General features: G+C 34.4%; 1 protein-coding gene across 2 annotated transcripts; it reads right to left on the bottom strand.

The window, feature by feature from the left end:
- Window positions 1-73,828: 73,828 nt before the first annotated feature.
- Sema3d (semaphorin 3D) lies at window positions 73,829-267,231 on the bottom strand. Of its 2 annotated transcripts, XM_074064862.1 has the most exons (20): window positions 267,032-267,231; window positions 229,690-229,876; window positions 211,475-211,624; window positions 200,091-200,281; window positions 177,643-177,803; window positions 155,695-155,757; window positions 147,362-147,481; window positions 142,696-142,789; window positions 139,626-139,754; window positions 127,669-127,811; window positions 115,038-115,152; window positions 113,694-113,763; window positions 110,991-111,135; window positions 99,673-99,895; window positions 97,421-97,509; window positions 95,404-95,445; window positions 92,156-92,313; window positions 90,123-90,187; window positions 85,375-85,514; window positions 73,829-78,116 (listed from the first exon to the last, which is right to left on the bottom strand). In XM_074064862.1, exons 4-20 carry the CDS (start codon window positions 200,239-200,241, stop codon window positions 77,691-77,693), a joined length of 2,334 nt encoding a protein of 777 aa, XP_073920963.1. In that variant the 5' UTR covers window positions 200,242-200,281; window positions 211,475-211,624; window positions 229,690-229,876; window positions 267,032-267,231; the 3' UTR covers window positions 73,829-77,690. The 2 variants fall into 2 exon arrangements, with proteins under 2 accessions (XP_073920963.1, XP_073920962.1); XM_074064861.1 differs by lacking the exon at window positions 211,475-211,624 and having other exon boundaries at window positions 267,032-267,230.
- Between the last annotated feature and the right edge of the window lie 21,127 nt (window positions 267,232-288,358).

Raw genomic sequence — 288,358 nt, 5'->3', positions numbered from 1 at the left:
AAATGAAAAAGGGCATCAACTACAGTTAAAAATGTGTGGCATGTTTTGGGTTTTCTACCTATTCCCATATCTCCTGTATGTGCTCTCCCCTTGTCATGTGATCCAAGTCCAACCATTTGCCCTAGATCTAAAGTCCGCACATGAGGGAGAACATATGATTTTTGGTCTTCTGAGCCTGGCTAACTTCATTCAGAATGATGTTCTCCAGTTCCATGCATTTACCTGCAAATGATAAGATTTCATTCTTCTTCATGGCTGATTAAAATTCCACTGTGTATAATTGATGTCCCCACTCCAGAGGAACAAATAAACAAACCTTAAAGCTACAGAAGTTAACATGAGAAGGGGATCAGGAACCAGTGTAAAGATCAGTTAGAGATGGATCAACCTGGGTTGTAACACATTTGTACATGAAAGCAATGCTAGGAATCTCTCTGTATAGCTACCCTTAACTCAACTGGCAAAAACGCTTTGTCTTCCTTATTATGCTTATGTCTTTTCTTCAACAAAATTAGAGAGAAGGGCAGAACAGGTTCTGCCTGGAAGTGAGGAGGGGAGGGGGGAGAAATGACCCAAACAATGTATGCACATGTGAATAAATGAATAATACAAAAATTTTTTAAATGTGTGGCATATTCATACAATGGAATGGTAAATGATAATAATAATAAACTATGTCTTATTAAGGACCTATTGTTAAGCACAGCAAAATGAATGAATCATGAAAATTTAATACTGAACAAAAGAAGTCACAGACAAAATAGTGCATCCCGCAGTAAGGTACCTGCATAAAATTTAATAACAAACAAATTAATTCATGACCTCAGTAGTCATGCTAGGGATTACCTTTGGAAAAATTGGAGCAAGAAGAACTTGAAGGAATTTTGAGGTGCAAATAATATTCTCTTTCTTGAACAAAGTGAAAGTTTCTTGGGTGTGATCAGTTTATGGATATTCATTGAGCTGTTCACTTAAAATCTATGGATGCTGCCTCTCAAATCATTCTTAGCCCATCCATATGTGGCTTCTGGAGGGTGATAATAGCCTTGTTGTTGTCATATGTTTTTTTCTCTGTCTACATCTGTTTTTGTATACAGCTATTATTGATATTTTATATATAGCATAGTAATATTATCTTGTTGATATTGGAAAGCACATTTCACAAAGTTAATGAATAGCATATATTTGTTTCTTAAGCCTCTTTTGTGGTACTGAGATTTGAACTCAGGACCTCATGCATGCTTGCTAGGCTAAAACCTCTACCATTTGAGGCACTGAAGCAGCCCTCTTTTGGTTGGGTATTTTTGAGATAGTATCTCATGAACTATTTGCCCAGGGCTGACTTCAAACCATGATTCTTCTGATCTCTGTCTCCTGAGTAGCTAGTATGCAATAATCACACATATTAGGACCTAAAATTGTAATTGGTTGAATGTCAACAATATTAAAATGGCTATGATGAAAAAAATCTCTATAACAAAAAGAATTCAAAATCCTAGACAAGACTTACACCACACACTAAAGTTTCTTTAACAATTACCAAACCTGTATAAAATTTTTATGTACTGAATATGCAATAGCACTGTTGAAATCACAAATCCTTGACACAATTCTTGATCTTTAAAATACATAGGTAGGTGTCTTTTTAGGCAAACATTGAACTCCCACATAACAAGGATGGATCTCTTTAAATCAGTAAATACTGACTATTCAAGCAGATTTTTTAAATAAAAAGGCAAAATCAAACTGATAATTTGAATGCTTCAGATAAGTGGATATTTGTAGTTGCACCAGATAATTTCTCTGTTCATTAAATAAAATGGCCAAAAAAGGGTTTTTGTGCTGTTGGATCTTTATAAAGTGGTTATAGAACTGAGTACAGTTACAGTATATTCTAATACTTAATTTTCACACTAGCCAAAGAATCAACAGATAATCTCTGGGGGAAAAGTATCATCACTTCAGTCATGGGGTGTTGACTTTGATTTGGAAGTTTTCCCTCAAAGAAATATTTTTAGTCTCTTTGATCAAATTATGTATGATATTCAAGGGAATGATTCTCATTCTAGTCCAATTATCTTTTTTCTTTCCTAGATACTGACTCTCTATATATTCTCCTTAGTTTCTATGGAAATTTATTTATTTAAAGTATGTATTATGAAATTTTCAGCAAATATGTTTTTCAAAATATCAAGTAAAATGCATAAATAAGAAACCACAATGTTAATTATATTATCTAAAGCTCATTAGGAAAGAGAATAACATTAAGTAAATTTTTTCATGAAGTATAGTCAGATAAAATTCTAACTCTCAAAGTATTGTGATAAAATTGTTTTATCATTAAATCATCATTAAATTTACTTTGACTAGTGTGTGTGATTATCTATAGTAGCAAAGCAAATGTAAATATGTACTTTCTTAACTACAACCACTACTAATTTGACACAACATAGTTATTTTTAAGCCTTCACAATATGAATTTTTTCAGTGATATCCTTTTATAATAGGATAATGGACTACATAACATTTCAGTCAACAACAGACCACATATATAGCGATGGCCATCATAGGTTTATAGTGGTATGTGAATTAAAATCGTAAAAGTTTACTCTGTGATGTTTGTGCAATGATGAAATTATCTAACAATGCATTTCTCGGAACTTATACCCATCGTTAAGTGATGCATGATGGAAAATTCAGTGGCTATGAAGCAGGACTCATATATAAAACTTGAACATCAGTAATAAAATTGTACATGTTTCTTTAATCTATTTTAGCTGGGGAGAGAATAGCTTGATTTTATAAGGGTTATTTCTGAACCAATTTTATGCTCAAACACGTTGTGATGAAATTCTACTGTATGTGAATTTAAAACATATCATCTGACTGCACATTTAGATTTTAGATGTGTAGTAGCCCATTTACATGACTTTTCCATCTATGAGAAATTGCCAAAATACCAGAGAGTTTGTTCCAAAGATTTTTTACTGTTACTCTCCTTTCATCTTTTCTCCTAAATATCAACAATATGGACATATTGCTTCCAAGAAAAACTGGCATACCATTTCTCAACATGCATGCAAATGATAGATAAGGAATAATGAGTGTGTTTAGAAATGTTTAAAAAAGAGGTAGTAGGGGACTGACTGTTAGTGATTTAATGATTTATGAGATTAAAGTGATCTGAGATGCTTAGTAATATGAATTAGGGAGTGGAATTCAAAAATAATATGCCTGATCTTGCTCAGATGTTCTGTCTTGCATTTCTTGATGTAGTCTTTAGCTTCTCCACTGTAAAATCCTGACTCTTTGCTTACCCAAATGATGTTTCCAAATTCCCCAGACTCTCCACTGTCCAATTATTTTACAAAACAGTGTCTTGAACATCTTAATGGTATAACTGGCACAGAATCTCTTCTACATTAACACTGAATCTTCAAACGCCTTCATCACTATGACAAGCCTAGAGAGACAATTAAAGTAAATGTTTTCCAAAGATGTTTAAATGAAATACCTTTTTGTATTTTTTATATAAACGGATCTATTTATGGCTTCTTAATGAGTAGATGGAATGTGCATTGAAGATAGCAAAGCAAGCTACTGTCAAGAACAAAAATGTGCTTGTACAAGTGAAATATTCTCATCAAATCTTTAGAAATAAATGGTGTATTTCTCCTTATTTAAAGCACATTAGCATACACTACACACATGCACACACACACTAACCTGCACCACACTCACCAAAACTAAACTGTCACTACATGGAACATACTCAAATAGTGATTTCATTTTGACTACCTACTACTACTGTCTTGGGCTGGCACTCACATGGACAGTACTCTTATTGTGCTGGCTAGAAATCACATTTTTTACTTCTACAAAAGGCCTGGTCATCTTCAACTTGTCAACTGTTTTATGCTGTTGAGAAATTCTTAGCACCTGGATACTGAATGAAGCAGGATGTGGTGTCCACAAAGATGTGATAACTGCAGCAGACTTAGGTTCAAAGTTTCTGCACTGTGGCAAATCACATGCAAGAGAAGGTTTCCTATATATTTCATGAAAGTAAGTAGCTATGCATCCCACTCTCCTTATTCATAAGGATCAAGTATTTTTGGCAACTGACAGATAAGATTGGCCTGCTCACTTTTTAAAATTGCCTATGATTAGAAATTAAATGGGAAACACACTTTCTGCCTTAGATTTCTATGGAAGATTGATGTTTCAGGTATAAAAATAACTAATCATTTTCTAATTCCTGGTTTCCTTTTGGTTATTTTTTTACTTCTTTCCTTCAATGAGACACAATTCAAAAGAACATGTTCTTTTCTGTTTTTATTTTTAATATTACAATAAGAACAGTCAAATTACTTGGAGATTCATATAATAATGCATCTAAGCTTTCATGTTAACCTCTCTGTATGTGCTACCTATTTAAAGTTTCAAAAACACATCTGTCTTATGACTGAATGCAGAGTCCATGACTGATATGATTGATGGATTCAACAAAATAATTCAGCTTCCCACAAGTCAAAAAAAAAAAACCTAAGCAAACACATATGACAAACTAATGAAAAAGTTAGTTGCAACACATCATAAACAAAGATAATATCCTCTCTGTATAATAAAAAGGCCAAAAGAAGAATGGAAAATGGTTACTATCACAGTATATGACATATTACAACATTAAATGTTTTATGGAGAATAGGTGAATAAATAACTCTGGGAAGTTGTTCAAATATTTCGATTAAAGCTTCACATTTTCTGGAATGTTGTAGAGAGATTACATATATACATATATGTATAATATGTGTGTCTTATATATGTCATATCTTTTCCTTTTATATTATCATGTAAATAGGAAGAATAAAGGGTCACAAAAGGCTAATATATAGGTGAATAATGTATATGTCATATTATCTCATTTTAGAATAAGTGATAGCTCTACATCTGCTTGTTGTAGAATAAGATAGACACATGATAGATGATTATGATAGGTATATAAATAAATGTAGACTTTCTTAATTTAGCACTGTCTGATTCAGTCAGTTGACCTTGCAATATGTAAGAATGGGTAGAGTATACCCATTCTATGTGATTCTTGTTGGACTTTGCCCATGGGGTTTACATAAGCCCAGAGAACATTAGAAATTATATTTGAATAGAGACCTCAAACATGCTTGTGTGGTTTGGGCTGGATGACTGAGCCTCCTGTGCCCTTAAAAAAAGTATGCCCTGGATAGCTGTTCATCTAAGAGAAATGTAGAAACTTATAGCACATGCCTAAATTAAACCAGCAACCTTGAGCTGAACCTATCCTGTAGTTACTCTGTAAAACCATGAGCAAAAACTATATACTTATTATTGTAAGCCACTGAATATTAAGATAATTTGCTAACATTATTTTAGTATTAGCTGGCCAATTTAAAAAACAAATGCCCAAAGTGAACCACTGCAATAAATAATTCCCCTCCCCAAAATAACTTTACCAATTGGGTAGTGAGTGTTGAAGCAACTATTAGAAGAGGCTGAGAAAATGGTAGGAAAATACCTAGTAAGACTACCTGTGGGAACCTGGAAGTACTTAATGAACTCCTGTCACTGGGCAAGTTTTGAGACAAAATATGGGTATCATTAAGTGTAGTGTTAGTTGCATGTGATATCACCCTGAGATGAGCTCATAGAAAAACAATTTACAAGTAGAATTTAAAGAGAGTATGAAGATCACCTTCCCAAGAAGTCCTACTTTTCTAGATAGCCACAACATAGCTAGCATTAAGTAGCAATAGGCATGGAAGAGAAGATGAAAAAAAAAAACAAAAAAAACTTAAGCTTGAGAATTAGCATGCTTCCTTGTGAGAAACAAAGAGATCAGAAACCTAAGGAATCTTTGACTTAAATGCATTCTAAAGAAAACACAAGCTTGAAATTTGAAATTATTTGGTTGTTTAAAAATTAAAAGAAATATTGGATGCTTGAATTTATAGTATGAAGATGTTTGCTGTGAAATTTGTACAGTATCTAATAAAGAAAAATTACTTATGTTACTTATTAAACAATAGAACAGACTTTATTTAGAAGCCATGTGATAGGTGTGTAGACTATTGAATGTGGTATTGTAGTAAGGGAAAGAGATTTCGTTCATCTTTAAATGCAACCAGAAAAGTAGGAATTTGTAGTGAAGGAGCGTGTGCTGCTCAGTGAGTGGAAACTCAGTAAGAGGTAAACTGATCTAACAGGATACTTGCTGAAGGCAGGCCTAGATAATTGGACATGACCTGAGGGATGGTTGAGGACAAGGAACCTTATGAGATGTTGAGGGTGATAAAATATCAAAGTTGGTCAAGGAAGAAGTCTTTGTCATACCTACAAAGATTTATTCCCCAAGGTCTACTTCAGCTGTGCCCGGGAAACAAGGAAGAGCTTTCTAGAAGATGAATATTCATCATGGAGAATGATAGAGAAGATTCTTCCCAGGCAGTAAAATCTGGATTCAATCCAGGAACCTCCTCCCCCTTGGCTTGCCTTTGCCCTAACCAGGGCAGAATAATACAAAAGTGATTACTAACTCAGCAGTCGAGTAGTAGTAACCTGCATATGTCATATATTCAGAAATTAATAATACCCTGCCTAAAGATGATGAGGGAATGATTTTCAAATGCTAAGAATAAATTTTATGTATCTTGAATTCTCTATGTTTAATTTCATTTCCCACATATTTATAATTTTCAATCCAATTGAAAATAAACATGAAAAGAAAAAAAATGCTATTCACTGCATGAAATAATTATGCCTAAAGAAAAGATATGTCATTGTACTGTATCTACAAATAATGTAATATAGAGAGATTTTTGACCTCTGTAAAAATAATACAAGAATACTAGATGTTCAAGATGTTCTGATTTCAAAATTAACTTGAGATTGCAAGTAAGACAGACTGGCTAAAACATTCAAACATGGTGCTTTTGGAATAAGAAATTAATAGACTTCCTTTATAATTCCTTTTTAAGGAGAGTTTAATAATTATTGTACAAAGAATTAAAGGCAAGGTTTTTATAAAGAATGAATTAATTGTCTTTCTTTTGGTGTTTTCTTACAAACTAATTTGTTTCTCAATAAGTTTTTTCTTCCAGAATTTTGTATAGCTTCTTTTGTTATACTAAATAGATTCAAATGATATTGTTTCCTCAGTTACTTATGTCAAAAATACCTCACAATAGATATCAGAGTTAAAGAGTTTTGCATAATAGAAAGGGTATTTATATTTTAGCTTTGGGAAAATGGATTTGAATGAAGTCCAGTTTTTATCAACTGTATTCAACTAAATTGATTCTCTCTACTTTAACTAAAATTTTACCCCTCCCTTTCCCAGTGTCTAAAATGTTTGCATAAACTATTTTGTAATGCAGATTAAATTCAATGCTTGCTTGATTCTGTGGGAATTACAGCCCATGAAATCTTGCTTTAAGTATTACTTGTTTTGTTTTGTTTTTGTCTAAATGCCCATTCCATGCCCATGCACAAACATCTCATAGGAAATGGTGATTGACATTGGGGAAAAAAATAGTCACCTCTTTTCTTTGGGTAACATCAAAGTTCCCTCTTGAAATGTTTTCATCTCAGTCATGTGAATGTGCATTTCTATGTTGATATAAAATGCCAACTGTAAATTACCTCTTCTTTCATAGAAAGATCCACATTTGGATTTTATGTCATTGAGTACATATATTCAGAATGAACAAAATGGTAATACTCTCTATAAATATCTTTAGTACTGAGTAATTAGTTTGTCTTATTTTTCACTCCCCTCTTGAAGTACATTTAAATCTCAGATTCATAAGCTAGGATACAGGTCACTGAAATTTTGTGCTAAAACCCTAAGTTATGTAAAAAGAAATGAAAGTATTTCAAATGATTAGAGAGACAACATACCAAGAAAAGAAAAGCATGCTTATAGTCTTGTAATTTCCTTTATGTTACTTGTATTTTTCTCTACTGATAGCTCATATGCTTTAAAATATTTTAAAAATATGTTGAAATGTACTGTGAGATAAAAATCTATCATACACTTTTACACTTAGAATATATCAAAAGACATGTTTCCCTATGAAAATATCAAGTTGGTCATTGAATTGCAAATTGTACCATCTATAAAACTTTCCCTAAACATTCTTGGAAACCTATTTTTTTCTCAATCTAGGAATATTTATATTTACACAACTATTAACATGATTTATCTCTGATGTTATCATTGGGGCTTTACAATTTGTACAGAAATTATCAATGTATATATGCCAATGTGAAAACAATGTCCACTAGAGTCACCCTCGAAACACCCTTGGCTATGTGGTTTTGCTTTTGTTGCTTGGATTTCCTAACAATGATTATATTCTTTTTCAAATTTTAATTTATTTTGAATTAGCATACATCAACAATATGAATGGATTTCATTATAATAATTCCATATATGCATATAATGTAAGTTGAACATGCTCACCCCTACATTATATTTCTGTTCTGCCTTGCCCTCCCCCACTTCAGTGCTTGGTGGGTTTCATTATGCTGTCTTCATAAATGTACGTCATATTCTACAATTATGACTACTTAGTTGATTTGGGTTTTCAAATAGAAAATAGATAAGAAATTACCTTGCCCCTTTTAGAGAAGTTATTTTTGCTTTCTTCCTGACTTGAACATAATTCATGTATAGAGAAAAATAATTTATCATTATATATTTAATATATTCATTTAAGTTTATATGTTGAGCAAAATTCTATAAATACAGAATTAAGCACTGCAGATTATGAAATTTACTTTCTGAAATTTTTTAGGAAATCAATAAAGACAAAATTTTTGTGTATGGCAACATTATATACTTCAGTTACTACTCTGAAATTAAAAAAAGTAAGAGCATTTATTCTGGCTTATAGTGTTGTAAGGCAAATATGTGTCTACTCTTCTATAATATTCTGAAAGTAAGTGGAAAATCCTTGGGACTGAGAATGAATACCAGCAACAGCTCAAGGGAGATACTGGAAAGAATTACAAATCTTCTTTTTATAGTAGAATGCAGTCATATTTTGGAGATAAAAAGCCAAAGGATTCATCAGATATTTCATATGCATGAAAACTTGCTCATACAAGGAAGATTGAAATACATTACTATATATTAGCTATGTTCTCTTTCTTTAATATAATTGTTACTGGAATATCAAAAAGTACCAACATAACAAGCTACTGAAAGTCAAAAAATATGAAGATGTTGAGTGTTGTATTTTGAGAAACTGACATGAATCTCAGGCTTGATGTCATTGAGAGATAAGAGATCAACGGATCTCAATGCTATGCCCAACAACTCATCTCAACCCTGGGAAAAACCACAAGAGTCTTCAAAGGTGCTTTGTTGTAGTGTGACAGGAACTTCAGCTAAAGGAAAACAGACTCAGGTCCTTTTATCCATCACTTAAGTTGCACTGGGCAGAGTAAAGAAAACACATTAATTAAACCTGATAGAAAAAAAGTGAAAGGAAAAGAGCGATATAAACTCAATCATTTTATGCAAAAAAAAAATGCCAAAATTCAAAGTACCCAAGTATCTTCACCCTTAGGTGTACAACATGCAATCATTCAAAGTGTTTTCAAAGTGTTATCTGTAGAAACAAATAAGAATGTTCATCCTAATTGTGTTTGTGAAAAAAAAAGGGGGAGGATCACCTGGATGCCATAACCAGGAGAATGGGAGAGTTAAAACTGTTCCATATATGAAATGAAATGATCACAGCAGTGTTCAGAATCAAGGGAAGAAAGTTGTATATGTCAACATTATAAATTTCAAAATATCATATTTTCAGTGAAAAAATGTTAAGAAACACAGATCATTTACAATTTATGCAGAGAAAATATATAGGTGCAATATAGTTTATATTTTACAAGATCTCCAAATAATGTATAGAGATCAGGTTGCATGAGTGTTCATTTAATATATTAAAATAGGTGTCTGGAGGGCAGAAAGGTAGAATATTGTTTTTTATAAAGAATATAACCAAAATACCAAAAGCAATATAATTAGGTTGTCCTCTGTAATTTGTTCTTCATTACTAGTAATTTTGAGAGGAAATTGAAAGGGAGAATTCTCTTGCAGATTACAAATTTATCTTAATTATCTCTTCATTAGGTGAGCATTGCTACAATCATAATTTGAAGCAAACCTGTTTCTCTCAGTTTAGAACAAAGAGAATTTCTTTTTCTCACTAATAAGTTTGTGATTTGAAGGGGGACCCCTGTATCCAGTTGCACTTCAACTTGGTTTGAGTCCTAGCTTCAAGTTGAGTTTAATTCAACCCATGTGACTAACTCTCTTGGGTCAGAAGTTCCCCGGGGCATTTTTATACCATGCTATCTCAGTGAAATACAAGGATCAAAGAGAATCTACGCATGCACCTTTTTTTTCTTTGGTACTGTTGCTTAAGCTAAGGGCCTGCACCCTGAGCCTCTCCACCAGCCCTATTTTTGTGAAGAGTTTTTCAAGATAGGGTCTCTCAGAACTATTTGCCTGGGCTGGCTTTGAACTGTGATCCTCCTGATCTCTGCCTCCTGAGTAGCTAGGATTATAAGCATGAGTCACTGGCACCCAGCCCATGCATGTACTTTTAAACCCTCTGCTTGCATGCTTTTCCAATAAATTTCTTTAGGCAAAAGTGGAATGTGGTTGAGTACAAAGTTCATGGTGTAAGGAGATACATCCCTTCATTCTAGAGACTTGAAAGATCCTATGGCAGAAGAGTAAAGGACAGGTCAGAGGTTATCTAGTCTACTACAAGATTTGCATAATATGTCCCAATCCTCAAATTTTCACCCAATCAGTGATTCAGAGTTGAAGTCTAGGATATTATGTTTTAACTCAGATCCAGATTAAATCCTCTTGCTGTGAAGACCAATGAACAGAAAGGAAAACTGTCTTCCACAAACCATTGATAGAATAACTGCAGTAAGCACTCACATTTAAAATGGGGGAAAATATGAGATGCACATATTAGCTACTGTTGTAAAATGGGGGAAAATATGAGATGCACATATTAGCTACTGTTGAATAACAATTCTGAAATTCTTGGGGCCAAATGTTGTCCCACCTGGAGTGTTGAGCATCCCTTGATCAGATGCTTATATTCTTCCTAGGAGTAGTTCTTTAGTTCATTTTTCTCCAGAATTTTGGCTTTTCCATCTGCTATTTGTCTTTACAAGGGTATTTCTCCAGAGAGTTCTTTCTTTTACATCATGTCCCTTAGCCACATATGAAAAGGAAATGGATGGAAATATTTTGCTACTGAGTGGCTTCCTAAGCTCACTTTTTCAACTGTATGAAGTTAAAGGCTTAAGGTATTTTTAGATATTGACTATCAAACTATTTTGGGCCAATGAAACACTTTGAAACATTTTATAGCTCTTCTATGTTTTTAAGTAAGATCTATAAGCCACAAGTCATTTTGAGCCATGCCCTTAATCATTTTTCCAACTTGAAGAATCTAGAAGGTACCACTTTGATCCTTTCAGAGGTCTAACATTATTGCCTTTAAATGAGGGATACCCTAAGACTTTGTTTTCATGGTACACTCTGGATATGGTGTTTTGTTCTGAGGTTATGTATTAATGGTACTAGTTTCATTGTGAAAAAAATATAGTTTCCAATCAGTTGTTCTTGTTGGGCACAAAACCTGTTGGCTCTATTCTTTCGTATTATAGAAAAAAATTTTATAAAATGTTTATTTGTATGATGGATCTCCAGCTACCAACCTTTAAGATATACATTTCTTTGGTATTTTTCACTGTGCTTGAATATAGTTTTTGTTTATGGTTGCACCTTCTTCAATGTACCAATCTCTGTATATGTAAGATAAACACTAACTGCAGTAAATTCTAAATCTCTGTTGCTTACCACATACATAGTAACTACCTTGCTCATGTAAATAAGTCATGTACCATAGATGTCCATGGTTGGTAGACACACTTTCTATTTGAGGAAAGATTTAAAACTTCAGAAAAATGAGAGCATAAAATTCTTTAGCCCTGTTAGAAACATGAGTCATGAGACTTTAGTCACCCAGGTCACAGCAATATTCTGTGGACTTCCTGACACCATAAATAACCAGTAAAAATCCTTCTTTGCTCACGCAGTTCTTACCTGCAATGTACACAACACTGAAGACCAATCAATGTCCCAATGTCCTAAACTATTCTTGCAGCCAATGTGATGATTATAATCATCACGTGCTGTAAGTTCCTTCTTGTTCTTCTTCTTTGTTTTTCTTTCTTTCTTTTTTTTTTGACCCCTAAAATCCAAACCTCTCATATGCCTTTCAGATGCACTTATTTGGGACACCTAGAATTTGTCTTTTCTTCTACACGTGGCAATCTTTATTTTGACTCAAATGAACTTTGCTTCTGTACCCTGTGTGCCTCAACTTGTCTTTTGGTTGACACATTTAACAGATAAGATTTTTCTGTTTTGTTATTTCTTTCATTTCTAAGACCTCTGGGTCTTATTCTCACAGATGGCAGATAGGAAAAATTTGAGTGGAAAAGGAGCACCACTTTCCTTGGCCTAGAAATAAAACATAGTTTCCATTCACATTCCTTTGGCAAGTATTTGTTACATGGCTCTACTGGGTTTTGGAAGGCTTAAGGCTAGAAATCTTGAGCAGCTGCTTCTCAACAACACCTTTACAGCATAGAGGGGGACACACATGGCTTTGGTGAATAGCTAGTCCTCTTTGCCACAGACCAATCTGAAACATTAGTACTCTTTCTTCTACAAGTAATTCTACAAGATTGTTATTACATTGGAAGATCACAAATACACAAATAAAACAAACTATTTTAAGACTGTAATAATATTAATTGAAAAAAATCTTCTCATTTCAAAATACTTAAATTGATCTACACTTTCCTTAATTCTTTTGGAGAGGTTATTCTTTTGGTTCAGCCTCCACACCTTCACATGGTCACATTGCCTCATTCAACTTGTTTTCTAATCCTATCAGTACAAAAAATCTTTATAGATGGATTGCAAAGAGAATCCCAGCATATTATAAATCACAAAAGAATCAGCTGATTCTGACATTACCATCAGTAAATTTATGGAGCATGTATGAAATAATATAATAAGCCTGCCTTATTTGTGGATTTATTGTACCTGATTTTGACGACAGGTAGCCAAACACTAATGATAATATATCATTGTGAGTGAGGCTAGCCAGGCTCAGAAGATCAATAGTCAAATGTTTTCCCTCATATGTGGACTTTAGATCAAGGGCAAATACAGTAAGGGGATTGGAGTTTGGTCACATGATGAGGTGAGAGCACACAAGGGAGGTAATGAGGATAGGTAAGAAACCCAAAAAACATGATAGTATTTGATGTCCTCAATGCAAAGGAACTAATGCAGAAACTTTAAAGCAACAGAGGCCAATAGGAGAAGGGGACCAGGAACTAGAGAAAAGGTCAGTTTGAGAAGAATCAACTTAGAAAATAACACATATGTACATGAAAGCAATGTGAGGAATCTCCCTGTATAGCTATCCTTATCTCAACTAGCAAAAACCCTTTGCCCTTCTTATTATTGTTTATATTCTCTCTTCAACAAAATTAGAGATAAGGGCAAAACAGTTTCTGCCTGGAAGCAAGAGGGTGGGGGGTAGAGGGAGGGGAGGGGGAAAGGGAGGGGGTGGGGAGTAGAAATGACCCAAACATTGTATGCATATATGAGTAAATGGAAAAAATATAAATTTTAAAAATCAAAAGAAATTTCATTAATGAAAATTTTAAATTCCTATGTGCATTATGCAGCTCATTTGATGCAAAGAAGTCCTCTGTCAGTCCTGTATTATCATTAGTTGCGTTTAAACTGTTATGTGATCCACTTTTTTCCCAGCTCTTAATTTTGTGAAAATCTGCTTCCCAAAAAACAAATGGTGCCAAAAAAGTGAATGTGCTTAATTGAGGTGATGAAGTAAAAGCCTGAGATATGTTGAAAGGTAGCCTGTGTCTAATGTAAATTGGGCAGTGTTATGGGAAAATGAATCGCGCATCTGCAGTACAGCACTGAACTGTATGCATCCTGAGCATGTACTGTTTTTCCTCCATGGTGGTCTCTTTGGAAACATATACCCACAGATCTCAAGGGTTTACTGTGCCATGTTACAAGTGACCATGAATAAAATTAATTTGTATGTTTGAGCAAGTGTTAAATGTACCACTTTTGCAGGTAGTATTATCAGACTAACAAGGTTGTGAAAAAAATTAGATACAAATGCCAGATAGTTCCTCTTCTTAGAAAAATAGGCATATACTAAATTAAAAATATTTGAGAACTGTTCTTTATCAGATGCTGTCCTATGAACTGAAATCATGAAGACAAATAGATCATAAAATGTGATTTTTAAAGTGTTCATAATATAAGAAGACACACATGTGTTGCTAAGATACCATGTGGCAAACACCACAGCAGAATAAAAATAGGTAAGTGAAAGATCAGATGAAGGAAGGACATACAGTACAAGACTAGGGACTTCTAGTGTGTTGAATAGGTTTAAAAAATTCATGTCAACCTAAACACCCAAAATGTCACTTTATTTGAAATAGGGTCTATGCCTATATAATTAATTAAGGATCTTGAGATGAAAGCATCCTGGACTAAATTTCTAAATTACTGATAATTCTATAACGGAAACTAGAGGAAAATTTAGATACAAGGGCACAAGGGAAGTTGAAGATGGAGTGGTGCAAGAACAACCTAAGAAGCACCGTGGATTTAGGGAGGGAGCTACCAGATGCTAGAAGGAACAAGATGCTCCTGAGCGATGCCCAGAAGGAACATTGCCTTGCTCCTACCTTGATTTTGGACTTCTAGCTTCCAGAACTATAAGAGAATAAATTTCTCTTCTTTCATGTGGGACAAATATGTGGTAACTTGTTGCTGCAGGATTTGAAAAGATTCCTAGAATTCATTAGAAATGATTATTAATTTAGGAAATAGGAACTTGCTATATTGGCATTCAGTGCAATGCTTTTGACATGCACTGGCATAGATCTATTATAACTTTAGATATGGTATCATGAACTCAAATATAAGGAGGACAAATAAAAAGGAATGTTAAAAAGAAATTAAATTCTGATATGTGTAACAACATGGATGGCACTTGAAGATATCATATTAAGTTGCTTTAGTCATGGTTCTGAAGACAGAAAGAACAAAGAGAATATATAGAGAGAAAGATGGGAAAAGGATTTATTAGGAGAATGGGATCACTTGATTATGGAGGCAGAGCAGTTCCATGGTATCCTGCAAGCTGAAGAACCAGGAAAGTCAGGAGAATGGTTCAGTCCAATTCTGAAGGCCACAAAACAAAGGAAGAGGGTAATGTAATTTTCCTCTAAGACTGAAGGTCCAAGAACCCCAGAGGCAGTTGGTATGAATCCCAGAGTCCAAAGGCAAGAATCTGAAGTTCTGATATCTGAGGACCAAAGACGTGCATCCTAGTACAAGAAGAAAAGAGTCAATTCATCCTTCTTCTATCTTTTTGTTCATCTGTGCCTCCAGCAGATTGGACAGTGCCCACCCACTGAAGGTGTATCTTCTCCACTCAGTCCACCAATTTACATACCAATTTTCTCCCAAAACACCCTCACTGATAAACCCAGTCATTCTCTTCAAAAGCAAAACCACTTGGGTTTCCCAAATCATCAGAAGAGAGATGGACTCAGCTCTTACTAAAGCATTTAAATTAAATAATGCCTTACCACTTGTTGGGAAAACTCCCTGCCAGGACGGAGAATCACCTTCAAGAAAGCGAGGACAAACAGACCAAAGACAGAAGCTGACCACTCCAAGCAAGTAGTAGTCAAAAAATTTATTCAGGGGCACCTTTGAAGCAGTATGGACTACAGTAAGATGAGGTGGATTGCCACACAGGCAATCTAGTCTTTTTTACCATGAAAAGAAAAAAGAATGGAAAACCAAGAGAAAAATAATGACTGGTGGCATGATAAGCAATCTGATTGCTTTCCTAACCTAGTTCTCTGCTTAAAGGAATTGCTTGGTTCCAACCTCTGAGCAAGGTTCCTAAGGGAAAGAGGGAATGTTCTGGGCAGCAGCAGGTGCTGCTATGCTTTCTCTGGTCACTGTGTCCTGCATTTACTTTGTGGTCACCAGAATATATTGACACAACACCAGCTGAGTTTTCTTTAATCGCATTAATTTGACACCCAAAACCAACTGTTATGGGTTGATTATAAAGCAGAGTCTCCAACAAATAGTTCTATACCAGTGTTTGCAAGAATATTATAAATTAACAAGACAGAAAAACTCAAATGTCCATCGATGGATGAATGGATATAGAAAATGTGGCTTATACATACCATGAAATATTATTCACATTGAAAAGAATGAAATTCTGATGTTTGTTGTAACAACATGAAAAACTTAAAGGTATCAAACCTGTATATAGTAAAACATTCAGATACAAAAGGACAAATATTATATTTTTCACTTTTACGAGATATCTAGAATAGTCAAATTTATGAAGAAATAGTGATTTTTAAGGGATGTTGGGTGGGAGTGGGGTAGAGGGAATGAAGAGTCGTTGTTCATTAGTACAGTTTCAAGTCAAGATGATGAAAATGTTCCTGAAATGAATAATGATGATAGTTGCACAGCCATATAAGTATACCTAATACCACTGAATTATATTCTTAAAATTTTTGTTATGTTTGTTTTATCACAGCAAATTCTTATCTGTACATACATACATGTATATACACATACATACAATGTATATTGCATATTGTATGTACATATATATATAAATAGCCTGCTATTAGTATATGCTAAATAATATTCTTCATGACAGAACACTTTCCTGAGGTGAGAGAGCAGAAGAAATTTGGTAAGGCTTAGGAGAGGAAATATTAATTCCTGAATAGTGAGTCACTAATGTGATTCTTAAATTTAGCTCCCATGGATTCATATGGGACCTTCACAGAGAAGGAATACACTCAAAGTGTAAACATATGTTCTCTGGAACCCCAGGGGTAGTCCTGGAGAGCATTTTGAGACTCCTGCCTAACAGGAAATGCTTAACACCTAGAATGGATCTGAAGGGACCTACAATTTTCAAATTTCTGCACTTGAAGTGGATCTTTTTTTCATTATTATTATGATGACACTACTGAATCCTTAGCCTAGTATGGTTTGAGGAAATACTGGTTGCACAAGCTGCTCACATTCCAACTAGTATAATAGTTGTCATCTGTAGTATAATACCTTCAAATTTCAAAGGCAGAGGTAAACAAGATTAGAGTGAAACTTCCTGAAACTGTTGATAACTACAAAATTACCTGTTCCTTTGGTCCTGACATCAGTAATTTGCACCAGGACCTCAGAACTTGGTTCCTCTCTCCATCCATAAATCTTAAAGTAATATCTTTAAGGTTTAAACAGAGACAATATAAATTGTTCCTCTTAAAATTACAAGTGCTTTTAAACCAATTGCTTGAGGCAAATGTACTCCTTGCATCAACAAGTCAGTGAAAGTGATTGAAAGCAGAGAAAAGCTGAGAGATTCTCTCAATGATTGATAACTGCAAACACCTGTATTAAAGGGCTAGCCACTATGAATGGTAAGAAGTAATGAAGCAGCAGCAAATCTTACACTCACTGCTGATTCCTTGACAAGATAATTGTATCTTACTTGCTGATATTTTAATCATAGTACTAGAGAACACCAAGCTAAATCATAATGAAAGAATCATGAAGACACAGGTGGCCATGTTTTTCTAGCTGTAGTGTGTGTGTGCATGCACGTGTGTGTTTAATTTTTCTTGGTTTTTTTAGAGGAATGTGAGGCAGCTAATGAGAATGCATAGTAGCTAATTATATATTTCACTTTCATCTTATTTTAAAACAATTTATGTTACCACTTCTTTCATTATTATCAGTATAAAGATAAGTTTAAAGCTACCAATAATTTATGACATAAAATATAATAGAAATCAAGGTATTCTTGGGCAACTTTTGGGCAATAAATAAATTGTCTTTAACAATAAGTCTTATGTATTATTTTCACTCTAAATATGCACAATGAGCGTTCCTTTGTTCATGGTCAATAGATTGTACAGACTCTAAAAACCTACCTTTAAAATTCTTTCTTGATTAAATCTTAAATTTATGAAAAATTTATGGTTAGATTATAAAAAGGTACTATATATTAAAAATATTCAAACTTTATAATTTGTTGATAAAGCAAATAATTTTTCGGGTACTGCAGCCATACTCAAAGTCTGCTGAGAATCTGGAGACATCTGAGAACTAAACCTCTATCATGGAGTCAATGTCTAATAACAACGTCACTGTCGTGGATTCAGTAATGTAGCTATCTCTTCAGGAAAGAAGAAGAAGGAGAAGGAGAAGGAGGGTGAGGGAGAGTGGGAGGGGGAAGAGGAGAAGGAGAAGAAGAAGAGAAGGAGGAGGAGGAAATGGAGGAGAAAAAGCAGCTTGGCATGGCAGTACACACCTATAATCCCAGCAATTGGAAGGCTGAGGCAGGAGGATTGGCTTGTGAGTTCCAGGCCAGCCTAGGCTATGTAGCAAAACTCTGCTTCAAAACAAGCAAACAAACAAACAAAACAATGAAAAGGTCTCTGTCTGTATACCAAAGGCTCATTATACACTTTGAAATCAAGTTATGGTCAATTTATTATTCAAAATAGCATGAAATTCCTATAACTATAATCAAGGCATTTTATGAGTTTTTTTTTTTCTTACTTCCAAGCTTCATGGACAACAATGAAATTCACTCAGAGATGGCCTGTTGTTTTACATGTGGAAATCCAGTTTTCCCAGAACCATTTATGGAAGGCACTTTGTGCCTTTTTCGGACCCTTATTAAGAACGAATTTTTACTACATGTTCAAATTTGTTCTGTGCACTCAATTCTATTACTCTGATCTATGTGTCTGAATCTTGATTTTATTTACTTGAGTCTTCTCTCTTTTTTTTCTTAGTCTGACTAAGGGTTTGTTGATTTTTTTTAAAACAATATTTAAATATATTGATTTTTTTCCTATAGCTTTTCTATTCTCTGTTTAATTTATTTCTATCCTGATCTTTATTATTTCCTTCCTTCTGCTAACTTTGGGTTTAGTTTGTCTACTTCCTTGAAGCATAACGTTAGGTTATTTATTTGTCATCTTTTTTTTTTTTTTTTTAGCATGGGCATTTGTTGCTATAAACTTTGTTCTTAGGACTGCTTTTGCTGCAACCTGTGGTTTTGGGTATTTTGATTTTTGATGGTTGGTTGTGTCAAGTTTTTAAAAATTTCTTTTTAATTTCTTCATTGACCCATTGGCTGTTCAGGAGCATGTTGTTTAATTTAATTTCCATGTATTTGTTTTGTTCCTGAAGTTCCCTGTTACTGACTTCTAATTTCATATCATTTTGGTCAGAAACCGTACTTGTAGGATTGTTATCGTCTGCGTTTTGTATGGAATTTTTTGTGGACTACCATATGATCTGTCCTGGAGAATGTTCCATGGACACCCGTGAACAATGTGCATTTTTATTGCTATTGGATGGAAAGTTCTTTATATATCTGTTAGACTCATTTTGTCTAAAATGCATTTCAAATCTAGTATTTCTTTATTAATTTTCTGTCACGTTGACAAGAAAATTATGTCTGCTATATAATTTTAGAATCATCTTATCCATTTTTGCACCAAAATAAGTATTCAATTAAATATATACATGATTTGGGGTGTATTCTCACTGTAACAGAAAGTCTTCCAATCTATGAACATGGGATGCACCATTTATTTAGGTTGTGTTAATTTTTGTTAACAATATTTTATAAAAACCTTTCACTTCTTTGGTTAAAAAAGAAAAAAAAAAGATTTCAACCAGTGGAGCTGGATATGTGACTCATGTTGTAGAACACCTGCCTGGCAAGCCCAATGCCCTGAGTTCAAATATCGGTACTGCCAAAAAAAGAAAAAGAAATTCAACAAATGAATCTGTTTATAGTAGCAATGGACAGTGCTACCTTTTTCTTTATCCCTATTCAAATTGCATCCTTAATTTCTTTTCCTGTACCTCTTTTTGAAGTTGCCAGCTGGCCAACAGAAGTTTCCTGGACTACATCTTTTCCAAATATAATATAGTTCCACACTTATTGTGTTTCTGACGGTCCACACTTTTTTAAAGCAAAACCCAACTTCACATTTTGTTGTGATTTAAGTATTGTATAGTAATGTGGAGTATTTTAGAGTAATATGGAATCATCAGTTATGTGATATTTCTGCTTGTTAGTGTAAATCCAGAAACTTACCATGACATAAACAATAATTAGTTTTAGCTTTACATCCATTTCTTATTTCCATCTATCATTTGACAGACATCCAGATATTTTCTAGTTAACAATGTTCTTCTATTACTGCTAGCACCCTTAATTTGATCTAGATTTACTAACTACTGAACATATTCTTTATTTTACCATAAAATAAAATTTGTTCTGGTACAATATATATGGGGAAAATACAGAACAAATTAATGAGAAAATACTTTAAGTGACAGAGTAGCTTGTTCCTTTTTTTCTTTCTTTTTTGGCAGTACTTGGGTTTGAACTCAGGGCTTACACATTTGCAGAGCAGGTACTCTATCACTTGAGCCATACCTCCAGTCCATTTTGCTATGGTTATTTTGGAAATGGGATCTTAAGAACTATTTGCCCAAACCAGTCTTGAACCTTAATCCTCCCAATTTCAGCTCCCCAAGTAGCTAGGATTATAGGCATGAGCCATGAGCACCCAGCTAGCTTGCATTTTTAAATCAACTCCTTTATATAGGAATATCATCTTAAGAGAAGTTAGCCAGATTCGAAAGGCCAAAAACCACATCTTCTCTCATTTGTGGAATATAGACCTAACACAATGTAACGATATTATAAAACACTGGTCACACTAAGGGGAGGTCAGGCATGGAAGGCATGGAAACTAAGAACTTGCACACAGTTGATATACCTACTATTCAAGAAGGAATACAGAAATCTTAAACTGACTGAAACTACCATAAGTGGACTAAGCCAGTACTGCAAAAAAAGGAAAGAAAGGAATGAAGGAAGAAGGAAGGAAGGAAGGAAGAAATGAAAGAAAGGGACTAAGGTAGAATGAAGAAAATTAGAGGAGATAAACCAAGTGGGGTTATAATACATACACACATGAAAATATCACAAGGAAACTCTCTGTACACCTACTTTTATCTCAAACAAGCAAAAATGTCATGTTTTTCTTTTTTATCTTTTCTCCTACAAAATCAGAGAACAGGAGGGTAGAACAAACCCTGCCCAGGGGTGAGGGCTGGCACTGGTGGGAGGGGGGAGGTGCTGGGCAAGGGAGTAGTAGGGTGAATACATGCAATAAAATGTGTACACATATAGTAAATGCAAAAATGATACCTGTAGAAATTACTTGAGGAACTGAAGGAAAGGGGGATGAAAGAAAATGATTGAGGGGGTGAATTCATGCATGATATATCTTATATGTTGTAATAACCTGTGTAAATGCCACAGTGGACCCCCAACCATCATGACAATAAAGGGAAAAATGGAGGAGGGGGTAGTAGAAGTAAGGGAGTGTGATGGAATGGATTGAAGTGACTGAGGTAAAATATACCCACATCAGCATTGACTTAGGAATTAATAACAAAAGACAGAATTGAAAAATAGGTGAAGTGTGGGGGAGTACTTGTGGGAAGAGGGAGGGTGAACGAAGGAGATGAAGGTGAGGGTGTATGGTTGATGGACTTCATATACTTGTACTAAATATAACAATCAAACCTCTTGCAATTGCTTAAAGTGGAGCAGGGAAGGGGTGAAGGAGGAGAGATTGTAGGGGCAATCTACCAATGTACAATATAAGCCTATTTGGAATTGTCACAATGAATCCCCCCCATACAATGAATATAACATAATACAAAATACAAAAGGACTTTAAAATAAATGGGAAAAAAATCAAGCTATTTTTACATTTTGCAGTACTTAAAGTTGTCCTTTAAAATCTTGAAATTTCTATTATTCCATTTAGATATAGGAAATAAAATTAATACTTTTGTACAAGTGAGTTATTTAAAATAATTTTCATTGTGTATTCCCATGGTTATTTTGTACCCTTCTCCTATTAAATGATACAAAATAGCTTAAATTAAGATGCTATGCCTCATCAAAATCTAGAACCAACCAGGCACAGGTGTAAAATTATATGAGTTGCTGATAATAGGGCCCTGAGGGTTGTGGTACACAGGAAATACATTTATCTTGAAATATAGATAGGCATGGTTTATACACTCAAGGTATTTTTACCAGTAGCCTTTGAAATGTTTAGGAGGTGGCTAGGTATAATTTTGGTCTGTTGAACAGATGTGTATCTATGCCTAACAGGTCATAAAAATCTAAAGGTTAATAAAGGGATAAGAGCTGTGACCATGAATAAGGCTTGGTATGAGTCCATAGTGTAATTTAACTATGAGGTTGACACAGTACATAGAAAGGCACATTAAAGACACCATTTCATTTCCTCCCTCTGAAGAGATACTTAAAGGCTTGCATCTCCATTGGACTGGAGAGTTAGAACCCTCTGGTAGATTATTTTCATGTGGCAGGGGGTTGTAATGAAATGAGAGGCATTAGAGTAAAATTTAGAAGTTGATTGTACCTTCCTTAAAAAATAATAAATATTAAAATCTAGAAAAACAGAGAATTTAACTACATTTGTTATTTTAGAGAATATATTGTTTCCTGTGAAATTCAGTATTAGAGGCATTTATGCTTGTTATGAAAATTATAATTTCCTTTTAAAATAAAATCATAAGAGATGAAAATCCAATATTTGAATGCTATAGTAATTGTATTAACATTATTAAAATGTAAAATTCAAACAATTTTGAATTTGATATGGTTTAAAATCATACTTCTAATTAACTAAAATAATTTATAAAATGGAATTTAATAAGTTTAATCATGGGCATCGAAGAAGGAGAAGAGGTGCAAGCAAAGGGAATGCGTAATATATTCAACAAAATAATAATAGAAAATTTCCCAAATCTAGAGAAAGATATTCCCATACAGATGTAAGAGGCCTCCAGGACACCAAATAAACCAGATCAAAAATAGAACTACCCCACAACATATCATCATTAAAACAACAAGTTCAGAAACTAAGGAAAGAACATTGAAGGCTGTAAGAGAGGAAAAACAAGTAACACACAAAGGTAAACCCATCAAAATCACAGTAGACTTCTCAACAGAAACATTAAAAGCAAGAAGAGCGTAGGGTGAGATCTTCTGGGCAATGAATGAAAATAACTTTAACCCCAGGGTACTCTACCCAGCAAAACTATCATTCAAAATAGATGGAGCAATAAAAGTCTTCCATGATAAGCAGAAACTAAAACAATATGTGACCACAAAGCCACCATTACAAAAGATTCAGCAAGGGATTCTGCACACAGAAAGTTAAACCCAACTTAACCATGAAAAGACAGGCAGCACCAAACCACAGGAAAAGAAAAAGCAAGAAAGTAGGGAGTAACCTCAACTTAGGTACACACAATCAAACCTTCAAACAACTAAGACAACTAAATGACAGGAATCACCACATACCTATCAGTACTAATGCTTAATGTTAACAGACTTAATTCACTCATCAAAAGGCACTGCTTGATGAAACAGATTGAAAGGAAGATCCAACAATTTGTTGCTTACAGGAGACCCATCTCACTGACAGAAATAAGCATAGGCTTAGGATGAAAGGCTGGAAGAAGATTTACCAAGCCAATGGCCCCCAAAAAAAGGCAGGAGTAGCAATACTTATCTCTGACAAAGTAGACTTCAAACTTACATTGATCAAACAAGATAAAGAAGGACATTCCATACTAATAAAAGGGGAAATAGACAAAAAGGAAATAATAATCATCAATCTGTACGCACCTAATGTCAACACACCCAATTTCATCAAACATACCCTGAAAGACCTATAAGCATATATAAACGCCAACACAGTGGTTGTGGGAGACTTTAACACCTCATTATCATAATAGGTCATCCAAACAAAAAATCAATAAAGAAATCTAGGATCTAAAATATGCAATAGATCAAATGGACCTAGTTGATGTCTACAGAACATTTCATCCAACTTCTACACAATATACATTCTTCTCAGCAGCCCATGGAACCTTCTCCAAAATAAATCATATCCTAGGGCACAAAACAAGTATCAGCAAATATAAGAAAATAGAAATTATACTGTGCATACTATCTGATCACAATGCAGTAAAAGTAGAACTCAACAACAAAAGTAAAGACAAAAAACATGCAAACAGCTGGAAACTAAATAACTACTTAATGAAGAATGGATCATCGATGAAATAAAAGAGGAAATTCAAAAGTTCCTGGAAGTCAATGAAAATGAAAACACAACCTACCGGAACCTATGGGACACAGCTAAGTCAGTCCTGAGGAAAGTTTATAGCCATGAGTGCATATATTAAAAAGACTGAAAGATCCCAAATCAATGACCTAATGATACATCTCAAACTCCTAGAAAAACAAGAACAAGCAAATCCCAAAACAAATAGAAGGAGAGAAATAATAAAAATAAGAGCTGAAATCAACGAAATAGAAACCAAAAAAACCATACAAAGAATTCATGAAACAAAAAGTTGGTTCTTTGAAAAAATAAACAAGATCGATAGACCCCTGGCAAACCTGACTAAAATGAAGAGAGAAAAAACCCAAATTAGTAGAATCAGGAATGCAAAAGGGGAGATAACAACAAACACCATGGAAGTCCAGGAAATCATCAGAGACTACTTTGAGAACCTATATTCAAATAAATTTGAAAATCTTAAAGAAATGGACAGATTTCTAGATACATATGACATCCAAAACTGAACCAAGAGGAAATTAATCACCTGAATAGGCCTATAACACAAAATGAAATTGAAGCAGCAATCAAGAATCTCCCCAAAAAGAAAAGTCCAGGACCTGATGGATTCTCTGCTGAATTCTATCAGACCTTTAAAGAAGAACTGACACCAACCCTCCTTAAACTGTTCCATGAAATAGAAAGGGAAGGAAAACTGCCAAACACATTTTATGAAGCCAGTATTACATTTATCCCAAAACCAGGCAAAGACACCTCCAAAAAGGAGAACTATAGGCCATTCTCCTTAATGAACATTGACGCAAAAATCCTCAATAAAATAATGGCAAACCGAATTCAACAACACATCGAAAAGATTATTCACCACAACCAAGTAGGCTTCATCCCAGGGATGCAGGGATGGTTCAACATACGAAAATCAATAAACGTAATAAACCACATTAACAGAAAAAAGACAAAAAACACTTGATCATCAAAATAGATGCAGAAAAGGCCTTTGATAAGATCCAACACCATTTCATGATAAAAGCTCTAAGAAAACTAGGAATAGAAGGAAAGTACCTCAACATTATAAAAGCTATATATGACAAACCTACAGCCAGCATTATACTTATTGGAGAAAAACTGAAACCATTCCCTCTAAAATCAAGAACTAGACAAGGATGCCCACTATCTCCACTCCTATTCAACATAGCACTGGAATTCCTAGCCAGAGCAATTAGGCAAGAAGAAGAAATAAAAGGAATACAAACAGGTAAAGAAACTGTCAAAATATCCCTATTTGCAGACGACATGATCCTATACCTTAAAGACCCAAAAAACTCTACTCAGAAGCTTCTAGACATCATCAATAGCTATAGCAAGGTAGCAGGATATAAAATCAACATAGAAAAATCATTAGCATTTCTATACACTAACAATGAGCAAACGGAAAAAGAATGTATGAAAACAATTCCATTTACAATAGCCTCAAACAAAATCAAATACCTAGGTGTAAACCTAACAAAAGATGTGAAAGACCTCTACAAGGAAAACTATACACTTCTGAAGAAAGAGATTGAGGAAGACTATAGAAAGTAGAGAGATCTCCCATGCTCATGATTGGTAGAATCAACATAGTAAAAATGTCAATACTCCCCAAAGTAATCTACATGTTTAATGCAATTCCCATCAAAATTCCAATGACATTCATTAAAGAGATCAAAAAATCTACTGTGAAATTTATATGGAAACACAAGAGGCCATGAATAGCCAAGGCAATACTCAGTCAAAAGAACAATGCAGGAGGTATCACAATACCTGACTTCAAACTATATTACAAAGCAATAACAATAAAGACAGCATGGTACTGGCACAAAAACAGACATGAAGACCAGTGGAACAGAACAGAGGACCCAGATATGAAGCCACACAACTATAACCAACTTGTCTTTGACAAAGGAGCTAAAAATATACGATGGAGAAATAGCAGCCTCTTCAACAAAAACTGCTGGGAAAACTGGTTAGCAGTCTGCAAAAAACTGAAACTAGATCCATGTATATCACTCTATACCACAATTAACTCAAAATGGATCAAGGATCTTAATATCAGACCACAAACTCTAAAGTTCATACAGGAAAGAGTAGGAAATACTCTGGAGCTAGTAGGTATAGGTAAGAACTTTCTCAATGAAACCCCAGCAGCACAGCAACTAAGAGATAGCATAGATAAATGAGACCTCATAAAGCTAAAAAGCTTCTGTTCATCAAAAGAAATGGTCTCTAAACTGAAGAGAACACCCCACAGAGTGGGAGAAAATATTTGCCAACTATACATCAGACAAACGACTGATAACCAGAATCTATAGGGAACTTAAAAAACTAAATTCTCCCAAAACTAATGAACCAATAAAGAAATGGGCAAGTAAACTAAACAGAACTTTCTCAAAAGAAGAAATTCAAATGGCCAAAACACACATGAAAAAATGCTCACCATCTCTAGCAATAAAGGAAATGCAAATTAAAACCACGCTAAGATTCCACCTCGCCCCTGTTAGAATAGCCATCATCAGCAACACCACCAACAACAGGTGTTGGCGAGGATGTGGGGAAAAAGGAACCCTCTTATACTGTTGGTGGGAATGTAGACTAGTACAACCACTCTGGAAAAAAATTTGGAGGCTACTTAAAAAGGTGGACATCAATCTACCATTTGATCCAGCAATACCACTCTTGGGGATATACCCAAAAGACTGTTACTCCAGAGGCACCTGCACATCCATGTTTATTGCGGCACTATTCACAATAGCCAAGTTATGGAAACAGCCAAGATGCCCCAGCACTGACGAATGGATTAAGAAAATGTGGTATCTATACACAATGGAATTTTATGCAGCCATGAAGAAGAATGAAATGTTATCATTCGCTGGTAAATGGATGGAATTGGAGAACATCATTCTGAATGAGGTTAGCCTGGCCCAAAAGACCAAAAATCATATGTTCTCCCTCATATGCAGACATTAGTTCAAGGGCAAACACAACAATGGGATTGGACTTTGAGCACATGATAAAAGCTTTAGCACACAAGGGAGGGGTGAGGATAGGTAAGACACCTAAAAAATTAGCTAGCATTTGTTACCCTTAACTCAGAGAAACTAAAGCAGATACCTTAAAAGCAACTGAGGCCAATAGGAAAAGGGGACCAGGAACTAGAGAAAAGGTGAGATCAAAAAGAATTAACCTAGAAGGTAACACACACGCACAGGAAATTTATGTGAGTCAACTCCCTGTATAGCTATCCTTATCTCAACCAGCAAAAACCCTTGTTCCTTCCTATTATGGCTTATACTCTCTCTACAACAAAATTAGAAATAAGGGCAAAATAGTTTCTGCTGGGCATTGAGGGGGCAGGGGGGAGAGGGAGGGGGCGGAGTGGGTGGTAAGGGAGGGGGTGGGGCAGGGGGTAGAAATGACCCAAGTCTTGTATGCACATATGAATTTAAAAAAAAAAGTTTATACTGAAAGGCAGGTTTTATATTAGTACATGCAATTTCTTTGAAAGTCTGTCTCTTGAGTTCTTAAAATAGAATAGACAGCTATTGTGACTCAAACATCTGAACACAAAAACGGGTGAAACACAAGTCCCCTCATTTTACTAAAGTAATTAATGACTAGCATAGAATAAGTGGGGAGTCTGTATTAGTCAGGGTTTTCTACAGGAACATTACAAGTAGGATAGTTGACAGATAGATAGATGGATAGATAAGAAAAAGAGAGAGAGATAGAGAATTCTAAGAGGTGATTTATTATATTGGTTTACATGGTCAGAGACCACATTTGTGTCTGCAGGCTAGAAATCTAAGGAAACCAGTAGCAGTTCAGTCTAAGTTGGAAGCCTCAGAAGAAGAGAGATGAAAGACACAGCCCTAGTATGAGGTTGAAGGTCTAGAAGCTCCCTGGTGAGTTGCTCATATGAGTCTATACACAAAGGCTACAGAATGTGGAATCAAGAATAGAGCTTATGTGCTGGAGCCTCAAGTAAGATTCAACCTTCTTCCGCTGTTTGTTCAATGGGACCCCAACTCACCGGAGGTGCAGCCTATATTCAGAGCAGTCTTTCCGCAGTTTGCTGACCAGCATGACCTCACAGACATACCCAGAAGTGGGTTTGATGCTTTATGAGTCTTTCAGCCCAATCAAATTGAAAACCATTATTAACCAACATGGGATCCATCTTGAAATAATAGGTCCTAGAAATTAAAATGATAAAAGTAATATTGACTTAGCTGAGGGCTTGAGGGTTCAAATCTGTGTGAAATAATTGAGATAAATTTAATAATATTTTTCTCAAATATATGATGCTTTCAGGGATTTATAAAGGTTTATATTTTTATATACTATGAATAATTATAAACTTTGAAAAAACAATCTTTATTGCTCTTCCTATTAGATATTTAACAAAATTTCTAAAGCAGGATTCTAGACATATAATATTAATAATTAAACATAGCCCAGCTATATCAGGCATGCTGGTCTGCTTCTCTCACAAACATAAGACTTTCAAATTGTCTATAGAATTTCTACAGTTAACTCTTTGTTCAAAGGGTGATGCTGGACAGCTTACTAAATAATATAAGGATTTCTGAAAGTGAAATTAAGATCACTTAGGATCTCAGTAGTCAGTGAGGAAAATGCTTTCCACATGGTCCAAGCAGATCACAACTCAGTCCTCTTTGACGATCACTCCCAGTGACAGAGAGGAAAGACACTGAGGCAGCCTTATTGTTGTTTTATGGCTCTATAAGGAAAATATTTTTACTATGCAATGTATTCAATAGGATTCTGAATCCATAGCTTTGTTTTCCTGACAACTTAGATAATATAAAATGTTTCTATTTCAAAGTCAGTTTCAGCCAAATTTAAGAATATATATTTGCTGGCCTGTAATGTTCATCAAGAATCATCTGAGGAGATTGTAATGCTAATTGGTACAGCAATGTTTATCTGGATATTTAACTAATTTCTCTGGAGGCAAATTCTTAGTGTAAATTAAAATGGAAAACTTAAGAAGACAGTCTCACCAAACTTCTGTTTCACAAATCTGAGAAATGAAATTAATGTAACCATTAAATGAAGAAATACATGTAAAATGCCTGGCTCATGTATGTGCTAAAAACTATGTAAGGTATAATTATATTTTATTTATTTGTTGTCATAATCATTTTTATTTGGACTCTACATTATAATATTTAAAAATTTTTGGCATCTTAACATAGTTCAAAATTTAAGAGTGACTACAGTACATATTGGAAATTCTTTTCTCTCCCCTTTTCCCAATACCCAGATCCTGGTTTGAAGGTAACACATCTCAAAAAGATTATTTTTTATTAATAATTTTCCCAACTATTTAAAATTATAAAGTCATTCTCAACTCATAGTCTGTACAAAAACAGGTGTTATTCTCAATTTTGTCTATTGCCTCTATCTTATTAACCTGTGCTTTCTTCTCTTCTGTTTGTTAGTATACTTATCACTGACAAAAAATTTTTTTTTAGTTTATTTTTTATTTTTGTGCTATGAGTGTTTAAACCCAGGGTCTCATGCTTGGTAGGCAAGTACTCTACCACTTGAGTGGTATCACCAACCTTCAAATACAGTATTTTTCAATTCTGCAATGACCATTTGATTTTTTAAAAAAGATTTCAATATTCTGGTGAAATTCTCTATTCTTTTCCTATTTTCTCAATCTTTTCCTTTTTTTCTTGACAATAGGAATTGAGGCTACTTTAAAATTCTTGCCCCTAGGACAATTCTGTGGGTTTGGAGCTGTTCTTTGTTTTTGTTTTCTTCTTGACCTTGAACATGAACTTGTAGTCATATTTTTTTGCAGGGCTATTTATTTGATTGTATGCTAGACGTATCTAAGACATGCTAGGCAGGTCTTCTATGGACAGGATCCCCTTTTTTCTTTTATTTTGCAGATAGCATGGGGTACTTATCACTAAAACACAATCTGGAATTGAGATAGGTTAAGGTTGTGTGATTTTTGTAAGATTTGTTCTATTTTTCACTCATTCCTAATGCTAAGGCTTGTCAGCTGCTGGTAATGGTTTATCTACTCTGTCCTGAAAGACAGTAGGAAATTCAGTTCTGCCTTCAAAACTTTTCCTCTTAATTTTTAGATCTGTGACCAACTAACAAGTATTGTTTACAAGTTTCATTGGGAAGAGGCTGTTCTTTTCAAACCTGCTATTTAGTCTGTCAAAATCACTATTCAGAGAGAAGCAGCCTTCTGCCCTACATCAAACCTAGATTCTCTGCTTTCTCAGCCCCTAGTCTACATACAAAATCAGAAAATTCCTCAAAGTGAAAAGTGGTTGTAGACCAATTGTGTCAATTCCTCATTTCCTCTGGGGTTTTGATCTCTTACTCCACTTACTTGCAAACCCTTCCTGGGAGGGTCTTTCTTTCCTGAACACCATGAGGCTACCAGAGATTACATTCTACCTTTCAGGCTGTGCTTTTTCCATGCAATTGTCAACTTCAGGTAATTCTTCACAAATTCAGCATTCCACCCTCAAATATTCAATTTCATTATTCCCTCCCCCATGAAACTGCTAAAAGCTTTGCTGGTTTCCCTTTTCTCATAGAGAGTTCCTTCCTTCTGTAAATTTGTACCCTACGCCTATCCTCATAATCTCCAAATGCCACCAAAGAAACAGGATGCCCATTGTTAGCAGAGGTCTGAATGATGATCCCATCTCTGAAATTTTATCCTGTCAAGACTTTTTTTCCCTCTACAGATCTCTGGTGGTTATAAGAAATATGGACTTAGTAAAATAACCAGCTTTTTCTAGTTGCTATAGCAGAAATTTGGGTCTCTTTACTGCATCTTACTCAGAAGCAAAATTCCCTATTTGGCCAGGCCAATTAAGAACTCTGTATAGATAATTGGAGCTCCTTGATTAGTGATATTTTAAAGTTGGACAGAGAGTTGTTTATTGTTGGAAGCATGAAACCCCAGAATAAAGACCTCTTTATTTCTGGCACTCTATCCTCTAATTCTGTTAGCAAAATTCTTCTGTTTCCTATAGAAAACAGATATGCCTGACTATAAGTCACCTTATTAAGCCTCTTTGTGGTTCTGCAGGATAGAAATGCTTCTTCTAGACTGCACTCAGGGCTGTAACCTCCTCCACGTTGCCCTAAAGATAACTTGCCTTGTCTTTAGAAACATAGTGAGATATTTTGTCCACAGATACCCAGTTGTCATTCTCTTCATTGCTGGAGGTTTATTTTAATGGGGTAAATAAAGCAAATAATCAGACTATTACTGTGGCTAGATATATCCTCACAGATATCATGAGATAATATGTATTTTTTTTAATAAGAAGAAATTGCTGTGATACTGATTAAGCTTTTTTAGTGGATCCCTAATATTCTTTGACACTGAAAAATATATTGTGTCAAGAAAGACCACCCAATGAGAACAAACACAGACTATTCACTCAGAGTTTATTATCACAAAGAAATTATCCACCAGTGTTTGGAAGACTCAAAGGATGTCCCCAAATTGGGAAGCTCCATAGTGAAGAAAAAATAAATAACTGTAAAAGAAGATTTCAGATATGCTTTGATTATAGGTTTTTGGCATAGAAAATCTGGGAGCAGGTTAACTAGGAATGAGGCATCCTGTATGACCGCTTTGGGGACCACATGTGACTTTCACATATAGATCATGTAAAGTTGGAATAAATGGATACATCAGGGCAGCTGGCAGACAATGGTAAATCTTCTATGTCTGGACAGGTTGCAGCAGAGCCCTTAGTTTGGCTTACCTGCTGGTTACTCACTTTGTGGGTCAGTGTTTTATTGCTGCATATGTTCTGTCTCTGTTGTTCATTTGTGTATTTAGTTTCTAAACACACAAATAACAATTTCTTTTAGAAACAATTGAACCAAAATATTACTCTCCTTCACAGCTTATATCAGCATGTAGGTAAATTATGTGCACAAAGCATGGCAGATAGTAGAGAGAGTCCCACGTACTTCCTTTCCATGAAGTAGTCATTTTAGAAAGTATCTTTCTAAATTAAGAAGAATGAGAGGATAACAGTCCAAATATAACATCACTGAAGTAAAGTTCCCAGTATGTTATTGTATTATGGTAGCATCCTTTTCTTAGCTTTCTGAATTATTAACTACTACTTGGTTTTATTTTGTATTTATCATGGAATTGGGAGGTTACCAAATAAATAAGTTAAAATACCAAGATAACAAGAAGGAAGATATATGAGGTAATGAGCAACTTCTCACTACCTCACCCAACATATGGGCAGAAGGCGTCACAGTCTTGACAACAGCAGTTTTAGACACAGACTTTCCTTCTTTGGAGATGATCTTCATGGAACTGCCTATATCCTCCCCTGGTTTACAAAATTTTGATCCCAAAACTCTTGACACCAGGCCAATCAGTTCTCTCCCATGAATTCAAGTCAAGGTTATTGTAAATGTTCAATGTAGAATAAAAGAAAATTATATGACCGTTCAATAAACATAGAAAAGATCATTTGACAAGTTAAATTTTCATTCCTGAAAAAAACTTTCTGCAAACTAAGAACGTAAGATGATTTTCTAAATCTTTTAAAGAATGTAGATAAGAAAAAAGAGTAAACATGAGAATTCATGGTAAAAAACTGAAATAGTAAGATAAGAACAAGGCAAGGATGATTGTTCTGTACATGTATTTCCTCTTATACTGATATCTGGGATAGGAAAACATTTGGGAGTGAGACCAAAAGAATAAGATGGACTGAAAAGGACAAAGGAAAATTTGTGCCACAAATATGAAAGGACTACATTGTATTTGAGTGACTTAATGGTTAAACTGATTGGTGGGTACATGAAGTTGGTTTCCTTATTAGAGGTTGACATGTACCTGTCACATTATAAAGTTTCTTTGAAATTAATGAATGTTTTAAAAATAACATACTGGAAGAGAAACAATCCAATAGAGTATTTAATCTGGGTAAAGATAAGGTTATAGCTATAAATTATTTAATCCATTTTTTTAGGCAGGTGATAATTGATTCTCATTATAAAGGCCACATGTGAGATTTCAGCTAGATACTAAAGGAAGGATTGCATTTGTCCTGTATTATACTCACACCTTAAAGTAGCTGAGGAGCCCACACTTCTTTCTATTTAATGAGTTCATGGAAGAAAATATCATTTCAAATATACATGTTTACCTTCTTTCTCCTCAATGGTTACAGAAAAGGTAGTTACAAAATGTCTTGGGGAGTTAGAAATAACATGGGGATACTATTCAGGGAACTGGTACCCCATCGGTATATCATCTAACAGTATACAAATGATTTAGTAGTTATATTGCCAGGCTTCCTGAGTTCACAATATCCATTCTCCAGTCTGAAAATACATCACAGCTCTGCTAGCAGTTCACACTACTTAACAAAAAAAAAAATAAGTAGAGCCTTCAATAATCAATATTTTAGGAGGCTTTATGACAGATGGTGTTTCTATATATGCTTAAGCAAAGATATGGTTTAAAAAGCATGGAGAAATAACTCTCCCCCCAAAACACAACATATTCACTTAAAGTAAAATTGGATTCCCCACCAATCATACAACCATCTACCAAGGTGCTTACACACTTCATTATACTATTTAATTTCAAGGAAATTTAATCTAAATAAATTTAAGTTTAGAGAGAAAGAGAAAGGGGGAGAGAGAGAGAGAGAGAGAGAAAGAGAGAGAGAGAGAGAGAGAGAGAGAGAGAGAGAGAGAGAGAGAGAGAGAAAGAGAAAGGTAAGAAAGCAAGCAAGAGTGGACCAAGAGGTAGAAAGACCCATTAAAGCTTATGAACAAATTCACACTTATCTCACCCTGGCATGAACTATTGTATAGATTTTTAAATAAACAATTTGAATTTTAAAAAATCAGTATATGCCTAGGAGTTTTTTTGTTGTTTTCTGTGTCTTTGAGATAGAAGATCATGTCATCTGCAAATAGGGATAGTTTGACTTCTTACTTTCCTATTTGAATTCTTTTCATTTCTTCTTCCTTGTCTTGTTCCTAACTTCAGAGGAAATGCTTGCAATTTTCCCCCATTTAGTATGATACTGAATATTGACTTGTCGTATATAGCCTTCATTATGTTGAGGTACATTTTTTCTATTCCTAGTTTCATAAGAGCTTTTGTAATGAAAGAATATTGAATTTTTGTCATGGGCTTTTTCTGCATCTATTGAGATGATCATGTGGTTTTTGTATTTGCTTCTGTTAATGTGCTGTATTACATTTAAAGATTTGGGTATGTTGAACCACCCCTGCATCCCTGAATGAAACCCACTTGATCATGGGATGTGATCTTTTTGATATGTTGTTGAATTTGGTTTGTCAGTATTTTATTGAGAATTTTTGCACTAAGTTCATTAAAGAGATCCTCATAATTCTCTTTTTGTGTGTGTGTTTGTCCTTGTCTGGTTTGGAGACAAGTGTAGTATTGGCTTCCTAGAATGATTTTGGCAGTGTTTCTTCCCTTTCTACTTCATGGAAAAGTTTGAGGAGTGTTGGTATTAGTTCTTCTTTAAAAGTGTGGTAGAATTCAGCAGTGAGTGCTTTAGTTCCTGGACTTTTCTTTTCTGGACGTCTCCTACAAAAGAGTTCCTAGAGCTGAGCAACAGTGGTTCACACCCATAATTCTAGCTACTCAGGAGGCAGAGATCAGGAAGGTCATGGTTCAAAGCCACCCCCAGGCAAATAGTATGGGAGACCCTATCTCAAAAAAGGGCTGATGGAGTGACTAAAGCTGTAAGAGCACCTGTATAGCAAGCATGAATTACTAAGTTAAAGCCCCAAGTCTGCCAAAAAGAGAAAAAACTCTTAAACATCATAAACACCTTTAGCAAAGTAACAGGAAACAAAATCAATTTGCAATAATCAGTAGCTTTCTATGTATCTACAATGAACAGACTGAGAAAGGATATAGGAAAATAATTCCATTTATGGAATGGACTTCTACAATAAAAATTATAAACCATTGGAGAAAGAAACAGAAAAAGACTACAGAAGAAGGAAAGATCTCCCATGGTCATGGGTGGACAGAATCAATATTGTTAAAATGGCTATATTAGCAAAAGCAATCTACATGTTCATGCAATCCTCATCAAAATTCCAATGACATTCATCATAGAGATTGAAAAATTAACCCTAGAGTTCATTTGGAATCACAAAAGGCTGTGAATAGTCAAGGCAATACTGATCAAAAAGAGCAATGCTAGAGATACCACAATACCTGACTTCAAACTATACTATAGAGCCATAGCAATAAAAACAGCATGCCCATGGTACTGCAAAAAAACAGACATGAAGACCAGTGGAACAGAATAGAGGACCCAGATATAATTATGTGCAGCTATTCCCACCTGGCTTTTGGCAAAGGCACCCAAAACATATGATGGAGAAAAGACCACCTCTTCAACAAATGTTGCTAGCAAAACTGGGTATCTACACACAGAAAACTGAAACTAGATCCATGTCTTTCATACAGTACAGATATCAACTCAAAGTGGATTTATGACCTTAATATAAGACCTGAAACTTTGAAGCCAGTACAGGAAAGAGCAGGTACAACACTGGAATTAGTAGGCATAGGCAATGACTTCATAAATAGAACTCAAATGGCTCAGCAACTAGAGAACAAATGGGACTACATGAAACTAAAAAGTTTCTGCCCAACAAAAGAAATGGTTACCAGGTTAAGAGATAGTCCTCAGAACGGGAGAAAATTTTTGACAGCTTTAAATTTAACAAGGGATTAATAACTAGGGTCTGGTAAGACTGAAGATCTGAGGGTGGGATATATATTCATCATAGCATACAAAAGTTGAGTTAGTATGAGGAATAAATTCAAAAAATCTGTTGAGTAATGTGGTGACTATAGTTAACAATATATTGTGTTCTGTAAAAATGCCAGGTGAGAATGTGAAATGTTGTCATTACAAAAATGATAGTTATGTTAGATAATGCATATTTTAATTAGGTATATGTGGTCACTCTAAAATGTATACACACTTAAAAGATCAGGTAAATGTTTTGTAGAAAACTGACTTGAATCATTGTTAGTCTATTCAAATGACACCTGGCATGTGAGAGAAGAGCCATATTGAGAATTACGTTTGGACTCATGGCAGGTTTTTAAGGTAAGCAAAGGGAAGAGCAGGTTCTGCAATATGAGACTAAAAGGAAGTAGGAAATAAAACTGACTTAAATGGAGAAAATACTAAAAAGAAATCGAGAATGCTGAATTTTGAAATTTATGTTCCAATATAGAAGTCAAGCTGCCTAATTTTGCCAGAAGTGAAGGTTCAAAGAAGTAGGACCATATTCCTATCACCTTGTATAGTGGTACGAGTGGTGGGAAGGGAGGGGACAAAGAACATTAAGCAGTGAGATCAGAGAATTTCTCTCTTTACCTCCACATTTTAAAAATGTTTTCTTTGAATTTTTGCTGACCTATTCTTGACATCTCAGTTAACATCACTCCCCACAATAGAAAGCATGGAGACTTCAACTCCATTTATGATTCTGACATGAAATTGAGCTACAGCAAAAACATGTAGAAATTACTGGAATCACACTCCAAAGTCACACCAGACACACTCTGTAGACATGATAACCCTCAACAATAGATCACAAATGAGTGTTTTCCTGTTCAAGTGAGAACATTAACTTCAGGATTACCACCCAGAAAGCTATATTCATATTGCTTGGGCAAAGTTAATTTTGAATTATAAAAATAGAACTCCTTTCAATCATGTTTGGAATTCCATTCAAGACTGATACAAAGGCTACTATAATACACAGAAATATTATGAAGAATACAAATTAAAACCACACAAAGAGGGATTGGGGCCAGATTTCTGAAAGGCTATTTGAACTTAACATGTCACTGTTGTGCAAACATAAATTAAAGAAGGGAAAGTGTCAATATCCTGACTGAGTAACAGCATGAACCTAGCCCTAGGCCTAAAGTCTAAATTACCATTAATAATATTTTCAGTTTTATTCAAACTGGGCATGATTCTAGAACAATTCAGAAGAGTTTGAGCTTGGTGAGCATTACTAGCCTAGATATGTGAAGTAATATTGTATCATGGTATGGAGACAGAAGTAATTTACCAAATGGTACCCTACTGACCTGAAAGAACTGATATACCTCACAGGGCAGCTTCATTTTAGAGGGATTTTAATTACCAGGTTTCATTATAAGACAGAGATATTGCATGCTTGTTAAGAGTATATTGGAATATTCCTTCCCTATGGTCTTTTTCTTGAAGTAGGAAGGTTCAAATTTAGTTTCAGATTACAATGTTCTGACAGTACTTTAGAACTGGTAATTTAAGGTATGCTAAAGCATACTGGACTGTGTTTTCATGTTCACTGAGTCAGAATGATAATATCATGGATTTCTAAAAATGTGAATATTTCTAAAACCTGAACTACAAAGGGCCTTTTTTTGTTGTTGATGTGTTCATGATATGTTATTATGTCAAAGTCTGAGTTCTGCATTCTTTATCCCACAGAAAATCTGTATTTAAATATGATATATTGGGGGCTTCCCAATCTGTGGCTTAGGGTCAAGTTACTGAAAATTGGACATTTTTTTTTACTAAAGGAAAATACAAACTTCTTGGATAAGTAGTTAAAGTGAAGAATTCACACATAGAAATGTGCAAAGATAGGTTATCACCTTGCAGTACATTGTGCACTGTAATTTCTCTTTAGAGGAATCATTTTCAAGATAATGTTGAGACCACTCAAAAATTCTACCATCATACAAAACAAATTGCTTGTCAAGCCCACAAAGTAGAAAACTCAATTGACTTGGGGGAGTTAGAGGGAGAAATAATTATTGAAACACAATTCCAAATGCTCTGAGAACTGTGTATCATATTTTGTCCTGTGGGTCTCTAAAGGACTCAACTGACAAGAATGCTGTTGGTAACCCCTGTGATACTCCCACTGCATCGTTTAGAGTTCTCTCATCATTAAATAACAGACATTTGGTTGGAATTGATAAATATAGTCTTCAGCATTAACTAAATAATCCTCCCAATAGTCTGGTAAAACAGATGGAGAGAATAAAACAGAGAAGTTGTTAAGGGGCTTAACTCAGTCCATAGAGACAGTCTAGTGACTTAGTTAGTATTGGACCTCCCCAGTTTAAGTTTATGACACCTCCTTTTCTATTTTTTACTCATAAATACCAACCAGGTTTCCAAACCACAGACACCCCAACCCCCTCCTGTGTGATTGTCTTTAATTCTTTCCATTTAATTAAGAACAGGACACAGTAGTGCTGTAAAAGAAACTGTAGTTTACTTGTGTATACATTTTCTAATGCATACATTTGTGAACATTAAAATGGTCTTTTAATGGAACATGATTTCAAGTGCCTAAGGATTTTTATTTTTGCTCTTTTTCTGTTAAGGACCAAGTTAGTTTAAAATACATTGTTTCTATCAGCTTCTAAATTAATTCTACTTCTTGATTCTTGCCACAATCAACTCCTCTTTAATTATCTGGAATAAGCTCATTTATTCTGTCTCTTCTTGGTGACAAGTTTATTAGGAACAAGAAGAACATAGACGTGATATGACTGCCATCCTGAAGAAAACCCATGGTAGGGAAGAAAAATGATGGCTAAGTGAATACTTATGGTCATAGCAATTCCTGAGAATTAATTATGTTTCAGATCCTGTGTAAAGCATGCCTCACTTCATTTGACCCTCTGATGTAGGAATTCTTTCTACTTTCGGTTTTTAAAGACCATGGGGAATAAATTTTTCCAGGTAAATGCCTTTATACATTCAACCAATGTGTAGCCAACGTGTAACTGATCCCCCATTCTTCCATACATTCAAGGCTTACCAAGCAATCTTTTAATGCTTTGGTTTTCCATCTAATTTTTCCACATAAAGCTTGTCTGACAGTTCTAATTCTCAATATAATTAATACTTTTCATCATAGTTTATGTTTTTATGATTTTTCTTGGCTTGAGTTTTATCCCCAAGCCCAATCAACTCTGGGTCAGTGATGAATAACATTCCAGAACCTGCAGAATCAAGAGCTATTTTGAAAATTATTATTAGGTCACACTACCACGTCAATTTTATAACTAGTGGTTTTTCTCTCAAATACCAACTGATCCTTGGAAACTTTCCTAAGCTTCAGATGGATGTAAATACTGCTTTTGTATAGTCTTTAAAAACAGCCTTACATTGTTATATTTATTTTTATATGTTATTCATATGATATTCTTCCTTTCTTAATAATAAACAAGTTAAGACAGATACTAAATCTTGCTAAATTTAGATTCTTTAAGTCCAAGTTGAATATCTGAGATATAGTAAGTGTCAGTAAATATTTGTTGTAGTTAAAGTTTACATTCTTAAGAATACCTTATCTATGAAGTCTTTAACCTTTCTTTTCATCACCTATTCAAAATTACTATCCCTTTTTATTCATTTCTGAAGTGGAGTTCTCACCTGTCTAAATGTGATCCCACCATTTTTGCACTGTGACCATTGTTGATCTATTTTTCTGTTTGACTAGTAGCCACTCAGAATCAACTTCTGTTTCTTAGTAGCTCTTACAGCTATCTCATCTTTTCCTATTAACTATGCCTTATTTTGATTCATCAAAATTCCTTCCAAAGAGTAAAATATGAATAGGAAGAAAATAGTTGTGGTAGAAAAATGCCACCTGGCCCAAGTGATCAAGTCGACATCAACAATGATAAAACATATTGATTGCATGTATACTTCATACAATTCAAAAATGGTGCATTTCCTCTGTGGTCCTCCTCTTAAGAATGCATAACCCCAGTCTATACCTCAGAAAAACCCCAGACAAGTTCCAACAGAAGAATTTGAACAAAATGTCAGAACAGTATTATCAAACGAGTCAAATAAATTGTTTTAATTTTCTGTGGCTATTATAACAAATTATCAAAACTTGTTGGCTTATAATAAAAAAAAATCATTGTCTTACAATTTTGGAGGCTGACTGTCTCGACTCAAAGTATTAGTAGGGCTGTGCTCCCTCCAGGGGCTTCAAAAGAGATCCTGTTCTTTGATTCTTCCTGCCTGGTAACTGTCAACAGTTCTGAGCTCATGTCTGTATCACTTCCATCTCTGATTCTACCATATCGCTTTTGCTTCTTTTCTGTATGTGTCTCTTCTCTGTGTGTCTCTTATGAAGAAATATGTCATTGAATTTAGGGTCCACCCAGATATAACAAGATAGTCTCATCACAAAATGCTTAATTATATCTGAAAGAACCTTTTCCTAGTAAGGTCACATTCACAGGTTCCAATGATTTTAAAATATCTTTTTTAGGGCCACCACTCAACTCAACTGCAGTCAGCAAAAACACAGAAAGTCTGGAAGTGTGACATCCAAAAAGACCCTAAGGAGACAAAAAGACTAAAGATCACATAGTATCTAGCTTGGAAACCTGAAGTAGACAAAAGGAATTTGGAAATAATTAAGAAAATCTTAATAAAGTATGAACTTTAGTTAATGGAAATATATTATTATTTCATCCATTGTAACAAATGAACAATACTAATGTACGAGGTTAAAAACAGGGGAAATTGCATGGATATATATGGAACATATGGTATCTAAAATTATTTAAAAATAAAATCTACTTTAGGATAACTCTGTTTAATTCCCCCCAACAGTGGTCCAATAGAAATATAATATAAACCACCTATTTAATTTAAAATTTTCTAGAAGCCACATTTCAAAAAGTAAAATTAAGTGAAATGAATTTTAATAATGTATTTTGTTTAGCCCAGTATAGCCAAAATATTATTATTTCAGTATGTAGTTTATATAAAACTATTAATAAAATGCCTGACAGTTTTTTCTGGTGCTATGTTTATGTGTAATATAGAAACAACACACATGCTGACAGTAGAATAATCTAAAAAATGATAGAGTAGATCATGCCAGTTGATGTAAAATGTCATTCCATCCAAGTGAAGTGAGTTTTAATGGGAAAAAATTTACTTTGCTGCAGGTTTTAAACTTACATTAACTGAATTACATAAAGTTCAGCATTCAGTTTTTCAGTCATAGTAGCCACTTTCCAAGTGCTCCGTGGTACTTGGTGTCAAGGCTGTCTTTTGAAATTGCATGGCTCTATAGGTTTTCCTTGTTGCTTATTTCAGTTATCTGCTACTGTATGGCAAATTACTCCCCAGTTAGTGATTAAAAGATGAACAATTTTTTTGTCTCTCATTTTTTGGAGTTGATTTTGTACTCATTTTTTGGGTTTTGCTTTAGTCTCTCAGGTTTGTGACTTATGAAAGCTGCTGGAACTGGAATGCCCAGGGTCTGGCTCCTTGGCGTGGGGAGCTGTGTGGCTGTGCTGAGCCATGATTGCTGAGCCACTTTCTCTTCTCTCCTAGTCAGAGCCGCTCCTTCTCCACATGCCGTCTCCATGTGGTCTCTCCAGCAGGGTAGCAGATTTATGGTGGTTCAGGGCTTCTAAAAGCTCAAAAGCAAAAACTGCCAAGCCTAAGGCTGAGTTCTGGGACTTACACAGTGTCAGTGCAGCAGCCTGCTATTGTTTAATAAGTGAGTGATAGAGCCAAGCACAGATTCAAGGTTACAGAGAAATACACAAAGGCATAAATACCAGAAGGCATGGTTTACTGTGACCATCTTGGAGATTAGTGTTCCTGAGTGTGGGTTAACTTTTCAACAGGCATTTATTTCTTCTGTCTCTCTTTTAATACTGTGAAGGCCAAGATCGTGCCTCATGACTGTTTTCCCTAGTATTTCTAGGATAGAATTTTATTACATATAGCAACAATAATAAGTACAATAAGATGGCTGAAATTAATGAGAACTTATCTTGGGCTCAAAAAACATCCTCACTGCTTTACAGAGATTATCACTGTTAATCTTCATAATTATGTGTTGTTATTTTAAATAACCAAGATAGAGGGAGGTTAAATAACTGACTCAGGCAGGAGGTCCCTCAGTAAGTGGGGAAACTGGGAGGCAAACTTCTGCAGTCTTTCTGATTACTGAGCCCCTCCCTTTTATTTAATTGTTTAAGTGTTAAATTTGTTGACTCAAACAATGTCTAAGGAAGTAAAGAAAAATATACAAAGAAGGAGATGGGCCTTCTGAGCAAGACTGTAAACCCCTGATGTTATGCTTGTTATGCTTAAAGAACTTCTAATTAATTCAAACTTCCTACAGTCCACATTCATTTCATTTGCTGTGAAAAGATCTCTGTCCAGTCTCCTTCTCTTGATCACTCTCTTCTTAGAGATAAATCCTGGTTGCTTGAACATTTCTGCCAGCTTTACATAGCCTTTTCACTTAGAAGCAAAGTGAAATAGTTTTATCTAATCATCTAGGCATTCAGGTCTCTTTCTGCTGACCTTAAACTCATTCTCTTTGTAATCATGGAAGAATCACCAGTGACATTAGTAGTCCCATGTAATTGGATACATTTGCATTCCATATTTTTAAGAAATCAACTCTGACAAAGTAATGACCTCAACATAATTGTCCTTAACAAAAAGGTTACAGTGTTCTCACCAGAATAAGAGCTGGGAATCATTCTCTTTTGTGACTCTGCATCTTACTTTTCTCTGAACTCTTTAAAACATAACAAATAATCATACCTTATTAAGCACCTGCTCAATGAGGTTGGGAAATCAGACTGTGGAGGCATTAAATCCTGACCTTTGACTTTCTCTGTCAGATGCCAGAATGATTATTTCTACTGGATCTTGGTTTGACATTAGGGAGCAATTGGCTAATCCTTATATTCTTCAAACTTGCTCTCTGGGCTCTTGCTAATGTCCATCTTGCTCTGTGTCTTAGATTTATTGTGATTTATTTACCATGTGGGGTAATAGTATCTCCTTTTATCTTTAAAAAGTACAGCATCTATATGATTTTGAGCCCTGATTCTCAAGGAAACACAGGAAAAACTTTGAAAATTTAGAAGTAAGCTTTCACCTTTTCCTTTTGTTTTTCCTAAAAGAGAATCCACACAAGTAGATAAGAGATTTATTAGAGGGAAAGTGCCTGGGTCTAAGTAGTTGGGAGTTCACACTTTAGGGAAATATATTAGAATAATACCATATCCAGAACAAGAAAAATGGATTTGAATAGCTTTTCCCAAGGGTAGACTTAACATATTTAGGTTGAAATGTACTGACAGTGCTAGTATTTTAAGAACATAGTTGGAGTTGGTATTGCCTTAAAACTCAACTATGATGAAGGCCAGAATTGTGAATGATGCCAGCCTTCATTGTATTCAGATGAAGTGAGGGAAAAAACATTTTTGTATGCCAGATAAAAGGAAAAAAAGACTTGCTGAGAAAATGTACTCAATCAAACAGATAATGTAAGGAAAGCAAAATTCACATTAACCAAATGTCTGTTATTGTGTGAGAAGTATTACGTCGGGCATATCACATTCAGGTAAACTGAACAATACCAGTAGCAACTCATGAAAAGGAGATGGATCAGAGAGAATACAATAAAAAAGGAGAGAGCAGCATTAAGTTAATGAATTTATAGTTACAATTTAAAAAAAAAATTCTGAATATCTGTTTCAGAAAACCCCAAATTTGGGCCCAGTGGTGCTCCAGATCCAACTATGAGAATTTATGTGGAGGACATTGCAGCTTTCTATTTTCATGCAACTTGCAAATTTTTTTGAAGTTGATTATGCCCTTACAATTCATTCATTCTCTCTTTTCTTAACTTATTCTCAGTAGGGCCCTTTATCAGAAACTATAATAAGAAATTACCTACAAAACTGAACATTTAATGAGGAGCAAGAGAAAGGGTAATTATAGTCAGGGAAGTAGCCAAGAAGTTGCTTTCTTTTTGGTTCCTGTTGCCTTATATTGATTTTATTTTCAAATGAAATAAAATATTTTATTTTATTTTCATTCTCCACCAAAAAATAATGAACCTGAAGCCAAAATAGGTAACCCTTTTAATTCTGTTCAGATATCATATGAAGCTGAAGAAAACTATTAAAATTAAAAATTAGCAATGGAATTAGTTAAGTTTGATAAAAATAAATCAATTTGAGATTTCTCAACCTCATGCAAGGAACTATAGAGTAAGAGGAAAAGATTTTAAGAGGCATAAAAATGTTTCATCCTAGATTAATTTCTTCAGAACTATTTTCAGCATGACTAAGGAGAATGAACTGCATGATTCTTACTAGAGATTCTCAATAGTCAAATAGAATTGAACTGAACAGCGCTTGCAAAATACACAATACACATCCTTACATTGGCGGTATTAAAGTTTTATCTTACTCAACATATGCACTCACAGCACTTATTCAATCACATACAATTCACATGAGATGATGATATCACTTCAAGCCAATAATTAAGACATTTGGAACTTAGTGATAGTATGAATTGAGATGATAAAGGCTTTTTAGTAAAGTTGTATGGTGTTATTGGAGAAAGTAAAATTAGGAGAATATTGCAAAAGTTATGAAATGTAGAGAACTATAGTGCACGCAGGGCCCTTAGATCTTTTGTTTAGATGCTTACCAGAAGTAGGATCATCATGGGAACTTGATAAATACTAGTTGATTAGGCTTAGGAAACATGTGGCAAACTAGAGTAACAAATGTGGTTTCTTGTAGATGGAGAGGATTGACTCCTGCAGTTCTCCTTTTCCATGTCTTATGGGGGAGCCCAAATTATGAGCAGCTGAATTCCCAATCACCTGTGCATGTTGGTGCCTATTTCACAGGAAGCACTAATCTAATCAGTGAAAACATTTAAAATAGGTGTTTCTCAGGTCTTAGCTTATTCTGATCTTTGTGCCTTCTGGACAGAAAGAGCCTGTTTTTTAGCAGAGAGTAAAGGGCTATAGAAGTCTCAAGGAAAGACAGGGAGATCAAGACCTCTTTCCTATTTCTAGGTTCTAGTCACTATCAGAGAAAGAGTTCAAAGATGAGACAATATAAGGAACTGGGAGGATGTTTTATTCCAGAATGAAGTTATACTCAAGGGGTGAAAGGAGTAAGTGCCAACATTTTTGCTGGGATTTGAGACAGTGCTTTCTATGGGCAAGTTTAATGAAGGGGAGGATTATAAATGAGCTAAGGTTGGGGAAGGCAGGACATCTCTGGATGAATAGAGTTTTCCTGGAATAGAATCTACTCTCCTACATGGGGTTTTCAGGTGTTTCATGGTGTCAGATACACCATGGGAATGTACAAAAATGCCATGCTAATAATATGGAAATGCCATTATAGTGAAGTAAAGGACAGTTAGTGGTCATTTCAGTTGCCATGTTGGTTCCAGTTTATCCGGTAGTCTTGTTTTTCACTGCTTGAGGGGATGCATGACAGCCTGCTGTTATGCAGCTCTGCTTCTGCATCAGACTTTAGTCTGCCATGCTGTTGCTTCTCTCCCTATGCTATCTAGCCTGTCTCTCTTTTCCAGGTTAAAATATTTCCCTCCCTATGGATGGATGCAACTTCCACTAGACAAGACCAAAGGCTTAACAGAGGCATGTGAGCTGATTCAACTCCAGCTCACTTATCCACTGGCATTCATCTATGTTATATCTACTCTACGTGTTACTGTCCTTACTTCTTTCACTCAACTAACTTTACACAATTTCCAATGTAGTGCTTATAGCCTACCTTAAGTTTTTAAAGTTATGTTATACTTCTTGTATTCATGAGTTCTTTCTTTGCTCAAATATTCCCTTCAACTAATTGTTTGCTCGATACTCAGTGCTCCATATTCTCTTGAATATATCTACAAAGAAAAGTAAATAGCTCTCTAAACTTTTCTCTCCCTGTCATCTTTTGTGTTGCTGGTTTTGCTTGGATTTGTTTCCTGACAAACTAATTCAGAGGGAGTCACATCCTCTGGTGTCAAGATGGTACCAAAGACACCATCCAGAAGTAGGCTCATCATGGGAACTTGATAAATACTAGCTGATTGGATATATGCATTGTTCTAGACCAGTGCATCCTAGACATTGTCTTGTCATCCAGGAGCACACCTAACACACTCCTCTTCTTCACTATAGACACAGGGGGCACCAGGAGAAGTTTTGAGTAGGATCATTTTTCAGCCATTTGGGCTTCGACTATGCTATTTCAAGAAAAGATTAAGGAAGTGGGAACTTATTTTTGATTGTCAGGAAGAGGGAAGTACAGTGACTGGGTGAGTTAGTCTTTTTTATCTAAGAAATAAAAGAATTAAATCTAAGCTCCATTTGTCATCGACTAAAAAAATCTAGATTGTGCATGTTGCCTATAATCCCAGCTACTTGGGAGGTAGAAGTGATTGGGAGAATCCTGGTTTGAGGCCAGCCCAGGCAAAAAAGTGACAAGACTTCATCTCAACAAATAAGCCTGGTGTGGTGGTGAGCACCTATAATTCATCAAGGAGGGAGGCACAGGTAGGAAGATGCAGTCAAGGTTGGCCCCTAGCAAAAATCCAAGACCCAATCCAAAAAATAAGATAAAGATAAAAAAAGAACTAAGGGTATTGATCAAATGATAGAGACACTGTGGGTTTAAACTCCACTAAGGGTATTGATCAAATGATAGGCTGTGGGTTTAAACTCCAGTAAGGTAAAAAAAAAATAATAATAGTGTCTCACATATTAATAAAGAGTAGGGGTGCTATTTTTGTAGTTGAAGAGTATCCTTATCTCTGTTTTATTTCAGCAATTATGGAGGGGTCTTGTCTGCCTTGTCCATGACAGACTAAGGGTTGTTTATGTTCAATGGAAACACTAGGTCTACTTACCAGCTCTTGGCCACCAAGTCTTCATCTTTTCAAAGACAGAACCTTTTTATTCACATGGTTACTTTTCTCTATTTGCTCATATTTCTTCCTAGAGAGATCTTTTCTAGGGGACAGTACTGAGGAAGAGGAAGCTGGGGTGGACCTTGACAGATACTGGTTTAAGTCTTTTTCTGAAATCTTCAATCTACAAAAAGAGAGAAGGAAATGGAGCTTCTGTGAATTTACTTTTCACTAGCCAAGCTCTCAATTGAAGAATTACAGTGTTAGGATCTAAAAAGTCACAAGTCAGTATTTTGTTTTTGTAGCAATCTGGCAAAGCCTCATCGGTGCACTTCCCTGGATTGCCTTGTGATTCAAGGTTAGCCCCTAGGATTGCCTTTTTGGATTGATGATCACACCCACTTGAACTTCCTCCTCACATTGTCCATCTTCTGTAAGTAATATTAAGTGGACTTTTGTCAGAAATGCCTTAATCATTTCACACACTCTTCTAAAGAAATATATGTGATTTCTAAGGACTGAAACAAAAAGAGGTATTTTTTATAATGAGCATTTAAATTTTTTACTTACAAATACCTATTATTTCTGAAACATTTCACCCCACCAAAAAAATCTCAGAGTAAGACAAACTTTGCTTTATTATTTCCAAATGAGAAGAAAATAGGCTTTAGCAAATAGACATAAAGATGCTCCCAGCACCCTGTGGTACTATATCTATTACTATATCACTGAACACTTTAAACATAGACATATCCAAGAGATGACCATACAGCCAACTCACAAACCTATTAGCTTGATCTTAAGGAAGGATTTTTGTCAACAGACAATAATCTAATGTTGTCCTTCAAATTGCCTTCCTCTTCTCACCCAGAAAATCTTAATCCCTGGCGCTTGACTCACCAAATGTGTAGTAAAGGGATGTAAGCATTTTAGTGATATGCTGAGAAAAACACAATTTATAAGTAATATTGGAACACCACACTTTCTGCAACCATGAATTTCTTAACATCATTTATATTTCTGCCATTGCTCACTGATTTAGATGAGATGTTTAGAATTGGTGTCTGTTTAAATGAAATGCTATTTGGGGACTTTCAGAGATATAATCATAGCATTTTGAGATGAGAAAGACTTTGGAAGCCATCTATCTTATGAATGTTTCTAAAAGAACATAAAAGAGCCCATGTCCAACTAATTGTGTTAAATACCTAGTTCCTCCAAGTAAATTGAAGCTTTTATTTATATATATATGTATTATGAATTTTAAGACATAATAAAATAATTTCTCAAGTTCCTAATTTATCTGATAAATCCTTTTTACATTTTCTTGCCTATTAAAATTTTATAGAAGACTATTTCAGAAAACTCTGTTTAGGAAACTCAGCTCTCTACCAACTTTCTCACTTTAGAAAAAAGCTGAGTGATGTGTCCATGATCTGTTAGTATCATCTCCCAATTAGTACTCAGCAACCTGCGTTCCAGGCTAATTTTTCCAATACCTTGTATACTTCACAATGTCCGCACATCAACACAAAATGGCCTTTGCTAAACATACCTATGTATATAAAATTGTGTTTTCCCCATTACTTTAGAATGTATGAGTTATTTCATTGTCTAATGAATTTACAATCAAGTAAAAAATCTGAAAGTGCAGAAGTTCCTTTGCTTTAATTTTTGTTTATATGCGCATAAAAATATAAGACTGATAAGAATTACTGTGAGTTGGAGTATTTTGTTCAAATTTTTTATTATAGTCAGTAAAGTATGATCAAGCTGGCTTTTCATATGTTTCTCTTCATTGCCACAACTGTAAATTTAATGTGAATCTAATTTCTATATATCTATGAGTACTCAGAATTAAGAATTGATTGAAGCCTCTTTTTTAAATAAGCAGTTTTGCTATTAATTAAGTTTTGCTATTTTTATTTGCGGTTTTGCTATTATTAAGCATTTCAATAACATACAGAGTGAAATAGTTTTTTTGGAGGAAAGTATCAGCTGAAAAAAGTCTTATGAGAACACCTAAATCAGTAAACAAATTTAGGCTGGAATTGTAGCTTAAAGATGAGAGTTGTGGGTGGGGGATGGGAGGTTGTGAGGGGCGAACATTTGTGTGCAGGGATATTTTGGAACGTTCTCTCTGCAGTTCTTTTTAAATATGTGGTCAATTGAATTTTTACCAATCTGAAGATAAGACAGAACATAACAGATGCCAAAAATCTGGTTGTTACCATTACTAAGAATAGTTATTTTTTAAATCAAGATAAAATTTGAATTAATTCAACTATCTTATACAACAATCACATTGATTTCAAAGGGAATATATTTATTATTATTTATTAATTTCTTATTAAACTATCACAAACTCTCACTCTAAAAAGGTATGTTTATAAGTTCCCATGGAAGGTTAGCTCTATGTGAAAGGAACCCATTTATTTTCTATTTTGGGATTCAAAGGCTTAGATTTCTGTTCCTGAAACCTGGTGACACACAGTATAAGGAAAACAGGGTTTTCTTCTTGCATCATTCGTTGAGTATCTTATTCCAGAAATTCTTTCTCCTATTTTATCAAGATCTTTCTTTCTTCACGCTCTCTTTTCTTGTCCAAGTTAAGAGCAGATTAAATACGTGTCCTACATTTACACTTTCCCTGTCTCTGGAATCAGTCTAGTTATTCAGCCCTGAGAAGAGTCTATATCTCAAGGGTCCACTGCTGTGACTTTCTGTCCTCAGTCCATGTATCCTTACAAAGAGCTATTCAAAGTATCCATTATTTTTGAGGTCTTACATGGGGATCTTTAAGGGAAAAGGCAATTATCATATTTACCTTCCTGTCCTCAAAAGCTAAACAGTGTCTGCTAAGTGATAGGAGGTTGACATTATAGCTTGAATGAACAATGATGAGCACTAAACTGAGTTCACACTGTCTTAATCAGGAAAATATGTTATGCTCTAAGATAGTGAGCTGTAAAAATAAAGTGAGTGACCAGCTGTCTAGGTTTTCAGGACTCAGGAGTTTCCCAGGAGATAGAACTTTAAGTGTAAAACCAGGAGAGCCCTAAATTCAGTGAAATGATTTGTCAACTTCTCTGTACATAAGAAATAAGAGATAGGAAGGAAAAATAGAAACCTTCAGAAGTTCTGAAGGCAGTTAAGATCTTCTTCCCATGGAAGGGAGGCTTCTATTCTTGGTCAGTTCTTTTAAAGCTGTCATTGTGCAGAGGCTCTTGATTCAAGTTACTTCCTATCTGACCACTTCTTTTCCTTCACTTACCCCAGGTCCCTAAGACACAAAAATCCTATGGCAGTGCTCTAATCAGTACTTTCCTTCTCTGTTTATTGAAATTCACCTATTTTATTTTATTGCTTCAAAAATTGTATTTATGCAACAATGAATAATCTGCCATACTTCCTAATTCCTGCAAATATATACATTTTCAGGTTATGCAAATATTTATTTGGTATCTATTATGTGACAAGAATTGTTGAGGTCTTGGCAATAGACAACACAAAAGGGCAGAGTAACAATAATCAAAAAAATTACATGTGGACACACAAACAAATAAACACATAGTTCTCAGTCCTGACTAGAGTAATGCTTTATAGTTACCACAAACACTGAATTAGTGAATACTGAACCATGGTTCTTATAATAACTTGGTGTTAGGTTCCCGTGACTTTCTAGTCACAATAAAGTATTTTTGCTAACCCATCAATATATAGCTTTGTTTGTGTGTGTGTCTGTTGAAAGACACCTTACTCAGTTAGCATTGAACTCATGGCCAACAGTACTATAACTCAGGCCTGATCAAGGCTTATCCACATGTCCGCAAATAATTATGCTATGGGTATTGATCTTGTAGTTGCAAATGAATTTTAGCAGGCAGATACATTCTCAAATACAGAATGTACAAATGATAAGGCTTCCCTATAACTCACATAGAGGTATTTTAGCAGAAAAAGTCTGCAAGGATGATGGCTGGAAGATTAAAGGCAAAATTCATAGGAAAGCAGTGTTTATTTTGAGAGCTTTTTTTGCATTTGTCAGACAGCAATTGAGCAGTCTAGAAAAAGGGAAAGCATACATGGGGGAGCAGAAGGAAAACATTATGACTCTGAGAATAAAGGATGAAAGGTCAAAGAGATATGAGCACTCCTATGTTAACTTCAGCATTATCCACAATAGCCAATGCATGATACAATGTGTATTACAGATGAAAGAATAAATAAAATATGGTACATATTCACTATGGAATGCTACTTGGAAGGTAAGAAAATAAGCCTGTCATTTGTGACATGGATGAACCTGGAGGAAATTGTGTTAACTGAAATAACCAGTTTGCTTGCTCGAAAAATCTCTAATTGTTCAGTCTAACAGTTAAGAGTTACTTATTTTTCAGCACTCCCATGTGTAAGTAGAATTCACATGCTAATCAGCTGCCTGTTTTTCTCTTGGTCATTTGTCTTTGGCCAGTCTTACTTACCGGGCCCCAGATGGAACACATTGATGGGTAAAGGAAAATCTTTTTTCCCTCTCCTACAGATTTGATGATGAAGATGTGACAGCTGAGGCCCTTCAGTTTCTCTGCAGGGCACAGCTGGAATTTGGGACATGCAGAAAAAGCCAGCTAAGGTAAAAAAAAAAAAAATTACCTAAAGCTATCTCTGCATCTGTGGTAAATTATCAAAAGGCTTATTGATTTCGTTTTGGGGCCATAATTCAAATAGGTGTACTTTTGAAAAAGAGAATTCAGTGCTGTCAATGATATTTACAGTTTGTCATAGCTAAAATGATATTTACAGTTTGTCATAGCTAAAACTTGATGAGATATTTGAAATGACTTTTTTAAAGACCTTTGTGGTCAGAAATTGGCCTGACAGAAACCAATTAGTACTGTTCATAATGCCTTCTCTCCTAAGCTAAAATCGAACTGAGTAATCAGAAGAAAAGTCTGAATTCTTTGTAAACAATTTCTTGATACAGTCCAAAGGCAGACATTTGTAGATATAGAGCACAGGACTATTTTGAGCTTCATCTTAGCTGGAAATCTGCTTGGTATAAAGAAATAAATTTAAGATAAGGCATTGGATGGGCAGATCATTTCTTGGTGTCATTCAAGCTGTGGCCTATTTCTTTAAGGAAATAAAAACAACTGTTGGATCTAATAGTGACAAGAGAGAGAGGAATGAGTATCTCTCTCTGTCAAATCACTGTGGTCTCTTCCTTTATTTCCTTTCTTCCCTTCATTACGATCCCCTACCCCTTGTCACCTAAATGTAAGAAACACACTCATTTAACTCGAATATTGGACTTCACCTCTCTTTTCACTGCAGTCTTGGCTGAGTACCATTTATTCCTCTGAAACAAAAGACTTTAATTACCCTAAATCCATCACAATTCATATAATTCTCCCTATCTTATTGTCTAACACACCAGAGTTAGATGTTTATATTATGTACATTTCAGTTACAGAACTTGAATAGCATGTTTCAAGTCACTCATCTTCCTCTTTCTGTCTTTTAACTTGGCTTCTCATCCAGGTTTTATCCCCTGTTAACTTTCCAACTATAATCTCTGCTACTCTTTGCTTAACTAATTCAACTTTCTTATCTTATCTCAGTGCCCTTGCTTACTCTTGAGTCTTTACTTCTATTTTAATCCTTTCTATATCAAAATCTCCTAACACCTATTAGATGTAGTCATATTATATGTGTGAGTATGGATCTAATGCATAAGTGCACATGTAAGAGATACTCTTCAGTGGATGTATTCATGTCTACCCAGAAAGGGTATGGACTATAGCAATTGAATATTTGTGATCCTCCCCAAATTCATGTATTGAAACCTGATCTCCAATGTGATGGTATTTAGAGGTGGGGCCTTTGGGAGATAATTAAGTTCATAAGAACAGAGCCTTCAAGAATGGGATTACTACTTTATAAGAGGCCTGAGTGTGCCCTGAATCATGTTAAGTCACAGGCAGAAAATGGGTGTCTATGAGCCAGGACATGTGTCTTTACCAATCAATAAATCTGTTGGTACTTTGATTTTGGATTTTTTAGTCTCCAGATTGGGAGAAATAAATGTCTGTTATTTATTAGTTACCCATTCTTCAATGTTTTATTGTAAATGTTCAAATGGACTAAGGCAATACGTACAAATCAACAAAAATGTTTTTGAACATTTGTGATTTGCTAAATTATGATGGCATATCTTGAAAAAGAGATTATAGAGTTTGACTACACTAGAAGAAATCATGGAAATCTCATGGAAAACAATGCTGGGAACAGCTGGAAATGAACCTGTGCAACCTTTGAAAACATCCAGATCCTCAAACAAAACAAAGGATTTCTGTGTACTTTTTGCTTTGTTTCTCTGGCAAGATTCATTTCTTCTCTCACATGCATTCAAACATAATAAGTGAGCATAAGTAAATATTATCTATACACACACACACCAAACCCATACACCCATGCATACACACAAAATCTAAAGACTTGAGATTCTGCTTCTGAACAGACTGATATCCTAAGGGAAATATGTCTCATTCTATTGCCTTAGGGATAGAGCCACTTCAACTGTGATATGGGAACTTTCCACAAAGAGGTCCAAGGGGAAAGGAGAGATATAGTTTAATAAGTCTGTCTGTTGCTAGGCTCCGTCTTTTCACATTGGATGATTGTGTAGTACATAGTAACTTATAATGTGTTCACATAATAAATCCTTATTAAATAAAAAAAAATGACGAGACAATTTGGAATGAAGAATCGGTGGGAAAATTACCAGTTTTCTACCCCCTAGGAACATCATTTACAACACTATTAATCAGCATCCTCATATCACTGTTTTTCTATTTTTGCTCCTACTAAGTTAAAATCCTAGGACAAGGTGTTCTCCCAAGTCCATTGTTTTTTTTTATTTTTAATAAATATTCATCATATTAATTGCCTACAACTTTCTTTCGGAATCTGTGTGTAATTAATTGAGTGGAATCAGTCCAGCACCTGGGTTAATACAGAATTCACAAATACTGTTCTGCAGAAAAGCACAGCCTGCTCCTGTTGGTAATGTTACCTGACAGACATCCTGATTATAAACTTGTGTTCTGGAAAGAAAGTGATTTATGCCAAAGCAGAAAGTAAAATGAAGTTCTCTAAGCCCGCACCAGAGGTGTTCTGTCTAATATATCTCTTAAAGTTGAGTCATAATTCACTTAATTTCTACAGATATTATTGTTTTGTTTCTAGGCAGAAGAGAAATAATTTTGACCAAGAGACCCTCTCAGACTCAGCAAAGAGCCTTCATTTGATGTTTATTTGATACTCACTCTGGAAACCACAATTGATCTTAGCTGAAAGACTAATGTTAAAATACAATGTAATTGAATGTTTATGAAAGAGACAGTTTCAACTTCACAAATGTGAATGAAAAAGTAACTAGAATAGTGTTAACTGAATTTATTAACATAAATATTTTAACTGGTGCCCAAACTACTGCCTAGTTAATTACATGACTGAATTCTTTAAGGCTGTGGGAAAGTAATAATTCAGAGAATTGTTGGAAAGGACATACCCGATTGTGGCATCTCTCACCTAGAGGTGTGCTACTCAGGAGGCTGGAGTGGAGGTGGGGGGAGAAATACATGTTCAAAGCCAGTCTGTGCTGCATAGCCAGGTCTTATCTCAATTAAAAAAAAAAAAGAAAAAAAGAATGGACATCATCTCAGACCAAAAAAAGAGAACAAATTCAGTGAAATATAAATACAGTACAACTGTGAATTTTTATCACTTCACAGTTATCCTAAGCATAATTACTTGACTGTATTAATGTGACATACATTCTTAGAGCAGGGGACAGACTTGAGGATCCTTGCTTGCTTTATTAATTTTCAGCTATAAGAAAGGCAGAACCCTACTATTGCTTTCATGTACCCATGTGTTACGACCCATGTTGATTCAACTCTAACTTAATGATGTTTACATTGGTCCTGATCCCCTGCTCATGATAACCTCTGTCGCTTAATGTTTCTGTATTAGTTCCTCTGGAGTGGGGACATCAAACGCTTTCATCTACCTATTCCTATATCTCCTGTGTGTGCTCTCCCCTTGTCATGTGATCCAAGTCCAACCATATTGCTGCATTTGCCCTAGATCTAATGTCCACATATGAGGGAGAACATAATTTTTGGTCTTCTGAGCCTGGCTGACCTCGCTCAAAATGATGTTCTCCAATTCCATCCATTTATCTGCAAATGATAAGATTTCATTCTTCTTCATGGCTGAGTAAAATTCCATTGTGTACAAGTACCATAGGAATCTTTCTGTATAGCTATCCTTAACTCAACTAGCAAAAACACTTTGTCTTTCTTATTATGCTTACGTCATTTCTTCAACAAAATTAGTGATAAGGGCAGAACAGGACCTGACTGGAACTGAGGGGGCAGGCGGGGAAGGGTGGGGACGGGGCAGGGTGGAGAAATGACCCAATGTATGTACATGTGAATAAATGAAAAAAAAAAGGAAGAAAGGCAGAATCAATATCAGAGTCACTCATTTGGATTCAAATCCTATCTCTGCTCCCAAGTGGCCTCAAAAACCACTGTAAAATCTAATTTAAAGCTGTACTGAGGGCCTAGCACAGTGGCTCACATCTGTAAAATCAGATGTTCTCGAGGTAAAGATCAGGAGGATAGTAGTTTTGAGGCTGACCCAGGTAAAAAACAAGAGTTCCTATGTGAAAAATAACTAAAACAAAAGTGGCTGGAAGTATGGCTCAAATCACTTGCCTAATCCATCTAAGGCCCTGAGTTCAAACTCCAGTACTGAAAAACATGTACTAATTTCACAGAATTTTAAAGATTAAATGCGCCATCATCTTTAAAGCCCTTAAACTGACACAAACCTTATGCTGTATTTATGTGTGGAAAATAAATAAAATATTCTTGAATAATTAATTTAAACCTATAGATTTTTAGTTTTTATTAGTGAATAAAAGTATTGCTTTATTAGCTCTGTAAGAGGATTTAATGAACTTTGCATTATTGTATCAACATCTGTAATTTTAGCTATTAATAAATAGAAATTAATACATAGCAATATTAAATTTCTAGTACTGGTTATTGGCATTTCTAATTTAGTAAAGGGCCATCACACACTGTTATGGTTGTTAACAACCTAGAATTCAGAATTAGCCAGGACATTAACTTTGGCTCTCCATTTACTGGCTTTGTGGTATCTGTAATGACATTAGGACACACATTTACTTTAAATATCATTCTATTGTTTGTAAGACTTTCAAAATTCTCCCATTATGTCAGCACTTACTACTTTTAGTAGCTGTGTTCTTTATTAAACACACAAGTCTCTAATTTTGACATACTTAACTTTTTCCTCAGTGGCCTATGATTATGAGTTTCTCAAGAAAACTTGTCCTGGTGTCTTTCACTTATACTTTTTGATCTTTATGTGTTTGTTCCTCATATTAAGGTCATTAAGCCAACTAATGTTCATTTGGGATATGGTATTAAATTCAGACACTATGCTCCTCTATATTAGAAGCTAGTTTTCCCAGCATTATCTACTGATAATCTTCCCATTAATGTTTGGTTCCATTTTTGTTACATATTTATTTATGTTTATGATCTCTGTTCACATTAAGTTATATGGATCCATTCATCTCTTGTTATGCCCATAATGTGACTTTTTGTTATTATACAGCTGTTTAATGTGACTGACTGACTATCTGGAAGTTTTAAGACACCTCTTTTTTACTTAACCTTTTATATATTAATTTAGCTTTTGGGATTCAGTAAACCACAGTATAAATATTATATGCCAATTTTGATTGAGGTTGCATTGAATTTATAGACTAATTTGGAGTAGATTAGAATCTTTATACAATTTTAATTAGCTCCATCCTTTAGCATAGAGAGCTTTTCATTTGATTAGATCATGTGCTAATTAAAGTTTTAAAGTTACATATGCGGTATCTATTTTTGGTTAAGTCCAAGATGCTTTATAACTTGTTGTTTTGTTATTGACATAGATTTATCATTTTATTTGTTGAAATAGTTGCAGGAAAATGCTGTAATTTTAGTGGGTTAATTTTGTATTCATTTTAATGGGTTCAGATGGTTTTTCCCCAAGGAGATAAATATATCATCTGTGAATATGGATGTTTTTACCACCTTTCAACTTGTCTCTTTGTTTCTTGTTTGCTTTTATTCCCTTTAGGATATTTATTTTCTTTTAAGCAGCTTTATTGGGATATAATTCATGTATTGTACTAACAAGTCTTTTGAATTATATAATTCAATGGTGTTTAGTATATTCATAGAACTGATATAGATTATTTGACATCAAACTATCTCAGGGTGTGGGGATAAATCCTTACTTAATCAAACTATTATTTTTCACATTTTAATGTAAATTTTATGCTACTATGATGTACCTATCTTAGTGCAAAATTGACAGTTATCACAAATTGAGCACATCTCTCTAGCTAACTCCAGATCATGAAATGGAATATTATCAGAAACCCAGAAGTCTTTGCTTTCTTCCTGACACTTCTGTCTCCCTACAGAAAAGCTTCGTGCTGACTAGAAATTTGTTTTGCTATTATTTTTATGTAAATAGAACCATGAGTACATATTTTTGTGTCTGAGGCCTTCTTTGGTCTTTTGATATTTTGAGACTGATGCATTTGTCTCTAGTTGGTTTTTTCTGTCTCATTCCTGTCTAGGCATTCATTTGCAGGAATGTACTCTAACTTAATTACTTCTCCAGCTGCAGAAGGAAACGTGGGCTGTTCCAAGATTTTGGCTATTAAGATAGTGCCCCTGTGAATACTCTTTTCATCGTCTTTTAAAGAACACAAGGATTCCTTTCTACAGGGGCACTGCAAAGAAATTGATGAGTACAAAATCCCTGTTTAGTCTTTGTAGATTCTGAAAAACAGTTTTTCAGTTTGTTACTGTATACCTTTCTTAAGTAATATTTTTTGTTATGCTGAGTAGGGGTACATTGTGGTATTTATAATGGTTCTTACAACATATCAAATATATCACACATGAATTCACCCTTCCACCACTCTCCTTTATTTCCCTCTTCACTTATTCCTGGAGTATTTTCAACAGGTAGCATTCTTCCATTTACATACATGTGTACATAACATTTGTACTATATCCACCCTCCCACTCTCCCACCTGTTCTGCCCTTTTGTTCTCCGATTTCATAAAAAAAAAAAATGACACTTTTGTTTGTTTAAGATAGCTACACAGGGAATTTCCTTAAATAATATTTTATTTTGATGTTTGCATTAATATTTATAAAAAATGGGCCTGAAAATTTCATTTCTTCTGCAATATGCTTTTGGGATCAAGATTGCCCTATACTGGCTTATAAAATGAACTGGGTAATTTTAGCTCGATTTTTCTTTTCTCAAATAATTTATATTAGCTTAAAATTTGATGTTCCTTAAAAGTTAGGTACAACTCACCTTTAAAGCAATCTGAGTTTTGTATTATTGTTCAAGTGGTTTCTAAAAGACCACTTGGAATCTCTAAGATTTATTAGTCTGTTTACATTCTTAGTTTTTTGTTGTTGTTGTTGTTGGCAGCACTGGGGTTTCAACTTAGGGACTCACACTTATTAGGCAAGTGTTCAACCACTTGAGCCACTCCACCAACCCCATTTTTAATTTCATAAGATAATTTTAACATGTATTTTTTTAGCAATACATTACTTGCACCTTGCTTTCAGAGTTGTCACTTTTTTAAATGTGCTCTTCTTTTGTAATTTATATTTAACTAATAAATTAAAATAAAAAAATTACTCATCTTAATGGTATAACATGATGTTTTAATGCTTAAATCAAATTAACTATATCTATCTCCTCCAGCATTCATCATTCATCATGGTTAAAACTTTCTACATCTTTTTTCTAGCTTTTGTGCTGAACAGTACATCATTGCTAGCCATTGTTACCATCGTGTGCAATGGCACACCAGAGCTTCTGGCTTTTGTCTTACTGTAACTTAGTACCTACTGAGCACCCTTTTTCTCCTAAATTCCTCCCCCTTGCTAAATTCTCCCACCTCTGGTAATCACCATTCTCTCTCAACTTCCATGAGACCCACTTTTTTAGGTTGCACATATAAGTGAGACTTTGCAGTACTTACTTTCTGTGCCTGGCTTATTTTATTTAATACAATGATCTCCAGTCCCATCTGTGTAGCTTCAAGTGATGCCAGGATTTCCTTCTTTTCTATAGGTAGATAATATTCCATTATGTGTATGTACCACTTTTTCTTTATCCATTCACCTGCTAATGGACACGTACATGATTTTTCATGTCTTAGCTATTGTAAATAGTGTCAAAGTTATGGCTTAAGTTTTTATAAATTTTTATGCTTTGCATCCTTTATTATATCTAGAGTTGTTTCCTTTTATTTTTGGTTGTATATATTTTTCTTATATACAAACTTATATTTTTCTTGATAACGCTTGACAAATTTGTGTACTTAACCAACTCATTCGAAGAGCCACATTTTCATTTCGTAAGTTCCACATAATTGTTACTGTTTTATATTTCTTGTTCTCTATGTCAGTGATTCCCATCCTTGTTTACTGTTACATTTTTTTTTTGGATCAAGTATTCTCAAACTTAAGTTGAATGCTTCTCTCACTAACTTCTTATGTTTTTTCCCAATTGAAATTTTTAAATTTCAGTTTCTTTCTATGCCTCAAATGTACTTCATAAATTTTACTAAGTAATGTTGATATGCAACTGAGTAATTCTGAAATCTTTATAACTTTTATTCTTTCTTAAATATTTATTATTTAGAACTATTTAATAATAGTGTTTACTTGGCAATAATAAAATTTTAAGCTTTCCACAAATATGACATTTAGATGTTTATCTTTGACATTTCTTAAGACTTTTTTATAGGATAAATTATGATTCATTTTTGCATGAGCTTAAAACTGCATATTACCTCTCTTTCCAGTGTAGTGTTGAGTCATTATATAGGTGACTGTATTCTCTGTTTTTTAATGCTCCCAGGATTAATGTAATAAAGTAGCCAAATAAGATTGTTGATTCATCCATTTTTTCCCGGAATTTTATCAGTTTTTGCTTTGAGTATCTGATATGCAATTCATGGATCTTGAATAGATTTATTTGTCTTTTTATTCTTACTCTTCCTAAATTTATCACTTATGTGATAAATTTTGTCACTTATGTTATTTAAAAACTTTTTTACTTTGAAAACTTTAAAAGCACATAGAAGTAGAAAGAGAAAAATAGTAAGTTGCTGTATCCATCAGGAAGCTTCAGCAGTTATTATTAAAATGTGCTTCATCTGTTCTTTCTAAAAACATTTTGAGACAATTCCAAGATGGCAACTAGAGGGAGGAAGCAGAAAGCATGCTTCCTAAAGGAAAATCTTGGAGAGATGTGGGAGATACACCTTTTAGGAAAAACCACCAAGAAGAGGCAAAACTCCGACACCTCCACACCCACATCCCACACATAGCATCCCCACTCCATGTTAAACAGAGAAACCAGGAGGGCTCCTGCACCGCCAGACGCCAGCACTTAACTGGCTTGGGAGAAGCAGATCATCAGTTGAGCTAAGTGTCACATGGTACTCCCACAAACAACCATGGGCCAGATCAACATAGCCCCCTAGACAGTCTGACCCCCACCCAGGGAAAAAAGAGAAAAAAACAAACTGAATAATAAAAAAGCAGGTGAAAAAGAAAAAAAAAAAAGACACGTAGCAAAGAGGGCAGGGTGCCCTGAGCTCCAGAGAGTGGGGGAGGGGCACTGCCTCACAGAACTGTAAATAAACAAGCTGGCTGGAGAAGGTGGGTGTGGCACAACCTCCCCCAGGGTGCTTGGAGAGAGGAAGGCTTATAACAGTGGCTAAAGTGAGGCATGCTGCACCAGATAGTGGGGAGGACACCTCCCCACACAAACTCTAAATAAAAAAGACTGTAATTGCAACAGGAGGGTAGGGCTGTATACTGGAGAAAACAAAATGGGCATGCATCCAGAAGAACTCTAAATAAACAAAGCCTGAGGGGCTAGATGAAAGTAAAGCCCATTCCTGAGAGCTACAATTAATAAAGCCTGCAGCAGCAGCTGGCTGACAGCAGGAGGCAGGTGAACTGCAGCCTCAGGTAGACATTCACAAAGCTATCTCCACATTCTTTTTTTTTTCTCTTCCTTTGATGAGATAACAACAGAACTAAGACTGGATGCTGAAGGACTAACTGAAACTATATTGCATTTGAACCTGGGATTTTTTGTTTGTTTTTTGTTTTTTCTCCTTTGATGAGACAATGACAGAACTACTTCTCAGACACCAACACAAGGACTGGAGGATGAAGGACTACATCAAAATTATTAAGACTGAAAATTCATTGCATTTGAACTTGGGAATATTTTTATTATTATTATCCTCTCTCTATATATATAATGCCTGTTTAGCTTAATGATGATTGTACACTATCTCCCTGTTTATTTCTTTGGCTCTGTTTTTTTGTTTTGTTGTTTTGTCTTGTTTGTTTGTTTTTGTTTTTTCCCCCTTTTTCTTTACCTTCTTTTCTTTCACTCTCCTCTCACCCTTCCATTCTAGATATCACCATTGTTATTATTACAAGCTAGACAATACTGAATTACACACAGTACAGGGACAGTAACAATAGCAAGGGCAATGATGGGAAGACAGAAAAAAGAGGGAACCACTTTCCCCCCAATGATAAATTAGTATAGGAACCAGAAGGAAATGAAGAAAACAGATACCCAGATCCAGACTCCAACAAAACAAAGATAAACTATGCCAAAAATCCCAATGAAGCCCATAAGAACTTCCCAAAAGAAGAAATCCTGCAAGTAATCAATTTGAATTTTATAGATATGATACTGGATATGGTCAACCAAATGTACAGGAGACACCCAAGAAATTCCAAGACAACAAAAATAAAGAATTTGAGAAAGCACAAGAACAAATAAAAGAAACTATAGAAGCACTGTATAAACACCAAAGTGAAACAAAGAACATGATAAATAAACAGATAAATGAACTCAGTTCAAAAATAGACAATATTAAAGAGGAAGAAACTCAGGATATGGAAAACCTCAGAAAAAAGAATGAAACAGAAATGCAAAACAAAATGGAAGGCCAATCCAGCAGACTAGAACAAGCAGAAGACAGAATCTCAGAACTCAAAGATGAAATGGTAATTAAAGGAAAAACCAAAGAACTATTAGTTAAACAACTCAAGACCTGTGAAAAGTAAATGCAAGAACTTACTGACTCCATCAAAAGACCAAACCTGAGAATCATGGGCACTGAAGAAGGAGAAGAGGTTCAAGCAAAAGGAATGTGTAATATACTCAACAAAATAATTACAGAAAATTTCCCAAATCTAGAGAAAACTATACATATACAAGTACAGGAAGCGTCCAGACTCCAAAGAGACCTGACCAAACTAGAACTACCCTACAACATATTATAATTAAACAACAAGTACAGAGACTAGAAAAAGAATATTGAAGGCTGTAAGAGAGAAAAAACAAATAACATACAAAGGTAAACCCATCAAAATCCCAGCAGACTTCTCAACAGAAAGATTAAAAGCAAGAAGAGCTTGAGATGAGGTCTTCTGGGCACTGAATGAAAATAACTTCAGCCTAGGATACTCTACCCAGAAAAACTATCATTCAAAATAGATGGAGCAATAAAAGTCTTCCATGATAAGCAGAAACTAAAACAATAGATGACCACAAAGCCACCACTACAAAAGATTCTTCAAGGGATTCTGCACACAGAAAGTGAAACCTAACATAACCAACATAACCATGAAAGGGCAGGAAGTACCAAACTATAGGAAAAGAAAAACCAAGAAAGTAGAGAGTAACATCAATTTAGCTACACACAATCAAACCCTCAAACAACTAGACAACTAAATGACAGGAATCACCACATACCTATCAATGCTAACACTTAATGTTAATGGACTTAATCCCCTCATCAAAAGGCACCTTTGACAAACTGGGTTAAAAAGGAAGATCCAACAATTTGGTGTTTACAGGAGACCCATCTCATAGATAGAAATAAGCATAGGCTTAGGATGAAAGCCTGGAAGAAGATTTACTAAGCCAATGGCCCCACCAAAACAGGCAGGAGTAGCAATACTTATCTCGGGCAAAGTAAACTTCAAACCTACATTGATCAAACAAGATAAAGAAGGACATTCGATACTAATAAAAGGGGAAATAGACCAAAAGGAAGTAACAATTATCAACCTATATGCACCCAATGTAAATGCACCCAACTTCATCAACATACCCTGAAGGACCTAAAAGCATATATATTAACTCCAACACAGTGGTTGCAGGAGACCTTAACAAAAAATCAATAAAGAAACCCAAGATCTAAAACATACCATAGATCAAATGGACTTAGTTGATGTCTACAGAACATTTCATGCAAAATCCACACAATATACATTCTTCTCAGCAGCTCACAGAACCTTCTCCAAAATAGATCATATCCTAGGGCACAAAGAAAGCCTCAGGAAATATAAGAAAACAGAAATTATACCATGCATTCTATCTGATCACAATGCAATAAAACTAGAACTCAACAACCAAAATAAAGACAAAAAACATGCAAACAGCTGAAAACTGAATAACCCAATGCTTAATGAACAATGGGTCATTGATGAAATAACAGAGGAAATAAAAAGTTTCCTGGAAGTCAATGAAAATGAAAACACAACCTACCAGGATCTATGGGACACAGCAAAGGCAGTCCTGAGAGGAAAGTTCATAGCCATGAATGCATATATTAAAAAGACTGAAAGATCTCAAATCAATGACCTAATGATACATCTCAAACTCCTAGAAAAACAAGAACAAGCAAATCCCAAAACAAGCAGAAAGAGAAAAATAATAAAAATAACAGCTGAAATCAATGAAATAGAAACCAAAAAGACCATACAAAGAATTAATGAAACAAAAAGTTGGTTCTTTCAAAAAATAAACAAGATAGATAGACCCCTGGCATACCTGACTAAAATGAAGAGAGAAAAAACCCAAATTAGTAAAATCAGGAATGCAAAAGGGGAGATAGCAACAAACACCATGGAAGTCCAGGAAATCATCAGAGACTACTTTGAGAACCTATATTCAAATAAATTTGAAAATCTTAAAGAAATGGATAGATTTCTTGATACTTATGATCATCCAAACCTGAACCAAAAGGAAATTAATCACCTGAATAGGCCTATAACACAAAATGAAATTGAAGCAGCAATCAAGAGTCTCCCCAAAAAGAAAAGTCCAGGACCTGATGGATTCTCTGCTGAATTCTATCAGACCTTTAAAGAAGAACTAATACCAACCTTCCTTAAACTGTTTCATGAAATATAAAGGGAAGGAAAACTGCCCAACACATTTTATGAAGCCAGTATTACACTTATCCCAAAACCAGGCAAAGACACCTCCAAAAAGGAGAACTATAGGCCAATCTCCTTAATGAACTTTGATGCAAAAATCCTCAATAAAATAATGGCAAACCAAATTCAACAACACATCAAAACGATCATTCACCACAACCAAGTAGGCTTCATCTCAGGAATGCAGGGGTGGTTTAACATATGAAAATCAATAAATGTAATAAACCACATTAACAGAAACAAAGACAAAAAACACTTGATCATCAAAATAGATGCAGAAAAGGCCTTTGATAAGATCCAACACCATTTCATGATAAAAGCTTTAAGAAAACTAAGAATAGAAGGAAAGTACCTCAACATTATAAAAGCTATATATGACAAACCTACAGCCAGCATTACACTTAACAGTGAAAAAATGAAACCATTCCCTCTAAAATCAAGAACTAGACAAGGATGCCCACTATCTCCACTCTTGTTCAACATAGTACTGGAATTCCTAGCCAGAGCAGTTAGGCAAGAATGAATAAAAGGAATACAAATAGGTAAAGAAACTGTCAAAATATCCCTATTTGCAGACGATGTGATCCTATACCTTAAAGACCAAAAAACTACTCAAAAGCTCCTAGATACCATCAACAGCTATAGCAAGGTAGTAGGATATAAAATCAACACAGAAAAATCATTAGCATTTTTATACACTAGTAATGAACAAACTGAGAAAGAATATATGGAAACAATTCCATTTACAATAGCCTCAAAAAAAATCAAATACCTAGGTGTAAACCTAACAAAGGATGTGAACGACCTCTACATGAAAAACTATAAACTTCTGAAGAAAGAGATTGAGGAAAACAATAGAAAGAGGAGTGATCTCCCATGCTCGTGGATTGGTAGAATCAACATAGTAAAAATGTCTATACTCCCAAAAGCAATCTACATGTTTAATGTAATTCCCATCAAAATCCCAATGACATTCATCAAAGAGATTGAAAAATCTACCTTTAAATTTATATGGAGACACAAGAGGCCATGAATAGCCAAGGCAATACAAAGTAAAAAGAACAATGCTGGAGGTATCACAATACCCAACTTCAAACTATATTACAAAGCAATAGCAATAAAAACAACATGGTACTAGCACAAAAACAGACATGAAGACCAATGGAACAGAATAGAGGACCCAGATATGAAGCCACAAAACTATAACCAACTTGTCTTTGACAAAGGCACTAAAAATATACGATGGAGAAAAGACAGCCTCTTCAACAAAAACTGCTGGGAAAACTGGTTAGCAGTCTGCAAAAAACTGAAACTAGATCCATATTTATCACCCTATACCAATATTAACTCAAAATGGATCAAGGATCTTAATATCAGACCTCAAACTCTAAAGTTGGTACTGGAAAGAGTAGGAAATACTTTGGAACTAGTAAGTATAGGCAAGGACTTTCTCAATGGAACCCTAGCAGCTCAGCAACTAAGAGATAGTATAGACAAATGGGACTTCATAAAACTAAAAGCTTCTGCTCAACAAAACAAATGGTCTCTAAACTGAAGAGACCACCCACAGAGTGGGAGAAAATATTTGCCAGCTACACATCAAATAAAGGACTGATAGCCAGAATATATAGGGAACTCAAAAAAATAAACTCACCCAAAATTAATGAACCAATAAAGAAATGGGCAAATGAACTAAACAGAAATTTCTCAAAAGAAGAAATTCAAATGGCCAAAAAACACATGAAAAAATATTCACCATCTCTAACAATAAAGGAAATGCAAATTAAAGCCACACTTAGATTCTACCTCATCCATGTTAGAATAGCCATCACTAGCAAGACCACTAACAACAGGTGTTGGCGAGGATGTGGGTTAAAAAGGAACCCTCTTACACTGCTGGTGGGAATGCAAACTAGTACAACCACTCTGGAAAAAAATTTGGAGGCTTCTTAAAAATCTAAACATAGATCTACCATATGATCCAGCAATACCACTCTTGGGGATATACCCAAAAGAATGTGACACAGGTTACTCCAGAGGCACTTGCACACCCATTTTATTGCAGCGCTATTCACAATAGCCAAGTTATGGAAACAGCCAAGATGCCCCACTACTGACAAATGGATCAAGAAAATGTGGTATTTATACACAATGGAATTTTATGCAGCCATGAAGAAGAATGAAATCTTATCATTCACAAGTAAATGGATGGAACTGGAGAACATCATTCTGAGTGACGTTAGCCTGGCCCAAAAGACCAAAAATCATATGTTCTCCCTCATATGCAGACATTAGTTCAAGGGCAAACACAACAAGGGGATTGAACTTTGATCACATGATAAAGCAAGAGCACACAAGGGAGGTATGAGGATAGGTAAGACGCCCAAAAAACTAGATAGCATTTGTTGCCTTCAATGCAGAGAAACTAATGCAGATACTTTAAAGTGACAGAGGCCAATAGGAGAAGGGGAGCAGGAACTAGAGAAAAGGTTAGTTTGAGAAGAATTAATTTAGAAGGTAACACACATGTACAGGAAAGCAATGGGAATCAACTCCCTGTATAGCTATCCTTATCTCAACCAGCAAAAACCCTTGGTCCTTCCTATTATTGCTTATACTCTCTCTTCAACAAAATTAGAGATAAGGGCAAAATAGTTTGTGCCTGGTAGCGAAGGGGTAGCGGAGGAGAGGAATGGGGTGGGGGAAAGGGGGGAGAAATGACCCAAACATTGTATGCACATATGAATAAAAGAAAAAAAATAGTAAAATAAATAAATGAAAACATTTTGAACTCCAAACATCATGTCATTACAACCTTTAATATGTATGTCATAACTGATGCAGTATTTCTCCGGTCACAGTCACCATACTACTTATATTTCTTCAACTGAATAAATATTCTGTTAGATTCTAATTTCTTTTTCATTCATCATTGCAGAATACTTACAGACATTTATTTTCAATGCTTATGTTTCTTTGTGATTTACATTTATTTCTTCTGTATGATTTCTTGTTAAAATTTTAAAAATACAATCTGAATTCTTTATTTTTAGTTGATGTACTTATGTTCTTTTTGTTTTTTGTCAATATCACTTTAGGCCATAGTTCTGTTATCTTATTTCATATTTGAAACACAATATTCCCTCTTTGCTGCTTTTGTTCTCCTCCTGCTTTCTCTTGGATAGAAATAATTTTCATCTGTTGGTTTAAATGGCATTTTTTTATTGTCCTTAAAAGGAATATTCCTTGGTGCTCACTGTTACTGATTTCTTACTTATTAATGTCTGTGTATACTTACCAGTGATATAAGAACAAAGGACGTTTATTTCTCATTGTTCCCTTTCACACATTACAACATCATGCTGACACTGTCTCATGATGTTCCTTTTTGTGGATGAGAGTGATAAACTAGAGACTTATCCAATTTCCTGTGATGGCCAGAGATGCCAGAAATCAGTTCTATATTTGGCTTAGTTACTCTTAGTCAGATTAAGTAAAAAACAAAGATGAATTGCCTAAATGTGTGATTTCAAATTCCTTTTTAGATTTCACAGATATCTATCCATATCATATACATTGCAGATAAGTCTTTACATGCTGTTATATATTAATATTTACATTTGTTAAGTAATTAAATTGTTTAAATATTTTGCACATCAAATGCTTCTATACAAACATGTATATATGTTCAATCAATATTAAATGTACAGAAGATTATTTTTGTTGTTTTCATGTTCATATAATTGCTAAGAAACGAAAGAGATCCAATTTTAGTAATGGCTAGAAATGTTTGATTTTAGGAGCAGGCTCTTAAGAGTTGATTTCTGCCTGTTGTCAAAATGCATACATCCTCCTGGCTTTAAATTAATCAAGCTCAAATATGATGCATGTTAATTGTTTTAAGTTAATGGCAGAACATAACTTTTTTGGCCATTTAACAGATAAAATGTGCAAACATAAACAATATGCCTAATTCAACTACAATTTTGAGACCATATGAATACAATAGAAAATGGGTGAAAAAAACTGTTATAATTTGTTTTTTTATTTAGCACTGGAACTTAAAGGGCTAGTAGAATTTTTTCCAAGAAGATTCAATTTAAAGCTTATTGTCACTTTAAGGTGATATAACAGACAAATTCCATGACAAAAACAAAATAATTTGAGATATTTTTAACCAGAGAGTGTGTGTTAGAGAAATCTATCTAAACTTGAATGTGCCATGAATTTAAATCTTTGAAGCTTTCTTCAAAGGTCTCTTCAAAGTGCCTATGCTTAAAGAAAACATCCATTACAAATTATATGGACCTCTGTCTATCAGTTTGAAACTAGGTTATGGCACTGAATCCACCTGAATCAAAGGGGAAAAAGAGAAGGTCAACAATACCAGTTTATAATTGTTTTCTTTAAAACAGATGAACACTCAAAATGAAAATAGACCTTCATCAATTTACCAATTTGATTTAAAAAGAAGCATATGGTATAGGAATTTTAGAAAATGCTTCCATTTGGTGAAATCTTTTTCTTTCTAGTTTCTTAAATAATGAGTCATAATAGTTTTAATGAAAACTCTTCTGTTATTTTGTACCACAAGTTGAATTGCCTTTTTAGTTGCTAATGATTACAGTAGATATTAAGAAGAGAGATTTAGTCTTTAAGAAATTGTTTCTAGTGTAAAAAATAAGGAATACCTATAAATTTTCAGCTCTTTGACACCTTAGAGATATCTCCTTGGGCACAGAGAAATTAATGATGACTTACATCATCGTCATTGTGTCCCCTACTACCCTGTTTCCTTTTCTCAAAGCCAGTGACCACAGAATTCCAGTTCTTGTTTTTCTTGAGCACAAACTCATAAACCAAACTGCCTACCAGATACTCTTCAAATCACCTTAAACTAAGAGTTCTCCCTGATCTCTCATCCCTAATCTTTTCCTCCACTGTTCTTCGTAGTATTTTTAAATGACAATTTTGTTATACAGTTGTATAAATGACATCAATGAGTCATTTATTTTATGCTTAGTTCTCGTATGCAAAACTGATGAAATCTCATTATCCCATTTCTCTTCTTAAACATACTAAAATGTCTCCCCATTGTCTGCAGGATTAAATTTATTCTAGACTGAATCAGAAAGTGCCTAATAAGCAGATCCTGGCCTTTTTGTCTAGTTTTCTATAATTTCCACACATGGATAAAGTACAGCATTTCTCACTCTTGCCTTTGCCTATGGCCACTGAAGCTAGAGTACTTTCAATGTCTTTAAGACTAACTTCAACAATGTGAATCACCACAGGATAGTCACAGTTTTTATTTGCTTTTCAGTAACAAAAATGACCTGAAAGAAAAGACTACACTTTAATTAAATAATTGGAGATAATTTCCCAGCAGTAATTTGTTTCAATATATTAAAAGCTTAGAGGGATATGGCCCATGAAACAACTGTTTTCCTGATTCTGAGTACTTCCCATCTGGTAAATTGGTTTCATTGTCTCCTTACTAGCTTTATGTAGTTTAAATCAATATGTTCTGAAAATGTTTACTTATACCCCTAAAATGCACATTTGCATATACTAGCCCTATCAGCCAGACCCATAGAATTGAGAATCTGCAAAGGGCAAAACTGGTGAGCTAAGACTGGCTTTTCTCTACACATAAAACATACATTAAGAATTGAAAATTGGGAATTGATACAGAATCTTTCCTTAAGAAAATAATGATTTGTGGGGCTATTTAAAAGACACATAGCAAAATATAAATATTTTTCTTCACTCTTCAGATTACATAAAGAGCATAATTTGGTTTATAAATTTGATATATAAGCCAGAGAGAAGAAACTTTATATTTTAAACATCAAATTTGAACAGTATTCAGTATAAAAAAGGCTAAGTCAGCTTTTTGGAGTCTTTGGCATATTAAACATGTAGGCATTAGGCATTTCTATAACAATATGTTGGTGCTTAGGAAAGCAGACCATATTCTTGGATCTGCATCCCTGAGGCCAACCAAAGCCCTGACACAATTTTAAAACGATCAGTGTCAAAGAGAAAGTCCAAGCTATAAGAGTAACTAGAACTACATGGCTACATTTGCTATAGAGTGGCTATTCAACATTTCTATATTTTATTTTTTTTTCTCTCTTTCCCTCTCTTGCTTCTTCTGTCTGTAAAATTTACTGTGGAGCAATTCCTTTTTTTATTAAGACAGAGACCTTTAACCTATTTTTGAACTATGAACTATTTCAAACACACAGAATTGCATTGAGAGTAATATATTAAAATTGTAACCCAATAGGCAATTGTGTCAAATATTATCATTTTATAATTTGAGTTTTTTTAAGGAAATTTTTAAAAAGTACTGCAGTAGTTGCAGTTCCCTAGGTTCTCATCTTCTTTGTTTCTTAGAAGAAAATCTATTTTGATTTGGTGTTTAACCTTTTCAGAAACATTTTTTATATGTTTCCTACTCACACACAAATAAATATATCCATAACCTATATCATTCTCTTCTTTAAATTTGATATATTCAGTAAAATTCCATTTGCATTCCTATACTCGATTTTTTCATACATATTTTAGCTGGTTCTTGGAATATACATTTGTATATTGACAAATCACTCTCCAGGATGTATGTTCATAGCAATACATATGCAAAGTAAAAGTGCAAGAACTTCTGAAACAAAGGACAAGGGTACTGCATTTGCAACTGTCTTCTTCCTGGGTAAAATTTCTCTTGCTTAATAAAGTTGAGTAATGCAAGCAGCAAGTTGTGTCCTTATAAATGCTTTCTATTCTCCATTTAACTGTAACACATTTTTTATTCTTCTGTCTTGAAAATTATTTCTACTTTTTTTTGTATTAAAACAAATAGTCTGGATTTCCTCAATTATTAATTTTGCATTTTACTTATAGTAACAGTGTGAACCCATTCTAGGAGAGCTAAGCATGCTAAAATTGTCTGAATGCTTTATATCCCATCCCCATTCATATGTTGAAATCCTAATCCTAAATATGGTATTAGGAAGTGAGGCCTTTGTGTATGGTGGGAAGGAGGCTTTTGTTAGTAATGAGGAAGAAGCCCTGATGAACTTGTTTAGCATCCTTATAAAGCAGGTAGAATGAGGGCCTTGGCCCCTTAAATCCTGTAAGAACACAGCAAGAAGTCACCTTAGGTTGTCCTCACCAGACACACTTAAACTTAGACTTCCCTGTCCCTAGACCTGTGAGGAATAGATTTCTATTGTTTAAAGCTACCCACTTTCTAGTATTTTGTTATAGTAGCCCAAACAGACTAAATCAAGTGTTTTATATAAAATTATTTACTGCTTCAATGATTATTCATTACTATTGTAAGGAACTGCCAAATAAAGACCACGCCACATGTGGAAAAGAAAAATTTTTTACAGACTGCTGGGCTTACCCTCAGGTTCAGAGAGAAGTGGCTTTGCTGAAATGGGTAGTGGGCTTTATAGGAGGGGCCAAGCCATGGGGGAGGGAGAAAGTCTCTGGTCTCTGATTATCTGTGATCACCAGATGGAACAGGTCGACATGCCTGGCTAGTTGAGTAACTGAAATTTCCTGAGTTTTGTAAGCAGAGAAACAAGCAGGGAAACAATCAGGGAAGTTTAGCAAGTGGTCACAAATCAGGGGGTCTGGTTTCAGTGCTACCCTCAGGACCTTCCGCCCACCCCAAGAATACCAGGGACCTAACAACTATAAACTCATGTCTGAAGTTTGATAGGATAATCAGAAAATTTGTTTTATCTCAACAAAATGATCTCTAGATGTTACTTGAGTATCACTTTTGTGGGGACGTTATAATATTATCTATTTGCAAATATAAAATATCATTTGTGTGTACCAACTGGAAAGAAATATAATTATCTCTAACATACATGCTTTTATTTAGCAAAAATTTCACTTGGACTTTTTAAAATAAATTATATATATATATATATATATATATATATATATATATATGCACAGATAAATGCCTTGATGGATATTGTAAATTTTCATTCATATGATAGAAAATTGAAAAACATAAATTAAGTGGTTTCTTATAATAATGATCATCTCAGTTCCACAAAATTTAAATTAAATCACAATAAAGCTTAACTATGTAATTGTATCAAATGGGAAGAGATACTTATACTTTGCATTCACAAATGAATTATTTTCAGGAAATAATTTCCTATATATTATTTAATAGCAGTTACTTATGAGCTAAGGGGATATGCAAAGGGAACCTAAAATGGAAGGTTCTTCTAAGACTCAGAGAAAAAATCACCTTAACAGCCCTTATTAGGATCAAAATGGCCCAGTAAGGTCATTATATTTTTGAGTCACCTACCCTAAAGTGGGTTAACAGCAGTTCCTGAAACTATAGATCTTTACTTAATAAAGATCCAAGCCTGTAAGTCATACTCTGGGAGTCAGGTGGACCCAATAATATTTTGTACTTTGTAAATCTGTATGCCTATACTAGACTCATGACTTAACCATAATGTCAGCTCCATGGTCTGGTCCTAGGGAGAGATTTAACGCTCCAAGCCCCTTCCATCCCACTAAAAACTGGCACCAGGGTAAAAATAGTTGTTCTCATTAACTCTCTAGAGATGACCCACTTTCAGTCTATTGAAAGTGTATTCCTTTACTAATGAACTTTCTATCACTTTCACTACTTTTTAATGTCTTGCCTGAACTTGGATTCTTCTCTGTAAGTACTGAGGTGGACAGCAGTGCTGACTTTTTGGTAACATTTTTGATCCACTTTCAGTAGCATATATCATGTCTGTCTGTCTGTGTGTGTGTGTGTGTGTGTGTGTATTTATTTGTTTAGTTTCAGACAGGCTCTTACCTAGTAACCCAGACTCAATTCCTGCTCACTTTGTAGCCAAAGCTGGGCTTGAACTCTGGATCTTTCTACCTCAGCCTCTTATATTTTGTTTAGTTTAATTCTAGTTATAAATTTGTTTGCCATACTTGGAGTTAAAAAAACACAAAGTTTGTACACAAACCATCACTCTGTTTATAATCATAGAACACTAATGTTTGTGTTTTATTATAATACAACCAAAATATACATTTAACAGGTTTCAATTATCTTATACTATAAGAGTACATTTCTTTTAAAATAACAAAACTATAATTTAAAATTAAATGCTACCCACTGTCAATACTAGGATTAAATTACATGATTAACTATTACTTCTATGGAATTTTGCCCTTTCCCCAAAAATTATCTGCCTCAAACTTTTCATAAATACTTTACACTAAAAAATATTTAAATGAGAGGTATAAGTCACGTGCATGTTCCTGTTTTTGTATTTTCCATGTGTAAAACTGGAAATTTTAGACTTTATTTTTTTAAATTTCATGGATAAGATGAATTACTTAAATATTGTGATCATTTACTAAGAGAAAAAATATCTTCCTATAAAACAATTAATTTTCCTAAGTTATCCATTTCCAGTAGGGCTAATCAATTAAAGTATATTGCCTAAGAAAAAGGTGACATGGTAAAGAGAAGGTATTTAAGTTTTGATTTTCACTTGTCTTCATATGTATAAAATGTATCTTATACTTAAGTTTAAGAAAATCAATATTTAATGAATGATTTCAGTTAACTTTATTATTTTCTAGAAATCAGAACAATGCCAAATTGTCCTTGGAAATTGAATTGTGATTATGTTAAAAAAAAGCAGGTACTGACTATGGTTAATTTACCTTTTAGTTGAGTCCATACAATTCAGCAGGAATAAAATGTAAGAGCATATGAGGAACCAAAATGTAATCAAAGGAAAATTCAAAAGTAAGACCACTTTTGAAGTCACCAAATTACAATTGAGCACTATTGTAAGCAACAGAATGAAGAGACATGGATTCTACTGCTGCCATGGTCTCTGCAAATTACTAAATTTTTCTATAACTATTTTGCATTTCTTATGTAGTTTCTTTTTCTGCAATGTTTATCCAATCTTGTGGATGTACTGTCTTCAGCTCTTTGGGAAAGCAAAAGGTTTTACATAGCTTAATTATTTAGACCATTAATTTCTAAACAAACTTAAACTTTTTAATAAATTGAATATAAGTGAAAGTAGGCAAGCAGGATTCCACTCAGCAGCAGATAAAGCTGGGATGAAATGTAGGCAAAAACACACAAGGAAGTCACAGACACATGACAATCGTATTTTTAAAAACCTTATCTTTAGAGAGTTGATTTCTTAGAATATTTAAAACTATGAACTATGATTAGCCTTTTCAGTATTTCAAAATAATTTTGGTAAAATCTTCAGTGATGAGAAAGTATACATTGTATTTGCAGAATTAATATATTCACTGTTCCTCTAAGTGTTCTGGACAACTAAAAGATTAAAATAATTCAATGAAATCTAGATATTCTCTATGTTGAAAAATACACACCTTTGTCCTCATTTTTACTTGAGATTTAATATTACTAATAAAATCTCCAATATAGTTAAGTAATTAACATAAATTAATAGTTTTGTATCCAAAGCAGCCAGAATTTTAGTTATAAGGAATAAAATAGGTTCCCAAAATGTTTTCAGAATAACTAAGATTACAGAGAAGTAATTGGAAAGTAGTTGGATATTCATATTTAGATGAAAATAAAATTTATTTTCACAAGTCAACCCTAACATTTCTGCTTCATATGATTTTTTCAAAACCATTCATATTTGAGCATTAAAGTCTGGTACACAAATATCTGTACGTCTTTTAAAAATAAGGCATGTTCCCACTTGCTTGGAACTTGGTATGAGTTCATGGGACATTTTATTCCAGTACATAAATAGTTACAAACACTCATATATGTTATTCAATTAGTAGTCTGACCCTGTCACAACTATTCATATGCATTACTTTTTAAGAGTGATTCATTCTGGTTCACTTTCACTAAAACTTTTCCTTAAATTTTGCTTCAGTGAAGCATCTACAAACGTTCATGAGTATAATATAAATACTCACAAGAGTACTGGGCCTCATATAGCAGTGTGACTTCTTTGAAATAGGTAAGCAATGCAAATAAAATGAATGTAAATGCAGATAATGTTGCAAACACAGACACAGTTACAGACTCTGCAATAAGTTGCCTTCTAATCACATAACCTTCTCACAGACTTCTCTTTCAAGACATGTAGAGTGCCTGAGAAATGTGCAAAGTCTGTTATTTACTCTTCTGAAAAGCTGCCTTCCATGTGAGGAAGTGACTAATTTTTCATTTCACACTATAAAAGGCGTGAAAAGGCAAAACAGAAGAAGGCTAAGGGTTGTGTGCTCAAAGAAGGAAAGGTGAGTCCTGCTCAAACAAAAGTGAATACATAATGCATATTCAAAAGGAAAATTCAATTGGAAACATTCAAGTGTGATAACAAAATATGAAAGGTCTTTGTGTTAATGCTGAGTCTATTTTGTTTACATGTGGTAGACTTATTTATTGTTAAATTACTAGAACATTACTATCTGAATTACTACATACCACCTCAGAAATTCAAAAAGGTTGTGTGAAGAAAAACATGTCAAAGAGTTAATTTAACCCTTTCCGTTCTCAAAATCTTGCACTTATTCTGTTATTCATCAAATTGCCCCACTCCTTACCATTGTCATGTACTTAATTCTCTCTCTATGTATTATATTTTTTTTCCTATTCACTCAAATATAACCCAATAAATCAATATGCAGGAGAGAATAAAGGAAGTAAAAGGAAAATATACAGAATATGACAAAAACTTAGAAAACAGAGAAGAAACACATACTGATATATCATTAGTTATGAATAAAGTATGTTCATCTTTTCTATGATGAAAGTACTTTTCCTCAGACTTTTGCTAGCAGTCTGTTACAATCTAGATATTTTTTAAGAAGATGAATTACAAACTGGCAACTACTTATATTCTGGTGTAAAAAGCTCCATTATATTTTGTCCAGTTTATTTGGGATTGTTCTCTTTTCATGGGGATATGAGCTTTCCCCAAAGCCAGAATTTATGTCTGTCTTTTCTTTTGTCTCCTAACAAATCCCATCTGTATGTCTTCCCATTAGGATGCAGTCCAGATCATGAAGTTTTCCTTATTTTATTAAAATATTTTCCCATATCTTATCAAAATAGGTATTAAGCAATCTGTCCCTGTAGAGCCTAGCATATATTCTAGAAATATATAACTAAGCACCAAATTCTGTCTGTGAACCTGTTTTTCCTTACAAATCATAAGGAATCCTGTGAGGAGCATTAATGCCATTCAGTAAATCAACGTTGCCGTACACTAAATGTAACCCCTGTGGTCTAAAAGAAATAATGCACCTGTCCAAATTCCCTCACCTGGCTCCAACAGCAAATGATTCATTGAGAAAGTTGGTATTAATAATGTGAGCTGATTTAACTTGTGCTTTCCCTTCAGTTCGTACTGCAGGATAATCAGTTCTAGCATGGAACGATTTATCAGTCCTAGCATGGAACGATTTATCAGTTCCTAAAAGCATAGCACAACTGCATGGGCAGCATCATGCTTCACGGACATGCGAGGGAATAAAGAATGTAATAAAATATCAAATCCAATGCTTGGTTACCTCAGTTATTTACATGATATAATAAATTCAAAAATTCAAAGCATAAAACATTTACAAATGTAAAGTTCCTATTTTGAGGATAATTCTTATAATTTGCAGATATAAGTTCCATTTTAGGAAAACTGGTTCAGATGAATTATTTGCCCCTACTGTCCCATATTTACCATATACAGTCTTATTATGGTTCTTGTGCCTTAGCAAAATGCCATGGAAAACATCTATGAGTTAGTGTAAAGGATTCACAAAACAGAAGACAGTATTTTTGCAGGTATATAATTCTCTTTGAAAATTAAATAGAAACTACGTAGAAATAGCTCTAAAATGCTCATCCAGGTCTCTGTGATGTCTTCGATTTCGTTTCTTCTTCATTTCTTGCATGTGCTTCCACTTTGGGCTGCCCTTGTTTCGTTGTCTCCGTTTTTCCCTGTGCCACATCTGTTCGCAGTACTGGTCAAGGCTGAAGTTTGGGCTGCTAAGGATTTGGATGTAGTCTTTGTATCTCAACCGTGACTCAGCCAATAGATCTTTGACCTGCCCCTCCTCATGCTCTGCCCTCTGGGTATTTTCCATCTGTTCATTCTCAATGACATTCAAAGTCAGCTTCACTATGGTGTGGATAAAAGTGTGCTCCTGTGCTTTGCAGTAATACATCCCAGAGTCCTTCTTCTGCAGACTTCGAATCAGTAGCCCATATTCCGTTTTGATGATTCTTTCATCAGGTTTCAACTGCAGGATAGGAAAAATGTAGGTAATAAATTAGAAACAGAGAAAGCTATGAACAAATGAAAACAGGCTACATAGTTTTACTTAGATGAACCTAAGAGATATATTCCCCATTTTTCTGTCATCAAGCATATTGTAAGCCACAATGAAGAGGGTGAAAAAAATCAGCTAAAGTAGTAGCCCTCAAACCACAGCCTGAATATTTACTATTTGCATCTTATTAAGTCCTAACTGAACCTTTGGAAAACTGTCTCTCTGCAGTGTACTGATAGGAATGAAAAGCTGTGAAAAACAATGAAACTAGAAACTATCAGCTGACTTTCACAGAGATTTCAGATAGAAATTAGTCTACCATGATCACAAATTGGTATCTAATTTCAGAGTGATAATGTAACATTAATAGTTACTGTGTACTAATGGAACTTTAGTGCATGCTACTAAATAATGTAGAAGAAAACAATGAATCCAAGTGAAATTTACTGTTTTCTAGATGTCAACAAAGAAGTGATCTGAATGGCATATGGAAGCTGTAAGTGACTTGTTAAAAGTCAAGTGGAAAGGCATGGATACAGCTTTTGGATGTTAGAGTTGTAACTGAGCAAGACCATAGTTCGAAGGTTAGCAACATTTAAAGCTAAATTTCCCCTATTACTATGAACTGAATTTTGATCCCATGTGTATATGTGATACTTCAGACTATGCCATTTGTGGAAATTTTTGCCATACCTCTGCATACTCTAACAGGGTAATGTGATTTCAAGTGTGAGAAAGCACAATGAACACAAAGACCCTCCTCTGAAATGTGATGCTCTACCCTTTGAAGCGGTGTTACTGAGAGAAAATTCAAATGTTAAGCTTGCCTGGCCCACAATCTGCTGTGAATGGTGAACTATCTTCAGTATACTAGAAACGTGTTTACCAACACAAGAGCCCTGTTTAACATGGAGTACTGTTGAATGGCTAGGCATGAAGTGGAACAACAACAACAACAACAAAGGAGTCTGGAAGATTTCCCAGTTTATGCATCTGCCCCTGTATTGTAGACTTTTAGCTGATGAAAATCAAAGAGGCATAAAGAGAGCTAAATTAAATTTATTCACAGTGGGTGGACTATACTCTGCATCTTTATGTGAAAAATATGTAGGAAAAAAAATCCCTCTAATTCTGGAAATATGAGAAAAGGAAAAGAAACATCTCTGGCTACCAGCCCAGTTAACTAACAAGTATAAGTGAACCACCCTCTGTGCCAGAGAAGTGCAGCTGGCAGGGAACCGTCTGAGGCCAAGGGGAGGTCACAGCTCAGATCTCTGGTTAATGAGGCTGAATGGTCTCCAGGCCTGCCTTTGCTCTGTACTTAGCCCACACCATCAGGGTTTTGTTTGTTTGTTTCCCTTACTTTGTCCATTTGGTGAGTTGGATGTGTTTTCTTTGCCTAATGGATTTATTCTAAAGGCCCAGACATTTTTAAATGCTCTTGTACTATAAACTAACCTTAAATTCATTACATTCTCAGGAACCATAGCAGTCTCCTGACTACGATAAATTCGAATTTATATCCATAGAGTCCCAAAGAAGCAATGTGAAACAGAAAAAGCAATCTTGATTTTTAGCACAGTATATACATTTGCTTCTTTGAAATAATGTTAATGTAAGAAATATTTTTTTTAAATGTAAATGTATCTTAGATATCAAAATGCTGGTTCTACAACCTGGATTTGGGTCTGTACCTGCCTTGCTTCTTTATATGACTCATTTATCTTCCCTGTGGGTCTCCCATCTATCAAGTTGGTGGTACAGTGTATGGTGTATTTGGGGGATAAAAAGCAAAGCTCTTTGAAGGTTAAAGTATGAAGTATTATTTGCAACATTATAGACTGCTGTCATGTTGCTTCAGAGATAACATTCTGAAACTTTTGTTCTATAATTCTCCTAATAGGAAATGACCTGAGGTTATTAGCTTGACAAAGTGGGTACCCTCAGTTCCATGTCCTCTCAAGAACACACAACTTGTATTCTTGCTAATGCTTAAGCTGCATTTAATTTGGCTATTAGAGATCATCACAGCTCTGACTCAGTACTTTGTAATTACTATATTGTCCTTCTGTTTAATGTTCCGATAGGAAGATCATGACTTTAACTTCACACATACTGTAGCACACTCCATTATTTTTGCTATTCTTCTTTTGTATCCTGTTTATGCTGCTTTACCATGTGTTCCAGTTCTTTTCCCTCCTTTTCACGCTAGCCCTATTCCAAAAGACTCAAAATTTCATGGCCTCCTGGCATTTCATGATTCTTCACTTTTTCTTGATTCCATGGAATGCTTAATTTGTTCTTTGTTTTTTAACCTAAATCTTGCTTTAACAAATTTGGAGCCTTATGTATTCAACTAAGGTCTCTTGAGATCATTTACCCAATCTTTTTTCCTTTTCTAAACTTTCAAAAATGTGACTAAAATGAAACGGCATATCTAATAAAAAATGTTTTGAATTGATACACTTTGCAGGATTTTCACAACTGTAGATAAAAAAAAAATCTGTGACCCGGAAATGAAGTAAGTGAGTAGGTGATTAATGTTTGCCTGCTTAACACTCTTATGCTTATAATGCTTTCATTGCGTGCTGGAGTAGGATGCATTATGCAGGCTGTGTTGCCACAGTGAAATGTCAGCACAGTCAATTTTAGAAAATTCAGCTTCTCTACAAAGAGATAATGCAATCTCTGTCCTCTGATTAAACTCACGGAATTTTCTCCACTCTAGAAGTAATAATCAAAAACTGCTCTACCTTACAAATCAAAACCATTCTGGAACTGGGGTCGACTATCCATTTGCCTAATGTGACCAAGGATAATGTATGTGACATTATTAAATGTAGTTCCTCAGGAAGGGAATTCATTTAAAATGGGAAGAGTAACAGGAACAGGACAAAGGCCATTTAGGTCCTAAGCAGCAGGTAAAGGTCACAGGCTTTATAGCTGATAATAGCACTCTAATGGCAATTCCTTCACAGATAATTCACCTGTCAGTTCTTTAATAGTGAAGGCATCACTCATGTCTTGGAAAGAGACTAGAGCATCAAAAATATCTCCTTTCTCAAAAAAAAAAAAAAAGGAAACTATTACTAGAGGTTAGTTAGGATTAAATAAGGAAGAAAGCAACCAGTGTAAAAAATAAATGTAAAAGCATTGCAAAAACATGTCTGAATTTAAAATAAAGCACTGAAAAGTTTTCAAATTTAATATGGGCGAAAGGAAAAAAACTAGAATGGTTTTATTTCTTGAGAATGCTTATGTAACACTATAGATGATATTTGTTATTATAACACAAAATCAATAATTAATACTTGTAGACAAACAGAAAATGGAAAACTTATTAAAATACTGTTAGGGAACACGGCTTATTATTGTTAAAAAAAGCAAAAGTATATACTATATTAGTTTGATATCTTTGAGTAAATGTAAAAATAAAAGGTAAAGTATAAATATAACAATAAAATAAGTAAAAAAATATATATGCTATCTCTTTGGGTAAGAAGTTTCTAAGCATAAAATTGGAGAACTTACAGAGCTATAAATAAGTAGATTTGCCTATAAGAAATATAAAACTTTTGTAGAAAATTTAGGAATTGTTAGTATTACACAAAAAAGTAACAAAATTAGCTTACTTTTAATGTATCTAACATTAAATTATTACTATCTATAATATATAAGGGCTCGATGAAAGAATATGTAAATGAATCTGTCTGTGTAAACTAAGTAAATGACACACATGACAAGTTACCAAATGCAACTCAAAGTCACAGTTAAGAAACATGACATTTGTTTTCATACACTAATATTCAAGGAAATAAATATTAACACATTTTTAAAAATTGGCAATAGTTTTCTTAAATTGCGATGCACAATTTTATTTCAATTCAGAACATGTTTTAATATGGTGATTTCGATAGGAAATTTGCAAAATGTGTAGAAGTGTAAAGATAACCAATGTCTGCAACTCATTTCTTCTGCTTTTCATAATTTGTCCTAAGAAATAGTTAGAAGAGTAAAGAACAGATTTTAATATAGGGAAGTTCATTACTTATTTTCTTAGAGAAACATGAATAAGTAAAAGTTTAGAGGGCTCATGGATGCCTGTGCTATCAGGGAGATATTTATTAACAACTGAGTGATAATGAAAAGTGCTAATAGTGTAATGATGATACTGGAATAGAATAGACCCCAAAATATTACCTGTGCTTATCTATACTTAGTGTTCTACATATCACAATCTTAAACCATTCATATTGCTTTCATAATAAAAAGATCAAAAACAAAGTAAAGACATAGAATGGAAAAATTCAAATATTTCACATGTGTGTGTGTATGTGTGTGTGTGTGTGTGTGTGTGTGTGTGTGTGTGTGTTGTTGGAGATTAAACCCAGGGCCTTGTATATGGTAGGCAAGTGGTCTATCACTGAACTACATCCCCAGCCATTGAAGATGTTCTAAAAATATTAAAATCCACAGAGGAAAACCTGTATAATATATGGCAGAAGGTATTGTCTTTTATTTGTTATCATCCCAAAAGTTCAACAGAAGCTTGGACACTGCCGATTAACTTGCTAGTTACAGCATAAACATCATCAATTTCAAGAGCAGCTTTATAAGAAAGATAGCAGATAACTGACTCATGACCTCCCCAACTGCACCCAACTGTGAAACAGCTCAGTAAGGAAATGTTCTCCTCCTGGCAGAGAATAACCTGGTGACAGCCTCTGTGCCACAAGGGATCATGGTCTCTCCCTTGGGCTTGTTAAGAGTGGAAGAAAGATTCCAAACTGTGACCTTACGGATAAGAAGCAAAAGGCATCCTGCTGGGAAAATACGTCCAGTGCAGTCTGGATATTGCCCTTTTCCTCAATTCAGGAAGCAGTATTGCATATCCTGGACAATATGAAACTGCCCATTTGCAAAGACAGATGAAAATACCAGTTGAAATATTACAGCTAATATACTTCTATGTAAAATTCAATAAGTACACTATTTCTGCCCCATTGAAATTCATGGAGCATGGCACCATCAAGACTATATGATACACTGTTAAAAGGTTTATTAAAGTAATGTTGAATTTTTAGGAAGAATAAAATATGTGATTGCAAAGAACCATATGTGAATATAGGTACGTATAGCAGGGCAATGATCTCGAGTAGAGTACCACACTTTTTATTCTAAAAGTCAGATTGAATTTGCTATGGAGGACAAATTATTATGTAAATAATTACATTTAACTAGAAAGAGATCATCAAAGTTTAGTAGGTATAAAACTAAAAACACTGCTTTGTTATATTTAAGATTAAAATATAAAAATGCAAATAAAATCTGCATGTTAAAAAGTACGGATAACATTCTTCCAGTATTTTTTGATAAACAGTTAAATGTTTATGTTTTTTATTTCTATACCATATTGTCATCTGATATTCATTAAAAATGAGACTCTTTAAGATAAATATTCAGTATAGATATGTATCTGCATAATCTTAAAATTTATGGATGATAAAGTCAAGTTTTATAGGAGATGTGACATAAAGAACTGGAGTTATTCCCTCACAGTGGTACTAAGCATGTAGAATCAATGTTTTGATAGAAAAATTTGCATTTGTCCATTGTAAATGAAGGTAGTAATATTAACTTCATCATGTAATGGTGTAATTGTGTTTTTAAATCTTTTTCATGATAAAATTTCACTTCTATACTTCCATTTCTCAGTCTCAGCAGGGCTGACATGTGGGATCAAGGAATTCTTCCTTGTAAGAGACTGTGCATTGCAGTTCCTGGGCACTGCCTCTGACCTCTCCCAAGAGACCCAGCCACTCAACACCCACCAAAGTGTCTGCACACATTGCCTAAGCAGGCTTAGGGCAAAACTGCCCAAGGTCAAGATCCATTGTTGTCTGCTAGTGTTTGACTAATTTCATTTGCCATTTTAAATGTTTTTGGATTTATCAAGGAGGTTGATAAAGTGACAGCCTGCTTATGAATCCCTTGCAGTCCAGCCAAAAGCAAGAACAATATTTTCTAAACACATGATCAATGTTATTTCCTGTTCCACAGGAAACATATTTTATTTTATTTATTTTATTAAATAAATTTGTATATTACAAATACTTGATAGAGTATTTGTAATTTCAAATGTAAATTTGTAGTGGCAAGGGACTGTTTATATTCTCACATGTGCTTTACCATTTGCCTTTCATAATAACTTTATTTACCTTTTACATCAATTCTTCAGCATGGGAGAATTCATTGTATTATCTCCAGAATTTCATATAGTATCATATTCACCCCTCTACTAAAAAGTGACAGTAATTTTTTAATGTATTTGTTTCTTGTTAGAAAATTCTGGATTCCATTGATCAGTGTCTCAAGAGCATGTTTCAATGTAAGACAGCTATTGTAACACTTGCATTCATTTCATTACTCACTAGTTTCAGAACACTTGTCTGAACATAATTTGGAATTTTGTTGACACTGTAATAATAAAAAATAAGAACAAACAATTCTGCCAAGTGGCTTTTTTTGGTTTGTGTGATTGAAATCAGGGCCTGTACATGCTAGATAAACATTGTACCACTTGAGTCACACCCCCACCCTTCAATTAACCCATTTGTGGTATTCAAATATTATTAATCTAGTATTTCTCATTAAATTCTGTAACATATTTATCTGTGTCACAAAATATCCATCATATACTTCAATCACATGTATGTGTTAGGAAATAGGAAAAAAAGGTAAAAGAAAATAATAACCATATTACTTTTCTCTCTGTTGATTTAATTTTATACATAAAAGTTGAAATGTACGTATGTCCAAATACTTATCTAATTTGTTTATATGATGAAAACAGAGATATTTATTTTATATAAACTCAACTAAATTGAATACAATGTGAGTTGAAACAGTTTTCTCATCCTTAGGGAACTATCCTGAAATACAGGAAATCCATGAGAAATAAACATTTGGAAAAAAATCATGTAAATTTATTTTACAAATGCAGTCTGGTTTTAAATATATACTAATACATTTGCATCAAATTGGCCTATATCTCAGAGCTATTTTTATGTTTGGTGCCAGTGACAATAAATCATTATTTTCACTTCAACCAAACAATGATGAGAGCACCATATGGCACTAAAAGTTGGGTGACATTCATAACCAAAACCTCAACTTAAATCTTACATTATTTCCCTGAAGGAGAGCATTCCTGGTGATGATAACTCACCTCCTCTCGATGCTCCTCTCCTGACCTCTGGATATACCACTTAATAGATGCTTGTTGAGATTTAGGTATACATTCCAAAAAGGTTGAATTAAATTCAATGCCAAAAATCACCTTTTCATCAGCAGTTTCATGACTAATGCCTAGAAAGCAAACATGGAATAGGAGATTAACCTTGACCTGATTTTAAAAGCAATGGGAAAGCAGACTGATTTAGAACAGATGCCATTGGGAAAGAATTGTATACATTCTTATTAAAGGGAAGGAAATTCATACTATAATATTGTTACCTAAGAGTCAAATGTTATCCAATAGTGTAATTTTTAAAATGCTACATTTGTGTTGCAATTTTAACACATTTCAGTGACATTTTAACAATGTTCAATTGTGTTCTAAAAATAATAATTTGCAAGATCTAACTCTAAACACTGCATATATTTAAGTTGAATAATCTTTTTGCATCTTTTTTCTTTGGTGGAGAGTACTGGGGTTTGAACTCAGGGCCTCATGCTTGCTAGGAAAGCACTGTACCACTTGAGCCACTCTGCCAATCCTCTTTTGGCATCTTTTAATGGTGCCTTTTTGTTTATACAAAATACAAGCAATTTTGCTATTAGTTCTAGAAGAACAATTTACTTTAAAGAGAAATTTTATCTGAGTTGGTCTACAGAACTGAACAGTTAACACGAGAAACTTTGATGTCACAAAAGAAGGTACAGTGGTTTCTGCTTGCTGAAATTCTGTGATCAGAACAAGACATGCTTTAAGACTCAGAATCTGAGCCCTTCCTGTACTATCTACCTTCTGTATTTCCTCACGGAGGTTCTTCAGCTCAGCATGCATTTACTAAGAGATATTTAACAGGAAGCTAAGCAGCAGTGTCTCAGACACCTTATTCTCATAAATTCATGAATTAGCTGCACCATCTGAAACACATTCCATCTGGAGTAGTCAAAGGCTGGGTCCCATGTGGGATCTAAGATCTGTAGCTCAAATTTGATCAAATAAAAAATGACGGCTGCTCTGCCTGGCTCAAACATTCACTTTTTCATCAGATATTCAGATATCTCAATTCTACAGATGGGCCTACTTAGCATTTGAGGTATCAACCAAAGACTAAGGCTTAGGGGACCTGTGGGAATCATAAAGCAAAGCACACACAAGTATCAGCAAATGGCATGAATGTACACGCATCCAACAGTTAGGTTTGATTTTAAGAAACTTATTTGTGTTTTACCTGAAATGATTAAGTGAAGTATACTGTCATCATCATGTATTAACCTCATCTAACTGTACAATGTGTGGATTCTATTTAAAACTTGCAATCTACCAACCATCTCCAGCAACTCAACAGATCACACCTGCGATTTCTACAGTTAATATGGTCCTAAAGCACATATCACTAGTGCCAATCATGGACGAGAAAGGCATGCATTATCATAGTACCAGTACTGTTTTTCTGAGAAAGGGTGTTTGTCAACAGGGCGGAGTTGATGCAAGTTGATTATTAGGTTATAAGGCCAAAGCTCAGAATAAAGTTAGACTGATTCAGCCAAGGGATTGATTAATCAATTAGTGAAATAAACTGGAAAAGTGAAATAAATACTAGCCAATTTTCTGAAATCATTTTTCAAATCAGTAAAAATAGACCCTATGACACAGTCATCACTGCATCAGTTTGACTGGAAATGAATTTATTGTTGATTCCAATAATGTTTGTTTCATTGTCTGAATTTTAAATTTCTTATTTTTAAATTTAAAATAATTACTTGTGCATAAATGCATGTACATAAACATAAATATATAAATACAGTATAATACATTATTCTATTATAATCTAATTTAAACATATAAAAGTTGTGTAGAATAATGTTTTAAAATTGAATGTCCTTATTAAGTGTAAAATAATTTGGAAGAAAATATTTTAATCTTACAGATGGCAGTCAAAAACATTTTTTTTCATAGTTAAACACCTGGAATATTTCTTAATAATAAATATATGACATATCACTAAAGAGCCAGATTAGATACATGCACTGAAATTTTGTGTAATATTACAGTATCATAGCATTTAATAATTAAGTAACAAAGAGAAGAAAGAGGAAAAGAATCATCTAATTGCCAGTTATTTAAGCCGTTATTATCTAGCAAAGTACAGCACATATTTGTGGTGGATTACAAACAACCCTTCTCCTTAACCCTTTTTCGGGGAATACTGGGGTTAGAACTCAGGGCCTTTACCTTAAGCTACAACACCAGCCCTTTTTTGTGAAGGGTTTTTTCAAGATAGGGTCTCATGAACTATTTGCAGCAATACGTGAGGGGCAGGTGATCAAGACTACAAGTCAAGAAGCATCATGCGGACCATAATAAAGGATGTGGATTTTTTACTCCATTTTCTGAGAAGCTAGTGAAACATTTTGAGTAAAGCGGTGATATGATGTGACTGCACTTTTTCTTTTAAAAAGACTACTGGGACCCCTGAGTAAGGTATAGCCTGAAGTACAGTAAGCATGGTAGCAGAGTGACCACAAAAGAGACTACTAAAGAGGAAAAGTGGCTTCATTAGTATGGTCAACCATGAGAGGCAGAGTTTGAACTTCAGGCCAGAAGGACTTGCTGAGAAGTTGGTTATAGGATGTGAAAGAAAGGTAATACTACAGATGAATCTTGACTACTTTTTTGACTTAAATAGATAGGTGAATGGTGGTGCTATTTTTTAATATGGGAAAGTCTTCACAGCAAATAGCTTTAGAGAAGGAAACAAGAATATTTTCTCAGATGTTATTAGAGATGCTAATGAGGCATTCAAGTGTATATCTTGAGTAGTCATACAAGCATTCATATCTGGCCAATGAGAAAGTTCAAACTAGACTATGAATTTGAGAATTGAATAGTCTCTGATGTTATTGAAATGATGATATAATAGAGAGAGCAGACAGAATGGGAAAGTGACTTGGGGTGTTCCAATACTTTGAAGCAATGCAACAGTACTTGGAAATTGGGATAAGAAGGAAAGCTGAGAACATGTGGAAGGTACAGTCTGTAAGATAAGAGGCAAACCAGAGGACATAATGCCAAAAAAACTTAAGTGTGTTGTATATCATCTCTCTGAAGACAAAAAGGGTTACTTTGAAGTGTTGACTGATTTTTCTGGCATAATAGTCCCTCCATAGCTGATTCAAGCTACCAATAGTTTAGAACCAGCTCACAAAATTCCTAAATAGTAAGCAGCAGCTTTCATGAAACCATATGCAGTGTAGTGCTTTGCTTTAGAGAACAAAGTCATTCTAGGAAGACAAAGTTGGTTGGGAATTAAATAAAAGTGAGAGCTGAAAATTGGCCATTAGATTTGGCAAGGAGGAAATTGCTGATGACTTTAACAAGAATGGATTGGGTAGGTGATGCTGATGGTGATTAGAAAAGACTGTGTGCAATGGGTTATAGCAGAAATGGGATGTAGTGAAGTGGAGACGGTAATTGTGAGTACCTTGGGGAGCAAATGTGCTTTATGCCACTTTCTTTATAACACTTATCATCAACTGGACTAGCATTTATTTCATCTGTTTTTATCTTTATTTCTTCTCTCTTCTGTAACATGCATACCAGTATAAATTCCATGAATGCATAGATCATTTTTTTTTCTGTTCGTTGGTATATCCTCAATAAACTTTAAGAGCCCCTGATAAATCTTATATGTATGTGTAAAGAACTGAATACATAGCACATAATAATGACTACTAAATAAAACATTTGGACACAGCAATGAGCCTCTTACATTAGAACGAGAAGGTAAACACGGTATTCTTAGGCCAGAGCTTACTTTCTAGAAGCATGAAATTATGAATAAAAACAACTGCCTTGTTTTCAAATTCAAACACTGCTAGACAACCAGTTATAAACTATGAGAACTGGGTTATTAATATTACTGCTTGGCCAGTTAGAAACTGTGTGGTGAAGCAAAGTTCCTTTCTCCTCCTGAGTTGTGTGAAGCATAAGAAAGTCAAAAGCAAATAAAGTTCTATAGTTTTTTAGATTTTTCTCATTTTCAGACTCATTCACCAGACTCCCTTTCTATTTTCCATGCTGACTCTTTCCCACTCCTTCTTTCATGATCTTCCATTTTATTATTTTTTTTGTCTTAAACAATACAGCCTATGGTGATCTCTCTTTTTGCTAAATTCCCACAGCACTAATCATACCTTATGATGTCTCCCCAAAGAATCATGACCTCTCTAAGGAGTTTCGTTGTCTCATAATATGCTCAAGACAATTATATGTAGATGGAAGTCACTTAAAAATATTTACTGATTGAATAAATACACGTATAAATGAATACAAATAAAGTATAGTCTACCTAAACTTTCTTCTATACTATACGTTTATCAGACTTTTCTGGGAGGTCTCTGAGTTTATTCTAAATGTCCAAATGTTTTTCACTATATCCTGTTTTATCTCTAATAGCAGTTTTCAAACTTTACAAGAATGGATAAGGCAATAAAAAAAGAAGCAAAAGCTATAGTATAGGAATTTTAAAAGACATATGAAACAAATCATGACATGACAAAGGATTATTCACTTAGGCACGTACATGGGGGGTAACTTAGAAAATTTCCTGTTGCTTTTCCAGAACATAAGTTTTGTACAAAATGAGATTTTATATAAGAGATGTTTGGAGTCATATAATAAAAAAGACAAAGAATTGGCTTGTCATTTTAAATGGGAGAAAAAGCATTCAGACCTATACTTACTGTCTTCTATGTCCCAGCACTGGGTGATTGGATCTCCATACTTAACATCTTGGCGTCTAGCTCGTCTATGGAGTGGATATTAAACTGATTAGAACTTCAAGCACAATGATTGGAATATAGAAAAGTTATATCTAACACTAACAATGACAGATGCAGAGCCCTAAGTGTCTTACTGCACAGCTTAAATGCCCACAATACTCCAATCACTCTAACATTAATTTAGATACTAGTGATAGGAAAGCCCTAATAGAACAAATCCTTCTTTTCATTAACATGATCTGAATTTTATTTAACTACTATTGTTTTTCTCTGACTTGACAAAATTTTGAACACAATTGGTTGAATATAAACAGAATGGAGGATTTACATATATGACATGGGAATAGCTATTATTACTCTTTTTTTCTCATTATTAATAATAAAAGAGTTTCAGTGAGCAAAAAAAAAAGTCAAGTACAGGATACCTCATACTATATAGATTCACTGTTACATAGATTTGATTAAACAATAAATTAAACCTTGTCTGAAATAGAAGCACAAGTTTGCCATGGCATGAGTGGCTACATGTTACTTGTATCTACTGAGATGTAGCTCACATCTTTTTCTAGTAGTAGTAGCAATAATAACACCACAATGGCTTCTGCATTATATCTCCTATTTTCCTTAAGAGAAAATAGTAACTATCATATTCAAAAAGAAATGCTACAGTTCTGCTACATCTAAATATGTCTTAAATTCTTGCAATATATTTTCTTTTGCTTCATCCAATTTTACTTTGAATTTGCTTGAACTGATACATAAATACAAAGATTATATATATTAATGTGATTTTTCTATACATGTATACCTTGTGTTGAAACCAAGCTAAACATATCCATCTCCTCAAGCTTTGATCATTTCTTTGTGGTAAAAATTATTCAAAATCCTTTCTCATAGTTTTTTGAAGTATATAGTACATTATTATTATCTATAGTCATCAAACTGTGCAAATTGCACTCTGTAATCTTGTCTAACCATAACTGAGTACCCATGGGCAACCTCTCCTGATCCTTATCCCTCTCCCCACTTTCCCCAGTCTTTGTTGCCACTTTAGGGATCAGAGAGTTAACAATAAACTTTCTCAGATATCTAGGTGCTCCAAGGCTGACCAGATGACAGTCATTGTACACATATTCAGCCTCATATAGACATTATGTTACATGAGAGAAAGCATCACAGTGGCATGTCTGTAAGATCAGAAATGCAGTTTTGGGAAATACAAAAAGAAGAAATTATGATGGCATAAGATACATAAGGTCAAGAATGTTTTAAAATCTTGGCTTCTAAAAGAACAGGGTCAATTAATTAAGCTGAATATTTATTGCCAACTAATGAGCATTCTGGTTTTTTAGCTTCTAGAAAAGCATTCCCCAGACTCACTAAGATATGCATATTCTTGGCTAAAATTACAACAAAATGTTGGCGAGTTTTACTTAAATAATCATATTTACCCACTTGTAATTAATCCAGGGATTTGAGGGAATATAAAATGTGTCTAAATTTCAAACTATATTTGCTGTGTGATACCTAGAATTTTGAATTTGACAGATCAATAAAATTTTTAAAAAATAAGTTTGATATGCTAGTGAAACTAACACATGCTCACTTTTTAGATTTTGTTATTTGTTGTTAAGGACCTAAAAAATAAAACAAATAATGGTATGCACCATTTGCTAACATTTTATCTGAGGAAAATATGCTTTGAATAATAGTGCAGCTATAATCTATATATAAAAGCAATGAGCATAACATATTTAGGTAGCACCAGGTATATTGATAAAATAAGTAAGTTATCAGAGCTTTTTTAAAGTTCTGCACTCTAGAATTTTAGAACATCCATCCTCCTTCAAATGCAATAACATTTTAATTGTAATATTTCTTCCACAGACCAAGTTTTCTACATATCTCTTTAACTGAAACCAGAAGACAAGGCATTCTTGTGAGAAAATCATCTTGTAAGAAGAGGCTTCCTGGTAAGACCACGTGCCTCTTACCTTTTGGAAGTGGGTGCGTATCGAGAGCAGGCATTTCCATCCCAGGCACAGTAGGGGTCTCTGGCAAGACAGCAGTCTGCACAAGCTTTCCCGTAAGTGTCACATCTGTGTAAGGAGAGCTGAACCAATCCATCTTGGGAACCAACGTACAATTGTTGCTGCAAGTCAGGCAAAACAAATGAATTAGAAGCATCTTCAGACTAGTCTTAAGAAATTCCCTTTCTTGAATACCACATAATAACTCTGTCCCCTAAGTGAGAAACATAAGAAAGAGTGAAATAGGCCAATCACTTCTACCCTGGTAGGACTCTTGGGTTTGAAGATGTTGATTCTGAAAGGGACAGTATTCTAAAAGCTACAGTATGGTTGGCAGTAATTTAAGAAGGGCACAAACCCAGCTGCTGACTTAGGAATTAAGATGTCAAATTTTTTCTCAATCGGATAAAATGTACTTTGGTAGATTATATAAAGCACATATACTGGAAACAAAACTGATAGTCTTCCTGTGGCATAACTCTTTACTTGAGAAATGACCTAAAAGAGATTTATGAAACGGGCTTCTGTTTTTAACTAGCTATTTCATTTGCTAATGAAATGCTGATGCCTGAAAGAGATCCCTGTAAGAATGAGAGTAGGTATTTGCTACTATTATGAAAAAAGTTCAAGGCAGGCTTGAGAGAAGCCCTTCACAAATGAAAGGTTTCAAGGATACTGAAAATCCCTGTAAATAAAATTACATTTCAGAAATTATTCCTTAAGTTCATGCACTACCTATAATATGTATTCATTTGTGTGTCTCTGGTAGTGGTTGCAGAGGGGAGGCATAACACAAGTGAATAAGCCTCAGTCTATCTACAAAGACTTCATTCTAAACTCTAGTGGGCAATTCCACAGTGTAAATAAAGGAAAATACCCTTAAAAATATTTATTAGGATAAGTACCATATATGTACTCAACCTACAGAAATCTGTCTTTACCTTCATTGCCATTAAACTCTCAGTTAAGACAGTAAATGCACTGTTTACTATCTGTTTTACTTCATTCTCTATAACATTTGAGATTAGTGACTATACCTCTCCACTTTTCCTGTTCTCCCTCTTTATTTCTACTTAAGACATTCGTCTTTTCATGACTCTTTTCTTTGAATTAAATGCTGATTTCTTCTTTACTATTATTATTTATTTATCATTTTAATGGTGAAAGGTCTCAGAGCTATCTTGAAAGCAATGGAATTATGAGCATAAAGATTCTGTTTAATCTACTCTACCTGACCTACCCTTGGTAAGAAGCACAGTCAAGCATCCATTCACTCAAGATAGAAATCTGGGAGTTGTTCCAGGAATGGGGGAAAAGACAAATAAAGGAGAATGATGGGAGAGGGGGTGAATTCAACTATGATATATTGAAAGAACTTTTGTAAATGTCACAATGTACGACCAGTACAACAATAATATGATAATAATAGTTAAAAAAAAGAAATCTGGGAGTTGACTTAGAGGCTTTTTTTCTTTCACTTTCAATCTGTCTGTGTCATTTCAATCTCTTATAAAAAACTTTAATCTATTTCCTCCTCTCTCTTCCCACATACTTTGTTTTGGTCCTTATCATTTTTTACTGGATTATTTGAAAGGCTCTTAACTATTCTGCTGATTTCAGGCTTCTTTTCCTGCAAACCCCACCTCTGAGAAGGACACAATCCATCTTCCACACTGTCAAACCAGACAGATCATTCTTACAAAAAAAAAAAAAATCTAAGGCTAGGGCTGGAGCTCAGTGGTAGAGCTCTTGACTAGCATGTGCTAAGGTCCTCGTTTCAATCCTGAGCACTGAAAAAACAAAACAAGAAAACTTTTCATGACACCTCTTTCTTAAAATCTTTAAAGGTTTTCATTGTCCTTAAAATAAGTTGTTAAACATCTGAGGAGGACATAAGGATGTGCCTTATTTTATTGTCATTTGCCTGTCCAGGTTCATTTCTAACCTTCTGTTCTCTAGAAATCACATGTGTCCTTTGCCTAAGTGTACCCAAACTTACTACAAAAAAGCTGTGGTGTCTTATTCTTCACATCTTTGCAAATGTATTTCCCCTTCACTTCTCATCCCCTTTTTAATTTATCTGATTAATTACAACATCCTTCATGGCTCTGTTTCTAGCTAACTTTCTCTACTCTTTCTGTTATGTATTTCCATCATTACTTCAAAATTTTTAGTATGCTTCTTTTCCTCTCAGCTCTACCATGAACTTCTAGAAGTGAATACTTAAGTCATTCATTCATCTCTGCACCATTAAAGCACAGTACTTGCTTCAAGATATGAATGCCGAGGTCTGTGGCATGACTCATTTGCTAGAGTTCTTGTCTAGCAAGCATGAGTCCCAAGTCCAAGCCTCAATATCACCCCCCAAAAATGTTGAATGAATGAACAAATTAATGGAAAAGACCTGAAGAAGAAACTTACTGAGTTTTTTTCTCTAATAATTACTCTGTCATACTAGGCAGAATAGATTCAGACAATTTTAACAATGCCTTGGTGGTGAACATATATTACTGTATTCTTTTAAAACTTGAGGGTGTACATAGAAATGGAAATGCAAGTCTTAATCTCTTAAATCAGTTGGGATTTGAAGTATTATACCAGGAAACTATGAAATCACATTATACATTATCATCATTATATTAGTTATCACTTTCTTTACATTTACTGTTGTAAGTTAAAAGCATGCAGAATTGCATTTAAAATCACGCACAAAAAGCCAAAGAACCTGTTTTTCTCACTTATGATACATCACATCTATAATCCTAGCACTCAAGAAGCTGAGGTAGAGCGAGGGTCATGAGTTAGAGACTAACCTGGGTTACATAGTGAGTATGAATGTGACTGGCTGATAGAGTGCTTGTCTAGCATGTGTACTGTCCTGGGTTCAATCGCAAGCACCTTAAAAATAAATCTAAATTCACAACAAACAAAGGAGAGTTTTCTAACTTTCCCGTTGAAGAAATTGATTTTGAGAGTTAGATACTGAGTAGTGTGCTGAAGGTTGACTGTTGGGGTATTTGCCAACGCAGTCCATATTCTAACTCCAAGGCCTCCAAATTTAAAACCCTTTTAAATAGTTAGGATTGGTATCTTGCATATAATTCTATGACTTAGAAGGACACCATTATGAGAACAGAAACTGGCCCAATTTTTAAAAGCAAACACCTATTTATTATTTTGATGTTAATTTTTACACAAATCTTAGGAAATACCTGCTTCAGGGATAACTCCATGTTCAAGATGGTTGTGGGGTGCTGAAAATAGAAGTTACACATCAATAAGGAAAATCAGTAACAGGCATTGGTATTAACCAGTATGCTGTTTTATCTTATACAAAAGATTACTGAAGTAAATGTCCATGCTCTATTACAGAGTAGAGAAAAGGATATTATTCTACCTTAATACAAATGATGAAAATAGCTATCTTAAAATTATCTTATTAGAGAAAAACTACCAACCTCCATGAGGAAACACTCTGTATTGAAAATTGTTCCCACTTACTGACAAGTTTTCTCCTTGTTCTAATTCTGCTTATCTTAACTGCTTCCATATAATTCCAACTAGTGTTGACAAGAACATCTCCATAATTATTTATTACCTTTTTCTGCTCTTACTTAGATAGTGATTCAAAACCTTGTTTGAGTAGCAGAGTTTGGAAAGTTGTAGTGCTTCTGTGGATAACCATATTCTTTATAGAATGCTACAAGATATCAATGTACATGGTTTCATGATGTATGTAGTTTCATATGTAGAAAACATGGCTCCATGCATGCAAGGTAAATCTGAAGCATGACCATAAAAACTGCCAAATGAAAAAGAGCAGTATTTCTCTAAAAAATATTTCATCTATGTGTCATTTTCCTATGACTTATTCATTTCACACCAGTATTTAGTTAATTAACCCGCAGTAGCAGATGTCAAATTTTTAAAAATTCATAAAAGAAGAAATTTAAGGAGAAAATTCTATATAACTTTCTTGTTCTTAGTTTTTAAAAATGGCCAAATTCACTAAATTACATATATCAGTTATGTGCAGTTTTTTAAAAAATTATGAATTCTACCATAATAAAACTTTTTTTAAAAAAGCAAGAGGCTGGGAATGTAGCTCAGTGGTGGAACATTTGCCTAGCATAAAAAAGGCCCTGGGTTCCATCCCTATTCAGCACTACAAAAAAAAAAAAAAAAGAAGGAGAAACAAAAGGAGAAAAAAATATGGCCATTGTTTAATCGTAACAGTTAAGCCACCAATTCCTCTTGACCACTGTCTTACAATTGAATGACACCTGTTCTAATGTACTTACGTGTGTTAAGAGCACTTTGTTTAAGCCTCTAGTTTCATCCTTGTGTTTGACACCACTTTTCCCTCAGGAACCTCCCAAGATTTTGTTTTGGTTAAGGCCAGATAGTAGGTCTTGTTCTAGTTAACTTCTTGACCACTATCATTATCACAATATAAACAGGATCCTGTAGAATCCGGCATGTTAATTAATTTGAGCCTGTCACTGTGGAGGTCTCTACTCTCTTTGAAGGCAATAGATGTTTACCTGGAAACCGTTTTCAAAAAACTGCCTCAACAAAAAAGTAGATGTTATAAAAAATATAGCATATTTTCAAAAAGCTTTTCTAAGAAGTGTTATTTAATTCCTAATATTATTTTGGGAAACAATTTTAAATTAAATTTCATTGAGGTTCTATGAATGACATAATTCAAATTTATTGTTAAAAACCAAAGACATTTCCAGAATCTGGGGAACTTTCCTTCCAGATATGCTAACTCTTTTTGAAGGTGAGAGTCATTTAGCATACAAATCACCCCAACCCCTTTTTGTGAATTTCCTTACAGAGAAGCAGGGACACATGCTTTATTATGCTCTTCCAGTGTTCTCAAATTCAATTGGGGAAGGATTGCAAAGTCAAATTTATAAAGCAGAAAAGCATCTGGATAGTAAAGGAGACCCCAGGCTTTCATTTTATGTGGCAATTTGCCTGAGTGTATGCTTAGAGAATGTAGTAATGAGAGCCAATCCTAGGCGCTCTCAAGTCAGTGAGAGAAGAAGGTGAGTCCCATTCTTAAAAACTGTTTCCAATGCTTAGGGAAAAGAATAATAAGGAAAGTAATTTCAAAGAGTTGTCTAGGAAAAGTAAGGATGTATTAGACAAGTGTGCCCTCTAACAAGGACTACACAGTCTCACTATCTCTCCTAGAACTCTCTCTGTACTAAAACTTACCTTGAATACCTGTAACTCCTCTAGTACAACCTCTTCCATGTTCCACTTCTCCTTTGAAATGCTGACAACTTTTAGGACTGTTCCAATGTCTGAAAAAGATAGAGAATTCATAATCCTGCTGTTTCTATTTCAATAGTTAGTTGCAAGCATATTCCTAGAAATCTTTGTATCGTCTCCCTCACTTACTGTTTTTTAAGAAATCTGTTTACATGAAGCATGTAGGAAATGAAGCTTGATGTATATGATTTTTGTTGATCTAGAACGTTATGGCTTTTAGCTAGTAGTATAGGTATTTATAAAGAGAATATTAAAAGCTACATACTCAGGGTATATGCACAATAAAAAATATGTATCTGACATATATTGATTGAAATAATATAGGTGAAACAAATTTGGGGTCTTATTTTTAAGCATTAAAATTTATTAAAATAATGAATTGACTATATTTAGCCATGCAAAATGCTTATTCAATCCTTATATTCAATTCACCATAAATCACTTACCTAATCTATGTGGGGTAAAACAGAAATCGATGATTAGAAATTATATCTTAAGTTCATCAACTTATAGCTCAGGTTCAAAAGGTGGCATACTAAATACTTTGTAATTAATTTATTCAAAATAGATGTCTTTGAGCACTGCATTTGGAGTATAAGGACATAGTAAGGTTCAGATAAGCACAAAATAACCTGAATTACTTTATTTTTCAATGACTCTAGGATGTTTGAAACATATTAAATATACATTTCTAAATGACAAGTTGACTATTTTAGCATCACCATAATGTTCTCAGTAAAAGTTAGGTAGTACCACCTAGTGGCTGAATAACTTTTATGATAGTGAACTGTTAAAGACCTAGAAATGAATTTTGGCTGGATAATGCAAATTAAATGCAAAACTCATGAGAATTATGAAGATTCATTACTTAAAGTTCTGACCCTTAAATAGCCATCTTTGTAATCTTGTGAAGTTCCTTATTTATCTTGCCATGTGTAACACAATCAGGTTTGACAACTAATTGAAGACTGATTTATCTCACACAAGCTTCACAGTAAACCTAAGTTCTGCAAAACTGTTGTGTGACTTGAAAGTAGAATAATTTTAAAATTGTCTTACATTCTTAAAAACCAAAATGTCTTTCTAAAAAACCCACTAATTTCTACTTCTTTTTGAAATGTTCAGTCCATTAGGTGACACCAGTTATCTAGGTTGCAATGTTTTGTTTAAATGGTGCATACAATCTTTACTGCCACTAGAATCCACACTAGAAAAGTATTATGAATCTGGTGAATTTATATATATATATATATAAAACAGAATATATATATATATATATATATTCTTTTTCTTTTTTGGGGGGGTACTGGGGCTTGAATTCAGGGCCTTCAATCTGAGCCACTCAACCAGCCTAATTTTTTGTGATAGGGTTTTTCAAGGTAGGGTTTCGTGAACTATTTGCCTGGGTTAACTTCAAACTGTGATCCTCCTGTTCTCTGCCGCCTGAGTAGCTAGGATTATAGGTGTGAGCCACCAGTGCCCGACCTATTTTGTTTTTTTGAGAAAGGGCCTCATATAGAGCAAATTGGCCTCAAAAATCACAATTCCTCCTGCCTCAGCCTCCAGAGTGCGGGGATTACAGGTGTATACCACCACATCAACATCTAGGTAAAACATAAATTAATCATTTTATAATTACAAAGTAGGCAGAAAAAATTAATAGGTTTCAATAGCAAGAATCCATAAAATTCATTTTTATCAATTAAATTCAAGTACAGGAACAATAATCTACAAGAAGTTTTATTTAACTGTCTTTACAAAGTACTGCTTAATGTTTTTGAAAAGCTATATTAAGTCAACTAAGTCAGTGATTCTCAAAATCAGGTGAAGGGAACTTTGGGGTAGAGCTTATCAAATACCCTATAGAGAGAGAATGGTGGAATTTGACAAAAACACTGCTTAGCTTTACTTTAATTTTAGTACACAGTCATTCAACAAATATGTACTGAACATTTAATCTACAGAAAACCAATTATAGTCCCAGTAAACACGTGTATTTTGAAATGTCCAATAGTATGAGAGATATTTATGATTATCAATTAAGAGTCTTTCTTAATTGTAAGAAACACTGACAAAGTATTAGCTAATAATTGTTCACTTTGATTTGGACCAATCAATATTTTTGAAATTTTTGTTTTCTTTATCGAATAATGAAACATTCCTTTAAGAGAAAGCATAGTCTAGCTTGAACTCACCTGTTCCAAGAAACATTACATCATACTGGCCATCTTCTGCGATGACGTGGTCCACCACTATCTGTGTCAGTCTGTAATCCACATTGATTCGCTTGAAGGTTGGTCCTCCCGCCACGGGGTACACGGCCTTGTACATCACTGGGTGCCGTTTTATGAAACTGATGACATCGTCAGGAAAGTCTCGGGTGGACTTAATCAATGGGTCATAGGTTTTGCTTGGACACTGAAAAGAAATGGGACAGGAGTAAAAACATTGCTTATGCACCTGAGAAATTTACAATTAATTACAATAAAGTTTTTAAGTCATGTGGGTAATACCAAAAACTAGACAACAGAGTCCACGGAATCGACATGCATGTAAATAAATGCAGTGTATCTCCAATATAAATACTGATTTTCTCACTCAAAATATTTGAAATTACATATTTTTCTCTGTATTTCCTAAAGTTTCCCTGAAATATTTTCTTACAGTTACTGTTTCTTATAAAGATTTCTAATGAAGACATTTGAAATTTAAGTTGAAATTCTTGTTAAAAAGCTGATATGTAAACATGAGAATGTATGAGAAAACATTGTCAATTACCTTTGAGTAAATTAAGATTTCAGTTTTCTTGAAACTATGTTGATTAAAAATAAAATGGAACAAATCAGCAGGTGACAAAAATTACTTTCAAAAGTTTTAATAGTATGAAATTGTAATTATGTAATTTTATAATAACTGGTGTGAAAATTGACTGTGAAGAATTCAATAGCTGTACCCCTACAGGATCCATGAAGAAAACCACTGGGAATTTTTTATTTCTGTCTAAAATTTCATCCTCTGTCAACCAAATAAATAGTTGGCAAAACCTGCCCCCTGGTGGTCAAAATTAAAAGTTCAAATAAGAACAAATGTATTTGATGTGCCTTTGTCTACAAATAAAGAAGGAATCACTTTACAACTTGACTTTTTTTTTTTTTCAGGAAATATATCCTCTCTGATACCCTAAATCTCATTTATGTTTTAAAATATCTTAACCTAGGAAGCTATTTCATATAAAACAATACTCTCATCACATTGGAATTCTTAATGGACTAATAAATTCTTTTGGAGTGGAAAACTATAGTTAACTAATGCAGATATATAGAAGAGAATGAGTGACACTAGAGAAAGTTACCAATAAAATGTTTCCCTTATCTTTTTGATGATTTGGAAAAGAGTGTCCACTAAACTGAGCTAAGTACTAATTAGAATCATGTCAGTGCTCCAAAATCAACTATACTTCTCAAAGTACTCAAGTAGGTCATTCTTAGGGCATTAAAGATCCTGAAGTTAGTGATAATATATGACCTGGACTCCAATTTTATACTAATAGAATCATAATTTCTCATGTATAAGAATTATCAAAGAAGTTGCACTAAAAAATAAATCCCTTAAAGATTTTTTTAAATTAATTTAAGAGTATATATCTTTCACAAAAATCTTGTAAATCTGCCATTTAAGAAATGTATCATTTCTTGATATCTATTTATTTGACCCAGGACTGGATCAAACAGTTTGGAAATGTCCTACCTCATTAGCCATTTGGTATTTATTTAGCAAATCCTTAAAGGGATACCGGTTTAAAGAATGAAATCTATACATTCAGTCATTGTTTCTACCACTTCAGCAAGTGGAATCTGTCAACTTGATAATGGAAGGAACCCTATGATAAGTAGATTAAGCAGAGACTCCAAATCGATATGGAGCTCAGATAATACAAAGCTCTTGCCGAATTACAGGCTGCATGTTTGAGGCTCAGTAGAACTCCATTCATTGCAGGCTTGTATCTTAGAATGCCTGTGGTTCAATCTGGTTACTCTGTCATTAAAAATTAAAGCAAAAGCAAGATTGTGCCTGCATTACATTTTTAAAAGGGTCCTCAATCCTACTTAAGAAAAAATGTCTTTTGAATAGAGCTGTAGTTATGCAGAAGCCAGAATTTCCAAAGAAATAGTATTATGACATTCTAGCCACAATTTTCATATCAAGTTTTAAAACAATTGGATATTTTAATATAAGAAAGTATAGTCAAAAGAACATTTGCAAAGAAATAAATATGACAATTTTCCTCATTGTTCACCTCTGACAAAAAGGTGTAGCAATAAAAACCTAAGAAAAAAGAAGAAAAGGAAAACCTGGTTTCTATTGACTATTATAGAATGATCTTTGAAAATACATTTTTCCTCATGGCATGCTGCCAGTGTTTGGATAAGATCCTTATCCTCTCTGTTGCTACGAGTGATCTCTCAGGTCCACATCACTATGCTTGTACAAATGAAAGTGATTTGGGAGAGTTACTCCCTGAGGTTCAAGATAGGACACTATGGACCAAATATTGCTATTTTAATACATTCAATCCAGTGGAATTTTTACTTTGATATCATATAGTTGAGCGGAACACAGATCTAAAAATAACTGAGGTGCTGAACAATGTATTCAGGTAAGGGTAAAGTAAGAATAAAAAAATCTTATAATGAAAAAATAAAAATTATAAAGACATGCTATATCTAAAATAAAAGTCATACTCATTTATTTTTCTTCAAAAACTTCTAGAAAAAAATTTCTTTTGCAGCTATTATATTCCAGGTATTAACAGTCTCTTGAGGTTTTCTGGGTATGTACATCCCTCTAGTTTCTACTTATGAACACATTCCACCTGAATATTCCATAGGGTGTCTTTCATTTCCTTCTGCAGGTTTCTGACATTGGTTGACCTTCAGTCATGTTAGCTATTGTGAATGTAGGAATTGATTCAGGCAACTTATCTGTGTTTCTGCCGAGTGTCTTGAAAAACTCTTAGGCAATTTAACATTTGAGGAGAGAAAAAAAGAACACAAAGCTATTAGCCAAACTTTAAAATGTTAGTATCTTGTTGGAAACACTAATACCATCACAAGAATTGATGAGAGAAGGAGACTTGCCTAGGCAAACCCTGGATGAAAGGGTAAACCCCACAGCAACAAGCGTTTGTTCAGCGCTTGCCTCCATGAAGGCCTGCCACAGCTGGCTAGGTGTGATCCCGTACGCTTGGCAGACCGTGTGTTTGTGTAGGCCCTTCAGGAGTGCAGTGGGAAGCAATGGATAAGAAGAGAAGAAAAATGGTTTTTATCCAACGCAAGAACTTTGCCCTCTTGGCAAGGCACCAGACAGCTGTTAGAAGTTTTCTCCCCTTACTGCTGCAGGCTGTTCTCTACAGGCTGCAGGGCCCTTTCAAACAAATCACAGGAATGAGCAGTGGAAGGGAGGACCCTGTACCAGGAACCCCTGAATCAAGCTTTCATTTTCAGCAAACATGGAGAAATAAACAGAATATTTTATGAAAGATATGTAAAGTAAGCTTTGTTTTTATTTTTAATGAAAATGTAATAAATGCTACCCATCTCCCTGATTATCTAAGTGCCAGCCTATAGCAGATATAGGCAAGGAAATATCCTGTATTAGATATCAGAGATGGAAAGGTCTTTCTCTCTCTCTCACTTTCTCACTTTTTCTCTTTCTTAAGATTTTCTTTCTCTTATAGGAATTTCTATGCCAAAGAAATAAAAACATTATTGAACACAGTAAGTAGCTTGGGATTTGGACAACCCCATTTTAAAAACTAATGTTGCCTTTATAGAAAAACACCTGAAAGACAGTTGGAAAGGATAATTCATTTTGGAAATGATCTGCCTCTCAGTGTCCTAGAGAAACACAGCCTACATCTAGGTACGAGGGAGTGGTAATGATGTCTCCTCATACACCTTCAGTGTAATCAATTTTGGGTACATGGAGTCAGGATGCTCAGATTCTACTCCTGTCTCTGCTTCTCTCTTCTAGAACTAAAATCTTAGAAGGAAAGGAATTAAGAGAAATGGCCATTAATTTAGAGAGGTGGTGACAAAGTAACAGTTTGTTATCCAATAAAGTAGATGGCAACAAATATTAGAGAGAAATTAAACTGAAGTCATTGTGATAGAGAGGCATGAGTGAACCAGTCATGCATAAAACATGATTCCCCTATTTTAAAAAATATAGAGATTTTAAATTAATTAGGAAAGGTCTAGTTCAATCATTAACAATAATACACTGTTAATCATAGTCTTCAGGTGCACAAATGAGACAATGTGATAAATCTTCCACCATACTCCATACTTATTAGTCTGCTATTTTTATCACAGTCTAACACTATACAAATTAAGGGGAAGTTTTATCAGGCATGGAGGCAGGTGCCTGTAATTCCAGTGACCCAGGAGGCAGAGATTGGGAGGATCATAGTTTGAGGCAAGTCCAGCCAAAAAACTTAGCAAGACCCCCCGCCCTCAACCAACAAAGCTTGGCAAGGTGGTGCACACCTGTCATTCTCACCTACACAGGAGATGTAATGAGAAGGATCATGGTCCAGGCCACCTGGGCAAAAACATGGGACCCTATTAGAAAAATTAACTAAAACTAAAAGGCTGGGGCCATGACTCAGTGGTAGAGGACCATGAGTTCTAACCTCAGTGCCACCAAAAAAGAAAAAAAAAAAGAAATTTTACATACTATTTTTGAATTATGTATTATTCTTTGTCCATTTATACTTACATTTGAAAGATAAGCATCTGTTTTCTATAGCATAAAGGACAGCACAATTATGATCTATCTTCTCATAATTTTAGAGTTTCATTAATTTAATAAACACATGAAATTTTAGGAGCCACCAGTTCAATTTTAGGAGTGTATAATGGAGCTATACTAATAGATAAGGTGGAATCTAAGCTCTCAGAGACAATGGTGCCCAAAGAGCTTTGAAATTGTGGGCTCTATGTTCACCTCAATCTCCAGCTGTTGTGAACATAAACCAATGTAAAGTTTGGAATTTGTCTACAAAAATTCTAATTCTATTTGAGGTATCATTACAAATACATCTGATCTGCTTTATAGCTGGAGATACAGAATGTTGACTCTCTATTGTTATTTATGATCTGATACCTCCAGGATTCTCTTTTCTGAAGCAAGCTCACAAACAGATTTCAGAGATGCCTCAGTGAGGCCCCAATACATTAAACTATAAAAGATCTTTCTAGAACATGTAGATATGCCAGGCCCCAGGGCTGGTCCATGGAAAATAAACATGGAAGGATGGACTTTCCAGTGGACCTGAAATCAAAGAGCCTCATGATTTGTCAATGTTTATATGATTTTAAAAAGTCTAACTGGGCATGGTGGTACTCAGGAGGCTGAGGTAGGAGGCCCAAGGCCAGCCTGAGCTACATAGAAAGCTTCAGGACAGCAGGCGTTGTATAGAAAGACCATGTCTCATGAACAAAACAAGGAAAGTCTAAAAATTTGGTAGGAAATACATAAGAACTTTTAAGCTTACCTACACTCACATTCCAAGTTTGGTAAATTTAATCTCATAAGCAGAAAAGAAAGACAGTAAGAGCTCTACTAAAAACAAAGGGAAAATTAGCCATTTTGAACTTACTTACCTATTTTGTGGTAGTGGAGTAGAACTCAGGGCTTCAAGCTTGCTAGGCAGGCACTGTACCACTTGAGCCATGCCTAGCCCTTTTCATGTTGGTTATTTTTAAGATAGAGTCTAGCTTTATGCCCAGGCTACAATCCTCCTATTGGTACTCTACATAGCTGGTCTGACAGGCATGTGCCATCATACCCAGTCATTGGATAAGATGGGGTCTCATGAACATTTTGCCAAAGCTGTCCCCAAACTACAATCTTCCTGATTTCTGCCTCTCAAGTAGCTAGGATTATAAGAGTGACTATTGCATGCAGTGAACCTTTAGTCCTTATTTTTGATGTTGTCGTGAGCTCAACCCATGTGAAGAGTTGTGAATGGCAGGACTTTTTGTTTAAACTATGATTTGAAATGATGTACATAGGGACATATTGATATTTTACATTTGGTAATAGTTAAAATTGCTTAGCATTGTTTTTGTGGTCGACTATTAAATAAAACATTGATTAATATGTCTTTTGGAAAAAGGATTTTTAATTTCACAAAGATTTGAATTCCTAAAGTAGAATTAGAAAGGGGAAATATTATTCAGAGAATATTTGAGATGTAACAAGTTGTACAGAACATTTTTACTGTTCTTTATTAATCAAATTTTATAAGACTTTTTAATCAAGTTTCATCGATCCAGTTTTTACAGAACATTTTAATATTTATTTCTTCTTTTTATCTCACTAAGATAACACATTATACTCAGAAATAAAACATAGAAGGGATATAAGCAGGAAAAGAGAGATGGCTGAGTGATTTTGATATTTCATGTGGCTTAGTGCTTCTTTCCACCTAAAAAGATTAAGCCAAAGAAAAACCAACTAAAGCCCATACCCCAATGGGGTAAACAGTTTGAGTTGAAAACTAGCATTTATTCTAGGTGTTTAGGAGAAGGGGTAGAAGAGGCAGAGCTGGCAGGGGAAGTGGTCTTTAGACACAGTGTCCAGGGTGCCTTTTACCATGTCATGGAATTCCTTGAAGGGTGGCTCTGTTTCAAATTCTTGGACCAAGAAATTCACAGAATTATTACTCTATTTGTACCATGTAAAAAAATCTATAGAAAGAAGTAACTGACTTTACTGTTGTTTAAGCTCTTAATAAGAATTATAATGTTTATCATTCACCAGTGCCCATATAGTAAAAAAGTTATAAAATTAATGACATTAACAATTACCACCTTCTTTTACTCCATACCTAGAAACGGAAGGTTAGTTGGAATAATTATGTGTTTCTATACTTAAAAGTAAAGCTAAAAAAACTTAACAGTAGAAGCAACAGCCTTTTAAAAGAAACTGGAATTAAATAATGAATTGTTATTTTGATAAAATTAGACATTTAGAAATCATCAAAAATATAGCAAGATGTTTCAAGAGTCTTGAAACATATGTTTCATGAAGAATTTGAACTTAAAGAGCAAAGAGTTTATTCTTACCTTTTGGTAAAATTCACTATTGAGTAAACGTTGAGCAGTGTTTTATTTTGAGTCTTTGGACAAATATTAAAAATTCCTTGTCAACACAGACTAAAATTATAGAATGAAACTGGTTTATTTGCTAAAACTGAAGTAAAGTTTTTCTAGTAAATCAATTATCAAAATTGAAATCTGTCTTGACAAATCCTCCCCAGATTTTGAGTTTTCTAGTACAGGGTATTAACTTTGGCCTGACTTCAGTTTGGTGTCCATATTTGATTTGTGCCACTCAACTTAAGATATTTCATTTCACTTGGAACTTTGTATTACCAAACCCAGCAAGTCAGTAATGATTGAGAAAGTCCATGTGAACAAAATATGAATTGAACAGACATTATATTTGGACACCAGAGGGCAGAAGAATCACTTGAAGTGAAGGAATTCTGTAAATGTTTCCTTGTGGTTTTCCAGATTTATTAACATTGTAGAATATGATGGCAAACCTAGGAGTTTAGATTTGATTTTTGGTCAAAAGAGTTACAGGATTCTTTCAAAACCAAAAACGCTAAAGCAGTTATGACGCACTACTGTGCCTGTCGTGTTCGAGTGATTACGTCAGCGAGGTCCCTAGACCTCACTAAGAATTCAGTCTTAGTGCCAGTATGAATACAGAAAATGTAAAAGCAAAGGCAATTTTTAAAAATAATCTATTTTAAAATTTTAACTTAAGTATAAAATAACATTCAGTAAATGTTCCATCTACTACATAGAAAGCAGTGCGTTCCATTGTGTTACAATGAAACAACAAGTAGTAAGGATTCAGACCCTCATTATTGGGGGTGTGGAGGACAGATCAATCCCTGGGGAAAGACTGTAAATTTCTTTCCGTTTGTTTTTGGATTGCTTGATTGTTTCTATCACTGTGAAGGCAGATCAATGTGGCTTTTTGTTTATTTTGTTTGAGACAGGATCTCTTTATGTAGCCCAAGCTGTCCTTGGAATTTGAGACCTATCCCTCTCACCCTTCCAAGTGCTGGGATTACTCAACATGGCTTTTGATTTGGTATTAAGTAAATCTAAATTCACAGTCTTACCACTTTAGAAATTATGGGACCAAGAACATGCATTTACCCTTACTGGTCTTGATCTCATCCATAAAATTGGACTAAAAATATCTATACAATTATGATGCCTTAAGAACATAGCGAGACAACAGGTAACTGTGAATGACAATATCTGAATCATAAGCAACGTCCAATTGTAATGTTTTACTAAAATTCATGAACTGGTGGGAATAGGAAATAAGGAGAATCACAGCTTTGGGTGTTTTTTAAAAAGTACAGTAAGAAAGCATGGTAGAGGATGATATAAATGTAGGTGCCACTAATTTTAGGCAAGATACTAATCACTATTCTATAAGGTGAATATTAGGGAATAGGCAATGATAGAGAATCTCAAAGAATAGGGAAAGAAGACTGTTCAGAAAATCGCAGCTAACATCCTTTTTCCTTTTGCTGGTTTTGGCAATATGATATTGAGAAAGCTATTTAATTACTCTGGGCATCACTTTCCTTCTGTGTAAAATGAGGGTGGATCATGTGGTTTCTATCATACATTCCAATTTTTACATTCTCAAATTTTACAAGTATAGTCACTTGATATACTGTGAAACGTAGCTTCAATGATTTTATGAATGTAGTTATTTAAAATGGTAAACTGCATTTAAGAAAAGCATATTTAGTAACAGATTTTCAGTTCTAATATATTATGCTCTTAACTTCAACTTCAACATTCCAAATAAAAAGTGTCATGGAGTAAAACTGAATAATAGCACATAAGCAAGTAAAAAATAATATCTTTTTATTTGTTTTTTGAAACAGGGTCTTGCCATGTAGCCAAGGCTGGCCTTGAACTCATAATCTTCTTGCCACAGCCTCCTTAGTGTTGGGATTACAGGCATGTACCACCATTCCTGGCTCTAAAATATCATTTAAAAATGACTAAATAAGGGACTGGGAAGTAGCTCAGTGGTAGAGCTCTTGCCTAGTATGTGAGAAGGCCCTGGGTTTAATTCCCACCAGCAAAAAAGGAAAGACAAAAAACAAATCTTTAAAATGACTAAAGAAGTTAGGAAGTAAAGATGTTATATATCTATGCATTCTTTTAGACATTTCTAAATTCTGTTGCAGCAGGTCCGAGTAGCAGAGACCAGTATGTTTAACAATTTGATTCTTTTTTTCTCATTGGTAAAAAACACTCCCAACTGACATTTATGTTTCCTGAATTGGAGGAATCATTTATAGTCATTTCAGATAGGTGCCTATGCACTTAGGAGTGTCACAGACAATGTGAATTTTCTTTAAGCATCCTACAATTTGTAACTCTTTTAAGTAGGAGCTGGGAAAATGGTGCAATGACCATCTTGGCACCAACTCTAACTTACATTATAATTGGAAAGCAATGAAATCTTAAAGTATCACTATGTAATGTTTTATAATTATTTTCAATTTTTGAGTATTATGGGACTGAATTTCTGTTCAAATACTTGACTTTAATTAATGTGGATGGTCTCAGACAAATTCTTTCTCTTATAACACCAACATGTTTGGAATAAAAATTATAATGGCCTGTACTGAAATCAGAATCTCAAACTCATATTACCATTCCTAGATTCATTGCACCACTATTCTTAGTTGCTAAGAAATGGAATGGCTAAATGTACATGGACAGATGAGTGGATACAGGAAATGTAGCACACACACCCAATTGAACACTATTAGCCTTTCAAAAGAAGGAATCTCTACACTATGTAACAACATGAACGAGCCTTGAGGACATTATGCTAAGTGAGATAAACATTTCACAGAAAGACAAATACTGAATAATTCCACTATTATGAATCTGACTATCCAATCAAATTCAAAAGTGTAATTGTGGTTACCAGGAGTTAGGGAAAATGTGATACTAATCACTAAGCATAAACTTTCAGTTAACCAAGAGGAAGAAGTTCTACAGATCTGCTGAACAATACAGTACCTCTTCTAAACAATAATGTATTATACGCTAAACATTTAAAATAGGAGATCATAGGTGAAGTGTTTTTATGAAAATACAAATGAGAGAAAATTGAGTAAATTCTGAAAATCATATTATTTGAAAAAATGTTTCCACAAAAATATTGATTTCATCATAATCAGGATAAAAAGCATCCCTGAAACAAATTTATATTGAAGAACTGTGGAAGAGAAAATAGACATAGTCATGTAGTATGTTTCCCAAATTTGTTAAGATACCTTTAAAAAAGAAGGTGGAAAGGGAATTCAGAAAGCATAACTACTAGCTATTTACTCTTAAAGAACTGACATATGAAAAAACATTAAGTAGAACTTAAAGGGTTAAGTCAACATTTTCCTCAGAGATTTTCACGATTATTTTAGGCTCTTGGAAGAAATAGTCAGAATAAATCTTAAATGAAAAAATAAAATGTATGTTTCCTTCAATAATATTTAGTTAATTAATCAACTTTGAATTATTTAAACAACTTGAACTATTTCAATTATATCAACAAAATGAAGAAAGTCTTCCTTTTATAATGCACATACAACATTTTAAGCCAGTTTTTCTTTTTAAACAAGTGCATAAAGTCTAAAACATATTTCTTACTTGTTTTATTTATGTGTGCTTTAAGATGATTTATACTATTTGAAAAAAATTTTGGACTCAGGGTTCTTTAAAATCTCTTCCCATAGTAATGTATATTGTTTCAAGGTGGAACAAAAAGAAAAGATACATGTATGGTAAGAAAGGGGTAATTTAAATGATTATATGTGATGTAGCCTCTTCAAAGTAGAAGTGGGGAACAGAAGACTCTTTAGGTACACACAGAGCTTTATGTATGAAACAATTACTTATTTGCAATTGCCATTTAATTCAGGATATTTGTTATTCTAGATGAGTAAATATTTTTAATGATTCTGTAGCCATATTGGGGACAAACTACAATGTCAACATAGTCCATACATTAAAATATTGTCTATTATTTCTCATAAAACTTAAAATTCTTTTATTTATTGTTGTACTGAGATACACTGTGATATTGACAAAATTTCTTACAATATATCATAGTTGAATTCACCCCTTCCATCATTCTCCTTTATCCTCCTTCCCCACATTCCTGGAATAATTTCAACAGGTTTTACTTTCCACTTACAAAATTCTTATTATAAAGAAAAGAGTTCAAACGAAGAATGGAATTGTGACTACATCACTGTAAATGAAAAATAGTTCCTTAAAAATCAATAGCATATGTTGTTGTGGAGAGTAGCATACTTTATAGTAATAGAATTAGTAATCAAATATGGGATTAGGAACATAATTTAATTATTAAGTTGGATACATACCGTGCCAGGTCGGGGATAAGGAATTCTTCCATCATACTGCACCCAACGATGGTCTGCACTTTCCTTATGAGCATATGGACCATTAAAAACTGCTCTGATATCAGCCATGCTATATACACAAACAGCAGAGCCTTTGAAGATGGAGCTGAAAGAAGACAGCACAATCAAATCATTCATTGATCATTCAATGGACACTTATTGAGAGCTATAGGAAAAAAATAATCTGACACATTCTGTTTGACAGGTGCTGCAAAAAGAATGTGCTTATGTCCTGAAGGAATTTTTAGCCAAGTAATTCTGATTAATGAGTGATGGTAACTACATTACAGATAAGTAAGTTAAGTGAGCACACTTAACCCAGAACAGGGCTGTCAGGTAAGTTTTCAGGGAGGAGAGGTCTACATTAACACCTGACTAATAAGTAAGAATTATCTAGAAAACATGGAGGATAGGGAGGAATGTGCAGGAAAAGGTATACTATTTATCCACATATTCTTTAATTTTATTTGAAGTTAATATAAATAACTATAAAAAGTTACATTATCTGATTTTAAAACTGTAATCATTTCGATATGTGAATAAAAATTACATTTATCTGTTCCTTTAATGTGAGTGAACATCATAGACATCAGCTGCTAGCTTCTTTAAATTACTTTTGGTAAATTAATTTTTAAATGTTGAAATAATCTTTTTTCTTTTTGCTTCTTGAGTTGGGCTTATGAATTATAGTAATATATCTGATACTTAGTGTAATAATAATTACATAGTATCAGAGGCAGTGTTTTGAAGGTGCAGAAAAGCTTCACAAGAATTCTACAAACTTTTACAAGTTAATGATGGAAATTGTTAACACTCATCAGATATTTCTTCTGTTTATTTATTTCTGGATATTGAAAATATTTTCTTTGAGGATTCCTGTTCTTAAAAGTGAGATCACCCTTTATGATCTAAGAGATCTTGTCATCTCAGCATTACACAAACAAGCTAATGATTCTCTAGTCTGAGTAATGCAATTATTAATATTCTTGGAATGACATTAATAGGAAACATAAGGAGGTAATGATAAACAGGCAGCTAAGATTAAACTAGCTGCTAAGAAGAGGGGTGTTCCCATAAAAATCACATCTCTCTATGATATTTTAAAGGAATAATGTCATGCTTAATGGCACTATCATTATGGAAGGTTAATTATGTCCTCTCACTTGACAAAAGATGTGACATGCATTCCAACATCACCTCAGTCTTCACAGCAGCATTAAAAATAAAACAACAAAGTACACCAGGAACAAAGAGCTGACTTGTAACTTCACACTCTGGGTGGGCAGATACTTGATAGGAAAAAAAAAAAAAAAGAACTATCTTGGGGCTATATTTCCCTGGCACATATCTGTGTGTTGTGTGTGGAACATACATTAACTTCAAAGAAAGCTGTGTGAATGGAAAGATGCCAAGAAAACTAGTCCTGAAATATGTGAGTTACTACAAGCAATTGCTCTTCTTGCATCTTTTATATTCAGAAATAAATGAATGGAAAATTGATTCCAAAATAGATTTTTAGGGTAACCTCTTCATTCTCACATTAAAATGTTCAAATTGTGTATCTTATAATTAATCAAACAGTGTTTTGTATGCTGATATATTCTGAACCAAGAGAGAATTTCACTTTGTAACTAACATATTGTGGACTAAATTAGAATCATTCCACAGGAAGAAATAAACAGTAATTTGCATACAAAATAGCTTAAGAATTCATTCAAAATGAGACAGGAAAACCATTTCTTCTATATCAATAACCATACTTCCAATATTAATGTCAATGTACATTGATAAAAGTTGAGAGTAGAGTTGTGGAAAGAGTGGAAAGTATTTGCAAGTATACATTCAGTAATGTGTAACAGGAGTAAAGATTTGCTTTGATTAAGTTATTGAATGAAATGAAATAAAGTTAGTAGTGATCACATCTTTCTTGAGAACACTTTGTAGATGCTAGCACAGCTTTAAGGAAATCACAGAGTCTCCATAACATGTATAAGATCATTATGTAGAAAAAAGTAAAAAGTACAGGGATAAAAATCAGTAAAAGGTCTTCAGTTCTGGTACTATTGTTACAACTAATTAGTACTGTTCTTGGGACAGATGATGAAAAGTCCCTAGAGCAGTAAAGCAGTGAAATGGTTATTATCAGCCAAGCCACACATCCATCTTTTTAGGGTAACAAGGAAATGCAGATAAGACAGCTTTTGATGTGATAAGATTTTAAATGTCAAAAGTGTCCCATCTCATGATTAATTTCAGCTTTGTCAATGAACTCAATCATTTATTCATACATTTCTTTAGAAATGTATGAATATCGGCCTGAGAATTTATACCAGAGATTCACTTGTTCAGGTGTGGAATGGTATGTGCTCAGGGTAGTCAGTGAAGCATTACGTATAGCAGCAAAGGACTGGAACAACAGGAATTAAGGTGAGTGGTTGAATAGACTGTGGTAATCAATGTAGGTCTATCATGATGGCATGAAAAGAACAAAGGGAGCTTCTATACGGATTTTAAAAGACTTCTAAGAAATAATAAATGACAGGTAAAATGAAAAAGGTATGACATGCCACTAAAAAGGAAGAGACGAAAAGATGATATGAGTATATTGGCTTACATACATATAAAATTTCTCTAGAAGGATTAAAAGCATTTTAGTGAACATACCTGGTAGTGGTAAAGACTCCATATACTACAGGATTTCTTTCATCTCTTGTGGGGAGCAAATAAATATCTTCTATGAATGGAAAAAGTAATTACATATTTTTATTTTTTGGTATTATATGTTTGCTTTTTAAAATAATATTTCTGGAACTCTAAGCAGCATATAAAATTAAAACAACAAGCATTGTAATATGTCTTAAAAAATTAAGTGTAAAAATGAGACCTGTTGAAACTATTCCAGGAATGGGGGAAGGGAGGATAAAAGAGAATGACGGAGGGATGAAATCAACTATGACATATTGTAAGAACTTTGGTAAATTTCACAATTTCCCCCATTACAACAATAATAAAAGCATTAATAAAAAACGAATTCAAGTGTAAAAGTTGTCTCTTTAAGAATGCAACACGGAGTTGGACATCTTAACCTCTTGTTTACTCAATTCCTTATAAACGAGATTATCCAATTGGTAATCTCCATAATTATTTCCAATTGGAAGTATGTGACTTCATATAAAAAGGAAATTAGAAAAAAAGGAATTTTTTTATTCCCCCAGTGAAAAACGTGTTATTCTATATTTGTGTTGACATAGCAATTCAATTACCTCTTTAATAACAAGATAAAAATAGCTACACATGTAGTAAGTGCAGTGTTGATAGTAAATTATGTGCAAACTACTTTAACAGATTATTTGTGAGTATGTTTATATGCAACAGAAAAGTTATCCATGAACACTGAAGTTATACTTGAATACAGAAAAACACAAAATACTGATGAAATCATTCGATGATATAATTATTTTTACATGCATGGCAGAAGTAGAAAAAGTCTGAGAAGATAAAAAGCTAATGATTCTAGCTTTATACACAGCTAAAGAATTCCTTCTAGAATTAGCTTTTGGAGGAGTAAAAATAGAAAAGGATCTGCCTACTGCTACTCTTGAGTATTTTTAAATTAGAGGAGCAGAGTTTGCCCAATCTCCATACTCTCCAGCAGAGGGCATCTGTGGAATAAGGAACCCAAGTTCTTACTTGTAGAAAGTGGCTCCAGCCAAAGTGAAATATTGCATGAGAAATGGCTGGATTTTGCAGTCTCAGAAATCCTATCTTTCTTTTGCTTGCTGCAATTTTGTTTCCTTCACGAACTTTGAGAAGTCTTAAAAAGAGAGGAGTTTCTTCATTACAATGTGTGCCCAGACCTAAGGTGCCCTTGTAGGCTTGTGCAAATTTATTAAGAACCACTCCTTCAAGCTAGGCTGGGTTATGTATTATCAAATACTGGAGCTAAAATGAAATAAATGCCTAATAGGTAATAAGAGTTTTTCAAGAAGGAAAGAACACGTGACTTACGAAGCTCATCAAAATGAGTATCTGCTCCATCACTTCCAGGAATTGAGCAAATCAATCTGGCCTTAAGAAAAGTTGTCCATTTGTTTATCAGACTGCGTTGTCCTCCAACATCATTCTGAAAAAAGGAAAACAAATATAAAGATAAAAATTTACCAAGATTCTATCATCAATTAAATGGGTAGGTATTACAGGTAATTAACTTACTATTTAGTGTTTACAAAGGCATAGAGCCTGAGCATTTACTACTGAACTTCCAAATAATGGAAAAGTTTGTTCCTCAACCATAATTGCTTTTCTTATGGTCAAATGAATGCAAGCAAGCAATTTAGCTCTATTGATGAGTAAATGCATGTAAGTAATTAACACGAGCTTGGAATCAACTCTTATACCAGTTTTTGGTTCCACGACCTATAAAAAAAAAAAAAGACTAACTTTCTAAGTCTCCATTTTCTCATTGATAAAATATGATAAATGTCTTGAAGTTAGGTTATTTTGATGATCAAATGGAAACATTACTATAAAATGTTTAGTATAGTACCTGGCAACTTGAGTTCAATAGATGATAACACTGACTTGTACAGTATTTATATGATTAAGAAAAATATTTGTATCCTTTGGAAATATGGCATAGACTTAAAAGTAGTCTTCTCCATATTTATTGTACCACTAATTAAGCATCAAGCCACACACATATGACAATTTTTTCAGGTCTTAGCCTTTATTTTACATACTTCATTTCTGTTCTGAAATTTTTCATTTAAAAAAGATTTTTAGGCATTCATATAAATAGTGAGATCAAATAAATAAACATATCATTTTATTTGACAACTCAGTATAAAAGTTATGTTTCTTATTTTTAAATATGCCCTTTTGAATGCTAATAAGATTAATTTAAGTCAATTAGCTTTGCTGTGCTTATAGTAAATAAGATGGAAGTGGTTCATGTAATAAACACATTAAGCCTTTAATTTCAACTTTTAAGAATTACTCTTGGAGTCACTTTTTCAATTAATCTATTTACACTTAAATATAAATTATATAAAGCTTGATCTGTTTATAATAAACAATGATGTTTATAATAAACATCAATTCAAAAAGGGAGAATAATTTTGAAATATACTGTATGGTAAAGTATTTTGTACACAAACTAAAAAGTTTGCACTTAGCAAAATATAGGACCTCACAGTTTTTATTGTTTCTGTGTTTTAATTTTTAAATAATTCCAAATCATGGAACAGGTGTGTAATTTAGTTCATGTGTGCTGAGGGCTATCTAGTATAAGCGTATCTAAATTTACTTTTCCATATACATATACACATGCATAATAGAAGTACAATGATAAACACAATTGCTTGAAATCAGGACCAACAAAAGACTTTCTAGCTGTAATATTTTGTCACAAAATAGAGTTGTTAATTTGTAGTGATAAAACAATTTACACTAAATTTTAGTTGGCTTTCTAATAGTTTTTCATTCTCAGCAGAAAGTACACTCCTTATTGACTTCACCTAACTCTAACTGTAGATATATCATTAACATATCACCTAATAAATACATGTTTATAGTTAACTTACAAGATAAAATTGATAAGAGTATTTAGAAAAGTATACAAACTCAAGGAGATCTAGCCTCTTCAGAAATTTTTTTTTCATTTTGGGAAGGAAAGGAGAGGTTTGGGCAAGCGTTATTTTTAAAACTGTCTTTGCAAAGACAGGTGAGGTCAGGCTACATATGTAGAGACTGGATCGGAAATAAACCAGGGGCTAGAAATGAGGACAAAAAAAATTTCTGGAACAATCCAGAACACACTGGAAGAACTAGGACAAATTTGGCTTAGATAACTACTGTGATCAACTAAAGTAGTGAAAGGAAATGTTACAAAAGTAAATTGGGCAAGATCAAGGGAGTTTTTAATACAAAACCAAAGTGTCTGTTTGTTATTAAGTACACATTGAAGAACTACTTAAACTTTATTCATTAGCAAAGAAATGAAATAGATTTTTCTTTTAAGAAAACCACATGATATCTTCATAGACTGATCTCTTGTACTAAGAATGTCTATAATTACTCTTAAATATCTATTTTGCGTATGTACTTCTATTATCTCCATAACATTGCTCAAATAATATTCTATCTACCTATTGTATGACTTCAGATTTCTGCAGATGTGGAGACAGGCTTATTTTCCCAATGACATTTCTTTAACAGCAGTACAGAACACTGTCATAAAATGAGCAATCATATTCTTAAAAACATTCTAATGTATGAAGATGTCCTTTTCCAAACAGTTCCTCTTTCTATTTGCAATTGTCATCCAAAATTAATGGAAACCATGAGAAAATTCCAACTTACCACCTCAAAATTTGTTAGATGAGAAAGGAATCTGTTCAAAGTCCACTATATGCATTTATGGAATTGCCACATTGAAATTCCTTGTATTAATAATGGATGGTAATTCAAAAATAAAATTTTAAAAGGAAGGAATTTATAATGTACCTTTCCTCTGGGAAACACAAATTGCAGTCTTTTTAACAAAATAATCTTTAAATGCCCTTGTCTACCTATCCAGAAGTCTTTCCAGCCCTTCTAGGAGTAAAAGATAAAAACAAACAAGAAAATCCAGGTCAAAGATGAAAGCCACCTGCTGTCAGCAGGAAAACAAGTATAGTTTCTGGGATAATAGCTCTCAGCGATAGATTATAAGCATTTAATGACTGGATGGTAACTCTTACCGACATCCAGAAGCATGACCTGGGATGGCAAAGTTCAATTCACAAGGAGTTATATTTCTCCTGCAGGGAAGTGTCAGTTGGACTGACTTTGTTTAGCTGCTCTCAGTCCCAGGATTTGTTTGCAAATCCACACAATCCCCCCTGAGAACTTTAAGCTCAGAAGAGGGCTGAAAGGGAGATAACCACTTTTGTACTAAATTGTCACCTCCTTGCTTATTTTTGTGAAGCTCTACAGAACACAACTGTTTCACCAACACAATAGATTTATTATTGAGATGTCAGAATCAGTCACCAATCACTTCTATGTGTCTCCACTCTATTGATCACAGCTTCTTTGTTGTTAGTTTATAGAAAGTCTTTACATCTGCTAACCAAATATGCAGATGAAAGTTACAAAGAAATTCAAGGTAAACAAGCCAAATCCCTTGCACTCAACCAGGGTGGTAAGTATAGAGAGTACCTGCTTTCTTTTTTGCTGTAGCTTTTTATATATTTGCAATATTTCTTAATTTATAATGATTAATAAAAAGAGAAAACAGTACAATTCAGTCACTTGTCTGGATGTTGACTGCATATTGTGAGTTGTTATGATCTTCTAATCAGAGAATCTACTAATAGGTAGATCAGTCAAGATGGAGGCTAATGGTTGTTACATTTTACTTCTGCTCTCCAGGAAAATTCAAGTTCTTATAAATCTTGACATAGACATGTAAAGTAGCTAGAAGCTGTCACACGTGAACTTTTATTAAGTGTGTCTTTTGACCTTTGGGTCACCATGCAGAGCTCATCTGCTAAGCATGGTTTTGTCTGTATATACCATTCCTTTTGAGGACCTCTCAGCACTTTATAAATATTGTCATTTCCACCTATATATTGGAAAACAGAAGCTCTTGGAAAATGCAATAATTGACTTTAAATTCCAACACTCTTAAATCCTGAAGATTTAATATAACCATTGAAATCTCCAAGATATTAGGAACATGTTGTGTTCTCTTAAATTCAGAGGTTTGTAAAAATATTAATTGATGTAAATTGAAGGATGCCAGACTTTTAAAATCAATGCACTCTAGAAAAATAATACCTTAAAAGCTTAAAAAAGAAAAAAGGCTTGATGCTGAAATTAGAAGTTACAGATTCTCCTTGCTTCAAATTTAGTCATTTTGTCTAATGCTGCTCATCTCTAGTTTTTTTCTTTTTCCTTTTTCTTTTATTTTCTTTCTTTTTGGGGGGAGGGGAGATTCTTTTTGCTTTTTTGAGACAGGGTCTTGCTATGTGGCCCAGGTTGACCTTGAACTGATGATCCTTTTGCTTCTGCTTCCTGAGTGCTGGGATTAGACATGGCCTACTGTGCCCAGCTTCATTTGAATCTCTGTGCAGGCAAAAGAATGGAATTCTTTGAAACATTTCAAATAACATTACTCATCTTTCATGTACTCCACTCTCTTGTTCCTATCATTAAAACATCTACTCTCAGATATTTTAGCTTGCACTAATCCCATTTGGTTACTTTTGAATTGTGATATAAATGCCACAGAATTTTAAATCAATAAAAATGCTATTCTACCACTGAAGTAGTCTCTTGGATGAAAACACACCGGGGTTTCTATGGACCACTTTTATAAATCCAGCATATAACATTAGGGAAAATTAGTACCTTTGTGTTTTTTATTTAAGCATTGTTACATTTCAATGCATCATTCATATTGTATCTGATTTGCCATTCATAAAAGCTATTCTTTTCAGGTTTTAAATATTACTATGTTGAAATATGCCCTCACATATCTTAAAGACTGCCACTTAATACAGCAATACTGGAAGTGCATCCATAGCAGCTGACTTCTCACAGCATGTCTGATTTACTTCTCTCTGTGTTGTCTCAGTCTTTACTGAGTTATTTCTATTGACAGATTTAAAAATGTTTCCATGAAAACTTATCACAAATGGTCTGCATGGGACTGTATTAATAACTAATGATGGTAATAACAATCCAAACTCAGGGTGACCAATTTAGAAGCTTAAAACTATGATCATGATCTGGTAAAAACAAAAAGTGGAATCTGGAATAAGGCTCTAAGAGCCGCATTTGAAACTATGCCATACATATTAAAATCTATCATTATACTACAGACAAGATCACAAATTAAAATATTTACATACATTAAAAGATATAATTGAAAATAGTGAAGTCATGCCCATCAAATCAAAAGAGAAAACTATGTGATGCTTTCCTTTTTCACTCATTTTTTGAGTCTTCTTTTGTAAAATGCTGTAACTATATTTCATGTGATCCATTCAGTGGAATAAAAGTATTCCACTGAATAGTTCTAACTACTAAAAGAAATCAAAGCAAAAATAGTAAGCTGACAATAATATTAACTAAGAAGATTGGCTTGAGATAAGTCTTCAAGAACATCACACCTATCATCCCAGATAAATTGTAGAAACCAATGTAGAAAGTACTATGTTATCATATAAAAGAAAGCAATACATAAAAGAAATACATCATTATTTATTTGCTTGAGAAACTGCAGTTATAGTCGCCATTTTTTATATAAAAAGGGAACTTTGTAGGTATCTTGACTTTACCACCATAAATCAATTAGCACTGTTCTTCACTATTTTCAGTGATTTTAGTGCCTTTTCTGATATTTAGGAATCCAGAATAAATTCCAGACAAGCTGACATCATAAACTAGCTTCTTATTTCACTTTCTAATAATTTTGAGATTATTATTATTACCCTAGTAATAAAGGAAACAAAATATAGAAACAGAAACATTTAAGACGAAGAGGAAATAGGACAAAAAAGTGAACACACAAAAAATTTATGACAAGTATTGAACACAATAGTTTCTGAGGGATAAAGTCAATAAAGTCTTTCAAAGAAAATATTGTTTTCTTAAGGTAATTCTCTAGTATTTAGAGATGACTATAATTTGCCACTGGAGAATAACAAAGCAAATAGAAATGGAGAAAATATTTTTATAACAACTTTAAAAACTCAGGAAGATTATTTTATAAATGCAGGACTCAGATACTATATTATGGTAAAGAACTTAGGTTTTGATATTTAGCATATTAAATTAGATAAATCTGGGCATGTTTGCCAGTCTTTTTTAGGTAAGAACAGAGTTCATTAATTCTTTTTTAAAAACTACAGCGAACAGTATAAATCCCTTCCTAGGAATTTCTCAGACAGGAAAACAGATGGAAGTGAGGCAAAAGCACATCTGTAACTTGTGGGCACTAAATCTCTCATTTAGGCTGTAAGTGACACAGTAAAAGTAAGCACAAAAACCACAACTTGGTGGAGATCAATAAATACGGAAAGTGTCATCAGCCTAAAAACACAAATCTTCAAAGGCAGTAATTGTCCAAATAGGACCATATATCAAAATAGACAATCCAAGTGGAATTGAAGCAAAATGCTATTAATGAGACCCCCCAGGCAAGTTATTCAATCCAAATTGAATTCCTGGCATGGACAGAGGAAATACTGCAAAACAAAAAGAGAACTGGCATAACCTACAGCTGGAATCTGGAGTGGGCTAATGGACAAAGCTTCCAAAAACGAATAGAATCTAAAAGTAATGCAAAACAGTCCGGAGGTGGAAAGTCGCAAACAAGCCTTTCTGAAAGGACTGGCATTTCCACATATTAATTTACAGGAAAACACACACACACATACACACATACACAGAGTAATAAACATCACACAGACATAAACAAATAAACAGACACCAACCTCAGAACTTATTTTATGCTGGTTTGTCTTTTCATTCAGTCAGTATTTAATAAGTTCCCCATGACGATCTGAGTAATTTACCATCTATGAGACAAGTTCTCCAGGGTGTAAGTTGTACCATTTATGTTTCAAAATACTGTCAGTTCAACAGGGTCAAAGAATTATAGTGATTACCAAGACTTTAGAAATCAATCAAGGCTTAGCACCCTATTTAAAATATGAAAAGATTAAGTACTTGACTGAAAAGTAGTGACAATACTGAACAACAATTCATTAGGAAGTGTGTCCTGCCATGTACAATGATAAATACACTGTATGAAAGGGAGTCTTCATATGAAGTCTTAGTCTCCCCAGGCATCATTGATCAGTATCGCCATGAGGATTATCTTCAAAAGTATTTTTTTTTACTTGATGATATCTCTTCCTACCCAATTCTCTGATCAAACTTTGCATTTTTCAGATTGTTCACAAAATTTTCACCAGATATAGTTCAAAATTATTTTGTGTTCCGAAATGAGATCCGTTCTCAAAGTATGAACATTCTTAAAAATTAAGGCAAAATAATAAATTAAATAGGAAATTCTCAAAAGAAGAGGTTCAAATGGCCAGTAAATACATGAAACAGTGTTCAACTTCCCTGATTATAAAAGAGATACAGATCAAAACTACACTAAGATTTCATCTCGTACCAGTTAGAATGGCCATATTCAAGGGCAATAAAACCAACAAATGCTGTCATGGATGTGGAGAAACAGGAACCCTTTTACACTTTTGGTGGGAATGTAAATTAGTACAACCACTAAGGAAAGCAGTATGAAGATATCTCAAAAAGCTAAAGGCAGAACTGCCATATGATCCAGTGATACCACTCCTGGGCATCTATCCAAAGGAACATAAGTCAGGATACAAAACAGACACCTGGACACCAATGTTAATTGCAGCACAAGTCATAGTAGCCAAGCTTTGGAAACAACCCAGATGCAACAGATGAATGAATCAAGAAATTGTGGTATATATACACAATGGAGTATTATTCATTCATAAGGAATGTGGTTTGAAAGTAAATTGATGATGCAATTGGAGGACTTCATGTAAAGTGAAGTAAGCCAGGCTCAGAAAGACAAGATTGCATGTTTTTTCTCATACATGGAAGATAGATCCAAAAGATAAGCATATACACAAAAACAAGCATGGTCATATACAAACTCATATACAGGACATGTTTGGAAAAGTGGAACTACTCTTTGGAACTTGAAGAAAGAGGGAAACAAAAAAAGAATGATAGAGCATGAATAATATCATAAAACATAACATCTGTGAAGGTAGAGGATACAAGGATGTGTATTGAAAGCTGTTGAAAACTGGGGCAGGGGGGTGAGAGATAAAGGGGTAAGGGAGAGTAATGGAAGGAGTTGAATGGACCAAAATAAAGTATACCCACAGTGGGAATATATTGACAAATCTAAATTTTAATAATGAAAGGCAGGACTGTGAAATAGGTACAGTGCATGGGGTGGTACTAGTGGGAGGGTAGATAGTGAATGAAGGAGATTAAGGTGAGGGTATATGGTTGATGGAATTCATATACTTATATGAAATAAAGAAACCACTTATAAATGCTTTAAAGTGGGGTAGGGAGGGGTTGAGGAGGAGAGATGATGGAGGTGAACTAACCAATGTATAATATAAGCCTAATCAGAATTGTCACTATGAATTCCCCCCTGTATAATGAATATATCCCAGTAAAATTTCTTTTACTAAAAAAATAAAAAAAATTAGAGCAAAATATTAAACAGTAATTTCAACCTATCAATTTCAATTTCATCCTGCTCTTCTCAGTAACTTTTAGTAACTATCTTGTCACGAATTCCCTAATATGCAGACTACTGCCATCACCACCAATTTCTTTTACTCAAGCACTGTTAGGTGTTAGTGTGTATGTACAGCATGTACAGGTAAACAAATGTGCATGATTTAACTCCCTGTTTAACTCCCTGTAGTACAACCAGGTTTTAACATTCACACATGTAAGTCTCCTATAATTGTTATAAGCTAAGTCAGTCTTGTTTTCAATACTTCCTGAGTATCTGTCATATCCAAATTCATATATTCTCATTTAAGTCTTACATCTGCTTGGAAAATAGTCATGGAAGTGATGGGTGTTCTCATTTTCTATGTTGAAACTGAGATAGTAAGAAAAAAAACAAGATGTAAGACTACATCTTATTTGAATTTGAATGTTTGTATGATTTTGGCAAAAACCATTGATGATAACTTTATTGTTAAATTTAGTACCTGGTTTTTAATCATAATCTTAGCTAACTTCTTTTTGGTATGTGACATCACTGACATCTGTATTCTTCTAATTTTTGTTAGAGTCTTGCTCTGTAGCCCAGGCTGGCCTCAAACTCATGATCCTCCTGCCTCAGTCTTCCACATGCTGTGATTACAGATGTGTGCCATGAAAGTCAACATTTGCTGTCTTCTTAAAACATTGTTTTCTGTGTTTGGAGTGTGGCTCAAATTGTGTAGTGCTTTCAAGTGCAAAGTCCTGAGTTTAAACCCTACTACTGCCCAAGCTAAAATGTCTTTTATTCCCTTCACTTCCTTCCACATTTTTCATCAAGTTATCAATTTCTTCTCAGTTGTGTTTTAAGACACTTTCATCTGCTTATTCTTAAATGTTATTTCCCTCAGGATTTTATTCTTGCCTTTAATCTTGTGTACAAAGCTTCAAGAGTTATCAATATATTGGTGATTTCCAAATGAATGATTGTAGACACTACTTAGCCTCAGGTTCATATTTTCCAATATGCCAGTATCTTCCAGAGTCACTTCAAGTTCAGCATGTCCAAAAATAACAGCTATACAGCTAAACAGTTTTCCACATTTCCTGTGTCATAACCGAATGTGCCTCTCTTTGCATTTTCTTAATCCATGCCTTATTTTCTAAAAACCACAAATACCAAGAATATAGAAGTACTAGTCTGAAAGGTAAGTATCATCTCTGGGATAGAATCAAGGAAGGATTAAAATGCATGAAGAATTCAGTTCCTCAGCCATGCTAGTCATATTTCAACACTAACAAATACATGGTTATTGCATTGGATAACACAGATGCATAATATACCATTATCACAGAAAGTCCCACTGGACAGCATTCATCAGTCTCCACCATGCAGATAATAGAAGAATTGTGACTCAAGGACCCTTTAGAAATCTTCAATCAGGTTCTATTTATAATATATTTTAAACTTTATCTCTTTTTCTTATTGTCTTTGTACCCAATAGGACTCCTAGTCACAAATATTTCTAAATTCAGATGCATTCTTCAAATTGTTACTAAATATATCGATCTTGTTACTTTTCTGACTCAAATATTTTATAACTCATCATTTCATGCAGTATAAGGTTCTTGCTTGCTAATGTAGAAACACTTGTCACCCAATTTACTGCTCTGATCTCAAAAGATATTATACCTTATACACACCCCTTGAATTCCACACATAGGAGTTCCCTGTTCTACGAACAAAACATAGCCTGTTACAATGCAGCCTGAAATGTCTCCCTTCCTTTATTCAGTTCTATCTCTTTATAGGACTCAATTCAAGCAGCACTTCCTTAGTGTAATGTTTTAAAACTTTAGAACATTTAGAATTCCCAGTTCCTATTTCTATCACATTACATTGTGACTATCAGTTTATATGTCTATTTCCCTCCATATGCTATGAGTTTTTTAAGTGATAGTATCTTATTTTATCTACTAATTATGTAGCATAGTGCATTTTGCAGAGATATTATTTGATTTTGTTGCTGTTTTGAAACAATAAAATGATGAAAATGAATGAATGGGTTACAAAATTGAGAATGTCTTTCTTCTGTAAACAATCCTTTAATAATTTTATGTGATATTTGCCAAAACCTCCTCCCCACCAGTCACTATATTCTACTTGACCTAAGAGAAATAAACTCGGCAGGTCAAAAAACAATTTATGGATCAAGTGGCAGAATTCCTGCCTACAAAGTACAGGACCCTGAGTTCAAACCCCAATGCTGCCAAAAACCAATTTTTATAAGTCAATATAACAATTTTTTTGTTTAGTAGCTGAAAAGGTACAGAGGTCTTAAATTGTCAGTAGTTTTTCATTGTGCCAAAGTATTCAGGTGAAAATAAAGGCAAATAATAACAGCAAGACCAAACCCAAATATTTTCAAATACACACTGTGGGAAAGCTCGTGGAAAAATAGTATAAAGACTCCCTGGTGATTAAAATTGGTACGCTAAGTAAAGCATACACGGATGACTTAATTTTCTCTAACTTGATATCTTATTTCTTAAATCTTTCTTTTAACTATCAAACTCAATTTTGCTTCATAGTATAGATGTGCATTGTTTCTTTTCCAGAAATAGAAAACCAATATCATGATGACATTTGGGGGATTGAAAAAAGCATAACAGAAATGAATAAAATCTAAGTAATGTTGGAAGAACTTTTTTTAGGTGAAAAGAATATATAACAACAACAACAGTGATTCTGAGTTCTGAAAAAAATTATTAAATTTGTGATTGTCTGTAGAACTTATCAACTTTTTAGACTTTCAAGTAATTTTTAATGTTACCAATGAAATCTCTACCTGGAAGTGATCCATTTGTGGCACAAATTAATTCTCAATTATTTAGCAAAATTCAGAAACATGGGTAGGATGTCTGTAATTATATTACAAAGGAAGCATTTAGAACCAAGTACCACAAATATTTAACTAACGGTACATACAGAGAGCAATTCTGAAGATGGTGCTCACTTAAAAGAATGATTAATTGACGAGCTATACTGATGAGTGAAGAACACCCTTTTATTTTAAAGTAAATTCATTCATCATGTCTTTATTTCATCTCACAATTTGTCAGCTTTTTAACTAAGAACAATAACATGTCAAAATCTTGCTGTGTGGTCTCAGAATTTTTTGAGTTGAAAAGATCCATTTACCACAATTTTTTCTGCTTTTTCAGTTTTGTAGAGTTTTTTCATAGTTTAAATAGACTATTCCATGGCTGATGTTTAGACTGTAGATTATACTTTTAATATAGAAATTTATAAACAAGACAACTAAATTTTAGTATTTCTCTACCTTTAAGATTAGCTTTCACTATATTTACGGTGGGATAAAAATATTACTTTGTTATAATTGAATTTCTATCAAACGGATTAGTTTTCTTAAGAAATAAGCATTGAAATGTCTCATGAACAGCACACTTTGTATATATGTTTATCACAATATAACTCTTGAAATATATTTAATTGATTGTAAATCTCTTTTGATATATTTTACTCAGCTCATTTATATAAATAATGTCAATCTCCAGCACAGCTTTTCATGGTCAGGATACTGTTGTTATAAGGCATGCTTCAGTACACTAACACACTACAACTACTCCAAGCCATGGCCCCCATTCATCCCTTGGCAAGAGGTTTTAAGAGAAATTACTGTGAATTCTTAGAAAGAATGAAGATGCTTTTGAGAGAATCTGTCCCCTGAGGAGTGGTGAGGGGATAGGTGGGAGACAGCATTGTTGGCTGGGACACTAGATAAAGAATGATCTAAGTTCACAGTTGGCTTCATTCAAAAGACATGTTTTCATTAGCACTTGAAGTGTAATGATGGTTTGTATTTCTGTCCCTGGAAGTATTCAGCAGCCTGAGGGTACAGATTGAAATAAAAAAAGATAGCTTAGATGGAAAAAATGAAAGTTTGTACAAGACCAAAGAAAGCTTCCTGCTGACAGTATTTATTAACTTAACAGTTTTTTCCTTTAATAACCGAGTTCATGGCAAAGGTGTCTGTCTACTTAAGAATGTTATTTCAGTGGAGACAAATCCAAGCAAAAAATGTATATACTGAGCTCAAATGTATGATTCCTGTAGCATTATACTGTAAAGTTTGTATAAATCAAATGAGAGCTTTGGTGGCTCAATGTGGAAATGTCTCAGAAGGCTTATGTGTTTTACCTCCAATTTGCATAAAATGCTGTTATTCAAAACTAATTTGTGGAAACAAATTTATGAATAATGAATATTAAATTTTAATTCAATAATGCATGGTTGATTGACACATATACACATATGTCTTAAGAAAAATAAGTAAACATATTTTACCTTACAAACTCTTCCAACTCGAGAAAGGATGGTCTTATCAGAAGTACTGCCTTCTTGAGATGATTCACGAAAAAAGAAATATATTTTGTCATCATCTGGATTATAAGTGTCTGGAATGGGGAAAGTTCCAATAAATTTTGCTCCTGTTTGAAAAAAAAAGATAAACATTAAAATACTAAGACTAGAGGTATGGCTCAATAGGCACTTGCCTATTAAGTTCGAGGTCCTGAGTTCAATTCCCAGTACCACATAAAAACACAAAACAATCCAGCTATAATAGTGCCAGGGATTTTTATAAGTAAAACAGTTAGCAACAGAATAAAAAGAGTGAACCAGGAGTCTGATGTGGGAAACAAGTTCTCAGGAATTCCAGAGAGCAGGTGAGAACATGCCTGGCTAATACTTACAATTGTTACAATTCTACTAAATCACAGTCACACATAACTTAATGAAAAGGGAACATTTTGAGAAATGCCTTGTTTGGTGATTTCATCATTATTATGTGAACATCATAGAATGTAATTATACACACTGATATGGCTGTCATGTCACTAGGCTATACTGTTATGGAAACACAGTGTTGTATATGTAGTTCAATGTTGACAGAAATATACAGATGCCTACTTGGAAGTCTTTAAATCCGGTGATTCTAAGATTTTACAATTTCCTTACATATTATGGAGTTGCTGCCTTTAAACTATTGTGTCTTTTATAAAAGAGATTGGAAAAAATTATACATATAGCCCAAATTTTGACATATGTGGTGTTCTTTCTTGTATTTTGTTAAATTTCCAAAGGGAAAAAGTGAAAACCACTAATAGTGCTTAGAATATGTCCAGCATATGCTCTAGAGATGTTCTTTCTGGGTTTATATCTTACCTCTGCCACTTCCTGTAAAGGTGACCTTAGACAAATTATTTATCTTCTCTAAGTCTCAGTTTTTTGTCTATGTAATATGAACCTCTTTACACCATCTACCTATTAAGTTAGTATACATATAGCACTCAGCAACTAGCTGTGCTGGACATAAATGAGCATTCAATAAATGCAACTTATTATAAAGGTGGTGATGGTCATGATTGTCTTTACCATGATTATAAGAAGAACTAAAAAACTAATAAAAATTGTACTTGCGTCCCCTTCTTGTGGTGGCTTGAACAGGTTTAAACATTCTACATTCATTCTTATATACAGTACATCAACCATATTCACCTTCTTAACTTCCTTCTTTTACCCTCCCCCTCATATGTGACCTCCCCTTAATGTGACCTGTTTTTCATAATATTGTTGTATTAGTATTTACTTGGTAAAAATGGCATCAATCTCTATATACTGACATGGAGAGTTGTCCAAAATATGTGGAAAGTGAAAAAGTATTTGCAATACAAAAATCCTTTCATACTGCATCAAATGACATACCAATTTGTCTAACTCCTTGTTTAAAAAGCACTGCACATTTTGAGTCTTGACTTTATGTAACCATGGATTAACCAGGTAACAGATCTATAATTGACTGATATTAGTCCACAAAGAGTCTTTTTCTTTTATTGTTGTACTGGGTGGGAGTACATTGTGGCAGTTACAAAAGTTCTTACAATATATCAAATATATTATACTTGAATTTACCCCCTCCACCATTCTCCTTTATCCCTCCTCCCTCCATTTCTGAAATAGTTTCAACAGGTATCATTTTTCTGTTTCTATACATGTGCAAACAGTATTTGCACTATGTTCACCCTCCCATGTCCTTTCCGCACCTCCTCCCACTGGTACCAACCCCCTACGCAGGACCTATTCAGCTCTCCTATTCTCTGATTTTGTAAATTTAAAAAATGGCATTTTAATTTGTTTAAGATAGCTACACAGAGAGTTTCCTTGTGACATTTCCATGTATATATGTATTATAAACCCAATTGGTTCATTTCCAAATTTCTTCTTTCTACCTTAGTCCCCTTGTTGTGGTGGCTTGAACAGATTTAAACATTCTACATTCATTCTTATATAGAGAGTACATCAACCATATTCATCTTCTTAACTTCCTTCTTTTACCCTCCCCCTCATATGTGACCTCCCTTAATGTGACCTGTTTTTCATAATATTGTTGTATTAGTATTAGGTCTATATTCTACAAGCAAGAAAAAACATGCAGCCTTTGGTCTTCTGAACCTGGCTAGCTTTACTTAAGATGAAGTTCTCCAGTTCTATCCGTTTATCTGCAAGTGACAAAATTTCATTCTTCTTTGTGACTGAATAAAATTCCATTGCATGTAAATATCACATTCAGAAATAGTCTTTTGATTGAAAGCGAAGAAGTTAGAGTGGCTGCTGAGCAATGAAGGAAGTACTTCAATTAACTGGAATATTTGTAAAATCTAGAAGGAAGCACAGAGCACTGAGTGTTTAGGAAGTAGAGGCAGGAAGAAAGAAGACAAAAAGTCACAAAACAAAAACAAGCAAAAAAATGTTTGTAGGGTGAAAAAGATCAACATTGTCCTCTGAGGTTTTGTCTATGACTCTGATAGCTATGTACCCCAAGGAGTACTGTAAATCATTCCCCTAAAAATTTGCAGCAATTGGTCAAAATCTGATAGCATTTTTCAATGGATACAAGTCAATGTCGGGTTCCAAGGGATGGGAGGGTTAGTTATAACCACCCAAGCTTTTCTGGGTCAGCCTTCAGTCTCCCATCCAGTCTCTTCTCAACTTGAGTGAGAAGGGAAAAAGAAAGGAGGAAAATATGTGCATGGACTTTCTTCATTCTTCAGTAGCTCCCTGATCTTCACTGAAATTCAAAATTCCAATGGACTGATAATTCCACTTTGGTATAGACCTAGAAAATTGTATGACAATTAAATTTCAGAAAACCATGTAGGACTTTTAAATTTTTTATTTTCTAATGAATTTTTAGTCCATGGGTGAGGCCTGCCAACAATTCCACTCAAGATTTTTTCCTTCCCCTTCTCCTAGGCTCTCTTTCAGGCTGTCGATAAATCATACTTCATTTTGATCCTTAAGCTAAGTAAAATTAACCCTTTTTAAATCACAAATTACATTTCTGATAAAGGGCTCATGTTCTTTTTCATATGTGGAAGTCAGATCCAGAAGATAAGTGTATACACAAAAACAAATATGATCATATACAAATGTATATGTAGAACACTTTTGTAATAGTGGAACTACACTAAGGAACTTGGGGAAAGAGGGAAAGGAAAAGGGTATGACAGAGCATCAACAATATTATAATAAATAACATCTGTGAAGGTAGAGGATGTAAAGATATGTACTGAGACTGTTGAAATATAAGCCTATTCAGAATTGTCACAATGAATCCCCCGCATACAACAAATACATCATAGTAAAAATTTTAAAAACCAAATTACATTTCTGATTTTTATTTAATTTTTTTCTTAAAAAACAATATCACTGTGAATAAAATAATTCCACAGTGTAGAATTAAGATTTTCAGCAAATTAATGAAAACAAAGAAATGATTTATTTAATTACAACTATATTTAAAGACTGCTAAATCAAAGAATACTTAAATGAATAAGAACTGACTCCACTTAAATTTTAATCTCAATTAATGAAATATTGATGTTGAGAGAGTGACTCAAGTGGTAGAGCGCCTGCCTGATAAGTGTGAGGCACAAGTTCAATACCCTCCAATACTACCAAAAAAAATAAAGAAATAAATATTGACATATGGTCATGGACAAGATCTAACCCTGATGTTCCCAATTCCTTGAGAGAAGATTACAACAATGAAAAAGGAAAAGGACAACCAAAAGTGGGTTCCTATAGACACAGGACCAGGGATTGACAATAATTTATACAACATTTTGAATATACAAATTTTTAATCCAATGCCAATAAACCGAATGAAAATCTCTAGCTGTATTTTAAACATTTATAATTACAAAAACAAATAAAACTATAGTGGATTCTTGTAAGCATTTAAATTTGAGAGACACAAATATTGATTACCATTCCACATAGGGAGAAAAGGAATGTAGTTAGACTCATTGACCCATGGTCAAAAATGTAGATTTATGGATGGATAAGGGCAGTGAGGATGGAATCATATATATAAATTCATAAGTAATTACAATGAGAATTTTTTTCAGAAGTGATTAAACAAACTGAGTGTGATGGCACCTTATCTACTTGAAAGGCTGAGATCTGGAGGAATGAGCTTCTAGGTCAGCCCTGGCAAAAAGTTCACAAGACCCCATCTCAACCAATAGTTGAGACGAAGTGCACCTGTCATCCCAGTTATGGTTAGAAGCATAAAATAGGAGGATTTCTGTCCAGGCCAATGTGGGAAAAACACGAGACCTTATCTTCAAAATAGCAAGAGCAAAATAGGTTAGAGGAATAATTCAAACTTTATCTCTGTAGTCTGCCTAGCAAACGTGAAGGAATGAGTTCAAACTTTGGTATTGCAAAATAGACTTCTCTTATCTTGACAAAAATATGAGTTTAAAATGGGCTCTAACATGAGTAGAGTTTATTTGTAGCATTTAAATATAATTTCAGTAGAAGTCATGCAATACAATTACAATGACTTGTAATACGATCTTATTCCATCTAGATAATGACTGACCTAAATTTATAGTTGAAATTAAAAGTGTTATAATACTTTTATAATGGAGAAAAATTTATACAAACTTTTCTCCAGAAAGAAAATGAGAAGTCTATGATGTGAAACATAAAACCACCCGAAGTAACAGGAATACCAGTGTGTGAGAGAGTTGCTTATAAACCTAGTCTTCAGATGCTCAGAAGAGAGAAGTGGTCACATGAGCTGACCGGTCTTCACTTGTTTACAAAGTGAAGTTGATTGGTCTTCACTTGTTTTGCCAAATGAAACAGGACTCTAAAACAGAGCAGAACATACAAGGTATAAAGGAGTACAGACAAATGGGAGAGTTTGAGGCCATATTGCAGAAATGCATAGGGAAATCCTCTTCTAAGATGAAAAACATAATCCAGGTGATGACACATAGACTATTTTTAATGATCAAAAAGAAGAGTATGACAGAAGTCCACATTTTAGGAATTTCATTATGACAACAATGGAGAAAAATAGTATAGATAGTTGTCCAAGTGCTATTTCTTTTAACTTTCAGCTAATGTATAACAAATAACACACAGGATTTTATGTTTATTTAGTCACTGCTCATTTTATTGAACTCTTAAATATTGGTTCTTCTACAAGTCTTATAAGAAAATTATTCTGGAAGGGAATGGTGGAGATGTTTAAGCAAAATATTTATTATGTAAAGAAATCTAATTATGGAGAAAAGAGTTAGCATCAAATAGTACTCTATTCTATGATTTAAATAATAAGCATACTTATGAGGTAAAAATAAATACAACTTTCAAGAATAAAGAGTTTCTTTCCTACAGATTACATTGAGGTCCTGTCTTAGAACACTAATGCTCATATTTTATTATAGAAACTTTTTCCTGACTTGCTGCCAAATATGAGTAAAAATAGGTACCATTTAATTAGTGCATAGTTGTTGAATTAAAAAATTTAAAATCATACCAGTAGACACCTGGGGTTTATTATAGCACATGTCCTCCCTTTGGCATTTGAAATTCATACCCTAAGAGGGATGGAGTTTGAAATCATGCATTTTCACAATCAACTTCAAGCAAGACACCATAAGGCATTGCAAAGTAAAAATGTCCTAAACCCATGTGACCTGCAGAACACACTACTTTAATTTCTCTCCATGATTCGCTTTTCTTCTAGATGAGCACACCTACCTTAATACTTAACAGAAAGTGAATATCTAACTCTCTTTTATAATGTAGTTTTCTCATTAAAAACAAATAACTCCTTTATTTGGGAGAAGAATTAGCAAACAGCAGGGAATCTCAACATAATCTTTAAATTAAAATGACCTCCATATGTTAAAAATGAAAATTTAAAACAACAGTTCCCATCTATTCCAGGAAAGAAAACAAAAACATATGTACCTGAGCGAGGTATCATTGTTTGTTTTCATTTTCAAGTGGTGCTACCCCTGAGTTTTTTCCTAAAAGTTCAACAAAAGCTCAGCTGTGTTTGAGTAACCACCCCAAGTTGTGTCTAGGTTCCTATTTCTTTCTTTGTTTTAAGATTACATTGATAAAGAAAAGAGACCATTTTAGTCTTCATTTGAACTACCCCTAGTACCTCATCTTTGCAATTTTTTTTTATCATCCCGGTAAAGTATTTAACAGGTGGTTTAGTATCTCAAAGAAGGAATCAGGATTCATTCTTCTTAAGTCTTGAAATCAGACTCAACAGTCTTAGAGAAATTCTGCGCCAGGAGTTTTGTGTTGTTAAGTGAAGTATCACTCTGGTAAATGCCAAGTAGGGGACAGAGCAAAATGTGCCATAGCCCCAGGTATTTAAGGATTTTTTAAACTCTCCAAGTGGTATAGTGATTAAAATGCGCTTATAAAAGATTCACGAACCATCACATTGAAAAGCATAATTCTTTAGATCCTACATCTTAAGTTAGATACTCAAATGCAAATTAAATTTAATTTTTGTATTTTAACTAAACATAATATCACATTTGTAAAAATGATCACTGACAAATTGAAAGAATTTAAATGGAAAATGAAAAAAAAGCATAAAAGGCAAAATTTAACAAAAGCTTCTTAAACTATTTAACCAGCAATAAATAATACACTAATGTGGTAATAAGAGGAACAAAAAATAATACATTGACATTGAGGCCACTATTTGAAATATTATTTGTCTGTACTTCCTTCAACCTGGTAGTAATCTTATGAAACTTAATAGTGAGTTTCACATGTACATGAATATTAAGAAAATTCACAAGTGTATTGCATTACATGATGGTGGGCTATCATCCATAATTAATAAATAAGAATACTTAATTTTTTCTTTTTGAGGGTGGAGTGGTTTGAAACACAGTCTCACTATGTAGATTACACTAGTGTCAAAAGTGTGATCCTTCTTGACTCAGCCTCCTGAGTGCTGGGATTGCTGGCATGTACCTCTATGCCCAGCTGCAAGAATATTTTAAATCAGTCTTTTCTAATAGAAATTTCTTCACTAAGGAATGTTTTTATATCTGTGCCATCCCAAAACAGTAGCCCCAGTGCATGTGTCTGTTGAATACTTGAAATGTGGCTAGAATGAATAAGGAACCAAATTTTGAGCTCAGTTAGTTAGTCAGTTTGCAGGACTGGGAATTGAACCCAGGCATTTGGGCACACTAGACAAGTGCTACATCACTGAGCTACATTTTATTAATTTACTTTAAATTTCAATAACCACATGTGGCTAGTGTTTAGTATATTGGCCAGTGCAGTCTCAGACTAAGTAGACTGTGTTCATAACTGTAATATGGCAGGTGCAGCATTAAGGCAGAAACGGCTCTTATTCCCATAACTACCACAAAAAGGCTTTCAACCTTCCAGACTCAGAAGACTAGATAAGTTATTCTTCTTAGGAACTTAGTCTTAGGGTGGAAGGCTGGGCGTGGCAGCTAGAAGCCCTGGACACTTCCCCTTCTTCATGCTTCATCTCAATTTGTAAAACATGAGGTTAAAAAGTAATTTCTAAGATAACATTCATTCCCAACAATTGACACAGTTCATCTGTGTTCTCTCTCCTCCAACTCCAGCCAGATAAGCCCCCTAACTTCTGCCATTGGACTGTGGGACGACCTAGAAAATGGCCATTTCTTATAAAAGAGGGCAGAAATGTTACCTAAGCAAGCCTTTTGTCTTAGTCCATCAGGTCTTTCCTCATTACAAGAATCTCAAGTAATTTCTGCTATTTTCCCCCTTGCACTGCCCTAGTTTCCATGGACAAAGGAACTTATAATTGACTGAGTCTCCAAAAGAACTGGGCTCCTCTCCCTCTGGCCTGCCTTTCCCAGGAAGTGTGTGACCTGCTGCTTGCACTTACCCTGGCTCTGACCACACTGACTTGTTCTCTCCCATTGCTTGTTTAATCTGATTCTCTGTACTCATCCTACTCCTTGCTGCCAGACCCACATCCTGTGTTTGCTGTGGTCTAACATGGCATGTAGACTTGGGCTTTGTTTATAGCAATGCTTCAGAAGCAGGGGATGTACAGTCAATATCAATAGAGCAGAATTTGGGTTACCAGTCTGTATGGTATAATGGAAAGAACAAAGTATCCAGAGATAGTCAGATATATTTGAGGTTTGATCTCTCCTCCCCTAGCTGTTTAAATAGGAGCTATTGTTTTTACTTCTAATATATCCCCCAATGTAAAGCACAAGTAGTAATCTCTCAGAATTATGACTATAAACAAAATAGGCCTGTAAAAATGCCTAAGTTAGTGTTTAATATGGATATTATATAAAATAAATTTGAAAAGGAAGAGATGAAAGATAGGTGGATCAGTTAGTAAACAATAAAATAGAGGCAATAAAACATGTTTGAGGTAATAAAGACCTATATGAAGATGGTGGCCATGGAAAGAACGAGGTCAATAGATATTTTGAAGGAAGTAGAGGCCCTTAGTGAGAGATTAGATAAGGAGGATAAAGGAGAGGAAGGAATCAGAGATAAGTTCAAGGTAAATGGGTGGATGAAGTTAAGAAAGTTAAGATGACAAAAATAAGAAGACAAAAATCAGGAAACTGGCACTGAAGGGAAAGTAAGAAAAGAAAAACTAGATTTTAAAAAGTTAGACTCACAGATTTTAGATTTTAAATACAAAAATGTGAGGGGTCATTAAAATTTTTTTTAAATCCCAAATCAAGTCAGTAGAACAAATTAAAGTAAGGCTTTGATATCTTTATTTCTGTACAAAACATTTTTCCTTTTAATCTGAGATGAAAATGTAAGATATTAAAATAAACTTTTCTTTTTTTGTTGATACTGGGGATTGAACTCAGAACCTCATGGCACATGCTAGGCAAGAGTCCTATTACTTGAGCTATGTATATTGTCTGCTTCTATTTCTGAATAGCTGAGATTACAGGAGTGTACCACCATGTCCAGCTCAAATAAACATTTTTTGAGGCCACCTACAGGAAAAGGTTGGAATTACATTTTTTGGAAATAGGGACACAGATAACTACGTTGATGCTGGGTAAGCTCACAAAATTATGAAGTGTATAGGGAGAATGAAAAAGTAGTCTATAGTTTAAAATTCTAAAGAAATCAGGGAACACTTAGGTTTTAATTCACCTTCTGCTCTCTATCCTGTAGAAATAATGATAGCTGTGATGGTAATACTGACACAAATTTAGTTCTTAAAATTGTCTTCTAATAGACTTCTCTACAAGATCTAATACAAGAATCAGAGCCCTCTGTGACTACCTACTGTCACTAGTAGACCCCAGATTACAAAGACAGCATCTGAATGCTCAGAAAGTTTTGACCAAGTTCACACAGAAGTGGTAGTCAGGATTTAAATATAGCTACTTAGGTTTGAAAGAAACAGGTACAATTTTTGTCTAAACTGGGACATTTTGAGGGTAAAAGGATGACGGAAGTAAACTGGAATTGTCCTGGCAAAACAGGCCTTATGGGCACCCTATTAAATACCAGATACTCTGCCTTGATGAGCCTGGACAATGAACGATAGGTCTCTTAATTCCTAATGATTTGCCAGAATTCAGTTCCACTGAGACTTTTACATGTCTTTTCTCCTTCCTCCAAAATTGTCCCTTCTTCTGGCTTCTTGAACTCTGCCTTATGCTCTTTGAATCTTCTATTCACAAATAAATATCTTCTTCTCAAATATTGTTTGCTGTATATTTTCACATTCACGGCACTACTTCGGTTTCTGTTTTCTGTCCCTTCACTGTTCACACCATGGACCCTTCTCTCTCTGTCCTCATCCTATTTTAGTCTTCACTTCATGCTATTACCAATTACCTTTAAAAAGCAAAGGTCGGATTTCCAGACTAAAAAGAAAGCCATCAATGGCTCTCCTAGGTTTCACAATAATATTTACAGCTTTTTAGCCTCACCTTCCACTCTCCTTTCTCCCCAGACTGAGCATTACATTCATCATCCGTGAGGTCAGGCAACCTCCCCCGTCTGTGGTTCTATGGGTAGAATAGCACTCAGTATGCAAAAAGCCCTCATGAGTTTATTTATTAATGGAATGTTAAACCAATTTGAAACCTTCCTGTGCTTTAATTCTATTTTCACGGCAATAATAATAACATCCTAGGTATATAATAGTTGAATACATATTTTCTACATTTATTGTTTTAACAATTTTGTAGATTTTTTCTTCATGACTATGTCATAGTGAAGCAAAAAAGAAATAGAAGACTCTCTGAAGAGAGTAGTTATATGATGTTTTCCTTTCCTTAATTGAAAGATACGATCTTATACTTCATTTTAAATCTATAAGATTATCTTATGACCTAAGCAGGTATCTAAGCATTTGAACAGGTGATATCTCTGGAAATACTCTTGAATCAAGTAATTCCACAAAAATGAATTGCTGGTAAATTTGGGGGGATCAATTAGAAGATCACATTGTTGTGTAAACAAAAAAATCTAGAGGTTTAGACTAAAGAAATGTTTTAAGAGTACCTTCCCTTTGTTTATGTTGTCACTGTTTAAGTGATGCCTAGATAGAGAGATAGCTCCTGAGAAATTTCTACCTTGGCCTCCTCCATTAACAACTAATATTTATGATAGGAGTGGCAAATGTAGTCTGCTTACATAAATAAAAGTTTTATGTATGCTGCTCAGCAATAGAATAAAGTCACATGTGAATAGGAAAATATCAGAAAAATAATGATAAAATGTACCATGTGTGGAAGGCAGTGAGGAGTGGTGAAAAAAAGTTTTGTGCTAGTTCTTGAAATAATTAAATAAATTCATTTATGAGTTTTTTGATTTTCTTTTCTTTTTTAAAACTTACAATATAATATGGCACCTAAACAAAAAAGTAATAATCATACAGACCTATGTCAATATTAATACTGCTATTAGTGGTCTCTCTCTCTCTATATATACATGTACAACTATATATATGTGTATATATATATATATATATAATTTGAATATTTGGAAACTTTAGCTGTGCTGTCAACTTTGGAAAAAGTATCTCAGTTTACTGTGTTGAGTTGGCATTGTATAGAAATAAATATACATATTGGTCTAGAAATATCAAACTTAATTTTTTCAGAGGTAATGTACTGTATTAAATATGTAAGGTCTTATCTATGTGGGTTTGATTACAAAAACTAATAAAGTGTTCTTTAAATAATAAAAAAAATTAATTGTATGTTTAAAATTTTAGTATATATTTTAACCAAAATGTAAATTTTAGCAATAGAAATTAGCTTTACATCTATCAACATTCAGAAATGATAAGAAGAAAGAAATGCTATTGTTATTTGATCAGTATATATTATAAACATATACTAAATTTCACATTGTTCCTTCATCTATGTATAAATATAAGTGTGAATTAAAATGAAAAGTTATACAATCATTATGTATCAACTAAAATAAAAAATACATTTTAAAAAGAAGCTAGCTTTGCAGTGTAATCCCTTTCCATTGAACTGATAGGCAGTACATGGCTTTGTCATTAAAACCCAAACTACAGCAGTCAGATTGCCAGCTTGATCTCAGCTCTGTAGCTTACAAGTTTTAGAACCTTGACCAAAGCATTCTCCTGCAGCTTGCTCACCTTTAGAAACACAAAATAATAATATATCTAATATGCCCTTGTGAATAACAAAAATACCCATTCAAGCATAGACTAGTGCCAAGAACATAGCATGTGCTCAGTCAATATCAGCTATTACTACACACACACAGCTTTCCTGAGATTGTGCTATCTTGATGTGAAATTATTTAAAATGTATTTTATTATGTTGTGCTACATCAACTATCCCAAAACACATCTAACTGAATAATAATGAGTTTCTTATCAAAAGCAAAAAAAAATCAAAAGTGAAAACATCACCAACCGTTGAGCCAGTAGTGCTCTGAAATGTCAGTTCTGATGTAATGGTGGTCATGAGTGGGCCCAAGGGACCGTGTGAATGCAGTATCTTTGCCAAGGAAATCAGAGGCTGTTCCAGAGTAGAGGTACTCATCTAGGAGGAAAAGCATACACAGGACTTCTCAGAACACAGAAGTAGATAGTATTTCAAATATACAAATTTCACAGCATGTCACGAAAGATGCTGACTGCTTAACATCAGGATATGTTGTTTCATAAATTTAACTTTCAAATTTTTAATTATCTTACTTGAAGGAATAACTCATTAGACTTTGGTAAGAAGATGCAAGACAATTCAATATTTTTAAAAAGGCTAAGTTTTTTGAATTAATAATAATTAAACATGCATTGACTTCTCTTTTTTATAAGCTCTTTCTTTTCTCTTTTCCTCACAAGTAATTCAGAGAAATATTGTAATTAGGAGTTCTTCTTTGTACCAACATACCAAAAATATTAAAAATTAAACAGCGTAATGAGGAATGGATTGTGTAATTACTATTTACATAATCGATACAACCTTAATGACCACAACTTTTCTTTGCCACACCTCTGTGGACAGGGAGCTTTCAGCACTGAAGTCATTCTTTGTAAATATGATATGTTGCATTCCTTATAGCTGATCATGTGCCTAAGAGTTCTGATAAACAAGAATTCTTGAAAACAGATAGATATTGCCAATACTGCATACCAAACTTCTTTGTACTGTTAGTTATGTAAAACACATGTCCAAATTTTATCAGGAAGAGAAAAAGAAAGAGGGAGAAGAGAGGAAAGCAAAGAGCAAGAGAGACAAAAAGAGGGAAAAAAGAGTGGAAGGTAGAAAAGTAGGAGAAGAAGGGAAAAGATACAAGGAAGAGGGAAGAAGAAGGGAGGCAGGAGGATACAAGGAGAAGTAGAACAGGGTGAGGGAAGAGAGAGCACAAAAAGGAGAACAGAAGGAGAAAGATCAGGCACTGGAAGGGAGAGGTAAAGATGACGGAGGAAGGAAAGGCGGTGTGGTCAATTTTGTCTAATTCTTGCTGAGCACAGGGCAATGAGTGGGAAGGGAAGGAAGAAGGCTGTCCCAGAAGTAGAATATGTTGCCCCTTTGAGAGTTAAGCCTCTTCTGTTTCAAGAAACTTTTATAGGCAACTACTTTGGGTTACATTTACTAAAATAAAGGAAAAAATGGCTAATATTTATGAAGCACTTAAATCTTTTAAATGCCTATACATGAAAATAGAAACATTGTTTTAGCATTGAAATTCAATTTTCTCAGAAACACAATCTTTCAAAATTTGCCTTGTATAATAAGTGATTAAAGTGCTTTCTAAATGTTCTGATTATATCTACCCAAATAAGTCTTTCAATGAACTGTTTGGAAGAATTCAACCTAAATAATGATAGTGGCCAAATTACAAAGGAAACAAAACATATAAATGAAAGAAATCAAGAAATGTAAAGGAGACGTAGATGTGGTATTGCCCCCATCTTTGTAAGCTACTTCTCTAAAATATATCAGGGTAAATGACAAGCACGGTATTTTATTGTGGAGCAATAAAATATAAAATAAAAAATAGAATAACATGAAAAAAACATTATGAGGATGTTCAGTAAGAGTAACGGAAACAAGCAATCATTTTGAAATACATAAAATGGCAGATATTTGAATATTTTGCCAGAAAAATGTGGTAGGTTTCAACCAAAACATTGAATCTGAATATTTAGTTTTTAAAATGATCTTCTTTTGCAACTGGAGATCATCATGCTGAGTGAGATCACTCAAACTCAAAAAGCCAAATATTGCATCTTCTTGCTCATTTGGGGAAACTAGAACTAAAATAATGATGAGATGATGATGATAATGGGACATGAATGTAAATGGGGGACTGTCTGGGGGTGCTTATAGGGAAGGGGAGGGAGAAAGGAAAGGGTCTTGAGGGATAAACAGGATGGACGTACAGTACATATATATATGTACAACATATACATAAATGAAGATGGCAAAAAGAAACCCACAAAACACTGAAAAAAGGAGTGAGGAGGGAATGGAAATATCATGGAGAGGGTGAACTTGTTCAAAGTATGTTATATGCATGTATAGAGCTATCACAATGAAATTCATTTGTGTTATTAATGTATGCTAATTCAAAAATTAAAAAAAAAATAACCACCTCCTTTTATCTAATATTACGTAGGGATTCAAAAGAGGGGTTACAAATACCCACCATCTATTGTGTTTTCATTAAGGGCGTGTCAACTCCACTTGACAGATAGAATCACACATCATCTATTTCATTTACTAAGATGAGTGAACACTGGCCACTTAACTTTCAAAACACACAGAAGTACACATACTTTTACTTCAAAGCAAGATCACTGGTTTTCACTAAGCGAAAATTAAAATGCTTCAGTGCTTCTTTCTTATCCTCTGTTCAAATATTTGATAGACAAGTTACATAAAAGAGATTAAAGCCATGACCCAAAGCAAGACAAAAGGAGTTCTCATAATGGTTGAAATTCAGGGATCCTGCTGACACACTTTAAAACAGGCTTCACCCCACAAAGTACTACCTTCTTTGAACAACACAGTCATCTCATAGAATTTAAGATGAATATAAAGTGAGAAAATACTAAATGTGCTAGCAAATATTTCACATTTCCATCAATAGCATAATAGGCAAAGAGATGTTCTAACATTATATATCTGTATTCTATAGCTTGACTCATTATTATATTGTAATGTTTACTATCCATACTGAACCAAATAGGAACATAGTTCAGTAAAGAAAATCCCAGGTATCTAAATGTAGAATTATATAATTAAGTGTGCTATTTACTTAAAAAAATTGAATCAGAAAGTCATTTAAAAGCAATAATTGTGTGGACATTAAGGAAGGCTATGGCTTCCTTTATTGATAAAGATGTTCAGTATAGAGAGATGTGGCATTAAAATGTAGAGAACCGTTAAATCAAAATTATCTTCAATTCACTAGGAAAATGTGGTTTATTATACACATATCTTTTTGGAAAATCTTTTAGCAGTAAGACCTTACCTGTCATTACTGAAGCAAAAGGCTGCTGAGGATCAAAAGGACATTTCAGTCTGCCAGACTCCAAGTTATATGTATCTAGTTTGAATATGAGTTCCTGTTACAAGAAATGCAAGTGATATTTTAAAACATATCATGATCAGCAAGAACATAAGAGATAAGAATCAAATTCTAACTCATTAGTTTAATTAAAACAAATTGAGCATATAGCATGTGCTCCTTGCTGTGCCTTAACACTTTAACCACTATGACATATGGCAAGACTTATACCCATGTTTGGTCTCCTTTCTCTCAAAGTCTAGTGATAATACTTTGTGAATTTTTCAGTTTGAAGTAATAATATACTCACAAATTCATTTAATCTGACCCACTATTAATGTCAAAATCACCACCAGATGCATATAGCTTTAAAGTTTAATAATTTTTGAGTCTAATATAGCCAACTTCCTCTTTTAAGAAATAAACTTATTATGCATTTATACTTTCAGGAAAATCATTGTGATTTATATAGCCAATCATGTGCGACTCTGTCAAATTACCTAAGCTTTGTGAATAAAAAAACAAATAAGCAACATAAAAGTATCCTGAGGCAGGCAGCTCATTTTCAGAGTTGTTGATACATGTAGAAAAAAAAATCCTGTTGTAGTATTTTCACTATTATGAAAACACTGTACACATTAAAGCCACATAGTTATTTTGGCTGAAACATCTATTTTTACAATACTGACCACAGACTGAATGACATTGGCAGACTTTTAATATTCAAGAAAAAAACATCTTAAGTAGAACTTTCCAAGAAAAATATGCATGTATAATGAATATAGCCCCATGAGCCTGAGTGTTTCATAACAAATGACAACAGTACCATCCAACAAAAAGACAGATGACTCACCCTGTGCTTTCACTACAGAAATCCAGCATCGCAGACATTCTAGATGGAGTAGCTACATGTTCTGCATGCATCAGAGCATACATGCAATAAGAAAGAACCATTCAGTGATGCTTATGTAGAAGCAAGCAGCAAGGCAAAGGTGATAGAGGACATTAGATTATTTGTTGCCATTTGAGGTCTTTTTCTTTTCTTTTGAATGAAATAGTAATAGTAACTACTGCCTCAGTAAAACATTAAACTAAAAAAATTAAATAGCCTGCTTAGCAACTGATATTCCATAATTTTAAATAGCCACACTTTCATACTGGCAAAAATGATATCTAACCAAGAGTCAGGACTTTGTGCACATTGTCTCACTGAATTCTCAATAGTCTACTACTTTAATCATTCCAATTTGCATGCACAATGATGAGGACAAAAGGGGTTACATAGTTTGTTCAGTATCACACAGTGCTACTAAAGGCAGAGAAGGAGCTTGAACTCAAGGTCCTCTATGAAGTTAATGGTCATAACTAATCTAGCCTCAGAATTTCAAATTTATGGATTAAAAAATGTAGCCAACTTATAGACTCATTTCATTATGGAACATGATAAAGGTCAAGTGTATTTAGTTTGAACAGATTATTTAAGGAAAAATAATGGTGGAGGGTTGTTATGAAAAAAATCCAATGACAACACTTTTAAGGTATGCTTCTAACTGGTTTGGGTGCACACCTGTAGATAGAGTCTGTTAAGTACATTTACATATCACTAATGGTATATTATTTTCCACAGGTTAAACAGACTTGTTGACTCTAAAGCCTACAATGGGAACTTGTAAAGGAAACTGAATACTGGTGACTCAGAAGATAATAATAAAAAGCTAAACAATGTCTTGGAGAATGTCTAGCAGATCCAAGGCGTTTGTTACTAGACAAACGCTTACAATTGTACATATTTTTGCTTTCAGATACAACATTGCATAAATTCTCAAGAGAAGTCCATAAAATTGATGTTTGTGGGAACTCTCTTACACTCTCCTGGGCAAAGAGACAGCAAGGTTCCTTGAACCATCAAGATCTCCTACAGGAAAAAATAGTAAATGCACTGAATTTCAAGGCACTCTAAGTTTTGAGACTTCAGATTTGTAGGATTGTCCCTATGAAATTCCTTAAGACTAATTAATTTTGGCAAAAGGACATGACTGAGCTAGAGAATTAAAAAGATAAGTATATAAGAATGTTAATAAAACATTTAATTATCTGGAGACAAAGTTACTGTCAATACCTTTCTCATTTAAAGATGAAATGTGCAGCCACAGAGGAGTGATCTAAGAGGAAAAAACCTACTTCTAATCCCTTTATTGAACAGCTATTAGTTGCTTCCAGCATTGTAAGTTTTCAATATCATTTTATTTAAGTATACATGTTGTTGAAATGTATGCCTCTTTACCTTTCTGTATTCCTGTTGCTTACTAATGAAAGAATATTAAGTAACTGGAATGGAACAAGTGCCATGCAAAGCATATGCAATCATTTATTTTATACTCAAAATAACTCTCAGAGGTAGTTACTATTATTGACATAATTTTATTGAATAAACAAGAACAAATTTTACGTAGTGTGCATAAAGTGATAGAATTGGTAAATGACTAGAGCCATATTTTGAACTCAACTGTCCATGTTCATGCTACTATGAGAAGTTGTTGATAGCAGCCTTAACTGCTTTCTTGAATCCAAGTGCCGCTTGGCATATTCTACTGGGCAGGTCTCAGAAATGCAATGCGAACAATTCCTAACTCACCACAAACTTGTTACTGCTCTTACTTCAGTAAATAGCATTTTGCTCCAACTCACCTGGATTCCTTTTAGCTTTTTCTTCTTTCTCCTCATTTTCCTAACCATATAGACTAGCAGTTCCCAGAGTGTGACTTCTTTTAGCCCTTTTGCATATTACTGATCCGTCTTCCCAGCAACCTTGAGAATAATCTTATCTACTTGAAAATGGAAGGGGCTTCTACTCCTTCTAGAAATACAACCATTTCTTGAAACTAGTGATTTATAAAATCAATAGATGATCTTGAAACAGGGCTGCCATACCACTACTTGTACTCCTGAGTCCTGACTAGCTGAAAACTCTCGAATCTCAGTATTCCTATTCACTCATAATTCTGTCACTCAGAGAACTTGTAAATTTGACTGCCCCAACTAAGTAATTAGCTCCATCTAAATCCCCTTTCAGCACGTGTGACTTTTAAGGAGTTGTAGAACACTATTTGCTTCCCTCAGCAGGTTGTGAGTTTGCCCTTTAGCCTCAACCCTCAAAACACAACCAAGCTGTGGGGCTATCCCATATAATTACACCTTATGCTATGAGCTACTCTTATATATTACTCTTCATCAAAGCTAGGCAGAAGAACATTACACCAGCAACAAAGAATGATGGATTCAGTTGCCAAGTCTCCTAGTGGTTCAGAGATTTAACTATCAGTGTTGCTTTATTTTCAAACAGTTGAGTCTGGGCTGGTAAGACAAGTTGGTTCAAGAGGAAAATCTATCAGGCCAAAGTTTTAGTTTTGATCTCTGCATGAATCAGTTAAATCAATGTAAAGAAACCAGTTCCATAAGCCCAGACTTTACTTTCAAATATACAGCCAATTATCCTGCAAATATGTGTTGTGCTTATTCGCAAGTGTATACATAAACATGAAGAAGTCAATGGGTACAAAGAAGCAATTTAGAGCACATATTTCAAGAGCTCAATTGGGCATGCTTACTCTAGACGAAAGCTAACTGGGTTCATTTAATTCATAGCTGGATCATTTATTAGTTAGGTGACCCTTGAAAATGTACTTTTTTCCCCCACTGAGACTCGATTTTTCCTAATCTTTATATTAGGAAATGCAATGGTCCTAACTTTATTAAGTGTGTGGAATTCCAAAGAAATAATCCATTGTAATATGCATAACACAGTCTAGGAGACTACTTTAAAAATACCTTTTTTTGTTAAATTTCTAAAATCTGCATGTTTCTCATTTATTAAAATGATTATACCTAGAATAAACAAATTCTACCTAATACATCTTTTATTTCTACTATGTTGATTTGTTTTGTTTTGTTCTTTGAGATGGGTTCTCACTATGTAGCCCAGGCTCCCCTCAAACTCAATATGTAGCGTAGGCTGATCTTGAATTCCTCATCTTCCTACCTCACTAGCCTGAGTGCTAGGATTACAGGCATGTATCACCACACCTGGCTCTTCCACTTGTTAATTTTGTTCAACAGAAACAATGAATTCAGTGTGACAGTGACTATCTGTATAAATTTAAGAAAATTAAAATTCTCTTTAGTGTCCACTATTATAAACAGAAATAACAGGTCTACTTTATTGGATAAGAAAAAGAAAATTACTTATGAAACACAATTCCATTGCAGGACCTTATGGAAAATGTGTTTTCACCGACAGTATCATAATATATGTACATTATATAGAGAGAGATATGAAGGAAAAAGGGTAAATAAAGACATGCATAGAACCCATAGAAAATGAGTATCTTTAGCATTTTCTACTACCAATTTTTATTATCTCATTGTAACAAGTTTTAATAATTAAAATATATTAGGTAGGTAAAATCGTTAATGAAAATGATAATCCTTAAAATAGGAACATGAATCCTTATGTGTTTCATAAAGTATATATTTCAATTTTTGTATTTTAATATGCCTGCTTTAGGTTATAGACATTAAGTAGCTAGGTATTATAATAAATTATGTTTTTCACACTTTTTCATTGTATTACCTCCTTGTAGACTCCCAGATCAATATATCCACATATTGGATGAAATGCTCCAGTTCCACACACATAAATGTGAGTCTTGTTATAGGGCTGAAGTACTCGGATGAAATTTGCACATTCAGTCTATTAGGCATAAAAGTTAAAAGTATTAGCACATGATTTGAAAGATTTTCCTTCATACTCTATGTATCAAAATGAGAAAATGTGAGAAAGATTTATGACAAAGATTTAAATATCCAAGTTAGCAAAAAAGGCAAGATGAATACAGGAACTGTAGCTTAAAGGAGTGACTTTAAAGCTTTTTCAAGTTATATAGTTTTTTATTTTACAAGAGTGCTACTCATAAATCTGGGCAGTGGCACTTAATGAGGTTCAGAAAATGGATGTACACAAAACATGAATGACACATTCAGACATTGTTTCAAGTAGAGAACAAACTCCATCATGCTCTGATGTTACCACATAGTCTATCCCATAGAGCTCCTACTGTTTTCAATGCCATCTGTCCCAGCTACACTGAGAAAAACACTGAACACAAATGTGAATTCATATGTCTGTCCCTCATTCTTATTGAGCAAAATGACCTACCACTTAGTTCCATTTATTTTCAAATCCTGCAGACCTTTTAAGAATCAGATTGTTCCCTGATGATTCTAAGTCTTTTCTGTTTTTCCCAGGAACATTTTTTAGAGTCTTTCTTTATACCCTCACTATATTTGGAAGTCAATTATTTTCTATAATTCACCTACCAGTAATTAGTGGCTATGGATTTTTTTTTAGATTATTCATTCTTCTTATTGTATATTATATTCATTTTACCTACTCTGATTTTTACTCTTTACATAATTGGTGGAAACAGTTTTTTAACCATGGCTTTTTGATCACTGGTCTTAAAAATCTCAGAAAATATTAGGTGCACTTTCATGCTAAATAATCATTCCATATGCAAGGCAGAAAAGTTTTCCTTAGGAAGTTGGAAACCTATGAACTTACCGATGTTCACAGGTAAAGTCCTGTTTTACCCTGCTCAATTGCTATGGGTTCTTCACCAGCAAGACACTGACATAATGATCACTTTTATGAGGTTTGTTGGGAGGACTATGTTTTTAAAAAAATAAGGAAAAGAAAAATGACAATTATGTAACTGTTAGAATGGCTCTTAAAATTAAACGGGGTAATAGATAATGACTTAATTGTTAGGATTGTTCTGATTTTACTCAGATTAAATGAATTAGAATTTTGAGCTCAGGACCTTCCTCTACCACTAGGACCATGCCCCTACCCCTTAGAACATTTATAATTATTTATTTATTATTCTGATTTCAAACTACACAAAATAACAATATGCAAATGGCTGAGCGAATCTTCATGTGTGCAAATCACCCATCTGGTTTGAATTTTTATGTGACAAGAATTTATAGCTGATCATGCTGGCACATGCCTGTAATCCTAACACTTGAGAGGCTGAGGAGGAAGATTCTGAATTCAAGGTCAGCTTGGGCCACACAGTGAATTCCTATCTCCAAAAATCAGTATTATATGAAATGTCAGTATTGGGCCTCAGGTAAGGGATGTTTCATTTTCAGACAGAAAGACTCAACACTCTTTAAAAGAGCAGGACCTTTCATGTAATTGCTCAGGCTGTACACTGAGTTGCAAAAAACCATTGTATGGTTGATTATGTTGTATATTGCAAAAGAACAGCATATCAAAGGCTGTGCAAATCACACTGCAGACAGCAGCTACAGATTCCATATTTTTATCTTTAATATTTTCATATGTTTAGCCTATATTTTTATGTTTTCTGTACATACACAAAATTTCTACATTTATTAAGACAACAATGAGACAGATTATCTTGCTTCACAAAATAATTTTATATCAATTTTCCATCTTTTCAACAAAGTGTCTGACATGAGGAACTTGTCTTCAACTTGCACAAAGGCACCAGAGGGAATTAGTTTTGCATTTTTGAACATCAAGTGAGGAAATCTCAAATGAAAATCTAATTCACAAAGAAATAGTGAATTACAAACTCAAATTTTAAAGAATTACTCAAATACTAATTAGTGAATTACTAATGGTTTTGAATAATGTAGACATAGTAATAAGAGCCAAAGGAAAGAAGTGTAAAAAATTGTGATTACCAGATAAATTTTAATGATGATCTCATGGCCAGGGCAGGAGGTCTGAGTACTATAAGCTTTATTTTGCTCACTCAAGCGCATTGAATTTACTTTTTTTTTCTTGGTCTCCCCTCCACATGAGATTCATGCAAGGAATTGTTCAGAGGGAGGGGGAAGAGTAAAAGAGTGAGGTGCATTGATTCACTCTGAGTTACTTCATAATTTATTTAAAAGCTCATTTTTACCAAACAGTGACAGAACTGAAATGGCAGTTTTGCACAATTCTTAAGGAAATAGCTGTATAAAGAAATAAAATGATTCCCCTTCCAGATTATAAATTATGAAATTACAAGCATTAGGGACTATGAGAGTAATCATTGTTTAAAGAAAGGCAAATAAGGTCAACGGTAAAGTTGTACACACAGGAGATGTTTTAGTGATATTGAAAGATTAAGCTCCAAATTACACCTAAAACATTTTACATCCTTTAGCTTTTCTATTATACATTATGAAAAGACATCTGGTCCTGGAAATTAACATCCTATGTTAGTTCCTTGACTTGGTGAGACATCACCAAGGATTAATTTTTAGAATCCCTCTCCTCTTTCTGACTGGGCTGATATGGAATGGAACAAAGTCTTGGTGAGTCTTGAATGATCTGACATAATTTACAATAAAATGTCAGCTCCCTCAGTCAACAATTTTCTGCAGGCAAGTTGACAGAAGGTAGTTCGTTAAGTAGCCGGTTGACAATAGAAAGGCACTAGATGCCTAAGGGAAAGAAAGCTGTGATCAGAGATCATAAAAGATATAATCTCTCTTACTTTGAATTTTGCCTGGAGTGGACATTTTGGCCAAACAACTCTGCATGGGCTTTACAATGACTTTTCTTTTTAATTCTTGACTTCATTTGTTAAATCTCAAAGATTATTCACTGTTTTAAGTACAAAGTACAAGGTTTTGCTTAAATAGCATGATCAATAATTAACTTGATTTCATTCACTTAATGACTTGCATGCCTATTAATGGCTGCACAAATCTCCGAGGCATGAAGAAAGGTAACTTTGAGAAGCAGCTGTTTTTAACTTTCCCTGAAAGTTGGCTAATTTGTCAGCTATTACTTACAATGGTAATTGTTGCATGTAAGTAATCAAACAATCTAGCAAGTAATGTATTCAAATTTGGAAAAGCATTAAATTTCATCTTTCTTCTTTATTCTTCCCTCCTATTTCCTTTCCCTTCACACAAACCCTGGAAGATAGGGAGGAAGGGAGAGAAAGACAAGGGGCAAGGGAAGAGGAGAAACCAAAATCAAGCATCAATTTCTTCATTCTCTCAAGTAATATTACATATTTCAATGTTCTATCTCTTTTAGGCATCCATATAAGTATCAATATTTAAATAAACAAATGTAAGATTGAATTAATAGCTGGAGAAAAAGCAAATACATATTAGTTTATTCATGAACATTTAGCATTTTGGTTTCTCCTCAGGTACCTGAAAAGATACTAAAAATACGAAGTACTTGTAATTCTCAAGATATACTTAAAATTGCTAATTTTAATTTATTTAGGTTAAATATGGGAAGATGCTCAGGACTTAGGAGTCTGATTTGCTTTTATTGTTATATTTGGTTTTGTTTTAGTAGTGCTGGAATAGAACCCAAAGTTTCAAGGGTGTGAATCAGGTCATTACCATTGCCCTACACATTTAGCACCCTAAGGTCTGTTTATATTTTGCAAAACATTGTGATCATCAAACCTCTTATGATCATTCACAGATGCAAATCTCAGACAGAGTCCTATATGAAGAGATATCTATTTAGGTGTTATAATGTTTAAAATATTTCAAAAAAATGCTACCACTTCAAAATAAATATATAAAAATCTAAATATCAGCTGGGTATGGTGGCACATGACTGAAATCCTAGCACTCAAGAGGTTGAGGTAAAAGTTCCAGGCCAGCCTAGCGTACATAGTAAGAGCCTGCCTCAAAAAAAAAAATCAAAGTGTCACAATTCTGTATTAAAAATGAAGGACCTAACAGTCAAGACCTGCACAGAGCAGATATCAGTCATGGTAAAAGAACAAAGGAAGACATTTTAAAGGTTGGGAAATATTCCTATTTTAAGTATTTCAAGGTCTACATCTCAAATAAAATAACAGATAAAGAATTTTTTTCTATGAAGTACAGAGTAATAAAATATTTTATAATATATATGCACATAGGTTATATATATGTATACCCATATATGCTTTGTAAACCTATAAGTAATTAGTAAGAAAAAGGCAAACATTAAAGATAAAAATATAAACAAATTTTTGCAAAACATTTATGCAAAATATTTATGCAAAACTGTATGCAAAATATTTAGTACTTGTAGTAATAAAAGAATTTTAAGCTAAAACATCCAAAGTAAATTCCTTTCATTAGTAAAGATTAAATATATTTATTCATTGCTATGCATTCATAGTAAATATTCACTGTATGCTGTCTCCGATGCTAAGGAGGATTTGGGTAAATATACTTTCTCGTAATGATACACTGCTGATTAGAATATATGAGACATAAACTTTGGAGGATAATTTAGAAACATATGCATAAAATTTTTTATGTCCTTAACTAGTAAAAGTCAACTCAACACTCAAATATCTGCACAGTATTTACATTTAAGGTTTGTCATGTGCAGCATCATTTGTGATTGCAAAAACTGGGTATGTACCAAACTTCTAACAATAGGGGATTGATGAAACAATGCATTAAGGAATGCAGTGTAGCTATTAAAAGTGGCGTTATAAAAATAATTTAATGACATGGGAAAATGCTCATAGCAGTCTACAATGGCAGTCTCCAAAGTGAAAAAATGTTTTAAGGGATTATGTATACAATGATTTCATTTTGAAAAATAGTAAATTGATAAGATAGAAGAATAAACAACAAAATGTCACCAGCTATCTCTGGGTAATGTTTATGGGACAGAGGGAATTTGTAAATGACTTCTTTTTTTTCTTGTATGTAATTTGCAAAATTTCTACAATAAACACTTTGTTTTAGTTTTGGATTTTCTCAAACAGTAAAGAAAAAAAAAAGAAGGAATGATATAATCATAGAATTTTATAGCTGGAAGATCCTTTTTCTCTAAGTAATGACTCTGTTGGCAAGACTGCCACGTCTATGGCTAAGCTCACAAAGAGCCCCGGCTGACCTCACCCTGTGCTTTCTTCTGCCAGGACTGAGTGGCTTAACCTGTTTTCTAGTGAGTACTAAAGACAGGTTTTTTTTTTTAGCAACTCTCTTTTGAATAACCTTATGAACAGAAGCAAAATACAATCAAATATCTTTAAGTTAGCCCTTCCTTTCCTTGGATTAAAGTGGGAGACTTTGTTCAAGAAAATGGAATAGTTCCCTTTTGTTTTCTCATCTTCCATTACCTCCCCACCCCAATTAGCTAACTTTCATTATGGTGAATAATTCACTCTTTTGCTGTTATATAGTACCTCTGTGTAAAGGGACAGTCTTTCCAAACACTTGTTAATCCTAAACACACTCTTGGGAAGTAGGTAAAAATTACTAGAAGAGGGAGGAGAAGGGGTTATGCCAAAGGCAATAAAAAATGTCAATAAAACACAGATTTGTCTCAGTTTTGCTGGTCAAAATCTACACAATGCTTTCCAAAATGAGGATCTACTTGACAGTGATATCAAAGAGAAAAATGATTTTAAAGACATAGTTTTTAGACCTTATATTTAGATTTTGGCAGTAGGAGCACAGACAGTGTGGCCAAATGTGATTCAATTCCTGGCTCCATTATTTACCTCGTGTGTGATATTGGGCAAATTGTTTAATTTTTCTGCCTTTAGTTTTCTTGTCTAGAAAGCAGGAAATAATAATAAAATCTAGTATATGTTGTTTTGTAAGGATTAAAGAAGATTATAAATATAACACATTAAAAGTAGTTCCTTGAACATAACTGTTATAAAAATGTTAATGATTATCAGTAACACTAAAATAGAACGTGATTTTAAAATGATAAAAAGGAAGAACAAATACATGTGTAATCAAGATTCAACATCAAACTTTACAGACTGCAAGAGAAAAAAGCTTCCCAAATCTCTAATCCTGATTTAGCACTTCATGTGTTTAAGTTAGATGTGACTAAGAGCTCACAAACAATATTGAATTGGATGAGTCTGTTCCATAGCAGAGTCCTACATGCTCAAGAGTAACACCTCCAGAAAAGTTTATCACACTTTGCTCTAACTTAATGAGAGGAACAACGAAGTTACTATATAATTGAATTTAGTGAACAGAGCGAAGTGAGAGCACTGTCACGATGTAAAACGTTACTGATTATTTAAACTTGAGTGTTTATTCCTCATCTCACCCACAGGAAAATTGTCATGCGTTTATTTTATTATAGAAATTGAAAATGTACTTTTCCCACTTGCTTCTTTATCTAATCCAATACTGGTGATACACAACATATAAAATATTCATAGTAGTTATGCCAGGTTTCTACTGTTCATTTGACAAAATAAGTTTGAAAAATCTCATAACCAAATCATATTTTCCCATAAGTTCAATAAAGAATCAATCTTTTTGCAGATCTGTGTACCTGCTCAGTGTGTATGTACAGAACAGGGTTATGTCACTGAGAAAGAAGAATATATTTTTAGAATAGGTTAATCCCTTTCTTTTCTAGTAAAGTGACTATAGAACTGTCTCCCACTACATTTGATGCTAACACTTCCTCATTTATTTCTATTAGCATAAATGTGCTTGAAAAGATCAGAAGTGATATTAACTGAATATAAAATGAAATATAACCATGTTTATTTTGTTTTGTTTTGATTATTCTGTGTTTGTGTTGGTTCTCAGTAGTGTTAACTATGCATAAGTGATCATGTGTATCATAATCTATTCTTTCATAGAATGAAAGGTCCATAGGATAGATACATATCACTTTCACATATATTTATGCATATATTTAGGCTCTTTAAAATAGTTGTTGAATAAATAAATGAACAATTGAGTGACTTAACCTTTTGTCTCAGATTCCTAACCTTCTGTGCCTCTCCTCAATTCATTAGGCATCATGTGTCCTATTTTTATACTTCTATCCAGTCCTTTCTTATCCTAATTACACTTTCCCATAAAACACATTATTTGTTAGTATTAAACGTGAAAGCACTGTCCACTTAATACCCTTGCCTTGTTGAGGTAATGTTAGAGGATATTGCAAAAGAAGTCTCAAAATGTCCATGTTTCTGGTCAAGGATGAAATCTTTTGAGTTAGATTCTAGGTATGATTTGCCTACGAAGAACATTTATACCCACCAGCAGAGAATAAGAAGTTATGGCTGAACACAGACGACCTAGCCTGAATCAGAGCATGTAGTTGAGGAGTGAGGAGCGAGGTGTGAGGAGTGAGATGTGAGGAGGCAGCCAAAGCCCCAGCACTCTTCAGTCATTGCTGAAGGTAAAATAGGTAAGGTAAAGTGGCGGAGCATACAGGACAACTTGCACAGTGCAAAGGCAATTCAGACAGGACACTGCACCAAAGACAGGTAGTTTTGTCATTTCTGAGGAAGGGTCTGCACAATCCTATGGTAGCTTAAATCAGAATTTTATAGTAAGAGCACCTATTTATATTTTTAAAGTAATTTCATGTATTAAGTAAACTCCAGAGTAAATTATTTCTATTCCTTATGACAAAAGTCTCAGGTGTCATTCTCAGTGGATTCTCCTTGTTATCTCTACAATGTTGCAATATGAAAGACATATTCTAGGTGTTATGAATTTCATCTCAAATCAAATGAAATTAAATATCAATTTTTTGTTTGTTATGCTAAAATAGTTATCATTTTGTGTACATTTATAAAATACACATATATAAATAAAAATATGTATTCCTTAAAATACGATATTTCCTGATGGTTTATTTTTAGATATTATGTATTTTTAATATATGTTGTGAGGAAAATAATAACATTAATTATTATTTTAGAAAATTTTATGCTTCTAACATCTGGATTTTTGTGAATAGTATTGTTTTTGGCAAGACAGAAATTTTTTATACCATATTAATCTTTACATAGAATGTTAGTTTAGTCTTAAAAATAATACATTAATTCAATAAAAGTGAATGTAAATATTTACTATAGTATTAGTACCCATTTAACAAAGATAATTTTAGAATTTCATACTTACGTTGGCATCTTTCCCGGCTAATTTACATAACTCCACCCGTTCCTTTGGAGCAGGCCAATATATCTGTAAAACATTTCAAGATGTATTAGAATGTGAATATCTATAGCATTCTAACACCCTATAATTCTGATTAGAGAAGTAAATGAGTTATACTAATGAATAGATATCAATAATGTTGTTAGAATCAATGTAAGAATTTTGAAATTTAAGTATTTTCCAAAGCTACAGTGCAAAGTTTCTTAAAAAACCTGTGTACGGCCATCCACTTTTATTAATCTTCTCATTTCTCTTAACATATGTAACAATAGATGAGCTATATTCACAGGACTATAGTTCTTATTGTGATGTCAACAGAACTTCAGATTAGCATTTGTCTAAATAAGAACAAACACCATGTTTACTCAGTTGTGGTGTATTATGGACATGTGGTATAAGATGTTAGAAATAGCTCTCTGTCACACACAAGTTATTAGTCCATGCAAGGGACTAGTGTGAATTTGTTGGCAATATTTAACAAGAATGGAGCTCAGACACAACTGTCATTAACCATTATAAATATTGTAGAAGTATTATCTTATTTAAATTTCACAATGGCCCTACAAAATAACTTCTCTCATTTTCAGCTCAGAAAACTTTGTCACACAGCCATTAAGCAATATGTCCAAGGTCACAAAACTAGTTCATGGCATAGTCACAATCTGACCCAAATTCTATCTGTCTGCTAAGCTGGCAGCTTCAACCACTATGAAGTAAATATTATTTGGGCAAAATGATTAAGTTCAAAGGCACCAACCATCTTGGTGGGTAGCTTTTAATTATGCTTATTAGTCCTGAATATATCAGAAAAGTTTTTTGTTATTGTTTTCTCTCAAAGGTCAGGAATTCTGTCAGGAAATAATTGCAAAGTTAGTTTCAAACATTTATGCTCCTCCATTAGCTTACAGGAAGAAATGTTTTTTGTTAGCTATTATAAAATTAGCAAGCACTGAGTGCTCATAATATATGCTTCATGAGTTCCTGACAGACTTTTACTATGTTTGTTACCAATGTTAGCAAAAAATGTTTTAATGGGTAAGGAAAAAATATCCTGTGTCAACACACTGAAAGAGACTTGCTAAACCTGAAATTTGACAAAAGATTTATGAGTCACCAATGTTTGGAGATTTTACGTCTCTGAGTCAAGAAAAAGAATGAATAACAGTTAATACTCTGATAATAGATAAATACAATGGAGTTGTTGAGATTTTAAAATAATCAAGTTTGTTCTTCTAGATGATATTTTAATAATCCACAAATTACAACCAAAGGTGCAACAGGCAGGTGACTGAGCCAGCAATGGGCTCAGGTGATGATGAGCTTGTCTTGGTGTGTGGGTCACAATAAGGAACCAACACTGTTACTTACTCAAAAAGCAAATGAATCAAAGAGCACAAAGATAATCACAGGATCTCATGTTTCTTTTTTTAACCTCACACCAGTTACTGGGTGGCTGAATTAAAGAACATGAGATAAATGTGGGTCTCAAACACTGAGTTTGAAAACATTTATTAGTGCCTCTAAAAAGAAAGAGTTATTTAAAGAATGGCAAAATATGGAAGCAATATTTATATCTTTTATGAAATCTATATAAGCTTCAAATTAAGCACAAAGTAGTTACTGTTCATTGACCACATAGTTATGAAAGGCCTTCTGCATGGAGGCAAGGTGTGGGATTGAGGTGCCGGGATATGAGTGAGGAAGAAGCTCCACAACAGAGTAGCTCCACTTCATGGAGGACAGAGAGTGGGGATGGAGCACAAAGGAGGACGCCACTCTGCCTGGCGAGCACTCAGTGGTAAACATTGACTTTTTCAGTTCCTACTTTTGAGTAATTGTTTTAAATTCCTTGCTCTTAACAGTTTCAACTCTACTGTGATAGTTTAGTTTAGCTTAGTTTAAATGTTTCAACTCTAGTTTTATTTAGGGACTTAACATTAAAATAGCAATTGCACAATTTTTCCCTTTTCACAAAGGAACACAAATCTCTGAAAGATGTTTTAATGCTTTAGTTGTACATTTTCAGTTATTAACTACAAATAATGTAATTATAACTTGTAGTTGCTGAAGCAATACAACTAATTAACAAGTTTTGCTGAATTGGCTTTTTGGATAGCAGGTAAAAGTTATACAGAGATACACAAGCACTGATAATTGTTGGACTTCAGAACCCATTTCTTTGGGTCTGTTTATGTAACAGACTTTCTCCCCCAAAATGCTTTGTTTTCATCATTCAACTTCAATTCTCTAGATTATGATAAAAGTAGAAAGTTTCCTCGAATCATTTGTATCATGGCAACAGGAGGGGTTCTAAGATAATACCAGGACAAAAATTTTCTTCTAAAAATACTGTTTAAGTCTTCAAAATAATGATTATTTTGGGTTATTAACAAAACATTGTTAAGCACTTAAGATTCACAAATAGAATTACCATAAGTAACAACAGCCTAAGAGACATTTGATTGCGTTCCAGACTCTAAACATTTACTTAGAAAGAAAAAATATTTCAGTTGTGCCAATATTTAAGAGATGTCATTTTAATTGTGATTTATGGTGGGATTTTCATGTGCTTACCACCTAGCTATTACAATAAAGGATTTATTTAAAAGTGATTCTTTCAATTACTAACTAGTAAGAAATTTAAAGAAACAAATTTTCTTAATTCAATCTAAGCACCAAACAAAGAAAACAAGAAAGTTCACATATACTTGCCTAGAACATACTTACATGTGTATTTACCTAGAGTTGGCAAAAATATGTTCAACTGACAATTTTATGTTTTAGTAATCTTTTGAAGTTACACATAAAATGTGCTACATGTATATATAAACACACATATAGAATAGCATTCCACTACTCATGTTTGCCTAGTATAATTGTGTGTGTGTGTGTGTGTGTGTGTGTGTGTGTGTGTGTGTGTGTGTGTACAGGTAGTTGTATGTAGGGGACAGGAAGAAGAGAGAAATAGAGATACAAAGGGATATACAGTTACCATGAGAGAGAGACAGAGATGTTAGATCTGATTGTATACAGAATAATACATATTTCACACATAGTCTCAAGATTTAGCTTGGTTTGTACAAACCCTTTTTATATCCAAGATCCTTAGATCATTTCTGTAGTTCAGTCAGTATACTTTCAGATTGCCACACTCTCAGAAACCATACCATATGCTTAAGAATACAATATGCGCAATATCTATAAAAAATCAGTCTACTCTTTTTCTTTCTTATTTTTTTTACTGTGGTACTAGGGTTTGAACTCAGGTTCTTGTTTCTGTTTGGTCGGTACACTACCTTTTGAACCATGACTCCAGCCCTTTTCCTTTCTCCCTTCCTTTTTTCCATTCTTCCTTTTTTCCCTTCCTTCTTTCTTTCTTTCTTACCCTGTTCCTCCTTTCCTCTCTCTCTTCCTCCTTCCCTTCCTTTCTTCCCTCCTTCCCTTTCTTTTTTCTTTTTCTTTCTTACCCTGTTCCTTCCTTCCTTTCTCCCTCCCTCTTTTCCTTCCTTCCTTCCTTCCTTCTTTCTCTCTTTTTTTTAACTTTAGGTACTTTTCTGATAGGATCTCACAAGTCGTCGTAGGCTGGCCTTTGACCTCATTCTTCCTACTTATGAATCTAGCATAGCTGGGATGACAGGCATACACCACTACATCTTACTTATTTGTTGAGATGGGGTCATGCTAAGTTTTTGCCCAGGCTGGCCTTGACCTTAAATCCTCCCTATCTCTGCCTTCCAAGTAAAAAATCAGCAATCTTGATGATTAGTTAATGTGAACTGTTTTGAGGCAATGATTATCAATATTCTCACTGTCTTTACATCTGTCAGTAATAAGACACCATACATATTTTCTTGCATTTTACTCCCTTACACACAATCCAACACATTAAAAATCACATTAAGGAGATTAAAACAAGCATAGTTTTAAAAGTGGATGGCTCCCTTACAAAGTCATTCACAGTCACAAAGAGTCATACAAGAAGCAGAGCTGCCACTCTCACAATCGCCCTACTTTAATCGTCCTGAAATATTCTCAGAGAACACTATTTTTAACTACCCTTGCATGATGTGCCAACTACAGAATTGAAGGCTGTCACTCTGGTGGACAGTGGTCTCTGGGACTGTAGCTCTTTGATATCAAGGATACAAACACAGAGAAAGCTTTCAGCCATTCTCTCCACCCATCCACAAGCAGTGCGGACAGAGATCAAGCAGAGATCTTTTCTGTGAATCCAGTAAGTTGAGGAATTCATCCCAGCTTAATTATCCAAAGAATCACTACTAATCAAATCATAATTAAACAAGGATGGCTTGAAAATTGGTTTTAATTTAGTGGTAACTTTTTTTCCTGCAGGGTCTCACTATATAACCTAAGCTGGCTTCAAACTCTTGATCTTTCTTCTTCAGCCTCTTGAGTGCTGAGACTACAGGTGTGTACCACCACACCTTGTCTGAGTGTAATTCTTATACATCCATTTGTTAACAGAAAACTGTGGGAATGAGCCAGGCCTATAGATGTAGGTCTGCAATTCCAACATTGGGAGACTGAGGCAGGAGAATCACAAGTGCCAGGTCAGCCTTGGCCTCATAGTGAGTCCAAGACCAGCCTGGGCTACATAGTGATACCCTGTCTCAAAAAAACAAAATGAATCAATCAATCAAACAAAAAAATCTCTAAAGCAAACTAATGGAGAAACAAAAAAATAAATTTATAAAAGTTCTTCATTCTCGGAAGTAATAATTTCTAGTTACCATTGTAAAACAAACAAATGAAGATCTATATTCTATAATTTACTGATTTAACCTTTTTAATATGTTTATGTAGCCTTTATAATATTTTATAATTTTTCATTTCCAAAAATACTATCTTTTTCATGTTACTATCTTTTTCATGTTATACTATAAGACTCAAATATTCGAATCTAAAAATACATGTGTATACATATATTTTTTCTTTTAGACTTACACAATATCCATTACCAGCACAAAAAATCACTTAATTGAGTGACAATTTTCTTTAGTGCTTCCTTATTTCTGTTCATATACCATTGTTATATTTATACACATTTTAAGAGATCTTATAATAATTTTGCTGTATGAATTTAAAAATATAATCTGTGATCTATTTATCTTATATATATTTGATTTGCTTATCTCTCTCCAAAATCCGAAATGATTTCTTTGGTTTTTGGAGCAACTTTACTTCACCTTGGAAAAAAAATAGTGAGGGGAAACTTATTAATAAATACTGAAATGTCCCTAACAATTATTGTTTCATTCATAATTTTATAATTCATGAACGGTTTTTATTCACAATTATATAACTCATTAATAGTTATCATTTAGTAAGGTGAAAATGTCACACTTAATTTTAATTATTTAATAGTAGGAAAGTTGCAGAAACATTTAAATAATGATAAAGCCTTATAACAATATCTGAAGGAAATTCTAATTATATCTGTCATTGTTTCATCTTTGGAGAAACCATTTAATTAGCTCAAGTTAGCAAGCACAAGGTCAGTCAAATGCCCTTTGGCTTAATTCGGAGATGCCAAAATAACTGAAGAGGACACCTAAGGGGAAATGACAACTAGTTCATAAAACCTAATTAAAATCCTTAACTCAACTAGCAAAAATGCTTTGTCTTTCTTATTATGCTTATGTCTTCTCTTCAACAAAATTAGAAATAGGGCAGAATAAGTTCTGCCTGGAAGCGAGGGGGATGGGGGGAGAGGGTAGGGGTGGGGGGCAAAGGGAAGAAATGACCCAAACAATGTATGCACATGTGAATAAATGAATAAAAAAAAAAGAAAAGAAAACCCAATTAAAGACAAATTTCAGAATACCAGTGTCCATCTCTCATAGGAAAAAGATGAAGTGTTTGAATGGTTGCAAAGAAGTTGGAAAAATGTCGCTCTAAAATGCCACATGGTACAGGGATCTGAACAACTAAAAGAGCAATGAATCCTCCATATTCTGATACAGGTAGAAGTAGAAGATCTGAGCTCAAAGAAAAAAACATATTGGGAAATATGCTTTACCCAAGGGAAATCTTGGATATCTGTAATCGTCCTAGGTAAGAACTGTGGCAGAAGGGAAGTTAAAGTCCTCAATTATTTTTCCTTTTCATTGTTGACTTACATCTGTAGGTACATCTACAAGTTTTTCAAGAAAATGTCATTCAATATAGAAAATGGAATTGCAGTTATAAAGGCTATATTCCTCTCTCTCTTGATCTTCACAAGTAACTTCTCTCATGAAACCTTAGGTGACAACTGTTTCTCCTTTTCCATTTGCTGGATTCAGCTCAAAACCCTTTTTTGCATTTTAGACACCTTCTACCAACCATCTGTCTTCCATTACATTTGTACTCATCAAATTCAGCAGGCATTTTCTTTATTGCAAGTAAATCTTGTCTGTGAGGTCTTTCTAAGTGTAAAGGATCAATGGAACACAGTATAATTAGAAGATGTGAGTTTGAATCCCTACTGAACCACTCATTGACTTGTGACTGTAGGAAACTGTGAGTCTCAGTAGCTAGCTGTGAAACTCAAACCATAATCTCTACCAAGTTAATGCAACTGGAAAAAAATTTACAGTTAACATCTTTTGAGCACTTAGAATAATTCAACTAACACTGTTCTTTCATTATTATCCTTTTGGCAGAGTGTGTCCTACCCAAACTACATCTGACCTCTTCTGCACAGTCTCTTTTTACAAATACCATCAGGTCGGGGCATGGCTGAAATGCTAGAGTGCCAACTTACATAGCTGTCAATTTTGATGACATCTCAGAAATTCCTTCTCCGATTAATTTTTTGGGGAATACTATCACACATTTAAAATAATACTTAAGAAGAAGTAATATTTTACTTGTTACCTTTTATTTTCATTCTCCATCAACCCTTTTCCCTGAAATTAGAGGCACCATGAGAACAGAGGCCTAATCTGGTTTATTCTCTACTGAATTCCCTACATCTAGAAACATGCCAAGTATATAGTGGAAGTGCAATAAACATGCCTTGCATAAAGGAGAGAAAAATAGCATTATAGCATATACCTAAAAATAAACTCTAAGCCAGGTGTGGTGCTGCACACCCATGATCTCAGAACTCAGGAAACTGAAGCATAAGAACTGAGGCAAGTTCAAGACAAGCGTGGGCTACATAGTGAGACCATGTTTCATAAAGCTCCAAAACAAAAACAAAACAAGAATTCCACCAACAGATCAATAATATTGAACCTGTGGTACAATTACTCTTGTAGATGCATTTCAAAATTTTGTAAGGAATGCTTTTGATAGCCTCCATTGCATTCTTAAAGGAGTCTCTGACTCACTGAAGTTTAGTAAACACTGATGTCTAGTGGCAAGGGACACTGTTCCTTACTACCTATTTTAGCATTGCATTGTACATCTAATAAGCACTCAATAACTGTATTTTGAAAAGTGACTGCAGAGTTTTTTCCTTTAAAATTTGAAATAGAGAGGGAGTTTTGGTCCAAGTTCTGGCAGGAGTCTGCAGTAAGACAACCTCCTGACAGTCCTTTACATGGCCAGATGGAACCTGCATATCAGCACCCAGGCTGGGGAGTCAGACCAGCCATGAACGAGTCGATTGTTTCACCTCTGTGAGACAGCATGTGCTCAGCAGGCAATCAGAACAGATTAATCACAATGAAACTAAGCAGGGTGCCTTATACAGAATTTCACTTATTGCGGTATCTACATGGTTCCAAGTATTTATATTTTCTTTATTTCAAGAATTAAGTAAGGAAAAAAGATGTGGTAATTTTCTTGTATCAATGACTTGCTCGTAAATGAGGAGGCTATTTATTCCAATTCCTTTCTTGCTAATGACAGATGTACAGGGTAAAAGCGTTGTATGGAATTGCCTTATTCAGACACAGAGCCACTTACTAGAACTGGAGTCAGTAGGTCATTCTGATTCATAAAAGAATGTCTGCTTATACTCAATAAAAGGCAAGCAAGGACAGAATCCTTACATATGAAAACCGTCTTGTTTCGGACTTCCTGAAGAGGGAAAATAACAAAGCCCTTTTCATTTGAAGCAAAGACGGGTGCTTAAATATTCCACGGGAAATTATTATATTTAAAGTTACAAACTCACTTAATGTAGTTATTTTTTACGGTATAAGTGCTCAAAATAAGGGTATAGTTTCAGGAATTTTAAATACTAAGGTAATTTTATAAGTAAGCATCTAATTTTCATGTTTAATAGGATAAAAATAAGGGAAAATTATATTACCATTGCTGTTTGGAAGAAAAAAATCTTTTGTACATTTATAAACTTAGAAGTGCTTTATATATTAATTTAAAAGATCATTATATATTAGTTAAAAAGATAATTTTTAAGCTGTCCAAATTTTAGATTAAGCATGTCTAACCATTTTATCTTTAGTTTTTACCTAAAATTTCCTTTTAAATAATTCTGGTATTTTGTTTAATGACCAAAAGAAAAATTTTTTTCCTTTTTTTTTTTAGTCCTGGGGTTTGAATGCAGGATTTCTAGGCCCATACCAGCCTAGAGGCATGCTGCCAGCCCCACAGAGTAAAATTGTTGAATAAATATGGGGGCCTAGGTTTTGTTTTAGCAAGGTAGAATAAAACCATTTCAGGTTATTTGATAAAAATATGGCATTGTCTTAGGAAGGCTATGAAACTTATATATCATTTTGATACATTGTTTTCTCATTTTTTAAACCCACAGTTAAATTCATTTTTATTCACAGCATGTTCAGAATATTTTTACATTAAAAAGTTTTCTAAAATAAAAATGTATTTTTACATAAAAATACATTTCTATCTATACTAAATTGCTGTAGATAGAAAATGTTTAATTATTATATTGATGATGCATTCAACACTGTAAGTAGAGGTTTAACTAATAGATTTTTATAGGGGTCCAATTAATGAAGATGTTCCCTTTTGATTCCTAATGGAGCAATTCTTTTATATACAATATTTGATTTTCACACATATCAGTCTCAAGAAAATATTTAAAGAAATTAACTAGTTAAAAAAGTATGAAGATCATTAAGCATTATTTCAAACTAAGTGAACTGTTTGAGGGATAGGGATGGAGGTCAGTGGCCTACCAAGCATAAGATCCTGGATTTGAATTCCTAATATCAAAAATGAAAAAAGTAAGTGGTCTGAAGGTTAATTTTGAAGATTGTTTTAAAATGGGTCAATGTATGTGCATTTCATCGTTCATCTAGATTCTCAGTTACAGCTTAACATTGTTGGAACCCATAGAAATACTACTGAAAATCATGGACAACAGATATAAAACAAAAAATACTTTGATTGCTGTTATTAATGTAAAAAAGATAAATAATATTAATAAGAATATTAAGAGTTGCATACCTCTAAGAGTTGAATGTGAATGCTTCAAGAATGATGGGCAATAAGTTTTCCCATGAAATTTTTGTACAAAGCTACATTCTTTTAAGATCTTATTTCTGTTTTGAATAGTATAGCATGATGATGAAAGGGAAGTTTAAACCTAAAGCAAAACTCAAAATGAGGTGTAAGTTTAAGAGGTTTCAAAGTAGGTAGCCAAGAATCATTCAGATGATTTTAGCCTCTGTCCAAACAATAAAATGGTTGGAAACTGGAGATTTGAAAGTTTTTCCTTCTCCTTGAGGAAGATATTTTTTCTTGAGACTGCTGCATTGTTCATTTTTTAATGCTCAGGAGGGGAGAACAGGTGTTTGTGCAGGGGTTTTGATGGAACTTCAAGAAGTAGTCACTGGCGAGTAGGCGTTTGTGGGACATTTTGGACTGATGTCTAAGGATTGAAAACCAACAGTGAAAACAGAGGACAGACTTGGTGGTTAAATTGGTATCCACTTGAACATTCAGAATTTGTCCAGAAAAAAGACACATAATGGTTTCCCGTGAAACAGATGTGAGTCATGAACAAAAATGGGAATGTCATGAGATCATCTTTGGTCTAGTTCAAAAAGGCTGAGAAAAGACTTTAGAAGCTAATGCTTGGCAAGAAATACAATCTATCTCAGAGTAAAGAGCACACATGTCAGAGGGAAAATGCAGTCACTCTTATTCAGAGAACTGCCACAGAAATGACTCCATAAAGAGCAAATTCCAAACTCTCACAAAAGGTACCTACAAAAGGAAAGTCAAACTTGAATGTCTGACATGTCGAAAAGTAGGGAATTGACACCAACTGACGATGCCAGAAAAATAGACACCATTCAGAACCCCTCTTCCCTCTCTCTTTTCCTCCTGATTTGACTCTGGAGGTTCAGACAGTGTGTTTAACAAGTGTGAGAGGAGGAAAGCATCAGAGGAAGGCAAGAGAGAAGAAGCTTCAGAACATCACCCTGTTACAGGGCCCTCCTACAAATGACAGGTCTAAGAGGGGCAGGTAACTCACAACAGATCAATTTTAGATGAAGTTGGAAACTTTACGACATTGTTTTGGACCTTTTCATTTATAGCTAATGCTTGTCTATACTACCTGAGAGTGACCTCAGAAGCCATTGGGCCTGGTGGAGTTATCACATAAACCCAGGTAAAGAACTTGCCCCACAGAGCAGATTAAAAGAATCATATAAGGTAAAATAATATTATCTCATTATTACACTCCATGCGTGGTGTGCCAATTATGATCTCACATAACTGTTTTTTATTTTTATTCACTTATTTACTTTGGTGGTACTAGGGATTAAAATAGGGTTTCCTGGTTGCTATGCAAGTACTCTACCACTTAAGGCACTCCCTTAGTCCTAGTAAGTTTATTTCTTACTCTAGTCTTCTTGCCTGCCCCTACAGCCTGCTTAAAAATATCCAGACATAGATATAGATATAAAAGAAATGAAGGTATAAAAAGAAAGAAAACAAAGAGACAAATGCATGAATAACATGGATAAAAAGAAATAGTTTAACAAATCATTTTTTGTGACCTGCTGCTTCCATCCTAGTTTAGACATTCATTCCACTCATGTGGGTTTGAACAGCATCCAAAATAAGTAACATTTTCAGATGGAATGATCCCAACAATTCATTAACTCTGAAGTCCAATTAAGTAACATAACCAAACAGAAAATACTGAATACTTTTTTTATTGTCTACTATGACTCCATTAAAAAAGTCAAATGGAGAGAGAGAGACTTCAGTTTGTATACATTACTTCTGAAGTTTATGTTGAAAAGGCTCCAGAGTTTATGTGAATTATTGCTAATGCTGCTGAAAGTTAACTGAGGTTGGAGAATGTTCATTTGTAGTCAAAGTGACAGAAGCTTTGTACTTTGGAAATATTTCTTTAGAAATGATAGATCTTTCAATAGTATTTCACTTTCATAATCACGATGTCTCTGGTGGGCAGATTTCTAACGTATGACTTATCAATGTATAATAAGCTGCCATCCACAGCAGATCACCTTTCCCAAGCATTGTTGAAGTTCTTTCTGTTCTTCTTCAGACTGTAGTGATGGAGTAAGATGTTAAGGGCTGGGTGGGGAAAATTCATCTTCTCCCATTTAAACTATTGGAAATCTGCTAATCAAAAAGAGACAAGCTTTGTCTCACAGCTATAATCTTAGCTACTCAGGATGCAGAGATCAGGAGGATCTTGGTTCAAAGCCATTCAGGGCAAACAGTTCCAGAGACCCTATCTCCAAAATACCCATCACAAAAAAAGATTGGTGGACTGGCTCAAGGTATAGTCCCTGAGTTCAAAACCCAGCACCACAAAATAAATAGATAAAAGATTTCTTTTCCTCCATTTCTCAATTATATTTCTCCCTCCCCTAAGTGAACAAAAAGGAAACAATAAACCCCAAGTTCAAATTTTAAATACAAACCATTTTAAATTATCAATCAGTCATCAAAATTTTTGCTCTCTATATGGAACTAGTTCAAATCCATGTGTGTGACATGATTTGTTCCCTCCTGCTCCTGTAATATGTGATCTGTCTCATCACTTTGGAAATTTAACAGTCGCTGACTTGTCTCCCTAACTAGGGTATGAGCAAAGACAAAATCTGACTTTCATATTCTACTAACAGCATTTTTAGTATCAACAGAAGATATTTCATGGATTTTTATTTTAAAAAAGGAAAGAAAAAATAATGACTTAAAGGAGAAAGACAAAAGAAAAGCAATTCGAAGTGTAGTCATTTATAAAGTATTTTAGGTTTTGCTTCTATAATGTATCTTTTGATTTCAAAACCAGAGACTGGCAAAACCAAATTAATAAAAGTGTCAATATTCTATACATAATTATGCTCGTGATTAAAATCTTGTTTTTTCATTATGTTAATTTTTGTCATTTGAATTAAAAATGTCTGTACATGAAACATTTAGTGGATAATACTAAATTATGTGACTAGAGAATAATGATGCAATCTTTAATTTTTGAACTAAATTATAAAGTATTCCCTTACAGTAATGTACTCTCCCACAGCCTGTTATAATATTAAAGGGAAAAAACTTGCACGATGTCACCAAATTGAAGAGATCTGCAACAGACCATATTTCATAAAGCTTAAATAAAATTAAGGAGAATGTTTACTGATGTAAAAAGTCTTATATAAGTAAGACAAATATTGGTAAAAGTTATTAGATGTTTCAATTTTTATTATGCAGGGTGAAGAAAATGCATTACTTCAAGTATTTTTTCTGGTAATAAACACTTTCCAAGGCTATCTCCATGATTCCCTTATGACTACCTGAGAAAATGTTCATGTGTGCCTCAGTTATGTATGTTAAACTGAAAAGGAAAATTTGCCCCTAAATAAATTACTTTTTTCTGGCAGTAGTGGGGTTTGAACTCACAACCTTGTACTTCTCAGGCAGGCACTCTACTGTCTGAAACACACCTCAGCCCAATAAATTATTTTTTAAAGAAAGCATATTTTCTATGTCCTTTCTGTAAGCGTATTGATCAATGTATTGGTTCCTGAACATTCTTTTCTATTGAGATGACTGAAGTATGTAAGTCAGAGTTACCTTACCTCCCCTTGTAAGAATGAGGCTTGTAATATATTCATTTCTGATCAATGAGATATAAGGGAGGATTCTGCAAATATTTTCTTGCTGTTAAGAAAGAGACTTAATAAGTGATAATCCCTCTCCCCTTTTAGATTTCCTTGTCTGGATGTGAATCCTTAAAATTTTTGTAGCCATCTTGCTACCAACCTAAGGATAATTTCAAGACCAAGAATGGCTGACGGGGGCAGGAAGAACTGGATCCTTGCTAGTATCACTAAACAGATGATACTACTGTCTCTAATAGCAACTTAAACTCTGGACTTTACTCTTATTGTAGAATACAATAAATTTCCTTAATTTTCACCATTCTAATTTAAGTGTCTGTTTAAAGTTTCTGTTTTATTTTTGATTAGTATATTCTATAGTGTGGATCTGAAATATTCCCCAAAAGACAACATTTTGAAGACTTAGTCCCCAGCCTGTGGGTTCCCTGCTATAAATATGTAAAATGTTCTAGAAAACACAAAGAATAATGTTAAAGTGCGATGAAGCCTGGGAGAGAAAATGGTGATAAAAAATAAAATTTGATAAATGTTCCCAAGAATGAAGAGGAACAAGATGAATCAGAATGTGAAGTCCCAGAAAACTTTAGCAAAGGCAAAGGTCTTGAAAGTAAATTATTCATTTTGCCAAAATTAACAGTGTCATTTGAGTGAAGGAGAGAGAAAGACAGAGGGGAAGGAGAGAGAGAAAGAAAGAGCGAGACAGACAGGCAGAAAACCCAGTGCAAGTGAAAGAACAATGAAGGATGGACAAAAACGAGACTAGAAGCATTAGAAACAGGGTGGAAATGGACTACAGAGAGCCATAGAAATCAATGATAACAAACCTAGAAGATATTTAAGCTCCTAGAGAGGAAAATTTTCAGAAATATAGGAACAGAAGAAAAATATGATCAGAATTTTATTTCTTTAAGGATAACTCTATGACTGTGGTGAATAAATTAGATAGGAGAAAAGGATAAACTTGGTTCGATAATGTTTTTATCACTCGCATTGGAGGAGTGTATTATAATGTTTGCTCCTTAGCAGCTGGGCCTGACACCTGGGGCTTTCATTGAGGCTGCATTCTCTTGGTGCTAGTACTGTTTCCTTGCTTCTTTCCCATAGGTGCTGATCCCAAACACGCTCTCAGAATCCTCCACAAACTAATCTTCATCTCAGACTTGGCTTCTGGTTAACTCAATCTATAATACATTGCTGGAAATCATATGTACAGTCTCAGATCCATGTCCTTCTCTCTGGCTGATCACTTTGGGCTGACTCTGACTGCTCCATTCCGTTCTGGTAACCAGGGAAGAGAAGGCCAGATGAGTGAGCATTGTCTCTCTCAAACCTGACCTAGAAAGGCATGTCTGGGGTGTTCTCTAACTGAAGAGAGCCCTATGAAACAACTTTGGAAAAGCCTTGCTAATGATAGGGCATCATGTACTCAAGACTTGATGTGCATTTACACTTGCCCCAAAGTCTATGAAGTCCCTACAGAAACAATCCTTCCCCTCCAAAACAAACAAGTTAGAGTATCGTTTTTCTATCTAAACTCCAGAGTTTAAAAATAAGAAAAGTTTATTTGATTTTTATTTTCTAGATAGTGGAAATGCTCCAAAAGATCTAATTTTGATTCTTTTCTCTGTATTTATTTATTTGTTAAATATATATTAAGCATATTTCTGTAGCATTTACTAAACTAGACTTCAAATCTGGTCTAAACAAGAGAAAACGTAGTAAGAAAGGTATTATTAAGTATCTCCTAATTCAATTTATAAATGATTTTGCTATATTTTCCATTGATTCCATACTAAGTGCCTGTGGCAAATGTGAATGATAAGACTACTTTTTCCAATAAGTATGGCTTTGTTTATACACAAAATATATATACACATAATCCTAAATTTTGCTTACTTCAACTGAGTACTTTCTAAAGATTTTTGTAAGTTTCCCAGGGGAAAAAATTAACAACCAGACACTCATAACTCAATTATGTGCTGTAGATTGCCTTAACTCTACAGAGGACAAAGGAGGCCCTTCAGCCCTGAGTCCCGACATGTGTGGTTTCCTCCACAGAGGAGTTTGGACTTTTGCCGAGGGGGCATTGAGCCAATGCAAACCAAGTGGGTCTAAACACTGCTAAAGTACTACATCTTGACACTTACTGGCTACTGTAGAGTACCTTTTATCACTGAGATGATTTATATTAATTGAAATGATTGGTACCTACATAAACACAAATTGTTACCATTGCATACATCACCCTTTTATGAGTTATATATTTTAATGGAGATATAAAGCATTTTTAGTTGTGTAGAAAATCTTTAATTGTATAATGTACTCAAATAACCATTTATTTCAAGAACATCATAAGAAATTGATATTTCATAAACATTTACTTTATATTAAATATTAGCACATTTTAAGCATGGAATGTAGCCAAAGAGAGATTTGCTTAAAATAGTCACAGAAGGAAGTTATGCTATCAGAACTTATTTTCAGCCATGATCTAATATGCTCAGTTCAGATAAATGAACTTTTTTTTTCCAATCCCCGAAGACAAAGAAGAGAACAAGAACAAATTCCCTTAAAAGTATGAATGATTTTTTGCTATTATACTAAACTGAGACATATTTGGAAAAATGCATTTTCAGATATGTAGTATCTCTTACAGCAAAACTGCAAAGCTAAATAAGGATTTTCTTTGGATTTTTGTAAAAAGTGTTATCTTGTGCTAAGATACTTGCTGAGTACTGAGATATTGAGATATTACTTGATACCATCAATAGATTATTCTGATACGAAGACTTTTAAAAGAAATTCCTGAAGAAGAAATACAGATTTAAGAACAAATAGAATGGACCTATGATCTCAGAAAGGAGAGCAAATTTCAAATTTGGCATATACTCAGCTGCTTATTTTACTTTAAACATTAACAGGATTCAGGATAACATAATTAAAAAAAGATAATATTCTGAGTTTTTGAGTGTGTTTGGGTGAATAAAGTAGAGAACGACTACTAGTAAGAAATAGTTTAGCACTCTCCTTTTCTTCTAGACACACAGATTACATTAACACATATGGAGGTAAGTATTTTTATGCAGACTAAAACCCCCAAAATAAGCAATACTCAAATAACTGATCAACTGATGTTTAGGCCTGAATGACTCCATGAGGAGAGTATTAAGTGAGAAGAAGGTCATAGGATGTTTATAGTCCTAGGATGACTCTTTCTGGGGGCAGGGGTGGAGAGAGAGAAACAGGACTGAGATTTGAATTCAGGGCTTCACATTTGCTAGGCAGGTGGTCTACCACTTGAGACATACTTCCAATCCCTGGATGACTCTTTGAACAGAAAGACCTCAATACTAGGAAATATTTACCTGAACCTTATAATAGTTTCTAGTGTTTCTTTAGCAATGCTCCTGTAAAAATGAATGAATGAAGGAAGGAAGGAAGGAAGGAACAAAGGAAGGAAGGAAGGAAGAAAGAAAAAGCAGATGCCTCATAGATGACGAATAGTTCAGATCTTATGTCTTTTCATGAATTGTTCAGTCCTTACCAGTCTTGGTATCTATATCTGTGGCATAGATACTGGTATCTGTTAAATTACTAACTAATGATAATTGATAATGCCTAAAGTGTGGCACCTTTCCTTTGACATTCATACTGCTGGTTGAAAGTATAGGATTTGGTGGTGGCAGCAATTGCGTTTTGGATTTTGAATACTTATTTTTAATTTTAAATTTATATTAAAGAGTTATATAAAACATTAAAATTGTACATGTCAATATTTTTCCATGTGATTTTTTATACATGTTCACATTATGTAATGTTTCAATCAGATTAACCAATTTCCTTTCTCATTGATCACCTCATTATGGTGAAAGCATTCAAAATCCTTTTTTCTAGCTTTTTGAGATATGAATTGTAATTGTCATCTGTAGTCACCCTATTGCACTCTTACCTAACTGTAATTTAGTACCCATTAATCAGCTTTTCCCTTCTTACACTGCCCACCTTCTGGTAACCAGCATTTTACTGTTAACTTCTATGGGATCAACTTTCCTGGATTCCACATTTGAGTGAGTGAGATCATGCAGCATTTGTCTTTACCTAGCTTTTTTCACTTAACTTAGAGATACCTAGGTCCATCTATGTGGTTGAAATGACAGAATTTCATTCTCTCTCTCTCTCTCTCCCTTTCTTTCTCTCTTTTTTAATGGCATTGGGATTTGAACACTGGGCTTCACACTTGTTAAGCCGGTACTCTACCACTTGAGTACCCTGATAGCCCATTTTGCTCTGGCTATTTTGGAGGTAGGGTCTTGCTTTTTGTCTAGGCCAGCCTGGATCACAATCCTTCTATTTTAAGCTTCCTGCCATTGCTGGGATGACAGAAGTGTATCACCATACCATCTTTTATCTGTTGAGATGCAGTCTCATAAACTTTTAGGCCCAGGACTGGCCTTGAAACATGATTCTCCAGATCTAGCCTCCCAAGTAGTTGGGATTATAGTCATGAACCACCAGTGGCCAGCAGAATATCATTCTTTTTATGGCTAAAAAAGCATTTTCTTTATCCACTCATCAGTAGATGGACATTTAGGTTATTTCTACTTGTTGGCGGTTGTGAATAGTGCTGTAATAAACTTGAGAGTGCAGATGTCTCTTTGTCATATGATTTCACTTGTTTTGGATATATACCCAGTTTTGAGAAAGCTGGATCATATTCTCACTCTATTTTTAATATTTGAGGAAAATCCATACTATTTTCTACAATGAGTATACTAATTTATATTGTCACCAACAGTGTACAAAGTTTCCCCTCATCACATACTGCTTATTTCATATTTGTTATTTGATAATAATCTTCCTTACTAGAGTGAGGAAATATCTTATTATACTTTTGATTTGCATTTTCCTGGTGATTAGTGATATTGAGCATCTTTTCATATCTGTTGGCCCCTTATCTGTTTTCTTTTGAGAAATATCTATTTTTGTCTGCTTCCTCCCCCTTTCAAATTTTTTCTTTTTCTTTTGTTTATGATACCAAGGATTTTTATGGTACTGAATGCTAAGCAAACAGTTTATCACCAAGCTGTACCTCCAGCTCTTTGTTAATTTTAGGTTATTTATTTTACTTTATTTTCTAATGAGATTCTTGAATTACTTAAATATTCTGGACATGTATTAACCCATTATTAGATGTGTAATTTGCAAATCTTTTGTCCCATTTGGTAAGTTGCTTCTTCACTTTGGTAACTGTTTCCTTTGCTATGCAGAAACTTTTTAGTTTGATATATTTCTATTTATCTATATTTGCAGTTATTTCCTGTGCTTTTGGGGTGTTGTCCAGAAAATATTTGCCTGTTTCAAGGTCCTGAAGCATTTCCCCTGCTTCTTTCTAGTAGTTTTATTGTTTCAACTCTCACATTTAAGTCTATAATTCATTCTGAGTTGATTTTTACAACTGGTGGAAGAGAGTTCTAGTTCCATTCTTCCATGTAGATACCAAATTTTTACAGAACTATTTATTGAAAAGACTATTTTTTTCAATGAAGTTTCTTAAAACTTTTGTTCAAAATCAATTTTGTGTAGTTTTACGGTTATACTTCTAGGCTCTGATCTGTTCTACTAGTCTGTATTTGTTTTTATTCAGTGCAGTGCTGTTTTGATAATTCTAGCTTGGTGGTACATATTGAAGTCAGGTAGTATGATGCCTACAGCTTTTTTTTTGTGGTAAGAAGAAATACTTGATAAGATTTCCATCTTTTAAAATTTGTCAAGACTTTTTGCAGTCTACGACATGACTTATTCTGGAGAAAGTTCTACATGGTGGCTGAGAAAAATTTATGTTCCATAGCTGTTAGATGGAATGTTTTGTGGTTGACTACTAGGTATTAGGTGAAGGGTTTAACTCAATTCTATTGTTTCTTCATTGATTTTATATGAGTGATCTGTTTCCTGATGAAATGGGGTGTTAAAGTTCCCTATTACCATTGTAATGGAGCCTAGCTCTCCCCTTATGTCTATTAATGTTTGCTTTACATATTTGGGTGCCCTGATATTAGACATACATATACTTAAAATTATTATTTCTACTTGCTGAGTTGAACTCTTTACCATTATATAGTGAACTTTATTGTCTTGTTTATTGCTTTTTGTGTAATGTCTGTCTTATCTGATATAAGTGTGGCTATTCCTGCTTTCTTTTGTATTTGATTTTCATGCAATAAGATATGCCAGTTTGATTATTTGTGTGCTTAGAGATAAACTGAGTGTCTTGTAAATAAAATATAGTTCAGTCTTGTATCATTTAACCCATTCAATCACTTTATAGCTTTTAATTGAACAATTTAATCCATTTACATTTAAAGTAATTGTCATTAGCTAAGATCTTACTATAGCCATTTTGTAGCTTCCCTACTTGGGAGTTCACTCATACTGGTTACTATTGTGTTGGTTTCTGGTATCTTATTATGCCTATTATTTGGGGGTATGGTTTCTAGAAAGCCCTTGATGGTTAGTGTGTGCCATCCTCTGACCACTGAAAGACTGGGTATTTATTCCAATCTTCATAATCTGACTTTGTGTTTGTCTATCTAGAAATTCTAAGCAGGCTGTTAGTTTTTCACAAGATTTAGCTACTTCTGTGATTTTTACCACTAGGTGGTGTCTAAGCCCATGTTTGCTGCAAGTCAACCAATAGTGTGTTATCACTACTTCAGCACTAGAAGGTGATCCAGGCCCAGGATTGTCTCAAATCTGCACTTGATGCATTGATGAGCAGGAACAAGGAAGTACCTTCAAATGGTAGTCCATTCCCCCCAGTCTCTCTCTGGGTCTATGGTAGGCCTAGGTGCCTGTTCCACAGTCTCCTGCTTATGGCTGGAGACTGTGGAATTCTCTGGAGAAAATTACTATGGCCTTAAGAGCCTCAGATTTCTATGCCATGCACATAACCAACAATGCCATAGGGCTCTGCTACACCCTGAGCACACAGCCCACGAAATCAACCCAACACTAGGGTAGGACCAAAGGCCCACACTTCTATGAACTCTCTACTTCTGAGGTGGACTTGATGAACACAAGACCTCTGCAAATAATTATAGGTGATGATGGTCAGAAGAGAACCCCGTAGGTCTCCATTTCTCTTCCTGGCATCAGAGACATTTCAGGGGCTCTATCTGTGTGTACCAACTGTGAGATCAGGTCTGCTAGAATCTGCCTTTTGTAAGGTTTCACCAGCCTGGCCCTGAGTTCCAAAGCAAAGTCATTTGCTAATTATCTTATTATCACTCCATGTTATGCTGCCTGAGATTGGAATAGTATCATTGAAAACAGTACTTTGGCTACTAAAACTGACATTAAGCTGGTTCACACCTGATTCTCACAATCACAAGAATCTGTACAGTTTCAGGAGTGCACCAAGGCCCACATTATAACGGGTAGTGATGCAGAGTAAAACACAAGTCTATCCAACTAGGGCTTTGCCCCGTGCCAGGTGCTGGGCAGGTATAGATACTCTGGTTCTAGGATAGCTGAGCTCCCAAGGTTAGGGCAAGGAAGTAGAGATAGTTCCTTGACCTCCAGCCTGGGGTTCATACTAAGTCAGGATGCACCTAAGTCTTAAAGCTTCAGTGACCTGTGCGATCTGAAGTGGGGTCGTTGCCCTAGGCTCACTCCTAGGCTGGCATTGATGCAAGCCCAAATCAAGTCCATTCTATTGGCATGTAAATTCCTCCTGGTGTTGGGGCAGGTCTACAAGCTCTTCGCAAGCTTTGGCTTCAGTTTGGGGGTCTTTGTCCTCTGCCTAGTCTTGGGTCTCAGTGAGTTGGACACATCATTGAGCTCTAAGAAAAAAAATCTGTGCTAGCTTTCATGCTCTGATCCCCATTGTTTACAATTTTATTCCCACTCTTCTGACTATGGCCATGCAAGAGGTGATACAAGACCACCTGTCCTAACACAGTACCAGTGGCTAGTCCATGGGCACCAGTCTACAATAAGGATAGGAGAAGGGTGCCTGCCTGGCACTGAGTTTTACTGTGGTCTGGTACTGGGCTTAAAGTTTAAGGCTTGGGTTAATTTCCTTTCCCTTCCCCAAGTAGGAGACATCTCTTTCTACAGTCGTTAGAGATGGGGAGGGGTGACACAGGCAACTCCTTCCTTCTTGCTTTCTACAATATGTTTTTTCTATTTATTATACTAAAACCAGGCATTATGTTCTCTCACCTGGCTTTCTTATCTCTTGTGAGGGTGGACACTGGTGTGTATTGCTGGAGGATTTTACTCAGCCATCATCTTTATCTGCCTCTCTATATTACTTTTTAGTGTGAAGACTGTTTTTGATGAAACCATACTAGGTACAATGTAAATCTTTACTAGCCAAAAGATCATTAGACCTTAGGAGAAACTTGTTCAGATGTGAAATAAAAGTGTGGAGAAGACATTATTTTGTTAAAAATGCTACCACAGAAACACGGTGATTGCAAGAACGCTTATTTGTTAATTAGAAGTTAATGAAAATTTAATTTTATAATTGCTGAAGATATGTTTATTCTTGATGAATAGTTCAGTTGCCATTTCTTCAATACAAGTATTTGCATTTCTACTCTAGAAATACATATTTACTAATAATTGATACTTTTCATTCATATTTTAAACATTTTATTATTATACTTTTTGACTCAATAAAACCATCCACATGCAATTAAATCCATTAAAACTGAAACAAACATCAGAGGCAATATGTTTTTTAATGTAGTATTTTTGACATGTAAAAAACCTATTGCATTTGACATGAGTCACTTAAAACAAAGCAAGAGAAAAGCACAGATGAAGTGAAATGAATCCAATCAATGACATATATAACTAAACTGACCTTTTTGAAATTTTTGTTTAAGTCAACCAGACTGAGGAGGAAGACATGGTCCTTGGCTCCTAGGAGCAATCTGCCTCTCTCTTCATCTAACAGAAGAGTTTGGAAATCCAGTCCTTCTGATGAACCCAAAAAGGGGATACAGCTATTTGAAAGCAGCAGGTCTAAGGGCAAGTTAAAAAAAGAAAAGAAAAATATTCTTACTATGTACAATATTTTCCTATGTCAATATATATATTTTTCCACTTTGTAAATGCACATATAAAGCATGAAAACTCCAATCTAGATAAATGCAAACTATTAGGTTTTAACATATATACATATATATATATATATATATATATATACTCATTTTCAAATAGATGCAATGTATTTTATTAACACTATTTTACGTATAAAAATACATTATATTTAAATGAATATAAAATTTGTAAATTAAAAAACTCAAAATCTTTCACAATTGTGTTGATATTCTTAAATATATTTTAAAGCATCCATCTATATTAATAGTTGAAAACTGATAAATTAATGTATACAAGGTAAGCATCAAACAGTATGTCATCTCATAGAATATCTTCCCCTTTTATTTAAAAAAAATATTTTATTTTTAGGACAGTTTTAGATTACCAGTGAAATGGAAAGGAAAGCATAGAATTATATATCACTCCAGCCCCAATACACACATAACCTCCCCCATTATCAACATCACTCAAATACAATGGTGTATTTGTTATAATCAATGAATGAATGATAATGAATAACTTTGAAGTGTAAACTTCAAAATGAATCATGAACTATCAAGAGGAGTAACAGTGGGAACCTTAGGTCCAGAACACTAGGGTTATATCCTGGCCTCATATCTCACTGACTATGTGATCTCGGACTGAACAAGAAGACTGTCTAGGCAAGGCTACAGGACGTGAGATATTGCTAGTTAGGTCATGACAAAGGGGCACCATGTAGAGATAATTGCCCATTACTGCCTTCCTTTGTCTCCTTCTGTAAATAAACTTTCCAAAGCAGATCTCCCATGATGCTTTTATCTAAACAACCCCAGGTCTCTAACCCAGCACTGGTTCACCTATTAACCTTCTCACATTCCTTGTAACCTGATGCCCTGCACTGCCCTTTAAGTATCCTGTGAATTCTTTGTTCAGGGCCCAGAATTTCGAGTGTGAACTCATCTGGATCCACCAGTGTAAAATAAAACCTGAGTTCTCCACATCTCTGAGTGTCATTTGGTTTCTCATCTGATGATATTTCTGCAACATTTCTGGAGGCCCCAGGGAGATAGCAACCACTTTAGCCCCTTGAGCCACCAGCCAGTGGCTGGACTGCACCAGAGTAAGGAGGGACTTGGGACTGAATGAGGCGGAGTGCCACCTGATGGTATTCTAGGTCCTCCTTCACTCCAGAGTTCTAACCGTCTGAGTAGTCTTGTCCTGACTTGGACTCCAAGGAGAAATGGACAAACCCGCCTGGCAGTTTCATCTGGACTCGGTAAGCCCACACCCCCAGGAAAGCCAGCCCTCAGTCAGGTCCCATCCCACTGGGTAGAAGGGGAGCTTGATCCACTCCTACGAACCTCTGATGAGCAGAGTTCCACAGATCAGGGACTTCCCCAAAAGAGGGGAAGGACAACTCTAATAACATCAGTGTGCATGTGTGAGTGAATGAGCAGACTGATTTGTCCTTGCTTCAGGCTTGAGTTTGTGGCTCCCTGGCTGAAAAACTGCAGAGTCTGAGGGGGTCTGTCCTTCAGTTCCATGGTGATCCTCATGAGGCTTAGGGTGGCCTTGGGGAAACCCAATCTAGAGTCACAAGGCTGACCCTACCATCCATGCAAAGAGGCACCAAGCTTCCTTTGGGATGCAGCCAGCCAGACATCTGATTGGCCTCTTCTCTTGAAGTGACACCTCTACCCTTGTTTGTCTTTGCACCACCAACACAGGGAAGGGAATACACAGGGCGGGTATAGAGGATACCTCTAACTGCCATGGATGGAAGATCCTCAAAACCCACAGTCCTAGAGTGAATGCTTAAACATTTTAAGAAGGGATTCTCAGGAGATTATAGGATCAAAATATCTCCCAGAATGGCCCATTTTTGTTGTTAACTACCCCCTGCAGGTACCCTAGATTTGCCCACTGTCAGGGCTATTTACCAGATCATAATAGGAAGCCCCAGGTACCCTGATCAGTTCCCCTGTATCAACTCCTGGCTTCAGGTGGCTCAGACCATGTCCCCTTGGATCTGATTCTATAACAACAAAAAGGGACACAGCAGAGTTTTTGTGGCCAAGGCAATGAAGCCTAAAGACCAGAAGCTGACCAAGGCTGTTCTGCAAGGGGATCCAGAAGATGAACTGCCTGTGCCTCTGCTGTACATTCCCAGCACACCCCCACCATCAGAGCAGCCAATACCACCTCTCCCAGGCAGTCTGCCACCTTCAGTGAGTCCTCCTCAGCCCTATCAGCAGCCTCCCATTCCCAGTGATGTCCCACACCCATCCAAGGCTTGGAGTCTGAGTCCACAGCCCCTGTGCCACCGCCTTCACTCATCCCAGGTGCCGGCCCCTCAGGCCAGGGCCCTGGAAATGCCACCCCATGAGACTCAAAGGCTCTGTCAGATTGGTGCTGATGGCATGGTCCAGCCCGAATGCTCTATTCTCCATTACCAGCCTTTTAGTACAACTGACCTCTTAAATTGGAGGAATCATACACTGCCATATTCAGAAAAACCTCAGGCCATGGTCATATTGGAATCCATATTCCAGACCCATCAATCCACTTGGGATGAATGCTAACAGATCCTCCTGACATTTTTCAACACAGAAGAGCAACAGCAAATTCTGACAAAAGCTTGCCACTGGCTACAAGGGCAGGCCCCAGCAGGAACCCTAGATGCAGAAGCTTGGGCAAGAGAGGCAGACCCTGATGTGTAGCTTACCTGAGACTTCAATACACCTGAAGGATGAGGAGTCCTCACTCAATATACACCTCCCTCCTACACAGACTCAGGGCTGGAGCTAAGATACCTACCAACATGTCCAAAATTGCAGCAGTTATCCAGAAGCCAGAAGAAACACCAACTGAATTTTATGAGAGACTCTGTGAGGCCTTCTGGGTATACATTGTTTTTAATCTGGAAGTGCCAGAAAACCAGCAAATGGTCAATACAGCATTCGTGGCCCAGATATATGCTGACATTTGCTGGAAACTTCAGAAACTTGAAGGCTTCACTGGAATGAGTGCCACCCAGCTGTTAGAAGTGGCAAATAAAGTCTTTCTAAACTGGGAACATGAGGAAAAATGGGAAGCTGATAAAAGAATGAAAGCCAATAAGGTGTCTTTATTTGCTGCAGCACTGGGAAAGCCAGAACCAACCCAGCAGTCAGCTCTGCCACAGAAGGGGAGACCCAATGGGAAAACCCCACTCTGATGAGACCAATGTGCCCATTGCAAGGAGATTGGCCACTGCAAGATTGAATGCCCCACTGCAAGGGAATAGCATCAGAGCCCAACAAAATTACTCCAGGAGAGAAGAGCGATGGCAACTCAAACCAGACACCCAGGACCTCATTGGCCTAGCAGGAATTGAGTCAGACGAGGAAGACGGGGCTCCTTACTACTAGGCCCCCAAGAGCCCATGGTTGAAATGAAAGTAGAGGGCCAACCAGTGACCTTCATGGTGGACTCAGGTGCTGAGCACTCTGTGGTCACTAAGCCTGTGGCCCCACTCACTCAGCACGGGGCCACAATAGACAGAGCCAATGGCACCCAAACTGCCCGGCAGTTCTGCTGACCCCGGACATGCCAACTAGGAGAGCACAAGGTGACTCATGATTTCCTGTATTTACCAGAATGTCTAATTCCTCTTCTGGGAAGGGACTTACTAACAAAGCTCAGAGCCCAAATCACCTTCAACCAGGGAGGGCCTATAAGCCTTACAGTGAGAGGACCAAATGCCCTCATCATGGCAGTGACCATGGCTACGAAAGATGAATGGTGACTCTACTGCCAAGAAAAATGAGACCTGGTGAAGCCCATCTGTCTGTTGGAGTAGTTTCCTGATGTCTGGGCTGAAAAAGGGCTTCCCAGTCTGGCTCGCAACCATGAGAGCCCTGCCAGACAGAGGCAATATCCAGTACCATGGGAAGTATGCTTAGGAATTCATACCACCTTCGGTGGTTAAAAGACATAAGGATATTAATCAACTAACTGTCAATCACTATGGAACACCCCACTGTTGCCTGTTAAAAAGGCAGGGGGAGATGATTACCAGCCTGTCCAGTACCTGCAAGCAGTCAACAATGCAGTTATCACACTGCACCCATTATTCTTTAATCCTTACATTCCCCTGAGCCTTCTACTACCACAAGCAAGCTGGTTCACCTGTCTGGACCTAAAGGATGCTTTTTTCTGCTCTGTCTGGCCCCAGTTAGCCATCCTCTGTTTGCCTTTGAATGGGAAGACCCCCATACTGGAAGAAAAACATAAATGACCTGGACCAAATTGCCACAAGGATTCAAAAACTCACCCTCCTTGTTCAGGGAAGCCCTAGCAGCAGATTTGTCAACTTTCCCAGAAGAAAAATCCAGGCTTTACTTTGCTCCCAACACATGGATGATCTGTTCCTGGCAAGCCATTACCAGGAGAAATGCTGGGAGACAAAGGCATTGCTAGCCTGACTCTCCAAGGCAGGCTCTCAAGTCTCCTGGAAAAAGGCTCAAGTTTGCCAGCAAGAGGTCCAATACCTCAGATCCATCATCTCAGAGGGACGACGCACCCTGGGTACAGAAAGAAAATAGGTTATCTGCTCCATCCCTCAGCCAAAGACCAAAAGGGAGGTCCGAGAATTCTTGGAAGCAGCAAGATTCTGTTGCATCTGAATACTGGGATATTCAAGCCTGACCAAACCACTTTATGATGCCACAGCCAAGCCCTGGGGTACAAAAAACAGGCACCATGCTTTTTGAAGACCTGGAAGTGGACTTCACAGAGGTCAGTCCATGTCAAAGATACCAGTACTTCTTGGTTCTTGTCAGCACTTACTCAGGGTGGGTTGAGGCTTACACCCCACCCAACAAAGAGAAAGCACGAGAGGTAATAAAGGCCTTTTTAAGAGAAATTATCCCCAGATATTGGCTTCCCTTTCTATCAGATCAGATAACACACCAGCCTTCCTGGCAGAAATAGTCCAGGTCCTGGATAAAATTTTAAAAATAAAATGGAAGCTCCATACAGTGTACAGGCCTCAGAGTTCAGGGAAAGCAGAGCACATGAATAGAATTTTAAAATTACCTTGGCTAAACTCTGCCAAGGAACACAATCTTCCTGGATAGACATGCTACCTTTAGTCCTGCTCCGAGCACACCATACCTCTAAACCCTATGGCTACTCACCCTTTGAGATTCTATATAGCAGACCCCCTCCCATAATAAACAGACTAAGAGGGGACCTCAGGCAAATTGGAAATCTAGACATATCCCGACATCTCCAGGACCTAGGAAAAACCCTATGCCACATTTCCTAGGAAGTCTTAGAAAGGACGCCAATCCCCATGGGTAATTGGGCCCATCCCCACCAACCTGGGGATATGGTATGGGTAAAAGATTGGCAAAATGAACCACTCCAACCCAGTTGAATGGGTCCCCATCCAGTGATGTTAGCAACTCCTACAGCTGTTAAAGTTGCAGGAATCACTCCCTGGATTCATCACTCCTGGAAAAAGAAGGAAGCTGCCCCCACAGAGCTCAACAACTGGCAGGCTGTCCATGATTCAACTAATCCCCTCAAATTAAGGTTCCAGAGAACATCACAACAGCACGTCATCACCTGAGAGAGCTCCAGCCCTGCTCCAGCCACCTCCTGGACGCTGGTTGGTCAACACATGGTGGAAGCTTGGGGATTTGCCCAACAGGACATAAATGTATCCCCTTTTCTGCCACCCCTACCTTATCCTGCTGATTAGCATTGTTGCAATACTGTTCACACTAGGATTGGCCATCACTGCTCTCCAGGATTGGAATGTAGGCCAGAAATTAATGCTGGCCTTCTGTTACCTCCACATAGTAGGAAGCCTTACTGCTGTTTGGTGCTATCTGTAGCCCATAACCCAGTCTCAGGCATGAGGTCCCTGAGGTGTTTTTGCTTCCTGACTCTATTACATTCTAAAGTCATCCTATCTAGAGGCTGGGATGACTGCTCAGCTTGTGTAAAACCTCTCTCCTTCCAGAGAAAGTTACAATATACCTTTACCTATTACGAATACCTGTCACCCACATGCAGCACATCAATTTCTGAATGCACCAGAAGAGTGACAATTTAATATTAGGGAAAATTGATAGGTCTGACAGAACTTATCAGTTCTGAAAGAAAAAAGGCACTATAGGACAGACAGCTTGAGGGCAGAAAGACTGGGGCCCCTTAAAGGCATGGAATGATGAAATGATGGGGGAGGAAATAAGCCTTGTTATGTCTGGACATCTTACCCATCCACCCCATCCCAATATCAGCTTACTAAGAAAAAAGCCACAGATATAGAGAGGCCATCCAGAGGTGATTACCTAGGTGGCTACAAGACTGTAAAAGACATTATTCTGCCACCACCACGACCCCCATTAAGGCTTCCTTCTGGGGCAGGGAACTTTAACTTGGAACTCCAACTGTACAACCTGTTAGATGCAACTCACCACCTCCTTAACTTTATGAACCTACCATTGACAGGTGATTGTTGGCTCTGCCTCTCTTTAGGTCCCCTCCATTATGTAATGACTCCATTGAGCCTCCTCAACCAGAGCATTCATGGTGTTACTTCCAACTCCACAAGCATGAAGCCCAAAGTAAAAAAATACACAGCTATCTCAAAGGTCCCCTAATTGTATCTACAATTCAAGAGGATACTATCCAGTGGGGGAACTGACTGCTAGCCAATGTGCCCAAATCCAAAACTGTACAGCCTCCACCATTAGATGTACAGTTGACAGACCATGGTATGACAGTCCAGGAACCTTCTTTGTTTGCAGGACCCTTGCTTATCAGTGCGTGCCAGCTAACTGGAAGGGCATTTGCATATTAGCACTGCTCACTCCCCAGATAAACATAGTGCCTAACAATCAGACCCTCCCTGTACCTTTGATAGCCCCTACACAGTCAAAGAGAGCTATCCAAGTCATACTTTTATTAATTGGATTAGGGATAACACCTGGAATAGGAACAAGCATAGGAAGAATTGCTTCATCTACCTCCTACTATAATCAATTATCTTCGGACCTAACAAATGACATAGAATGAGTGGCTAGGTCCGTAGTGAACATGCAGGACCAGCTGGACTCCCTAGCATCAGTGGTTCTCTAAAATTGGAGAGGGTTGAACTTACTCACTGCCAAGAAGGGGGGAGGAGACTCTTCCTGTTCCTAAATGAAAAATGTTGTTTTTATATGAATCAGTTGGGAATAGTCAGAGATATAGCTCAGCAATTGCAGGACCGAGTCACATATAGGAGGCAGGAACGAGCGAATTCCAGGGAGCAGCATCTGGAATTGGGCCTTATGGCTACTCCCCTTGTCTGCTCCTCTTTTCATGCTCCTACTGGCACTGGTATTTGGCCCCTGCATTCTTAAAGTCATAACTCACTTTATTAGCTTCTGAGTAGAGGCAATAAAGTTGGAGCTTTTGGTAGCACAATATAGGCCTTTGAGTCAGGAGGAACCTTATGGAATCCCTGAAATTTAGAGTCGATGTTTGTACACAGTAGGAAAAGTATTGAAAGCAGGGATTGAACAAGAAGACTGTCTCAGGCAAGGCTATAGGACATGAGAAATTGCTAGTTAGGTCATGACAAAGGGGCACCATGTAGAGATAATTGTCTATTACTGCCTTCCTTTGTCTCCTTCTGTAAATAAACTTTCCAAAGCAGCTCTCCCCTGCTGTTCTTATCTAAACAACCCCAGGTCTCTAACTCAGCATTGGCTTACCTAGTAACCTTATCACATTCCTTGTAACCTGATGCCCTGCACTGCCCTTTAAGTATCCTGTGAATTCTTTGTTTGGGGCCCAGAATTTCGAGTGTGAACTCATCTGGGACCATAGGCACAAAATACAACCTAAGTTCTCCACTTCTCTGAGTGTCACTTGGTTTCTCATCTGATGATATTTCTGCAACAGGACAAGTTCTTTAACCTCTGAGTGCCTCAGTTTCTTCATCTATGAAATGGGGATAATAACAGAAACTACATGAAAAGCCAAATCAGTTTAAGGAATAAATGAGTTAATATTGATCAGCATTAGCATAAGGCTTGGCACATAGGAAGTGCAATGTAAGTATCAGCTATTATATGAGGTTGTATATTTTGAAGTATAAAGAAATCATAATATCTCCCAACTCACTTAGTTTTCATGTTGATTAAAGAAGGTAAATTATGTGAAGTTCTTAGAACAATGCCTGGTAGCTAGGAAAAGATTAACAAATGCTAATTTTTGACTGTGTGTGGTGGCATACACCTTTAATTTCAGTACTTGGAAGGCTGAGCCAGAAGTAGCTAATTTGAGGCCATCCTGAGGTATGTATGAAGACCCTGTTTCAAAAAAACATATATTAACTGTTATTTTGAATGTCATTATAAATTCTAAATTGGGTCAGATAAACTTTATTAAGGAATCACATTAACTCACCTTGCATTGAAACCAAAATTATGCTAATTAAAAAATTCCTATTATTTTAATGCCATTAGAATAATATTAAGTATCTATTCCACAAATATTCGTAAGCATGTAGTACATGTTAGTATTGAGCACAGAGTTTGAGGATTATAGATAATGAAGTTAGTCAGCACTGCCTACAAGAGCTCCAAGACCAGTACAGAAAAAGATCTGAAAGCAAAACACAACACATATGAAATAAACTCTATAGAAGAGCAAATGGTCCTCATGAATCATCCTTTTGTTCAGCATATCCGTGCTGTGCACACTCCTCCCCTGACATCTTCATGCGCTAATTATCTCCATTCACCCAAAGCAGGTGATCCTATTGATGTACATTTAGAAGGTCAGCATAGCTAATGCAACATCACACTACCTATGTCACTCACTTCACTTTATCTCAGGTGACATCATATTAGCTCATATCATCACAAGAAGAAGCACAAATTCAGTAAAATAAGATATTTTGAGCTAGACCATAAACACATAACTTTTATTACATTTTATTATAATTATTCAATTTTGTCATTATTTATTATTATTAATGCTTATTGTTCCTACTTTATAAATCAAACTTTATCACAGGTGTGCATGTCTAGGAGAAAAATGTAATATATAGAGAGTTTGGTACTCTCCCCATTTCTAAGCACATGGGGTCTTGCAATGTACCTCCTATAGATAAGGGAGACTAATGCATGTCTCCTACTCTGGAGTGTAAACTAGCTCCTTCGGGGTAAAGGGTGGATCTCACTTGTCTTTGAATTCCAAGCACCCAGCTTAGAGCCTAAGGGAAATTGAGCACTTAATGAATATTTGTGGCATTGAAGAAATTCAGTGCATACAAGAGGGGAATGTGAGGGCAGTGGAAAGTGAGACTAGACATAAAGACAGCATTCAGATAACTGGGTCTGTCATGTCAGACAGAGGAGTTTGGTTATTATGTAGGTGACTGGAAGCCACTAACATTTTTTATTCAGGAAAGTGACAATGATTATAACTGAGTGTTAGGAAGATAAGTCTGGCTGCAGGGTTCAGGATAGATGAAGATCGGGAATGGTGGCATAAGGAAAACTACCCGGAAATTTCTGAAGCATGGTGAGTACCGGAATTATAGCTATGACAAAGAGAGGAGGAAGATATTTAAGAACATGTATTTCATTTTTTTGCCTCTACTGCTACAATGAAAAAAATAAATATACAATTGACATAGTCATTTGCTGTATTCTATTTCACCATAACCAATTCTATTTGGTTTTGTTTCAAACAAACTTGACAAGGAAAAACAGCTGCAAAAATATTGACTAACCTGGAATATTATCATTTCCAAATGATTTAATGTTGCCTTGTGACAGTGCTAACATCAGAATGATTAAAGCATGTTTCGCCAATCCTTTGTGGCCAAACAAAATAATTAGACTTAGGCATTACATATGAAAATTTCTCAGGCTGACACACACATTATGAAAAGACTTTGGGACAGGGATTGGAACAGGTTCCCTCTTCCCCAAACAGCTTATCTTTCTTATATTTTTGCCAAGGGAAGCAAAGTCATTTTTGTTTATATAGGATCATCAAACTAAAACTCAGAAAAAATTTCCTTAACCCTAGAGAATGAATCTTAATACCTAAAGTTAATAACACCCTGGATTTCAATCATCCCCAAAAGAGACTGACTGAATACAAAATTCAGAGTTTTAGTTTCCCCCTAAGTTGGAAATTCTGAGGTGTGTGATTTTTAAGATTGCTCACACTTTTTAGCCTTTTTGCACAGGAACTCAGTTGTTTTCCCCTTAGGTATAAAGGTGAGTGCATTATTTCACACATGCAGTTCAGAGCAGGCCTGGTCTGAACTTGGTCAACCAGCCCCACCCTTCCTTGGGATGCCAACAGCACTTACCTCTATATTTTAAATGCCTTCTTTGTTCTATCTACTTAAACCTTTGACCTAATCCACCATAATCATTCTTTCTAATTATTCTTTTGGCAGTGAATTCTCCTGTCACTTTGTTCCTAGTTTATGATCTCAACCAACCACCCAGGAACTCAAATTTCCACTTTTGTTTTCCAGTACGCTCTTGGAAAATATGCAAGCTGATTACTTCCAAAATAGATGAAAGGTATGACTATTCATGTTTAAATGTGGAAATCACTGTTTATGATGGATTTTAACAGAAATATGACAGAGACAGTGTTCTAGACTAATGATCAATAACCTATTACTGAGAAATGAAATAGTTCTGAAGGTCAAAATCCCTACAAAAAACATGAATTTTCATGCTTTTATGTGTGGGTATGTGTGCATTTTTTAAAAGAGAATTTCCATAGCTTTCATCAACGTTTCTTGATACCTTACCAAAGGTGATGGGAAAAATTCTGCTTACTAAAAATACAGTTAGTACCATATCTAAAATAATTTCTCATTTCTAATACAAGAAAATGAGTCACAACTCTCACAGAACTTAAATTATGAAGGCAATGACTGATTCCCCGAATAGCACCAGGTCCTCTGCTGGGAAGACCTGATAAAAAATTTACACAGGACTCTGTTCCTGGAACTTACAGTCTGGTGGAGAAAAAATGCTCACCCACAATAAAAACAAAAATATACTATAACAAAAGATAAGAGTACTTAAATTAGCAGACCATTAAGTGTCTTTAGTTGTAAAATGGAAAAAAAATCTTCTTATCTATATTTCCTTTAGCAAGTCTAATAATGGCACCTCACTTTTTTTCATTTTTTTGTGTGCATAAATACACAGATGAGTTCTATGACATTTGAACTTTGTTTAATATTGTTAAAATAGAGAAGTTATGGAATAACAAACCGAAAGTCACCTATCTATTGCTCCTTGCTACCTTTACTCTTAGAAGCAGGTGGTCTCTAGCTTTTGGAAAGAACAGAAACAGAGTACAACACAATTAGAGTTAAAGGGAGATCTTATCAATCATCCTGTTTTGCTCACAGGCTGTCAGTTCAGAGAGGTCCAGAATGGTTCAGTGGGTTTCATATAACCAATTTGCTCTTACAGTTGGAGCCCAGCAACAAGGAAACTCCTCTCACAGGCTGGTGCTCCTCCTGTGAAGAGCAGGTAAAGGGCAGGTAATCCCTGCTCCTGCTTGAAATAACATTATTTTTGCAAACAATGTTTGAATTTCCTTTTTAGTGTCCCTTAATACAATTGTTCATTTAGTCTCAAAAAAACATTTGACCTGAGGGTCTTCATTCTTCCTCTTCACCATAGAAAGGAAGGGAGTGGTTGGTCATATTGAATCTAATAAATTTTAGATTAAGCAACACAGACTTCCTCAGTTTTTGAGTGCTAAATGAACAAGATCTCAACCCCTTGAAATCCTGCATTTATTGCCAGAGACTGGGTGGAGCTGTCAGTTTCTCTCATAAGACTGCACAGCTGAAAAATGGCTTCCCATATCCTTTAAAGAACACTTAACTGAAAGATACGTGTTTTTTTTTTTTTTTTTAATAAGAAAATCAAGGTTGTTAGATGCAAAACTTCAGGAGTTAAGAAGAAAATCAGCTTTGGACAAAGTCAAATTCCAGTCTCCTCAAAGGTAAGGAATTCCTTAGCAGAGAAAGATTACATCTAAAAATAGATTCAGATGAAAACCCAGTCACCTTTCCCTGCCTTCTGAGGATATTCAGCAGAAATTTTTGCCCTACCCACCCATCTTTTTCCTTACGGAAATAGCAGTTATATCAGTAGGGCTATCTGAGGCCATTTGAATACAGTCATATCTTCAGTGTGTTCCCTGCAATCTAAGTCATTTGCCTGTAAGCTTGTCAATTTCCTTTCTAATTCTGTCTTTCCCTTAAATTCAGCTTCTCTACTCAACTCTTAATTTTGACATTGACTTAGTATATCAAGATCTTCTCCCTCAAAGCTTCTTTTCATCCTTTCCAGAAACATTTTGACTTCTTAACCATTTCCAATAAAAAGTCTGCTTTCAGTTTGGGTCAGGTTTTGAGTGAAGCAAGCAAACTGTTCATTTGAAAATGAAAACTAGTCCCTAATGTTGTGGGTCACTAAATTCCTTCCACTCTCCATGTACCTGTTTTTGTTTCTCCAGCTTTTGATCCAAGGCAAGGCATGGTTTCTCCCATGATTTAACCTTGGGAAGAAAAACTCATTTTATTTGGCAACACCTGACAGGTTTCTGAGACCTGGAAAAGATTTTGGTTACCATGGGTAGCTCACTTCCACCTACACAAAAATGCAAGTTATACTCTGTGAGTATATATTTAGTCTACCCATAGCCAATTAATCAAGCAATAAGAAAGAATACCTGTCAAATCTAAAAAAATCCCTACAAAGGATTACTTCAAATTTACAGATGAATATTATATTATCATTATGCTTTTCTAGGTGAAATATTGAACCCTATCTATTTTCATCCTGTAAATGCAAGTCCAGATCAGAATTCTCATTTGTTCTTCCACAATGGAATGTTAGAGATAATTCTATTCATTAGTTTTAGAACATTATCAATGTCAATCATAAATCAGATGATATCACTTAAGGAAACATAAATTAGAAACAAATAAAGCCTATTGTATTACTGGATCTATGTTCTTGCCAGGACAGGATGTGATAGGGTCTTAGTAATTTTACACTGTCACCTTATCTATATCCATTCTTTTAAATCACAGGTTTAGTCTTCATTGACTAACTTTCAGTAGTGGATGCTTTCTATAATCTATCACACATGAGATTCATAATTTATAATTATGAGTGTTTAATTCATACTTCCAGAAAAAAATGAATCCTTTCCAAGCTTTTGTATGATTAATATATTTTCTTTTTGACCTATAAAAAAGGCATAGAATTATAAATAATTAGTGTTTTCCCCAAAGGTTAATGTCAAGATGAAATATCCACAGAAACTACTGAGAGAATAATTCTAAGGAAAATTGATTCTACTTCAACAACTTTTAGTTTTTAGCTCCCTTTGAGCTATTTAGAATTTCCTCATTTTCAAATTTCTTTTCTTCTTCTTCTTTTTTTGTTTTTTGAGACGTTTTTGCTTTGTAGTCCAGGCTGGCCTCAAACTCATGTCCTCAGGCTTTCTGAGTCCTGATACTAAATGTATGGCTCCCATGCCTAAGCTCCCTTTTCTAATTTCAAGGAATGTTTAAATACCATGTCACAAATAAATGAAAATTTAGGGTTCGGGTCAGAGTTCAAGTGGTAGAGGGGCTAGAGAGCACCAGGCCCTTGATTCAATCCCCAGTACCAAAACAAAACAAAACAAAACAAAAAAACTCACCACCATCACCACCACCAACAACAAAAGTCCTAAATGAATGAGGATTTGGTAAATCCAACACGGTGGTACACTCCAGTAATCCCAGCATTCATGAGGCTAAGGAAGATCTTGAGTTAGAGGTCAGTCCTTGCTATTTAGCAAGATCCTGTCTCAAACAATAATTATGATGTTAAAGGACAAATGTGACATGTATGAGACTTTGGTTACCGTTCAGAAGTTTCATGCCATCTGTATCCCAAGCACATTCATGTCTTCAGTTTTTCCTGGATACTGTTCAAATCATGCCCTCATTCTTTCTACTAGAAAATTTTAAATAATTTGCTATATATATATTTTTTTCATCATGCTGGACATGCCTGTGACATTTGATCTGAAATTTCCACTTACTCAGGAAAACTTCAGCATAGATTTTTCATTCAGAACAAACAGATGCTAATCATCTGTAAGATTTTTTTTCTCTAGGTTTAGTCCAAGTGAGGATCCTCTGATCACTTGTCCAAGGACCATAATCCTGCATATATATCCAAGAGTGAGATAAAATATAACATCATAGAATATTGTTCCCCATTTCAGGCAGTATTTGTAGAGTATACGCAATTAAATAGTGCTTCCTACTTAGTTTTTATTTTCAATAAATTGTTTATATCTCATAAATTGTTAGTTCTTGGTTGACTCAAAGCACACATCTGAAACTCCATTCTCTCTGGTGAGTCTCTTTTTAAAAATTCATTTATCCATATGTGCATACATTGTTTGGGCCATTTCTCAGTTCAAAATGTCCAGTTGCCTCCTGGATATTGTGGGTTATCTCTCCTAACCTCTCCTACTGACCTTCATGATTTCACTGATCTGACCTAGTCTCTAGGCTCAGCATTTCAGAATCATTTTTAGTTTCTAGACCTTATGTCGTTACCTATACTTTTTCTCCTTCCATTTATATCATCAATTCAACTCTATTTCACTTCATTCACACCAATATCAGCTAAATTTAAAGCCCCAAAGATGTTCTTATGCAAATTTCTATTCTCCCTCATTAAATATCCATTCCTGCTGAGAGCCAAGCTAAGAACCGTACTATTCCTTTTGAAATTACTGTACCATTTCATAAATGACCTTGTTCTATGCCTCCCCACCACTCTGTTTGATGCTGCCTATTCCATTTTACCCCAATTATGATTAAATTAGGTCAATTTCGTGATTAAAACAAATCCCAAAGCCAACATATAATTCATTCAGAAAATTTAAGCTTCCTCCAATGCTAAAAGTCAATTTTATATTTACATACAATTTTTCTAAATTCCTTTAAATGTTTGGTTTTATTTACACTATGGCAGTAATGTTTGGGCAGCTATTCTGTATACTCATTTTATCCCTTAAAGTACTAATGGTCTTGTAGACAAAAATAATATTAAATCATTGCTGTATCTCAGCATCACTTCTTGCACATAAGAAGCCTAATGAAGATTTAATTAATGATTCCTCAAGCTCGTGGGTTTTTTGGCAGTACTGGGGCTTGAACTCAGGGCCTTCACCTTGAGCCATTCCACCAACCCTATTTTTGTGAAGGGTTCTTCAAGATAGTGTCTTTTGATCTGTTTGCCTGGGCTGGCTTTGGAACTTGATCCTCCTGATCTCTGTCTCTTGAGTAGCTAGGATTACAGGTGTGAGCCACCGGTGCCGGCTATTTTTTCTTTTTATCCTTTTTTTTTAAAAAATCTACTTTCCATTTAAATCAGGATTTATTACAGACTAATTAACAATTTAGAGACACACATTAATGTGCCGTGTGGATACCCAACTGTGGCTCTAACGCTTTGTACTTACAAGGGGTTCCTGCCATGATTGGGCTCATGTTGAAGTGGAAGTAGAATTTAGGAAAGAAAGCAATCTTGAGCATTGCTTCTTGAAATTAAAATCAACCATTATTTTTGTTAAAACACATATTATCATTTATAAGTAACAGAGCAGGCCTGACTTTCTACATTTCTAACATGTCCTAGATTATGCTGATTCTACTAGTCCTTGAACCACACACTTGAAGTGGAAAGGCAATGAACACTGTGGCCCCATTATCTTCAGCTTGTTTGAATTAAATAGTGTTTCTCTCAAACTCTTAGATCATCACATGTGTTAATTTATGCAATTTAATTTTTTACAACAATAAATTGGTTAAATCTGCACATCCTTAACTGATTTAATTCTTAAATTGTTAAAAGTGATAAACAATCTACTCATTCAAATCCATGATATATAATGAAGAAGAAGGATAGAAGTACATCCCCTTAACATGCATTCGCTTGGAAAGAAGACAACAGGATAATGACTTATTGTAGTTTCAAAGTATGTTACTTGTGGCAACAAAATTTTTGTCCAAGATACCTATATGAATTATAAAGACCTTAAATTTTCTTCTTTGTATTTCTCCAATGCTACATTATATGTGAACATGTTGAATTCTGGCACATCTATTTTGTGATTTATAACATCTTATGGGTTTGCTCATATATTATTTAACTTGATCTTCAAAGAGAATCTAATTTTCAGGAGACCCTATACTCAAAATGCAGGTAATTGGTCAAGTAGTACATAAACAGTACATGTCAGAGAAAGAACTAAAACCTACCTAGGTTTAAATCTCAGGTTATTACCCATTGTAGCTGGGTGATGAAATTTTATATCTTAGCATTTAGCATTACTTAGACAAACAAGATTCCTTTCCAAAACCACTGTATTTATGTTTACGCCTGTTGCTTTTTCCACTTCACTACTCCATTGGGATTACTGAAATATTTATCATATTTTCTACAGTTTGTCTGGCTCACTATGGCTTTAGTCAAATAAACTTCTTTATGACTAGCTTTCTTTATAAGTAGAAAGGCATGTTAGTTCTAATTTATGCTTCTTTTGAATTAATAGGGTTAAAGCAACATGTTTAAAGGACTCTTTCAAAAATGCAAACTATACATTAAATTCTTAAAAACCAGAGAAGCATTTGTCAAATTTTCTATTAAAAGGACTCAATGACATTCTATTATAAACTGTCCTTAAATTTGTAGATATCTGTATTGAAAGAATCTCAATATACGAAATTCTTTAATATCCAAATTTTAGCTGAGTGAAGTTAAAAAATAAGAATACTGAAATACTTCCATAAATACATATACACATATAATATTTTCATCTTCCCAATAATCTACAGAATAGCAAACCAACTGCAAGTAAAATGCATTCAAAGGAACTTTTCAACCAAAACAGAGTTTAATTTCAGTGAAATATGCCTTTATTTAAGGTATGCCCCCATTAATGTCCCTTCTACCTGTATTCATGGCCAAAGACACAACCAAAGTGTCTCATACCCCAGCTCTCTTTTACCCTGGCAGGAACACCCAATAGGTGTCCGTGACTTTTACCTATTCAATTTATCCCAGACAGACTTCTTATATGTCACTTGCATGGTAATATTGTACCATATTTCACTGTACTGTTGTTACTCCTATCACTCTGTAGACCTTTATAAACAGTGTTTATGCATATAGCATTAATTAGATTTTCATTAGTATTAAATAATAAGGTTTGATACAGTATAATTTTAAATACATGTACCACTGAATTTACAAACAGCAGACTTAGGTCCAATGATCACTTTTTAAAATTTAGCTAATTATGTGACAGGAAGATTATTATTGAATCTTTTTTGAAGTTGTTTTCAAATCCTTAAAACTATATACAGCTGGAGGTGGAGCTCATCGATACCACACATGTCTAGCATTAGTGAGGCCTTGAATTTTGATCCCTAACACTGAAAAAGCAAGGAAGCAAACACAAAAGCACATTGTGTTTATAACCTATAACACTATATTACATTGGAATACATTCCTCCTTAGTTATAGCTCACTATCTCTTTACCTTCCCTTTCCATCAAGCCAGTAAATTACCATAGAAAACAACAAAATGTGGTGTATTATGCAAAACAAGTTACTTTCATTAATTTTGAATAAAAACAAAACATTTTTAGTGAAACCAGTTTAATCAATAGTTTCTTCAATTAGGCTTACATTATCACATATCTTTCCTGCATCATCAATTATTCTTCTAGCTTACTTCAATTAGTATATAATTATACTGCTATTTCTCCCATTAAAAAATAAGTGTTTTGATCTCATTGTCCCTACAGCTATTGCCTATGTTTCCATTGTAGGAGTCCCAAGCTCTTAAGAATGAACTTTGAGTCCCATACTCTGGCACTACTCAGATCAATGAAGGTCAACAATGACCCCTTTGTTGTCTAAATTAATGTAAATTTTTAGTTGTCATCTCCTTTTTCATGACCTACTAGCTGAATTTGACACTACTCGTTATCTCTTTCTTTTTTCTTCTTCATCTAATTTCTTTTATGCAATGACTCCTGATTTTTTATATACCTGGGCACTTATCTTCAGTTTACTTCACTGCTCATTCTTCTTTTCTCTGACTTCCTAACTTGATAGTTTCCTGGAAGGTAATCTTTTGAGTTTTTCTCTATTCCTTGATTATCACAGTATATTATGGATTTAAAATTTTTGATATGCTAACTACTAAACTAAGATTTTCAATTGACATCTCCATGAATTACCAACTTAAATAGTCACATGTATTCTTGGCATTTTACTTACATACCTAATAGTCTTCTTAAATAAGATTTGTTCACTTGGTGTTTCCCCAAACCTACTTCTGTGAAAGTCTTTCCTATTTCAATTAATAGTAACTCCATCATCATTAAACCAAACAAACATGACTTCATATTTGATTTTTCTCTCACTCTATTTCCAACCATCAGCATATTCTTTTAGCTCTACCTTCCTATCCTCTTTTCACCACTGAACCATAAATCATCATTTCTCACCTGATTTATTACAAAGTCTCTAACCTGGCTCCTTATTGCTCTATTCTCCCCTTTTTGGTCTATTGAGAAACCATTTGAGTTTATTCACACAGAAATCAGATCCTATTCTATTACAACAAGAGCCAAATCATGTCACTTGTGCTGAAAATTCTCTAATTTAGTACTGAGACTAAATGTTAGTGTTTGAAGTGGCCAACTGTTAACTACCTGTTTAATCACTGTTCTTCCTCCTAACCCACTGTTGTTTAAGTATGCTGTTTTCTTCAGAATCCTTAAACATGTGAGATACTGACTCACCTCAGGACCTTTGTTCCTTTTGCCAGAAATATTACAAATATTTGTATGATTTGCTACAACAATTTCTTCAAGTATTTGTAAAACCATTATTTAGTGAACTCTTTCCTGACCACCATATTTTTTGACTATTCTATCTCCACCATTCCTTAACTTCCCTTATTGACTTATTTTTGTCCGTGGTACCTATCACTTTCTATTTTGCTAAACAATTTGCTTATATATGGTCCAGACTTCCCTACCAAGATAAAATACATGAATGGCAAGGGCTTATGCCTCTTCTGTTTGATAATATATCTACTAGTTAACAGAACAAGGCTGGAAATACAGTTGGTACTTTGAACTACTGTTAATAACTATTGACAGCTGAATGCTACATGCATACTAAGATTATCCTTTAGCTCAAATTGGTGAAAATATGGTTGGGAAACCATGTGAGTCCATTCATACATAACATACTCCTTTATATTAAACCATCAAAGATTTGCTTTATAGGCAAAAAAAGTTATTCTTATTATCAGATTGATAATATTTCTTCCATAGATACTGAGAGGGATTGGTACACAGTAGATCATCTTTTCCCATTACAGAAGTCACTTTGAGAAATACCAGTTTGTAGGGCAAAATGTATGCAATCATCATATAACACAAAATCTGAAAATATAGAATACCCTGATCTCTACGATCTGTGCATACTATTCAGAAAAGACACTCATTAAGAGTTCAAAACATAAATTGAATGAAGATGTCTTTAGACAACAATAGTATAAAAAGCCTCCTGTGCACTTTATCAAAGAGCATTCTTTGAGAGATTTTAAAGCAATCCTTCAAAATTATTTTACAGGTGTTCCAAATGACAAAGGCTGTTGATACTTATTGTGATAAGTACAATAAGGAGACACGACTTATGGAAAGCAAACAATGCTGATTTAATCCTCATTAAAATTAATTTTTTATTTTGCCTGATTTCTTTTCCTTCATATTCTGCCAGTGTTTAAGTGCCCAAGCTTGAAGATTCAGATTCTTGATACTATCTAAGCAAAGTGAGGGTGCCAACTGATTTCAATTCATTAGTTACAGGCATGAGAGGAAAACAGAAAATGTGAAGAGAGATTTGTGAAATTATTTTCTTAGAAGTAGGATTGTAATGTACAAGCAATTTTCCTCACCATGACACCAACTTAACAGTAATTTTATGACATAACTTTTTCATTCAGGAAGAGGCCACTTTTACAAAGTGATATTGCCAGGAATTGAATTACTTTCTCAGTAAACAGCCTGATTTCACAAAGAAAGGGCAAATAGAGAAACCACTGAAATTCTCAGAAGTAGAACTGCAGGCTTTATAGTGATGAACAAGTGGAGATTTCTAAAAATGAACCTGCACATTCTTCTTAAAGTTGTTGGAAAGACTAGCACTCAGATCTGGCAATGATCATCAACAGTTCTAGCAGAGGTGACCATTCAGTTATTTGAATACAGTCTAACAAACAATAAATGATTAATAGTAGATACAGGGAGCTAGTATGGTGTGTGCATGTAAACGGAGGGAGAGAGGTTGGAGGATTTCTAGAACACTTTCCCTACATTTAATCTTTGGAGTTTTATTATTTTTCAGTCTTTGACACATAAATAAACTAAAAAGTTTGCAAAAATATAGATTTTGACATGTATATACGTATATTATATACATTAAAAGACTAGAGTTGCCAGGTTCTGGTGGCTCATGCCTGTAACCCGAGAAGCCGAGATCAGGAGAATCACAGTTCAAGGCCATCCGAGGCAAAAAACAGTGAGATCCCCATCTCAACAGAAAAAGATAGATGTGATGTTATACACCTCTCATCCCAGTTATTGTGGAAAGTGTAAAATAGAAGAATCACAGTCCAAAAGCAAGAACTTATTTCCAAAATAACCAGAGCAAAAGGGCTGGAGGTGTGGCTCAAACATTAGAGCAACTACCTTGCAAGCAGGAGGCCTTGAGTTCAAACGCTTGTACCACCAAAAATAAATGAAGAAATAAATAAACTAGAGTTTATTCCATCTAACCCATGCTTCTATAGAGGAACAAGGTGCTAAGAGAAATGAGAATCTATACATAAATAAAATAAAATTGTTAATGTTTATAGGATTGATTGCAAAAATCAAAATCATACATTAATATAAGCTTTTATTTTCAAATTGTCAACTTACCACATTTGAGTTAATATTTAAAATCATTATTCTATTAAATTTTAGTATGACGGCAAATCACTACAGTGATAATGTAGTCTCCCCCAATAAATGTTTATCAACAGGTTTAAAATCCCACAAAATTCAGTCAAATTATTTTTGCCACCTGGTGACCTTAAAGAATGTACTTGGTTTTCTTTAACTCCACTTAATTTTCACAAAGAAAATTTACAGAATCAGTTTCAGCCAAATACTAGCATGGCACTTCTGTAACATTACTTAGTCTGGTACGTAAGTCCCTCTTGGATGAACTATTTACATCTAGAAAGAGTCAGGGTTAGGAGCCCAGGCTCTACATCTTCTGGAGCTGAACCAAGAGTTTAACCATGAAGTAACTCTGTGACCTACCTAAACTGCTCACATATAGGAAGAAGATGACACTCCTCACCTCAGTGGTGGTGGTGGTGGTGGTAATGAGGGTGAAAAATTTCCAAATAGTTCTTCCACTAATACTTTGTTCAAAATGAATCCTCATTGAGCATTATCTATTATTCAGGTTTCTTTGCAAATGTTATTTTTTTGCTTTGTCTACACTCATCAATATTTTAAAAATTTTAACTGTATTACAAAAACCTGATGGTTTATTTTTAATTTTTTGACTACCTTTATTTAAAAACAATCATGTCCTCTTTTATTGTTTGACTTCTAATATATGTTTTATATTCTTTTGTTGAGTATAAATTTTGTATATAATCAAGTATACATATTTTACATGTGAAATTTGATGTGTGGTAGCAAATATAAGCACTTGGGTGATCGTGCTTCTTTCAAGATAAGGGTCATTTTTATCATCCCAGAAAATTTCCTCTCATGTCCCTCCAAGTCAATCCTCCCTGCTGCCCCCCAAGAACAACTGTTTTAATTTTTTGATCATTGATTATTTTGCCTAAGAGTACTGTTTTCCAAATAAAGAATTGGGCTTTGTGTTTTATAATATTTTCATTAACTGATGTCAATGCCAGCATTTTATTGAAGTCAGTATGAATTTCTAAATAAAAGAAATAATCAAAAAAGATATTCAGAAGTCTTAATAAACACTAACATATTTACACATCTACCTTTGTAGGTTAGCTTGAGTCGTGGAATATCCTGTTTAGCAGTTCCAGTGACTGGAAGAAACAGTGCTGTCATGCTTAGCATCATCAGAGCCTGAAAAAGGTGAAAATCTTCACATCTGGACTTTGGTTTCTCATCTTTATTAGAATTCATGATGAAAACGGTATTCTCTTTCAAATGATGTTAATGTACTCTGAAAAATTAAAAAAGATGATTATGATAACATTTCTTGAACCACGAGAAATGCAACTGTTTTGTTAAGGCACATCTCTCCTCATTTGTTAAAGTTATGTTTTATTTTAATTTTTTCTTTTACTGCATCTATTTGAGAATCACCATTTACCTTAACTTGATTGAGTAGAAGCACTGGGAGAAGTCTTCTTGTATTTTATATCACCACAAAGGAAATGATCATCAAACAAAAAATGACAAAAGGTGTTGTTTTGAGGGATTTATTCTCTTGTTTCTGACTTATGGGGCATTTAAAAAATCCATTTAAGTTAGTGAAATTAGATAAAATCTGTTAGGGCCATCTGCTCAGATATTAGACCTGAAACGGTGCAATCCTATCATGATTACACCCAATTTTACCCCACACAGGACAAGACTAAAGAGAAAATTAAATTGTAAAATCTGAAGGTATATAAGAGGGAGGAAGTAGTAACTAAATAGTTGTCATACATAAGCTGATGTGATTGTCTTTGGTGAGACATGGACAAAATGAAAACACACATTTTAAACTAAGCCTGACATTAAAGATTGCAATAATATTTATTGTCTATTTATATGTACCAGATACTTTATAAAGGTGCTTTATATAGACCAGCTGATTTAATGCTAATAACAGCTACAAAAAGTAGGTAATTATTAGTTAAACAGTCTTCCAAAATCACTTGGTAAGTAAGAGATGGATCAAAACAACATTTAATCAGGGCTTTAGCTAGAGTCTACCTTCTTTACAGCTGAGTTCATGGGTGTTTTTCAGTGTGGTAGCATCCAAGGATCTTGTACTCTTAATTGCCTTTAATTTCTCTTTCTCTCTAAGCAACAGTCCACTGAAAGGATCTTGCTATGCTGGCTTCCAGGGAGGATTCTTTATGTCATAACTGCTTTATGGTTGTTGAAATAATTTCCCTACTTGCTTGGTGAGTGTTAGCCATAATAAAAATGTATTCTACTTCAACTGATTTTTCTAATTATTTAAATTCTAAATAAATATTTTATGTTTCTATACTTTAGAAGTGATCAATTAAGGATGGCTTTTCTTAAGGGTGGTCAACTCTTTACTACAGTACCTGACAGATTGTTTTGTTTGTTTGTTTTTGTAGGGTTGGGATCAAACCCAAGGCCTTGTGCATGCTATGAAAACTTCTTACCACTGAGCTTTACTCCCACCTTCATCACAGATTTGAATATCAAGATTAAATAAAATTTCCCAATTACTTTCATTATCTTCAAAGATACAAGAATCAAATTATGCTTTTTGTGTGATGTGAGAATATTTAATTCTTCTTGCTGATTAGTACGTATGAATAATCAAGTTGATTTAGATATTTATTTAAAGGTATTTTATTAATATGCCATATCACACATATTTTGTTCCCATTTGCTTGACATTTCTTGAAGGTTTTATCCAAATAAATATAATTGAGAAGCAACAAGAGTAGACTTTTGATCAAACAGATCAATGACATCAGCAGTCCTTTATTGAAAATTGTACATAAAAATCTTGTAATTATGCATAAGTTAATATCATAAACTAAGAAATATTTCTTCAAATAACACATTTTGAAATAAATCCTAAAACACTAATCAATTATTTTCAAAGTAGTAGGAAAACATGCTTAAACTAGTGTCAAAAAACAGATTTCTTTTTTCTGGTTGACAGAAAAAAAACTAAAAGATCAGGTTTGAATTGTTTTTAATTTCTCATTCTCTTAAAAATGGATGTATTCTTTGACTTTTAAATTCTCCTTAAAGTCTTGGTGCTTTTAGGCAATTACCATCACAAGTTTTATGTATATTTTAACAGATATGTTTATATAAATTTTGATGATACTTGAACATATATATACAGACGAGTATAATATATAAATTCTTGTCACTCATTAGCATCATAGCTAATCCTCAACCATTTATTAAGGTTAGGGAAAAGATAAGATTCATTTCTGAAGGAGTGCTTGATTATATACTAAGAATTAAAGTATAATAAAATAATTTTCAAATTGAGATAGTTTTGATATGCTGTTATGATATGCTATGGAAGACAACTTAAAAAGTATTACATATATTTAAGCAAAATAAGTTTCAAGTACGACAGAGATGAGAATGGAAAGCAAAAAGAGATTTGTGCAGTGATGTCTGGTTAAGGGTTCCAGAAAGGCAAGGTAGACAGTATAATAGATTTGGTTAGATGGCTTGAGGAGAAGGAAGGGAAAGTGTGGCATATTGGGAAGGGGATGCAGGGAGAGGACATCAAAGAGGAAGTTAAACTAACTCTTAAATTTGCTTCATGCTAATTTAGGTACCTAATGTGTTACAACTCAAAGCAAAGCATCATTTTTTACTTCCCTTAGTAATGGATCAGTGTGGGCTCCAACCATACCCAGTAGTGCTTCTCTCATTTCCCTTCTCTCTTCCTTTCACTTTTCTCTCTGTCTACATGTGAGCAGACATTGACTGCAGAAGGCCCATAGCCTCAACATGCAAGCATGTATCCTTCCTCCTAACGGTACCCTCTGAAAACAGTGAAAGGTAAATTTAATGTGTAGATGAGCATACTAAATTTCTCATTAGCTTTCATTTTTCTGAGGTTCTGAACATGTAAAATACTGTTTTGTTTTGCTTTTTTACCCATGGCATATAGCAATTATGTGATGTGAATGTATGTTTATGTACACAGACAAAAGAGAGGGAACTTTCCATATGTGCATTTTATTAGCAATAATGACCTCAGTACAGGACATTTCCTGGAAATTAATGACTAGCTCGGGTTAATGGCCCTTGGCTATGTATTAAGATAGCTACTCCTCCAACTGGTCATTAATTGCTAAGACATGCCCTGTGCCTCCAACATCGTAAGTTAAGAAGATTGATGTTTTGGTTTTCAATGAACAGTAGTTATACTGTTCCTTGTAACCTAACTCATTAATTTTGTTAAATAACTTAAAAATCAGAGCACTGCTTTCTTTACCGCTATGACATTCTGATAAGTTCCTACACGTGCTGAAGCATGTACTGAAGGGGAGAAACAAAATAGAGCAAAACTCTTGAAACTATTGGAAAATTTTAAAAATTGGAATATTTTTCTGCTATAAAACAGTCATTCTTTACCATCTGGTGTTTCTGGTTTTTTGTTTTTCTTCCCAACATTCCTTTGAATTCAATAGTTAATTTTTTTATTTGAGATACTTTACGGGTTATATGTCTTACCAACAACCTCTCTGCTAATATATTGCTATTTTGCTATCTTGGTCTGTGCTTGTGCTTTGTGAGCACATACACGAGTGAGTCCTGCATCTGGGAGGAATTATGAAGAGAAGTAGGTGTGATTTACCCAAGTGAGTGGATTTAGTGAAATGCATAGGTTATACTACATGCTACTGTCTGTAACAAGCTTGACTGGAGCCAATTAACTGCATATAATCTATTCCAGATGTTCACTGAGACAAACAGCACTCTTGGGGATCTTCAGATATGGAGCCAACAGGGAGTGTTCTGATTATGAGATTTTTACACACTGTTCCACTAAATCAGAGATCCAAATGCACAATCTAGCACTCAAGAAGGCCTTGTGCCATTTCCCTATGGAGCAAAAGAAGTCCAGAACTTACTAGATGGATGGTAACTCATTAAGAAATTTATTTGAGGGGCAAGAGATATGAAATTTTATATATGAATTTCATTTATGTGCTTTATTTATTGATAACAATTTGTTGCAAAAGTCATTAAGGCAAGATGATATACTGTTAAGTGTGGAAAAATAGTTCCTCTGTAATGGGATAAAAACAAAAATATATGATAAGTATATTCACACTTGGAAACCTAGAACACTTAGATTTAGGATTTGTCCTTAAGGGTGTGTGTGTGTGTGTGTGCGTGTGTGTGTGTGTGTGTGCGTGTGTGTGTGTGTGTGTGTGTGTGTGTGTGTAGGTTGAGGTAAAGAAGAAAAAGATGGTTGATAATTTAATTTTACAATGACAAATTTGTTCTTCATATCTCAGTGGTGCACATAAGGTCCCTAGACATCATTTTGCCCAACTGAGGAGATACAAATTAAAATCAATATTTGCATAAACTCATTTTGATTAAATTGCAGCTCATAATTTTCAGTCTTTTTTTATTTAGATGTTTTTTGTGTAGATATATGAGACTGACCAGTTATTTGTAATACTGCTTCATGGCATCACTATGGATGACAAACTAAACAGCAAGTATGGAAGAAATCTGAAAGCCAAATAAGCAATACAGAAAAATAAGTGAGAAGCTCTATGGTTGAAGAGGGCTATTACATATTGCATAGTTCAAGAGCAATATTACTACTGCAGGATGCAAGTGGTATATAAGAGGATCTGCTAGAATGAAGCTTGGAAGGTGAGAACTTTCATTTAAATTCATATTATATCACTTTTTCTAAAATTCTCAACTCATATTTTCTAATATACATAATATCCTACTACTTTAGTACAGCTTGGGGTATGTAGTCATTTCTCTAGTATATATCACTGATAAACACTAGATAGCAATGAGTAGAATTTACAAGGAAGTAACTTTTTGTTGAAGAATTTGTCTGTTAATGGACTTCACAGCCTTCAGAAGTCATGAATTCCCAATCAACTAATATATTCCACTGTGGTCTGGAGGAATATCTATGACTTTTTCATTTACAGTTGAATAAATTTTAATCTACTTGTTAACAATCTTATGATAGAAGCCAGTGATGTTTTCCCATACGTCAAACTAAATATGAGCATTATGAGTAATAAGCCATAAAACTGAACTAAACTATTTGTTAGTAAAGATCAGCTACAGTAGTTATATTTTTATTGTATAGTGGTTAAAACATGATGTTTACACTTCTGAAAGAATTTTGATATATAGATATCTGCTCAGGAAGGCAGCACTATTATATATTACTTGGATTTGCATGCTTATAGCCATGTACTTATAACCAGATCAAACTCCTTAGAATTTTACTGCTAATTAATTCTACAGAAAATAATAATAGTTCAGAACACACATGTGCAACCTCTTACATTTAATATTGTGGGTTCGATTTTTTTCCTAAATGTAACAGCAACAACATAATCAATGATTAAGTTGTAAAGAAGTCCCCAAGAAATTGTCTCTAAGATACAAACTGCTCAAATAATTAACAAATTTATAAAGCATCATTAAAAACACTACTTTAAATGATTTTATTGATATCACCTTCCTTTTTCCAAATCTTTTATAAATTTGATATTTATTTGAGAGTTGTCAACTTGTAGGGTCAGAAAAAACACCAAGAACATAATCAGGTTTATTACAATCATAGAATTTACTTATTATTATGTGCTTATTAAGAACTTCTTATTTCTCATGTCCTTTTATTCTTCTAGTGACATTTTGGCAAACATCCCCAAATTACAAAGTTTATTTCTTTCCTGAAATTTAGTTATCAATTTAGATGTTGTTCCATATCTAGTAAATATTGTCCCAGACTTATGTTAATGGTCTAGTATTTCTATAATGTGGAGAGCTAATGGATTTGAATCTTAAAAACTGATTTTTCATAATAAAATATACTGAATATTCTATTTAAAGCTAATATAGCAGCCTTGTGGCCTCTGTATCAACAGAAATAACTGTGTCCTTGAAACCTTATTTCTCAAGACAGCACAGGTATTATATTAATATCATTGAAAATATTATCATGGTAGTTGCCTTAACAGTACTTATCCTAAAACTGAAATAATGCAAAAATGCATTTAAAAAGAGTGCAGAATCTGCCTAAATATGACAAATTTATGTGTGAAACTGAAAATTTCTTTTTCATTTGTTGACATGTGTGGTAGATCTGTTTTTCATAATTTTCACATGTATCCTATAATTTTTATTAAAAAGATATTTGAAAACTTGGTTATATAGAACAAGGGAAAACTGAAAATATTGTTTATTATTAAATATATATTTTATTGACCTTTGAAATGGGTATTCATTATGTCCTTTAAAACTATGTATAGAGGCTATTACTTGCCAGTATGTAAAAATATCAAAATAATACAAAACGACTACAGAAAATAGCATTTAAATATGTTCCTACAGAAAGTCTAAAGTATAACATGGGTTTACACTACACTTAATCTACAATGGGTTGTAATTATTGGAAACTAGTAAATAATTATGAATACTTAAATTATATTTTTGAGATAGATGATTTGTACAATTATAAGACTCTCTATAACAATACTAACACTTTAAAAGTAAACAAAGATATGCCATCAAATCAACTTCCAAATTCAGTATTAATAGCAAATTTCTTGACTATAAAATAGCATGTAGCAGGAAAAATATGGTACTTAGACTTTGTATTCCTATAAATTCCTCAGGAATACATGTACTTTTGAGATCAAAACATATCATCCAAGTAAATCCTATTATATAGCCTTTTTATTTTTATTTTTATATTTTTGATTGTACTGAAACTTGAACTCAGAGCCTCAAGCTTGCCAGGGTCTACCATTTGAGCCACATCTCCACTCCAGCCTTTACATTTTTTAAGAAAAGCATGTGTTAAATACATTAGCACTAATTCTTTCCTCACTGTTTAATGAAACACCTTTAAGAAATAAACACTTCTAAGGAACTGGTGTCCCATCTATACAAGGAAAATAATTTATAATTTGCTTCATAAACATAATACTGTCAGGGAATAAAAATAGGTGATATGTTCTCTGGGTTATCAAATGTTAGTAATATGATGTAAAGTATTTGCTAATTAGTTAGATGTACCATTCCACAAGGTAAACATACTTCAAAACATCTTGTACATGATCAAAATATACATGATTATCTGTCAATTAAAAATAGGGAGTATGCAAAAGGAACTTAGAATCACATGTGGAAGTCAGGATTGACGTCTTCATTTCAGGTGTGAATTTTGAATTTGACCCAAAGAGACAACTTGTTAGCTTACTGATTTCAACAACTGATAATTAGGCAAATGAAAAGGGTGCTTTTCCCAGAAATAAACCAGCTGCTCATCGCTCTTAGCAATATTAGTGCTTTAATGATCATTGGTTTTGTTTCTAGCAATGCTAATATGCTTATGGACTTATTTTAGTTCAAAATGACTCAACTGCAATTGCTCCAAACACATGCATGTTTAATTTTATCCTTCTTAGATGAAGTAAAGTTCACACATGTTCACTGTTGGGTCTCTGGAAGACAGTTGTCCATGAAAGGAAATCTAAATTTCTAAGTGATACTGTGATTCAAAGTCTTCCAATACTCTGACCCAGTCAATATTCCTGCATTGTTTAGCTTTGATTTTTAAAAGAAAGCTTTGAAATTTTTAATAAACAAGTTGATTTCATAACTTTTATTTTTTAACCTCTGATGACTACTTCACTAAGTTTCTTTTGCCTACATTTCTAAGTATTCCCAGTTACATTTTTGGTAACTCTTTAGGACATATAAGAAACACAGCAGCAGGGTGTGTAAGTGCTCAGAAACAAAGCCCACTTATGTGTTTCATTTACCACCTTTGAAATTGTGTTTTATAAGAATATTTTACTCATTTGTGATAAGGATTAAAAATTCATATGTAAAGCCCACTAAATGATCAATTAGTATCAGCCATTTTAGAATTACTTTATTCAGTTTGCCTTATACTCTATATAAATACAAGAGTAGATTATGATTAAAAGACAATTCATAATGACTTGCAAGCATGTTTACTGTTCATAAGACTAATAAAATAGTTCTCAGGAAAACACTATATAGCACCCAAGAACATAAGGACAAATGCAAAAACTAAGTTTTCTTATTTATGGAGATAACTAAAGCAAGCAAATGGTTAAGTGAGTAAATAAACTCCATTTCTATAGTTTAAAATGGAGAATGAGGCTGGCACCCATGGTTCATGCTGGTAACCCTAGTTACTTGGAAGACAGATAAGGAGGATCACCATTAGAAGCCATCCCCAGACCAATGTTCAGGAGACCCTATCTTGAAAATAACCAGCACACAAAAAGAGTGCTGGTGGAGTGGCTCAAGTGATAAAACACCTGCCTAGCAAGTGTGAGAAGTTACCCCTGTACCTCCAAAATAAATAAATACATACACAAATAAATAAATAAATAAAACAATGGAGAATGAAATGGTATGAATTTGGTTAGTGATGACAACATATAATCAATTGTGAATTATGAATTGCCTCTAATGAAAGCCATTTAAATTAAATCATGCAACTTATCAACACAGGGAAAATAACTAAAAACCCAACAAAATCATAATGTCAGAGAGAACTCTAAAATCAGAGTAGAATGAACATTGTTGAAGATTGTAATACTTGGCAGTAATATTTTCACCTGTATTAAGAATCTTAAAAGAACCAACTAGGCTTCTTTTGATGTCTTTTTCAGAAAGGGCATTAGCTTCAAAAGGAGAAAGGAGGGAATTTAAATATTCCTTGGACTTTGTGAAATTCAAGGATATAGTGGAGTAGATGGTGAATTCAAAGCATCTTATCTTTTTATATCATGACATGTCCTAAATTGTTTTTTATTTTTAGTTTTATTCATCTATTTTACTTAATTCATGTTCTATTTTCCATTTACACTTAACCTTTACTTTTAAAACTGGTATAGATCTTTCATTAACTTTTATTAAAGTTCATTGTTTTAAGTTTTCTTTAAACAAATCACTATTATGTCATTTAAGAACTATATAAGCTTTATATTTTATTAGTTGTTGAGGTTTGAGCTTGTCTCTCACACATATATATGTGTAGGTATTAACTGTTTCCATAGCATGAGCTTTATTGTCTTCAAAATGCAGATCTTAGATGTTAATTAGAAATTTTTAAAACAAAAAAGTTAATGTATTATATACATATTATTTTACACTTAATGCAAAATTTAAACTATATGAGTATCTTTCTACAGCAATAGAAAGACTTGTAACACATTCAGAAATTTCATTAAAGGTACTGAAAATGCAATATAGAAGTATAATGATACTTTCAGTTTTGGTGGGACTGAAGTTTGAACTCAAGGCTTCATGTTGTAAAGCATGTTTTCTACCATTTGAGCCACTCTACCAGCCACTTTTGTTGTGGTTATTTTGGAAATGGAGTTCTCACAAACTATTTGCCTAGGCTGGCCTCATACTGTGATCTTCCTAGTCTCAGTCTTTCAAGTAGCTGGGATTACAGGTGTGAGCCATGGGAACCCGCTAATGTGTACTTTCTTAAAGAACTCATGGGAAGCTGGGTGTGGTGGTTCAGGCCCATAATTCTAGCACTCCAGAGGTTGAGACAGGAGGATTCTGAGTTTGATATTATCTTGGGCTACACAGAAAGACCTTATCTCGAAACAAAAACAAAAATCAAGAACAAAACCAAACTTCTGATAAAGCTGAATTAATCCTTTTTACTTAGACTCGCTTAAGCTACATAAAGGAGCAGCTCATGTACAAACACATTAGTATTTAGAGAGTAATTTGCAATCATCCACTGCACAAGCAATATATACAGAATGGTTAGGGTGCTAGCTTATGATAGTGAAACTAATAATGTGAAATGTCAACTTCTTTATCAGGCAGCCACATATCTCTAAAAAGCATACTGCTCTGGTCTTCCTATATATAAACATGCCTTCCTTTCTTTAAAATTTTTTTTTATTTTCCAACTGTTCTGTTGAATATTTGAGCTAATTTTCCTTCCGCTCTCATGACCTCCTTATCTCATGTTCTATCTACTATTATCAGTCCCTGAGCTGTGTTTAATTTCATCCTTATATCCTTAGCTATGTTTGAACAATTGGATATAAGTGGCCATCCCAAATATTTCTGCTCCTAAAAAGTTCCCGAATTAAGATAAGCAATTCCTGAGTTTAGCATACAGCTACGGATGAACATTTTTCCCTTTTATGATTTTCTTCCATCTTTTTCTCTTGGAGTAAATATCATTACTTTTCATTATATGACCTCTTAGCTTGACTCAAAAGTGAAAGCAGCACTGTGGTCTGAATTGTAAAATACAGAATTCAACTTGTTTTCTCAATATCTTCAATAATTTAACTCATTTGTTTTTATCATGTATTAGAGCAACTGAGATAAAATTCTTGAATCTTCTATGGCTGGCTCAGGCTATGTTTCAGAAATCAGGCCCTAGCCATGTGCTGTCATGGCTGTTATCCCTGTACGGCTGCTTATAGGCTTTAATCCTTAAGAAGAGTTACTTAATTTCTTTAGATCCCTTTTCTTCCTCTACAAAACAGGCTTATCAGTTCTTACCAAATGTGGTTGTTGTGACAATAATATGAAAGCACTAGTACTTTGGCACAGATCATAAAATGCTAACTCAAAACATTTGCATTTTTCCTAGATTACAATAGGAACTCTGGCTAAATCTATGAAGTGGGTCTGAAGCTTAAAAGGAAGGCTGGAATCTCCCATGATTCAGTCATTCTTGCAAATGTGTTTATGTAGTTTAATATTAAAGTTTCCAACTCTTGTTCTAGAGTGTAAAGTTTTTTCAATGCAAAATGACATAAAATCTCTATTGTCTTAATAACAATAAATTATTTTCTCCAAACTTCTAAATTCTGAGCCCATATACACTGCCAAACTGAAATGCTAACAAATGACACATGTAATAGGTTCATTGGATGTAAAGGTTGTTAGAAATAAAAATAAAAAGCAGAGAAAAAAAGAAATGTTTTTTTTTTTTTTAGAATATTCAGTTTAGGATTACTAACTGTGCTTGAAGAAAAAGTCTACGGGGATGGTCTTATAGCTCATAATATTCAGAAACGACTTGGGCAGTAAGCCAGCCTGAAGTTATTTCTGAAGGTTTAGTAGATATTGTGATGGCCAAAGAGATTTACATACATTAATAAACTTAGCTTTAATTATAACTGCTATACTATGGGTGGAGTATCCAAAACATTGAACATCTGCAGCACAGTAAAATCAGTTTAATAAAATCTTTCCAAATGATATTTATACCATTCTCTACATTTCATGATATTTGCAGTTGCACCTTCTGAAACAAGCATCTACTCTATCTATAAACACATGTAGTTCTTTTAAATCACACAAATGTAGAGCATCTATCACATCACGCTGTGTCCCCAAAGCCTAGCACAATGCCTGGTACAGAATGAGAGATGGCTCTCACTTGGTAAGGAAATGAAAAAAAGTTGTGTCTTCTTGTGTCCTTCACCAGTTCGCTTCTATGATGTATAGTGGAGAAGCAACTAAAATTTCTTCACACCATCTCTGTGTGTGATATCATGGACAATCAAAGCCTTGTGCTGCTCCAAGATTCCTAGAAACATGGGAATTGGGGGATTAGACAAGAATGACCTATGGATGCTACAAAGATTCACGTTCCACCCTCTAAAGCAAGAATGACTAAGTGGTTCAGGGACATTCTTGGTCATCTGGGTGTCTTTTTAGTTTTTTTTTCAAGAATTTTCAGAATTGTATTTATTTTATTTTTAATTTTTTTTTAATTTTCTGGGAAGAGGTACAATGTGGCATTTACAGAAGTTCTTACAATATATCAAATATATCGTACTTGAACTCACCTTCTCCGTCATTGTCCTCTATCCCCAATTCTTGGAATAGTTTCTTTCAACAGGTATCATTTGAAAATGTCTCAAAAAACTCCTAAATAGAGAAAGGCCTTGAAATAATGGAAGGAGTTTGAACTTTGGAGTCAGGTGGGTTTGGGTATGAATTCCCGTTTGACCAAGATTTTTTTTGAAATTTAGGAAATAATGACAGCTTCCCTGTGTTGACGAAAGTGAAATATTACACATTAAAATCTATATTCACACAATATATCCAAAATAAAGCCAGAGAAATTATAATGATTATTACTTATTATATAATAAGCTAGTCCAGTTACACAACGGGATGTGATCTGCCAACAAATCTGGTTGGTGTTTGTGATAGAAAAGTTAGCTAAAAGTGAGTAAATGCTTATTTAGGAATTTGGGAAATTTTTGTTAAGTTTCTCAGGCTCCTATCACCGTGGTTTCAGTGCAGAAATTATTCTGAGAAGAAAATGATATTTTAATGTGACTCTTTACCGTTACCTTTCTACTTTCTCATTTTCTTTGTCATTTATTGAATTTCATCCAGAGACTAAAGCAAAACATGTGCAGAAAGTAAGCACATGTTTGAGAACTACCCACCAAGCATTAATCCTGTGTGTATAATTCCCACTCCTATTAAATTCACAGAACAGACCTTTTTCTAAATAAATCCATATCCAGATTAAAAAGGGATGGGAGAGCAGTGTCTAAGTGGTAAAATATGCAAGCAATTTAAAGGAAAAAAGTAGAGACATAGAGATTATTGCTGTCTTGGGCAAGAAAGAATGTGAAGTTCAATTGTAATAGTGCATACTTGTATCTTTTGGAATGTAAAAGAAGATCAACAAATTCTTGATCCTAAAATAAGGAGGAAAAAATATCTCCCTATCCTTGACACTTCAATAAATCAATTTTCAGACAACTCTTTAATAAAACTATTATATTGCAATCTCTCATAAAATTAGAAGTTCTTTAAAAATAAGTCATATACTATTTTCCTCATTAGGACTAACTTCCAAGGACCATGTATCAGTATTAAGTAGTCATGCAAGTTGGAGTTTTCAAATTATTGCATTTTATTTATTTGATAAAGCATATGGTATCATCTATCTGCTAACACTAATAGTGCAAGTTTATAAAATAACCTGTTTTGGAAAATTATTACCATCTGTAAATTGAATTGTATGATTATGTAAGCTTACAACAATTATATAATTGTCTGCAATATACTTTTACTTCAAATACTATGAAAAAAGAAGTCATTTTCATGAGAAGGCAAATTATAATTTATTGCTTCTTAACAAAATTTGCATCAACTGCAACAGAAATTGTAGTTTTTTGCCTTTTAAAGATTTTTTAGCATCACACAAGTTGTTCTATTGAAATCCGGTAGCAGTGTTTTTCTTTTGTAAAGAATGCAATGAGAACATGAGCCAGCATTGACCATGCTGTAGTGTGAAGAGCCATGAGTTAGGGCTTGAAGACCCTGCTGAAGTCCTGCCTTAGCCTCATACTGGACCTGTGATTTGCTGGAATTTACTTAACCACTCAGTGGTCTAGAGTCTTTTATATATATTTTATACAAAGAAATATCATCAACCTAACAAGCATGTAGTTTTAATTTTAGTAGTTTTAGTAAAGCACATATAAATATTTTAAAAATGTATAATAAACAATACAATGTTTTTCAAAGAGATTAACTTTTTTTTTCCATTCAAATTCTCAGTCCCAGGGATCAATGTTTTTTTCTAGTACAGAGTGAAATATCAGCAAACCTGCTTACTGATGTATTGTAATTTTTCATCAAATAAAAAAGTAATACACATATGCGTGCACACATGCTCACATACATCTCAGAAGGAAAGACGATGGATGGATTATCAGTTCTTTACTAAAGTTATCATTAATGTCAGCCATGTCTTTAATGAGATGCATGTTATTTTATCTCTAGGACTAATGTTTTCTACTTCATTTTTGGGGAAAGTAATGTAGCTCTGAGTTTCTGTGTCTGAATGTCTGGGTTACTACCATTGGTATTGTGGACCCTGCCAGTAGACTTAAATCCTAGGAGAGCCTAATACTTCCTGATTTGTTTTCTTTAAGTGTTCATTCTCATAATATCATAATGCCATTTCTAATCTGAAATATAAATGCTTAGTTCAGTGTCCAGGGATTTTTTAAATTATTATTATTTGGTGATACTAGCAATTGAACTCAGGCCCTTGCCTTGCACTTGCTATCCAGGTTCCTTCTTTAAGTACATAGATTTCTGTCTGTGTTCTTCACTGTGCACTCCTTATTCCAGTCTACATGGCCAGTGAACACATGCCATCCAAATCACGTTCATTCTTTCTCCTTGTGCATGACGTTCTGCTCTCCCTAATCTAAAATCCAAAAACCACCTCTGACATGTTCCCTGTCAAGCATTCTTATACTCTCTACCACAATTAACTACAGCAATTTTTTCTCTACCATGTTAACTTATATCTGATTTTCTTACCATGGTTTGAGTTAGGATTTTTCCATGTTTTAGTTTATGATGGTGTGAAAGTGTTACACATTTAGTAGAGATGTGCTTCAGATTTGAACTTAGATCATTTCACAGGCTGGCAATATGTGACATGATACTTCTGCCTGATGTTGGGCAGTGAAGGGCAGTTCCCTGTGAGCCATTGCAACATGGGGGTAATGTATTTCTTGAGGCCTTAGCCCCATTATGAGTCAAAGAAGAACTATATATAGATTGACTTTAATGTACCTCTTCCTATCCAAAATGTTTAGAATATGGTTAGTCATCAAAAACATACACACCTCTCTATTTACTTCACATAGCCCGTAAAAGTTGACTGGATTCAAAGGAAAAGCCCAGTTAATGTTTTTTCCTTAAATAAGAAATCAGCAAGTTATAAAGAGGAGCCATAGTAAAAAATCTTCTCTTCTGGTTCATTAAACACTAAATAGGCTTTGGGGATTCAATGTTCTGTAAATTTTTTAAGAGAAATAGATGATATTCTTTAGTTTCTTAATAACCTGGAATTCATATTTAAACTTGTTATAGAGAACTTAATAAAATATAATATATGAGGTAGAATTGCTGTCATAGATTGTGCTTTGTGAATAAAAGAACATATTGAGGTATGGATGAAAAAATGCCAGTCTTTCTCAGATGTCTAAGTATAGGTGAACCATGCTTTACTTTACTTTGTAGTATCCATTTCTTAAAGATTTTTACCACCAGTAGGATATCTTATTTTAAAACAAAATCTCAAGTGAATTGGTTTTTCTAAATGTCTTCTAGTGCTTTTATAGTCAGTCTAAAACAAATATCCAAAATTATGGTTATGGCTTATATATAAGTCCACTGAATAATTGCTGTGTTGTTTAGTAAGATGTGAATTGACTGAAAATTTGTGATGAAATCAAATGAAAGGTAAAAACTGATTCCTAACATTAAAAATGGTCTTTTTTTTTGGAAAAAAGATTATCTGTCCAAATTTTTCTATCTAGTGATAAGAATGGACATGTGAGTGTGGCAAAACTATTATTCCTCAAAATCAACACCCTACTTCCTGTTAGGACAGAAGTGGACTAGCTCCAAAAGTGCGCAAAACATACGGTAGAAATGATATTTCTCATCTTCTCTTGTAGTGGATAGGAATCAGTAAATTTTCACTAATTCTGAGCAGTATGTGTAATGCACTTGACACTTGAAGAAAATTGCTTCTTTCCATAGTTCTACCTTGTTCCATTTCTAAACAGGCTATAATGTGAACAGGTGCTTATAAACCAGTTGTGGTCACTGCAGCTGAGGGCGATACTCTGAGGAGCTCAGGGCAACAAGATAAAATGAGTCAGAGTGCAGAACAGAACAACTTACCCACTACAGTCATTTGACGGTATCTGTCCTTTTACACAATGGAGGAAGACATAACTATATTACTTAACCAGTATCTTGTGACGTATTTTTATAAAAAGAAAACAATGAATATCATTTTATTAACAATCCTTAAATGGTACATAGGTTATATACCTTCTTTTACTTATGCCTCATTTGACCTTAAAATTACTTTAAGAAAGCATTAAAAATATAGAATGATGCTGCCACAGTTCAGATTTGGAATGTCCCTCCAAACACAGGTGTCAACAACTTGGTCTCCAATATGCGGCATTATTGAGAGGTGGCAGAACCGTTAGGAGAGGACCTGGAAGGAAATATTTCAGTCATTGGGGTCATGACCTTTAGGAGGATATTGGGACACTATGCTGTCTTTCTCTGCTTCCCAAATGTCATTAGGTGAGTAGTTTTGCTCCACTATACTCTCCTGCCTTGCTATAGGTTCAAAAGTGCTGGAGTCAACTAAGTTTGAAATCATGAGCCAAAATAAACCTTTGTTCCTTTTAATTTTATTTTCTTGGATCCCTTTTTGTTGTTGTTGTTTAAACTCAGGGCCTCACACTTGCTAAGCAGGCAATCTACCACTTGAGCCTTTCCACCAGCCCTTATTTTCTCCAATACTTTTTAACAGGACAGGAAACTGACTAATACAAAAAATATTAGAAAGAAGAGTTTTACTGTGTCTTTCATGTGACCAGAGAACAAGAATTAGCAGGTTAGATTAATTTTTGTGAAGTCTCAACTCTTTTGACCAAACATATTTTGACACTGCTTTATCAATAGCCTTCTGTGTTTATGTCTTACTTTCAACCTATAAGTGCTATTCCTTTTTTATTTATTTGACAGGCATAATCTCCAATGAATATAATATACACATTTATGAAAATAAGATAATAAAACCTGTTAATATTGTTATAAAAGGGATGAAAGAAGAAGAAAGATTTATAAAGGGGATGAATTTGATCAAAGTACATTATATGAATGTATGGAAATATCATAATGCAGCCTTTGTATACAATTAATATATGCTGAGGCTAGAGGAATGGGTTAAGCAGTAGAGAGTTTGATTTGCAAGTTCAACGTCCTGCGTTCAAACCCCAGCAACAGTAAAACAACCCCCAATAATACATGCTCATAAAATAGATTTAAAAAATGCTAGCATTAGAGTACTAGCAAATAATCTGGAAATAAAGTGGATCCACAAATGATAATGATAATCAACTTGGAACTGATTAGAAGTTTTAAAAGGAAGAGCAGATGGGTAGGGTATAACTTCAGTTCATGGCTGGAAGATGTTCTTTAAATCCAGTAGCTTGATCAGTGAAGTATAACCCTACACTGTAAAATAAGAAGTGCACCAGGGAATTGCTTTGAAGTCATTGTTACTTAACTGACTTTTGTAAACAACATATTAAATTTCTTAATAAAATATTAAATATAATGTGAAATATTTACTTTATAATTCATATTTAAGAAAATATTTTGAACCATATCATGAGCAAAGATAATCCCCAATATTTTTTTGTGAGGAATTATTGAAAATTTTGGATGCACAGATAATTTTAATTATGATGTTTATGGCCACAGGCCTGAAACACTGGCTATATAATAAGTTTTGCTAGAACAAAGGAAGAAAAGAAGAGGAAGAAAGGACAGGTCAGAAGAAAGGAATATATTTATGGCAATGATGATAATTCTAAATTCATTCAGCTGTCACTTATAGCATTTACAATGTGATAGAGACTCTTCTACCTGTTGAGGATAAAAAATACAAACAGATAAAGTTCTTACATCCAATAGAGCATTAACTATGGGTGTAGAGGGCACACAGTAGTCAAAATACAATCAAGACTGTAACAAATTGTATGGAAAAATTATGAAAGGAGGACAGAGAATATTTATGGTTGAATTTCAATTTGAATAGGATGTTTAGATAAGCCTCAATTAAAAAGATAAACTGGAGCAAAGATGTGGAGGAGGTCATTATTCAGCAGATGAAACACCTACAAGATTAGCTATGGGACAGGCAAAAAGTATATGTGGTTTAAAAGTGAATTTGACACCATTAACAGTAAATTTGGATATGTGGTATTACAAAAGGAAGTTGCCAGAAGACCAAGATGTGGGTTTTTGAATGTATTATATCATCTTTGGATATACACTTGGCAACACTGAAGAGGTAACTGAATTAAACTCAGAATGTGAAGACAGCAGTCAGTACGAGGTATATAATTTTAGTGGTCATCAGCATGAAGGTGGCATTGTGACACATGAGATTTCGAAAGGGAGGAATTCAGGAAGACGGAAGAACAGACACAAGAACTTAACTCTAGTACACCCTCCTATTCAAAAATCAAAGAGACTGAGTGAAACCAGTGATTAGGGTGGGGAAAAGCCACGAGTGCAGGACGAGGAAAATTGGAAGTGTTTGGGACCTGGATTCACATGAGCTCTTTAGAGGAAGATGAAGTGATCAACAAACCTATTGATATTAATATGGCAGAGATGTGAGCATTGACTATTGGTTATAAATAGTTCTAAAGAATTATACAATACTTAAAATATCAACTCCTATTTAGACAAATATCTATTTTATATTATTTTAGCAATGAAATGTCATTTTACATTACCAAATATTTTAAATTTAAGGCTTATACCATCTTGAAATCAATGTAACAAAACAATATTTTTGTCTTTCCCTGTCTATAGATTAGTGGTATTTTTAAAGAATGTTTTTAAACACTGTGAAACATTTCTAAGAAAGGGAACGAATATTACTTATTATACCGTATTTAATATAACATAAGATGAAATTTTAACACACCACATTACTTTGCATTTCACTGAGAAAACAATGTTGCCATTTAAACTATGACATGACATGGATTTCAGCTATCTAGAAATAGGAAAAATGTGCTCTCTTATTTTTGTAATTACACTAAGATACTCATTCTATTTTTTTCTTTAGGAATAACAGAAATGACAAATATTTAGTGCTTTCCCGAGTAAAGAACTATTTCCAACACACAACAACAACAAATAAAAACTGCACCTTTTCCTCTTTGTATGGAGGTCAGAAATCTGTAAACTATCAGGAAAGAATTAAAGCAAGTAAAATTAGATAAATTTTATGTACACAGTAATTGTTAAATAATTAGTATATTATTAAGGTCTAGTGTCCTGTATTTTTAAAACCTTTTATGAGAAAGTATTTACTAACATTTTCATGAGAGCATTTTTAATGCTTTCTGAAATAAGAAGAAAAATATTCATTCTGTATGGTTTAAAGTCATAATTAAACCAGTACTATAAATGGAAATTGATTTATTCATTCAAGGGACTATTTATTGGGCACCTTCTAAGTGTTCTTCACCTTGCAGATACTGCAGATAACAAAAAAGGAGGAAATTCTTTTAAGGCAACTTCTAGTTTATGCAAAGGGACAGAAAAAAAACAAGCAAACAGAAAGGAAATGAGGTAATGTGTAAGAGTGTGGAACTGCTATGGAGAGTAATGGGAAGAATGAAAAGGTGGAGAAGCCACAATTTAATGGGGACTAATTTAATTTACATTGATTAGGGCTTCTGTGAATTGCATTATCATTTGGATAACTGTACTTTTTGAACAGTTAAAACAGTCCTGTTTCTTTCATTTTTACCAGAAAGAGATTGATTTTCTTATTTTTCCGCCTTTTATACTATGTTACTGCTGTACTGGGGGTACACTGCAACATTTACAAAGGTTCTTACAGTATACCGACGTTGAATTTACCCCCTCCTCTGGTCTTTGTCATTGAACTGGCATTGCTCCTCAGTAGATATACCAGGCAGCTCTAAAAATGTCCAAATGTATTTTCATGAATAGTTCCAAATCATATATCTGAGCTTAGATGAAGACTGAAAAGAGCAAAATTTTAAAAATTGAATAATGTAGCAAAGAATTGTATCTTTTTGAAGTCCAATTATAGAGAATTATGACAGCCTACTCATAGTTAATCTTAAAATGAGTAGTAAGTTGCTACTTGGACTTAGACTTCTTAAAAGAGTTCTCTAGGCATGAGAGTTAGCCAAATGTAATGGAGTATATAATACTACAGACTATACAATGGACATATATAGTCCGTAAAAATAAGCTAATGTGCTTAGAGTTTCTCTTTTTGAAGTTTTAGAGAGAAACATGTAGTCACCCAAGAGAAATCAGTTTAACATTAAGTTTCCATTTTAAAACCCAATATGGCTTTCCAAAATGTATATTGATTAATCAAGTAAGACCTGAATTTCCCTCTCTTCCTTAAATACACAAAACTTTTCGTGCAGCAGAGTGAAACTAAACAGAATTATAAATCATATAAATTATGTGGTAGTTTAAGTTCTGCCAATGAATACCAGTATCACTGGTGACAGATTAACGCTGCGAATAGCAATTTCCTCATCTTTGTATGAAGGGCCTACTGAAGATGCTCCTTAAAGTTTGTCATACTCTAAAGTGTATATGAACAGTTACATTAGAAAATGTTGAGATATTGTTCATCACACTCACTTCAAACATCAGCACAGATTCTGTCTGACATGATATTTCTTATTTCCTGACTTTGTCATATATTATTTATTCCAGATAATGTATATTCTACAACTGCAAAACATGGACACATTATCAACTGTTTGTAATTGTCCAGAAGTCCTTGTTAAGAGCCTAATCTGTTTAACCCATGCTGCTTCTGGTTTTCTTAGGGGAACAACCAAATAATGAATTATTGTATAACATGACAACAAATAGGGGAAAGGATCTTGAAACACTTTTCCAGTTAGAGCAAAGATTTTTTGTTTGTTACCATGCAAGAGTTAAACAATTCGAGATAGATTCAGAATCACTAGAAGAAGACAGAATCTGGTTTAATCAACTTTCTTATTGTATGGAAAACTAACAATTCATAGCAAAGTGTGAGTACTGTTTTTTTTTTTTATTCCAACTAATTTGTTGTCAAGAAAAGCAGTATATATTACACTTATGGGATGCTATGCCACAAAACAAAGATTTCCCACCACACTGATCAAAGTCTAAATGTTCCTTAATTTCTCTCACAATATACAATACTTAGTGTAAAAGTCATGGTCAAATTTACTACTAGTTAATTATTTTATTTATAATAATTTGTGACTTTACAAAAGTTGTATATCCATACTGCACAGGGTTAAAGTAACAGATAAGCAAAAAGAAGAAAATAAAACACTTATTCTTATCTGTCTTCCAGCTAGAGATTACTATTAACACCTTAATCCTACCGTATGTTTTCCATGCATATACATACATGTAAATGTATTTTGCTGCAATGAGACCATTGATCATTATGTTTTACAACCTATTTTTTCAAGTTAGTTCTCTCCATTTTGCCCATCAACAAATTTTCATTTTGTTTAATATTCAGTGCACATAAAACTTCTCAAGAATGTTCCCAAACTGTTCTTTATAGTTGCTTTGTTCAACTCAGGATCCAATTCAATGTGGCATGTTATACGTAGCTTCAGCCCTGTCATATTTAACTTAGCATGAAAATTCTCCCCTCCTCTTTTTTTTTCTTTTTTCATGGCATTAACTTCTTGTTGAGAGATAAGTTCAAGTTACTCTCTTAAAAGTTCTTTAACCTCTTCAGGAATCTCAAGGCTGTCAAAGAATTAATAATTTATGTCAAAATCATGTGCAAACTAACTGCAAAATATGCCCCATTTTTAAAGATCTGTTGGAATCCAGAGAAAATCAGTCACTGTACTATCGGGGATTCTGTACTAATTTTAAAAAGATTGAGTGTTCTCTTGATCTTTCCCCAATGGGAGAAGAATATGATGCATGCTCTCCCTTGGCAGAGGATCACTGCTCTTCATGAATGAGTCTGAAGCTATCCTAAAGACAAAGTCTTAACTATTACTTAAATGTACCTTCTTTGTGGTTTCTATAAAGCAATTCCCTCATGTGTTTTTTCACCCATCAGAGTGAAATACAAATAAGAACATGTTCCTTTTGGGCTGAGTAGTACCAGTTTACCTAAATCAATGTTTTTTTAGCATCTAATAATGTTTTCTATTGAGAGAAACTTGGTTCTGTTTTCTCAAGGTTTTGGCCAAGTCTAATAAATCTGGGGAAAGGTCAGTGTAAGCTCTACTAATAACCAAAGTGGCCACACACAGAATAAACAAGGACCCAGTTTATAAAGCCATCACTGACAGTATCTACTGGAGTAAATTTAGATTTCTCAGTATTAATTTATGGAGTGTGCAATGCACTTTGCACTAAAAGAAAGAGAATTGCAAGAGTAAAATGTTCATTTAAACAAAGCTTCAATACATTGATGTACTATTTAAATTTAACAACTACCAAAGAAATGGAAGAAAAAAAAGGTAAAGAAAAACACTGTATTTCAGTGGGCTGTCTAGAAGCCAGCATTGCATTTTAACTCATTTTGGTATATTAGTATTTCTAACAAGTTACACATTAGCATCAGTAAACAGAATAATTTATGTAGTATTTCTCCCCCAATTTTTAAATTAATCAATAATGTTTTCAGAATTTGAGTAGTTATTTCTCCAATATAATAGACTTTTGAACCAAAACTTCCGAGTAAAATATTGGGAAAACACTCTGTTTTAAAGTCAAAATTTATTTCTCTAGACATAGAATTATAACATTATTTAAGACCCTATAAAAAATAAAAAAGGTTTCTAAAGATGTCATAATTTATTTATGAAAGACAGATTACACTAGGGAAATAAGGAATCTAGTTCATGGTGGTCCTATTTTTATTTAATCATTCTCCATGATAATGCAGCATTTTCCCCAATTTGCATTGGATATGGGTCTCATGAGCAGGATGTAGACAGGTTTTAGATTGAAGAATAAAGGTTTATGATATTTGTCTTATGCTTAGAGATCTCAGAAAAAGAGTTTTCATAAGATCAGAAAGATGGTGACATTTTTTAGTGTCTGAAAAACCCATCAATATTTTCTTTAATTTTATGGCTCCTTTTGCTTTTTTGTTAGAAAGATTCCCACACAAGCAGTATGATGTGAATAGACTAACCTTTTCTCTTTTTGGCTGGGTGATAGTTTCTCAAAATAAATACATATCTTATACATATTTTTCTCTTTAACCACATCCATGAATTGAAGATATTTTCTCAGGGAATGCCAATAGTAAGACAATGCCACCTTAATTAGGAAGAGTAACAATCAAGAGCTCATCTATCCTAGACTTCTTGCTAAACTTTTTCTTTTTTTAAACAAATTTGTCTCATACACAGTTACAAATAATCAAAAATGATTTGCAAAATCACCTTAAGAATCACTAATTCAAAAGATGATGAGCAACTTCTTTGTACATATCATAATCCCACACACAATTAGAAATGAAATTGATAAGATTTAAAATACTCATATGAAGTCAGACCATATGAATAAAGTCTGACATATAAGTTCTAGAGTATGTGTTAATGAATTCATCATTATAGAAATACTAGTGGTTATTGATATGAATAGCATAAACATATACCACATGTAATATCCACTGTGTAATATAATCTACAGTTCTCAAATAAAAATGTAATATGAGAACTATAATTAAAATTTTTCTTGCAGGCTCATAAGAAAAAAAAGTACCAGGTAAAATCAATTTTTATAATCTGCTTAAAATTGTATCTGAAATATTCTTTTAATGTGAAATCAATATAAAATCATTTATCAGATGCTTTACTTTATTTATCCTAAGTCTTGAAAGTCAGGTATGCATTTTATAGTTTCTGAATGTATCTACATTAATGTTAAATTTTTATATCTGGTCTGTATTCAGATTTCATAAAATTTAGAATTGAAAGAGGAGACTAAATTACTAAAGGTGTTTCAGACAAGCCAAAAAGTTTTAAACTGACAATCAAACATCACTTTTAAGCTTAAATTATATAATATAAAAGATGGAGTTAAAACTAGCTTGAGAACTTAAACAAGGATGGTGTCCACATCCTTCATCCTCCTCCCCAGAGACAGAAAACATTTTGCTGTGGGATAGAAGCAGGCTTCCCATCACAGAGACATATTTTTTGTCTTATATTTCATGTGATAGAAAAATAAACATGATTTACTACCACAGAGAATTTGGGGGAGGGGATTTTGTTTGCAAAATCCAACATTCTAAGTCAGCCTAGAATCACAAATTAAAGTCACACTTATTCTTAGCTGCCCTGAACCTCTCACCGTAGTTTGAAACCTCTGACTGATGTAGGAATTTGGTTAGGATTTACTATGGATTCCTATGTGAACACCAATGCATTTCAATTGACAATTCAAAAGTGGAAAAATTGCCATTACAAATCAATCTGGTTTTAGTAACGACTGTACTTAAATAAGAGAGCTAGTAAGTTTTGGAGAGAAATCCTGGAGCAGCTGGATAATGCACACAAATTCTAGCTTGGCAGTTATTTTTGTTTAATTTGATTCAATTGTATTTTTCTATGAAGCAAGGAGAAAGATCACATTTAAAATCTCATTAGTAATGTTTTAAAATCTGAATATAAATGAGTGCATGACAACAATCACCTTCCTTGTATTGCTGCTGTCTTATTTGCAGTTAGGATACACACACAAGAAGAGGTAACGTTCCTTTTAAAAAAATTAAGGTTCTGCACTTTTATGGTTGCTTTCCAGTGATTTTCTCTTCCACTGTGGCAGAGACCTTCTGACTTCTCAATTTTAAGATTCAGGAGCTAAATTCATCCTAGTTCTCATATCCTCTATTCATCATCCTTAAACTGTGTGACAAGACAGTTCTGTAGTGATAGTGAACTCATCAGGCATGCAAGTTTCAAAGTAAACAGAACAGCATTCAACATTTGTCACATACTGCATGAACTACTAGTCAAGGTGTTTCAGTTTCAGCACAAGTGAATGCACATTGCTATTCAGGACCTTATAACTCTGTGAAGTTGGGTTCTCTTCAGGGGATGTGATATCAAGAAACCCTTCTTAAAGCCCATGTGAAACAGGTAATGAAGTATGTAATGCTCAATCTGATTCCAAGGTATTAGTAGTTGTATACTAACATGCTTACACACCTCATTAGTAAGTAATTTAAGATGAATTAAAATATTAATTTATTTTCTTTTCAATTTAGGATCTCAACATATAAATATTTGTTAAGATGTTTGGCCATAATAATCAAAAATCTTGGTACTTATTTGTTGGACTAGTTGTACTGTGAAAAAAAACACTCAACTACTGAAATACTAAGAACAGAAAAACTTTTTCAAGATTTTCTAAGTGTCTTGGAATATAAAAAATATGTCCTTGTTAGTAGGATCTTTCGCCAAATCAAACCTGATGGAGAATTTGTGAATGCCATGTACTAACGAGTTTCCCACTTTAATATTAATGTTCATTTTGATATCTTCTTTACACTTCTGTATTTTCCAGCTTTTGGTAGATTTATGGCCAGAAGTTTATAGTCATTGGAGTTTTGCTATGCTGTGGTTTCTGAGTTTATGTGTAAGTCAACCAGGTAGGCAAAGCCTGCTATAACAATGTCTTCATTGTGGTGCCACCATTAAGCCACACTGGAAAGAGCCCAGAGCTGACTTTCCTTACACTGATGTCCTCTGTGGTGAATGGTGTGATTTTGTTTTCTATGAATTCTTTTCATTGTAAATGTGAGACAAACAAAATACTCTATCGTAAAGCGGTATTTCTACAGAGAGCAGGAGGGTAAAAACAGGTCCTGTCTGGGAGTTGGTACAAGTGGGATGGGGGAGATATAAGGAGACGGTACAGGAAGGTGAATATGGTGGATATATTATGTACACATGTATGTAAATGGAAAAATGAGATCTGTTGAAGCTACTCCAGGATCAGGAGTAGAAGGCATAAGGGAGAATGACAGAGAGGGTGAATTCAACCATGATGTATTGTAAGAACTTTTGTAAATGCCACATTATACCCTCAGTACAACAGTAATAAAAAAGTAGTATTTCCAAAGTTTTAATACTAACCCAGTAATAATATTTAAGAACCTAATATTAACCTTGAACTTTCTTCAAATGCTAAGCGATATATTTAAATAGCACCATTATGACACACACATATATACACTACATATAACTAGGAAGGTTATTGGATATTACTGATACTGAAAGGCCGATGAAGTTAAGTGAAAAGGAAATTGCTGCAGAAAGCCTAGGTAGAGAAAATTAAGTGTTATTCAAGATGACTGCTCATTTTCTCACTTTTTTCTTTTGGTCCTGTGTAGTCTAATTCCTTCATTTTTTTCACCTTGGAAATCTTCTATATATATGTATATATGAGTTGTATATACATATATACAATTCAGAGAAATCCTTTTAAATTCAGAAGTTAAGAAAGCAAAACAAACAAGCAAACAAAACTTTGTGATGTTCCTAACAAATAATAATAGATTATTTTCAAAATCTGTTCCAAAAAACAGTACTGAAATACTGAAGTTTATGATAAGAAAACAATTTATTTCTATATTGGCTAAATTTGAACTTCAGAATTGATGTGTGTGTGTGTGTGTGTGTGTGTGTGTGTGTGTGTGCATAAGACAGAGAGAGAGAGAGAGAGAGAGAGTCATGAAGGTAAACAACTTTTGGATTATTAGAACACTATTGTTTTCATATTCTCAAAGCATCCTATACCACTGTAGCTTTTGACATTAATATTTCCTATCCAATTCATTATATTGATTTTAAAATCAACTAATTTTATTGTAAATATGACAATAAAAAATTTCATAAAACATTGTTTCCAAAATTTTAAACTGTTTTCACCCACTTATAATATTTACAAGCTTATGTTTTTAGATTAGAAAACTTTGTGCTTTTATATTACATTTTTAAAAAGGATCTTATGAAATTTAAAAAATTCCTATTGTAAATACCAAAGTTTTAAAAAGAAGGAATGGTTTTCTGATTTTACTTTGATCAACATATTGAAATCCCATAAACTTTTTTTTTTTTAACAAATAATACCTCTTATAAATGTCAGAAGTCATAAACCCTGGGAAGTTGTCTTTACTTTCTAACTTCAACAAAAGATCATTATTTTATGGTTTCCATGTCTGGATGTATAAAAGTTAGGGATGTTCTTTAGATTTCATAATCATTAATTACATAATCACCTTATAATTTTTTGTTTCTTTATGTCATTAGCTGGTTGTTGTAATTTTAATCTCTGCCTCATTTTGTTTTGTTTAGTTTCACATCTGTAGTTACTTGTATGACAGTATTTGTTTATTCAGAGTAAGTGTTGTTTGAGCTGATGTTTTGATTACTTCAAGTGCTTGCTAGATAAATTTTAGTACAATGAGTAAATAAGTCATGAATGAATTACCTTTTACTGATTCTTAGAATTAGCGAAAGTTGCAAGTGAAAGTATCATTGTCAACCATGAGCAAGAAAAGAGATATCAGTATTCTATGACTAAATTTGATCTAAGTTATATGATTTGGTCATCAAAAGACATCATTGAAAGAGGATCTTCTGAGCATTCCAAATATTTGTTTAGAAATCTCATGTGATTGAAAGGGACCTTATTAAAACACTGGTGTTCTTTGCTTAATTAAATGAGTGCTCACAAAATGACTAAGGTAAATGTCTGAAATAAATTATTTGTTGTGTGTTATTGTAATATGGGCTACTTTATATAAATATGTATACGGCTTCTTTGTGCCCCTCATCATTTTCCAATTATGCTAACATGCTCATTTTGCACCACTGAAGACCACAAAAAAATGTATCAATGTTACAAGTAGTTGACTCTTAGACCCATGAGTTTGGAATGTTAAGAGGAAAGATTAATGGCCCCCTATTGAGAACACAAAAATTGACATCATTATGTAGAGGGAAACAATATCAAGCAGTATTGAAATCTAACAGGAGTGTTTGATCCAATTAATAGATACTCCAATGGCTCCTCTTTCTAATTATGTGTTATGACCATTCATTACCTTTCTCAAAGTAAGGAGATGCTCTACAGTCAGTCTGTGGTTTAAGTGTTGCTTTTGTATTTCCTTGCTTACAAGCCACATTTATTCAACATGTGAGACACGCATTGGGATGAGTACATTTATTTTATGCTGCCAATGGTATCATTTATTTTAGACTTATATTTCCTTGTGATCAGATTACTCTGTCCTTGTTAATAAAGTGCTGCTGTGTTTGACTCTGATTATATTTACCGAAACTTCTTCAAAGAGTGCTTTTAAAGGCTTTGCTCCTTTACAAGGTAAGAAATGGGTGCTCCCTTTCTGTTTAGCATCATCAAGATCTGCAGCAGCACCTAAAGAAGAGATCTTAAACTAAGAATGATTTGTTATGACATGATACTTTTTTGAGCTCCACAGAGAACAGTCTTGGTAAGATTAACAGATAGTTTTATTCCTTCTGAGTACCCCATTATAGGAATAATTGTTTGTAAATCTGTTATTTAGGATTCTATTAAATTTCTGTGGCTAATGATAATCATTTTTTAGGATAACTATGCAACAGAATCTTGTGAGAATCATCATCTTTGAAAATTGTGACCTCTAGACATAAGAGTGAAATTTAGTTCTCTATTGTAGTCATTGTTCCTGGTAGACATTGATACTGTTAGTCATTGCTCAAAACTGAAACTTTAGTTCAAATAAGTTATTGTCAAATGAAGTGCAAACATCTACATTAACCTTCCAGTAAATGTTTCTTCTTTTGGACAGACCTTTAACGAGTGACATACAAACTTTGTATATACAAATGTGTATGTGTACATTTATAAAAACCAACAAGGATACATCAATTTACTCTGGCACATTTTGAAATAAAATATTCTAGCAGTGGAAAAAAAGACATCATTGTTCTTGCTCAAGAAGGAATAGTTTATAATTTGAGTATGACTGTATGTCTGGTTTGTAGAAGATAATTTGACAAAGTTGAAAATGGTCTGAGGATAAGTATGTAAAAGGTTAAAAACAATCTTATAGAAAAGTAAAATTCAAGAGTTATTGGTTATGCCTTGCAAACAATGAAACAAAAGAACATTAATAGACCATACAGGAATTATTTTAAGATTGCTATTAATAATTTAATAATAAAAGATAATTGCTAAGATTATATACTAGCAATTATGTCTTCTAATATATTGATAATCTCATGAAAATAATGTCTATCAAGAGTTTGCTTTTGAAAACAAATCCAAATATATTTCAAGATTAAAAATTGGCCAATCATTTGCTGCCCATATGGTATACTTTGCTATTCTATAAAATAAATAAAGTATAGAAGGCATTAGACTAGTTTTCAATCTTTAGCTTTAGAGCTAAGACAAAAGTGAATACTGATGCAAGTCAGAGTCAAAAAGCTTCAGAAATTCAAACATGTTGACATGTTCAAATCAAACAATTATAGGAAAGTCATGGCTGCTAATTCTGAGATTTAAGTAACTATTTTTAGGTGATTTCTAACCTAGTGATAACATTTTCATGTATACAACTACCTGAACCCAAGGCATTATAATCAGTTTACATTATAAATTTGCTGCTTCAACGAATCAATAAGGTTATATAAAAGAGACCAAACTATCTTTTTTATTTAAAGATTTTTTGACAATATCTAGAAAGAACTTTGCATATGGTATGGACACAGAGTATCTAAAGTTTGTCCTGTCAAACTGACCTGGGAACAGTCTCCTTCTAAAACCTCATCCCAAAGAAAGTCTATTAGTCAGTGTTCTTCAGAGAAACAGAGCCAACAGGTTATATTGATCTATGTATCTATGTATCTATGTATCTATGTATCTATGTATCTATCACCTATCTATCAAGAGAAAAGGAGAAAGAACAGAGTTGTTTATTGTAATGAACTGGCTCACATGATTATGGAGACTGATGAGAATTCTTAGACCTGCAGTTGACCAGCTGGAGGCCCAAGAGAGCTAGTAGTGTAGTTCCAGTCTAAGGTCAGAAGCTCAGGAACCAGCAGAGCAGATGGAGCAGTTCCAATCCAAGTCTGAATGCTTGAGAATGAAGGGACCCACAATGTAGTTCCAGCGTGAATACCTGTAAGTTTCAGAACCAGGAAGATGAGATATTTCAGTTCAAGTCTAAAAGCAGAAAGATATCCCAGCACAACTCAGTTAGACAAAAGGAAATTCCCTCCTACTTATGGGCTGGTTTGCCTTTTTGTTTTCTTTAGATTTTCAACTGGTTATATGGGGCTACCTACATTAGGGATATCAATCTTTACTCTGTGTAACAATGCAGTCTTTAATCTTAATCTCATCAAGAAGGGCCCTCACAGATACACCTAGAGTAATGTTTAACCAAATGCCTAGGCATCCCATGGTCCAGTCAATTTGACATAACATTAACCATCAAAGAAACTCTCTTATACTCCTTTTTTCAGCATACAGTGCCTTGCTACTTGATTCTCCCTGCCTAACTTCCAAGGTACCATATCCCCCATGCAGGTTGAACTGAAGAACATTCAGACACTACAGACAGCAGAGTATTCTTAACTTCTAAACACTGCCCATGCAAAGTTTCTTAGGATTTTTTAGGACATTACATTAATTAAATAATAACTTACAGTACCTCATGTCATTTATCTTTCAATAGAATACTTAAATATTTTATTAAGGTAAAAGGTTGGAAGAAAACATGGCAGCTCTCATGGAAAGGTGCCTGTGGGAAATAGGAAGGGTAGTGCACTCTTGGTATCCCATCAAACCTGAGATAAATTTCACCATGTGGGGGGTCTGTGACTTTCTCTACACAAAAGCTAACCAGACATTTACTTATTAACACTTAAGGAATGAACATGTATAAAATTCACTTGCACAGTTTATGATTTTTATTGTAAATGAAGTAATGGTCATTTAATGATTTGAAATACAGTAGTACAGATTGTTTCATTGTTAATAGGGAACTAGAAGTGCAGTATAAAGTGCACTTTATAAGTGTACCATAGAGAACCATAAAACTGAATAGGCTCATTGACAAAATTACAACATAAGGTGATAACTTTAGGTTAGTCTTAAATAATAGGCAGCCATAAAAAATAACTAGGTTTGAACACGTAATCTAGAGAAAAGAATAAAATATTATTTCAAAAAATATGTGTAAATCTGAAAGAAATTTAGGTAAGGTTTAAATTTACTTATTGTAAAATCTATTAATTTTAAAATACAGACTAGTTTATATTTTCTTTATTAGGAATTGTGTCATGTTATTACTGGCTTCTATCTTCCTTCATGTTTTAGCAGATTGCCTTCAAAACTGATATAATAATCCTTTTTCTTATCATGCAAATATTTTTGCAAAATTTTGTTATAGAAACTTTACACATACAGAAACATTAAGGTATGCAGCAATTATCCACATGCCCATGCTTTGATTCTACAACTAACTTTTTTCTGTATTTGCTTTTCACAGATCTATATGTCCATGCCAATCCATATGATTTTTTAAAACATACGTACTTTTTAAAAACTTTTTTCCTTCTTTTTTTCATTGTGCTGGGTGGGAGTACATTGTGGCATTTATAAAAGTTCTTACAATGTATCATAATTGAATTCATTCCCTCCATCATCCTCCTTTATCTCTCCCTCTCCCCATTTTTACAGTAGTTTCATAAAAATATGCACTTTAGAAAATAAAAGAATCAGTATATTTCACTTCTAAACCCTTCAGCAGGGCCCAAATGGTTTTATTTACTCTTAACAGTTTAAAAATATATTGTTAAGAGGTAATAAAAATATGTGTCTTTTCATTGTTATGCTGGGTTTAGGTACATTGTGGCATTTATAAAATTTCTTATAATGTGTTAAATATATCATATTTGAATTCAACCCTTCTACCATTCTCCTTCATCCTCCCTCCCCCATTCCTGGAATAGTTTCAACACTGGTTGTTTTTTGTGTTCTTGATGGTAGACATTCTAACAAGAGTGAGGTGGAACCTTAGTGTAGTTTTTATTTGCATTTCCTTTATGGCCAGGAATGGCGATCATTTATTTTTTCATGTATTTTTTATATGTCTCAACATTTTATTTAACAAAATAGAAATAGAAGAACAAATATAAAGCTCTAAATGTAAAATATGGCTAGAAGGCTTTGATAGACAACAGCAAAGCGACTTCATTTTTACAGCATTTGATTCAGGGATATTGAGACTCAAAAGTTTTCATCTTTGAGCATTTAATTCCATAATTTAAAAAGCAACTGAATACAGCATAAGAATGAGAAATGCCTAGTTCAAATCTCATGCCTATAAATTTGAGAGTATTATTTCATTCTGATTATTGCAGAGAAACTTCTCTTGACCCCTCCTACCAACTTTCTCTTTTAGTCAGCTTCAAGGACATTAGGTCAGCTTGGAAAAATAGTTATTGATGATTAAACACCTATACTACATGAGTAAATACGATGTTAAGATGTCCAGATCTTCACTTTTAGAAACAAAGTGAACCACATTCAAAGCTAAAATTGTCCTTCATTTAGTGGTTAAAAAATAGAAATTAAACATTAGCGAAAAAGTTATCTGAAATAATGAAAACAATTTTATCATGGCATATATTTCTTTCCCATTTTCTCTCCCAAAGTCTCAATCAGTGGGTGAGTTGGGATAAACCAGTACATTTTAATTATATAAATATGTCATGATGATTGCTTCTCAGTCTTTTGGCTAAGATAAAATGGAAATATCTCATGATGTACCTTTACTCACATATAAGGCATAACAACAATAGGCAATTATTGATTCAATGCACTCACATAGTTAAAAAAGAAAACTGCCTGGAAAAATGGCTCGTGAGATGGAGTGCTTGAGTATGAACCTAGCCCAGTTCATTTGGACTTGTTGCTTTGAAAAAGCTTTGCTCATTTCCTTTGCCCATTTCTTCATTGAGTCATTGATTTTTAGGAGTTGAGTTTTTTGAGCTCCCTGTATATTCTGGTTATTAATCCCTTGTCAGATGTATATCTGGAAAAGATTCTCTCCTATTCTTGGAGCAGCCTCTTCAATTTAGAAACCATTTCTTTGGTTGTGCAGAGCTTTTGAATTTCATATAGTCCCATTTGTTAATCCTTTCTCATAGTTGCTGAACCATTTGAGTTATATTGAGGAAGTCATTGCCTATGCCTGTTGCTTCCAGTGTATTCCCTGCTCTTTCCTGCACTAGCTTCAAAGTTTAAAGATTTATTAAAATAAATGTCTTAGTGTGCATTCCATCACTTGTGATCATGAGTTCCTTTAAATCTTCTTGCTTCTAAGGCTACAGTCTTATTTTCTTTTCTAATAGCACATTTTACTTTGTTATTTTTTTATTGTTGTACTGGGGGTACATTGTGAAATTTAAAAAAGTGTTTATAATAGATCAGGTCTGAATTCACCCCCATCATTCTCCTTTATCCCCTTCCCCCATTCCTGGAATAGTTTCAACAGGTCTCATTTTTCCATTTACATACACGTGTACATTGTATTTCCACCATATTCACCCTCCTGCATCCTTACCATATATTCTTATAGTCTCTCCCTTTCCACTGATACCAACCCTAAACAGGACTTGTTTAACCTTCTTGTTCTCCATTTTTGAAAAAAAAAGACATTTTTGTTTATTTAAGCAGCTATACAAAGAGTTTCATTGTGACATTTCCATGTATAGATGTACTATATCCTCTATTCATCCCCTCTATTTTTCTCCTTTATTCCAAGAGCACATTTTAAACCTCTAGTAAGACTTCGTCATACTTAAACTTAATACATTTCCAGAAGAATGTGCCTGAATCTTCAGTTATAGACATCAGTGAATGGGCCCAGTTGATGATATTAATTAGATGTTTATATATTTAGTGACTGAAACAAATTTATTTTTTTGAAAAAGGATGAAATAATCACAGCTTAATTCCCTTCTAGAGGTAGGATATGTATAGCCATAAATATTTTACTTTAGATATTTATTTTTAATGTAGACTGGCTTTTCAACAGAATGCAAATTATTAAAGTATCTACTATTACCAACATAATCTTTGTACCTAGCACAAAGCAACAAGAACCCTCACATCTCTTTGAAGAATTGTGACACCTTAATCAGCAGCATTTAAAAATGTCAAGCTGCTGGAAATATAAATGAACAATGTGACTTATATCACAGTTATACAGTTCACTTTTTAAAATAATGACCTTTAAGTCCAAATGCACTAGAATGTACTTATTTAATTGCCTTGATTTTTATTATGAAAATGTGAAGTTTTTATCGTCTTTCCATTGCATATGTCTGTGTATGCATGTGTGTACTTAGAAATGTCACAAGTAGACAAAATAAAGTTCTAATACATAATATATTTTTCTATGAGATAAGTGATTCTGGAGATAATAAAGCAGTCTCTAAATTTTAATGTATTTCACAGAATGCTAGAGCTTTAGTCTACCAACCTAAGAAATCATATTTTCTAGGGTACAGAGTTCTACAAAATATTTCTTGATAAATACAGGTGTCTTTAAGACCCATGGTATTGATTACATTCTAATTCAATATTAATATATTTTAGGAGTACATATGAACTTATGAGCCACTCCATCCCAGGTATATATACACATAGACTTCAAATGCTTCATGGAAATACCCACTAGAAGCCTGTTACTCAAAGCAATGATTCTAAATGAACTTCATTTGGAAGAATGATCCTATTAACACTTGGCACTACAGTTTCCAAATGGAAGTGGGTTTGCACAATGGTTTACTTTCCTATTTGTAAAGATAAACACAGTAGGTCAGTGTGCAACAAGGCTGACATGCTTTAGGAATAAATGCCACTTTTAAATACAGAATGTCTCACTCTCCCTGACACAGGCCTTCCTTTTTAGATAGATTAAAAAAATAGATCTGGATCCTTCCTTTATTTCTTCCTTTCATAAGATTAAAATTTATTCCAATTTGTTTAGATAAATAAAGCCAATATTAAAATTGTGGTAGGAAATAAGCAAATTATGTTAATATAAATAAGGTAATAATTTTGACATTAATGTTAAAATACTAGCATAGTATAATGAACAAATTGAATTGAGTTTTTGATTATCTTCAAAATATTAACAGAAATGCTTTTAGTTCATTTTCCCCAGTGGGACTAAGTTCTTGAGCAGTTGCATTTTTAAATGCATAATCAATTTTTCATTTCTAAACAGCATTCTAAAGTACATTTGCATGCTTTTTCTACACAGCCTGACTCTACCAGCATCCTGTGATAATGTTTGACAGGTGCTCAAGCTTATGCTCAGTGCTTTTGCACAGAGTCCCAAGATGATGCTCCATTTCCCTTTTCTGTTTTTATTTTCTAAGACTTACAAGTTAATAAAAAGCATAAATTTATAGCTATATGTGCACCATCAGTTTTTAGGGAAAGCAAAACCAATAAGCCAATGAAGGCTTTGGTATGCAGGGATGGAGCTTTTCTCCCTACCAACATTCAGTCCTCAGCTTTTCACTTTAGTTCCCAAACCACTCCTCTCACCCGTGTCTCTTGTGTTTACTTGCTGTGTGAACTCATCTCTCTCTTTACTAACACCTCAGCTGCTGATCTTGCCCTACTACTAAATCCTATTCTAAATTGTGAGCAACATTGGCTGTCTCTTCTTTTCTTCCTTACCCCATTCAGCTAAAAATTTCATAACCAGATAGATGCACATGAAATTGATAGACTTGTCAAAATTAGTTTCCAGGAAATCTTTTCCAAGCATTCCATTTGAGAAAGTCACAGAGGGATGATCAGGAAACCACTACAGCTGGTAAGACTCAATCTAATTGCTTTTTACCAGTTACCTATTTTAAGTTGGAACCCTGTCTAAAATGCCAGACTCAAATTTTCCTTCAACTTCTAATTCTTGTCAGTTTTTATTACCTAATTCCTGGAAGATTATCATATTTTCCTAGCTCCCTTACTTCAATATTCCAGTCATACACAACTCACATTCACACCTTGAAGGTGTTTTGATAAAATTGATTTGGTAGGTGAATGGGAGACAGTTGTTTTACACACTAGAGAGAAAAACTTTTTGGCAAGTTGTCAAGGTTCTCTTCAATCTAATTCAAAACTTTATTTTTGTTTTATCCCTCACTAGTCTTTAAATTGTGAAAAAAATGCTATCTTATTCTCATTTAATCACATTGTTAACCACAGTGTTGTCATGAATGAGAACATAAGTGACAGAAGAGGTGTGATTTGGTGCAGCTGCAGAGCTAATCATTTGACAGCAGGATAGAAAATACAGGTGCTGTCTTCTTTTCCTCACACTATATACAGACATAAAGAAGATTTCAATACCCTTACGTGATAGAAGAAAGGAAGAAGAAAAGATATGAAGGAACTGAGCAAATAAATAAATAAATAAATAAATAAATAAATAAATAAAATAAACACAAGCCATAATTTACACAGTATCTCTTCCAGAAATGTCAGATCTATCATGCTTTCCCCAAATTATACAATTTGTGAATAAATACAGAGGTGACATTTCCTTGTTGCAAACACTGATAACTTTTAGCTTAATTCTCTGAGCAACTTTGATAAAATTGAATTTTCATGTCTAACACCATAAAGTCACACTGTATACTGATTTGTTTGATAACAAAAAGGAAAGCATTAGATAAATGTAAAAGAGTAAGTGTATCAGGGAAAGAAAGACGTTGATACAGTTATGAGATGTATGCACATGTAATCTGAGTGACAGGAATCATTGTTATTACTAGGGTAAAATTGTGGGACTTGGAAGATATTGGGCCAGATCAAGACAAAAAAGAAGGGATTAACCAGAAATTAGGTATGAGTCAGGCAAGATGAGTAAAATGAAAATAATAAAAAGTAATAAACAGAGAGCCTGGCGCTGGTGGCTCATGCCTGTAATCCTCACTACCCAGGAGACAGAGATAAGGAGTATCTCAGTTAGAAGCCAGCCTGGGCAAATAGTTCGTGAGACCCCATGTCGAAAACACCTAACAGTAAAAGGGCTGGTGGAGGCATGAGTTCAAGTACCAGTAACACACACACAAAAAAACTAGTCTTGGTAGACAGAAAAATGAGACAGAAAGAATGAGAGAAAGAGAAAGAGAAGTGGAAACTGAGATTTCCACTCTTGAAAAAGAATTAGCCAGAAGGCAGTTGGAATGGAGTGATGTGCAGCTATGCTGGCCTCTCTGCCTGTAGAGACAGGCATTCTCTCTCTAATGAGTACCTTGGAAAAAGAAGCATCAGAGCAGCACTGCAGGTAATAGGACCCTCCAAGACAGGACTGGTGGGACTGCACCTGGTGTTCAGATTTGGGCACCTCATTATCCCAAGGTACAGAGAAGCTGGAAGGAGTTCAGAGACATGATGGAAGAGTGATTAAGATGTGGAAAAAAATGATTTATGAAGAAAGATTAAAGCTCTAAGCAAGTTCAACTTGGTTGAGCAACAAGTTGATGGATGAAGAGTCTATCTATGAACAAGCCAAAGATATAAGTCCTCTGGAGAAAAAGTATTATTTAACTTGGTACCAGGAGAGGTTCACAGAGAATAATTGCAATGAAGCAGAAAAGAAGAAGACAACCCTGAAATTAGGGTTGCATAAAAATGCAAGTAATAATTCTCTTCTACTGTCGTGTAGAAAGGCACTGTTCTGGGAAAGAGACGATGTGAATCTTACAGGGTGAATGAAATAGAAGTGACACTGCCTCACAGATGGTTACCACAATTCTGGAAGACAACACAATCAACAAAATAATGAAGGGAAGACTGAAGTCATATTAACAATTCAACTCAATTTTCAAAAGGCAAGTTTCATCTTTCTCCTCCAGATTTTTTTCATGCAAAAGTCTTCATTAATTAATGACCTGAAACAATATATTAATGAAACAGTTTCCAGAAGGAAACTACATAAAATGGAAACAAATCCTTTTAGTTCCCAGTGATTCTGTGTGTGGGTTTGCAATATGGTATTTTAAAATATTAAATTATAAATGAATCACTTATATAATTGGACATGTGGGTAAGCATAAAACCTTGAAATCAAATATCTATGGGAGTGAGATGTCTCTTCAGAGAAGGAAGCAAATATTCCCAGGTAAGACGTCATCCATAATAACATATGCTGCTGCATGTATACATAGACCAATATGTGTTTGGCTTATGAATCACTCTATAATATCTGTCCTACTATAAGAAGACACTGAACTACCCACACAGGTACTGGTCTTAGATTTCAGTCAGTAAAACAGATATGTTACCCACTTTTCTCACAACCACATATAACCACATTCCTACTTAGAAGTGTTCCTTCATTAAAACCCAAATTTCAGTTCTCAATATTTTAAGGTATGTCTGATACACAGTAGAAAACTCTAAGTAAATGAAATCCTTATACTGATATAGTCAAATTTTCTGTTTGTCTTCATTTTTAAGTTTTACTTGTTTGAAAACTTGCATCCCTGACCTTTGAGGGTCAATGTAATAATAATCTGTACCTGTTGTGCGGCTCTTTCCAATGTGCAAAACACTTGTGTGCTTTTTATCTCATTTGAATCTCACTTTGGTAGTTAAAAATTGCTCCTCCATCTTACAAATAATGGAGCTGAGAATCAGATGAGTTACTGAGAAGCCAATATAGACAAGGAGAGTAAACAATAGCAAAGACATGCATCTTCTGACTGCCAGTGCTGTGGTCTTTCCTCTGCACACATTTCTTACATGCTTTGTACATTTAATCCCAACACCAATAAACACTTAAAGCTCACAAAGCAGTGATTATTCTGTAAAGCCACATCCTCATTGTGTGATTTTTTGGAACCATAAAAGCACAATTATTAAAGAAGAATGAAAAAAGCAGATGAAGTAGATCAGATAAAATTAGTAGGAATAAAACTTCATTGCTTAAGTTTTCGGTATGTATACACATTTATTTTCACAGGGTGACTTTTGTTTGCACAGTGTGACATATCTTAGTTGACTAAAATACAATGGAATTGACAATGGAAAGTTCAGGTGGATTAATGCATTCAGAACAAGAGGACACTCTGAAACTGCAGCAGGGTGGGGCTGCAAATGAAAGGAAAAATAATATGGCAGAGGTATTCTAGGAGGATGGGGAGAAACCTGAGGAAGAAAGTGGAAAGAGAGTGAAATTTTTGCCAGTTTTCCAGGTACTAAAAATCAACCACATGTGCAAAAAAGACACTGGCAACATCTTCCCAAAAGCACCAAGGAGCAATGTGCAGAACAGAAGGCTCTAGAAGCTGAGGGGAAAAAATATTTAGCAAAAGCATCATCTCAGAGCTAACCAAAAGGAAAATAACTTTCCAATTTCAGCCTTCTTGGAAGACAGGAGTAAAAGGCATGAGTTAGAGATTGATGTCAGAACAGAGATTTTGAAACCAAGGACCTCCAGTGAGGAGGCAGTGACAAGGACAGACAAGGATGTGGCAGGTGAGGTGAAGAACAGTGGAGGGAAAGGCACTGAATTCAGAAATATTCCTTTTTGAAGGGGAGCAGAAAATAAAATAGAATAATAGAACTACAAAAGGAAGGTACAGAAATCTAAATCATCTAGGGAAAACAAAAAGGAAGCAAAACCGAAAGAAAAAAAGAGGCAACCTTTAAAAGCTCCTCCAAGAAAGTTAGGCAATGTTTGTGGAGCAGTTGAGAGGTTAAGTTCTGAAGTCAACTAGCCTGGATACACATTCCATTTTCACCACCGGGTAGGAGGAAAGTTGGGTAAGTTATTGAATTTCTCTTTGCCTCAGTTACTTCAACTGGGAGCAGTAGGAAATAATGCCATCATTCCCAAGTAAATAAAGATAATTCAGCAAAATAATTGTGTAAAGCAAAGAATACAGTGCTTGTCAAAGAGTAAACAATGAAAAATAAGATAAATATCTGAAGTCATGAGTGTATTTATACTTCAAAGATCAGAAATTTGAAAAAAAGGCTACAAAAATGGTATGATAGGAAAATCTGAAAAAGTCAAGTGTCCAAAATAAAGGATAAAAGAAGAGTAAGAAAGAAATAGATTATTTAAGTCTTCATTTTTAAAAAAGTAATGCACAAAATAAGAGATATTACTTAAAATGTATCTGATCCAAGGCAATTTACTATGAAAATGTAAATTCATGGAAAATGGGCAAAGAAGCTCTTATTCCTGAAAGACCCAATTCAGAAATTCATCATCACTCATTCAAAGAGGCTCCCTTCTTCTCATTCCCAGAATTGCCTTCATCCAGCCAAGTGTTTCAGTCCTGATTCAAATAAATAACCAAGCATTTCATGTCTGAATGCCCTTTCAAAACTGGTAATGTAATTCCTTCCAATCTTCCAAATATAAACTGAATTGAGTAAAGTCACAGACTCCTGTTCTAACAAAATTTAGACATTCTCTATCAGTTATATTTATTTTGTAAATGGAACAATCAGCAGTATAACTAATAAGCACTTTTGAGTACTTACTAAGAGGTAAACCCTACACATCTCATTTTGGACTTCCATGTGTATATACTCCTCTCAATCTCAATTAGCTTCTGATAAAGTAGATATGCTCAGGGAAGTTCAGCTACTGACTGCTTTAGGTCTTACAGTCATTCAGTAGCAAAGAATGGATTGAATGAAAGTCTATCTGAGCAAAAGTCTGCTCTTTTCAAGACTGTAAGACAGGTACAGTGTGGGGAGGGGATACTTGTGGGAGGGAGAGGGGGAGAGATTAAGGTAAGAGAATATGGCGATGGACTTCATATACTTATACAAAATAGAACAAAGAAACTCTTGTGATTGTTTTAAGTGGGGCAGAGAGCGGGTTAAGGGAGAGAGATGGTGATCTAACCAATGTACAATATAAGGTTATCTGAAACTGTCACAATAAATCTCCCCATGTATACTGAATATATCCTAATAAAAATTAATGACAAAAGTCTGCTCTTTAGTGCTAAAGTCTTCACTGAGTAATGACAAACTCAACCAATCTATTCTTTCATTATATGATAACTCATCACCCTGGACTTAAACAAGTTACTTAAACGAATTCTTTCAATCTCAAACATATATCTGTATATGCATGCATCTGCATATATTATCTACACTCTTATAAAACTTGGATAATCCAATTTCTTGAACATCAAGCACATAGAAGATAGAGTTTGCTAACCACTTTTTTCCCCCTCAGTACACAGGACCTTGTGCATGCTAGGTGACTTCTCTACCACTGAGCTCACTGAAAGCTTCTGGACCACTTATGTTTAAAACTAATATTTTTGGAAAAGAAAATGAAATTCCCAACTCCCTGATTCATTCTTAGTTCTCATAGTTTGAGCATCTTCTTAAGCTACATGCTATTTTCACGTTTAAAGACACATGTATTTTTATACATTACAGCCTGTAAACTCAAGCCAGTTATTTTACCTAGTGGTGCTGAAATGCAGAAAGAGTCTTGATGTAATACAGAGGGAAAACTTTCAGTGGTGTACTTTATCGAGAGGCTAAATGTCAGTTCTTAATGTGCCACATGAATGCTGCATAATACATATTCTTTATTACCTTAGAATCTTTTCAGAATAATTATGGCAGTATGAAATTTTCACTTTAAACATTGACTTTAGAACTTAAAATTTGCATAAGATTCAACTCCATTTTAGCTGGTGAGTACAATGTAGTCTTTTACTCAAGAATACAATGTACTTAGAGAAGTCAAAAATGTATACAAAGAGCCAAAATTCTGGCAAAATTTAAATCCTACAAAAGAGCTATTAAATATAAATAAAATAATAATAATTATAATAAATTCTTGAATGAGATAGAGGGACAATGGAATAAATTCAATGAAAAGTTCTTAAGTGGAATACAATGTAAGCTGGATTCTGACCATGTGTAATATTTCAAGTGACACATAAGATATGAGAAAAGAAGTGATGTAATAGTTCTTTGTGACTAAAATTAGCATGGACAAACTGCAAAGTTAGATTAGAACCTCATTATAACAAGGCAAGGTGTTTACACTGGATTCTGCCATCAGTGTGGTAGGGAGTAAATGTTCAAACAAGGCAGTCTCCTTATTAGGGATCATCTAAGAAAGAGAAATCATGCCTTATCCACAATCACCCTGTCAATATTACCGTGATTTTTTAAATAACTTAATACATATGTAAGCTACTTTTAAAAAAGTCCATGATGTATTTCTTTACACTCACTTCAGTTCAAAGGAAGATGTCAACCATTCCTGACTCCTTCAGTATAAAATGGGAGTCTCAATTTATGGAGAGAAGATGTGGTAGAGAAAAAATTCATGTATCTTAAGCATCAAAAACTTTTTACAAAGGTGAGAAGTTTTTTACAGACATACTTGGAAAAAGTCATGTTTAAAAACAAGAAAACAAGGAGCAAGGGGACAGAAAAACTTATTCCCAAACTTTAAAAAGATATCTGATCTTCCTAACATAAAATTATATTAATACATGCCTGAGCATATTATGGGCTTCAGTAAATTTTTTTAATCAACAGAAGAAGTCTTTAATCAACAAGAATGCTAATGACATGAGCAGCTTTAATAACTATAGATTTCTAATTTGCTTAGAATGAGTTTGTTTTCACTTTTATTTATACTATAGATTTTAATGTACCTACACACATATATAGTCATACACACATATTTTGTACATATGTTTAGACAAAAAGTATATTAGCAATATTTTTAGCTTTGCTTAAATTACATAATTTTCTGTAAGTTTTTGATCTTGACAAATGAAGTGTTCCTAACCAAGACAAAGATTCTGGTACACAGTATACTATGTTGGTTATGGCTTATGATAAAATATGAATTAGAAATGTTAGTAAGCTATTAAAATCATTTAGGCAAGAGATCATGAAAGTTTAAATCATAATATTAATGATGGAACAGAAGCAAATTTTAAGAAAACCCAATGAGTTAACTGGAAATAGAGAGCAAAGGAAAGTGACAAAAATAGTAGCTAACATTTATGTAGGTATTACTAAGAACCAGAAGTTCTAAATTTTGACCACATATTAAAGTAATTTAATTGCCAAAGTAACTTAAATACTGTTATTACTGTCATTATACTGATGTTGAAACTAAGGCATAGAGAGATGTAGTAAGTTATCCAAGATCATAAATTAGTAAGTCAAGAATCAAGATTAGACCCCAGGTTGATTAGGCCCACAGCATCTGCTCTGTGTTGCATGAGAGATGACTCACTGATGAGTACAATTCAGATTACTGGATGCATGGTTGTCATGGTAATAAAGAAAAAAATTAAGGTTAAAGAAAAATTAAAATAAAAATTTCATTTTATTCTGGGCATTTCTCTTTTGAAGGACTGGAAGAATGTAAAAGTTGATAAAGAAAAAGGTTCTGTGTAGGAGGTTATGATAAATTATGACCAAGGCACCTGATCAGAATCATTGTCTAATTGATGGTGCATAGGCTTGTAGTTGTGAACATCAATTACCATTTCCTTTCAAAAGTTAGCTGGAGTGATGGCTGAAAACCAACACAAGTGAATTGGCCTTGGAGAAATATCCCTGGCAAAGGTAGTGTGGTGAACAGGTAGGCATTTCATTACTTAGGTGAACAGAAACCCACCTGTGATCATAAAGCCAAAATGAGACTATGCATTGGTACACAGGAAGCTACATCAACTGTAAGGAAAGATTAAGAGATGAGAAGTTATGACAGGCCGAAAATTTTTGCTCAAAATGCCTATTGCAGACATCTTGGTTAGATAAAAGAAGTGAAGCCAACAGTATCTGGAAATGTGGAGAATGGTCAACGAGGGAGATTTTCTGAGAGACAAAGCATTTCAGCAGGAATGAAAAAAAGAAATGAGAGAGCTAATAGAATAAATGGCTAAGTTATATAATTTTTCATGTTTGAATGACATAATTTCCTTTGAAGTCAATACTATTGTCGTAGGCCAATTTGTTGGCATATTTGTAAGAATATGATTTTTCCACTAAATTACCATTATTTATTATTTTGATATAACAGAAATATTCTCCATAAGCGTTATAAGCACTCAAGGTATTGAGATATTGAGATAGAATCAAAAGATAAATAGATATGTAAGAAAAGAAAGGGTGCCTTTTCTCATTAACTCACAAGTTTAAAAAACTACATCTAAAATTTGGGGATTTAATATTCCAGGAAGGATGGAATTTCCCTCTACAGGAAAATATTCACAACTGAAAGACATAATATAATAAATAAATGCATGATTTAAAAGAAAAATAAAACTGCACATCTGCTTCCTGGTAGAATTATGATGAATATTTTGGGAAGTGTTTCTTTTGTTTCTATTATTAAAGGTGACCACATCAAGAAAGAATGATATTGTGCAAGACTATTATCTTTTACTTTGTTCACACCCAGATGAGAAATTGAAAGTGGGAACATTTTAGATAAGTCTGTACCTCCCACAGACAAAAAGCTATAAAGACAAGGCTGGTAGCTGCATTCTGTTTTGTTACAAGTTTTTTTTGATGAGGCTATTTATGTGTAAGTCTGTATTATAATTCAATAATTTGATATTTCATACCTTTCTTATCATAATCTAATGGCAAAAGAAGATTAGTCAACTCACAGTTCTTTATTCTAAATCAATAGCTATTTGGCAAAGGGCCTATCTCTGTGGACACACATAGTCCATACATTACTTAATATTTTTTAGTGGATGGGATGATGCAGTCAGACATCAGTTTCAATAGAACTCCATCCTTCCTACATGGTACTTGTAACAAATTATACAAGCAATACTTAGCTTTTAATCAATATTTAGGTATGACTTATTTTTACTTTTAATTATGAAATAGTTGAGTGAGTCCCCAAAGCCTCTCTTTACAAGTGTATGCATTTTGTAAATCTCTCATTTACATTTCTTGGATGATGAAGTTTCCGTAAAACTCACTGATAACAGCAACATAAATCAGAGGATATTCATATATGATCCAGAAAGCAAATAAACACCTTCCAGTTGTCCACAGTAATCTTCTCGAATGTCCTAAGTCAATGAGACCCTCCAAAAGACACTCTACATTCATTCTTTCTGTACAAGAAGTATTTGACACTTAGCTGTTGTGATTCTACCCCACATTCATTTGTACCATAGTGCTAAGGTGATGATCAAGATAGACCTGGCCTCCCTTAATAAGTTCACATTGTATATAATGGAAGATATAGACTAGGAATCAAGTAATTTCAATGGAGGAAGAGGAAGGCTTCAGTCAGTATGCATGTTCATGCTATTTACTTTCTGGAAAGTAGTAGGGTTTTCTTCTTTTGCCCCAGTGCTCTGATTCTTCCTTACTGGATTTTTAAAAATTTACTTAATAACTTTCCAAAACCTTTTTCTTACCTTGTCCATCATATAAAATGTTAAACCTATAATACACACATGTATATATAAACTATTTGATATTTAATATATAGCATATGTAATCATGCATGTATATAGACACAATCACAATATGCAGTATAAATAGTCACATATACTATACAGAAATAGACAAATATAAAATTCCATAGTGCTAATATATCATATGCATTTTTATATGTTTATTTATTTGGTATAAGGAAAAGCAGCTAGGAAGAGACCATTTCACAGCCAGTTCTATAGATTTTCGTGAACATAGCTGAATAGTCCTTGGGTATCAGGTAAGAAAATTAATTTTTCTGGAAATGGTTTTCACTATGTGACTAATACTGCTACTTTGACTGGGTTGGAGTATCAACAATACTGGAAGAACACACCAGGTCTCTTTTCTAAAACACATCAACAAGCACTTCATCATTAAGACACAGAAACTTTACTCTTATAGAAGGGAAGAGATTTTAGTTCTGTAACTTTCCACTTGTGTGCCTTTGAGCACACTACAACTAGTGTCTTGTAGATATGGATCATAAATTACTCAAGCCTGGGGCTATTCCGCTCTGAACCCTTCTCTTCTTAAAATAGAGAAGTTGTTCTTTCATGTTTAAGTAAGGAAGGAAGGGAGAGGGAGTAGGAAGGAAGACTTGAGGGAGGTGAAAAGGGAAAGGGGAAAGAGTTCATATAAGCTCATCCTTGGTCTTTTCTATAAAGTTAAGAAATTAGACAAGACATAGACATTCTCTCAGTTTTTTTTTTTAGTTCTGAAATACCATGATCCTGTGAAACAAAATAGAATTAAATATTTTATTATTTCCTTAATTAGAGGGATTCCCAAATAGTCATCCTGAGATTGACAGTTTGTCAAGCCTACACTCCAATTATTTCCAAGGCTAGAATTAAAACAAACAAACACACACAAAAAACCCCCTCTGGTACTCTTTCTCATTCTGTTAAACCAGTTTAAACAAACTATGCACTGTTGGAAGAACCCCAAAGTTCTGTATTAGATATGCACTACTGAAACACAGACCATAAAACTGAACTTTAGGAATACTGTTTTCTGAGCACTAACGTGTCATCTTCTACTTTCACACAGTAGTTTTTGCTCTTACCATTCTTTCAAATGTAGATAATCTAAAGAGAAAATGAGCTAATAGTAAGGAGGCAAAATAAAGTATACTTAGAAATACTTAGAAATTTTAAATAGCTTATTAGTTTACTGGTTCAGAGGCTAAAAAGTTCATCCTTGAAATAGCATATTTAAAAAATTAAAACAATACTTCCACTAAGAGAATTATTTTAGATGTCCTTGACTAAGAAAGGAATAACCATTCTAAGGCTTCCTGAATTTAACCAAAACTGAAAAAAGAAGTGCTGAAAGTCCTGTCATTATTCATCTAAATGAAATGCTACATATTGCCAGGATCTCAATTTCAGCTCTCAGAACATTACCTTAATTGTATTTCTTTCATTTGCAATTCTAAATCAGCAAGTATTGATTGCTATGCTAGGTGTCAAAGAGAATGTATGTGAAATGTGGAGATGAGTCTCTGCTCTAAGAAATTAATAGTTTGCTAGCATGACAAAGTGTACATATAAAATAGAGCAAACTTAAAATGATTTAGTGGAAGGTGTATGTGTGACAATGAAAATAGGTTCAGGATATATGTTTTCTGGACTGGTATCCTGTTGGAGAAGATGAGATTTGAATTGGCTTTTGAAAAAGGGTACAGTATGAACAATTCTGGACTCAAAGTGTTACAGTTAGACAAAGTAAGCATCCACTAATTTATTTCATGAACTGAACTGAAAGATTATTTTAATGACTTCAAACATTCACCTTCCTTTAGAAGGAAAAAATTGAGGTTTCCTTTGTACTGATGAAGTCATTTGACTTCAGACCTGTATTATTTGTTTCACTGTGAATTTTAGAAATAAATACACAGCCATTTAAAAAAGTCTAACATCAGTAAGGAAACTTGAATGTTATCATACCCATATTTGAGAGACATATAAAAGAGTTTTATGTTAGGCTGAGTGCAAAGTTCCCATTAGTATAATAATGCTATGACTATAAAGTGGGGAAAACAATGAAATATACAAATAGCAGAAAAAAAGTCTTATAAGTTATTTCTTATAATTTTTCTGGCATCTTCCATTCTCTTCACCATTGCATTAGCCTGGCCAAGATACCATCTATGAAAAGGCACTCTCTTATCTGTTCTTCTTGAAGATTATTCCTAGGTTCATCTTCCTAAAACGTTAATTCTTGGATTAGTTCATGGTCCAAAAGTTTTCAGGGTGATTACCAATGGAATAAATCAAAATGATTTGTTACCAAATACCCTAGCATATCAAGGCCTCTATAATCAGTAAACATTACATATGTATATATATATATATATACATACATACAATAATACAATAATATAAAACATAATAAAATATATATAACATATACTTATGTGTGTATGTAAAGAAATCAAGTTTCAAATTGCTAGTGTTTATTTAATAACAATGTGCCAGCTACTAAGACAGATTATTTACATATTCTCACATATCTTCTGGTTATAAAACTGCCTTTGCCTCATCTTAGTATGAGTATGCCAAAGCTGATGGAGTTAAATAACTTCCCAGTTTTTTCTCAATTTTGTACTCTCTTGAGTAAGAATAATGAATAGAAGAATTGTGGCTGTGGCCCCAAAGTTTACAACCCTTCTGTTAACACCAAACGGTGTTTCCAGAAGACCTTGGTTCTTGCATTCAGACATGGAAGAATCCAAGCAGAGCACATGGGTATAAATGGGATCTATTAAATGTTATGGACTGGGAATACAAAGGGAGGCATGGTGAGGCCCAGATGGAAGCCAGAAGCTGAATGAGTGTGTTTCTGCTGTTCAGGTGCTTTTAAAACCTATGATAACCTATGGGAAGGAGAGAACAAGGAGATTTCCACCCAAAAATCAATGAGTGGGAAGGGGCATGGGTGGTACCCAGCCAGGTGAGGGTAGTTTCTGAGCCAAAGTATGGCTAAGATGTACTATTAAGATATAATATTTTTTCTATGAATCCTTAATTTCGCCTGCCTTACTTCCACTGAAATGTAGGGTAAATGGTTTGTATGAAATCACAAGCAGAGAGGAAGAAGGTGCTTGGTGAGACCAAAACAAACAGTTTGTTAACTGAAGGTCAACTGCTGCATTCCAGGGCTTACTGCAAGAAGAGCAAGACCAAGAGAGAAGCGAGGGCTCACGATTTGTGTGCATTTCTCATTCAACTAATAGCTGGAATCAGGAAAGTTAATGGATAAGTAAGGAACGACTGTAGAGGGAAAAAGAACAGAAGCATGAAAAAGATCCACAGTGACGGCACTAAAGAAGGAGCAGTCACAATGGCTTGGGGACTGCAGAGGTCCCCAAGTAAGAGCCCACATGATAACTCCAGCATTCTCTCAACTTTCTGACCTGCCTCTACTCCTGGATGACAGACCCGGAACTAGAAGTGCTACCTTGATCCCTATCAATCTGTTTTTAGGAACCCTGGAACTACCAAGAAAATCCACAACTAAAAAAAAAAAAAACTCCCCATAAAAAATGCTTAGAAACTTAATACTATCCCATTTACTAAAATTTCCATGGTGGGACAAGCTAGCAGATTTACAAATTCTTATTCACTGAAGTAATAAATAAAAACCTATATGGAAAGAAGTGAATTCACTTAAAACTTAAAATAACATAAAATTAAATTAAACAGAAACTTGAATTAAATTGAATGCTTTAGTCTTTAAAGTTGCTTCCTTCTTTTAATTTGATCTAACAAAATTGTCTTTAAGAACAAAGGAAATGCAAATTAAAACCACACTAAGATTCCACCTCACCCTTGTTAGAATAGCCATCATCAGCAACACCAACAACAACAGGTGTTGGCGAGGATGCGAGGAAAAAGGAACCCTCTTACACTGTTGGTGGGAATGTAAACTAGTACAACCACTCTGGAAAAAAATTTGGAGGCTACCTAAAAAGCTAGACATCGATCTACCATTTGATCCAGCAATACCACTCTTGGGGATATACCCAAAAGACTGTGACACAGGTTACTCCAGAGGCACCTGCACACCCATGTTTATTGCGGCACTATTCACAATAGCCAAGTTATGGAAACAGCCAAGATGCCCCACCACTGACGAATGGATTAAGAAAATGTGGTATCTATACACAATGGAATTTTATGCAGCCATGAAGAAGAACGAAATGTTATCATTCGCTGGTAAATGGATGGAATTGGAGAACATCATTCTGAGTGAGGTTAGCCTGGCCCAAAAGACCAAAAATCGTATGTTCTCCCTCATATGTGGACATTAGATCAAGGGCAAACACAATAAGGGGATTGGACTATGAGCACATGATAAAAGTGAAAAGCAAGAGCACACAAGGGAGGGGTGAGGATAGGTAAGACACCTAAAAAACTAGCTAGCATTTGTTGCCCTTAACGCAGAGAAACTAAAGCAGATACCTTAAAAGCAACTGAGGCCAATAGGAAAAGGGGACCAGGAACTAGAGAAAAGGTTAGATCAAAAAGAATTAACATAGAAGGTAACACACATGCACAGGAAATCAATGTGAGTCAATGCCTTGTATAGTTATCCTTATCTCAACCAGCAAAAACCCTTGTCCCTTCCTGTTATTGCTTATACTCTCTCTACAACAAAATTAGAAATAAGGGCAAAATAGTTTCTGCTGGGTATTGAGGGGGTGGTGGGGAAAGGGAGGGGGCTGAGTGGGTGGTAAGGGAGGGGGTGGGGGCAGGGGGGAGAAATGACCCAAGCCTTGTATGCACATATGAATAATAAAAGAAAAAAGGAAAAAAAAAAGAATTCATGATGGACATTCATGGTGGCCTATCCCTGTAGTACCAGCTACTTGGGAGGTGAAGACAAAAGGTTGGTAGTTTGAGGCCAGCTCTGGCAGAAAGTTAGGAGACTCTATCTCAAAATAAGATGGGCATGGTTGCACAGATCTGTGGTCCCTGCTATTCTGAAGGGAAGGCAAGAGGATGGAGAATCAAGACAAGCACAGGTAAAGTTAGTGAAACCCTATCTGATATAAAACTAAAAGCCAAAGTACTGGGGTCATAGCGTGAGTGGTATAGCACTTCTCTAACTAGCATAAGCCTCCAAGTTCAATACTCAGTACAACAACAATAACAACAAAAGAAATGGAATAAGTCTGGGCATGGTGGTACATGCTTATAATACCACCACTTGAGAAGCTGAGGCAGAAGGACTGTGAGTTCAAGAAAGCTTGCACTACACAGTGAGATACTATTTAAAAAACAAACATACAAGCTGGGTGCTGGTGGCATACACCTGTAATCCTAGCTACTAGGTTTGTGGATAGCTCAGGCAAAAATTTTGTGAGACTCCATACAACCAAAAGCTGAGTGCATGGTGTGCGCCTGTCATCCCAAGCTATGTAGTAAGCTGAGATTGGGAGAACCATGGTTCTAGGCCAACTCAGGCAAAAAAGTTTTTGAGGTCCCATCACAACAGAAAAAATTAGTCATAGTGGCCTGCCCCTGTCATCGCAGCTACATCAGGTAGCATAAAATAGGAGGGATCATAGTCCAGGCTGGTCTGGGGAAAAAGCTATTTATAAAATAACCCCAGAAAAAGGAGCTGGAGGCATGGTTCAAAAGGGCTAGAGCACCTGCCTAGCTACTGTGAAGGCTTGAGTTCAAACCACATTACTATCCAAACAAACAAAAGAATTCATAGAATATAGAATGGCACATACAAACATGTCTCCATATATATGTCTCTCTCCATAATATACATATATATAATCTCTCTTTATATAACATATATAATATATATGTGTGTGAGCATTTAAATGTAGAAAAAAATTAAATGTTTTATATCAATCCATTGACAAAACATTAGAAAAATGATTATTTCAGTTTCTACTATATATTTTTACAATGCAGAGCCTTTCTGTGACCACAAAAGGGGAGAGTTATCACTAGCAAGCAAACAATCAAATCCACAATAAACACATACTGAGTGACCTCTATTTCAACTCATTTCTGACACTATCTACCTGGAGATAGCTTCAGACTCCCAGTCCCCAAGACTACCTCCCACTCACACCCCACCTTCCTCGCACCATTTGGATGCCAGTCGCAGGTCAGGTGTTTTCCTGTGCTTCAAACTAACCAGCTGCAAGTGGAGGTTCCCACAGTCCCCTTCTGGTGTAATTATTTTCTCCAGTAGCTCTAGAACTCAGGGAAACACTTATGTTTACTGGTTTATTATAAAGGGTCTTACAAAGTTATAGAGACATCATTTCACTGGCATGACTACTAACAGAGGAGCTGGGGAAACTCAGCAAGCCCTGTTTCCTCAGATTCTTTTTCTCTGCTCTGTACAGCAGTCCTTCCTCCAGGATATGAGGCAGAACTCCTCTGAGACAAGGAGGGTCTTATGACCTACTGTCAGACAAAGCAGATCAGAGGATCCCTTTATGGCTAGTTAAAGGCAGGCAAAAATGAGTTTCAAGCCATGAGTCACAGATAAAACCCCAAATATATAAATATTTAAATATATATAAATATATATTTTATTATATATTATAGTATATACTATATATTTTATGTATAAATATATATAAATAAAATCCCATATATATATATATATGTATATATATATATCATAGCAACCAGAGGAAAATAAAGAGCATCCCTATGATGAAAACTCAGTGACAAGCTTTGTAACTGTTTAATAAATACTTAGAAAATATTTCAAATAATTTTTATGTATCCTCTCTCTATATCATTTTACTTTTTATGAGATGTGGATTTTTATAAATCATTGGTATTATAAAATATACTGATAAACACTTATAAGCAAAAGTGATAATTATGAGAATAGACCAGCTTGAAATACTACTATAAAAAGTATTTTTCCATAAAAAGAACATTTTTCAGTTTCACTTCCACTTGCTCAGAAGCTAATGACCTTTAAGTTCCATTTCTGGAAAATATCATTGATATACTTGCTGCTTGTGTTTAGTTGTATTCCGGAGAACTGCCAAGCAGATGAAGCAGCAGGGGACAAAGACTCACTTTGCCTACTGAAGTTCTTACAGATGCAGAAGTTTCAAATTTATCTCCCAGCTCTTCTCAACCTTGCTTCTCAAGAGATGATGGTTCAGCGTCTCTTAGGCAATCATATTCCTTTGGGACCACATTCCTGCCGAGTCCACTGGGGCACACAGGATAGAGAGCAAGGATCCAGTCCTCTCTCTGCAGCTAGTCAGCAAGCGGGGCGAGTTCAGTACTGGTGTGTGGTCTAGAAAAGCTCTAGTCTCTGGGCATAGGACTGCACTATGCAGCATGTTTCTGGGCCAGTTTCCAGGTCCTCAAGTGAGTGGGCAGTGAATTAGATCATTTTGTTTCCCTTTACTTTCTTAAGAAGGAGCCTAAAATAGAACAATCTGAATGGCAGAACAGTGAGAGCATTTAAGGAAAGGTCCCAACAGCAATACCTGGTTAGAAAACACATAGAATCAAGATAGAAATCACTCAGTGCAAACACGGGCAAGGGAACGGGCATGAGAAAAGACCCAGTGATATGGTAGATTTTTTAAAAAATGGGGATGAGAGCCAGTTGAATAAATCTGCATTGTTTATTTGGTATGGAGCACTGTAGCAAGGAATTACGCAATGTTACAAATCCAGTAGTGGAAAGGAGAAAAGGGAAACGAGGCTGGAATTCAGATGGGATGCCTAAAGGTTTTATCACTTTCTGTGTAGTGTCTACAACTGCCTGCTTGTTCTATGACAACTAGTATGCAGGTTTCTCTGACTGGGATTCTTGCTCACATAGTATAACATGACCTGTTGCAATGTTCTCCAAAATTATCTCTTTAAACACACTTCCAGGGGGGAAAAAGATATGGCAAAAATCAATCTTAAAATACTATTCTGTTACCTATCTACATACTTGAAGTAGGCCGCCAAAAGACTGTTCTTTGAATGACCTCAGCAGATACAAGAAGACAGTAGAATAATGTGTAGATGGAGTAGGAATATGTCCTATGTGTCATACCACATTACTTATCTGTGTGAGACAAAACCCCCCAAAACAACAAACAAACAAACAAAGCACAGCTATTGCAATGCGTCATGAAGCATTTGGTTTGCTCTAACCTATTTACTCATCACAATAAGCCTATGAGGCTAATACTTTCATGAATCCCAATACAAGGATGGGAAACTGAAACATAGATAGGTTGAGTAACCTGTCTGAATCACATAGGTAAGAGGTGACAGAGGTAGGATCAGAACCCAGGCTGTCTGCTTTCACAGTCCATAAATTTAAATGTAGCACCACCCTTTCTCCCACACTTTAAAGTCCTAGTCCAAAGTGACATTAATAAAAGACTACAACTTTTAGTTACCAACTATAACTGGAGTGTAAGCAATTGGGACTAATCTCAGGGGATGAGCGAGGGCTTGTGGTGGTGTGGTGAAATAACTGGGTCACTAGAGAACTCAGGGCGGAGAGAATACTCCAGGCATGATCCCCACACAGATGAAGGTAGAAGGTAAGGAAGAAGGTGACACAGTTAAAGAATAGGCTAAGGAGAGTAAAGACCAATGGGGTCTTTGTTTAGCTGGGTTTGATACAATAGGGAAGTTTGATTTGACCCATGATGATAATGAATGCTTTCACAATTATCCACTTCAGGACAACAAGCATGTTTTCTTCATCTGTGTTTTATCAGTGGTTCTTGTCGTGCCCAGATCATACCAGGCACTGACTCAATAAGTTATTTTTGAATTAAAGAAAAGATGAAAAAGGAATTAATGATAGGAGGGATTCAAGAACAATATGAATATATAGAAATATATGTGTGAAATAAGGTTTGTTATGAAGTCATACATGTATAAATTAAAAGTTGCAGTGAGTTCCATATCCAAATTATCATGAGAGGAAAAAAAAACAGAAGTAGTAGATTCTGAATGAATTCTGTAAGTAATAAAGACTGTGAATCCATCATTTGCAAGCCTTGGTGATATGTTAATGGATTCTAGAGAAAGATGTTGGAGTAGCAATCATTTGGTCCTTACTTGAGAAACTTACTCATATGGTATGAGAAGAAGTAGGACAGAGGGTGACACTTACTGGAAGACTGGAGAAGATCGGATGGACAGGTGATCAAGGTTTAGGTGAAAAGCATTTTTTCAGACAAGATTTATAGGGTGTATGCAAGGCTGATTTAAGGGTGAGGCATGAAGGAGGGCTTTGGTTGATGCTGGGAGAGATGCTGCCAAGAAAAGACAGGAAACAGTTCCAAATGAAAGGAGAAGTCATCACAGCAAAGCCGCATGTGGAAAGAACATAGCAGATGTAGGCCTGTGTGTTTGGCCCATGTGGCTGACACTGGTTTGTTTTGTTTATTGACTTGGGAAATTTACAAGACTTTTTTTGCTCATCCTAATATACTATGTACTTAAAGTATATATATTTGAACACTGCTTGTACATAATAAGTGAAGGGTAAAAGGGAAATTTGAAATCCTCATTTGTGATTAATGGAAATAATATAGAGTTGCAAATAAGTAAAAGATGATTGTTGGCTGTCATGGACATGATGGTTGTGTGACTGTGATACACTAAAGAAGTCCTTGATCCAATTGTTGTTTTTAATAACCCTCGAGTAAAAGTGCACAGGATGTGAAATGATTGTACACTGCATGGTAATAACTTTTGAAATATGAATAAAAGCACCATTTCCTGAAATATGAAGAGACCAGTGTGATAGGGACACAACAAAAAAAGGCTTTTAAGCATTCAACGTTTAGAGACTGGGGGTAGGGTGGGGTAGGCAATCCGGTAATATGTTACCCCAAGCTTTCTGAGGGTTTATTGAGTACACATGTGTAAGCATAACATTCCTTTTCCATGCAAGTTATTCCTGCCAAAAACTTGCCCTTTTTAAAACCTGAACAATGAATGCTCTCTGCCAAACCTCATCATGAAGTCTAAGACAACAATCCTTGTGGCTCTGCAAAACGTGAATTGAGCCAAGGACCGGGAAGTGTTATTTGCTTGTCTGGATAAATAGGGTAAATGCTTTTGAACAGTAAATTTACAGGTGATAAAAGCCTTAACTTCAAAAGTTAATTCAAGAATTTCTTGATTCATATTAACTTCCCACTTTAAAGTAAAAAATAACTCTTCTCTTACTCTTTTGTCATGCAGATACTTTTGCATACAGAATAGCCTTGTTACTTTTATTGTCTACCAACCTTCTTGAAAAACGATATATAAAACACAGATATAGCGATATATAAATATATATTATAATATATAAATATAGGGATTTACAATACAGATTTTAATGTGGCTAAGGAAGAACTTTTAATTGGAAAATACATCCATCATGCAGTTAATAAGCATATAATTTCACTGACATTTAACTAGTTTACAAAATGCACATATCTCTATTATGCACATTAAGTAAGAATTTATAAAGCTTTAGTCAGAATATTATATTGCATCATTCCTCTTATAATTGAGGTAAATTATCATGGACAACATCAGTTTTTCAGAAATTTTTTATTTCTTTTGTGCAATAAAAATGAAAACTGAATTGAAGAAGAGTATACAGCATATTAGTTATTATGAGTGGAGTCTTCTTCAGGTAGTTTCATTATTTCATAAAGTTCAATAAAGTATCACCAAAGCGTAGGGTGTTTACTCATACATCCTGGGATAATAGCACATTTTTGAAATGTATTTTTCATGCTATGACTCATGCAAACTAAAAACAGAAGAAAAAATCCAAGCATGTCTAAACCTTCAACAATTGCCACAGCGGAACACGAATTCAAGAGAAACTCCAGTTAGCTGAAGAGCACAGAGCCAGGTCATTAATAAACAATGGTAGATAGGTCGTAATAATGAAGGGTGAGGAACTGCATGTATAAAGATGTAGAAAGTAAAGGTAAAATGACAAGACATCTCAGCCAACTCTAAGGGGAGCTCTCCAAAAGCTAGCAAAACAGGTTTTTTTCTGAATGTTCGTGTGGTGCTGGGCATTGAAGTCAGGGTCTCATGCATGGTAGACAAATGATCCACTGCTGAACTACATCCTCAGACTTTTTCATTTTATTTTGAGACAGTGTGTCCTTAGGTTGCCCAGTCTGCCTTGAACTTCTGAGTACCTAGGATTACAAGTAGTAACACCACACCCGGGAACTGGTTTTATATTTTTCTCTCTTTATATATTCACACACACTGACAGAGACAGACAAAGAAAGGCAGAGAGAAAGAGCACTGACATTTAGAGGTGTGTATATATACATATATATGTGTGTGTGTATGGTGTGTACATACATGTGTATGTATGCATGTATATGTAAATATCTGCAATATAATTTTATGTAGTATTTTAACATATGAAAATGTGTACTATACATATATGTATGTGTGTGTATAATAAATATAATAGGTCAGAAGGAGGACAGAAGTTATATTTGCTGCCCATTCCACATTAGCTGGAATACACATAAGTCTCAGCTTCTAAGAGTTTTATGGAAGAAAAAAGGCTTCCTAGGTATAAATTCATGTTAACATAGTCATGGCATAGTTATTATAATATTTGAGTGAAAAATCTTTAACTCCCTTGATGTAGTAGGTATCCTTGAGGTTCACAGAGAGGGAACAAGAATAAGTTTAGTCATACACTTTTGTAAGAATTTTGGAGGGATACTCGTTCCTAGAACTAAGACACCTGGCAGTGATGATAGATCTTAATATTAGTAAAGCAGCAAAGACAGGTAGAAAATGCTTGGCTTTAAAAATATTTAAGGTTGGTTTATAGAAGATTTATTTGTAGATAACATATAAATATGGTCATCTAGAAAAATTTAACAATTTGAATATTCCATTTTATTTTGAAAAATAGGCAATCGTGAGAACAGTTAATTCAAATATTTGTTTCTCATGACAAGATTTATATTAATTATCATCACAAACAAGTGGCAGTAAAACTACTTAGAACTAGGGAGTAAACTAAACACTCAATGAACAGATACTAACCTTTCTGACCAGAGAATGAGTCACCTTCAGTTCTGTAATTTTTAAATATAACTTCATAGACTGCCAGAACAGATTTAAATTTCCAGAAACATTGAGAAGACAGTGCAGTGTCTCTATAATCCATACTCACTTGACCTAATATTTACATTTTATATTAGTATGGACATTTGCTACAATCAATTAACCAATATTCAGATATCCTTAGTTGTGATAGAATGCTTTTCCTCTGTTCCAGGAAACCATTTAGGGTATCACAGCACATTTAGTCATCACACTCTTTACATTTCTCTTGGTGTGACAGATCTCAGACTTTCCTTGTTTTTGATGACCTTGATTGTTTGAGGATTACTGGTCAGGTACATCCACTAGTGTAATATGTCTAATGTTTTTCTTAAGGTTAACTTGGTATTAAGCATTTAGGGGAGAAAAATCACAGTAATAAGAATTTTTTTCTTGGTGTATTGGAGTTTGAATTCAGACCTCACATTTGTTAAACAAGCACTGTACCACTTGAGCCACACTCCAGCCTTTTTTCTGCAAAGTATCTCTTTCATCCACTCATGTCAGGGAAATATACCTTTAACATCATTTATGACAAACAATGTTGAATTTGACCACCTGGCTGAGACGGTGTGATAGCATTCATAAGGCTTATTAACTGGAATATGTTATGTTCAATTTTGCCTTTCTTTCTGTCATGTACTGTTTGGAAGGGGAAGTCACCATGATCACTCACACTTCAAGAAGAGAGCGTTCTGCTCTTCTTCCTTAGGAAATGATCTACATAAAGAACTTGACATGCTTCTGTCTGGGAAACCTGTCTCATTTCCTCCATTTATTATTTTATTCAATCATTTACTTATACTAATATCTTCTCATGGATGTTTGATTTGTAGTTGTGTAATAATCAATACTATATTTTGATTGCACAAATGATTACAGCTTTGATCATTAGGAGCTCTTTCTGTTGGCTCTTATGTCCTTTTGACACACGCCTACCATCTGTGTATGTGTGTGTGTGTTATTTAGCATTTCTTTATTTTTTTGACAGCAAAAGATGCTCTGGGTTTCTCCTTTAAATTTCTTGTCCCAGTCCTAGAATCATTCAGTTCTCCAAAATGACTGATCCCTTCTATGAAGACCAGTATTAGAAAACAAGGTCTAGGTGCTAGGTGTTAAATATAAAGTTATCTTTAATATAAATTCATGCCTGATATTATATTGAACACACATCTTTGTGTACAGTATATTTACTGATAAATGTTTGCTAATGTTTCTTTGCTCTGTTCACCAGTATTGTCTAATTTTTCAACAATGATCCTGAACTATTTCTGAAATGAAAATTATCAGTTTAAGATATTTTTAAATCTACAAAAATCTATAGCCTACTTCAGTAAGAAAACTTGAATTAGTATCAACTTCCACTGACCCAATATTTAGTATCACAAGTAAGCTGAAAATTCTGAGTTCCAAATATCTGTGTTTGAAATAACGTGTGATAGCTCAAAATTGAAAGTGTTCCTCAATGTAAGAATAGTATCCAATTTCTAAGACATTATTTTTGCCTTACAAAACACTTCTTTCTTCTATAGGTAAATCACCTTAGATATGATGATCAAATATTTATCTGGAAGCAAAAGCAATAACAAATACCAAAACCCCAAAACACCTGAATTTAATGCATATGGATTGTCTTTTTGTTTTGTTTGTTTTCTATTTTTTTCCTTACTCATTTATTCATATGTGCATACATCGTTTGGGCCATTTTGCCCTCCTGCAATAAGAATTTTTTGAGAAAAGGGGGAGCAAAAGCTTCACATTCATTTTATACATGCCATTAAAGAAAGAGAGATTATGTAGATGCAATTTTAGATCTTTACATCATTAGGTATGAGTCTAGCTGAATATGTATTATGTTAAAAAGGCATGCATGCCACTTTTGTCAACTTACAAGGACACTTTATGTTCTGAACACGCTTTTTAATTATAGTTCATACATGCTGATAATAAATATGTAGATTATAGTATTTCTTGATCTCTTTACTAAGAGAAATCCAGACAATATCTCTATTGAGAAACAATTTCAGTGTAACTTTTGCTGTGTGCTGTATTTGAAATAATTCTATTTCCTACTTGTGATTAACGAATTCTCCTACCCCTCTGCTTTCTAATCCCTACCCTGCAGAAAACTATAGGACTCTCTTCTTGAAATTGCTGAAAGAATTAATGGAATAAGAACTGAATACTTTCCACAAAAAGCCAAAGGTGCAATTGGAACACATCTTTTACATTTCTCCCTCACAATTCACCACAAGTACTTTCAAATTCTGGTCATCCCTAAGTTTTGACCAAAGTCTTATTTTCTTATTCTGCTGCGTTCTTGCATTGTTAATACCAAAGTAATTATTTTATAGTCAGCAAAAATGACGTTCAACTCTTATTGAAAATCATTTTGTGTCATTTCTCAATATTTGAAATAATTTCCAGTGGCATCAAGATAACCAAATTAAGCTAAAACTTAAGACCTCACATACCTTTTAAAATTCTTATTCTTTATTTGGTTCTGCTCAACTCTTATCCTAATGTAGATTTGCTGTATATTTCAAGGAAAAAATTTAGTACTTTACCAGTTTGTGGTTTTGATATAAATTATTATACTTACTAAGTATGGGAAAATATATGTTTGGAACTCTACTTATTTAATTCATTTACTTAGATTGCAGTTAGGTAAACTCATCTGGTACAAAATGGCACCATAATCCTTCAAACCTGTTTAGAATATGCAAAAGATTGGTTAAAGAGAGAATCTAGCAAAATGCATAATTAACATAGGGAAAATAGGCATTTTTGTGGTGGTAGATAATGCTACCTTCATATATTCATTCCCCATTAGATTAATAGAAGTTTATTTCTTTTAAGAACCTTGAAGCCGGGCATAGTGACACATGCTTGTAATCCCAGCATTCAGCAGGCTGAGGCACTAGGACTGTGAGTTCAAGGACAGTCTGGGTTACATAGTGAGTTCAATGCTAGCCTGAGCTACTGTGTTAAAGAAAAAAAAAAGAAATTTAGTAAGTCAAACTTTTTGCTTATTTAGACTTTCTCATAAAAAATTTATAGTTTCATTTAATGAGACTTAATTCTATTTAATTAGGAAACTTCAAATTTTCCCATTTTTCCTGTTATTTTCTGTTGAAATCTTAATAGAACACACTATTCATCATCGGTTTAAAAAATGTAAAATATTAAAGTCACTAGACTAAATATTTCACAGAACAAATGAGAGATATAATAGAATTATTCCTCATTTCTACAGCAGAAGATGCCACATCTTTGAAAGATGTCAGTGTGACAAACTCTAAAGTTGATACAGGAAAGAGTAGGAAATACTCTGGAGTTAGTAGATATAGGTAAGAACTTTCTCAACAAAACCCCAGCAGCACAGCAACTAAGAGATAGCATAGATAAATGGGACCTCATAAAGCCAAAAAGCTTCTGTTCATCAAAAGAAATGGTGTCTAAACTGAAGAGAACACCCACAGAGTGGGAGAAAATATTTGCCAGCTATACATCGACAAAGGACTGATAACCAGAATATACAGGGAACTTAAAAAACTAAATTCTCCCAAAACTAATGAACCAATAAAGAAATGGGCAAGTGAACTAAACAGAATTTTCTCAAAAGAAGAAATTCAAATGGCCAAAAAACACATGAAAAAATGCTCACCATCCCTAGCAATAAAGGAAATGCAAATTAAAACCACGCTAAGATTCCACCTCACCCCTGTTAGAATAACCATCATCAGCAACACCACCAACAACAGGTGTTGGCAAGGATGCGGGGAAAAAGGAACCCTCATACACTGTTGGTGGGAATGTAAACTAGTACAACCACTCTGGAAAAAAATTTGGAGGCTACTTAAAAAGCTAAATATTGATCTACCATTTGATCCAGCAATACCACTCTTGGGGATATACCCAAAAGACTGTGACACAGGTTACTCCAGAGGCACCTGCACACCCATGTTTATTGCTGCACTATTCACAATAGCCAAGTTATGGAAACAGCCAAGATGCCCCACCACTGACGAATGGATTAAGAAAATGTGGTATCTATACACAATGGAATTTTATGCAGCCATGAAGAATGAAATGTTGTCATTCACTGGTAAATGGATGGAATTGGAGAACATCATTCTGAGTGAGGTTAGCCTGGCCCAAAAGACCAAAAATCGTATGTTCTCCCTCATATGTGGACATTAGATCAAGGGCAAACACAACAATGGGATTGGACTTTGAGCACATGATAAAACCTTTAGCACACAAGGGAGGTGTGAGGATAGGTAAGACACCTAAAAAAACTAGCTAGCATTTGTTGCCCTTAAAGCAGAGAAACTAAAGCAGATACCTTAAAAGCAACTGAGGCCAATAGGAAAAGGGGACCAGGAACTAGAGAAAAGGTTAGATCAAAAAGAATTAACATAGAAGGTAACACACATGCACAGGAAATCAATGTGAGTCAATGCCCTGTATAGCTATCCTTATCTCAACCAGCAAAAACCCTTGTTCCTTTCTATTATTGCTTATACTCTCTCTACAACAAAATTAGAAATAAGGGCAAAATAGTTTCTGCTGGGTATTGAGGGGGTGGAGGGGAGAGGGAGGGGGCGGAGTAGGTGGTAAGGGAGGAGGTGGAGGAAGGGGGGAGAAATGACCCAAGCCTTGTATGCACATATGAATAATAAAAGAAAAAAAAAAGAAAGATGTCAGTGTGAAAAGATAAATTTAGATTCACATAAGCACAGATTTGTCTATGACCCATGAGTCACTTAAACTTTTGGTGTACTAATGCATTTATATTTGAGGTTAATAGTTGTAGTTTATTGAATTTTACAAAACAATTAGAAATAGATAAATTTACTAGTGAAAAATTAGCAAATTAGTTGAAAATATACTGGTTCATTATGATTAAAAAGTTATTAAATTTCATTAACGTGGAGACAAAAGATAAAATATTGATAAGGATAAATGGAAAGTCATCAAAATAACTAAAATCCAAGCATGAGGAGCATATTTTACTACATATACCATCTTTTAAGAAGCACTTAAGTATATCTGGGTTTGACACTTTATATCATGCATAAATGTGTAATAATTAAGTCTATCTCATTATCAAATTTGAAAATAACTGCAAAGATCTTTCAGTTGTTCATTGGTATATTTTTATTCATGGTAAATTTCTCTTTTACTTTATCCTTTTTTCTAATTATTGTTTAGGTATTTAAAGTTAAGATGAACTAGCATCCATTGATGATGTAGATATTCACTTATTAATTAGGTCCTTCCAAAAGTACAAGAAAATAATAACTTGTTGTATAATGTGATTTTTTTCAGAATAAGTATTTTTGCATATGCCCTATTTTTTCCTTACACCCTCTTGTGGGTTATGCAAGTGTGGTGAGCTTCTCTTCACTTTTTTTGTGCAGAATTGGGGTTTGAACTCAGTGCCTCACACTTGCTAGGCAGGCACTTCAAAACTTGAGCCAGGTCCCCAGCCCAAAGCTTGGTCTTGGTTTCACAGACATTTTTTTCAGTACTGGGGGTGAACTCAGAGTCTTGTGCTTGCTAACAGGTGCTTTACCACTTGAGCCAGGCTCTAAGCCTCTTATTTCTTTTGAAAATATTGTATAATAAAAAGTTAGAGAATACAAATTCCATTACTCCAGATTTTTACTCAGGGTCTCCTGCTTGCTAGGCAAGTATTCTACCATTTGAGCCATGACCCAGCTCCCTTCAGGTTCTTATGAACTAGTTGGAGATTATAAACCAGAATAAAATAGTAAACAAGAAAATAATGATTAAACAATAGACTATTAGCTTGAAAGGAATGAAAAATGTATAAATATAATGAAGATTTTGGCTAATGTATCCTGGAGGAAGGGAACTTTTTAAAACCATGTTTTGAGGTGGAAAGGCATATGATCAATAAGTATTCCTTACAGTCAATCATTATTATTATTTTACTATCTCCATATTCCCTGATTGTGACCACTTGTTTTTCTCCCAAAGATTATATTATAGAAGACTGAAATACTTATGACCTTAGTCGGGTACTCTCTAAGCTCCAAGTGTTTACAGCAATGATAATAAGAACCTTTTAAAATAGACCTGTGACTATTTTCATTTATCAAATAACGTATTGATTAACAAGGTTAATTTCCAATGGACATATGTTACCAAAGGATTAAACTTCCCAAAAGGAAAGCAAAGTTTAAAGGCAACATTTGTTTTTCCCAAAATAATGAAGCTACAACAGTCAATCTGAAGATGTATTATTAGTTATAAAAGCAGCACCAATTGGAATGTTTATTCTGTGATTGAGAATTTGATATTCCATATATGTGATAAAAATGGTGGAGACTTAACCCAGTAACTCTATTCAAGCAGTAAACAAACACCAGGCCACAGAAATGCCTGAAAATTCTACAGGATTCTTCTGAGACACCTGCTGGCCTGTGAAAACCCATTTGATATAACTTAACAAATGCCCATCCACGCAAAGGAATATAGGCATAATATGAAGAATAAGAACTGGGCACCATGAAACTTCCTGTTTTAATTTTATTCCAATTCCAAATACAATACTTTCCAGTTCTGGAAAAGAAAAGAAAGTGTGATAGTAATTCAATTCTGCAGCTCAAATTTAAACCTCCATTCCAATCTGTTAATCTGTCAGGAACAATAGAAGATGTGCTTCCTTTGCCTTTGTAATTGTTTATATTCCTGACTTGCACTGTCACCATAAACAGTTACCCACTCCCATTTTTATTGGCCTTGCCACACATACAGAGATAAAAAATTCAGTTTTTCTTTGTGCATATTTACCCTGAAAATAATAAAACAAATTTATTAGGCAAGACCTATGAAGGTAGTTCTGTGGAAGGCAAAAACAACGTTAAAGCAATTATTTTTCTATGTTTTACTCTTAGTTTCTATTCATGTTGATTATGGTTTCCAGATAGTTTCAAAACATTTTGCTTTGTCAGATATTTTTCCTTGGCCTTTTCCCTCAGAAAGTCAGCAGTAAAGTTACTAGAGTCAAACAACTCTTCTTCCTAATTAACAACAGATTCTTACATGGTGAGCCAATGGTGCTGAAATATGAAGTAAGTTTTTTGATTTGTAGGTCATGGGGACAATAAGTAGACTGATGAGAACTTAATCTGCAGCGATTTTCTCAACACAGACATAGGGTTGCTGTTGGATAAGTTACATATTTTTTTTCTCCCTTACAAACATTGTTAAAGCCACCAATGATTATTCCTACAAATTACAGTAAGACCTGTTTAAAAGTACAATGTTGACATCATATTCATATTCCGGTTCTACAGATGGTGCATTCTGCACTCATCTTCAAACAAGCTCTTGAGTGTTCACATGCAAGTAATTGCATAAGCAGACACAGCACCAGAACTGACGTTAGAGAGGTCATCCCTTTAAATGGGGCCATGGAAAGTTGCCTGAAGTGGCTGAAAGGAGACCCACACCCCACAAATGACTTCCTGTCTTATCTTTGACCGCAAAATTTATATTCTGTCACAGCAATCAACACCTTTCTAACTTATTATTCTCACCTCCAAAACGAGTATAACTGTACCTCATCCACTGTCCAATAAGTATGATTTTTAAGAATTGTAATTCTTTGCTATGAACATAAAACCAAAATGGAACGTCAATTTCTCCATTCTTTGTTTCACTCATTTGTTGAGAATATTAATTGTGATATTACACACAGCATATGAGGCACGATAGTTGTTTGGTAACTGTCCTTCCATTCCCCATCAATTTTCCATTTCATAAATGGGTAAATTCCATTTGAAATGTTGGCAGTCCAAATTAGTACCATTTAATTGTCTCTCAGCTACCTCTTGACCCTGTTCTTATCTTACCCCACATCATCTTCCTGTATTTCCTGGCCTTTCTTTTCCAAGGGTCAAGGTCTTTTCCCATTCCCCTGACCTGGGCCATCACTTTGCAGCCTGTCAGCTGTAACTCCACTAGCCAGCGCAACCTCAGCGACTCCCAGACTAGCGGGGGTTAAAGCGACTCCGGGCTGTTCACTCCCAACTCTTTCTTCTGGCTCATCCTCTTCCTAGTCTGGCCTCAGAGAAGAAGGGAGAAAAGCGAAAGCATCACTGGAGTGATGACATGTGCCTCTCTCCCTTCCCTACCCTGCACTTTTTTTCTTTCCACGAGTGGAACCGGGAAGGTTCTCACAGCCCTGGCCCCAGCGGTTGCCATGGTTACACAACAGCAGCAGCAATAGAACCACGAGGGGTCTCATACCATCTCCTCTACCTCCACCTAAGCTGTCCTCTTCAGGTTAGACCGTCCTCCTCCACCCTCCGCCGCCCCACACGTGCACATTCAGGAGAACCCTTTCCCAACAAAACTTGGGAATGTGGTCGCCCCTCTCCCCTGGCCCCGCTTCTTTTGCTGGTGCAAATAGCTAAAGGGAGATGGGAGGAGTTTGAGGGACAGGGAAGAGTACACGTAGGGACAATTGATTTTATTTCTGCTCAATGTTAAGTAGCGAAAAGTTCGCGCCTTGAATTCGGGTGTCAGTAACACGAAATCCCTGAGGTTAGCGGTTCCAGCTGCGGGGCGCGCATGTCCAGTCCAATCCCCACATTCCAGACGGCCCGGCTGAGCGCGATGTCTCTTCCTTCTGTCAAGTCCCTCCTAGCACTGGGACACAAGCAAGGCAACTCAGCCCACGAGGCTGCACACAAGTCATCAGGAAAGGAGAATCGGTGCAGAAAACGGCCCGCGTGACTGCCAGGGCAGTCCATTAACAGGTCAACTCCGGGAACGTTGTGGGTAAACCGGGAGAAAACACCCGGAGCGCCGCAGTCGGGGTAAAATCCCCAGCAGGAGTCATGCCAAGGGCTATCAAGGGTTCCCTCCCTCAACAAGAGAGCATTATGCTATAACAGCATTTTACCGCCCGTCAGCTTTGTGACTTTATCTAACTCCAGCTTTCCCCTCTGAATCTAGAACGATGCTCACTTCCATGAGACATGGTGTCGCGATTCACTTGAAGGAAAAAGGCGTCTCCCATCCCTCCCCCAAAGTGCCACCACAAAAACAACCACCGCGTATTCCACTTCCCTTTCCCCAGTCCAAAGGGAAAGGATTGAGCTAAGGCATGGTGGCCCCTCGATTAAGTTCTCTCCGCACGGTCCCCACCAGCGCGACTCCAAATGAACCTGTAGTCGTCGGAAGCCACGGGCACATTCGTAAGCGCCCTCCACAGCCTTGGCTGGCTGGAGAGGGCACCAGGGAGGGAGAGAGAGGCATCCAGGGAAAGAGCAAAGTTCCTGGGCGCGCCCCGGGAGGAAAACTTTGCGCAGTGCCTTAGGCACTGATTGAGCAGTCTCCGGCCGCGGCTGAGACGCGAGGACTGCGCCCCTGTGGCCGCGCTGCGCTTACTGGCGGTCCGCAACCTCACGCACGGATTCCCAGCCAGTTCCTCTGTGCGCCCTTCCCTGTTGGCTACTGCCTACTCGGCCTCTGGAAAGTTCCTTATCTCCCAGATACTTCGGGTCCTCACTGTGGACCCTCGGTCACCCTCAGATCTGATCTCCCCTACTTAACACTGCCGTCTCCAGGGCACCCTCCCACTGGAATAGCAGGTGACCCGAAACCAGACTTACCTGATTTTTACTCTTCTCTCTTCCTCTCTTTCTCTGATGTCCTGTCAGAGAAAGGAAGGGGTTGCAGGGTGAGGGAGAGCGACCGAAGACCCAGGGCACCGGCACGAGTTGCTCTGAGTCGCAGCCCCGGCTGAGCCGCGGAGCCGCCAGCGGCCCTGGCGGTGCGCGGAGGCAGCGGCTGCAGAGGCCAGGCTGGAAGGCAGGGGGCGCTACTGCCCCTGAGCGCCTGGCTGGGACCCGCGGAGAGCCAGGCACCAGCTGGAGCTTTGGAGAGACGCGGGTGGTGAGGAAAGGCAAGCAGGAGGGCGGCTTTTAAGTTTGTGGTGTAACCGCAGCAGCTGTCCTGGGATAGACTCAGTCTTTCTAAAAAGGGGATATTCTAAACGCCGGGGATTACCTCTTCCCTTTCAATCTCCTCCCCTAGCTCCCGGCCCCCCTTCCCTCAGCCAAGTCCATCCCTGTCTGCGCCTAGCCGGTCAGTCCTGTGGATCTAAAGGTAGTTCCGGCCTCGTTGAGAGGTGCTTTTGGCAGCAGTGCAGCCTGTCTGTAAAAGGTCTGGGTGATTTAGGGACCCTGTGTATTGCCCTTTCTACACCAAAATGCTTCAGGGCAGAAGAAACAAGGAGAATGACTGACTACAAACATTGCCCTAAAAATTCTAATTCCCCAAGAATACCTGTGCCCCACTATGTAAAACAGATCTGGGTTAAGACACTGGGGTCAATTCTTCTTAATGGGCTAGCACCCCTGAAGAGGAAGGGAAGACTGGAGAGGAGAAGAATGAAGAGGAGTGGGAAGCGGAAGAAGGAAGTTTTACTTGTACTTTTTTGCACACCTTGGTCACACAATAGGAAACTTAGAAATATTTGAGGACAAAGAGCATGTATACCTTTTGTGGAACCTGGAATTTACTCAATTTCGAGGTGAAATCTTTTCTAAGAAAAATAATGCATAAAGTTTACTTTTATTAAATTACAAAAAAAAAATAAATTAGGGTCATCCTTGGGGATGCAGAAAGGGACAGCTCAATTGAGTACTGAAGGTTAGGCCTTATTAGCTTCATGGTAGATTCTTTCAGAATTGGAGCTCCACTTCTGTTTTCACACATCTTGTCCTAAGTGACAACATAAGGCTCACTTAAGGTTGATCCATGCACCAAAAAAATAGCAATGGAGGCCTGCGTGTGTCAACATGATTTAACAGCACAATGTGTAAGGTCTCAGAACACCCTCAACAAATGACAAGGGGCAGGTTAGTTTGGGGGTATAAACGGACAAGGACAATAATGAAAGAAATGGAAGGAGTGGAGGAGACTCTTAATCAACTTCTCACATGCAGTGGAGAATGAAGGCCCACAGAAGCTAAATGGGTCATTTTAAGTTATAAAGAGCAGGTGACAGAAGCAAGCTAAGGAGGGACTTAAGTTTCCTAATTCTGACCAAAGTTTTTTCCTGTGTCTCATGCTTCCTCATCTCTATAACATTGGTTTTGACTGTCAATCAACCCCATAATTTTCCTCTTTCAACCTAGGAAAATTGAAATCCCCATAGAGTATTTCAGCACATAGCAACTTCTCTGTAAATGTTTCATATTCAGTGTTGTAATTAATTAATCATATCTGCAGTGTGTTTCTTGCATTCTCTGTCTGTATTCTTTTTATTTGTTTATGTCTTTGAGCTGCCATCCAAATTACAAACTCATGAGAACAAATTACCTCTTTCTATCTCCTAAGCACAGCTTACTGCTTTGTACATGGTGGGTTCATAAGTAGTTTTTGACTTTTAAAAATTCTTTCATATTTTATAATAATTTTGACAGTTTGTTGGCCAGAATATGGTGTTTAACTAGAATTGTTGTTAACTCTGGATTTTCTCTTTTCTCCTGTCTAAATTGTAGCTTACTACACTCAAACCAAAGGATATTTCTTCTTTGCTACCATTTCAACTCTTTCCACAAAGCTCCTACAGCATTAATTATTCCCTCCTGTTTCTGAAAGCACTTTGATTTCAGTAGTATTAAAAATCCTTTTCATGTTATATCATAATTAGTTATGCATGTATCTGCATCCCATACAAAAGTATTGGGTGTTTGTGTACTTGTTTCCCCAGACCCTAATACAATGCCCACAAATGTGTATTGAACTGATTTAATTTAAAGTATGCTCACTTCAAGTTTAGACTGGATTTATTAGGCCTCCTGAATGTACCATGAGAAGACAACATCTGGAACATGGGTTCTGTCCTTTCCTTCCTTTTAATTACCCTGAGCACGAAACAGGCAGAATCAACTACAGAACGGAAAGTTATGCTGAATCCTCTCAGCTGTGCCTATGGATTTGTAATTCTCACATTGCTTCCCTGAATATCTTGAATGTGTTAGATATGCAACAAATATTGAGGGGTCAAAAGAGTTAATGAGAATAGTGAATATGATGATGAAACCCAGTCACTGAATTTGTTTTTATTCCTGAGCTTCTATTAACTGTACTGTATCCCAACAAGATGGTTTAGAGTTCTAAGAGTTTGCAATTACTGACATTTGATTGTTTATCTGCAGTACTAATACCTAATGCGAATCCTGCAGTAAAACTCTGGGGAGGAGGGAGTCTTTTACAAAAATTTTGCTTAAATGTAGGGTTTTTTTGTATGTAGTTTAACTTGTCTCCAAGGTGACTCTAGGATTCAACAAAAATCCTTAATTACACTGAAAGAGATGGGTATATCATCAGTTAGAACTACCTAATTGCTGCTCATGTGTCTCTTTCCATCTGAGGAAAAAAAAAAGGTAAAAGAAAACACACTTTTCAGGTCCTGTGAAAACTGTTTAATAAGTAAACTGTGCATCTTGAGACTTCAGGGTATTCCTCTGTGACATGGTACCCCTCATCGTATCTCCACTTGGGCTCATAGATATAATCTGAGAAGGTTGTTCTTGTTATATAGCAGTAGATATGTGTTAGATAATGTGAAATAACTATTTCTCAAAGATTACATTTCAGTACTAAATGAAACCAAAGAATAAAGTTCTAATGGTAGAATTGTAGAAATCTGCTTTCTCTGTCAGAGGAATAAATAAGAGAAGAAAAGATGTGTTGTAGACTTTTCCAACTCCACATATAGCTACCTCTGCCTAGAAGACAGGAGAAAGATAATTACTGGGTCCAGAATTTAGACCTAGCAGGATCTCAGAATTTGGCTGTGCCTTCAGCAGAAGCTACTAGACTGGTTCTTTTCCAACAAAACCTACTATTCTAGTTCTCTTAGAACAGTCTTATATTCACATATGAAATGGAGCTTGGTAAATTTGAAAGAAAAAAGATTGATAAAAGAGAGTAGAAAGTTTTGTATAGAAAAATATAAAGAAAACAGAGTTCAAAACAAGTCTTGCCTTTCTTACTTGTATAAAACTAGTCCTAATAGGTCATACATAAAACTTCTTTGTCTTATGATAAATACCAGATGAGACAGAAACTGGGACATATGTTAATTTGTCCCACTTGTTATTGGAACAAGTGATAGCATGAGTTGAAAGCAGCTCACCCACCTCCTAATCTTCTATCAGGTGTTTTTCCCTTACAAAATTTAGATATTCTTTCCATCTTCTTCATTTGATCATGGTAATCCACTCATCACTGGATCATTAGATATTTACATTATCAGATCATTAGATGTGTTTAGTAGTGGAAATGAGTACACCTGACTTTAATCTTTTACTTCAGCATTAATTACACAATACACAACTCTCAGAGATAAATATATACCTGTTTCTTGTCATCAGATAAAGATAGGAGATAATTTATGGTCCATTAATTGGAATGTAAAGCTGTTTGAACTTGGCTTAATGTCTTCAAGGTCTAAACTGTAATATAACATCATAAATAATTATAAACATTCAGAGTTAGGAGATACCTTAGTGAACTTCTAGTGAGGAAACCACAGCAAAGGAACATGGAGTGATCACCCAGATTCTTCTGTCTCTGCCTTGATGCCCTTCTAGAATACTTCATTTTGCTATAGACTTAAAAAAAAATCAGCTATTTTTCAAAACCTTTCCAAGCCAGAATCTTAGGGTTATATTTACTTAGCTGGGTTGGGGTGTGGTGAATAATTAAATTCTGCAGGAATGTGCTTCAAAATAAAAATAAAAACACAGCCCTATCCCTTTGGCCAAAATCCTGAGACCTCAGAAAAGAAAATCCTCCTTGACTTTGAACATTCACTAGAAGCTGGAAAGGTTTTCCATGCCTGACATAGGAGTCCACATAGCAATTGCAGTAGGAGAGAATTTAAAGTCAGATAAATGACTCTTTATTTTCATTTGTAACATTGTACTTATATCAATAAACAATCTCCAAGGAAGGATTTGAAGGAAAAATAAACCGCTTTCCTATACATCATACACAAAAAGTGTTATCTTTAAGTTTGCTTTTCTTAATATCTCATACCATCATTCCACTCCTAGAATTATTTTAGATATAATGCATTCGTCTGGAAAAACAAGGGTAGAGAGGGGATTCATATGATACCTAACTGAGGCAAGCCTTATTTGTATAAAGGTGATGAAATGAAGAAAAATATGCCCTCTTGTGGCTTATTTGTTCTGGTACTCATCAACACTACTCTTTTATCTCCTGAAACCCATACATACCTATAATCCAAGTGGAATTAAACTATTCCTTTGTGTAGTAACTGGCAAGAGCAGGTCCATGCAGACAGCAGGAAGGCATTCCAAGATTTCTGCATTGTTCAAGGTCATAAGCAGCTGCTTAACCACAAAGAAGTCAGTATCTCTGAACACAGGTGAAGATTTTCCAAAATAACTCACAGATTCATACAGATATTATTGAAATGCCTTCCACATAAGTGCATTAGATAGAATTTCTTTCTTTATATAGTGAGGTTTGTTTTGGATAGACTTAAACCATCATTTTCTACAAATAGGAGAAAATTCATGATTTCCTTCCCTACTGTATTTTGTGCCTCCACTATTTCTTTGATTCAGAGATGATCCTTATTTTTCCATTAAAAAAGTAAAATGCATAATAAAGCAATTATGAGAATAGTGATTTTTATTCAGTGTGTATTTTCTCTTTTCCTTTCCTCCTAATTTACTCAGAAGGAAGGATGTAACAAGTGTGGAATGTTCTATGATTCTCAGATATTAATTATATGTTATCACAAAAAATACCAATCATATTTTCCTAAAATAATGAAGTAGAGATGGGTTTAGTGGAAAATGGCCTCTGTGTTAGTTGGCTTTCTGTCACTTTGACCAAATACCTGAGATAGTCAATGTATAAAGAGGAAAAGTTTATTTTGTCTCACAGTTTTGGAAGTTCTTTTGGTCCTATTATGAGGCAGCACATTATGGCAGGATTGTATGATAGAGCAAAACTACCACCTCATGGCTGGAAAGTTAGAAGAAAGTATAGGAAGATACCAAGGTCCTACAACCTGCTTCAAGCACACAGTGACCAAAGACCTTCCACTTGGCTGTTTTTCTTAAAGGTTCCACCACCTCCCAGTAGTGCCATGGACTCAGGACAAAATCTTTAATCCATGAGCCTATGGCAAGCATTCAAGATCCAAACAATAGCTTCTACTAACCAAAGAACGTATTTGAGAAAAATGATTTTGAACAACTCAGAAATCAAGTGAATGTCACAGATTCCAAACAGGCAAGTTGATAAGTGCTTATCTAACCTTATAACAATAGCTATTATTGTCATTCAAGGAATCTTAAAATAACTTAAAATTACACTTCTATCTTTTGACTTGATCTGCTTTGTGTATTATTGGACTAGTAGGGCACTTCTAATCTGTACTCTTACTTTGGCAAGATCTGCTGAAACCGACTAACTCTTGACAGAAAGAATAAGTGCAATTTCTTTTTTTTTTCTTTTTCTTTTTTTTTTTTTACAGTTTGTGAAATGCTGGACAATGTTTATGAGAAATTGTAGAAGTTCTAGTCAATGTTATTTTTCCCCACAGAGGATTAAATTTTCTCCTGGCCAGTAGATAAGAGAAGATTACCTTTAATAATGGATGAAAATATTTCATGGTTTGGTTTCATGTGTGGAGGGCTCATCTATTCTTGATTGCTTTTATTTTTTTTTTATTTATTTATTTTCTTTTATTATTCATATGTGCATACAAGGCTTGGTTTATTTCTCCCCCCTGCCCCCACCCCCTCCCTTACCACCCACTCCACCCCCTCCTGCTCCCCCCTCAATACCCAGCAGAAACTATTTTGCCCTTATCTCTAATTTTGTTGTAGAGAGAGTATAAGCAATAATAGGAAGGAACAAGGGGTTTTGCTGGTTGAGATAAAGATAGCTATACAGGGCATTGACTCACATTGATTTCCTGTGCGTGGGTGTTACCTTCTAGGTTAATTCTTTTTTAATTCTTAAAGTGCCCAATTTAATGTTTAGAATTACTACTGCATTTCTAAGGTAACAGAATCATTTCTTGTAAGTATACCTAGTTTCAGTGAGCATACTGACCTTCAAAGGCAGAAAAATTTTCATTGCAAGTATCATTTGCTCACAAAACAGCTAAGAGTTTTTATTTAATTTAATTTTAGTTTAGTGAGAAATAATGAATCATTATACTATTAATAAATCTGTCCTCTTTCTATTTGCTAGTTCAGTAAATTATCTTTATGTCAAGCAAAATTTCACTTCCCAAATTTTATTCTTGACTTTACCAAAAGAAAATCTACATTAAAATTCTATGATAATCTATACATTTAAAATTATCTCTAATTTTACTATATTTAAATTTCCAGCTTTAAGGTGAAGGGACAATTTTAAAAGGAAGTTGAAGATTTCGACACATCAACTTCAGGGCAATAGAAATCATGTGGTTCAAAAACAGAGCAGAGAAGACAATGTAAACAGAAAAAGCTGCACATTTTCTTCTGATTATTGCTTTAATTATTGCCATTTATGTTTAATATGTAATGGCTATTGTCATTATTTTTCAGAAACTTTGCAATTTTATTTCCTAATTCTTTTTTCTCCTTTTGTCAACAAAACCAATTATACTATGGTTTCATACTGATGGAAATTACACAGTAGAAAAAGAAGAATATATGATTCTGGAGAATTGGATGAGAACTTCAGAATGACATGCTTACATAAGCAGGAAAGATGAGTTATAGTATTCAAGTTTAAAAGTTCATCTTAGTAAGAGCATGAACAGTTCATCTGTTGTAAAATGAGTGTATGGGCACTGAGATGCAGATTGACAGATAATTTGACCTGATCCTGTGTAAATTCTTATATTGCATCTCTTTTCTGTACTGGAGAATCAAGACCAGTGTCTGATATGAAGATTGGAGAGGATGTAATGAGGGGAGAGCTGATGTATGCAGTATATACTCAGAAGAAATGGGTATGGTACTCAGGTAGACATCATCATATGTTTCTATCTTCCTTTAGTTTGAAAATGTGAATATTCTCATATATTTGTTACATTCTCAGTTGCCTCAATTCATGCATTGGACGGAGGAAGTACTAGAATTGATGACAATTGAAGCTTTACCATCTGTATTAAAGAGAGTAGAGATATTTAAGAAGACTAAATAAAATAAATGAAAATAAAAATACATAACTGAATTTGTACAGTTTAAATGGATTTTGAGAAGATTCTACAGAATGAGCACCTAGAAAGTGTGGAAGTGAGTGGGAGAGGTTGTAATGTGAAATTATTATCTGAGAAAAACATGTGAATAATGTAAAGTCCTGATGTGGAATGCAGGCAGTGTATTTTGGGGATATTCCCAATTTTCCTGGAAAGAAGTGAAATAGAGGTGGAAGGGATAAATTCAAATATGATTTATTTGATACATTGTAAGAACCTTTGTAAATGAGAATGCCACAGTGTACCCTCACTCAGCACAATAATAAAGGAAAAAAAATGAAAAAACAAAACAAAAACAGGGTTTTACAGATTGAACAGGATAACAGTAGTGGGGAGAAAAGCAAAAACAAACAAACAAACAAACAAACCCCTTTCTGAACACATTAGTGATATTATTTGTCCTTACTGTAAGAAATCTAATGACAGGAAATTGTGGTTTATGTCTATAACCACAGCTATTCTGGAGGTGGAGATCGAGAGGATCTCAATTCATGACCAGTCCAGGCAAACAATGAGTGCTCCTATCTGAAAAATAACCTAAATGGCAGAGCATTTTCTTAGCAAGCACCACAGCCTTTACTTTAAACTCCAGTATCACCAGAAGAAAAAGAAGTCTAGGTTGAAAAAAAGTGTGTACTTGAGAGAAATTTAAAGTAACTCATTCTAAGAGTTTATTATAATATTTCAGGTTAATGAAGATCTGAACACTAGTAACAATCTAAATAATGAAAGGAAGTTTCAGTTTTGGGAAATAGTTGGAAATTATGTATTGTGTAGTCTAGACTTAAAAAAGAAGATAGATTTAAAAATAAATACTTTTTATAACCAATTCACAATAAAGAACCCTTAAAAACCTTTGAGCTCTTAAAAAATGAATTAATAGTTTGGCATTGGCAGACATGAGTAGACTATTACTTAATTGACCTTTTTTTTTTAGTCATCCAAGGGTAATGGCTTTTCCAACTTGCTAAAGGCATTTGAAATCAGCTGAGCATTACTCTAAAGTACTTGAATGAACAGACCTTTTAAATTGCAGCTATTGATTTAATATGGTAAAAACAGACTGTAGGCCACTTAAAAATGCTCTTCCAATGTCACTTATTGATTTAGTTAGGTTTAGAAAATAATTTTTCCTGGAAACAGTTTTTATTAGGTGGTTAGTCCCCCAGACTAAAGACAGTGCAACACAACCCAAACTTACTATGCGACAGCATTTCTAGGGAGAAGGCATCTTTCAGTGAGAGGTGATGAGAGCAGGATTCTAGCAGTGATGGGTGTGGAATACTCCTTCCTTATTGTTGGTCGTTATTATCAAAGAGAAGAAGCTCTGGGCTTACTGGTGAGGCTAAGAGGGAGCCAAGTATCCTCAACAGAGGCTTCTGGAAGTAAAGAGAACATTGGAACCAGGGTTTCTCCATGAGACTCATTATTTTCTTCTGCTAGCCTTTGGAATGGGCCTTCTTGCTTCTTTTTCTCCTGACATCACTCCTGGTTTCATTCTTTATAAACTCAGTAAGCGCTTTAACATACTATTATAGCTTTTCCTGGAAATATCTAGACCTTGAAATGACACAAATATTTTGAAATCTTCTATTATACTATAGCATTAGTAGCCAGAGAGAAATTAATCCAAAATCCTCACTTTTGATAATAGCCATCCTAACTCCTGTGAGATATTATCTCAATGTGCTCTTAATGTACATTTACCTGATGATTTGAGATGCTGACTTTTTTTTGTGATCTGTTGGCTAGTCACATGTTGTCTTTTGACAAATTTGCTCAGTTCCTTCATCCATTTTTAAATAGGGTTATTTGTTTTCTTCTCATAGCATAATTTGAATTCATTTTATATGGAATTTTATTCCTTTTCCACTTAATGATTTTAAAACATTTTCTTCCACTCTGTAGGTTATCTCTGTGTTACAACATGGTAACCATATTTATTAAAATGTACAAATAATCCCTGAATTAATGACTTTTGATTTTACTAGTTTTCAGCTTTACAATGGTGCAAAAGTTGTATACATTCGGTAGAAGCATACTTCACATTTTGAATTTTGTCTTTTCCTGGATTACTGAGATACTTAAGCTGTGGGCAACAACAATGAGCATAGCTCCCAGCCAGCTATGTTCACAACACAAACAACTGATGTTCTTCAGTGAACTGTGTTGCTAAGCTGTGATGTTTAGTAGGTTACTATTACATGTATTTTGATTCAAGATATTTTCAACTTATGCTTTGTCAATTCAGATATAGCCCTATCATATATCTCAAAATTGTTAAATTAATGTATTTTAAATGTTCTTACTATAAAATATGCTAGGTGAGGTGACAGATTTACCAGTTTGCTTAATTTAATCATTCCACAAAGTATAAACACCAGTTATGATCTATCAATTAAAATGGTTCATTTTGTTTTTCTCTTTTCTTCATTACTTTCTTATTACTCATTTTTTCTTCCTTCTCTCTCTTCTTTTCCTTGACTTATCTTAGTTAAAGTTAATAATTTGAGCTTCTGGTTAAGGAGTGTTAAGTTTCTTTTGGGCAAAATAAAAATGAACAAACTCTGTGACAAATTGCTCCTTCTAACTTCTTTCTCTTAAATGATGATCTAGTGGTTGTGTCATTTCATAGTAGAAGAAATGTACCAAAGTCTGGTACTGCAATGTCTCCAGGTTCTTGCCATGAATTTTGACATTTTTCAATTTCTTTAGATTCTTAGCTAAGTTATTTTTTTAGCTCCAACCTATGAGAACTAAAGTTCCTGAGGAAAAAGACATCTCTGGACCTCTTTCACACAACCAACATGTTAATATGCATGAGCTCAGGTTGGTTTAGGGTTGGAAGCAAAGCCTCCTACTACACTGACTTGTCTAATAGACTTTCCTTTGTCAGACCTAAATTGGGAAACATTTGACTGTTTCATGCCTCTGTTTTTTTTCTGTCTTCTCCTTTCTAATATTGAGTGATTAGAAATAATTTTCCTTCATCTTTCTACTTCCAAATACATACCTTAAATAAAACTTGGTCTAGCTAGCCAAGCTTAATTTTGAACATGTTAAAGGATAAAAGGTAAAATAGACAGTTTTTTCAGAAAAACCTTGCATTAGGAAACTATTTCTTGCCACACAATCATCTTATTCTTGAGCATCACATCAGAATATTGTCTTTTTTCTATGAATTATTTTTGAAACTTTTCTAAGAGTTCCAAGAAACAGATTCTGTGGGGAACCTGCCAGAAGTCAAAGGGATCAGATTGGTGAAAGGGTTGCACATGAAAAGCTTTAAAAACATTATCCTCATCATATGTAATTCTATGATTTATATATATATGTATGCACACATACATATATATGTATAATGGGTGTGACTTGTGGTTCTAAGGAATAAAGGTGAGATACCTAAATATTTAAGGCAATTTCCCCAGTTTGTGAGAATGCAGTCAGAAGGTTATCTAATCATACTTCTTCAGCAGACTGTAAACATCTTTACTTTGGCCTGGAGCTCAGGAGGGAAAGGCTAGATACAATGTGTGATCCTTAACATTTGGCTTCAGTCTCAATGTTTGATGTAAACATATTATTTTCCATATACCTATAGCCACACTATTTTTATTGTTTCTGAGTGTTTGCATGATCTATGATTGTATGATTAATAATTGCTATCTTATTCTGCTTCTGCTTTACTTCTTTATCAACAGATTTTTTTTGATCTATAAATGTAGCAACATGTTCAATTTCCCTGGCTATAAAAGAGATGCAAATCAAAACCACACTAAGATTTTATCTTATCCAAGTTAGAATGGCTACAGTCATGGGCAATCATATTAATTTTGTGAACATAATGAGTATTTTCTTTAATCATCAAAAGTTGTAGGTTGCTTCCATGAAGTTTCACCTTTAACCGGTCTTCAATTCTACAGATCACATAGAGATGAGTCTTTTTATCTTGTCATTTACTATAGGAAAAAAAACGGATTAGTCATGGCATCACCATCTGCAGTGCCCACTGGCAGAGTTCAATGAAAATAATTCATTTCTTTTACTGATTTTAGAAGATAGAGAGCATCTTTCTTTCAAAATTAAATTTCTTTAGTTTAAGTAATTTATTTAGATTCAACTTTCAAACTTGGATGAACTTATCTCTAAAAGAAAGTTCTGTCACTTTTCTTAATTACAAAATATCATAAGCAATTCATTTATGCAATTACATTTGCCATTACTAGGTTAATTATGAACTGTTTTCCTTAATTTGAAATACCAAAACAAATTGATACATTGCTTGTCTTATTTAATAACTGTATTATGGATGAAATTTAAACATTCTTAAAGGCCTACGATTGTCATAGCAACCAATATTTATGATATTTGAGCATCCACATGATTCTAAAAATTTGTCATGGAGTAACTACTGAAGCAAAGACTATGAACAGTGCCAAGAAATTAAAGCATTATGATACCAAACTTTAAAAAATTAGTATTCAAATGATTTTAACAAAAATTTTTTAAAATAATTTTCTTATCTTCCAGAAATTCTTTCTCTGTTGATGATATTTGGATTTGGCTTCAGGTTAGATCAAGTTTTGATTTTGTTACTTACTCCTTTGGTATTTTCCAAAATATGAATTCAACAAATCTTTCATACAAATTTCCAAAATTGGAAATTGCTACAGAACCAGCAATGTTAACTTTAAGACGATGATAAGGTTTCTTATACTCACCTGCTCCATCAGGTCTCACTCTTTACTGTCACTGGGAAATGTGAGAAGAGAAGAGTGATAAAGAATATAGGCAAACCAAGAATTCTTTCAGCTGAATCCTCCTCTTGCTCACACTTCTTCATTTAAATAAAGCTTTATACAGAAAAATCACATCCTTACAACTAATTTAGGCATGTTGATCAGAAGAGGATAATGTTTTGTCATTTTGAGAGATAAGTACCTCTGAAGAAAGGCAAGCATAATCTATTTGAACATCCCAGTCAAGTGTAAAGACAAGTGGCCCTTTTACATCCTTGTTAGTATTATTTAACTCCCAATTAAAACTGCAACATTTCCTGTGACCAAATTTTCCATTTAAGAAGCAGCAATAACAAAATAAATTAGCTGAAATTAGTGTATAACACAGTTTGAGCATGAAATTTCTTTGACATAATGAACTCAGAGCATAACCACTGATAGGATTGACAGCAAAGCTGAGTGTGGTATAAGTGGTGAGAACACCATTTATTTTTGAGGCATATGAAAACATATATTTGGTAAATCTATCTATCTATCTATATATATATATGGCACAATTGAGGCAATGATACTAAAACTTTGTGCAAATTATAATTATTACAGATTACACACACAATCTGGTCCCCACATTAGATTCCAGGTATGCATTATGATTGAGAAATCAGGAGGTAGCTTATGAAGGGTTCACAGGAGGGTACAGGACGTGTTGAGGCAGAGTGAACTCATCATAATTTACTGTCACTGATTAGAAGCTCTGATTCTCACCAATCAATTACCCAAAAGCTTTCAAGAGAAAAAAGAATTATTTTTCTTTATTGATTGCCTCCTTGTCTTACCCCTCATCTTTTATTTGCTTTGGCATTTTGTAATGACTAATTACTTTATTCTCAAGTATAAAAAACAGAAACTAGTAAAATCCCTAAAACTCAAGCTGTTTAATCAAATACAGTAAGACTATTTCAGCAATAGTCTACTAGTGAGTTTACCCCTTAGGCTCTAAACATTATACATGTAGCCTCTACATATTTTATTTTCAAGGCCAAATAAACACATTTTAAAAAAACAAATAGAAAAATTCGAGCTAATTCTCGAAACTTATCTTGGCTATTATTAACCCTTCCAAACTATTTACAATGAATTCATCATTCAAAAATTTATAAGAATGACGATATTGTAGTGAGAAAACCTGGGACCATCATAGAAAACTGGGGGACTTTGGGTTTGAAATTTATTGATCCAATCTCCTCATTTACTAATGAAAAATCTGAGGGTCAGAGTTGCTTGCCCAAGGTCACATTAGCTATTGGAAAATTCTGAAAAACATCTATTTTGTGCAAATTCTATTATGCACAAACGTCTCTCTCAGCAGATGTGAATTAAGCAATATCAGCACAAATCTTCCTTTTGTTCAAAAAATATGGATCTCTAAACTTGGGAAGATGATTTATTGATTATTCTTGCCCTTTTCTCTGATTGGAGTATTGGTCCATCATTATGTAGTCATAACAAATATTTTTAAATGAAATATTCTTCTTAAACTATCAGAATTATACAAAATACTTTTTCCCTTTTTTATTTAGTTTATGCTTTTAGTGGAATTTTCAAATCACCATAATTTGATACTCAAAAGTTAATTGAAAATCATTCACATGAATTCAAACATTTTAGGATCATTGGGAGATATCCCCTAGGAAAGGAAACATGAAGGATTATAGCTTAATAGCATAGGTCTGAAATAAAGATTTGTCATAGACTATATCTTGTTTTATATCAGGAACAGTCAAGGGAGTTATTTAGCTAATATATACTATATATAAGTATATACTTATACTATATATACATACATTCAATAGGATTAAGTATTATGATATTCAAAGAATTAAATATTGTTTTGAATATATTATACTTTAAAATGGAAGTTGTTTTTTTCTATTCCTCAACAATAGAGGTCAATAAAGCAAAAATTGCTATTAGTTTATTCTAAGTCTACTTTGCCTAATTGTATGGGCTGTAAATACTTTTAAGACATTAGTAAATATATGATATGCAGGTTATTAAATTTATTGCTTCCTGTGATCTTCACCAGGATTGGCATAAAAGATTGTTACAATGATCTCTAGTTTTATTCATTTTGTCATTCATCAAATATACATTGATTGTTATGAGGCAAACAATGTTGTAAGTGCTAAGGATAAATTGGTAAGTAGAAATAATCTTTTAACTAATCAGTTGGGGGTATACATACTATCAAATTAACTCTCAAAAAATGTAAAATCAGAACTGTGGTAAATGTGGGAATGTAAGGTACATGGTGCTATGAGATTAAGAAATGGGTTCTTGCTTCTGTACAGTTCAATTCAGTGTCTCACAAAGCAACATCAACCTGTTTACAGAGCACAAACGTGTTTAAAAGAAAACTTAAAGAATTTCTGAAAAAAATAAGGTAAATAAGTTCCTCAAATTAGATACAAAGGAGGGGTGAGGATAGGTAAGACACCTAAAAAACTAGCTAGCATTTGTTGCCCTTAATGCAGAGAAACTAAAGCAGATACCTTAAAGCAACTGAGGCCAATAGGAAAAGGGGACCAGGAACTAGAGAAAAGGTTAGATCAAAAAGAATTAACCTAGAAGGTAACACCCACGCACAGGAAATCAATGTGAGTCAATGCCCTGTATAGCTATCCTTATCTCAACCAGCAAACCCCCTTGTTCCTTCCTATTATTGCTTATACTCTCTCTACAACAAAATTAGAGATAAGGGCAAAATAGTTTCTGCTGGGTATTGAGGGGGGGAGCGGGAGGGGGTGGAGTGGGTGGTAAGGGAGGGGGTGGGGGCAGGGGGGAGAAATAAACCAAGCCTTGTATGCACATATGAATAATAAAAGAAAAATGAAAAAAAAAAAAAAGAATTAAAAAAAATGGGGCCCTATTCCAAACATTGGTGAATTCTGTTTCTGTTCTGTTAATTCTCCTCCACTATTGGCTAACCTCTGTGAAGGCCTTTTCCAGATTCAATTCTCAATTATTGTTGTCTCTGTCCCTTTGCTGGAGTCTTTCTTTGGTGGGGCGGGGAGAGTTTCATGTTGCTCACATCTTTCAGTGAAGACAGGAAGCTTGAGCATTTTCTTTCATACTGATACTTAGATTGTGAACATAAGAGTGGTCTAGCAGAGCAAACAATGTGTTTGCTGATTTAGGGGAGGAAAAATTTAATTTTTTACCCACCCATTGCTAGGTTGTGTTTGAGGCATCTATAACAAAAGTCAGATTAACAAGAGAAACATATATACATTTTTTAAATATAAGGAACGTGTCACAGCAGCTTTCAGAAATAACCCAAAGAAATAAGAAAATATGCATTTTTATGCTTGGGTTTGATGAAGTGGTAGCAAGTCATGGAGATGTGTGCTGAGACAAATGGAGTATTATTTAATGGTAACAAATTAGTGGAGGGTGGGGCTTGGCATGGCCCTATTTGTTGAGGTTCTTCTGGATTTCCATATCTGCTAAGGTAAAGATATTCATTCACTTCAGGTGTAAATAGAAACCTCTCAAATGAGGGTCTTATAACCTGCTTCAAGGGAAAAGGAAGGATGAAGGCCAGACCTTGCACCTTCTGCTCTTTCTCAAATGTCAAGGTGCCATATTTAATGTTAACATTTCTTAAATACCTACAGTTTCCAAATAGCAATGTGAGCCTGCTGAACTTGGATTTTTCCTGAAGCAGTCTTCAGGGTGGTTTGATTCTGTTAAGAAATATGATACCTGTGTATCTCTTCTACTTCTCAAGATTTTAATTATTTATTTATTTATGTTTGTGGTTGCTCCACATCTTCACCAGCTTTTTTTTTTTTATTGTTGTACTGGTTGGGGGTACACTTTGGCATTTGCCAAAGATCTTACAGTATATCAAATACATCGTACTGGAATTCAACCCCTCCACCATTCTCCTTTATACCCCCTTACCCCATTCCTGGAAGTGTTTCAACAGGCATCAGTTTTCCATTTACATACATGTATACACAGTATTTGCACCATATTTACCCTCCTTCATAATTTTCCCACCTCCTCCCCCTCCCACAAGTACCACGCCCCCCAGGCAGGACTTGGACTTAGGTTAAAAAAAGAAAGAAAACCTGTGAATATGTGTGTATGCATATGTGAGGGCATGTTTGTGTAGTTAGGCAGGTGAGAAAAATATTCACTCCTCTTTTAACATCAGAAATTCATACCACAAGGATAAATTAACCTTTCCTTTTTTAAATTTGCTGAATATATTTATTCTTTTGTTATTATTATTATTGTACATTGTGACATTTATAAAAGTTCTTACAATATATCATTGTTGAATTCACTCACTCTATCATTCTCCTTTTTCCCGCTATCCTTTCTTTATTGATGTATAAAATATAGCTCCTTTTGATATTAAATCCTCAGTTCTAGTAAGATTTTCTTTTAAAATTTAATGTATAAATTTATATTGCTCCCCTTAAATCATATACTATTCATTATTTTTAGTATTTTTCATCTCATCACAATTTATAGCAACTTTCTACTAATTTACTCAATTTAGGGTGAATTATCTAATGAATTAAACCTAATTTAATGCTGTTTCACATAGTGTTTGCCCAAAATATTAAAAATAAGGAAACTAATTTTGTCAAATACTAAAAGAAGAGCTTCCTACTCTTGCAGATTTATTCTATAAGTTATAAATTATCAATTCATAACAAAATATATTAGAATACACTCAGGCCTTTCACTGATAGTCTTATGACGAAATCAGTTTTCTCAGATACTAAACAATGTACAGTGCTAAGTTGTACAAATCATAATTGTCAGGATTTTAAGTGCACATGTTATAATCATTGTCTTATAATCTATATTGTCAGTAAAAGGTTAAGTAATAAAGATTGAGTGCTTTATTCATAAGTATAAGAAAATAATTAAAATTGTCTCTATTTATAATAGTAACATGTGAATGCTTTTCTAGAATTTGTGTAATTCCTACAAGACCTGAGGGTATGCACAAGAATACTAAGCTTTAATAGTTGAAATTCCTTTAAAAGTACATATATTTAAGATCCAAAATTATATTATTCACTTCATTTATATAAATTATTATATGAGCTAAATATTAAGTGTAAGAAAATTGCTTTCTAATAAATTTCAGATAAAAGTTTTGCTAATGTAGTAATTATAAATCATGTATTTGCTTTTTAAACAATCACATCTTAAATTCTGTATCTAGGGAACTGTTTTTTGATGATTCAGTATGCTGATGCTGATGGTTCTTCTTCATCTGCCACAGTCTGTAGTTCTTCACTGATGAATAAAGAGGGTTCTCTTCAGTGCTGTGTGATTCCTTAAGAGAGCAAGAGGGGATAGTATCCCAGGGCCTTAAACAGAGCTGGTCTCCTTTTAATCACTTAATGTAAGTGCCTGACGTTTTTCACCTTTGTGACCCACAGATTTTAACTAATACTACAACTATATGTGATATAAGGGTTTTATTTTTAATTCTCATTTTGTTTGTACAATATTATGCTAAAGTTAATTTAGTTTGCATCAGCAACATTTCTAGATGCGGCTGTCTTTGGCTGCCTTTCAGTCTCATGGGCTATATAAAAAATACATAAATTATTAAGCTTAGCATCATTGAAAACATGTGCATCTATATAAAAATGTCATACATTCAGTGGCTACCATCTGTGGCTAGGGTAATGTAAACCCACAAACGTGCACAATCCTGTATATTGACTCAAATAAACAAAATCCATTTGGATGCATAACCTGATATTGTGGTTTGGGTAGGTACCATTTTATTTTGCCAGACATCAAATGAGAAGAGTAATAGAATACACATATTGTTTCGGTTACTTGGCACTTTCTTTCCCAAACAAACACGATCCACTCTTTTGAGTAGAATAACTATTCAGTGTTGCAAATTGATAGCACCAAGGAGCTTTTGCACATTTCAACACTGTCATCATCAGAAACTATACTTTATCAGTATACATGTTAGAAGAAAAAATTTCCAACATATTGTTAATTATACCTAGGATAACATCTCTAATATCATTTATTAAGGTAAACAATAAACAAATGCTACTTAAAGAGAAACATACTATTTAATTTTGGCTCAAGGTAGTGAGACAACCATTCCTTTACTAAATTCTTTCCATTTATATCTATTAAAAGGATGGTTTAAATAATTATTTTTACATGTTAGCCTAATGTCAAGCCTCCTAGGAACTGGTAGACTATGCACATATATACACATTTCTATGACTTTTTAGCCTAGTTGTATGACAATAATTTTGTACTATTTCTTACACTAATAGGAAAAATAGTCTTTACTTTATCAAGTTTATTTAAATTTTGTATTTGATCATTGATAATTTAAGATAGGCCAAGATAACTTTGCTGCTGCTAAGATCAGAGACAATTTAGAATTATAGTCAAATTTATAGGAAAATCTATCAAGTTTTAAAATTTTTTTCTACATAAAACTTTAAAGTTTTAGGGCATTCAAGTTACATCCACTTCTGGAAGACTATGAAATAAGCATTTTTATTATTCACATATTAGAAACAAGGAAAGAGAATTAGAAGGATCAAGAAATTTCCCCATGCTATCACAGAGCTAGTAATCTGGAACAGTTTAGACTCATGACTGATTTATTTAATATGATTCCATGTCATTTATACTTAACTATTTCACTCCATGTCTGCTCAAAGCAAGATGCTGGGCCCAAGAAAGAATGGAGACAGAGCTGCAACCATTTTACTCTCTCACCTTCTTCCGAAGTTAAAAGTTTCTCAAACTACAAGTTGCTAAAACTTTTAGTCTCAGTATTCCTTTACACACACGCAAAAATATTGAGGGGCCTAATATTTTTCTTTTGTTTCTGTGCTTCTTTTTTTGTTTCTTTTGTTTCCTATTTACCATAGGAAAAAACAAATGGAGAAAAATAAAATGTAAATTGTTACTTTATTTGAAAGTAACAATGGTAAGCCCAATATGTTAATATTAATGATATCTTTAATGAAAAAGATAGTTTCCAAAATAAATAAGAAATTTGGTTTTAAGAATAGGACTATTTTACATTTTTATAATAACCTTTTTAGATAATTATGGATAGTCTTTTTTGATATTATACCTATACTTAACAAATAATAAGTAGAAATAATAAGCTCATAACCAATAGGTACAATGGGAAATTCAAAACCATTGATCTATTTTTCCCTTTGAATTTTTATAACACATACTATTATAACATTTTAATCCAAAAATATTAATTCATTGGGTATGAAATCTTCAAAATGTTAACATATTTCATTCTGCAATATCAAATAATTACATTCATTACTATTGTAACAGAACTCACTAGAGAAGCCTTTAAGTATTGAGAAGCTATCAAGCTTCCGGTGTTTCCAAATTTTAATTTTTGCTTGAAAATTCTGATTTCATCACTGACAACATGTTGTTTTTGTTGAACTAACAAGCTTACTTCATTTTGAGATGGGATCAAATATTCAACTCTTTCAAGTAAAAATGATTTTTAATGAAAAAGTGACTAGTTCAACTTATCATGCAAATCAGATTATTTTCTTTGAGAAAATTACTGCAATTGATTGTACAGCAGAAGTGCTTTATACATACTTCACATTTTATTATATAAAATATTAAGAGGGCATGTATTCAGACTGAAGTTTAATAAATTTAATATTTTTAACCCATTGAGACATGCTGAATGTAAACTGAATTTTTTTTATAGTGTATGATGGTAAAAAAAACAGTAAGTGCAGAGTTTCATGTCTCTACCTTCTTTTATACTAAGGGAATTAGTAGTTTTACCCATCATTTATTTTGCTTTATCAGTACTGATCACAATTCAGTGAGACCAATAAAAGAGTGGGCAAAAGTGATTGGAATAGTATCAAATAATAAAATGTGTTGTTTTCTGGCTTTTATAATGTCTATGATATATGGTTATTTTCTGTACTTGTAACTTACTGGAATTTCTTTTCTTATTCAAACAAATATTCACGATATACCTACTTTGATATTCATAATATTGAATTAGTATTTTTAAAAAAGACTCCCCAGTCCCAAATTACATAAGCTTCAACTTCAGTAAACTTGGATTTACCCTTGAGTAAATCCAAAGGTCATTGAATGAAGTAATCTATTTAAAGTTCTTAGTATATTGTTTGGGCTCAAGCATTTCATTTAAATGTGAACTATTTTATTGTTGCTCATGCAAAATAGAGCTACATTATTACTTAACCTTCCAAGTTTTATGCATTCAAAAATTGCATATCATATAAAAATGGGTGTATTCCAAAGCATCACATAGTTTGTATATAATCGCTTTATTATTTCCTAGTTATCCACACTTCTGTAGTTACAAAGTATAACACATTACTTAAAGATTAAAACCTTAGCCCAAACTATTTTTTATTATTTTACTGTCTCTAGATGTCTACATATTGATAGTTGCATATGCTTGTTACTAAATCAGAAGAATATACTCGGTTACTTATTTATCAAATATTTACTTGGTACATCGTACATATTTATAGTAATATTTCTGGGTTTAACAAAGAAAGAATGAGAGAGATAATGGTGATTGTTCTCACGGCTCTTATGATGTAGCAAAAATAGTGATAGGAGAAAATAGACAACTAATAAAGTGAGCAATGAAGATACATGTTCTGGGCACTTAATTCATTGGGCAATGAAGAATGGCAAGTGAAGAAAACTGCTGTCATAAAAAGTCTTAGCCAGGAGAAAGGTGGATAGAAATACAGGATGGGCCTTTTTGCTGTGGTTTTTCTTTGCCCAGGAATGCCCTTTGCAAGAGACACCTAGCAAATATCTTTTGTTTTTCAAGGATTAGTAAAAATGTTCTCTCTTCCAAAGTCTTTTGTGACAGT

The sequence above is a fragment of the Castor canadensis genome, chromosome 2 (genome assembly GCF_047511655.1).
Source record: "Castor canadensis chromosome 2, mCasCan1.hap1v2, whole genome shotgun sequence".
Taxonomy (NCBI): domain Eukaryota; kingdom Metazoa; phylum Chordata; class Mammalia; order Rodentia; family Castoridae; genus Castor; species Castor canadensis.
The sequence above is the reverse complement of the archived record's forward strand: the minus strand, read 5'-3'. Positions and strand labels throughout refer to the sequence as shown.

What these genes read in the sequence shown, in the direction of transcription:
- Sema3d (XM_074064862.1), bottom strand. Translation starts at nt 200,241, where the DNA reads ATGAATTCTAATAAAGATGAGAAACCAAAGTCCAGATGTGAAGATTTT. An exon ending in AGAGCACTACTGGCTCAACG is followed by an intron (nt 127,812 to 139,625) that starts GTTGGTGATGTT and finishes TTTTTCAAACAG; the next exon opens with GAGCAAAATTTATTGGAACT. An exon ending in AGGAGTTACAGGTATTCAAG is followed by an intron (nt 95,446 to 97,420) that starts GTAAGTTTTAGT and finishes TTCTATTTTCAG; the next exon opens with CACCCCACAACCATCTTGAA.